This window comes from Micropterus salmoides, unplaced genomic scaffold, assembly GCF_014851395.1.
Source record: "Micropterus salmoides isolate LMB-PRFRI ecotype aquatic unplaced genomic scaffold, ASM1485139v1 Ms_hic_scaffold_9, whole genome shotgun sequence".
Lineage (NCBI taxonomy): Eukaryota > Metazoa > Chordata > Actinopteri > Centrarchiformes > Centrarchidae > Micropterus > Micropterus salmoides.
In genome coordinates, this window is record NW_024044681.1 from 11,315,677 (window position 1) to 11,604,034 (window position 288,358).

General features: G+C 38.8%; 7 protein-coding genes across 14 annotated transcripts in view; 4 read left to right on the forward strand and 3 right to left on the reverse strand.

The window, feature by feature from the left end:
* The first annotated feature begins 1,880 nt into the window (after positions 1-1,880).
* Positions 1,881-128,345, forward strand: doc2b (double C2-like domains, beta). The gene is made up of 9 exons (XM_038709404.1): positions 1,881-2,579; positions 65,378-65,457; positions 90,943-91,017; positions 104,440-104,549; positions 108,064-108,190; positions 116,669-116,826; positions 121,098-121,179; positions 122,820-122,916; positions 124,119-128,345. The coding sequence occupies exons 1-9, from the start codon at positions 2,234-2,236 to the stop codon at positions 124,250-124,252; spliced, it is 1,209 nt and encodes a 402-aa protein (XP_038565332.1). The 5' UTR covers positions 1,881-2,233; the 3' UTR covers positions 124,253-128,345.
* Positions 128,346-150,376: 22,031 nt separating this feature from the next.
* Positions 150,377-173,033, forward strand: castor2 (cytosolic arginine sensor for mTORC1 subunit 2). Its single transcript, XM_038709263.1, has 9 exons — positions 150,377-150,686; positions 159,124-159,194; positions 161,420-161,613; positions 165,236-165,368; positions 166,351-166,474; positions 167,164-167,274; positions 168,685-168,767; positions 169,892-169,986; positions 170,172-173,033. The coding sequence occupies exons 1-9, from the start codon at positions 150,574-150,576 to the stop codon at positions 170,232-170,234; spliced, it is 987 nt and encodes a 328-aa protein (XP_038565191.1). The 5' UTR covers positions 150,377-150,573; the 3' UTR covers positions 170,235-173,033.
* A 6,744-nt stretch (positions 173,034-179,777) lies between these two features.
* Positions 179,778-200,104, reverse strand: rcc1l (RCC1 like). The gene is made up of 12 exons (XM_038709265.1): positions 199,944-200,104; positions 198,186-198,464; positions 197,393-197,522; positions 196,338-196,466; positions 194,463-194,529; positions 192,858-192,909; positions 191,845-191,929; positions 187,801-187,982; positions 186,970-187,057; positions 183,899-184,072; positions 181,971-182,056; positions 179,778-181,358 (listed from the first exon to the last, which is right to left on the reverse strand). The coding sequence occupies exons 2-12, from the start codon at positions 198,462-198,464 to the stop codon at positions 181,281-181,283; spliced, it is 1,350 nt and encodes a 449-aa protein (XP_038565193.1). The 5' UTR covers positions 199,944-200,104; the 3' UTR covers positions 179,778-181,280.
* A 1,632-nt stretch (positions 200,105-201,736) lies between these two features.
* LOC119895876 (TLC domain-containing protein 5-like) lies at positions 201,737-205,205 on the forward strand. Its single transcript, XM_038709269.1, has 2 exons — positions 201,737-202,295; positions 202,799-205,205. Exons 1-2 carry the CDS (start codon positions 202,106-202,108, stop codon positions 203,344-203,346), a joined length of 738 nt encoding a protein of 245 aa, XP_038565197.1. The 5' UTR covers positions 201,737-202,105; the 3' UTR covers positions 203,347-205,205.
* Positions 205,206-205,804: 599 nt separating this feature from the next.
* Positions 205,805-249,866, reverse strand: LOC119895875 (rho guanine nucleotide exchange factor 12-like). Of its 3 annotated transcripts, none has more exons than XM_038709267.1 (38): positions 249,125-249,866; positions 233,559-233,650; positions 228,961-229,059; positions 228,667-228,716; positions 227,411-227,468; positions 226,573-226,775; positions 225,007-225,084; positions 224,645-224,758; positions 224,251-224,376; positions 223,433-223,558; positions 223,138-223,236; positions 222,787-222,897; positions 222,071-222,169; positions 221,877-221,919; positions 220,060-220,165; positions 219,754-219,891; positions 219,645-219,677; positions 219,201-219,315; positions 218,997-219,102; positions 218,513-218,743; positions 217,941-218,091; positions 217,128-217,294; positions 216,880-217,026; positions 216,356-216,441; positions 215,225-215,350; positions 214,273-214,387; positions 214,049-214,146; positions 213,816-213,893; positions 213,517-213,592; positions 213,024-213,191; positions 210,281-210,368; positions 210,121-210,201; positions 209,942-210,036; positions 209,198-209,503; positions 208,843-209,070; positions 208,309-208,526; positions 207,323-207,396; positions 205,805-207,202 (listed from the first exon to the last, which is right to left on the reverse strand). In XM_038709267.1, coding segments are annotated over exons 1-38 (4,362 nt in total). In that variant the 5' UTR covers positions 249,157-249,866; the 3' UTR covers positions 205,805-207,201. The 3 variants fall into 3 exon arrangements, with proteins under 3 accessions (XP_038565195.1, XP_038565196.1, XP_038565194.1); XM_038709268.1 differs by having other exon boundaries at positions 208,309-208,508; positions 214,049-214,149; positions 249,125-249,865; XM_038709266.1 differs by having other exon boundaries at positions 214,049-214,149; positions 249,125-249,865.
* A 2,730-nt stretch (positions 249,867-252,596) lies between these two features.
* On the forward strand, positions 252,597-276,757 carry emsy (EMSY transcriptional repressor, BRCA2 interacting). 6 transcript variants are annotated; one of them, XM_038708090.1, is made up of 21 exons: positions 252,597-252,823; positions 254,655-254,763; positions 255,632-255,731; positions 255,838-255,912; positions 257,020-257,195; positions 257,273-257,425; positions 258,455-258,714; positions 259,698-259,938; positions 261,389-261,607; positions 262,073-262,222; positions 262,508-262,681; positions 262,791-262,927; positions 263,492-263,530; positions 264,044-264,217; positions 268,262-268,466; positions 268,628-268,795; positions 270,656-270,811; positions 271,189-271,349; positions 272,764-273,333; positions 273,878-274,282; positions 275,647-276,757. In XM_038708090.1, the coding sequence occupies exons 1-21, from the start codon at positions 252,821-252,823 to the stop codon at positions 275,827-275,829; spliced, it is 3,858 nt and encodes a 1,285-aa protein (XP_038564018.1). In that variant the 5' UTR covers positions 252,597-252,820; the 3' UTR covers positions 275,830-276,757. The 6 variants fall into 6 exon arrangements, with proteins under 6 accessions (XP_038564018.1, XP_038564022.1, XP_038564019.1 ...); XM_038708094.1 differs by having other exon boundaries at positions 275,659-276,757; XM_038708091.1 differs by having other exon boundaries at positions 273,881-274,282.
* A 9,319-nt stretch (positions 276,758-286,076) lies between these two features.
* lrrc32 (leucine rich repeat containing 32) overlaps positions 286,077-288,358 on the reverse strand; it is an 8,488-nt gene continuing 6,206 nt past the window's right edge. The window contains exon 3 of the mRNA XM_038708614.1: positions 286,077-288,358. This exon is cut by the window's right edge and continues 1,446 nt beyond it. Within this exon, the coding sequence (XP_038564542.1) occupies positions 287,963-288,358 (396 nt within the window). The 3' untranslated portion in view covers positions 286,077-287,962.

Sequence of the window (288,358 nt, forward strand, 5' to 3'; positions counted from 1 at the left end):
GGAAAGTGTCTCTTGTTTGATAGGCACAATAAATCACCAAAGAACTTGGACATTTTCTTTTTTGGAAAAATAACAATTGCCCGTCTGGAAATTTAGTCAGGCAAAGTGAATAGAGGTGTAAAATGATGAATTGGCTTTGGATTGAATAGGGATTTCTCAATTTGTCAAGTCAAAATAAACTGATCCACTGGAGCTTATTTTTCCACTATTTATCAAGATGACTTCTTCACTTCTAAAGACAGACGGGAAACCCTCAGCATGGATCCTTTGAGGATGCCATACCTCGCGGAGGAGAAGGATATAATTGAGGCCACCTGTTCAGAAGGCACCAAAAGAGAGTTATTTTGTGGAGGTAAAATCCTTTCCAAAGCAGTGATGCTAAGTTTCATTTACTGGTTAATAAGATGGAAAGGAAATGTTTATGTATTCTGGTTTGTTTACAAAATATAGAAGAAAATATATAGGTAACAGACTGTGAACATAAAAAAGCTGAACAGAAAACGATTGGTTGTGAAGGCTCGTGTTGTGTCAGATTGTTATATGAAATTATTAAAACCACACTTGCATTTCGATGTTGCCAACAACTAACACAAGAGGGTGCTGCATCATCTGTTCACTGTAGACATGTTTGTTCAGTTCGTGAATGGCTGGACATGAAGACAGGGCTGCTCCAGAGGTTGGAGTTCCCAGTAAATCTACAGGGAGAGCCTCTTCTGAGAGATTGTCTCTTTGTTATGTTATGTGAGTAGCATGAAAAGTGCTGAGCACTTGCTGGTATGTTGGGGAGGGGAGAAATCAAGTGTGACATATTGTCAATGTAACTAAATGACACTTTGACATAAATAACATTTTTGAATAAAAGCTGCAGAGGATAACACAGTTCATAGTTTTGAAAGCACAAATACAGAAGCACTGTCTGTTGGATATTTAGGGTCTCTAGTAACACAATGTATGATGATAGGACAGGTGTAATTTTACATGAAGGTCTCACCTATATTGCAGCTTTAACAAGACAGCATCGTGTCACAGATAATTATAACAGCCCCAGTGTCAACCAGAGCTGTGCACAATGGAGAAATGTGGCAACATGTGTATTAATCAAGTGTACAGTGTTGTAGATTTCCACTGCCTCCAACAAAATTGCAACAGATGGTAAGTAATTAAAAAACATATGATAACATCAGGCACATAATTGGTACACAGAGTGTACATTTGTCTGTTTTAATGCACCAGGTCTGTGCATTAAAAACAGACAAATGTGCATGAATGAAAGCATGAATGAAGGTATGGAGTGTTTGTGTGCTAGGAGAGTGAAACAAGCAAGGTCTGATGGCAGAAAAGAAAAGAGGACAGGGGTAGCATTTGCCTTTTTGGGGCCCGAGGGAAGATTTTGCACTAAGTGGCCCCATCTACACCAATTGTTTTTTGACTTTTACAAACGTGGGGGCCATTACAAAGCAGTCAAAAATGCACTGAAACTAGACTCAAATTGCTAATTTGCGTGTTTGCTTTTGAAAAGTGCTCAGGGAAAAGAGCGTAAACATTTTCAGTACAAAACATCCTAGAGGTGAATCACGAGCAGATGACACAAAGCATCAATTCATGGCTCATTGTCCAGGTAATCATAGCACCAGAGGTACACACACACACACCCACACACTCAAGGACACACACATTCACACGCATGAGTCTGGCAGGGTGCTGGATCTTCCTTCCCAATGACAGATGGATGGGGTTAATATCATAATTAAGCACCTCAGCCGACAGTTCCTGTTTACCGCTCGGTTGCTAGGCAGTGACATCAGCTGATCCCTCCCTCCTTCCTCTCTAATCCCTTCCCTCTCCCTCACACTCCCTCACACAAACACACTCTGCTCTGTCTCCCTCAGATAGGCAGCGCAGACGTGGGCAGAGTGTGGGGGTATAGGAAGAGGAGAGAGCGGGAGGATAGGTAGTAGTGTGTGTGAGGCTGTCAGACAGCATGGTCTGGGTCTGAGGACAGCACTGGAAGACACATCAGCAGCCTCCAGATCTCCATGTAGACCAGTGTGGTGACATCCACAGATCACCCGGACCTGTCCACCCATCAGCACCTTCCCAGGACAACACCCGCCTCTTCCAGAGAAGCAAGAGGAGGAAGGGGACGACGAGGGGGGTGGGTCTGTTCATCTTCTTTTTTTTTCTTTTCTCAGTTTTTTGGTTTTGGGAGTAGGCTCCGGGCTGGACCGCATGCATGACACAACGCAAAGGCGAGAAACCCACCATCAGCATCCAGGAGCACATGGCCATTGACGTGTGCCCTGGCCCCATCCAGCCCATCAAGCAGATCTCTGACTACTTCCCCCGTTACCCACGGGGCCTCCCCCCTGTCGCGCCCCACCAAGTGGGCCACTCTGGGCCCCTGTGTGCTGCCCTCCCAACCACCCCGGCTGCCGCCGCCTCCACCACCGCCGCTGCCGAAAGTGACCGCCCCAATGAGGATAAACCAGACCGGGCTTGTGCAGGAGCCTCCGCCTCCTTACAGGCCACCAAGAGGGATGAGGAGCCAGATGTGGAGGGATACGACTCAGATGACTCCAGTGAGTGATTTCCCCTCTTGTCGTCTCCATCATGCTGTTTACCATGGTGTTTTCCAACATTTGACATGTGTCTATCCCTTTTGGTTCTTCCAATCCCCCTTCCTTTCTCTTATTACTGCATCTCCATTTTGGCCACCGGTTGCCAGACATCCCTCCAGCCGTGTGGCTTTGTGGCTTTATCTGTCACCTTTTCTTCTCTCGGCTCGCCGTCCATCTCTTTCTATCTGTAATCGCCTGCCGAATGTGTGTATGTGTGTGCATGCATGTTGTGTATCCCCGTGTGTGTGTCTCTGTGCTGCAGCTAACTCTTTCCTCTCAGTCGACAGACAGCCAACTGTTGCTGCTGCAAAGAATACAGCTCCCCCTCCTCCTCCTTCTCCTCCGCTTCTGCTCTCCTCCAACTGAAAGGATGATATGTGTGATTTTATTGGAGCAAATGATTCCATATGTATGTCTGTGCATATGTGCATTCTTCATATTGTCACTGTCTACGGGGTGCTCGGTACTATACTGTCGATCAGTCTCACAGGGCTGAATGATTCATGGCTTCTTGGTGAAGCTTCAAATTAGTCGCAGTTTTGCGCTCAGCGGAGTCTGACTGCATCTGTAAGCTCATCCACATATTGTGTTGGCTAGTGACAAGACAGGCCAGTTCCAATTGTGCGAGCATATTGTTTGTCTGTCGATCTGTTTTTGTGTTAGTTTCCAAAGCATAAAGATGTGTGTGTGTGTGTGTGTGTCTCCATCACAGAGGGGAGGCTCCTTTGAGAAAGCCTTTGCTGAATGTCATTCCTTTAATCTATCAGGTCTGAGTGGATGAATAATAATGTAAATGAATAACATGCAGCACAGCTATTGGAGCAAGAAAAGTCACATAGAACAAAATTTCTACGTCCTGCAAAACCATGTTCTCTCCCAGCAAACATGTTCACTGATAGATGATACGAAAGTCCGCACCAGTGCGGAGAACTCGAGTAAATGTAGTAACAAAATGAAAGCTGCTGCTACCTGCATCATTTTACAGACCTTAGGATCTGTGTGATAAAGTGCTTTCTATTTTAGCATTTTTTTTGCCTCTGAACTTGGCTCAGCTGCAGCTCACTCTGAATAACATGTTGCTCTTACGGTGCACAAAACAGACAGCTGCTTTACAGTGTGTTTATATCTGACTGTAACAACCCTTTCTAGAGGTTTGTTGCGAGTGCTCTCTGCACAAGAGACTTGTGATTGCAGGTTAATGTGTGACAGCAGTGCAGCTTCTCTAAGAGATAATCCATGCAGAGCGGCATGCAGGGGGGGTTTAGGTCATCTCTAATCCAGAACTGGACAGGAGGGGGATGGTAGGGAGCAGAGTAGGCAGGTCGGGCCTGGCAGATGTTGCTCTATGACCTCTGCCAGGCAACCAGGAAAAAGAGATGATGCATTCTCCTGATTTGTGAGAGCAGTCCTCGATTAGTGAGAGACTTGACTTCTGTAGTCAGATATTACTTTCTGAGGGTGCTCTTTTGCTTTTAGCAAGCACAGCATGGTGTTTTGAAATGTCTTTGTTGGTGCATGTGAAGTGTGTGGGATTTATTATTATCAACTGCAAAGTGATACTTCTGGTCTCTCTCAGGCTAATAGCATACTGCCAAGTCTGCATTGTCAACCAGGTCTGTCCCGGTATATGTTATTTTATACTATTTACGTTTACCCATTTACATAACCAGATAACATCTTTATGTTATACACATTGAATTACAATTAGTTACAAGTATGTGTACCTGTGAGCCTGATAAGAAATCCATCTTTGTTTTTCTGTGCTAAAGGCAAATCTGGGTGGAACACACTGTTGTCATAAGGTGAGATAAAGCACAAGAAACCTGGGGCTGCTTTGCACTTGTTGCTCCAATGTGCATCCAGGCATACAGGAGATAAATTCAGTCTTGCCTAGGGCAGCTGTGGCTCAGGAGGTAAAGCGGGTCGTCCATTAGTCGCAGTGTTGGCAGTTGGATCCCTGGCTCCACCTGTCCACATGTCAGCTCCTCCTGTCTATATGTCGAAATATCCCCTGATTGTTCCCAATGGTCATGCCAACTGCCTTTGCATGGCAGCTCTGTGTGTGAATGTGTGTGAATAGGTGCTTTGCAGGAAGGTAGGTAGGAAATCGCTTTATAAGTGGTGTCCATTTAACATTTCCTGCCATTATCATGGGGACAACACCCCAAAAGTGTCTACTGGCAACACCACTTACTGATTGGGAAGAGTAAAAGGTTCAAAAGTCATTTTGTCAGATCCTCTAACAATGTCTGAAACCGTCTATCCAACAGTGGAATCGGAGACGAGAGCCTGCATCAGCCATTTTATGTAACTTTCCAAAACAGTCAATCTGACAATCACAATGGTTGACCAGGTGTGCAGAGGTGCAACACTATGAATACCTTTGAGGTGAAACTTACCAATAGTGTGCACCATTGTCCACATTTGTACATTTCATCCAGACAATACAAATGCATGTTCTTTTCAAGGAAATTGAGGAGGCAGTGGGATGCAATCAGTGGCCATTACAGACAAATGAATGCCTTTGCACCTAGACCTAAAGCATACTGAGGTCTTAAAGATGATTTATTAAGATACATTTACAGTTTGAAAACATCTTAATCGAATGCTTCTTGGTTGCACTTACACTTTCTTGCCTTGTCTCGAAACCACAGTTCCCCTCCATTCTTCCTGCTAATAAGGCAATTAGACACAAACATCGGCCGGAGCGTCATCTTAATGATCTTACAATCACCTGAAGAGTCATCAGTGATGCATGATAATTACAATGTCAACTCCACATCCCCCAAAAAAGGCCACATGAGGAAGGAGTGTCAAAGTAACTATGCAACTATAACTAGCAGTTAATTGTAAATAAAAATGTTGGTTGAGCTTTCCAAAGTCTGAGTCATTTGCATGCTTATGACCAGCCTCACGACAGTGTTGATGTGTCTAATGAAGTCAGGCACTAAAATAGACAAGTACAAAATAAATGCGGTTGTTTGGGTCAGATGCAACCCAAATAATCAAGCTGTTGCTGCTACCATGGGATTTTGAAAGGAGAAACATAGTGTATAAACAAAATAATATTGCAGCATATCAATCTGCTTTAAGGAAAGGCTTCACACACTTTTTAAGACCTGCTGTGCATTATATAGAAAAAGCCACAGCAGAGCATTTTTACCCTACAGGTGATATAGAGGTTTTCTGTGTCTGTAGGTTTTTGATCAAGGAAGCTTACATTGTTACGCTCCATTTAAATCAGTTTAATATTTAATCGTTTGAAAATATATTGGTGGACATTCATTTTCTGACATCAAGACCTTCTAAAGCAAGAAATGAAATAACTTATAAATATCATCAAACTGTAATAACAAAAAAGTACAGTAAAAAAAAAACACACCACCATCATTGGCTGGATTTCAAACAATGATGAGACTTCATACTGGGAGGAAGTCAACTATTTTGCAGAGCGGTGCACAGCCTACTGCTCAGCGTCAGCAAAACCAAGGAGTTGATTATTAATTTTTTTTAAAAAGAGGTGATGACACATACCCCTGTCTACATCAGTGGAGCTGAGGTGAACAGTTCAGCATCACAGAGAACCCACCATGGTCATCTCACATCTCTACGCTGGTGAAGAAACCTGAGAAAGAGCTGTATTTCTTATGGAAACTTGAGAAGCCTAAATTCCCATGCCAAGTTCTAGTTAACTTTTATAGAGGGGCAATAGAAAGCATCCTGACTGGAAACATCACAAACTGGCATAGGATGTGTATGATCCAGGACCGGAGGGCTGAGCAGCGGGTGATTAAAAACAACTCAGAAGATCATTGGCACCCATCTACCAAGCATCAGTAAAATAGTTTTGTTCCTATGACTTGTTATTTATCCACAAATCTAGTGTATATAATTTTGTACATAATGTTTGCTTATTGTGAGTAGCATAAAAGGAACTAAAACTTCAGTCTACCTTGTACCTTGAAATTACAGCAACATCACAGATTGTTGTTGTGAAATACTGTGAAAGATACAACTGCTGCCATAATGTACAGTGTTGAAAGACTTGCTGGAGCCAAGGCTATTTGATAAAAGCTCACTATAAAAGCAAGGAACACATCGTATTAGTTTTGAAGACATAAGAGCTTCAACTGGAATAACAATATTGAAATAGATTTTATAACCACTTTCTCCTGTCTCATCAACTTAGGATGTGCATGTTTTCAACTTCATTTAATCTTGGAGTGCTAGTAAAGTTTTAACACACTTGTTGTGAGGCTGATCTGATAATTCTTGGCCTCATACATATGAGTCACACGCTGAGGTAAAGTAATTTCTTCCTCCTGGCGGCGCAGCAAGGGGCGCTAAGATGTGAATGAAAAAGCTGCTTCAGTCGGAATTTGTTTCAAAACCTGATTTAGAGAGGTAACTTTCACCCTGTTGCTGCATGAAATGTAAGAGAAAGAAACTCTCTTCTTCCTGTTGTTTGTGATTTAAAAGAGCCAGCGCTGCCCCAAATTGGCTCTTCAAGGTCCTGTGGGACTTGATCCAGTATCTGCATACTTCCTCTGGGGGGACTCGGGCGGGGGGAGTGGAGAGCAGTGTGGCAATGTTCTCCCGTATGTACCAAATCACAGAGGGACCACTCAGTGCTTGCTAAGAACCTGCTGGCTAATCTGCATAACAGCAGTATTTTCTGATTTATTGTGACTCAACCTTGATTTTAATTGAAACGGAAAAGTGCATCACCCACCAAGTGTCCCAGCTCCCCTGCGAAGGGGGGTAATCAAAACCAATTGGACATCCGGATCTCTGCCACATCAATTAATGGTTGTTTGTAGTGGGTGTAGAGGGCCACGTCCCTGCCAGGGCCAGGAGAAATTGCCAGTGTGACCCACATGACAGAGCAAGCCCTTGTGTTTTTGAAAGATAAGCCTCAGAGCCATATGTGTTGACAGGACGAGCGCAGGTTGGTTGGGAGAAAGACTTGGTAATGTCTGCACACACAGGTCTCCCCTGAGATGTCTTGCTCTGGAAATACTGCTGTCTCCTCAACACAAGACGTGAGCTACAGTGTTTGTTTGTAGATGTCAACTGGTGAGGAGAGATGCAGTCAGAGAAGGGAGGGAAGTGTCTAAAACAAAGACAAATGATCTGTCAGAAGGAATAAATAAAATCAACCAAACTACACTCTATATTTTGTGTGTTATTGAGGATAATGGGGATTATATAGTAAAATTGACAGAATTGCCTCATAAACCTCACAACATCTTTGGGGTTTTGGCTTAAATGAGATGGACCAGAGAGTGTAGACACAATTATAACCACAGTTTCAATGGTGGATTGTGTTAGACGTCAGACACAGTCAAACTGAATCAACAATAGGGAACAGTGATATACATGACTAGGGGTGGGAATCACTGGGCACCTCACGATTCGATTTGATTACGATTCAGAGGGCTGCGATTTGATTATAAAACGATTATCGCTGCATCTTGATGCATAATTTCTTCCCTGGATAATTACTATGCATTTAATTTGAGCATTAAAATCCAAAAGAAACATCTCATAATTAGCTTAAAATGACTAGTTTGCATCCCTAATTTACTTTATTAACCTCATCTCCATGGCCCGTCAAAACTGAAATTATTGTACCAGATGTTCTCAACATTTGACTAGTAGGTTAGTTAGTAATGACTGCTGATAATTAATATTAGGGGTAACATAGGGTAAGACACCATTTTTTTTTATTGTGTTCAATTGATATATATATTTACATTAAGGGGAGCCTTAGGATTAGTTATGCAATTGTTCAGAGTGAAATATTTTTATAGTTTTTGGTTAAAGTAGTAAAATGCTAGATTGGTATGTTTGGGGTAACATGCCCCCCAGTTGCCGTGCCCCTTCATGGTTGATCGTTTGTAAAATAGATGTTATTTAGAAACTGGATAGACCCTTTAGACTTTATAGGAAAGCTAATGACAGAAGGCAATCTTACCCCACCAGCTGGGAAAAATGCCTTTCTCCTAAAATTTACATTTGATTAAATTCGAATTAATTTCTCAACTGTAGGTATTTATTTTACTTTATATTATGTTACCCTAAGCATGGCCATCTCCAAGATACAAAAAAGAAGAATCGATTATTTCTCCCACACCTATATATGACAGACATTTAACAAAATATGAACTAACAATTGATTTATTTCAAAGTTAAATTACTTTTTAATAAAAGTGTCCATATTACTTTGTCTCACGTATTCAATACCAGCGATGAAGATCATAGCTCAGTCTTTTTCCCTAATCTCCCATGAAGTGAAATTCCTAATGAGCAACTGCAATGATGCAAATCCACAAACTAATAATATTTTGAAATATGGGTCTTCTTTTTACTTCACTTGTTTACTTGACCTGTGCCATATGTATGATAATTATATAATAATGGTTTATTTAGCACTTTTAGATGAGTGGGGCCAAAATAGCAAACGCTGTCACATTTCATATCCACAGGAAGATGGATTGCTGAGGGTGGTGCTGCACACCTGCCTCCAGGTGCCTGAGGAAGCCTGAGCAATGCACCTGATGGTTTGCTATAATAATTTGTACAGCCTCTCATACTACTTTGTCCGTGTTGATCTGTTGTAGAAGGAAAATAACGAACAAAATACTCATATTCAAATCCAGTTTTAAACCAACAGAACTTTATCAGTGTGACTCTGTGCTATGGCAATGTATGGACCCTGAAAGTCCATTTCTTAATTATCCTGTTTTCATATTGTTTGACTAAACATAACATCACGTAGTGCTGTCAAGATGTGAAATTACCACACAAATAAATAATTTGACAATATCATATATTGGCAGATATATGATAATAAGCTTTTTACATGAACACGTGGCAAGCATAAAGAACCCTTTATTCATAAGGATACTGAAGAGTTGTGACAAAAATATATACTGAGTTGGATACTTTATAGTAGAAAAATACACTTGTCAGCAGTCTCTGGTGGACAAACTATATAATAGAAACCGTTGTTTATAAATGATCTCAAATGTATCTTTAGCACTTCTGTAGTGCAATTGATTGCTTATTGGCTGGCATATACTGTATGCTTATACAGATGTATGTGTGATAATCTAATATCGGTTGATGTTTTGGCCTGTCCAATTGATTGGTCCCCCCATTTTCAATGTTGTTAATACTGCACTTTTCAAGTGAGATGTATCACAATAGTTTTATCTAATGTTATAGTCAGTTGGTGGTAGAGATGCACTCATACGATCCACTGCATGGATTGTTATCGGCACCAATATTGGCCTTATTAAGAAGATCAGGTATTGACCAGATGTGCCCCAACTGTGATGATGAATGAGGTCAGGTGTGCTTCAAATCAAAGAGGTTAGTGCAGCAGTGCTTTCTTCCATACAGGAGTATGGAGGCAATGCACTCTGGGGCTCTGCCATGTCGTGCAGAATTTTAACTGATTCTAAAACAAACTGGCAATCTGAGTAATGAGGCTAAAACTGATGTGATTTTCTTTCTAAGCCTGCAGTATGCTCTCTTTTGCCCAGTGAGAGCACATATCCTCACAAACCTGATGATGCCAGAAAAAGACATGTCTGCTCAGTTGTCAGGTGCAAGAGAAGGATTTAATATTCCCCCATGTACAATCCTCATTTACAGTCAGAAAATCAGGATTACTCACATATTTTTGTCTTTTCTGGGTTTCTGATAATATGCGCAAAACTCGCAGCACCAATTCAGAGGCCAAGTTATATTAACACAGACATCATTCATGTGTCAGTAGCAGATAACTGATGCCACTTGAGGACACTGGGTGATAAAAGGCCCTTGCATTTTTCAAAGAGAAAACATGTTTTAGGAGACAAACAATTCACCAAAGTAGCTGCTCATTGCAAACAGTTTAGCAGTAATGTTACTGTAAATGTTTTCTACTAAAAACTGTATTCCTTTAAGGGCAGAAGAGTAGAAAGTGTGTGTCAAACCATGTGTTGCCTCTCCCAAACCAAAATCCATTTCCAGACCTTTGCAGAACGTAGGGCTGCATCAATCCAGCTGAAAACACCCCCTGAGCCTCATAACACTGAGTTCATTGTAAAGAGTGATTTCAGCACTGCTGTGCCCAGCACAGTAGAATCCTATTAAGAGTCTATTTGCAAGCTGTCATACAGTAGTAATGAGTCACTGTAGTGTCCCATGTTTTCCTGTGACTAACCCACCACTAACAAAACGGGCCAGTTGTCAGCCTGTTCACATTATGGGTTATTATTACTGGTGCTGTCGCTCAACAGGAGCCATCAAGTGTTTTAAGTTAGCAGCAATTCTGCTTCATCAGATACAAACTCTGCCTCTACCCTCCCTTCATCCCACTAAGCACATTATGTAATGATAATGCCAGCTATTACACAGATCCATTTGGCGTCTGGAGCTGTCATCAGAGGGGAGAAATTTATTTTGGCTTCAGTTTGTCACACTTTGCATGCACTCATTGAGGAAGTGTGTTTAAATATTGCTGGAGACATGGGCTCTTAAAAGCTTTTAGTGTTTGGATTGGTTCATCCCCTTTACCGAGAAGCAAAAGAATGACTTCATTTGCCTAAATTAAATCCTTGTGTCTGACTACATCTGTGTCAACACCAAGAGATGAATCAAAACTTATCTAACTGAACCACAGCTGTATTAAGTGGACACTCTGTCCACTGAAAGTCCATCAGTATTAGATTTGCAGCCTCAAAGCTTTCACATTGTTACAAATGATTGGCATTTGCAGTTAAGCTGATGACTATATTCATATGTAGATTATAAATATTTATTGTCCAGTAACTTGGTCATAGACGTTTACGTTTGCTAAAATCATTTACTGTAAAAAAACAAACAAACAAACCAACAAAAAAAAATAATGTTGGTGTAACATATCTGATTTTATCCAAAGTTTCCTGAAGGCACATTTTCAGGTTTTGTTTTTGGGTAACCTTTCCCTCGTTGGCAGTTGCTGGAGCCAAAGAAATGAATTGCAAAATTCAGTCAAAGTAGGGGAAGTCTGGCTGGAAGTAAGGCTGAAAGGCAGTCATTTCCAGCAAAAAAGCTCTGTTAAAACCAGTGAATTCCACATCCTGGCGTTAAACGCAGATAAATTTAGAAATTAGCTAGTGAAAGTTGAACATATACATACAACTAATAAAGAATGTTTGTATATAGTATATATAGTATGTATATAGTTTTTTGTGGAGACAAAACTAGAGCTTAAAGAAGAGTGGATATTAGGCTTCCATTCATAAGGTGGAAACAAACACAACTCCAAATGAATGCTAATGTTGCTCTGTGTGTGCTAGATGATTAAATAGTAGGGGTGTGTCGAGACATTTGACCCACAAGACGAGACGAGACACGAGACTAGGTTCACAAGATTGAGACGAGACGAGATTTAAACACTATTTTTAAGAAATCTTCAATGCTGAATTACATGAAAATTTTGAGCATAAATAGTCAATTTCTTGCATTCTGGTTTCCTGCCAAGTTTATGGTGGAAATATTTTTATTTATTTAAAAGGACACTTCAGGCGGCAGGTGACAATTTAAAATCTAAAATCAGAATCAGCTTTATTGCCAGGTATGTGTGCACATACGAGGACTGTGACTCACAATGTGCTTATTCATACAATAATACAGTAATAAAATAAATCAGACACAGGCTACAGTGTAGACAACACAAATATACACACTATGAACAAAACACAATACATATTGACAAATAGTGCAGTGAGCAGAGTGTAAAGGATGCAGGAGTAAAATATTATTATCATTATTATTATGTACATGTCGGAGGTGGATGTGATATATAGGTACACATTCACATACATGAATACATGTACACAGTGCGATGGAGCATAGTGCAAAGGATGTATATACAATATGACAATATAAAACTGATGATACACGGAGCAACTTTTAGAGCAATCATGCAGGGCAACGTTGCTGTCAATGGTAATGAGTAAAGATTACTACCGTAATCCCCTTCCCCCACCACTCTGCCACCTGCCCCGCACCGCCGCTATCCGTTCAAAACATTGTCAGACTTGCCACCAACAACATTGCCCAGCAACATTGCTCAAAAAGTTGCCCCATGTATCATCAGCTTAACCGAAGGAACAGCACTGAAATAGAGAAAGGTGAATAAATAATAAGTGGTAACAAGTAAACGGATGGCTGATTAGAGAGTTATTGCACAGGGGTTGTTCCTGACACTGTGGGTCAGAAAAAAAGCTGTTCATCAGAGTGATGTCTTGTGGGAAGAAACTTTTCTTGTGTCTGTTGGTTTTGGCGTACAGTGCTCTTTAGCGCCTACCAGAGGGGAGGAGCTGGAACAGGTTGTTTCCGGGGTGAGATGGATCTACAGTGATGTTTCCTGCCCGTTTCCTGACTCTGGAAATGTATAATTCCTGAATGGAGGGCAGGTTGGCACCGATTATCTTTTCTGCAGTCCTGACTGTCATTTGTAGTCTGCTCCTGTCCTTTTTGGTGGCAGATCCAAACCAGACAGTGATGGACGTGCAGAGGACAGACTGGGTGATTGCTGTGTAAAAGTGAATCAGCAGCTCCTTAGGCAGGTTGAGCTTCCTGAGCTGGTGCAGGAATTACATCCTCTGCTGGGCCTTCCTGGGATACGGTGGAACCCAGAAACCTGAAGGTTTCCACAGCAGACACAGGGCTGTTGAGTATGGTGATGGGGGGCAGAGTGGGGGGCTCCCCCTGAAGTCCATGATCATCTCCAACCTTATGCTCAAGGTTGTTCTGACCAGAGAGCCAGCTGATCAACCTCACTTCTGTAGGCCGACTCGTCACCATCCCGGATGAGGCCGATAACCTGATTAGACAGCAGTGCAGAACTGTTCAAACCTCCACATGTAGCTGAAAGATTGTTTTTTGTCTTCAGTTGTTCCATCATTTGGTCTTTAATAATATGTAAAAAGTTGTGTTCTGTCAGTGGACCAATATGAGCTCAGCTTTGCCCAAAGAAGCTTGCTTTCATTCCTCAGAGTCTCTCTTGTTAATCCCTGGGAAGATGCCAAACTCATGTTCAAAGTTTTTGCAACCCACCTCAGCTGGATCGATAACGGGTCGTTGCCCTGCTTTTTTGGACTCTTGGAAGCCACATCTTAGAATTTCAGTCCGTCAGTTGCTGCAGCCGCAGGAGGGGAGACTCAATGAGGTACAATACAGCTCTGCTATGGAAAAACCAAAGACTGCAATGTCTGGCCTCAGAGTGGAGTGTTGGACTGAAAATGCTTTCTGAGCTCACCTGGACTAATACCAGCCAGGCAGGAGGATTTCCTTGTGTAGGTGTATTGTGTGTTTTCTTTATTGTCTTCTAAAGTGGATTAGAATCTCTTGGGGTTAGGGATGTCTGTCTTGCCAGATGGTCTACGTTCAACTACAGGCTTAAAGATTATGTATGTAATCTCTAATCACACTGTACTAAACTCAAAGAAAAATTACATTTGTTTTCATGGCAATTTAATACATTTTCTTATTTTAAATAGGATGACTTCAAAAAGAAAAGGCCATGGGATCACTGAAATCAAAAGTGTATTCCTTTGGGAGCATGAATTTGCTATAGTTTTTGTCTACAATCTGCCTAGACTCTATCATTTATGTATTGATAAAAAAGTGAAATACAATGAAGTGAAATGAATCAGATTAGGCAGAAACTTGACTTATCCAAAATGGTGCTCCTCCTCTGCATGAATGTGCTCATTAAATGTGTGCCCATCGCATTTTGGTATTTCTTCTGTACACGAGTAAATTTTGCCGATATGGTGATGCTAGAGCAAAGGTCAGAGGAGGTCACTAAAAAGATTAAGAAACATTCTCTTGACAGCATGAATTTCCACAGCAAATTTCAGGGCAGAATTCCAAAGTACATTGGTCTGGATTAAAGTTCGGGATCGATTTACACCAGCTGCGTGCAAAATTACACTGTATCTTATAGGAAGTAAAAGGACTTTGATTTAAAATGAGAAAATTTGTAACATTTAGAAATTAGACATTAAATACCTCCAGCAGCTGTTTTGAATTTATAAGAGCAATATCTCTGCCTCAGTTGAAAGATGAGGTGAAACTAATTCCACAAGATTACAAATCAAGCACTTCTCTCTGTATCGTGTGACATTTAATTGTCATGTTCAGCATTAAAAGCTTATTTAGTATGCATGCTGTGTCTCTGATAAAATTCATCAAAATATCATCATGGCGAGGATTACATAAAGATGACTCGTCTGCTTCTGGCAACCCAATAAAGTAACAGTGCCTGAGTCATCTTTTAGGAAGCCATGGGTCTGTAAAAACTCAGAAGGCCAGAAAAATTACATTTCCCATGAAAGTCCACTTTTATCAATAAATGCAGGGGCGGTTTTCATGGTGTTACTTTACAGCCTCTAAACCTCCACTTTGAGTGAGGAGGGAAATGAAGAGGAGTTTTAACTGTACCTCATGTTACCGGAAAAGGTTGGTGGACCAAACAATGCCTGCTTGTGTTAGCTTTTTTCATTATTTCTGTTCACAAGTGTCCAATATCTTAATTTTTATTAAATATATTATCAAAATGTAGCTTTTCTTTTGAATGACTTATTGTCTTTGTAGTTTCACCTAAATGAAAGTAGGTGAGTAAATGTTCAGTGTATACTCGTTACTAGTTTTGTTACCTTACAAACATTGACTTAATTGGGTGCACAGGAACCTGTCCTAAAGTGATTTCACTGTCCTTTGGTCACCAGTGGTAAAATCACACATTGATGAGTGGTCCTAAGAAAGCACTGTTATCTAGTCTTACTTGTAAAACTCCATTTCAATCACCCTCGCACTCTATTCTTCTCAGCTTGCTGAGATTAAATATTTGACTATGGGACTCTATTAGTTCCAGCTGTTCTCTTTGCTGCTTCATATTCACACGGTCACTCATCTTGATTTGTATTCTGTCTTGAACTGTTCCAGTGAGGATGGATAGAAGTCCATGACTAGCAGCCCCGTACCACCACTTACTGTTACCTTTGATTCACACAGATGCTTTGAGGTGTCCGCAGCAGCGTTGCCCTTGTTTATGCACCCTAACATGCACTGTAAAGCCTTGTACTATTTTTCACCACGTTAGCAAGAGCAGATAACTTAAGTGTGCATCATAAGAAAAATCACATCAATAATCCTTTAAAATGTAAATCTCCAGCCTTGAGTGGAAACACAATCTTTGTCATAGATGTGCAGTGACACTGACTGAATGTTTGATAGAACAGTGTTTGGTGCGGGGGTGCTCCATGAAAACTTTACACTTCCACTATACATCAACGTTTATCTGCCAATACTAGCACTATCACTGACAGCAACAACCTGTGAGCATGTTGAAAGCCCACAATCATACTTTAACACTATCAAAGTTGAAATAAACACAGCTCATTCTTCCCTGTTTCTGATCCCTCTGCAATAAATTAGTTGCCAATTTTGATTGCTTCAGTCATTTCAAGCTACCTCCAGGCACTTTACTGCAAAAGGCCCCCACACGGCCTTTCCCAGATGAAGCCAGGTGTTGTTGCACAGAGCTTTTTTTCTGTTTGTGCAGAGAACCACTGCGATATAAAAATGGCTGGTTAATGTAACTTTTGTTCTCCAGCCAAGTGAGTTGGTAATTCCAAGCACTGTCAATACAGGATCAGCTATGTTTTAACAGGAAAGCAGTGAAAGAACAAAGGGGGTTTCATCAGACAATCAGGCTTCTCAGAGGACCATCCACCCTGTCCAAAGTCTGTGCAGCATCACATCTCACTCCCACGATTGGAAGAAATGTTGCCAGTGAATGTAATCCTGGCAGTAATTGGGTTTTCTCCAAATCGTACCTGGCAAAGCAAATTAGTAAATGATGATAAACATTTTTGTAGGGGACAGCATGTCCCTGTAGTATCTTTAAATTACACTCTCCTGTTGATATGTTAAGAAAAAGCAGTGGTGTAAGAAGGCCTTTAATTTAAACCTGCTATAGCTGATTTATTACTCACCTTTCAAGTTGATATGGTGAACTTGTTAGTTGTTTATGTACACAATCAGAAATAACAGACCAACATTATCATTAATTTGTAGTTTGTAAGTCCAATATTCACTCTCTTTTAGCTCTCTTTTTGGTCTCCACCAACTCATACAGAAAATATCTGGCTTTTTAGCATCTAAGTGCTCCACCATGTTCACCAGCCTGTATCTGTCTGCTGTTTGGTGCTGAGCTAGAAGTGTACAGTGGGTTTTTAGTGCTTACAGCTAGAAGTCTGCTGCAACCGCAAACACAATGAGCTGAAACTCGCTATGAAGCTCTGAAAAGCCGAGGGGAGCTGCACATTAATAATTATCCTATCACTACGAGTGATGCTTTTTACAGTATGGCACTGTTTTCACATAGTCATTTGACACAAATATACACAAGTACAGTAAATACAAAGTACGTTTACACTAAATACTTTCCACCGCTGCTTAATAGTAATCTTAACATGTAACATATATTTAACATATAGAGTGGGAAAAAAACCCAGTAGCTCTTCGCTCATCTCCACTCGATTAGCATTTGTTCTCATCCCACCAGGTGGGAATCTGTATCTTACTGAAGAGAGCACCAGAACAAAAATCCCACACAGTGCTCTAAACAGTAATTCAGAGGGTAGAATCATCACTACATTTCCAAGAACTGATGCTGAGTTTGACTCCCTGCAGGTTCTTATCTTTTTGTTTGTGTTGACTCATGATGTCTCTACAAGTCTCTTAGTTTCTTTTGAATTGTTTGTGAGTCTTAAACCTACAGTATACTCCTGCACAAACAAAACTAAGTAAGCACAAAGTATTTCATCCTGTCATCAATGAGTAGTTTTACCTCAAAGCAATTATTGATCTTGAGAGCTTAGAAAACCCCCAGTGTAGTTTTTTTCCAAGGAGAGTGGGTTGACTGCTCTTGGACGTCTGCGTGGCTAAAAGTAAAATAACTTTCAGCCAAATAAATATCTCACAGCTGTTTTTTAAATATCAGAGTCATGGTTGCCTACCAAAACAGTATTTACAGAAAAAAGAGCCAGAGTGGAAATGGGAATACTGCCTCACATTCTGTAGGCGGGTAAACTGACAGAAAGATAAAAATACATGCAGTATATGTGTATAAAATGTGTCAAACAGAATGGAAAACACTTGGCCTATACCAATGTTGTTGCACAAACTCCCATTTTCTCTTATGAAAACCTCATTCAACAGAGTAGGATTAGAGAATTGGGTTGTATGTTTTAAAGAGTCCAGCTCTTGCAAGTTCTGTCATTAGTGAATGAAATCTGCACTTATAGTACAGGGGAGGTTACTGCAAAACAGCCTCATCAGCAGGAATCAACATTTGTGTCAAGCACCATGCTTAACCGGAGTACTCTCGACCTCCTGAATTGACATTAAAATGAGCAAAACTTGTGTTAGATGCAGACCTTCAGGCTTTCTGCAGACATTAAATTGCATAATTGAGTAGAGGAATGAAGTTATTTCATCTCCTAATTTCCCCATCCATTTGTCTCAAAGTCAGACCCTCATTACAGTGAGATTCAGCTCCCCTAAGTGTGGAGAAGATGAAGACCACATGGTCTTATCTGTGAAAACATGCAATGGACTCCAGGACTGAGAAATCACACATAACTTACGAGTGCAGCCCATACAAACCATCTGATTTTGCCGTTAAAGTGTATCAGACTTTGGTTTGATCCAGTGTGCTCTGACGCAGGGGAAGCAGTCGATATCAAGAACAGTAAGAGTGATAAATAAAGAGTGTTCAAATCATCTGTGAGTTCTCACTCAGGGTAAAATACTGAATCAATCCTGGACTGACCAAATGGGTCTTCATCTGCTGACAGATACTGACAGCTGACTGCTAGTGTATGTCTATAATTTCCCTGTGGTTGGTCAAGTCCCAAGTTTCACGACCAAGCTGACATCAACGAACCGGCAGCAGACAGCCAGCTGATAGCCAACATGCACAAGGGTTCTGCATGTGAGGAAATAATGGCAGTGGTCTGTATAAAAGGTGAAAATGTGTCTGCCCTCAGTCATGTTTTCTTGCTTTGCTCCATTTGTGATGCAAAAACCTAAAAAAATAAATAAAATCTAACTACCAGCACAGACGCCCAATGGTGCCCACTAGCCAAGATGAAGAAGCCATTTCATTCTGTGCCACTATGCCACTACACTGTGTGCAGAATTATTAGGCAAGTGAGTATTTTGACCATATCATCATTTTTATGCATTTTTTCCAACTCCAAGCTGTATAAACTTGAATGCTTATTGGATTTAAGCATTTCAGGTGATGTGTTTTTGTGTAATGAGGGAGGGTGTGGCCTAAGGAGAAAAAACACCCTATATCAGGTGTGCATAATTATTAGGCAGCTTCTTTTCCTCAGGCAAAATGGGCCAAAAAAGAGATTTAACTGACTCAGAAAAGTCAAAAATTGTAAAAAGTCTTTCAGAGGGATGCAGTACTCTAGAAATTGCTAAGATATTGGGGCGTGATCAAAGATCCATCAAACGTTTTGTATCAAAACCTCAACAGAAACGTGTTGAGAAAAAAAAAAGCAAATTAACTTCCAAAGATTTGAGAAGAATCAAACGTGAAGCGACCAGGAACCCATTATCCTCCAGTGCTGTCATATTCCAGAACTGCAACCTACCTGGAGTGCCCAGAAGTACAAGGTGTTCAGTGCTCAGAGACATGGCCAAGGTAAGGAAGGCTGAAATCCGACCACCACTGAACAAGAAACATAAGTTGAAACGTCAAGACTGGGCCAGGAAATATCTGAAGACAGATTTTTCAAAGGTTTTATGGACTGATGAGATGAGAGTGACTCTAGATGGACCAGATGGATGGGCCCGTGGCTGGATCAGTAATGGGCACAGAGCTCCACTTCGACTCAGACGACAGCAAGGTGGAGGTGGGGTAATGGTATGGGCTGGTATTATTAAAGATGAGCTAGTTGGACCTTTTCGGGTTGAAGATGGACTCAAAATGAACTCCCAAACCTACTGCCAGTTTTTAGAAGATACTTTCTTCAAGCAGTGGTACAGGAAAAAGTCTACATCTTTCAAGAAGTCCATGATTTTTATGCAGGACAATGCTCCATCGCATGCATCGAAGTAGCCAGTAAAGGCCTTAAAGATGAAAGAATTATGACATGGCCCCCTTCGTCACCTGATTTAAACCCTATTGAGAACTTGTGGGCCCTTCTTAAACGGGAGATTTACGGTGAAGGAAAACAGTACACCTCTCTGAACAGTGTATGGGAGGCTGTGGTGGCTGCTGCACAAAAAGTTGATCATCAACAGATCAAGAAACTGACAGACTCCATGAATGGAAGGCTTATAACTGTTATTGAAAAGAAGGGTGGCTATATTGGTCACTGATCTTTTTTTTTTAATGTCAGAAATGTTTATTTGTAAACTGAGTTGTTTGTTTCTGTAATTCTCACTTTAACAGTTTAAAATAAACTGTCGTTTATTTAACACTAAGAGTTGCCTAATAATTGTGCACACATATATTCTCTTAAGAAAGCCAAAACCTCACTTTTGCTTTCTTAAATATTCAGGATTGAGGGTTTATTAACATTTTGGATTGACTGAGACCACGGTATTTGTTCAATAATAAAATTAATCCTCAAAAATACAACTTGCCTAATAATTTTGCACACAGTGTACGCCAGTCAGTGCTTGAAGTGGGCCGGTACGCTTCAGTATGCAGTACCGACACCTCCACATTTTACTCTTTGACGTACCGGGACATTTTCTTGCGCACTGGGACTTCTCCCAAGCTGCCGGTCCTCTCCTCTGCCCTCTCCATATCAGGTTCTCTGGGGATTACATGATGCTCACCTGTTCCCGTTCTTGCCTGCCTGCTAAACTCTGTCGGTGGAGAGAGACGAGGGAGAAGAGGAGCTCGGGTGCCTTTCAAGCAGCCGTTTGCTGAATGTAACTCGTCAATTTCACTTCCGACCAATCACAGAGTGGATGGAGCGGGGCAGATAGGTGTCATTTACACTGGGGAGGCTGGGGACGCTAGGGACAGGTCAGAATCAGAATGTCTCCATCACTTTTTGAAAGCTTTTGTTAAAAATGTTCTGAACAACAGCAACAATAAATGTTAAATAACAAATGAAACAATGGACAATAAGAAAACATGCAATACACTTATTCGCATGCACTATTCTGTAACTCTCCACTGACTGCACTGCATCTGCTGCAGCCTCGCTAAGCTTGCTAGTTGAACAGCTCCCAACCACCATCTTGGCTGTCAGTAAAGTTGGGAGACTCGGTGTGACTGGAGTCTCATTCAATTTTTCAGATGTCGCGCTGGTAAGGGAAACACAAGCTGTTACATATGTAACTACGATTCTATGAATTCTTCATAATTTCCAGATGTATTGTCTAGACGTTAACACATCTGAGTGAGGCTGCAGAAATTAATTTTTTTAATGGATGGAGAGGACTTAAGGCATACATACAGATTATGATTTATAAATGAATCAAATAAAGTTAAATGAAACCCTTGTAAACATTCAGAGCATTATCCTTGCCAGTCATTTAAAACATGAAATACAAACTCGCAGCATTATAGCAAATGTCACTCTAATAGTCTGTTCAGAGATTCAGTCTCCTTTGCAGCATAGCTTTGTTGTGAAACACCATTTTACCACTCCTCATCAAGGTCAACCCCTCCCTCCCCTGCACTCCCGCTGTAGAGATTGCGGTTTCTCTGAAAAGCTCCATTTGTATAGATCTGAGTGCAGTTTGATCAGATCCTGCTGGCTCTAATGAGTCGGCAACACCTTGGTAAGCTGCCCCTTGATCCCTCCAGAGATGCATTTACACCAAACACCATAAGGTCCAAAAGTAGCACAATGGTGCCATGCTGCTCTTTGACTGAGGTTTTCAGGGCCTCTCAGGGTCCTGTCTTCCTGTTTCACTTTCATTCATGCTGGAGCAGGTATGTTCCATTTTATTGAATTAGTACAGGAAAAGTTTAACATTATTGTTCATGTCCAGTGTGTCACCACACTAAAGTTATGGGGAAACAAAGTGTGACAGTGCACAGTCAATACAATGTACTGTGTCTGCATAGACTGATAGTACAGTGCAATAGATGACAGAAATATACACAACACAGGGTGAGAAGATTTTATCCTTGTTTTCTGTGTTTTAAGTGTAGCTAGGGAAAGCCAGAATGGAGACATGAAATTGTTTCTTGGGTCTGAAGATGGATTGTTTATATGTTGCGTTCTCTGCTCCTATGACCTTTTATGGTTTCTCTGACTCTGGAATTGAAGGATTGGGTAAAATACTTGAATTAAGTCTTCTGGTATTCCAGTCAGCCAGCCTATTCAAGGTGCAACCAAACCTGATAATAGAGCTGCCTTACTATGGGAGGCTCAGGTACAAGTAGGGTTACAGGCTACCTGCCAGCTGTATGACATTTAAAATCAAAGCAAACTCACCCAGCAGCAGTACACCAGGGCTCCTCTTTGTTTGATAAATGTTAGACTGATTGCCTGGAAAAGTAGTAGTTTTATTCCATTTTAATGCCTATTCAATGAACGTCCATGTTGACTTTGCTTGTTTAGATTTTTCTTTATTTCTTTATAATGTAGATTTAATTTTGGATGGCATCTGATTAAATTCAGAACTCATTACTTTAATTTGTTAATTTTCCAGCTCAATGTAACTTGATTAAAATGTAAATTGTTAAGTTAATAAATAGTTTTGTTTTTCCAATAGAAAACCAAATAAGTGAGACTAGACATGAACAGATTCCTGGCATATGATGTTACAGGTGATTTCTATCTAACAAAATGTCACATTCTGCCTGTCAGCTGTGTCTAATTTGTACTCTGAGTTTTGGTCAGTTTATCTGTTATTTTGATCTGTTGTGTTTTGGGGTTCTGTCTTCCCTGTTGTCTTGTGTCTAGTTTACTCTGTGTTTTGATTTTGGTTTCTCTGATTTTTGGTTTCATGTCTTAGTGTTACTCCTGTGTAAACTCAGGGTTGACAAACTCTGACCACCTACACTGGAGTTAAACGGGACTACAACGGTGGACAAGATGTTGGTTAGTTGAGTCCGTGTTAACCTGGTGTTAACTTAATTGTAGATGGTGCGGGTTCGCATAAAAGGGGTGTGTTCGGCTGTGCAGGCAGAGTTTTTTTTGAAATTATGAATGTAAAGACAAGTTAATGGCTAAATCTAATATCGTGGCAGACAAAAAAAGCAGGGAGGCTTGTTGGCATCGCATGTAAATTGTAAAGTGTTCTCATTGTAGTTCAAAACTCATCTTCAAATCTAAGTATTTTATGGGCTTTTCTTTTATGTGTAATACGATTAAGATGTAAAGGCAACTGCACATAAGGTCCATTGTCACACATTTATGAGAGAAACTTCTGCCGTGTAGTATGCACTCATTGGAAAGTTTTATTAAAATTTGCAATCGGATTTTGCTGTGAGGAAATACTCCTGAGTTTAGCCCACAATCACTACCATGCACCTTAGAGACTTTGCCTTGGATCGGCCAGACTCAGAAAACACCAGCATGGTTTTTGATTTTTTATTACATTAATTTCAGGGAATATTCGATTTTTCTTCTTGTAAATTTCACACTTTCATCTAGGATTTTTGTGAAAACACTTGGGAGAATTCAGTTATAGACTACAGATGCGCTACATCTAAGAAACTATCCTGTTTATTAATTAAGATTCCTCTCTAAAATCACCAAGGCTGCAGGGCTCGATGTCTGAACAGGATGCTGTTGTGTTCAGAACTTCATTGAAACCGCAGTGGAAAAAATCAGCATGAACTCTAATCACATTTTATGAAGTGGTGTGTATTAATATCCTACTTTTCATCATTGACACTGAGTACAGATGTGGTGTGTAGTCCACATGCAGGGTAACCTCGAGTTAACCACGAACAAAACCTGCTTGGAGCAGTTTAGAGATGCAGCGTAAATTGCCATGGCAACAGACCTCAGTTAGCACCTATCCACCAGGTTAACCAGGAAGTTACACATGACGTTACAAAGTTACTCCTGAAGTTACCTGGATAAGCCAGTTACCTCGCTTTGTAGTACGGGCCCCTGGTCTGCGTACTTCTGTGTAGGTTGTTGTTTTGCCCATGTCTGCTCTGAGTTCGGTCTGTGTTCCTTGTTGGTGTTAGTTTATTTGTGATTTGTCTGCTTGTGTCTGTTCCCCCAATAATTCCTCTGCCTGCTTGTCCACTAAATACTTTGAGTTCCAGTTAATGTATGATCTTGTGTTTTGCATATGTAAGTGTCTTTCTGTTCCCCCCTGCCTCGTTAACCTTGATCCCTGTCACCTGTGTTGCTCCCGCCCTGCTCGTTAGTCCCTGTGTATATATACCTGGCGTTTCTGTTAAGTCTCTGTCCGGTCATTGTAGTGTGTTACACTCAATCATGTTTGTTTGGTAGAGTGTTCTGTCTGCCTGTTTGGATTTTCCAGTCAACTGCCTGTAAGCCTGTTTACCTGTTGTCATTTGGATTAAAGACCCTGAACTGAGTCTCTGCTCCAGTGTCTTGCGTTTGGGCTCACCTCACCCACGAATCGTGACACAAAACCCATACTGTGCCAACTAGTGTTTTGGCGGTGTAATTGCAGAGCGATACAGACACCAATGCACAAGCATAAATGCTCATGATGCCGTGGCTACGTGTGTAGACTCGACGCAGACGTAAAAAATTGGCCTTTAATGTTTATGGTGCTGTTTATGGTGGTGATGGCGCATAGATAAGATGCTTGTGGGAGACCTGGGTTCAATTCCCACTGTGAGTTACCAACATTGTGTCCCTGAGCAAGACACTTAGTTGCTCCAGAGGCGTGTGACCTCTGACATGTATAGCAATTGTAATTTGCTTTGGATAAAAGTGTCAGCTAAATGTTATTAATGGCTAACTTCCATTTATAACCACTGACTTCACTTACAAACATTTATACTATATTTATAACTTATAACCTAGCAGCCCAAAAGTTGTTCTTATTAATGGTAGAGCATTAGTAAATGCTTAATGAACCATTAATAAAATCATTAGTTACAACTTATAAACCCTTTAAAGAGGTACTTTGTTGGACAGTATTACCAACATTACTAAACATGTAAGCAGAGAGGGAGAGAATGTGGCATGATTCGGAGAACAAATGCTATCTTCTAGAAACAAGACAGTCTCTTCAATCAGGAACATGAAAAGACTGAATGAGCACTTCACAGTGTGCAGCTGACTTGTCTTGCTTGAATGCACTCTATGATGAAGCCCAACCTCTTAATGCTCTCACAGGGTTCATGCGTCTATGAATGTCTTATGCTGTGGCATTGTCTTGCTTATATTGCTGCTCGTGTGCTGTGTTTATTTCATGGCTTTTTATCAGTGAAGGTGCTATCTCACCGGCTGTGTTTTCTATCATTACTGGCGCACAGTTTACAGATGATATGCCTTGGGTGGGTGGATTTTTAAACAGAAACTACACATTCTACAATCTATACCCAATCTGTTCTTGGTTGGGCCTCACTGAGTTTTAAGATTTATTTTCTCTGTGTGTGGCATTTTAGCTTTTTTTTGCAATAGTTCACAGTGAGGAGAGACAAGGAACATTATGAGACAGAGACAGAAGAGTAAGAGGAGGAGGTCCTGGGCTGGACACAAACTCAGGATGTCATGTTTCCATCCCCTCAGGCATTGTGATGCCCTCTCAGTTAAAAAACACAACATGGAGTCCTCTTTGGAAATCTGACTGCAGATTTTTTTCAAATTTCGTCAAGGTCTGGCATATCCAAGCAGGAAGCTTACGGTCAGAGAACTGAGGCAAATGCGGAAGTCCCTTAAATCAGATTACAGGTACATTTTGTAAAACCGGGGATTACACAGAAGGATTATTTTAAGCAAAAGGTTTGCATGAAACGGGAAGTGGAGTGCTATTTGCTATGCGTATTTATGCGTTTCCTGTAGAAACACAAAGCTTGAGAGGAATTTGTCACGGATATTGATTGGTGTGTAGCCAGTATTTGAATGTGGTTTCAGCTCCCAGTGAATGAACACGGCAGCCAGACCCAGGACCGAGCACAGCCTCCGAGACAGACGAAGGCCAGTCTGACCAGTGGTAATACAGTCCAAAGGTGGTTTTCTTGCTTGTTTGGCTCTTGTCTGAAACACGATGCTACTGACTGGGTTTTTGACATGGTATTTTTATTAAAATATTGTGTAACGTGCAAATAACACTTATCTGCCTACACTTGCACTGTGGGGAGGCTGTGGCTCAGGAGGTAGAGCGGGTTGGCCGTTAATCGGTCGGCGATTCGATCCCTGGCTCCCCCTGGTTGCGTGTCGAAGTGTCCTTGGGCAAGATACTGAACCCTGATTTTCTGCCAGTGTCTGAATGTTAGTTTCCGTTTGAGCACTTAGGCTCAGTGTATGAATGTGTATGACTGGTGAATGCAGATGTAGTGTAAAAGCGCTTTGAGTGGTCGAAAAGACTAGATAGGCGCTATACAAATACGGAGCATTTACATTTGCATGTCACCGTATTTACTTTGCAACGAATCCCAGTCTGTTTTCCGACCGCCACACTCCTGTGTTACATTCAGTAACAGTCCCAGTTCCTTATTGGTGCATGCAAAAAAAAACAATTTCTTTGTCTGTATTTATTTTTTCTTTCGCCAAATCTTCTGTAACTAGGAAGAGACCATCTGCTTCATGTTTACACTGGCACACGCATGCTCAGGCCAATAGATGTGTGTTTTCATGTCGTTTTAATGTAGATAGAGATCAACACCAAAACGCAGCTAAAACGCTGGTGTGGATGGAGATCGTATTCGTTTTAATTCTCCATTTGTAAACTAAAACAGAGTAGTGTGGATGGGGCCTCTATCAGCTAATTGTCATACTTCTTAGAGTGTAATTTGATTTAGTATTTGAATTTAATTCTTCCTAAGCTGCACAACCTAAAAATTACCCAGAAGCACCTTAAGCGTACTCTAGATGTGCTGCTTTCCATAGTGGCTCTCAGAGAACCAGTGTATGCTGATAAGTCTGCAGTTGTAATGGTTAAATTCTCTTCCACCATGCTGCACCCACATGTGCGTCCATCATTACAAACACAAGGTTAGACCTTAACCTTAGCTTAAATTTGAGTCAAAATCCAAGTATTTTCAAAGAAACCAATGTCAAACTGACTGAAATGTGTACGAAAATATTATTTAAAATATTAAAATACGGAATCATCCCATTTCTGAGAACTAAATAGTGGACGCGGTTTGTCCCGTATTTTCGAGTTGTCTTTAATGCAGCATCCCATGCAAATCATCTCACCCGCGTTCTGTAAAGTCTGCAGAGACTGCAAAGAATTTGTCAGCTAATGTTCTGTGTGGTGCACAGTGGCCTGTAAGACGTGTGACAGCATAAGAGAGAGATATAGGTTGTTTAATACACATTTAATTATCAAAATATAGTGGCTAAACAAATATGTGTTATACTTGTACTATAGAATTACAATAGGCTAAATACAAACTAAATATATATATAATACATTAACTGGCCAATCATAAAAATGGTGATAAATTAAATTTAGAAACGTTTATAGATGGATTATTTAAGTGTGGTTTTATTGTTTGGATGGTATTACTGCAAACAATTACAAATATTTTAGCCAAAATCTGTGTCCACACCACCAAATTACTCAAGTTCATTAGCAATTTCTCATCCTGTCCATCAACAGAAACATCATGAGCATCGCAGCATCCACTGGTTAGTGGAAAGGATATTTTTCAGAATGACCAACAAAGTGACAGCTTTGCAAAAGTCATCAAATCTTATCAAAGCATTTGTTTAATAAGTCATGGACATGTTGATTTAATAAGTTAATGAAATACAGTTCACATCCTATTTTTTTGTGGTGTGACTGTCACACATTATTGGCATATGTTTATTATGACAACTAGTCTGTTGAATTGTGATAGAGAGAGACCTGAGATCTGTTCACACTGATATCAATAGCAGATAGCTTATTATAATGTCCATTGGTATCAATCTTAATACTTATATCACCACCACTGGCACACCATTGGGCCTGTGGTTGCTGCGCCCCCGAGGGGTGTGGCCCCCGCGGCGGCAAGCGTCCCTTATTTTTCTTTATTGAATGTGGCAACCCTAGGTACAGTGTGCCTGTAGTACGTTACTTTGGAAAGCACATTTACCTCTTGGTCTTTGTATATGGGTAGGCACTCTTTTCTTCGTCTCGAGAACCTCTCTACCTTCACTCTCATCCTCATGTGTTTCTTTCTGACTGCTCTCTCTGATTGAAAATTACTTCCTCATCCACATCATGTGTCTCCTCACACGGGGCACAAGGGGAAGAATCTGCGTCTCTGTGTGTATGTGTGTGATTTCAGTGGGAGCTAAAATCCACTGAAATCATATATATATGTTCTTCTTGCATTTGCCTTTGGAATAAGTTATTAAAAAACAGTCCACTTACACTTAAGGATGTTTCGGATTGTGCCTTTCACAATGGTTAACTATTGATCCTATCAAAAGCTGTCAAAATTCTTTATCACAATTTATTCAAAACAGTCTTTTGAGTCAACTTTCATCACTGTGTGTACTATATACTAATGTTAACAGTGCACGATATAGGTAGTTTGTATGCAAGAAATGAATGTACTGCATATACAATAAATATTACAATACATGCTATCAGGATGGGCGGGACATATGCAGTCCTTCTTGTGGTTTAGGTAGCGTTAAACTTAAGTAGTATTTGTTTATAGCACAAAATTCCCTCAATGTGTTACTATTCCTCCACCTCAGCTTAGCAAGTAAACACAACAATCAAAGGGAATTTTATACTAAAAAGGACATTTACTTTGGAAGACACTCACCTGATTTACCTAACTCTGACTGTTGAGTTAGGCAAGTTGTTAGGGAGTTGTATTAGCTTAAGCTGAACATCAGAATGCAATTTTGCAAATGTTGTCCCCCAACACTTATTCTGGACAGCTCCATTAGGAAAAGAACTTATGGCCAGTACGAACAAGAGCAACAATAACTCATTCAATGGACATATGAGCATTTGAGGATTGAAACAGACTTGAAAAAATGCGAACCTATTTTTGCTATCTAAATGCTCCATACTCAAAACAATGAAAAGCAGTGTAAAGTATTGCAACAACAAAACAGTAAGAGTAAGTTAAGAAGGACAGATGCAGCTTGTGCGTCCTTGTGCAGGATGTGAGGACTGGGTCAGTGAGCGTATCCACTGTTGATCTCTACATGTTGTCAGAGATTGTATCTTGTGGCGGATGGTGCCTGCTCAGTGCAGATTCAATAAGGTGTGACACTGATGGCTCCATCTTCACTGTGTGGCTTGGTGACCAGCAGCATCAGCCAAACGGCACACTGCTAGCCTGCTCCCACAAAAGTACAAAATGGGTCCAGAGGATTAAAGCAATTCAAGGTTACTTTTTTCTCTCTTCCTGTCTCTCACTCTGTTGTCACAGTGAAATAATAATCTTTTGTTTCTTAAATCTCTCCTGATTTCTCACTTTCTGGAAGATGAATTGGGCTATTAATTGGAATTGAAATTGTGAGCATTCTAATGAGCCCCTGCATACATTTTGGCGCTTGTACTCATTTTTCATGAGCCATAGCACTTTTTACATTTAGCCCAACTGGTCATTTCCAATTAATCTCTGGGCTCTATGTAATTGGCTCCCACACCCAGCCTGTCAGAATAAGAAAACCCATTATTTATTCGCTTTTCTTCCACACTGTCCACTTGCAGCCTTTCTGTCGCCTTTTCCTGCCAATAAAAGGCCTCCCATGGCTTCATTTATTACAAGTGCGGTGAAAAAGCATTAGTAATCATGAGTCATGTCCCCATCCTTTCACCACACCCCTTTTGCCCTCATGGTGCTGCCACCAGCCACCAGGTTTTTGGGGTTTTTAGGTTTATGTTGATGTAACATTCAAAGGTAATTCAAAGTATTTTTGCCTCCTTAAATTGAACTAAACTGGAAATGATAGCAACCCGAATGATGAACGTACATCCTTCCTAAAAATGCAAAACATGATAATTTTAGAAAAAGTTATTTAGTCCCCTTTTTCTATTAAGATGGATAAAATAAATACATTTAAAAAAAATTTATGTGCAACAACCATGCATGTACATACACACACTCGCATTAAAACAAACACATCAACAGGCAATTAAATCTCATAAGTGATAAACTTTCTATTAGAGATGGCACACACGCAAGAAAATAGAATTCAGTCTGTATCTGCTGTGAAAATCTGGTACGGCCCTGCTGAAGCACTCAGCAGGTGTTTTCCTGCTGGCTTGTACAACACAGTATCTGACCACAGACTCCTGCTGGCTAACATAATGTAATCCGTCTGTCTCCTCCTCTTTACACTCTCAAGACTCACAAATCTTTTGTCCCCTTCTATTTCTCAGAAGACACTAAAACAAGCAGGCTTCCTTTCTTTTACATCACTACTACACACAGTCACATACAGTACACATGCACACACAGCATGTACACACCTTCTTCTCTTCTCTAAACCTGTATTTAGGAAACCTTGAATAGTGCTTAACATAATCTCCAGTCTGGTGGTTGGTATAGCAACAGGTTTACAAGGTTGCTTTTTGAAACTTTTATGTTCTTAGTCATCCACATATTCTATCATAGCAAATGAGGCTTTTTAACCACTCAGATCATCAATAGGTGCTGTGTTGTTTGCGATTAATACACACAATGAAGGCAGACATGCTGAACTGGTCTTCAATTACCACACAGCGTCTACCTGAATAAGACTCTGTATTTAATTAATGATAATTTGCATTGATTTTGCAATAATGATTTCAAATGTTTGTAACTGACATCCCCAAGGTAAACACATCTGGACGCCGGTAGTTTTTGTTTAGTTTGAGCACTTTTTACTGCAAACACTCTTTCCTTTGCAAGTCATGTGGCATCGAGCCTCACTCATGACTGGGGAAGCTGAACTTGAATTGAATCAAATGCAATGAATTGGGAAAAAACAAGATCGAAATCATTATTAGACATTACCTTCACTGCACAGGAATTCTACTTTAGGATCTCACAAGTATGATATCTGTATCTTCTAATTATGTAATACAGATATTACAATTATGAGATCTATATTCGGAATTATGAAAAAACTATAACATAAAGATATAAATAGATCTCGTAATTTTAAGATTAGAAATCAGATTTGTATCTCAGAATTCAAGATAGCAAGCCTACAGCCATGTCATCCTACTAACATGCTAACATGCTGATGTTTAGCAGGTATAATGTTTACCATATTCATGATCTTAGAGTAACGTGTTAGCATCCTCATACATTGCTAATTAGCACTAGACACATTACAGCTGAAGCTGATGGGAATGTCATTTCATGAGTTTTGCAGGTAGTTGGCCATAAAATTCTGTGCTGAACACGATACATGTTTCCTTGTGTCTGTCTCAAAGCATTTAGACCTGACAAGGATCCAACTAGAAACGTATTTTTGAATAAATGTTGTGTCTTGGAGTCAGTGTGCAGACCTTACTTCACTGATGTTGCCTCACGTCTATACGTGACGTGCATATAATTACAGTCCTTCAATTGTGAACATGAATGTTTGTACAAAATTTCACAGAAATCTATTCAATAGCTGTTGAAATACTCATTCAGCAGAGGTCAGGGGTTTACCAAAGTCTGTAAGGCGTCTTGTCTGGGAACTTGTATGTCTGTACTAATTTTTATCTGTATTTAGTATTTTATCTAGTATAAATTGAGAAATTTCACTGGATAGGTGAAACTTTGACCTGCTAGTAGTGCTAGAGAAAACGTCCGTGGATCATTAAGTCAGTAAGATTCATCCTCAGGGCACCAAAGATATACATTATGTACCAAATGTTATGACCAGTGCATGAAAAGGGCACATACTCACTGGTACACAGTACCACATTTAAACATTTTACTCTTACCGCATACCGTGACTTTTTCTTGCGCACCGTCACTTCACACAATCTGCCGATGGTAACAAAGTTGGGCAGTCCTATGATCTCACTAGCAGGTTGCGTAGGGCCCTGCCTATTATGCAAAGGCCCCGCCTCCTCCTTGGGTCAAAGCGGGTGTCAATGTTTACAGCCTGAATGATGATGAGGCGGAACTATTCTTCTGGGCCCTGTTTTTCATAAAGCAGGTTTAACAAACTCTGAGCTTAACCCTGAGCTCTGAGTTGATTGAGCCTGAGATGTGAAGAAGTAAGTTCAGTCATCTCTGAGTATGTTGAACCTGATGGAAGCGCGTGCATGGGGATGAAAAAGAGCATCAACAGAGCTCTGACACTACGATTCACCATGGCAACGGGTAAATAAAGGCACAGCATTGCTCATTAATTGTTTATTTTACATTAATAAAATCTTGCTCATTTCTTATTTTATGAAATACTGTATGCAGCTAGTAATGAAAACTCACTTTTAAACTACATTTACTTGTTTCCGCTGCACCACAGTCATCCTCACTCAGAAATATTCACATCGTATCCAGTTGACAACCATGAATGTTCCAATCAGTGCGACTACAATATGAAAGATTACTGTTCATTGATCCGTTTTATACAGATTAGTTTAAACAGTGATTACTGCAGCACTGTAGCGCATGGTAAGCGTTTTTGTGCAAATGTTGCCAACCTGACAGCTACCTTAATGTCCACAGAGTCACTGTGTTATAAAGAAGTAAAGTGTAGCTTATAGATTTTATTCTGTGCTGAGGATAAATCTACAATGTCCAAAGATAACTCTCTGTCCACACGTTGATGACAGATTCATCAAAAGCAGTCATGTTCAAGATCGTCTTTGGGTAAAAAAACTATCTATAGCCTATCTAACCGTGATATTGATGTTTCTAAAGATGTAATTGCGTTCTAATATGTGCTTTGATATCGACAGTATGAATGAGATAAAATGTCACTGACGTTCCTTTTGTTGAAGCTGCTTGTTGTTTGGTGGGTAAAAAACACACTTTGGTGCAACGCTTGTGGACCGAAGGAAAGGGGGCACCGGAGCTCCACCATTTTCTGCAGGAAGGGGCGTCCCTCTTGATTAGTGACGTTGCTGGCTGGAGGGGCACACGCACATGCAAGATGGGATGACCCAGGTACTAATTTGGATTCCCCTGTTTGAAAACAGATTAAACCTAATGCATTTCGCTTGTGTTTAATCATTTATTTAGGCTATACAAACAGTCCACTCACTTAACGAGACTGCAGCGTTATAGATAAGATAATGTTTTGTGACACACACTGAAAGATTTCTTTAATCAATAAGGCAACATGTGATAAAAATATATGAAACTATGCACTCGTATTTGCTCGACTGACACATTGAAAACGGCATCAATTTAAATATAATTTGTCCTCGTGTTCACCTTATTTATGAGAAGAAATTGCGCTGCATGCAAGTATTAATTAAATTATTCCTTATTAAACTTTAAAACATATTTGAGGCGTTTATGATCCTAAATCTGGTTCTTTTTGTGCGCTGCAAATTATCTTTAATCCTGGGTTTTTTTGGCCCACTTCAAGGAAAATCAATCAAAGTGGTGTTTGTTTATTCAGAAAGCCTATAATACTAATATTTAGATTTAATTTACACAATAATAGGCCCATTCATTTCAAACGGTTTCATCCTTGTGAGTCGGTGTATCTCATTTCTCCAGTTTATGTGCGTAAGCATGGTTCAGAGTTTACTTACAGGACCGCACATTCTCCTGTCATGTTTGTTTTTTATAGATCACGACCTTTGCTTGGGAAGTGGCGTACACACATTTCCAGCCCTGTTTTGTACGTACGCACCGTTTATAAAAACATCATGAAAGTGAATCTCCTCATCAAGTTTGATTTCAGCAAATATCAGTAACTTTAAATTGATGTGCTAGCTTGCGTGCATCTCTTTCCAGTCTGTCTTGCTAACATAGCTGGGCAGCTTGTTTTGTTTGTGTTCTGTGACTTTGTGCCTGACTAAAGTGAAAAATACAACCAATTATTTATTATGTTTGATAACCAGGAACGGGCAACGGTGTTTATAAACTGCAGCTTGGAAAAGATAAAATGAAACATGGGCGTTCCAGCAGCAAAGCGAAGGGACCAGTCCAGTGGTATCGTTATCTATAATTTACAGGTGCTATGCTCAAGTTTGTCAGTAGAGGAGATGCTGGATCATCACCACTAAGTTGAGTTAATATGCACGTATCCTGTTTAATAAATATTGTTTGTACCTCATACTCTTCTGGATATGTCACTTATTCTGAGACCGACAGCTGGAGCAAACTGTTTTAAAGGAGGGAGGATTGTAGTGGGGGCTCTGTGTGAGCTGCTGGTCTACGTTACATTAACCATACAATAATTTTTTAACGATTTTATGATTTTTTACCAATTTTTTATTCACTGTAGGAATTCAGAATGTAATACTTAATGATTTGCTGATACCAGCCGATGCACACGCCAACATGTAAATAAAGGGAGTACTGGAACTTGTTTTTTTCCACTTTAGCACTGATTACTGGTTATTGTTGTTGAGATATTTCAGTCTAGACCAAAGTGGTGGATGGGATGAAATTGTCATCTTGGGAGTCAGTCTAAAAACCGTGTAATGACATGTAGAGATATTAAGTTATAATTACAAGAAAACATATATTTTATCACTCACAGTCACTTTTGTAGCTTTTGTCATTCGTCACATTGTAGTTATTTATAATTTTATGATTTTCTTTCCTTACTTCTTAATGGAACATTCCAGGTAAAAAAGAACACCCATTTCTCTGGGTTATGAATTTAGATAACTAATTAACTTTTCTCCAGAGGAAGCTGTTTTAAGCCATCAGTGATGATGTACTGCTGTGTCTGAGCAGGCACAAACCTTCAAATTCTGGTATAATCAAGTGTCTCAAACTGTGACCTGAGCAGGAGTTTACTGAAAGCCAGAGGATTCAGAGACTGATGCCCTGTTAACTCTTCAGTGTTTGTTCATGTATCAGCTCCTGACCTGAAGCCAGGAAGATCTGCCATCATTATCTTGCCATATAGTGTGCATTGGTGGACAGTAACTAAGTATATTTACTATTTTTTAGGTAGTGTACGCAAGTATAAATTAGAGGTATTTTTACTTTACTTGGGTATTTTCTTTTCATGCCACTTTCTACTTTTACTCAACTGCTTCTCAGAGGGAAATACTGCACATCCTTACTACAGTCATCTGACAGCTTTAGTTACTAGTTACGTTACAAAGTAAGATTTTTACACGCACAAAATCAAGAGTTTAAAAAATGCGATGTTTTGTTTGAAATGAATCTACCAGCACTTTATACAAGTACAGCTAGCACATTAGTTCACTGACTGTTTTGGTTATATATATATTTTTTTACAATTGTTTGATAAATGTCTGATGACTGTTGTCGTTGTATTGTTGAGTCCACTACTTAATTTTTATCCCACATGGGGACCAACTGCTGCCTGAAAGTAGGAAAACATATTTGCAAAATCACTGATATGGTCCTTCAAATAGTATCACAGAGAACAAAGTAGGACAGACAGAACAGTACTTTTATCCTCCTTCTTATAAAATGTACTTTTTCAAGTTTAATAGAGAAACAAATCCTTTGATCCCCGGTGTTGTGCTGAGTCACAATCTCTAATATTCATCTGCAGCTTCCAAACTTGTTATCACAGTCAGAAATTGCAGATTTCCTGCAGTTCAGACTTCTTTTGGTGTTATGTTCCAAACAATTCACAATAGTAAATCCAAACTGAATACGCTGTTAATTTAGCCTCTCTTCCTACTAAGTGTTGGTGCTGTGGTTTAGATTTTTTTAAAAAGAGAGCGTGAAAATGCTTTGATTTTGCTCCTTCTCTTGATTTCAGTTTACTAAAAAGATGAAAGCAGTGTTGGTGGCTATTGAGGCAGTGGTGGTGTGCATGATGCGAGGGCAAGGGGAACAGCAATTCTTCAGAGAATTGCTGGGCTGCAAAGAATGCAAACTGGGAAGAGGATCCAAATTCCCTTTTCAGATTGCACCAGCAGTGACAAAGCGAAGTCCAATCAAAGGAGGTCAAGGGCCTAGCAAAAGATCGGGGGGAAGGGGCACTTCTATGCTTTAATTTGTTCTGAATGTCACACTGCAATATGGCTTTTCTAACAGGAAAGGACGACAGAGGAAAGGGGACTGCTTTGCATTTTATTAGAGTGGCCTTGAGGAGGAAACTGCCGTTTACAGGTTGGTCCGGTGTGGAACACTTCAAAGAGATGGGAGGGGGAAAAATCAAGATGTTTAGCTTTGCACATTTATTGTTTAGTCAGTCAGTTCAGTCATTGGCACAAATGATGCTTTTGATTTAGGCCGGGGGGTCAGAGAGAAAATGAAACCTTTTATTTTCTGGTATCATAAGAACAACATTGCTTCTGTTTTAGGGGAGGTTTTACCTCGATAATTGATGCATGGAATTTTAATCTTCTTGAAATAATCCTGCAGTAAGCCTTGGAAATGTTTCGGTGATCAACAAGATTAGCTTTTTTAGCCCAATAATGACAGCAGCAGCTCAGTGGAGCAACAATAGAAAAAGGAGTGTTTTGCAAGTTGAGGATAATCACAAGCGTGTCTCCATTTTGCATCAGCTATCTAGCTTATCTAGAGTAAATTTCAATGCAAGAATTACTCCTTTTATATATTATATATTTTTTTATGTAATCATGGCTGATGTTCAATCATGGCCACATTCAGTTTTATGCTGAAAGTGCGGCAGTCCATTCCACTTGCTTCAAAGTCCCCAGTGAGGCAGCGTTTTCAAAGATTTGTCCAATTATCTGAAGCCAAAGTTAGATGGGCAAGGGCCAATCAAATAATCAATCTGAAGGATACTTGTGCACTTTAATTTTGCCTGAGAATCTCACCTGAGGGGGGCTATTGCTTTTCCAACACGAGAACCTTTCTGAAGGGGCATTTCACATTTTATAACAGCAGCCTTGAGAGACAGACTCATCCCAATTGATGGGTTCTTTTCAAAGCTTCGAGGAGTGATGGAGAGTTGTGGTTGCCCTGGCAATGTGCGCAGACAGGATGTGGTGGTGTCATACATGAATCTTACGTGATATTATATATTTACAGCCTACCATTTTTCAGTCTGCTTTATGAGTCCAAACTCTGGTTTTGATCTTGACCCTAAGTTACAATAATTTTCATTATATTGATCATACTATGACTGATCAACTACATCAGTACAGCTCTACTTACGTCTGGCTAGTCTGGATGGAAGGCAACTACAGCACTGATAGCTCCTTATTTTGTACCGCTTTCTGCATGCATGCAACCAACCACAGCTCATCAGCTGCCAAAGACAAGACAAAAACAAAATATGGCCTTTTATCTTTTATTTAATATCTTGTTAACAATTATTGCCTGTGTAGCCACAGCCTGCTAGTGCTTATTGCTCTGTACCAAAGAGCTCTGTTGTTGTCAGCAAACAATGAAAACACATCAGTAAGACACACTGTTGTTGAGTGACATGTTCCTTCATTGTGATGAATATGGGCAGTTCATTGTTGATCAGTTCAATTTATTGTTGGTTTTGGCCTTTTTAGGAACTTGATTCCAGACCCCTGAATCACTTTTTCAGTGATTCAAACAGGTCTGGTGTTGTGCTCATTGGCTGTTTCCCTAGTTGGAAAAACGACCGAGCCAACCGGCGCTTTGTAGGCAGGAAAAGAATGGCAGTATCAACATTATCCTTATCAGAGCCTGAAAAATGGCAAAAGAGAAATTTCCACAAAAATGGTGTGTGGATGAGATTGGCAAAGCTTTCGACTGCAGCTTCTGTGTCAAATGATAATGATGTCAGCAGACGGATACGTCACTTGCTGCAAAATGGCAATTCAGTGTAAGTGTGATGTTACTGTACCTATTCAGGGAAATTGTTTTTGCCAGGCGGGGCCTGATTCAACTGTCAATCTTACAGTCAAAGATTCGCAGTGACACGAGAATCATGTAATTTGGCGATATGGGGGTGCTCAACGTCTGGTTTTGCATAGAACTACCAGTTTTTTCCTAATAAGTTAATATACAGCCAATTACAATATACATTTCAATGTTTAATGTTGTAAATAAACATGTACAAAGAATAAAAGTTTCAAATTAATTTTTTTAAAGTGCGTGAATAAATCCAAAATTGTAACCCTAACACTGTGTCGTCAGTGTGCATGTGTAGGTGTAGCGTGTATGTGTGTAGTGGCAGAAGGGCAATACTTGCTGAAGAGACTGAGCCCCAGCTCCACTGGTGTTGTGCCGATTTGTCCGCACCTCGCGGGACTTTCGGATATTGTTTTAAAATAGCTGGCTTCATGGAATAGACCCGCAAGAAACCGCGATGTGCATGCAGAGAGAGGAAAGGGTCTTCAAAAAGCCTCAGTTTAGCTGTAAATTTACTGTGTAATTTGATTGAATAGAGACTGCAGCTTCTCAAGATTAAAGTGGAGATACTGTGTCCACCCCCTGGCTTGTTATCGCAGAACACACAAAAACACACACGATTCAACTATCAGTCTACTATAGGCAGGACTTGACGATTCTGATTCGACCATGTAAATGGGGACAGCCCTAATTTTTACATTTGAGCCACCATTTCACTATTAATTTATCTTGAACAGTGAAGCTCTTTGCAGAGTCTGTTTTAATATGAGGCCATAAATAAATCAGTTACTTTCAGATGTTTAATAATGATGATTGACCACCGATGACGGTTTACAGGTACATGTGATGAATTAATAGCAGTATGTAAAGACAGCTGCCCTGGAGCTGTTGGAGAACCTCGGGAACAATCCATGTTTTCTTTACTGCTGTTTTCATTAATAAGTCTAACGATGACAGAGTTATCGACAGATGATTAAGGGTGTTTCTACATCCATTTATGGCTAACTGTGGGAGTGCGCATGTACGTCCACTTCCACAAAGATATATTTTTTTACATCTGGCACCAGATTGTGATGCAAGGTCACCAGAAAATGGGACAAGCTATCTCAATTACCTTTCTCGTCAGTGAAGTCGAGATTATTTTCAGACATTCTTGATAATTCCGTAGTCGTGATTCCAACTTTAGTTCACTCCAGTTTGTGTACTATTCAAAACTGAAAAAATGTGAGATGTGTTCAGATGAAACATTGTCTGGTGGTCCTTTCACCACAGGGAGCAGCTCCACTGATTTGCTGCGTCTGTCTGTATACATTATTGCATCATACACCATCTGTAGTTATGATTATATATCACTGAAGGATTACATAAACAACAATAAAGTGGAGACAACTGGGATAAGTTTTTCATAGTCAGATTTTTTATTAAATTTACTTCTATATAATCTCTACTGAACATTTCTTCTTTTTCCTGTACATTGCTGATATACTGCAACAACATTTTTGGCATCAGTGTTTTCTCTTTATTGTCTTCTTATCTGCTCACCTCCATTCCACCGACAATGCAGAAATTCTTAAAAACATCCCACTGGATGCAGTCAGGGTGGCTGCTTCTGAGTTTTACACCAAATCTGTAAAATGGCTTTAAAATGTAATGCTTCAATAGAAACGGAATCAACAATGATTGTTTTAGTTCATATTAAAATGTATTCTGAATCTTCATTATGCTGATTACCACAGACCCTCTGCCTTTAAAAAGCCGCCTACCCAATCAAAACCAGACTAAACAGAAGGAATGATCAAAAAATAACCGACTGATATCACAACCTGGCATATGGAGTCAGATACAAGTGGGTTTTGACATTACATCCAGTCTTTTAATGTTTCTTCACAGGAACACAAAGAAGCATTTGATTTGAATAACAGATGAAATAACATTATCTGACACCATCATAAATTCTCTGAAGGTTTCTTGATCCAGAATTCCTCTAGGTGCTCATAAATAATAATAACTCTAACCTTAACTCGCTCATTAATACTGGTAAATGCTCCTCTGGTGTTCCAGTATGTATCTCAGTGGTAAGATAAGATAAGACAAGACACTGTGTCTGCCACGCATCCCTGTCTGTCTCCCTGTACATTCATTCTAAATTACTTTATGTCAAAAAAGTCAAAACATCTCACTGAAATTATTGCATGTCTTTTTCTCCTGCTACAACACACATATCTGCTGTGTAAATCTCAGGCCCTTTGCTTTATGTGGCGAAAAATCTTTAACTAAAAGGGGATAATGTATATTTTTAGTAGTGATTACAGTCCCCTATTTGTTACAGAATACTTACGTAGAGAAAGTCGTTTCACAAAGCCACTCAAAATCTTTCACTTCATACTGTGTTAGCTGACGGTGACACAAAGCTAAGCAACCGCACAAGACAAAAAAGAGCCACAGACTTTGAACAGCAACCCCCATTTGCTTAGTAGCTAACGTCTCTTTCTTATAAGCATGGACATATGGCTTGTTGAAGGAGCAAACACTTATAGAAAAACTGCACTGCTAATTTCCAGGTTAGATTAGGATCACTATAAATTCAAACCTCCAAACAGTGATCCTTATGTGTAGCACGCATTCAGGCACGTGCATGTGTATGTGCTTATGCACACGTCATAGGCATTTTAATCATGATAGGGGACAATTACTTTAGTGCTTAGCACACCTACCAAGCATACCTTTTAACACCACAGATGCAGCATTATGGTTGCCGGGTACCATATGAAGGAAGGATTCAGCCTCTTGGAGCTCTTTAGAAAAGGCAGAGCTTAAATGCAAAATGCTGTTGTCCCCATTCTGTATTATCACAGCTAACAAAATGCTTCCTGAGCTAATAAAACATTTCACAGCAGACATTTTGATATGCCATTACAGGAAAACCACAGGTGATACTAATAACATTCGTAATTGTTGCATTCCATTTAAGTTCACTAATTACAATCACTCACTCATTCAGTACTTCCTGTACAATAGACAAACTATATTTTTCTTGATAGTGAGCTATAAAATGAAATTTCAGACACTCCGGTGACCTTCTGCATCATCACGACAGTAGTTTTCCCAACTTTAAAATGCATTACATTGTGTGATTGCTGGCACAAAGCAGTGTATGGTGTGGACATTTTTGAGAGTACTACATAGTGCACAAAACTCTCACTTAGAATTTGAACACTAAACAATAACAAACAATCTGGACAATAAAATTGAGGGTTAAATAGTGCACTATATAGTAAATAGAGAGTGATTTTGGGCAAAGCGCCTGTGACAAAGCTTTACCATGGCACTTTAATGGAACAAGACTGTAATTAATGTTATTGATTACACTTGTGCTCGATCTGCTATGAGAAGTAAAAATGTCTGGAAGGGAAAAAGTCAATTAATAGGTGTGCCTGAGGCCAACAGAGCATTTCTGATGTATCTCAAAAGTTGTTTAGTAAGAAAAATTAATACCTTTCATAATAATCCCCATGACACAGCAAAAATGGACAACAAATTGATTTTGGCCTTAAAATACCTTTTTTGGCATTTTCTTAACATTTTTTTTCTGTCAACAGAAACATGTATCCCCCACAGTTTTAACAGCAAGAAGAAAAAGGTTTAATTTGCTTGTGTTCCAACACATTACTCTTCATGTATCAGGAAACCGTTCTGGAGAAAAACACAAGGTCAAATAAGCATAAGACATATGTTTTATCACCCCTTCCCTTAATTTCCCTTCATTCTCTAAAGGAGGCATCTGCAGGCAGACTCAGTGTACCATAAGATGTGTTGGTATTCAACCCAGGGATAAGAGCAAGATCACTCAAGTCATGTCTGACAGCAGGTTATCGATTTGGGGGCAATTTTATTCCTGCATCAGGAGAAATGAACGGCCCCTCTAATTCTCCGTGTGACCAAATCCCATCGCCCCTGCAGATCTTTTCAATTCGCCGGACAGCTGGCAGAATGGCTAGGGGCTGAACACAGTGGAAATGTGAAGGCAATGTTTGCTATTTGTTGTTATGGCTGCAAGGCTGACACTGTACATCTTTAGTCATTCATAAATCTCTGCATCATGAGGTGAGCCTCTGCAAATTCCACTGCTACAACCTCGAACAGAGCAGTCGAAGAAGGTACACACAAACTGTTCTGCTATCTGAATCTGAACTCCCACATCTTACATAGTAAGTTTAGTATGTAAGTAAGTAAGTTTAGTGTTGTGTAAATTTTCTGAAGTGAGGTTTTCTGCCACAACACATTAACACTGTTTTATATGTACACTACTTTCCCTGAAGGCATTTTTCATTTTGGATTCAGTGACATTATTTCATCATAAAACATGTATAATACAACCTCAACAAGTTCAAATACCACTGTGATGGCTTGAGGAGGTCTACTTTTGAACTGTCTGCACATATAAAGGTCTGAACGTCAAGTGAAAATGTTGCGGTACAAACCTCAGACCTCATTGACAGTCTTCCCTTGTCCTTTTGTGAGGGCATGTGTAGCTGACATCCAAAATAGAGACTATAGTCTGTCACTGGTTGTTGAAAGAAGGTACGTCTGACGCTCACAGCTGGTTAAGACAGCTTTACTAATTATAACAGCAGTGGGGTTGTTGTTGTGGTTGCCTGCTGTCATTAGTTAAATCACAGTTATGCAGTAACCAGCCTACAGGTGATCATCATGCTGACTTGATAACAGCAAATTACTAGGGATGCACTGAATGTTGGGCACAGAAATTAATTGGGCGAAAATAGCAAAAAAGCACTTTCGGTGTTTGGCCTAATACATCAAAAGGCCGAATAAATTTTACCGAACAATTACGTTTACATTTCGGCAGCGTGGAAGCATTTTCTCCTGGCACATCCATTCCATCTGTGGCTGACAAACGGTCTGACCCGCTTTTGAGTGTTTCTGTCACTCATTTCTGAGAAGGCGATTAAGCTAGCCACACCTACATTTGGAGTGCACACATATTCAAGCCTTTATGGTAACTGAAACGGACCAGAGCGAGCTGACAGGCAGGTTTGAGACTTTATCCTGTCTTTATCTCTCTTTACAAAGACAAGTATGTTAATTGGGTCAGACTTCATGAATTTAGCACGAGGATACACGTGACAACGTCATGTTTTCAAGATAAGGAGTCTATACAGTATGGAAATACGATTAATTGGATTATATTCACAGAAAGTAAAACATATTACATGTGTCCATTAAAAGTAAATGGACACATGTAATTTTCTTTACCGAACCTTCTTGGGCCTCAGATCCACCCACCATAGTCTCTCCAAATCCTGTGGGAAACACTGAGTAAAAAGCACATTTTGACTATTTACTCTATGCAATGGTTAAAAAAAATTGGCAAAACAAATGGGGAAAAAAAACTTGTTCGGTGTTCAGGAAAGTTTTTCATTATATTCGGTTTCAGCTTTGGCCAAGAATTTTCTGGATTTGTAGATTATTTTGCTGCGTTTTGTCCTGAAATGGTCATCCACAGCGTGAACGTTAGCCTTTCGGAACCCGAAGGGAAAATTTGCATTTGTTTTCTGTATGAGGCCCCAGGGTCCCCTTTAATCTTTCAGAACCCATGGGGGAAATCTGCTTCACAGGCCACCCCCATATAAACACCTTTTTTTAATTTCAACTTCTTTTTTTTCAATTTCTGTAAATAAGAAACGATGATCTATCTGTCACAGCCCATGAGTCAAACTTCTCTCCAAATGGTCTTAAAATGCTAAAAAAAAAAAAATAAAGAGAGAGAGAATATGGTCAGGAAGACCTTCTAGCTTGGAGCTTTATTCAAGCAGAATGTTTTTGCCTGTACATTCCTCTCATATTCACACATTTATTGTGATATCTTTGTGATCCATACTTATTTTATTAAATTAGCCTGTTTATTAGCAGTGTTGAAGTTAACATTGGTGTTCATTCTTCCTCTTAAGTAGTTTGTTGAATCACTCTACATGTGAAACCATGACCTGCATGTCAACCATTTCTGCTGGGACCCAAAAGAGATTGTTACCTACAGGCCTCACTGAGGGTAAGAATCACACATGTGTTTTAGCAGTTGGGGGAAGGTGTTAATTTGTATTGTTATACAACAGATAATGAAGCAAACTGGATTTCACAGAAAAGAAAAGCAGCTCAGTTCGTATGACACACCTTTGTGGTGGGAGGAAATCCACTTGGAAATGTCAGCCATGGATGACAGATGTACTGCATCCTGGATGTACAGCATGTATCAGTGGAGAGGTACAGCTGAGATGTGTCTGCATAGTAGGGGAATATTTGAGACATGACAGTTGATGTGAAGAAAGAAATGTTGGATGCCAAACACTGAGAGGACACCTGATGTGTGGTGAACAAGAGACCTTCTTTATGAAACCAGTCAGGCAGGTGGGAGGAAAACCCTGGAATGCTTTGCTAGAAATCCCAAGATGTCTGAGAGTGCGTAAACGTAGGTGGTGGTTGACTGAGAATAGGGAGATGAGTAACATCGAGTACTCCTGAAAAGTACTTACAGTCTCAGAAAAAGGGCTAAAACCTGACTGATGGCTGCACATAAGCAAACATGCATGAATATTGTCTGGAGAAATTTGTTATACATGTACTAATGTGAACATATTTTATTCATTATTTTTAAAAGCCACCTCCTGACAGGATGTTGGATCAACCAATCTGCTAGTTTAAAGCTCCTGAAAATGTAATTATTTCTCTGTAACATTAAATATCCAGGGTCAAAAAATGGAAGAACCTGCTTCATCAGCACTGTATGGGGTTGGTTTGATCAAATTTGATTGACAGTGGCCTTTTAATAAATGTAAACACCCCAAGTAGTCAGCACATTTTTAATCAAAACTGTTCAATCCTGCACTGAAGTAAGTGACATCACTATTTTCTAACAGAGCTCACCCACTTAAAATAAGTGCTCAGAGAAAAACACAAATACAGAAATCTCTCATGTAAAATAACCATTCATTGTTAGAAGCTGACTGAGAAAGGTTTTCAAAGCAAGCTCCTATGATGCACCGCTGAAATTAGGGAGGTGTGTGCATTGACTCCTCCAAATTCACAACATTTAACAAAATATGACCTTTCCCTAATCTGCTTTTGTTGCCGGACTGAGGATGCAAACCTATGTCTCAAGTATTACAGTCCTGAGCTAGTCGGTGCTCTACAACTACTCTGTTTTTTCATTGGAAAACAAACGTTACTACTGAGCATTATCCAGGTAGCTATTACGTTTACCTCGAAATGTATTTGACAAAACGCAACGTAGTATTAAAAAATTATTAATACTGTAAGTGACAGGGCCTTTTAGTCAGGCCAGCATGCATTTGAACCTCAACCTCTACCCGACATCTATTATCAAAAGTAAAAAGAACTTTCAATTTCTTTTAGAGTGTAGATTATTCATCATCCAGCAACCAGTGAGACACCAAAAACTGTAAAATAAAATTTTGTGAACAACAAACATGGAGTTTGGCACAGTTGTGGATTCAGTCCTCACTGTGTACAACCAACAGAACTACAATAAATTAAACAATACTTATATTTAATATTTTTCTTTACTGTTAAAATTAGCAGAAAAAAACCCATATTTTCATGCATTTTATGGAAAAGGAAATTGTCAACAGAAAACATACGTTTGTATTTTCCTGTGACCTCTTGCGTCAGTGTAAATAATGACTATCCTCTTTTAAAAAGCAATGGTTTAATTAGTGTGATGGTATACAATTTCAAAACTTAATAGGGAAGTCAAATGACCTATGTTATCATTTAGGCATGAAAACTGAATAATATAAGATAATGCTTCAAGACAGCCATTGCATTTGTACTACACTCCGTCATAATCCAGTGATTTGAACTAATTTTATTAGGTAAATGCATGCCTTCTATGTAACGTGTTGTAAAATGAGGAATATACAATGCCTATTTGCTCTACGCACCATTTCTCTCTTTAGGTACTGCTTCTCTCAAGGTGTATAAATATAGAAAAATCTAAATTAAATGCTTCTCCTATTGTGCTGGAAATGTGACTTCCTGTCAAAAGCATAAAACATACTAATGAATATAATAATAATAATACATAGTAAAGAATGGCTCATGTGTGCCAACTCTAAATTGCATTCTTTGTCATTTCAAATTAAAATAGTACATAGATTGCTGAGCTGCAGTCTGTTGCATCTGAACGTTTATGCACCAAAACCCTCCATACAATATTTATGGAAATCACTGGAACTATCCATGAAAAATAATGAATGTAACTGTCAGAAAACATACCTTTGTTCGTGCATCTCTTGACCCTTGCTAGCCTTTAATCATTCAGCCACACAATGACCACATGCAGCCATGGTGCATTTTCTAATTTGATTGTTTCCAGCCAAATGCATATCCCCCTTCCACAACCACCCATTTATTCCCCCCCTTGATATTAGATCAAGTCTAGCTCAATGTGGTAAGCTATTTGATTGGGATACAAAATTGTCTTCCTCATCCATTCCCTAGCTCGCCCAGTTCCTAGCAACCAACAAGATTAGACTGTCTGTTTCTCAGTGGTTTGGAAAGACCCAGAGTGCAGGCAGATACCATAATCACATTATACAGACTTAATGCATGCACACCAGATAAACACATATGTGCCTGCACGCACACCCAAACCACACACACGCGACTGATAAATCAGTGATTCAAAAGACAATGTGGGTATAGAAAAAATTCTGCAATCACTCTGTATTATAAAAATAAAAAATGTCACAGAGGGTAAACCCACATCAATTCACTTGACTTCCTATTGTATTTGTAAAATAAGAGTTCCGCTATTGTGTTAGGCTGACATAAATCTTTAAATCATACTGCCACTTGAAAAGACAATATTTTTGAACACTCACTAAACCAGTGGGTCCTAAACTTCTTTTGTCTTCTTTTGTTGCTTAAAGTCCCGCCACTTTACAGCATACTCTTTTGCTATGACTTTCTACGTACATAGAATGAATTTGTAATGTTGTACAGAAGGTGAAATGTACATGCTTATGTTAAGATTTAAAGAACTTGGTTAAGGTTAGGGAAAGATTTTCGTCTTGGTTAAATATGGAAAATGTCAACACTGACTTGACATGCTGGGTTTTTAAATATGTAACCAAACGCATTATCTTTCTCTTACATTATCTCTTATGTTTTAGCGACGTAAACCTAACCAAACGTGACGCAGGATACAAATATTTCCATTTCCACTGTCAAAGTCACCACCAACCTCAACCTGTCGACTTCTGTGCAGTGCAAAAATGTAACACTTCAGGCAGAAAATTTGTTTTTCCTTTTAGGACACAACCTCGGGCTATAAATTAAAAATGATTACAATTTTATGAAACATTAACCTTCACAGAAAAAGATCACTGCACCCCAACTTTTTACGGCCATGCGTCATGTTAAAAATTTTAAATTAGTTTAAAAGAGGTAACAGATTAAAGGCTTCAAAGTGTGTTCAGAAGGGTAAACTAGGCCAGTAGATTACAATAGACTACTTCTTGTTCTGTCTTCTGCCCGTTTGTCCTGTAAACGATGGTTGATTAGTTTGATGTAGACTCAATAAAGTCCTTGAAGGCATGTTTGTGATGAAGGCCTATAAAAATAAAATGAACATGAACTTGAAATCACCGCAGAACTGACTGTTAAGTCATTGGTCTTGATCAACAACCCTATAAACCCTCACAGATACTATATCAATGATCATTTTGTGCAATTGGGCAGGCAGGAAAACATCCAGGCTCAGCAATATTAGACATGAAGTAACTCCAAACTGTGCCGCAGCATGTTGTAGCTGCAGGGACCAAACCGCATAATGGACTATAGCATGGACAGTGATAGTAAGATAAGGCAACAAGCCAGAGAAAAGGAAACATGATGATAGACAGTTAGGATTACTGTCAAATAGACTGAAAATCCCTTTCTGTGACAGGTGCCTGACAGAGAAAAGATAGACAGCAACACACACACACACACACACACACACACACACACACTAAGACAGACTTAAAAAGCTAGACCCACACACTCAAAACAGATATATTCAGCATCAAGCATTAAGAAAGCCAGGCTCTTCTGAAAATAGGCGTGATGTTTACGTTGGATGTTGCTCTCTGTTGCCAGGCATTACCATATACAGTAATAATTCAACACCTGCTGTTCAAAACACATGAACAGGGTCCTCAATCTCAGAAAAATAAATGTGGTTTATATTTTCAGAATCAGCTAGTGGACAAAATATATGAAGGTAGAAGAAAAATAACAAAAATCATCATCTTAAGATTCTAAATACATTATTCACTATAACACTGATGAGGCTTGTACTGTTGCTTGACATTGGTCTTTGTTCTACTACTAGTGTATCTGTAGGAGCCCTTGGCTGTGGTGAAACCGTATGTTTCCAGGCAGGTGCTACACAACTGATGCCCAGCACTGATCAGACACAAAGATTAAGCACTGCATCAATCAAACTGCGCTGGATCAAACAGACTCAGCCTGTCTTCACCGCAGTACATCTCAGAGTAGAAACCCTGGCAGTCTGCAACAAGCATATTCTTACAACATGCATATTCTTCATGAAGCTCAACTAGCATTGCTTAATCATTTGAAGACCCCTTATTATGTGGTTCTATCAGACTCAACATTTCAGTGGCTTTAGTAGTGCACTGCTTATTTTCCAGGGGTTACAGGTGATTCATTGTTAGGGTCTGCTCACACCAGAAAGTGGCCCAGTGAAATTCATCTGTACATCCTCACACACTGTTTTGTTCTAGAGGTTTGGTGACGCCAAGACATGCTAGTGCTAGTCAGCAATAGCTGCCTGAGCATTTTTCTATTTTATTTGTACAGTGATGTTTAATCCCACCTGGCATTTTGTTCTCAGGTGTGTCTATCATTTCCGCCAATAAAGTATTTTACTGAATGAGGCAGGCACTTTAGGCACTTCTGTATTATTAAGGGCTAAGTCAGATATAGTCTAGTTTCCTAGTTGTAATTACAACTTGGACAATGATGTGAATTCTAGGCTATTTACAAGTCGGAAATTCGTAATTAATTCTGACATGACATAAACGTGGCATTACTTTGCCCCTTTGTTAGTGTGAATACACTCAAGGGCTGTAAAGATTAGTCGACGTAATCGGCGACGTCGACTATAAAAATTTGTTGGCGTGAAATTTCAATGTCGACGCATCGTTACATAGATGCCGTTTATAGCAATCTTCATATTAGGAACATTTCTGGTTGTTTATTTCCAACTGCAGTGCACTACAGGAAGTGTTGGGGGCAGTATCGCTTCCACTGTCAGGCATGACTGCTTGACTGTAAGACTACTCACGAAGAAGAAGCATTTATGCGAGAAGCGGAAAGTAATGTAGAAAGTGGCGAACAGCAGAGCAGCTTTTGTTTTTACAAGTTTTGTACGCTATTCCATCAGTAAATACACTTTTGAGCAGTTGTGAGGGGGAGAAATCAACTGTGTAGAATTTGAATATTGGCAGTTTTACCAAAGTTGATGGTTAGCGGTGCCAGCCGGCTGGCCAGTCACGCCCACAGAGCCTGGTCCTAGTTACTCAGACCACTGCTGCAGCAGCAACAACAGAGTAAAGGCAGTGTTTCCTATACGTTCATATATTTGTGGCAGCCCGCCACAATATCAACGCTGACCGCCACATAGGCTACTGTTTTTTTTATTTTACTAGGCCTATTTAAAATGCCGTAGTGTGTCTCTGTCAAAAATACCGCAGCACAAATCTGTCCAACACAACGCTGTCGTAGACCCAGCTTTAAAAAAGTTATTAGTATTGAGGAATGGTTTGAATCAATGAACATCTGGCTCGTGATGTAGCCTACAGAAGATACTCCACTGAGTTATTGCCTAAAACCTATAAGCACTTTTAAAAAATAAACTACAGAAGTAGAGCAATGGTGATGGCGCAATGGATAAGACACATGCCTTTGGTGTGAGAGACACGGATTCAATTCCCCACTGTGACCGATCCACCGTTGTGTGCCTGAGCAAGACACTTAACCTCTAGATGCTCCAGAGGCATGCGACGTCTGACATGTATAGTGATTGTAAGTCGCTTTGGATAAAAGCGTCAGCTAAATGAAGTAATGTAAGTAGTATGAAAGGAGCCTGTTGCTTTATTGTTCTAAATAGACATCACATTGTCAGTGTACAGTTGTGGATATAGTACTTGCTTTTAATTTGCTTTTATTTTATATAATTCCAAAGCAAAAATCTTTGTTAAACAGTTAAACAGTGAATTATAGGAGTAGCCTAAGCTGTCTTGTCTTCTTCCCTGGTTTCCCGCTGGCGTTGATAATGGTGTTCACTCTGAATAATAAACCTCATTCACTTAATGGTAACGTTAGCTAGTTAGGCTGTGTGTTGGAGATCAGTAATTTACTTGAAAGATATTTAATTAGTTTAATGGTTTAATTAGGGTTAGGGTTAGGGGGTGACAAAAATAATCGTGACCAGTCGACTAATCGAATAAATAATTAACAGATTAGTTGACTACGAAAATAGTCATTAGTTGCAGCCCTAATACACTCATTGCAGCAATTCCATTGGACTGGACATGACATTTTGCAGTTTCAAATGCTGGTGTGACCAGGCCTTTATTGTTGTCATGATATCGTACGCTAAACCAGATTTTGTTGAAATTTGCTGTTAATATTTGTTGTCGATGACACCCCTCCCCCAACCTTTCCTCTAGCAATCAGTAAGTCTCCAAGGATCATCTCTGTAGCTATGGAGGCTTAGTATGAAGGCTTGGTTGCTATCCATAATAATCCATAATGTAGAAGTTTAAATCCAGCTGTAGTTCCACCTCTGGTTTTAAGAACAGTAAAGTTATAAGAAAGTTTTCTAAAACTATATATTTGTGGCTGTAAAAAACTCCTCTGCAGACTTTTAGTTTAGTTTTTTAAATTTTATTTGATGGTTATAGTTCAGGGAAATGGCGAAATAAAGCAAGATGGATATACTGTATGAGCTTCAGGCTCGGAAAAGAATTCAAAAGAAATCATTATTTTTCCTACTACTAGCCAAATCTAAACGTCATTTGTTTTTAAAGCAGAAAATATGTGTCTGTGCCCTTTGGCCTGTTCTTTCATGTTAAGTTGCTCCTACTTTTCCCATCAAACATTTTGACATTCAATAGATACTCATACAATAGCCCGCAGTCTACACTGAAATATATCACAGCTAAAATGAAAGTGGGGACGATGTCTGTAAGTCGTCCATCATCGCTACCTGCTGCATTGCTCTGTGAAGGCAGGAGCTAAATATCTTTCTGAAATCAGTTGAAAAAAGCTGTTTTACTGAGTGTGTCACTCTGCTATAATATCATATTGTGAAAATGTTGTACCCAGTTGGAGGAATGTTGAACTTGGCCTCCTCTTGCATATTACCATCTGCCAAATACTTGCTGGGTTGTGATTGCATTCATCTTTAATGGAGGACGGGGAGCGTAGAGGCTCAGCAGCTCATCATAATGTTGACATGATGGCATCTTTTACCAGCTGATGTATAACCATTTTCCCTGCTGTGTTTTTATGTTTTATGTGATAAGCACTACAACATCTTTATTTCTACCTATATCACTGATTGATCTGTGTAACATCAGCATAATGAGCTGCAGTGAATCTGAGGAGCTATACTGAATTCAGCAAACATACATTTTCTCTGACTACAAAAAGTGGCAGCTGTACGTGTTCAGGGTGTCGTTTCTTATCAAGGAGCCTTTTTTACCCTTCATTCTGTTGTCAGCTCTGTCGACAGAATTTTATATTGCAGGGGGGGGGGGGACCAAAAGCAAAAGCACTCCTCTCCCTGTCTAATCCACTGGGCTGCAACAGTGAATGTACCGCGGGGTGGAAAAGATAACTCCTCTCAGGGGAGGCTGCCAGGAACAACTCTTGATCACCGCCTTCCTTCATCTTTGTTCTCTCTTTATGACTAAAAATGCAGTCAAAGTTTACCCAATAGCTAAACAGTGCTTTATCTGTTGCAGCTTAGAATGAAAGTTTGACTTTTAACTCCATGGGGATGATGGACTTTTTACTTGCTCACTTAAGTGGACTAACACAGTGTGTGACAACAGTATCAAAGAAGTATTATACAGGCCAATGTCTTCAAAGTCACCTTTTGTTCCTGGAAGCCCACAGGCAGCCTGACAGCTTAATCCTACTAAAGGAATAGATGAAGTTAAATGTTATTGGATGAAAGAGTGAAAAAAAACATAAAAAGGTAACACTATAACCTACAGTGTACTGTAAATTACCACCAGGGGCTTTGTGTCTCCACAATTAGGAATATTAAATCAAGAAACAAACTTTGACTCTTTGGCCTATACACAGCTTTAGAGTTTTACAGAGTTTTACATGTTTTTTTCATGTTCATTGGCTTCACAGATTCCCAGACAATTGTCATGATTAGTAATCTATACCATTAATAAAACTATGTACTTTTCCTCAACTTGCTTTGTGATTTCCTACTCCAGTTACTATTTTTAAGCATTTCCCAGGATGCTTTTAGACACCTGCCAGAGCTTATAGGAATTTTCAGAGTTTAAGAGTTTAAAATGTTTTTAAAAAGATAGCAAGAGAGACTGATTGATTGATCGAGGTGTCCTGCACTCAATAATTTCCAGACCATGTGGACTTACCAGACACTAAACCCAAACAATCAACAACAACATGGTCAAGTAAAAATTCAAGCCATGCTCTTCATCAATAATTTTAACAAATGCTGAAGAAAAAAAACCTTGAGCCAAACCAAAAGGCATATCTGCTAAATAACTACAGTTTAATGCCAGTTAGCTTGAAGCTATAATCTGGTACAGTGCATCAAGTAGAGATGTTCATGTTTTAATGTACACTTCACCTTATAAATAAATAAATGAAATAAATAAATGTGCTAGGCATGCACCGAATGTTCGGCCACCGAAATTAATCAGCCGAAAATAGCAAAAATAGCACTTTCGGTGTTTGGCCTAATAAGTCAAAAGACTAATTAAATTTTACTGAACAATTACGTTGACATGTTGGCAGTGTGGAAGCATTTTAAAGTGTCAGAGAAAGATAAAAATCGCCGTTTGCAGACACTGTTCTGTTGAATTGTCTCCTAGCACATCCACTCCATCTGTGGCTGACTTCTTAGAAAAGGCAACAAACCGTCTGAACCGCTTTCAGTGTTTCTGTCACTCGTTTCTGAGAAGGCAATTAAGCTAACTGCACCTACATTTGGAGTGCACACGGATTCAAGCCTTTATGGTAACTGAAACAGACGAGTGAGAGCTGACAGGCAAGTATTTCAGTATGAGAGTCCTACCTGAAAAGACTTTTCAATGTCCACTTTTCAAAATAAGGTGTCTATACCGGATGGAAATAATATTAATTTGATTATATTCACAGAAAGTATAAAACATATTACATGTGTACATTAAAAGTAAATGGACACATGTAATTTACTTTACTGGACCCTCTTGGGCCTCAGACCCACCCACCATAGTCTCTCCAAATCCTGTGGGAAACACTGAGTAAAAAGCACATTTTGACTGTTTAATTTATGCAATGGTAAAAATTGGCAAAAATGTGAATGTACTTGTTTGGTATTCAGTAGTCAGCAAATTTTTTCATTATATTCGGTTTCGGCTTTGGCCAAGAATTTTCATTTCGGTGCATCCCCAAAATGTGCAGATCAGTACACATTCACAAATCTGAGTAGAGATAGAAATACAGTTTCACAACTCTTCACAGACATTGGCAAATGCTACTAACTGTTACAGTATTGGCCCCTTTCACACTCATTGCAAGTTGCATCTAATATATTATTCTGTGTGCGTAGTCTTCTTGACTTTTGGAGTCACTTTCTTAGTTTGGCTTATTCTAAAGAGGACAGTGCAATGCCAATTTCACATAAGAAAAATGCCATTTTAGACAAGACCAAAAGAAACTGGTATCTTTTATTTGCTTCTTACAGTAAATGTTTGCGGCTGGCTGTAGAAAAATAAACTGTGCTGCTTTGTGATAGCTGAGCAGATCAATGACAAGATTTATCACTATTAGCTGTTTTATGCCACTGAAAAGCTCCTTGACTATCAAGCTTTCCTTTAAAGCTGATGTATATACTGAATGATGAGTGGATGTAAGCAATGATTGTGCTGATTGGTCATGGAAATAAATTATAGCACGCACTGATACTGCTGGTGGGCTTCACAGTTTGAGTTGTATTGACTCGCTGACTGCACAAAGTCCAGACTGAGAGATTTGTCTTTCAGTATACAATACGTGCACATTTTAGTAGAATTACACTGCTGCCATCCATTAAAGAATAACAACTATTTGACTTCTGGCAAATCTACCAGTAATTCTCTGTTGAGCTCATTTGAGCCTTTAGTTAGTGCAAATTCCTTAACAATCTTCCCTGTGCCCTGTGGTACTGCACTGATCTCCCTCATCTTTTCATACACTCACAGCAGTCCACTCCTCCCACACAGAGATTTGGATGCTTGTTAAGTTAATTTGCAGGGCCGGGAGGGGGAGGGGGGAGTATGGCTAGACATTTATTTTATAAATAAAGAGGCTGTAATCTTTCTGTATAAAAGCTCAATCTGAATTGAGTAATTAAGTATCCTGGCAGTCAAGGTCACTGGGAGGACAGAGCTTCCATGATGTAACTATTCATTTCTGGAAACTTGGAATACTCTAGAAAAAGCTTCATAATTACAGAACAATGAAATAAAGTTTGTTTTTCACCTGCTGCTCTAATTTTCATTTCAAGGGTTCAATCTGTGTGTAAAATCAACAGATTCATTAAAATGAGGAGCCCAGGGTGAATACGGATTCTGTTTCCAATCAAAGAAAGATTATTTTGCACTTCTCTGATTTATAATAACAAGACATTCAGGAAAGAGTTCCTCTCCTAATAAGTGATATGAGTATCAGCCTTCATCCAAATAGCTGACCGTTATTCTAAACTATCCTGAAGATAAAAGCATTCTCACATGCTTGAAAAACACGCATTACTGTCACATATATGGCTTTCCTCTGAATTAGTTTCCTTCTCACTTCCAACATGCAGAGATTCAGAGTATCTGGCTCGGAAGACAGACCTCCTGTGTATTACAATGACCTGTGCTCCACCTGCCTCAGCTATAATACAACTGTGGCCATCCTGGAAATATTCTTTACCAGTTCAGCTCATATTTCAGCGTCTTATTGCTTAGATTTGTTTAGTATGCATACAAAAAGACAAAGACTTCTTGTGGATAAATGCCTTCTAAGCACGCTAACACTGTGACTCCAGGGATCTCCTGTTGGTCAGTCCACCACTTTGTTATTACTCACTTCTTATTAGTCTACAAAGCATGAGTAGAAATCTGTATCAACAATTTATTTTCTGTTTCTGTTTGAATCTCTTACTCAGTGGCCAACAAGTTCTCCAATCTAAATGACAAACAGGTAGATTAGTCATTGCCCTCGAAAACAATTTTCTAAATTTGGTGTAGCTATCAGCAGGACAACATAATTTGCCTTTCCAAAGGCGTTTGTTACTGTCACTGTTACAAGAAATGATTTGTGAGTATTTTCTCATCTACATCCTCTCTGGCTAAGATTTGCTTGAGTTTAAGCAACTACAACTACTTGGTTAAGTTTTACAAAAAAATCCTACCCCAAGATCCACTTACTGTTTTTTTTTATGGAGCTTTCAACCACATCACATGGTCGTCATCAGCTGATTTTTTTCAGCTGAAGTTTTCTCAGTTGTCATGGAGATAGTATGTGGGAGCTCAGTAGCTGTTAGGATTTCATCCATAGCACTTTTAGGACCTCTTGTTGTTGGCTTTAAGGTTATGAATCAAAGTTCATCGTACCATAGCTTATTTAGGTCTACTTGCTAGCTTTTTCTGGCGCTTTCAACCTGATGAAGACTATGTGATACCGGTGAAATCTCCAGAACAAATGTCCATAAGCAAAATAAGTCAGTTTATATAATAATAATATAATATAATATATAATAAGTCACTCCAACCTCCTGACCAAGTTGCTAAAAAATCATCATGCTATTTCTACCTTTTACATGCCCACAAGAGGTCGCTTGTCAGGAAAATGAAAATATATTTTGTTTTATGTCTTTGACCACATGACCGACCAGTGGTGTTGTTGCTAGGCCACAAATATCTACATCCAATGACACATTGCCACTTGTGGGACTTTGTGGTTATTGATGCAACATCATTGGTGTTTTGCGCAAGCTGTGTTGTGTTATGAGCTGAAACAAGCATGGTTCAGTGATCCGACAGTAAAATGCTACAGTTGTACAGACTTCCATCAGAGATCGTCTTCCTTCATCCTTTACCTGCCACAAATGTATTATCACATACTGTGCACTGGCATGGCAGCACACTTCAGTGCATCCAGATTGTGATGCACATTCATAAGAGCGCTGGTGCATTCACAGAATATTTTATGGGTGTGTTTCTAATAAGGAGAATGTGGAATGTGAGTGATGCAGACAAAATATGTCACACTTCACTGGCTGTAGTAATTAACAGGAGTTTGACCTCTGCTCCTGCCAGCACCACTAATCTGTAAAGCTGCCACACAGGTTCATAGATGTGCACTGTTTTAAAAACGTCCTTCAAGTTATACTGGAAATGTGAGGTTACATCATTTGTGTTTTACATGGGAATTACACAAACAAACCAAACAGGTTCAGTAATGCAACATATTTTGCCAACAGCCCCTCCGTTTTTTATATCTGTTCAACGGTTTTGGTGTTTTGGCACAAATACAGATTCCATTTGATAAATTGCAGAGTAAAACATTTATTTAAATCCAACTTGTAATAATGACAAAGCTGAATCAAGGTTGCTGAGTGTTGGTTGTGTGCATCCATCGTTTGTACATAGTGAGAGGATGTAAGAAGAGGAGCTCTTACCAAGAATGCAGACTTGCAGGTTGTTGAGGAAGTAATGATTCTAGTGGGTTTGTGTCCTAACATCATTAAAGTTTACTCACTCTAAAAAAAATTATTTAAAAAAGTACTATATGGCTGTTATTTAAACAAATGAGCTGCAAAGTCTGTGCAGTGGTATGCAAAAAATATATATTTAGGCCAACATGTTAAAGGTAAAACACTGCTTTCTTAAGAAGATGGCACAAGACATGCATTTAATATAGCTTACGAAATTTAGACTATACATTTATGTCTGTCATCTTAAGAACTTTCCAGTTGCTAGTGTGTCTGTAAGGGGCTTTGTTTATCATACCCTACTGTTACAATATTAAACAAGAGCTACCTAATGCACTGCCATAATTAACATGCATTAAACATAATCAGCTGCTCTGATGTTGTCATTACATTACTAGAAAGTACATGTTCCCATGTCAAAATGCTCATCTTCACAGAACACATGGGTAGTTCTTAACTAATATGAAGTCTTTTCTAAAAACATTAAGTTGTTACAGTGTGTAGGAAGTTATATTTCTCATTAACATGCAAATGTGTGCAGTCATGAGCTCCAAAATCTAATCATTCCCTCTGTAGGTGGAAACTGTTCACAAAATTACCCCTGATGTCAAAAAGAGATTACATTGTAAAGTGTGCAGATCTGAGTGTTCAACACTTTCAAATCTTGTGAACGCTGAGGTCAGAATCTTACCTTTTATTTTATCAGACATGAGCTCTGTGGTGAAAAGCAAAACAAAAAACATCTTTTACAGAACCTGTGATCTCCCATGAGAATTTTCCACTCTAATGAGAGCACATAATGGGATGCTGAAGCAAAGCATGCAATCTAATTGTTCATTCAAGCACTGCATAAACAGACAAATTAACACTTGGGCAATTTGTCCCTTAGACTACAGTAATAAAGTGCGTAGGGAGCCCCCCCCCCCCTTTCTGATACACAGTCAGATTTTGGGAAGATGACACAAAATGCATAATAACATTTTACAAATTCTGGTTTTCTTTTGGGATTTTTTGTTAGTCATGTAAATTCAAGCAAGTCTCTAAATATTTGCCTGATACTCATCTGCTACTTATGCCAATAGACAACTAGTTTAATAGTCCTATTTGTCTCGTAATATTGTATATGAGTAAGAAAATACAAATTGTCTCACTTCTACTTATTTAATATTCAGTTCAATTCTTTTGCCCACATTATCTTACAATATTGGCAAATCAATTCATTATTTGCATTATGTCAAGCATATTCTATGTGCTATCCTAATAGCTGTTTTTTAATATTCACGAGCAGAACATCAAGGCCCAGCTGAGGTTTGGATGGTGTCTTGTTTGGTGATGTTGAGGCAGCATTTCTGCTAATTATGGAGGATGTCAGCTTCATAGGACTGTGTACATCATGACCTCTGATGTAGTGTCATGGTGGAGTGTGAAAGTTTTTAATGAGGACCAGAACCTCCAAGTTTGAGACCATGAAGTGCACAGTTGAGTGGTGGGAATTACGGCTCTTTGAAGGGAGCAGGATCTCATGGCTCTGTTTCTATCTGAGCCGGCTCTTTTGCCTCACAACAGCTCTTCATTTAGTACAACTTGTACTGGTCACTGCCTGGATTACATTCTTATTTGTTAAAAGAAAGAAATATGGAGTCTTCATCTGCAATACATTGCAATATTCTGTCATACTGATGGTTTAAAAGTGGGATGTGTCAAGAATACGTTGTACCACAAAAATAACACCCTTCTAATGAAATAGTATGGTTAACAAATGATTACACAACTCTAAACACACACTTACAGTATATTAGTTGCCAAAATAAAAACAATTACTGTAGGATAGAAATAAAAGTGTGACAAACCACACAATATTAACACTGTCTTCCATACATATGTATGTCAGATAAGGGGAAAAGCTACTGTTTGTAAAAGTAAATTAAAGTGAAAGTATTATTTGGATTATTTGGATTTTCTCTTGCACGTGAAACAAAAAAAAGATTGAATTTTGCACATAGAATCAGTGATCCCACATTTGACTTATTGATTCTCCATTTCCATTCATTTCCTGAACATTGATGTGAGAAAATCACAAGGTGTTGCAGTAGTTTTGCAAGATGCATTACTTTGCACTCAATTGATGCAATTTGACGTTGAGCTATTTGCAGCTAATGGCATCCTAATTGCACTTCCATTCCACCTGAGTGAGCCCAAACATTAAATTGTGATGTTCACAGGGTGTGCTCATTATTTTGAGTAAATGCCTCTGTTGTAACATAAGTCAGCTACCATCAAAAGTCACAATTGGCATTGGATCATATTTGAATGTGCGAAAGAGAAATACCCATTTAGTATATGTTATGTGTATGTAGAGGTACAATGTACCCAGCACTGCAGAGTATAATGAAGTTGACTCTCAGCTGGGAGGTGACTGCCCGGTCAGCCTCACTCAGTGGGAATTGCCTCTGCAGTTTTGCCTGGAGGGAAGTAATGGAGATGGTGTGGTGCTCCTCCTAACTGAGCATTGTAGTGGCCATTTTGGCAGCAGTCATCACTCTGAAAACCTCTTGTCCCTGTCAGCTGTGTCCCCTTCATCAGCTCTTTTAACACTATTATAGCAGAGTGAGCGTAACGTGGCTATAAAAAGCACTCTGACATGTGCAACAAGTTGTTTGGCTGTGCTGTCACAACAAGCACAAATATGTGAATGTGTAAGTTTAGCCCCTTTTTTTCTGCTTGTTCTTGACAGTGGTGGAAGCCAGAGGGTGATTCCTTGCTTTACCTGTTTTTCTATAACCCCTTGAGCGCTCTTTTGGAGATCAGATTTGTAAAATGCCACTTCATGCACAGATCATGTGAAGCCACGTGTGACTCAGGACTTTTGAACTCATTTAAATAACACCAAATCATAACAGAAGTTATCTCTCAGGGCACATACAATTGTTTACAATACATATTGTCATACAATATTGTATGTAAGATAGGACTCGTTATAATATTATTGACTAGATGCCTTTGTATGGTCTGCTGCCTGTTTTTGCCACGAGCCTAGTGCTTCTCTAGAATTTGCTCAGATTAATGTGCTTTGGGATTAGCCAACCAAGCAGTCTGTGCAGTGAACACTACTATGTACTGTATGTTTGTGGGTTAATAGGTAGCAATGGAGAAAATTGTGCTTGGACTGAACCAACATTACATCTTTATAAAACAGTCTAAATGGAGACATCTGTTGGCAAACACTTGGTATATGTAAAAAAGTTAACGTGTACACAAGGAATGTGGAAGCCAGTTTCATGAAATATCTGCTGCTAATGCAGAAAATATAAATTCATATGTTTCAGGATTTTCAGGCTTCAGCAACATCACCTCTTTTCCGATTAAAAGTGATAGAACAAATTGACAACTGTGCAAGCATATCTGGTTTTCAAAAGCGTTAAACACTGTGATATATTGTTTCAGTTGACTTTAAATCAATGTCCTGCACAGCAAATATTCCCCCTTTGGATGCGCATGTCACTCCAAAGACTTGATCCATTGTTTCAAAAAAGTGGTCGATGTGTCGGCTTCAAAACATTACTATAAGCAATGACTCTGATATCAAACAGTTATAAATTATTACACACAGCGGGAACAACATATTTTGCACAATAAATGGATGATGCTGTAAACATTTTAACACTTTCCCAACCCTTGTCATCCTTTGTTACCCAGGAAATTGTCTGATTTACCTCCTGATTTTAACAATAGAATTCTCTCTGGATCTTCACCTGATGTTTTACAATATTTCAACATCCAATCAATTCAACATATTTACTGTCATAGTCCTGCACTCTGAATTACGTTGCTCTCACATGTCGTTCTCAAGGGGGAAAAAAGGAATGGAAAGGTACGTTCAAAGATATTTTAAGTCAGTTCATAACTCAGCACCTTCTAATGAAAGACCTGGGTACAAATAATTATGAAATTAATTTATTCCTTGTTTTTATAGGAATTACGTAATGAATGATTCTTTAGAGAAAATTGGGTATAATTATTGCTACTGTTAAGTAGCCACTTGAAATTGAATTGTCTTGAATTGTCTGGGAGTCACAGAAATTAGGTTGCACAGCAAGACGGGAATATGACTCCACTGTAGGAAGAATGACTCCACTTTATCATACTCCTGTAGAGTTCACAGCACTGTTGCATCTTACTGGGCCGTACCCCACAGCTTTCCAGATGGCTCATGCATTTGCAGTGCAAAATAGTGTTACAAGCAGCTCCTCCACAAACTGCCTAATAGAATCCTACTGTTACCCCAAATACAGAGATAAACAGAGGCAATGTTACAGTAAATTAAATATTAATATTATGAAGCACTTCATGGCAGAACAAACTATGTCTTGTTCCTTTATCCCTAATAAATCCTTTTAAGTTTGCCCTTCCTGTCATTGTGAAATATATCGGCTAATTGAGTCTGCTTAATTAACCATTACCAGAGAAAAGGCAGGGACTCTTCATGGATTCTTTCAAAGGAGAAGCTAAATATTGTATCTTACACTGTAAATACACAATAAAACATATTCATCATGGACATGATCACCTGCATCAGCCTGATGTTATCATAACAGTACATCCACTAAATGAAGACATTTGAAAGTTTTTTTTATAACCTTTTTGGACAGAACAATAAGTATACTGAAGATTTTGCTATTCTTGGAGACAAGACAAGCCTGGTTCCAGGCTTCTGAATCGTTGCCCACATATCTGATTTCTTGAACAAAGAGGTCTGATATTGTGCTCATTGACTGTTGTTTCCCCAGTTGGAGAAACAATTGACAAATTAGAGCTGTATAGGTTAAGAATAGAGCCAGAATGAATTCAAGATGTGGATAAGATCGACACAGCTTTATTGGCTTTTGTATGTCGACTTAAAAAAATAAGACTTCTTTAATTTGCATAATTCTGTTCAAACATTAAGTGCTCCTAGCAGCTTGTGTGTTGACTGAAAATGATGCAGACAACATGGTTTGGCATTTCTGTTTGGGAACCACAAACAATTAACAATGAAGAAAATAACATTTTCAGTGTGATGAACCATTGGTGGGGCTAAAATGTAAATGGCGCCAGAGGAAAAGACAAATTCCTTCCTCTTGGGAGCATGAATATGTTCAGCAAATTTCATAGAAACATCACTATTATATCATGTTGCAGCTGCTGCTGCTGCTGCTTTCTAGTGCACAAAGCTAGAGGGATCCTCTGGGGTGCATGGATCTGCTTTGTAAATCTGATGGTAGTGTGGAAAGGTCAGGGGCCAACAAAATAGTCATCCTCTGTGGATCATGATTATTGATGCCAAATTCCAAGGAAATCTGCACAGCAGTTGTTGAGATATTTTCGACAGAGCTGCATGGACCAGCCAACCAACACCACCCAACATCAACATGAATAAAAAGTCAAACTTTTCAAGTGGTCCAAATTTCACTGCACTGGCATTTGTGGTTAGCTTTAGGGCTTAGGTTGAGTTATGATTTGTATTCATAGAGATGAGTGGTTGGGGTTGGGATCAGGGAAAAGGACTGGTTCAGGTTATGGTAGAGTGAGGCACAAAATGATGGGAAGTAAAATCTGACACAGCAGGAAACTAAAAAAGCCTTTAATTTGGTGTCAATCCTAATTAAACATGTGTTTCAGGACATTCTGGATAAAATGTGGTTGTTCAGAGCACATAGATCTCAAACCACTCTTAAGCTGCAATGGGCAGTTTTGCAACACCAAATAACAGTGTCTGTTCACAGTGGTTGGAAAACTTAAAATAATGGGCTACCCATTAATCATGTACCACAATGTCAACAAACTGGGCAGCAAAGTAAATGTCTTCTTCATCTTGGTATGTGTTGGGATTGGAGGTGGTGAAATTTCAGTCATTGCTGATGAGCTCAGCTTTCTCTAGAGGAGCATCGATTCACTGCTGTTTAGAAGACTTAGGGCTACTCTAATCACAAACAAAGACTTAATTCAAAACTTGTGGAATTAATGCTTTGGAAGCTAGCCAACTATTGATACGGGTCTATTTAAGAGGTACTAATGTTGATGAGATCCTAGTTTCAGTCTGGTGGTTAAGCCAACTATCCTGTAACTAATTTGTTTTTAAAGTCTGGGTCGTAGAGGAATTGTCAATGAAATAACCTTCTTTATTCTACTCTACATGTACTACATACATGGTCTTCTGTAAAACACGTTTTGTCAACTTCTGCTCCCTTCAGGGATGGGTTAAATGCAGAGAATGAATTTCGCCGCATGTATGTGTATGTGACAAATATAGTACCTTTACATTTACCTTTACTCTGTTTCAGCGGCACCGCAGTAAAAATATTTTGCAATTGCACTTTAATATAATTAAAGGCAACATTACCTGGATAATTAGTTTCAAAGCTGTAACTCAGAGACCAAAGCTTTGCTACCTTTCCAAAATCAATACATTTATCACAGCTATCAAACTTCTCTTTAGCAAGACACTAAGGCCTTGCCCTTTCCAGGATTGGAGCGCTTGTCTGGTAACCTTTTCTACCCTGTTGGTCCCACTGATGCATCCACCACTTCAAACACCTGTTACACAGCTGAGCTTTCTTTACTCAAATCATTTTGCCTCAAATTCCAGTGAAGATGTCAACAACATTTCCAAACATGCTTAATATACTGTGCCAGGTTTCAAGATATGAAACCTTAAAAGCATTAGCAGTTTGGACAATGGTAATTCAGTTGGATAAGGCAGTCAAGTTCTAATGTACCTTGTAATTTACCCCATTTACTGAATATGGTGACACGGGAGAGCCCAACCCAAACCATGATCTTGGTAAATAAAATTAATACACAAGGATGAACCTTGAAAACGATTCTATGTCATTCTAGACAAGGACAAAGTACGATGTTTAGTTCTCTTTCTGATGCTGGTGAGAATTATGTCCAGTAGCATGATTTTTATATCCCACAATGAAATGCAAGGCACGTACAGCAGTAAATTGCATCAAGAATGCACGTCAAGAAGCAATGTCAGTACCAAATTACATAGTAAATCATCCAACAGTTGTCAAGATTTTTGGCACTACAGGAAAAATCAGGGGATCAACAAAGTCATGAGAATTCATCCCAGGTGCACTATGAAGGTCTGTACTAAATTTCATGACAATCAGTCCAGTAGTTGTTCAGATATTTCAGTTTGGAACTAAGTGGTAGACTGACCAACTAACATTGCCATGCCTAGCAAAAATACTTATACAAAAATCCACTACATTTCAGCCAAATCTACTGGGACATTCATAAGAGGAGGGATGCATGGAGGAGGTGGCAATTACAGTAGCTACAAGTACAAGTACAAATCCATAAAACTAATGTTGTTTTCACTGCTCATATAAATATCAATGTGTGAATGAAGTAAAAAACGGGTGTTATTTGGTACCAACAACACAATGTGAGGCCTTTTGAAGCCCACACATGTCCTTTTTTATGTTTGTTGAAAATCATCCTGACAACATTTCATCAAGCCTTGTCATTTGGCATTTTGAAAGGACAACAGGATGAGATCATGCCAAACATTGTGTCAGATCACCACTCAGCACTTTAGTGGTTCAATAAGGTATAACCCCTTAGTTTGAAGAAAAGATGGTTAATTACAAGCAGGGGTGAAGTGGGTCTCAATTTCAGCCTGAGAGGTAAACAATGTAAAGCGGGCATGCAAGCAGACAATTAAACATCTAATTTGAGCCAGTTCCAAAAAAACTATTAAAAACATTAGAGTCTCTAAAAAAAAAAAATGGCTACATGAATGACATAAAACCCATACATGGGATCATAAGTCTATAACCTGGGCAGACTCTGCTTTATCCTAATATTTGATACAGTGTAAAGCCTAAGACAGACAGGTATTGATAAAATTCCTTCAGCATATTTAAAATGTGACCATTTAATTATGTTCATTATTTTTACCCTTTTGACTTAACATTTGTGCTTGAGCAGCACACTTGAAAAGAACAAATCCATTATATTTAGAGCACTTGACAGCATTGTGCTATAGTTGTTTTTTTGTTTTTTTGAAACACATAGTTCCATACACTTCTCCTTTCACTTTTGGCTCTCTATCTTGTGTGTAATACTGTCGAAAGCAAGTTAGATGTGAGCTATCAAGCTACAATATATGAGCAACAGGTTGGGTCAAAATAGTCATTTAGACTGTGCTGTTGATGGCTGGTGGTTTTACAGATGCACTGTGCGTACAGAAGAGGCAAACATTTGCACACTATATTAGTTATTATTTTTCACATTTAATCAATGTGAAATAGGATCTTGGATTTAGTTATTTATGCAGGCACACTTGCTCTTTGTTTATCAAGTCTGTGCGCCACAAATTGAGACAAAATGAGACACAGAAAAACATCGATGAAACACGAAACGCAAAACTCCATTCAACAATTTTGTAAATGTCTATTTCTTGTGTGGTTATTTCTATGTTGATTATTATGGCTATTATTACAAGTCACTGCCAAGAACACCATGAGATTTACCATTAGGACTATTCTTTCTAACGATGCAGGCAGGGAGGTTTGGGTTTCTTCTCTCCCCTGGCTGTTGATGTGCTTCTTCTTTTCCAGCTACTAATTTCCTTCTCTCTCTCTCCCTTCTCCTTCTCTGTCTTTACAGCTACATTGGGGACCTTGGAATTCAGTTTGCAGTATGACCAGGAGAACAATGCACTGCACTGCACCATTAACAAAGCCAAGGTGAGCTGCCATGATGACATAATAATGATAACGGTGACGTTAATTTGCAGCCTCTAAATGGTTTATTTATATATTTTTGCTTAGATTTTTCTCTACACGCATTTCAAAGAGACATGTTGAATGAAATCCCTTGATGAAAACCGAGTCAACTTGCAACTCAGGTGTATCTGTGAACAGTCACACTTGAAAAGTCAAAGTCAAAGAGTCTGACTCAGCATCAGGATGTCAGGCAGGTTATACTGAATATATGATACAGGCAAATTGCAACACATGTTCATAGCAATTGCTATATATTTAGCTGAACTGATCAAGAATGTTGTGGCAATACTGACAGAATTTGAGTTTCTAATCATTATTCACTAATGACGTTACAGACATCTGTCACTGCCTTGTAACAAGGCAACAAGAGGCAGATCAATATAAATCATTTGATAGTTTTTCAATATGTTTTCAAATTCAGATGATTGTTAAAGATGAATATTTTTGCTTCAGCCTACTCATGTGGGCCCACACATACTGGCAAAAAGGCTGAGGAATAGTGACTTAACATGTCCCACAGTTCTGAGAAAGAGATATTTCCATCTCAGATTGAAAAAAATATTATTTCTAAAGCATATTGCTAACAAACAGATCAAGAATGTGCATCCATTATTAGAGCATATCTTTTGGTTTCATTTTCTTTCCTTTATTTTATTATATTTGATCAATTTGTAGTGATGAAGACCTGTTTTCTAATCTGCTCCCGTTTGAGTTAGTTTGCCATTGCTGCAGTTAAAGCAAATTTACTTCCTCCACGTTTAAACTGTTTTTCTGACAAATTCAGCATAATTTTGTAATAATTTCCATTAGTACAACAACATACAGTACTTTTGCCATACTCGCAGTTCTGTTGGACTGAGTTTCTCTTTTGAATAGAAACACTCCTTCTCATTCACTAATTATTTCCAAATGGATCTACCTTGTCTCTTTACCAACCCAATGCTAACATAAATTGGGGCCAGTAGACACATCTCACGACAGACATTTTGAGTTGTCATAACAGGAAAAGCACAGGTGTAGCTAATAGCATAAACAATTACTTTGTTACATCAAGGTTTGACAGAAAGCAATGTCAGTTAACCAGCATGCACAATAGTAATGTCCACTTTGGAGCCCCAAAGTGAATATTTAACAGGCTTAATTAATTAATAAAATTTTAATTGACCCTCCTTTGACAGCAATAACCTCAACCAAACATTTCCTGTAGTTGCAGATCAGACCTGAACAACAGTCAGGAGGAATTTTGGACCATTCCTCTTTAGACTTTTTGAGGTCAGGACTCTGACTGGGCCACTCCAGAAGGCGTATTTTGTTCTGCTGAAGCCATTCTGTTGTCAATTTGCTTCTGTGCTTTGGGTCATTGTCCTGTTGCATCACCCATCTCCTGTTGAGCTTCAATTGGCGGACAGATGGTCTTACACTCTCCTGTAAAATGTCTTGATAAACTTTGGAATAAATTTTTCCATCAATGAAAGCAAACCTTTCAGGCCCTGAGGCAGCAAATCAGTCCCAAACAAAAATTTCCCCTCCATCATACTACAGAGTTGGGATGAGGTTTTCGATGTTTGTGTGCTATACATTTTTTCCTTGTGTGTTGTTTGTTTTCATCTGTCCACAGAATATTTTGCCAGTAGCAATAGTGCTGAACTTTCTCCATTTATAGACAATTTGTCTTACCACAGACTGATGAAAATTAAGGCTTTTAGAGATACTTTTGTTACCCTTCCCAGCTTCATGAAAGTCAACGATTCTTAATCATAGGTCCTCTGAGAGCTCTTTTGTTCGAGGCATGGTTCACATCAGGCAATGCTTAATTAGAATTTCAAAATTGTGTGTTTTTATAGTGCAGGGCAGCTCTAACCAACACATCCAATCTCATCTCATTGATTTGACTCTAGGTTGGCTGACTTCCAAATTTTATTAGCTTTTGGAGAATTCATTAGCGTAGGGGTTCACATACTTTTTCCACCCTGCGCTATGTTGTTCTGACTTAGAACAGATCACATTTTATGACCAATTTATGCAGAAATCCAGGTAATTCCTAAGGGTTTGCATACTTTTTCCAGCAATTGTATTTATGTAAGGGCAGTAAAGCTGTAGAGCTAAAATAGGCTATATATCAAGAGGCACTGATTCAGAGTAGATTAATGCTGCAGTTTAATTAATACTGTTTACAAGCTTCCTATGGACAACCAAAGTAGCATTGATAAATTGTTAAATAATACATAATCATTCAAATATCCTGGAGGTGGACTGCAATAACTGAACCATATCTAATTATTAATAAAAAGCCAATTTTGATCCGATTTACAATATGAGGTGTTGCTCTCTCTGATTCCCTTGCCTGTGTTAGTTGTGATGAAGTGGTGGTTCTGACAGCTTTGGCTGCCATCAACAGCTATAACTCTTCCTATCTGTCTGCCTGAATAGGTATGGAGGAAAGTGGGCATCAGCGGAGCCAGTCTTGGCAGGAGTGCTGGACAGCAGAGCGGGCATCAAGCCATCTTGATTTATGGTGGTTATTTTCTATACAGCTCTGCTCCTGGTCTTCGGTTGCTGCCTAGCCAACCAGAGAAAATGCCTTTTCTCTCTCTCAAATAATGTATATACCCATTTCCATGATTTAATTTGTTTACTAAATCCCTTATTGGTCTTTCAAACCATAGATTTTCTTTGCTGCTTTTGCTGCCAAAGCTGCAGCAACTTCAATAGCAATTATGACTGAGCGTACCTCAATTAAGCATTTCTGATTAGATCTAATAGATCCCCCGCTTATGGAAGAATTAACATTTTTACACTATTCTGGGAACTGATATCAGTGCCTGCTGACATGTACAAAGCTTATTATTATAGCCCTTGTGGCATTTGGTCTGAAAAAATAAATAAATAACGTGCATTGTAGAAACTGACAAAAGGTCGCCTGACAACATAGCATAGGCAAACAAAAGATGTTAAAAAGAGGGTGCAAGAGGCCACTGGTCTGATGATTATTCTAACATGAAAAAAGATATGAAGTGAATTTGCATTAAAAGGGTTTTATATACAGTAGCATGTAAAGTGTGGAGAATGTAGTGAATATCTATATACACAACCCCACCTGCTCAACTACTCTTAATCCCACTGACCCTCTCAAAATAGAAAACCCAAGCCTAAAATTGTTTTAGCTGCAGTTAAAGTTGCAAGAGTGACTTATTTTGCAACCATTTAGTCATTAACCCCTCTAACAGCACTAGAACTGTTGATGAATATTAAATTTTTTATTTTATTCAAATATTGAGACAGTTGATTCTTCTCATTGTCCGATTCCTCTTTATTTGGCTAACGAAGGATTGCTTAACACTGCAAACCAATTTTAAGCCAGTTATTTATTAGAAACTCTCATGCGTTGGCTGAGTCCAGTCTTGTGTGGACCCAAACGCAGACACAGGCAGGAGTATTCAGTTCAACGAAATATTTATTTAATCAAATTATTATTTTTTATTATTTAACCTAACTGCACATTTCAGGAAAAGAGTCCAAACAAAACAGAATCCAGAACAGGCAAGCAGTTATCCAATTCATATTATTCACTAACGTCACACTCCAATGAAAACGCTCCCTCGGAGGGCAAAATGACGCTAATTTCCGTTGCCTGCCATCCAATATGCAAGTAATACAATGTTACTTTGAGTTTGTTACTTTTTGTGTTGTCAAAATGCTGGATGGTTGTTGTGCATTCGGATTTACTAATCGAGGAGACAAACCTGAGCTGTGCTTAGGTGAGGGATTCCTCAGAAGGTAAAAGTAAACATTACCGCTGTCGAGCGGCGGCAGGGACCTGACATTTGAAATGCAGCAGCGGATGCTGTAACGTTATATGGATCAGATATGCCCAACACTTGTAGTTTGTGTTCATATCGTTCTTTTTCTTAAGTTGAAAGGTGATCCAAATAAAATTTGACTGCTTTTGCGGCATCTTTACGGGGGAGTCGCGGTTTTGCCCTCCAGGTCACCGCGCATGTCACGTGACTATAAACTATGAATAAGGGAGAGAATAATCCAACAACAGCAAAGTAATCCAGAGCACGGGCAGAGCAGAACACTCAACATTGACAAGGACGTCACAAAGACTGAACACATTAGTCTTAAATACACAAGCAAAGGAGCAGGGAAGGAAGCACAGTGAAACACATCAGGCAATCGAACAACAGGAAACAAATTTTGACAAGGACACATGAAAACTGAATACTACAAAATAAAACAGGAAGTAAAGCAAGTGGGAACACACAAGGATAGAGTTACCAAAGTAAAATTGCACAACAAAACAAAACCGGGGCATGGAACAGAAACAGGACCAAAAGGAAAAAGGACTACACTAACATGGAGACATAGGACTAAGGACTGAGTCACAGACACAATGAGAGAACAGACAGGGCACAGTAATCACAGGGGGAGGAGACAGAAACTAACTACAACCAAACAGAGATACAGAGAGAGACTAGGATGAAACAGAACACAAGGTCGACAAGACCAAAATAATATACACAAAACCAAGAATAAATACAAAGACAAGAACTAAGACGCTAGAACAAGAATTCAAATAAAATAATAAACAAGGCTACCAGAGAAACACAGAACCAAAAACCAAAAATAGACTTAAACAGGAAAGCATGAACACAAACATCTTACATTACTGTCAGAGCCACAAAGGAAAGTATCAACACCTAATGTTCTTATTCTCCTTAGCTAGTATCACTTGTTGGGACCCTCTGGGGTCAATCTGAGTTCCTTTGCTCTTTTCCTCTTGGCAGTAGTATATATTTTTCATCGTTATGCTGACAACACTCAGTTATATTTGACTCTACAAACTAACAATCAGGGAAATATAGAAGACCTCTTAAGGACTTCAAAAGTCGGATGGCTTGTGACTTTCTCCATATGTGAGATTGCCAATTTAGGCCCAATGGGCTCTTCCAATGCTATAACTGACACTGACAATTTAGTGCTCACATATTTGTAGGGACATGTTAATTTATACCTCTTACCTTTGGGGTTGTGCCAATGTAGGCTTCATAAGACTACATGCCGAAAGCATGACTAGGTCTAGTTCTGAAGCTTGATCCTGCAGCAAGAAACCTGCCCACATCTTGTACATTTTAATGTGTCCAAGGCCCTTCATCACCCCTTCATTCACCCACCCAGCACAATACAGAAAAAAATGCTACCTGCATTACTGCCCTTCAATTAAGCCGCCAATCATCACCTCTGCACCTCTCCTCTTTCACTTACATTTTGTACAAAGAAAATTATATATTATTTATCAGTCACGTTATGTGTTTTTCTCTTTTAGTGCTTCATATGATTCAAAAAGGAGGAATGAGTAATTCAGTATACCTCTACAATCCTCAGTACTTCACACAAAAATAACAAAAGCACAATAGTAAGGGACTGTTATACTTACGTTCCTTGTTCCACTAATTAATTCAGTCATTAATGCTTTGTGCTTGTACAATCCTCAGTACTTTAATAAACTTTTTATGGATACTGAGAAACCCTTTAAATATTTCTGAGTGTGTAGTGGAATATATACACATATATGTTCAACATATTCAAGAAAGAGGTCTGTGGCCTACAAACTGCACTTGGTAATCTACTATGGAATTAATTTGTAAGTGGAAATGAAGGGCTCTGGAGCATGCAGTAAGGATGAAGTAGTAGGACAAATAGCCTATAGACTCTCTCTTGTTAACAAGTTTAATTAAATCCTTCACCTCAATGTGTCAACAGCTCTGGAGCCAGAACTATTTTGATAATTACCTTTTAGATTTTTAATGAAGGCTACTTTTACATGGCAAAATGAGTGTTGTTTAAATGTTTTTTCTTCTTTACACGTAGAGACTTATCCTTTGGTGCTAGTGTTCTTTATCCTGTATATCCTATAAGATAAAATCACAATACATATGTTATCTTATAGGGGTATTTGCCTATTTTCACAGTACATCCATCCCACCAAGCAAATCACTGCTGGTAGTGGTGGTGGGTGGGTGGGGGGATTGGCACTCATTTCAACCAAAGACATCACAGTGACAACAAGTAGTGTTTCAATTAAGCTCCAGAGTGTTGGCACAGATGGTGTAGCTGCAAGCAATGGTGACTATCTTACCATCTGTCAATCAAATATACATTTATTAAGAAAAACTCATTATATGAAGTGATCTTATCCAGATAAGTATTTCATAATGAAGCCTTGCTTTATGTACCAGAGACCTTTAACCTATTTGCTGCTTTCTAAAAAAAGTGCTGCTTACAGACGAAGGAGGATTATTCTTCATATTAAGTGCAATAAGATTGAAGCAGCTAATAATAGTCAGCTGTCTTTTTTTTGCGTTTTTTTATACCTTTGCAGAAATTATTAAGTCAAAGGTTTAAGAGTACTGAAATCTCCCATGATTTTTCATAACTCATTCAATCCCTGATTTTTTTGGTTGAGCTGACATCAGGCTATTTAATATTTTGTCATGTACATACAGTATAGCATTCCTCTTTCAAAAGTGGTTTCTCTTCAACCAATAATCCAGGTTCAGCTGCAGAACCAGACATTTGCAATGGGCATCTAAAACAGTCCAGCATCAAGTTTTATTTAGAGGCACTTCTTGCAAATCAGATTGACTGTCGTGAGGCTTATTTACATCTGTAGTGTTAGTAAATAGCATAGCTACACTAGAAAAAAATGCACACAAAACTTTGCGCTCCTAATGGTAAATTACAACAGGCTTAGTAAATATTCCCCCGTTGAAGGTACTTTGGTGATCATCAACAGCCAGTTTATCCCATGTGACTGCATATAATAATAGTAATTAGAAAAGAAAAAGCACTCATGTATAAGCACTTTTCATCCAGATGTAGCACAGTGATCACCATTATGTCATCAGTGCAACACCCCATTTGACAAAGTGGCTCCGTCGGGATAATGATGTAAAATAGATGGTGGACTACATTTCAGGGTCAGATATTTACTTTTGTCAAGCAAGTCTTAACTCACGGTTTTACCTTACTGACATCACTCCATCTATAGCGTCACCATCTTCACAGGCTGCTCACTGCACTAAGTGAATCAGGCTACCTCCATTGTAATGGCACACATGATGAAAATAAGTCAATTTAGCCTATTGAAATGGGCTTTAATTGATTTAATTAAAGGCATGTAGACACTCAGACAGAAATAGCTCAGAGCTAACAGCAGTTCCTCTACATGGTGGCCGTCTCAGTTGGCTGGATAAGGCAGGATGTGTGGGATCCTCATAACTCGAAGACAGATTTTTTTTTAAAAGAGTCTGGTCTAAATGTCAGCTTTGAGGGTGTTTCACTTTCACATAGTAGTTGCCCCTAGTGAGATTTTAGTGAATTGTACAGACATAGCCCTTGCTCTAAGACTTCAGACATCAATGGAGTGTTTCCCGAAACTACAGTAGGTTGAAACTGGTGATACTCAAAAACGTTTCTAGTTTTAAAGCTGCAAAGTAGATGGCATTTTCTTTGTGACTTACATCTGTATTTAATGAGGCAGAATTTCCAGTGGAAATGGGATGTTGTGGTGAGACACACTGGATCAAAGCAAGTTGAATACAGTGATCGCTGCCCAGATCTCTCACATTACAGCCTCCTCATTAAACAAAAAGAGGAGAAAATGGGAGGGCAGAGCTTAAGAACGACAAAGTCAATAATTAATTGAACTGATGTCCAAATTCTATACTGACGAGGGTGCTTCATTATCATGAATATGCCAATATAGATCAAGGGGAGATCTTCTCCAGCCTCTGTTTGCTACTCAGTGTCACTATATTAGGCAGCTATAGGAGAGTTGGTGTTATTGTTCACATATGAGCAGAGCTAAATTAAAATGACCATAACTGGTATTTCACAACACAGTGAAGTTTTTCTGTATGTTAAAATTACTTCATAAAAGTCTTGGTTACATTTTAATCATGTTGGAGGTTTGAAGTTAGACTAAACTGCAAAAAGCGCATATTCCACCAGCCAATTCACCCATGGATTAATCTTATTGTCTTTGTCATCCTGGCAAGATTTTAAAATCGGAAGTCTAGTTTGAGTAACAATTAATGTGTTTAAAGGCTTATGGGACACCAAAACACTGCGCAACAGTTTGTAATACTCACTGACATGATTTTACAACTCTGCACAGTTATCTCAGCAGCAATTATTTTATCTTTGGTTGCAACAATCACAAGGTAAACAACAGAAATTGAGTGTACCACAAATGTGCACTTACATATACAGTATGTGATTTGCGAACGCAAAGCTTGCCAGATGAGGTTGCATTGCAGCAGAAGATGAGGCTGGTTCAACTTTTTTTTTTGCCTAGCGACCCTTGAAAGAGCCCCTTGCATTGGCGCCCCCACTGCTTCAGTGGACCGGCTCTATTTTAATGAACTGCAACAACTGCGTACAAAGTCAATGGTGTGTCGATATGAGTTAAAATTGTATTTGAGGGAAATAGTTGTGCCTATTATTAATCAGCTTCATACATGTACAGAGAGAAGAGGAAAAAGACTGGATGGAAATAATACAATGAACTGGAGGTAAAAATTTGCTTCACTTTCTGTCTGAACACAACTTGAGGGTAGAAAGGTATGAATCCTTATGAGAAAATATAAAACAGTAACATAAATATCCAACGAAGGTTAAAATCAAGGGCAACTGGACTTGGTTGAAGATACTGGAAGACGTTTCGTCCCTCATCCAAAGGACTTCTTCAGTTCTGACTGACTGGCAGGGAAACTCAGCTATTTAACCTCAGTGGGGTCGTTGGCCAGGATCGTCGATACAGCTGGTTCGTTAGTGTTCCTGGTTGCTTGTTGACGTTAGGACTACCCGAGTCCAAGACTGAACGACCATCATTGGTATCTTCTCCTGAGGCCAATAGGTTAAGTTTGTTGAGTTTCCTGGGAAGTGATGAAAGGACCGCATTGTAAGTGGGGGATAAGTGGTGGCGTAGACCCCCTCCTCTATTCAATGACAGCTTCTCGACCCGGGTGTAAATGGCTTCCCTGACACCTCATTCAAACCATCCATCTTCTCTGTCTAAAATGTGCACCTGGTGGTCCTCAAACGAGCGTCCTCTGTCCTTCAGATGTAAGTAGACTGCAGAGTCTTGACCTGAGGAGTTGGCCCTTCTGTGTTGAGCCATGCGTTTGTGTAGTGGTTGTTTAGTCTCCCCAATATACAGGTCTGTGCATTCCTCACTGCATTGGACCGCATACACTAGATTGCTTTTCTTGTGTTTGGGTGTGCGGTCTTTGGGGTGTACCAGTATCTGTCTTAGTGTGTTCTTGGGTTTAAAAAACACAATGATGTTGTGTTTGTTGAAAATCCTCCTGAGTTTCTCTGATACTCCAGACACGTATGGAATCACAATGTTGTTGCGTTTGACCTTCTTTTCCTCCTCCCCTGTAGTTTTGTTCTTCTTGGATCTTGTGGCTGTTTTCACAAAGGTCCTCCTCAGGTCCAGTTGCCCTTGACTTTAACCTTCGTTGGATAACTATGACCTGGATGAGTGAGAATCTTCATAGACAGTAACATAAATGTTTTTTGGCTGATATACACATATTATATACATGCTGTCATCTCACAATGGAGCAACTTTAAACACCTCCCTGCTGACATGGTACTGCTCTCTTACAGTCCTTTATCAACATCCTGAGACTTGTTTAAAATCTACATGCTTTATTTAAGTAATGAGTTTGACTTAACAAACTAGCGATGATTCTTCAAAGTGAGATATGATATTTGTTCTTGTCACGTTATTTTTAATGCATTGTTGCGGCTGTATATATTTTTTCCTCTTCTGCCCTCTAGCTCTAGTTCTTCAGAAGGCCCTGAGTGCTCAATATATATAAATTCTTATTTACATCAAATGATCAATAAGGTCGGTGAAATGAGGTCTCCACCTCAAATAGTTTTACAAACTTTCAAATCACCAAGCTGCAGTTTCCCTACTTACAAAGGTTATCACACAGCAATACACAGATCTAGAAGCTGGCACATGGTTGGAAGTGGCAGAGTGAAGAGAGGGATCTCTGTCAGCAGGGGTTTTTACATTTATATGCTTTTTTAATCCAATACTGTGTATAACCCTGCACATACTGTATGGCAATTTACAAGGCAGAACCTTTTTTTAAAAATCTTAAAGTAATTTATAGGACCATGTTACATATGTTTACATTTTACCCTGTGAAAAACCCCACAAAACAGTGAAATCATTTCACAAACATATGCAGTACTGTACAGCGTATGTTGTGTATGCAAATAGACATGGTAGAGGAAGACTTAATTCATCATAAATCCATTAACAAACCACTTAAAGTTATTTGAATGGCTTTGCAATAAGCTAAACACATCTTAGTACATACAGTAGTGTCCACACAGGCACTTTGAAAAGAAAAGCATAAATGGTGTATTATAAAGGTACTAGTCCATTAATTCAGTGTGAAGGACAGCTTTACTTGTAGTAGTACAAACAAACATCAGCTATTCAACTTTTTAGCCCGAGGCAAACAAAATAGCCATGCGTTCCTATTTTGTAGCATTTCAAATTTCACAAAGTAACACCCTGCTACTTTCTTTCTTCTTTCACCTCCGCTCCGTCATGCAATAGCTTTACAGTGAACCTAAAATCAGGTAAAACAACATGGTCACCGTCATTGTCACTTTGTTCAACTACAGGCATATCATATTGTACTTCTCCACACAGCCTTAAAATTATCCAAAGCACGGCTCACTGCAGGAGGCCTGTCTGTATTGTTCTGGTTACTCAGTTTCATAAGAACTGAAAAATAATTTACAATCTTACACCTCTCTCTAAAAAACTGCCAAGCGTTTACTCACTCTGAATTTCAACAATCCCCTTGAGCTTCATTGAAAGTAAGAAACAGCCTATTAACCGCTGACAAGTGCCCTGTGTCAGCCTTCAATCTCCTGGACCTCGGACACGGCAGCCTGGAAGGCTTACAACACTTTGTTGACGTCCACATCACTGCTCCTAAGTGGTTTCACTCACACCTGCCTTTTCCAATTTGTTATCTTAGCGGGTAACAGGTCACAACTGATCTGAGGTCTATTTTACATCTCCCTGTGTTCGGCTGTAGTAGGTTCTTAATTGTCCTCCCTGACTGCTGCTGGTCTCATTTAGAATAGTTTCTTCTGACTCTGCGGAAACATGCACACAGCAATTAAACATTAACCCTGCATGTTAAAAGTTTAAACAAGGGCTTTATTTGTTCATTTTTCCCCCTGTAGCGCCAAACAAAAAGTATGACCTTGATACCAAGGATTTTTTCAGTTCAGCGATTTCTGAAGAAGTTCATGGGTTTTTGGAAAAGTTGCTGTGGTCAAAAAGCGCCATTTGCTTCCTTCACAGTTGGCTATCCAAGTTTTTCAAATTTTGCAATATGTTTACTTTGCACAGTACAAAATATTCTCTCAACTGAGTTATTGCAAATGCATGGTTTTGTTATAAAAAGTTGAGTGTTGGGTAACATAAAAATAGGATTTTTGGTTGCATTATGGGAAATACAGCTCTTCTAGATCTTGAGCCATACTAGGAACTAAAAGTCAAGTTATCTCTGCATGTCTGTAACAATCTTTGTCTTGGAACCGTAATACTAAACCTCTGGAGTACCTCTTTAGTCGTATAGTTGACTCTTACAAGATGTAATGAAGTATTTCACTGAACTTAGAGCCTTCTGAACTGTGGCTTCTGATCTATGGCAGACTAGTCTTCCATTATATTAGCAGGTGGCAATGGAACAGTGGATAAGACATACAAGACACACATACCTTTAGTGTGGGAGACCTGGGGTCAATTCCTGCTGCGACACGTCCACCATTGCGTCCCTGAGCAAGACACTTAACCCCTAGTTGCTCCAGAGGTGTGCGACCTCTGGTATAGCAATTGTAAGTTGCCTTGGATAAAAGTGTCAGCTAAATGACTTACTATATTACATTAACTGTCTTTTTTTCCATGTTAATGAGGCAGAATAAATAAATTATGCATTAAGAAAAATGTTAATAATGAGACTTTACATCTACTGCCATGCTAGAGGCTTTGTGAGACAGTATGCTAACATACTCAAAATGATAATGCTAACATGCTGCTGCTAAGAAGGTATCGTCTATGGGTATAATGTACACCATCTTAGTTTAGCGTGGTGGCACGCTAACATTTCCTTAACACAGAGTAATGGCAATGGGAATTTTGAACTGATGATGGCTCAATGAACATGCTAAGTGATCACCAAAGTTATGACAATTCATCCTGAAGGAAATCCATTCCATAGTGAAAAAGACATTTCACAAAATAAAAAAAGTGAATCTCATGGTGGAGCTAAGAGGAGAGACTGTGTGAAAATGTGCGTAATTATTATCCCATTTATTTAAATACTGCTTTTCTTTCCTCTGCATGATGCCGGCTTTTCACTCCACTGTCCAGCGTGGCCATTCGGAACAAGTGCCCCGGCAAACATAAATTAGTAGTATATGGGAGGAATTGCAGTGGAAACTATAACAGGGAACAGAAATGTGGATGATCTTAACATTGTTATGATTCACATGTTTTTCAATCCAGCGTGATCAGCATTTATTTAGTTTATTGTCTTTATCAGATGTGCAAATTGTTATGCTCTCTAAAGGTGCCAGTATATTGTCTTCACAGAGCTTTACAAGGCTTTGTCTCCCTCATGGCTTGATATATGGCTGATTCACTTCCTCTCTATAATTGCAGTCATGCCTTGTCGTATCCCTCCCCGTCATCCCACACATATTAAAGTAAATAGCAGCGTAAAGAGCATTTTTCTGAAGCAGCACCTCCCTCCAAACAAAAACAAGTTTCCTGCCCTTATCAGTGAATCAGACACTGTCTCACTATTCAATTGCAGATCCAAGACCTGTTTATTCAGCACCGCCTACACTACAACCTACCTTAACACTCCACCGCAGTCTTTCAATCTCTTCCTTCTTCTGCAGACTGCCCTTTCATTGCCCGGTACGCCCACACACTCGTGTGTGGGAGCACACAAACACACACACATTCTGGCTCTCTTTTACATAAAAAGGTTTTATAAAAACTTGTCTTCATTTGTAATCCCTGCATTACAGTAAATGGAAGAACGCCTGAGAAGTGCTTTCTTTATATTGTTCACATTGTCATATTTCAGCTCTAATTATTGATGGAATGTCTAAAGGACTTCCCCACAAGGCTATTCAAAAAGGATGAAGTGAGTAGCTGCTATGTCGTGGCGACAGCAAAAATCAATTGTGATTCAAATCTTAACAGCTAGTACCTTCTTGGACTGTGTCCTTGTGTTTATTTACGGTTACATTTGTGTGTGTCATCATCTTAAATTAATAGTTCAACATTTGGGGACATATTCTTATTTGTTTTCTTCATGAGAGTTGGATGAGAAGATGGACATCAATCTCATATCTGTTTTGTGCAAATATGGAATTTGGAAGCAGTTAGCCTAGCGTAGCATAAAGACTGGAAGCATGGGGAAACAGCCTGGCTCTGTCCAAAGTGAAAAAAATATGTTAATATTGCCAACACAAAATTCACAAATTAACATGTGTCTTATTTGTTTCATCCGTACATTAACATAGATGTAAAAACTGCAATTTTAAAAAGGGACGATAACGTACTGTAACAATTTCTTGACAAATAACAGTTTATCCATCCGCCCAGATTCTCTGGCTATTGCACAGGTTGCAAGATTTGGTGAGTTAGCACGAGTTTTGGTTATAGTTTCCGTACAGGCATGATGGTACCAAACCTCTTAACCTCACTGTGATGAAAATACTGCCAAGATAACTGTGTCCCCCTGCTTCCAGTCTTTATGCTAAGCTAGTTTAAGCTACCCAGGTCCTGACTCCACTCTTCTCATCTTTCCCTCAGAGAGCCTATGGTAGCTCCACTTATGAACCTGCAGAGCTGCAGTCTCTTTTCATTCAACTTTCACTGTAAATTTCCAGCTAAACTGAGGCTTATCGTTGACCCTTTTCTCTCTCTCTCTCGCCTGTCATTCACCGGTCTTGTGCAGAGTTTAGCGTGCATGCCATGCTGCCGACAACTGCATGCACGTCGCGGTTCCTTGCGGGTCTATTTCAAGTAGCAGGCTATTTAAAAACGATAAAATATTCTTTGTGTGGTTCATCAACGATGAAAAATTACCTGAAAGTCCCGTGAGGTGCGGCCAACTCGGCACAACACCAGTGAAGCTGGGGCTCAGTCTCTTTTGCCACTACACACATACACACTACTCCTACTCATGCACACTAACAACCCAGGGTTAGGGTTACAATTTTGGATTTATTTATGCACTTTAAAAACATTTATTGAAAGTTTTATTCTTTTTACATTTTTTTACAGCATTAAACATTGAAATGTGTATTGTAATAGGCTGTATATTAATTATTGGGAGAAAACTGGTAGCTCTATGTAAAATCAGACGTTAAGCACCCCCATATCACCAAAATGGCATGATCCTTGTTTCACTGCAAAGCTTCGACTGTGAGATTGACAGTCGAATCAGGCTCCGCCCATCGAAGCATGGAATCTTTGACTATTCGGGGTCAGCCCTATATTTTACATATGTTATTTACTTTTGCTCTCAGTGTTGGTGAAGGTGTACCACTCACCATGTGGAAGTGTTAACATAGTGGATGCGTTGAAACTTCTACTTAATTTCTCTGTCTTTATCAGGGAATTGTGTGAATTTGTGGGCAGAAACACCTGCTGAAGTGATCCATGCCTTGCTTGAAGTCAACACGCAAATTCAAAGCTTTGGAATTCAGACTAGTTTACTTATTATCTCAAACTGGAATTCAATTAAAGCCAAATGTAAACAAATGAATAACTAGTGAGTGATGAAAATGACTGTATAAACAGAACATTGAAATTCAGCAGGGGAATTAATCAGTTTTCATTCTAATACTGTTTCAACAAAAGATATTCAGCAGCACTCTCAGCTGTGTAAACCAAACCATTTCAGAAAGCCTACTTTGACTTTTTCCCTTTTTAGTTGTTTCCATCTGGTGTTTTTTGTCTTGTTTTATATGCATGTTAATTTCATTGTTTTAACTTTAATTTCACATGATGATATTTGTCTTTTCTCCTCCACCTTACTCTTTTGCATGCTCTCATCGTCTCTGTGTGTCGCTGCTTTATGTTTGCTGGAAAACAGCTTCCTGTCCCCAGATACAAGAAGGTAAGCCACTGAGATAAGCTCAAATCCCAACCAGTCCCTACCAATCAATGCTTAGTCTTATCCAACCAACATCCAAACCCAGTGAACCCTGACTTCATATACTGCTAGCTTGTGAGCCACCTCCACGGTCAAATTAATAGAACGGAGTAAAAAGTACAATATTTGCCTTGTAGTGGAGTAGAAGTATAAAATATCAGAAAACGGAAATTTCCTATTTGAGTAATGTACTTGTTACTTTCCACCACTGTCCATGTGTTGCATTAGAGCTGCATTGGAGCTATTATATCCATCAACAGCATACTTAAAATTCAAGTGTGCTTTATTAGTACAGTACATTGAGTACATTTTTTCTAATGTAACCACATTAAATACTCTAAAACTAGTTAAAATGAATAGAGTGGGACACAAACAGTGATGGTGACACTTTCTTGTAGAGGTAAAATTGGACGTTAGTGCATCAGATGTTATGCTGCATTGTATTTAGGTCTCTTGAGGCTGCTGTCTGGAGTCTGTGCCTGTTCTGTAATGGATATCTATGGTATGATTGCTGAATTTTAACGAAAATTGGCAGCTTTGGAAAAAGGACCTTGCTCTATGATTCAGATGGACTGGCATCAAAAATATTCAAAACTGTTGTTTTAGATTGTTGGAAGGGTTAGGGTTTGTCCTGCAATGTAGCTACTGGAAATATATAAATAAGTGTGTCCTATATTTCTGCAAGCTTATCCATGAGAATTTAAAAAATAAAAATAAAATGCATGCAGCAGCATTGCAGTGACAAGAAAGTTCCCATTACCTGTTTAGATGCTAGTTAGTCAGCTTCTCTGCTATGTTTTCCCCCCAAACTCAATGACACATTATCAATGACATGACTGACACTGAAACAAATGTGTCCCAGTGTGACACCCCCCAACTCCAGCCCGCCCCTCTTTAAGCCTCTCGATCATTGACAACATTGACATTCATTGGTGACGAATGGGACCCATCTGCCAACTCTCCATATTGCCTACTTCCATCCCTCCTAGAACGCCTCAACTAGCCTTGACCTGAGCACCTGCACTGATCCCAGGTGTCCCCTGAAGCATTAACCCCTTCTTTAACATGACTGTGTGTCAGCATCCTCTAGGTGAGATCAATGCCCTGTCTCACGCAGGTCCTGTTATCTGTGGCTCCTGTTGATTGATGTTTCCTCCACCTGCATGTTATCAGGCCAGTCAGATATGCTAATGAAGACGTATGCCCTGGCTGATGAAGAGGCTGAGAGATAACACTGTGGAAAATAAGCCCCCACATACGGCTTGGAAAATACACATGAACCAAACATAAGTTACAAGGCTCTATATATAAATAAGATGAACCTTTGATTAATCCTATGAGAAAAACAAAAGAAAACAATATAATGCACAGAACTATAAAAATAAAAATAAAAATAATCCAAACTGAATAATAACTAAACACATGTTGGATTTTCTTGCTCACAGATTATCCAAATGTTTTAACTGTTCACGTTTTTAAACTAAATGCAGTTCACAGTCAACATTCAATAAAAATCTTGGGATTGTTGGAAATGTGTCTTTAACCCAAAATATGGCTTACTAAATATGAAATTTGTTTGTTAGTGCTGGAGGTGTGCAGTACATCAATCTAATCAAAGTTGAATCCTCAAGCTGAACTGAGCTGAGGATTGAGGACTGAGTTTATCTAAACCACATTTTATTTGGTGGTAAAGTACAGGTTTCATGCTGTTAAAAATATGTGAATAATAACTATTGACTACTATATGGGCAGTAAACATTATTGAAATTTCAGCAACTACTTTAAGTCTTACTGTACCAACCATGGCCTAAACAAAGAAACATAACTCTGCAGGACAGTGTCAGCTAAATAAATGTAATGTCACACATTGGTTTATGTGTGGATGGACATGTTTACTGTGTAACCCAGACACGCCATGCTATGGGGGTGGGGTTATTTACAACCTGTCTGAAAGCTCATGTTTCTTTCCTCATCTGGTTTTTAAATGTGCTGTTCCCATATTGCCGCAATAAATTTGATAGGTACAATGTTGTTTTTAGCACCAGGATGGATGATTATTTATACTCAAGACTTTGAAGACTTTTACTTGTAGTGGAGTCATTTTACCCTAAGTTAACGCTACTTTTACTTGAGTATAAGATCTGATTTTCTGTTTAAAAAACCAGAGTTTTCAGAACAACTCCATCACCAAACTGGACACCGCCACACATGCCAAGCCCCACTACACCCCTCATTTCCTCTGAATGATGCCATGGAAGCTCATCATTCTCAAAACAAAAAGAGCTCAACTTAATTTCACAGCATTTAAAGGCTGTTATTCAAGGGAACTGCTATGAATGAGTATGTGTGAGATGGGAGGTGTGTGGATACACTGATGCATGTTACCCATCTGCCTTCCGCAGTGGTCATTTTTCTCCAACCCTCGGTAATTATGATCAACCGGAGTATTCACAGTGTGCTCGCGCAATCAGCAGCGTGACACAGCTGTCTGTTCATCCCAATCCAACTCCACATAATGCCTCCGCTTAAATGATACCTCAGGGGTTTGCTGAAGGCAACAATAGAGGTAGATGAAGACAGCACATTAACCTCTCCAATCAACCCTCATTGTGCTATCTCAATAACTTTGTTGTGTGGAAAGTCCAAAAAATATGGCAAAAATGTCAGCAAGAAGTGTAACATGTCAACACCCAGTGGAGCACATAACAGTAGAAAATGAAAATCAATGAACAAAGAGCTGCAGGCAAAGTTACAGTTTTAGAAGATGTTAAGCTTTGAGCTGGTTTATATTCCTATTTTTTGCACCTAGATAAAAAAAAAAGAGTTCAGTTTTTATTTCAGATCAAATATGTTATATATAGCTGAATATTTTACATGTTTAGTTCGTCCAGGCTGCTGGTTGGAGAAGGGAGGCGAAGAAAAGAAATAAGATTGAAGAGAATGGGTCATGGTTGGTACAGATATTAATGTTGTAAGGCACTGTAGACAGCAGAATCTTTCTGCCTCTTAGCTTTGCCTTGTTTTTGTTGTTGAATTTCACAGTCCCCAGTGTGGCAGCAGGGCTACAGACATGTCTCAATGCATGCATCTGACTATAATTAAAGATATTTACAACCAAGGTTATATTCATGCCTATCCAGCATATCCACTAAAAAAGCCTCCAACTAGAAGGAACACTGTACTCTGCTACACAAATTGTTTGACCTTAAGATGGACTGAATTGCAATGTTTAAAAACTTCCAAAACAAGATATACTAAATATTTCCAGCCGCACTGTTAAGCCCTCTGGCAACTCACGACTTGGCCATCATGACAAATTTTGATAGGTTTGTTTGTTTTATGTTTGACTGAAGTTATGATTTTATCACTGCTTTCCCAAGATGCAAACAAATAAAGACCTTGGGCAATATGTGAATGCACATTTAATGATGATAAAAGAAATATGGGGGCTTGTTTTGAGCTTAATAAAAAAATACATAGCAACCCAGTGGACTGCATTACTGATACATTTAGTCAATTATTCATTTTATTTGTTCAATGCAGTCTCTCATTTAATACGGATAATGTTAGACGAGTATTCACAAATATTATCTAGCATCAGAAGTGATTTTTCCTCCCTAGCTGCCTTGCTAACCAACTATTCTTATACACTGTAGGAACAGCCAACCGGCTGTGTGTGGAGAGTAATCTGTAAAACATTTAGATAAACTTTTGCTGCCAATGGCTGTTGATAACTGAATAATGTTCACCAGTAATTACAGTATATTATCTATGACAAAACTAAACAACTATGTATTCACCTAACAGAGACATGCAGACTGGAATCTGTTAAAAAATATTAGGAAGTATTTTAATTTAATGGCATCAGTTGCGGGTAGTTGTTATTTGATGTCACATTATGGATGGGGAAGCCATTTCCCACACTTCAAAATCCATATTCGTTCCATCATTTACTGTTTCAGTTTGATTCATTCACTAAAATCTCTCTGAATGGTGTTCTTCTTTACAGCTTCCAAAAACTAGACGAGAGAAGAGGGTTGATCAAAATGTTGATAAGCTTATCTGAGGTTTCTTATTAGCTTGCACTGACAGCGGTTAAGCTTAACAAGCAGCAAGGGGTAGACAGAGTGGTTAATGCCCCAGGATTTGCCTCTCAGCCTAGATACAGGTTCTACATTATTAAAGGAAGTTATTTGCTATATGCAGCCGTAGAGGAAACCTGTATGCACTACTCAGGGCTGAAAAACTACTGCCACCTCATCTGCAAGTTTTTCCTGGTTAAAATTATTATTAATATAATAATAATAATGCTGCTGAAAATATGCTTAAATTGATCAATTATCATCTATTAAAGTATCAGGTTTCCATCAAGGAACATGATGAGGGTAATAATATTCCAAGAAAAAAATACTCTCAAATACTGCAGACATTTATAAGATATAATATGTGATGCATTCTTTCAAGTGGCTTCGTTGCAGTCCCTCATATCTGCTTTACTGTCTGAAAGCTCCACCTCATCTATTATGTCTGCACTGACTTTGTCTTGTAATATTAATGACTGAATTTACCATAAATTTACCACTTTTATCTCAGAATATCTCTGCTTTTTTTTTAAAACTTAGAATGGCCCTAATACACAGTCATATTTGTTATGAATGTATACAAATGCAGAACACTGCATTCAGGTTGGATTGTTATTTTCTTACATTTTCTCACCTTTACTTTTCATGCATAACCTTTTAAATTTGCCAATTCAGCCTGTTAGCAAGAATGTTTATACCAGCTGCTGTTGGGCTGGCAGCAAAGTACATAAGCACTGACAATGGAGTTTTCATTCATTAATTCACCTGTAACTGTATTCATATGTTGACACATCACCTAAGATGCATCAAAACATTAATTATGCTTTATAGTATATGTCATGAACATTGTCATGCTTCATTAGCATCAGAAAAATAGCCAGTGACTCTTCATTGTGGCTTCAGCAAGAATTACCACCATGTTGTATAACAATGCCATGTGAGATACTCTCATTTCATCTTTGTTTTAATTTTTACAGTAATCTGTAATATTACAGCTGGATATAAGCCACAGACAGTGGCAACAAATTCCAAAAAGGACAGGACTAGTCCTATCAAACAGCACATTTAATCCTGCTGAAGTCTTACTTGTGTAGACATACTTGTCCGTCACATACCTAACCTAAATGAAAACAAAATGACCCAGAGAGAATACCTCTCATCTAGTCAGTATTTCCTCATAAACTGATTTAATTGTCTGTTTTTCATAATGTCTCTGTCTGGACCTTCAGTGTCCTCCCTTGAAATGTCAGACACAGTAGGATGTGCTTTCAAAATGTGGACATGTTTAGAGAGTCCGCTAAAGAAATTAGTGTCACTATGGTTGTATTTTCTGCAGACAGGATCTAAAGCAGCAGTGTGTTATTAGAGACACAGTTGAGTGTGTCATTTTGCTGCCAGTAATTCCTGCTGAGTGCTGGGCTTTGAGCCGAGCTCCTCTATTAAGCCTGATAATTGTGGGTGAAAAGACGTCATATTTGTTTTGTTTTTCCCTTTTTGGTCCATTAAAGAGAGAACATAAAGACAGGGAACAATTAAAATAATGGCACTAAGCTTGTAAAGAATATTTTTTTTGCATGATGGCTGTTTTCAGTGATGTGTGGAATCTTTATTATTTGCCAGATGAGAAATGAAATCTTTGTATTGTGAGATCGTAAAGCCACTGGGTTATTATGCCTTATTATTCTTTATTCTGTGTGCTAATATACTGTATATATGGTTTATTATCCAGGATGTCTAATTTTACTGTGTGTGTTCCTGTCTGTGGAATGCTGCAGTAACAAGTGACTGGTCATATAAGATAAAGTGAGAGCCTCTTCTGCCAGTACACTCATAGACGCTACGCCTACACATGCGCACTGGTGACCCAGGGTTTGGGTTAAAATTTTTGATTTATTCAGCATTCAACACTGAAATGTTTATTGTTAATAAGCTGTATATTAACTTATTGGGAGAAAACTGGTAGCTTCGACTGTGAGATTGACAGTCGAATCAGGCTCCGCCCATCGAAGCATCGAATCTTCGACTATTTTGGGTCAGCTCTAATAATTTCAAACCTTCCATTTATTATTTGCTTCAATTATCCACGAAACACATTGCAAACCATAGTGGACAAACTAGTACAGGTGGTAAATATTTTCTACCATTGCCTTTTCCAACAACACTGAGGATGACATCTAATCTAATATTGATTGCATGATTTTGTTACCGAAGCAAACACAACCACTACTGTTCTTGAAGCCACCATGAAAAGCTCCCCCTGCTGCTCAAAAAACTATAACATTTTGCGACAAATTGTAGTATACTGCATTTCTGTGTCTGCTGTGCACCCTGAGAATCAAGACAACAGTTTCTTTAGCAATCACACAGGGTGAATTCAATTGACAAAGAGGCACAGATAACAATTTCCCACTGACAGAAGCCTCAATAGACCAGAATTCCACACAGTGCAGCCATAAAAAAATAAAAATAAAATAAATCTACTTGCCTACAGACAGGGACACATCTCTCACTTTTTCTATAGTATTACTAAAATACAGTGCAGGGAGAATGATTTACAACCAACTGTCTCTACTGCGTGAGGAAATACCTCCACAAAAAATGCTGATCTTAAACTGAAATTAGATGCCGTTTCTAAATCAACAGCTTCATGGCTGGCTGTGATTTCTCTCAAATCTTAAACATACGATGTACAAGAAGAAAGAATAGCGCTGCATTCTGCTACACAATATTTTAAACATTGTCACATTTCCGTGTGCTCTCCTTGACACACCAAATAAATATGAAAGATATTTTAAATATAAAAAGTGTGAAATCATTTCTCTAACACGGTCAATTCTGAAGCCCCTGCAGAGTGAGGGGCAGGCTGTCTGAGAGTTGGCATATACAGACAGTACATCCAGCTAAAATGATACAGGAGCAGTTTAGTCCATCTTACTGTAACCTTATATCATGTTTCCCCTCTGCATTTGGCCCCTTTAACCCACTTTCTTCACCCTCATACATTATTTTATGTCTTCTTCTTTACATATTTAGCTACACTCTATATCCACTGACACATAGCCTACTCCCACATTCACCTCAGCTCCTCTATATGTTCTGTATGGTGTCTGTCTATTGTGTTATACTGTATGTTCTGTTTCTGTTGACTAAAGAAGGTGGGGGAAGAAAGCCTCTACTACAAACTCGAGTTGAGGGGGCTTTGGAAGAAGTGCCCATTTAAGAGACATGGTGGGTCTAATGAACTTCGGGACGAAACAAGTTGTTGATCAATTAGTCCTCTTTTACCTTAACGGAATAGAGGGTCTAAGGATAGATGATGTCGTATACTGAGGACTATTTGTGAGACTGGGCTATGTAAATAAAGACTTACTCAAAAAAATAAACTCATAGAAACTAAAGGCTAAATGTTCACTGTTACCTGTACAAATTGAATATCTATTGGTTTAAGAGTATTGGTCTGACATTTAAATTTGCATCCCTGAATGAAAGACGCAATTGAGTTGTATTAGGAGAATTGTAGGAACCAGTTTTTTCTTCCCCATAATTAAGACTAAAAGTCAGGGAAATCTCTACATCTGCTACTTCACTTTTGAGTAGTCTTTTGTTTTTTTTTTAAATCTCTCTCTCTCTCTTTCTCTCTCTCTCTCTCTCTCTCTCTTTCATGAGTCCCCATGCTTTATGGGACTGCAATACTAAATCACTGGGGAGCCCCATTAAAGGGTATTCTACTAATTGTGCACATAAAGGTCAGTTCAGTCATGGACAGTACTCTGATCAAAAGTCAGAACATCTTTGCCTCTGCTGGTTTTTGACCCTTTCCTTCCACTTTCTGGAAGGAACCCTTTAAAGACCAAACAGCACACAATCTTCGATTTATTCATTTTGGACACATTGTGATAATTGTTGTTGTCATTTAAGACATTTGAACAGAATTTATTTTAAGAACTTGTGCATCAACTCTGCTTACTCTAATTCAAACCAAACACCAATTTCTGTAATAGTAACTCATTTATCATTTATAATTGTTCACAACATTTGTCATATTGATATGTATGATTAACATATCAATTATCACAATTGTATGGGAGAGTGGCAACAAGGGATGGACCCAAATGCAGACAGTCAAGAAGGCAGGATGATATTAGTAATTTAATATTGGAGATAGCTTACAGGCAGGTCCAGGTGACAGACACTCAACAGCAAAGACAAGAACGCAACTAAGACTAACTGACTGAGGGACAGAGGATCTGTGACTGTATATGTACAGAGTGGCTGATGCAGGTGAGGAGGTGGGCGGGGAAGGCCAGCTGAGGTGATTGCAGAGCAGATGGGAGTGGCATAATATGTAATAACAGGAGAAACGTCTGAAGGCATCTGGTGGCCAGGTAAAGAATAACATCAATGGGGCATGTGAGAGTGGAGATGTGGCTGAAGAGAAGAACATTGACGGGCATTGTGACACCAATTAAAATACAGTACATATCAAAACCTTGAAACATTACTTTTAGTGATTTTCATGTTTTTAAAGTGGTATTGAATGATCACATATTTTTGGCTTATGAAAAAATTTTGAACATGTAGGTAGAGTGTCAAAAGTCACTTTCATAAAGCTAAAGCAACACTGATGAACATTGACCTGACAGCGATGATATGATAATGGCCCACACTAATCTTCAGCCTATAAAACATACTCATTTGTGGATTAAATTTCAGCTTTTACCTTGAAAGGAGTTGGCAACCTGAAAAATCTCGTAACACCACATGGGCAAAGAAAAGCAAACAAAACCTATAAGTCCCTTTTTTTATGATTACATATGTTGATTGAGGTTTCCCAGCTGCAGTTTACCTCAGTTCTTCTGTTTATTTCTCTGAAAACCCTTTAGGTCCTTTCACTTTACTTTACTCAGTGGGCACCCACATGGTGTTGTTTTATTTGGTCATTGTATTAGTGACCTTTACATCCTATTCCCTTTGAGTGTCATTGATTTGCTTTTCAAAGGAATATAAAAACCTCCTTTTTTCGGTTAGTTCCCCTATTCACTTCAGTGTTGATCTTTCCAGCTGAGGGTGGTACTTTACTGAATGCCTCATTCACTTCAGTGACACAGATTTGACTGAACCATTGAAGAAGTAGCATGTGGAGTATATACAAACATTGTAGGAGGAGAACATGTTGAAGAAAATTGGAAATAGGGCAACACTGCTGATATTTTTAACGGACTTCACATGCTGCGGATCTCACACTTTGAGTTGCTCCTTGTTAGACAAGTTAGTGTTCAATGCAGATCTAAATGGCAAGTGCAAAGCAAGACCCAACTTGTGTGAAAAATTAACCTAAAGTAGTTTAGATGGTGACTACATGCAGCTCAATTTGATGCTGATGCTGTTTGTATGTTATGTTTTCTATCATATTTGGATTGATTGTGAATATTCAAGTTCTCCCGAAGATTATTTCCCATGATGATGATCCCATGATCGTTTGTTTAGTGCTGTCAGGTTAAAATTTTCCTTTGACCAACACATATCTTGAAAACTATTGGGTAAAATAATAGGTTCAAAATGTTGATGTTGATTGATGAGCAGTGCCGTCTATCCATGCATCCAACACTTTGGTCCACAGCAGGAAGTCTCTAGATTTTAATTAAATTTGATGTTGATGTTCACGATGACAATATGATGAATTTTAATCCCCTTACCTTTCCTTGTGCACCAGGCCAACATTCTCATTCCAAATCCCAGTTGTCAGATTGTCATGAATTTGACTGAGCACATTATGGTCTCCAGAGGATGCAACCTTTCTATTTTGGACAGTGCATGAGTTTTCCTTTTGTGCCACTATCAGATTGTCAAGCTGTCTCATTTGCATTCAAGATATTAGATCTGATGGGCAGATTTTAAATTAAATTTGCTATTTGTGGTCCCAGAAGATGAAATTAAATGTTTATTGTGAGGTGTAATTAACATTGCTGTCTCTAGGAGCTGCTAATGAGGGTGTTTAGACAAGACATAGACTAGACTTCAGAATTTTCTATGTTCATGATTCATGATGACTTGTCGTGTTTAATTCACAGGGTCTCAAGCCGATGGACCACAATGGGCTTTCCGACCCCTATGTCAAATTGCACCTACTGCCAGGAGCCAGCAAGGTGAGCACCATGTTAATTATTATACATCTCTGCAGGATTTTCTGACACTCCAAGACTGCATCTCTTTTTATATCATTACAGTTTTCTACTGCTCTTCCCAAAGAAAATGTGATTAGTTCGGTGTCTACTTGATCCTTGGATTTACAGTACATAAAGTTAGCCTTTTTTTATGTTTAGCCTGATTTAGCATAAAGACTGGACGCAGGCTATCCTGGCTCTGTCCAAAGTAAATTAATAGGCTACACCTAACAGCACCTCTAAAGCTCAGTAATTAAAACATTTAATTTTCTCAATCTGAACTGAAAGAGAAATGTAAAAGCTACTAGACAGAACCAGGCTAGCTGTTTCTACCTGCCTCCAGTCTTTATGCTAAGCTAGACTAACCATGTTTTGACTCCAGCGCCATACACAACACACAAACATGAGAGTTATATCAATCTTCTCATCTCATCACACAAAAAAAGTCAAATAAGTGTGTTTCCGAAATTGTTGAACGATTCCTTTAAGTTGTGATTTCATGATCACAGGAACACAAAGCAAGTTATAAAGTAGTAACAAAAACAACAACAGAAGGATGTTGCTTGGTGTCTTTTCAGTTTATCATTGGGAAAGCCAGGCATAGCTATAAGTGGATTAAATTCTTTAACTTTGTTTAAATGAGCTTTGATGGGTCAACAAAGTTCCCTGATGTCTGAGTTATCATAAATATATCTATCCCTTCTTGTGGTTTTCTGGGATCTGTGAATAGACCCACATGAGGAGAAGGTTAATAATCTATTTCATGACTCGGGGAGCACTGCGGTGAATGTATATACAGTGCAAGGCTTCATTAATGTAAACAACATTAACAGACCGACATAATGTACCCACTTACTAATAATGTGTTTAACTTGTGAAGACTGTGGCTCGCATCATCATGCTGGCAGCCAAGCTTTTATCTGCTCAGTGTCACCAGTGGACGTATATGAATAGACGGAACTTATGATCGGTTGAATAAGAGACATTAAAGCTCCCATGAGTCTCCACCTGTCAGACCCAAATCACTGCTTTTCCACCAATACGATCAGAAAATGCACATATATGAATCCAAGACGGTAATGCATCGCACATTTCAATATACAGACTCATTGGTTGTTTTATGAGACGATGAATTCTTTAATTTGCTTACGTCTGACAGGAGGCCTTGAATTAATCCTTTCATTAAAGTCCTCAAATCTAATATGGATCCTTTGAATGAGTACATTCCACAAAAGCAGCTTATTGAAAGCTAAAGCTGTGTGATTATCCATCCACCTGACTCACATCTCTTTTTCTTCTAATACCTTTTCAAACTCATCTCATTTGTTCGTTAGATCTGAACTTTGTAATTGTTAAGAACCTGCTCTTGACAGTGAACTTCAGCTTAGCCTTCGACTACCATTATGTGTCTAGTTATGCCTGACAGAACAAGAAGGATGAATATCCATGTAACTGTGTTCTTTACTCATTTCTTATGATGTGTAATTTACTGGTGATCATTCTTTAAACTTTACAAGGAAAGAAAAGTCAGTGCTAACAACAGGCAAGACAAACAGTGTGTGTCTGCTGTACAATTAAAGTAAATTATGCTTTTTTAAGTTGGCTGCAAGAACAAACACTATAATCTAAGCCTGTTAGGAATGACTGCTTAGCCCCAAAGATAAAGACCAAAATGCTCAAAAACTGACAAAATAAATTATAATAATAACAGGAAAACTTCTCAATTATTCGATTGTTAGTGGAGTAAAAGTTTTGAAGATTTGCCAGATAGTGACACCAGAGCAAAGGCCATGTTGTTGCCTACATTGAAAGGGTTCATCCTCTGTGAGGTGTCCATTTAGACTCAGCTTGTCAGGCTCGGTTTTCTAGCTGTATTTTGTCAGCCTCAGCTGTACTCAGGCTCAGCTGCACAACAGCACGCTGAAACCATACTTCCAATACAGTGAAGAAAAAGGCGCCTGCTCTGCACAGAGTTCTGTGCTGATTTCTAGTCAAGATTATGGTTGTTGACTGTAGACCTACATGCTAAAATATGAAAAAAATATGAAAGAGAGTATGACAGTCACACACTAGATTTTGGAAGTAAGAACAACATACCTACACTGCTGTCAATGACTGAAACGGAAAAGTCTCTTTCCAACTACAAAGGTGGGTGTGGTCAGGTGTGGTCTGTTGTACTTGTCACCACACACAGTTGTGATGTTGTGTTGTCACCACTAATTGTCAGTGCAAGCAGGATTTTTAGACTGGCTACCAGTTGCTCTTAACATTAGTTCAGTAGTAAATCACTAAAACATGCAAGGAATTCAGTCATAGTTTTTCTGAAGGTGTCCTGTCACGAACTCAAATGGTGGACAAATTGACATAAAAAAGGCAGGGCAAGAACAAAGCCGTTAAGATCCATCCTCTGGGTACGAATGATATCACAGGAATGTCTGTACCAACTTTCATATCAATACATCCAATAGGATAAGATATTTCACTTTGGACCAAGCAATGGACAGACCAATGGACATAGCAAAGAGCCCAACACCTAGCATGGCTAAAGGTAAAATAGTGTAGCAGTCCAGAAATGTTTTTAGAGATCCTGCCATAGATGATGAAGAGAAAAAAACACCACAACAACCATTTACAAGTGTTGTAGCTGATACCTCTTTTCTATTGCTTAAGCGTGCAGTAGATTTCATGATAAGAAAGTCTGCAGAGCTGCTATAATTATTGAAAACCTGTTGATTTACTACTCAAATTTACATCAACAAACACTGCAGCTCTGACAAACTGACTTCTCAATATTATATAAGTGACAGTTGCATTATACATTACATTCTCTACATAATCAGTCAGGGCTGCTCTTCTGGATCTCTGAACTCTGAGCTGAAGGCTCCAGATAAACTCAATAAGTCTGTTAGATCTCTGCAGACAGATGGAAACAGTCATCATGTCTGCTATGCATATACCACCCTTTATTGTTAGCAATACTATTCATCCACTGTATGCTCAGCCAGACAATGTGTTGTTGTGCAGTCTATGTACAAAACACAGAGTTAATAACATTTTCACTCTCGTCTTCATAGCTGACTGGAATACATTACTGACTGCTTCATGTGTGCAGACACTCAGGGCGCTTTGTTGTGACACACTTTGTTTCCTCGGAATTTAAAAGTGTACTAATTAGTGAGACTGCACAGATAGAGTTGTGATTATTAGCATGAGAATGGGTAATTAGCCATTCAGAAAAAGAGAAAGCCCAGGGCCTGACAACTGTAATGAAACAGTAGCATAATAATTGTCACACAACACATGGAATAGGCCCATAAAACAAATCAACAGTCTGCATGCTGTTGGTCTGAATTGGACAGCTCCTCCCCTTTTAATGACTTGATATACACTATAACTGTATATACCAACTGTGATATCATCTGTGATAACATCCATCCAAAAGATTTGGTTCAGAGCAAGATTTTGCAAAATCAGACCAAATTGCTGTGAATATATGCAACACACTCTAAGGATGATTCAGATGATTTGATACTGGCAGCAAAATTAGTGTGTTGTTACCAAAAGAACCCACAGAGTAGGGTTGACACAGCAAAAACACCTATCCATGGTTATGACGGTCTGACTTTTGGAAATGTTTGTCAATTCTCCTTTCAGCAGAAGTAAACATGAGGATGCTTGCTTAGAAAAATGTCTTGAAAATCTTATGTACATATACTCACTTGCTGTGGTTTGACTCTAAAAATATTTTTGTTTTGAGATTATTGAACCAGATTTCATTATTTTGTTAGAAAACCACATTAAAACATCTGTTCAATGTGAAAAAAAAAAGCACCTACCAGTCTCTCACCAGCAAGCTGCTGGATATTTCATGCATTAACTGGAATGTGTGGTTTTAAGGGTAGTTACATGCTCGAGCTATTTATTGATGAGCACACAGGCACAGTGACCTTCATCATCACAATGAGGATGCCAGGTTTTTTACCAACAACAAAATCAAAACTTTTAGTGACTGCTTTTATCTGGCAATGCGCTACCGAAAGACAGTGTACATAAGTAACGTAACATAAACTGTTCAAGACATGCAGCACAAATTATTCGTTTTACATTTCTGTTTGTTTACAAATTGTATAAATGAAACCCATTGTGTCAATTACTTAGCTTTAGATGTATCGGTAGGTGTATTTTTTCCACTTTGGACATGGGCAGGCTAGCTGTTTGTCCTGCTTGCTTGCTTTATGCTAACTATTTCCTAACTCCAGATCTATACTTAATCCATAGAAATGAAAAAAGAAACAACAAAATGTTGAATTGTTGATCTGTGATAATGTGCATTAAAGACAAACTCGTTACACACTCTTGCTCCACTCTGACCTCCATGCCCTTATGTTTTGTTTTGCTGAAGGACACAATACGTCCTGCACTGGTACTAAAGCATGCTGCTGGTGCTGGTTGCTGGTTGCCTGCTGGTTGTTGATGGCCGGTGCGCTGATAGCAGGTGATGCTATAGATAGAAGTAAAATGAACTTGATACAGAGGGTTGTGGGTGTATTGGTGCAGGTAAAGAGGGGGGTGGTTCTGGGATGCTGGGACGCACTGCTGAGCTTTCTCTTTAGGGAAGACTTATCATAGCCTGTACTCTTTCACTCACACTGAAAACATTTCCTTTTCTTCGGTAAGATAGAGACATGCATGGAATAGATTATCATACTAAAGATGTAGCTAATTAGAGGTTGTTTGTAAGACTAATAGAGCTGGAGCTGGACTACTTAGCAGGCCATGGTATTCAGATGAAAGTGTCAAGCCAGTGGGGCCAGCTGATGTAGGTTAACCATAAGCACATCCAATGTTGATATAAAGCCACCGTTTATTTGCTTTTTGCCTGGGTGAGTGAGAGATTTAAAGATGTTAAAGGTACATCAAGTCAGGGTTGAGAATGGTGTCACTTGTCAGAGGACCTAGTAGATTTAAGTCAGCACAGCCTGAAACCCACTGCAGGTCCTAAATGACAGGTCAAAACATCATCATTTAACATGAATACTAAGCTTCCAGTAGGAATGCTCACCCAACTATGTGTACTGATAACTAACTATAACTATGTGTTCTGTCCTGGACCCCTTCTCTCATTATTTGTAGCCTTTAGTGTTTACCATCATTCACTGCTCATTTCTTCAAAGGCTGAAAGATGCACACTTTTTGTTATCTACAACATTGAGTTTGGCTTGGTCCTTCAGCCATCTGCTACTCCTGCCAGCTCTGTGTCCCATCCCTTCTGATAAAGTGGGACTGTGCGTCTTCTGTGAATGAATGTCACGGCATCACAGTCGGCTCTCACGTCTTCAAAATATTTTGTTTACTCGCAGTTTCTAAGCTGATGTAAATGTACTAATAAAACTTTCTGAACAGCACACAGTAATGTTTAGTTATGTGACAAGTTTTTGATCACCAGCAAAAGCCTGGTTTCTGCACTGTACTTGCTTGAGATCATTTGACAGTGCACATAGAGTGACCAGTGTCACATCGTTTTCCAATGATTGGTTTGAGTTTAAGGGGTTTTCGATTATTTATGTGTCCTGCCATGGTGGCTATCACCACTAATGCCAACTACCCTTTCAGCTTAGTTAGAGAGTAGCACAACAGGCATGTATTTATAAGAAATGTCATGGATTATTTTACAGGTAAGTGAAATAAAATGCTCCATGAGAGCATTGGCTTCTTGAGATTTGTTTCCTGTCTCAGTAGAAGGTCTTACAGAGGCCTTTGCATATTCCTGCCAATAAAACAAGATGACCTCACCTTCTCCCTGCTCTGATATTCCCTCAGCTTGCTCTCAAAAATAATCATTAGGCTCGGTCTAAGAGCCTCATTAAGACCCACTAAAGAGGTCATAAGTTCTGCTTGCACTCTAATCAGAAGTGAAGTTTCACGCTCTGCTGCAAAGCCAGATCACAGTTTTGTCTCCTTTGAGACCACAATCATACTCAATGAAATGGCAGTAATTATTCCAGATTAAACAGTCGATTATTGAGAGGGATTAAATACTGTAAAATGATGATGTTTTCACAGGACAAGGTGATTAACGAATGTGGCATACAGTAGCTACAGCATTTCAGCATTTTTTATACTAGTAATAATTAAAAATTATTAAATAGTTATAGGTCAATTTTGTGATCTTATGGTGATAAATACAGGCATCAATGAATAAAATGATAAATTAATATTTCAATGTTTCAATGTTTGACATTTGTGTAAGAGATCAATCAGCTTAGGGAGGATGAAATAGATTCCTCATGAACAAAACTCCAGCGTTTATTAATTGCATATTGTATTTTGCCACAATAAAAGCAATATTAGAGGAAGTGGGAATAAAACCCTAACCCTAACCCTAACCCTGACCCTGACCCTAAAATCAATGCTAAAATGTAATTGTACAAACACATTCACATACATGCACAGAGACACTAAACAGCTCTTTTTTAGATAGCCTTGAAATGAAGTCATTTTCATCTTTGGTAAATTAATCATTTTATCCTCAAAATACACCACTGATATATATGTATAGTAACAAAGGGATAAACCGTGTCTGGTTATTACAGTATGTCATGTACTGTGTACTATGTACAGTATATATTTATTCAGCAGTTCCTTCTGGTTGCACAAAAATCTGGACCCTGTACATAAGCATTCGCAACGGGCCATTCCCCCAAACTTTTTCCGAGGAGCTCCACGAGTGACGACGGGGTTAGCGAGCCAAACGCCAGGGGTAGCTACCGAGCCGGCCAGCCAGTCACACTCACTAAACCCCTCTGGTCCCACAGTCACATAGACCACTGCAGCCAACGCAGCAGAGACTCCAGCAACAATGGCAGAGGAAACAGTAGTTGTTAGATTTTCGCGCCACTATTCTGTCTTTACATCCTAAGTAATGCTAAAACGCTTTAACTTAAATAAAGAGACATCTGGTGTGTGTTGCGTTGAACATCGCGTCGCGGCCCAGTCTTAAGCTTGATTTATACCTGCGTAGGGTCTATGTGCATAGCTACGCCGTAGGCTACGCACGTAGCCAGGCATTTATACTTGTGCGTCGGTGTATCCGTCATTCTGCAATTACACCCCCAAACACTAGTCGGCAGTAATGCTACAGGGTCCACTGTGTTGACTTTTTCCGTCCGAGCAGGCTAACTTCTGGTTTAGCGCTCCGCTAATGTGAATGGTTGTATACGTGCGGCTGGTGTAGCCTTTTCAAATGTTATCGACCGAATGGATCACATTCTGATAGTGAAACGAGTCATTTCGCTCGGGTTGTGACGGTTAAATATATTGATCCACCGTGTTACAGCTGCCGTTTTGGGCGCTAGTAAAAGTTACTACAAAGCACGGAGCACTTCCAGACGGCTCGGAGGCATTGCCCAGCCAACCAATCACAGTGCTTACGGTCCGCGTCGACTCAACATGTAGTTATGTTTTTGAGGAGGTGCACGTCAGGCGACAGCATAGCCTCTGCATAGCCCCCTAGCCTACGTCATCACCTACGCCGTCGTTTCGACGCAGAAGTATAAATTAAACTTTATGCCCCTGCTGGTCACTAGGAGTTGTCTATCAGTGGGGTACAAACTTAACACCCACCAAGTGTCAAATGCTCCAAACAGCAAGGTCAGCCACACTGCCTGTTAACTTTATGGTGATATAACGTGTGCACACCTCAACTTTATACTGTGTTTGGCCTTTGCAGCAGCCATTTGGTGTGTCACTTTGGGATGAATTGCAAGACTGGTTGCAGGTTTTCTAACATAAATGTGTTTAATTATCTCAGCCATGACAAAAGGCTCATACAGCATAAATAATATCACCCAAAGCGGCCACGCCCTTAACTTTGAGCCTTAATATAATTTGAAAGAATGAGTTAATAAAAATTCATTCCCGTATAGTTAGATAGTAGAAATTGACTAAAGAGACCAAAACCATATTATGTACTAAAAGTCAGTGGATAACCAAATTAAGGTCTGGGGCCTGGGGTCCATGAATGTCTGTACAAATTCAGAATGGATCAATGAGGAGAACTGACTAACATAGAATAACCATAGAGCCGCTAGACTTCTAACAAAGTTTTTAACAGAGAACCCGCCACAGTGAATTTCCACCTCAATAATACTGTAAATGTTTTAATTTTAATATCTAAAATTGACTTATTCTATACATAAAATAGTGTAAAAAGGTTTTTGTTTTGTTCTTGACAGATTCCCATCTCATTGGACTTAACAACCTGTCTGTTTTTGCAATATTAGGAGTTATTCCAAACTGTATAACATAATATTAAAACATATTTACATCCCTTAGAAGATGTATTTCATTCTAAATATTTCACTAATACATTTTGTTACATCTCAGCCTATGCAAAAAGTTGTATAAAGTTTCCTGTGTTTGTAGAGGAGCTTTGTTGAATCAGGTAATGTGCTGACTCTGTCTGTAACAGATAACACAATGGAGACACAGTTTAGGACCAGCTGCTTTCGGCTGGTTAAGTTAAACACCTGTTGGGATTAAAATCGGGTTACTGAAATGTCCAAAAGTACCATGTGTGCGCCTCCAGATGCTCCCTCCTACACAAGTCTGTGTTTCTGTCCCACTGCCTCTCTCCAAATTGAAGCTAGCGGGTACACAAGTCCAGAGGTTTATGCAAAAATACTGCAATAATTGTCTCTTTAGCCTCAGCAGCTGAAATGGCTTGTGACACCAATTGCTCATTTGTAGCACTGCCCTCCATCTGTGAGCAGCTGGTGGTGGTGAATTATTTCCCCTTTTAATGCATGCTGATCACACGTGTAGAGGAGAAAACTCAGGTTCGCTCTTTATGAAGTTAATTCACTGCTTTTATCACCCTGTTTTAAATCAGCAGCCTTTCACTCTGCTGCACACTGTTAAAGGGTTACTCTGGTAATTGTTTTAATTAAATACTTGTTGGGTTATCCCTTCAGGTCAACCCGCTTCATTGTGATTTATTGACATCCCTGCCCACAAGTAACTGTCATCTGACAACATTGTAATTCACCTGATCACTTCTTCTACTTTTTGCCATCCTGCCAACAATCCACTTAGTGACAGTCAGGCAGGACGTTTGAAATAATCAAGCCTCCCAGTCCCCACATCCCTCACATTGACCTTCATTGTAGATGGGAATACTGCTTTAGACAGTAATGAAGAAGCTGAATGGACAGGTACAATATCACATATTGGCTTGAATTATAAACAACATCTCTATGCTACATGTTAGTGTTCTTTTTTGCTTGTTGTCATGCATGCACACTGTAAAATTATTTTAATATTCATCACAACAATGCAGTTCAGTATTGGCTTGTGCAGCGACCTGTTTTCCTTTGTGTTTTTCTTTGTGATCTATGGTTCCTAGGAGCATTCACATAACTTAGCCTTTTTCAAACAACAAATGCTAATGTAGCTGTTTTTGTTATTTAAATGAATCTCTACAGGACAGGCACACAGAAGTTTACAACACATGATAGTAACACATGGATTAACGTGGTGTCGGCGTCGATGTGACGCACAAATTTTTGCCTGTTTGGGTTTTATCACCTTCTCCGTTCCTCTTCATAATTTTTATCGCTAAAGTTACTACCTCCTGATTGAGTTTGCTTGCTAGCTACGTCCAGATTTTGGGCGATGAGACCATGAATAGGGCCCTATGAAATACGTAATTTTTTTGCCAGATTCAGTATCATTTTTGCAAGATTCTGTGTTTTCTGCTAAAATGTTTCTGAATTCTGTTTTTATTTACAATTTACACACCTTTTGTCATCAGAAAGTGTGTAATCATGTGGTGGTGAATAAAATTTCAACAGTTCAATAAGAAAATACTACATATTGAACCGATATAAATGAATTTGTTTATTTTGTATCACAAAAATACTATATATTCAATTGTCCCCTACTGACAGCCTCCACATGCTGCTGAACACAGGAAATAGGTGGGTCTGACGAGGCTACTCTCACGTGGGCAGCGTGGATCCTTGTTTACAAAGCTTGACCAAACGAATGCTTTTAATTTTTTTTAACGGATTATCTGACTATGTCCACATATACATGAAATCTACAACAAGCTTGCATCTTCCATCTGCCAATGTGGTTTTCACATTTGTGAGGTTGATAATGTTAGCTTTTGTTAGCACGTCGTCTTCGATATGACAGTGTGTGTCAGAGGAGCCACTAAGCCATGCTGAAACAGCGACAGAGAGGACAGAAACAGCTCTGGTAAACAACAGAACAACATTGTGCGTCTGAAGTTCAAAATAATTGAACTTATTGAGCGGAAAATTTAACAGCTAAATGAATGAATGAATAAACTGTGAAAATCTGTGGCGACGGTGACGAAGGGGATGACATGCAACAAAGATCCTTAGCAGAAAATGAACTGGAGACAGAATTACATCATAGGCATTTTAGACCCCTAAGCCACCAGCACACACAACCTAAATTATTACGGATGCAACATTTTAATTGGAGTCCACAGAGTTCCCATTAATCTGATGTTCATCACACAACTGTAAATGCTTTCTCAGACAGTTTATTCTGAGAAGATTGAAAACATGTGTCATTTATAGAAAAAAAAGAACAGAGGACTGAAATAATACTTAAATTATAGAATAAAAATGTTATTTGCATTTTTACACAAAATGTTATTAGCTTCAAAAATGTAATTTTGAAGTATCTGTGTTTGTGTGTGTGTGTGTGTGTGTGTGTGTGTGTGTGTGTGTGTGTGTGTGTGTTTTCAACACCCTTCCTGTGGGAATCAACCACTGATTGAGGGAGAAACAATCAGCGAGAGGCTTATTATGTGGAACACTGCCATCAGACTTGCAAATAATCACACCAGCTAATTGATTGAATTCAACAGAATCAGATGTCCTCGCCCATGACTCACAACACAGTATCGTCTTCCTCATCTTGTCATGTTGAGCAGCGTGCTCGGAGGATTTCCCCGCACACAGTGACAAAGCCGTGTCGCTTGTCACAGTCATTTTTCTTAATCTCGCTAGATTGCAATTGATGCACCTCTGGCAAAGTAACTCATTGAAAATGCTACATTAACCGTCTGATGGTTACTGTGATATTTATTGATGCAATTCTTGATATGCAAGCCACTCACTGACTTTGAGTTTTTTGTCTGATACACAAGCTCTGAGGATATACCACAGTAACACAATCCCCATCTTTCGTCTTCTTTATTTCATGTATTTTCTTCCTTGTGGAAACATGGCGCCTTTATTACCCACATTGCAACCCCATCCCTAACCTTAACCCAGTTCAGTCAGAGGTTTGGGTGTTTTATGCTAGTAACAATGTAGCATTAAACCTAGGCTTAAGCAGAGATGAGGAGCGAGCTACAGAGGTTTAGTTAGCTCATTCCTCCACCCCCCAAATTGTCTTTTCATTTTTATTCATTTCATCTTCAGCCATGACTGACATGTGACACCACTCGAGGCAATATATCAGACTTCACGCAGCTCCCTTTAGAACCACAAAATGCTTTATACAATGTTTTGATCTATATTAGTGCTCCCCAAAACCAGTGGACACACTTTGATGTGTAAAATCAGTGTTCTCCTTTAAGGTTCTCTGCATCAATATGTATGTATGTATGAGTGTTGTTTAAATCAGTGGTTCTCAAACTTTTTCACATCAGGGACCTCTAAACTAACACAAATTAGACCAATGACCCCCATTTGATTTGGTTTTGTTCCAGAGGGTTCCCCATCTTTTATTACAGAAAGTGTATAAAAACCCGTGACCAAAATAGTCCAACATTCTGTCACTGTGCTACTTACAGATAGAATTATAAAGAAAATAAAGTATTCTCCTTTTTGCTGGGGACCCCCAGAAACCCCTCAGCGACCCCTGGGAATCCACAGACCCTAGTTTGAGAACTACTGGTTTAAATTTTACTATTTTAACCTGTAATTTTAGGCTTTGCACCTAATAGATCACTAACTGACTTAGTTGTTGTTTTTTTGGTACAGTAGGCCTATTTGTCTTCATTTGTAGACTACTGCAATGTAACATTTTTATTTTTAAGAGATAAATTGATATTGAGTATGATAAGAGAGGATCCATGTAAATCTCATGTCTACAAGATGTCTACAGAGCTGGAGTCAGGATGTGTTTAACCTCTCATATTCTAAAGGAAGGGGGAATCAGCCCGCCTGGCTCTCTCCAAAGTTACAAAATATGCTCACTAACACTAATTAAATGTTAAAGCGATAATTTGTGGGTTTAGAGGGAGTTAGGTATGTATTTCTTGGCAAACAACAATCAGCCACAGGGAATGTGCCAAGCTCTTGTTGTCAGAGAGAGGTTGCCAGGTTTGGCACCATCATGTGCAGAAGCTATAACCGAAACCTGTGCTTGTTCACCGAATCCGCCAGCCTGCACTTCAGCCAGTCGGTGGCAGGTGGATGGCAAGAAGCAGTTACAGCATGGCACTCCCCCTGAATCAACCAATTGTTGTTTTTACATTTATGTAAACATATTTTTTAAATGCACAATGTAAATAAGACACCTTTAGGGGTTTTGGTAGGTATATGTATCCCTTTGGACAGAGCCATGCTAGCTTTTTCGAGTCTTAATGCTAAGCTAAGCTAACCACATCCTGATTCCAGCCCAATACTCCTTTTAAAGTGCCAAATTTGAAAATTATCTCTAGTTTGGATCGGATACAAGAACTGGTTGTTGTCTGATCTTCCTATTTGAACTTTTGTTATTGATAAATATTACTTATTAGGCTATGTATTTTGTAGTGTATTAATCCAGTACTTCGTACTTTTCAGGTTTCTATTTAATTCTATGGATCTTATGATACGTTACTTGTTGCATTGTATGTATGTATTTTCTTAGGTGTATGTTGTTTTGTTACTGTACTGTTGCAGCCTATGGCTCAAACGTGAATGTAACGCCTGACAAATGTCTCTGACTGGAACGCGGTTTTCTCCAAAAACTGTAGTGCTGACAGAAACAGAAACAGAGTGAGCCAGAGCTGAATAATTGTAACTTTTGTTTAACTTCAGTGTATTCAGCATCATTCACCTGCATTTCTTTGATTATGCCTGTCACTTCATGTAAATGCAGTCTGCTGTGTATTCTTCATTCCCGACAGTGTTCAATATGCAGCACTGAGCTTGCGTTTGCATATTTGCCACCAGACGTCAATGCATTGACAAATTTTCACCAGCGCGAAGAGGCTTTGTACATTTTCAGGGATGTTTGTATAATTCTGGCAGCATTTCAATGAAACTTGACACCTGACAGATGTGCTCTCTTGAGCTGTACGGGGGAGCCACCAGTTAGTCAATCATGATGTTCAGTCCTGTTTAATGGCCAACTTTTCCTTTTGTCTTTCAGGCCAATAAACTTAGAACCAAGACCCTGCGCAACACACTCAACCCTGTATGGAGCGAGACCTTGACCTACTACGGCATCACTGACGAGGATATGGTCCGCAAAACACTCAGGTACTCCCAGTGTATGCCCTATGTGTGCCCAGAATGAAAAGACAAAGAATGCAGGAAGGAAAGAATAGGGAAAGTAATTAAAGCGATTGGAAGAGATGGGAGGAACAAAATGAGAGGGATGGAAGGGGAGAAAAAGAGGGTAGGAAGGGAGAAAGGAAAGGGAGGAAAAGAAGGGAGGAATCAAATGAAAGCAATGGAAGGAAGAATTGAGAGGGGTGAAGTGGAAAAAAGAGGGAAGGAAAGGGGAGGTAAATGAAAGTAATGGAAGGGAGGAGAAGCAAGGATGGACAGAAGGAAAGGGAGGGAGGACATAAACGATTGAAGGGGAGGGAAGAAAAAGAAGGAAATAGAGGTGAAAAAACATTAAAGGGAAAGACACAAGAAATGATCGAAAAGAAAACAAGAAATGAGAGAAGGGAAACAAAGGGGAAATAGGGAAGGAAATTAAAGGAATGGAAGAGAAGAGAAAGAAAGTGGGCGAAGGGAAAGAGAAAATATATTTCCTTGTTTTGATATGTTTAATCCTTAGCTGCTGTAGATCTACTTTTGAAAGGGTTTAAAAATAATTTTCAGGGAGCAGTGATATTTTATAGTTTCTGACTCTGAAGGTAAATCACTTTATTACAGCCTGTATTTGGCAACAGCCGTTTTAGCCAGAAATGACTGGTGTCGTTATTTTACCTGTGGATTCCTTTTCTCTACAATTTATGATGTGTGCCAAGGCGAACCAGAACGTGTGATATCCCCAGTTTAACAGCCGGGAAATCCTTTGTTTATGCAATCTCTAAGCAGTACTTTGGTGTGGGTGAAAAAAACTTTGTTGGTTATTTATATTTCACTACAACACCTGAGAATAGACAGAAGTCTCTACTTCCCATGATAAACATGACACTGTTACACAATGCAAGTGTTACTTTACTGTTCTTTGCTACTTTATTTTTACCAAAGTGTTAACACTGTGGTGGAAGTGGGTTATGTAATCATATGCGTAATAATTTTAGTAGCTACAGTACAGTGTACTATACTGTACTATACTATATCCCAATGAGAGATGGGCCGTATGCAGTAGAGGATTTCAGTTTGCTTAAATTTTTCTGTTTCCCCCCAAGCAACCACCAAGTGTGTGTGTGTGTGTGTGTGTGTGGGTGTGGGTGGGTGGGTGTGTGTGCGTGTGTTTCTAGTGTGGATGTGTCTCTGTTAACACACCTCCTACCTGTAGTTGTGACTTACTTCGCGTACTGGGGGCTCATAATATTATCCAACAAGACTTGCTGTATACTGAGAAAAACAGGTTTGATGGCAAAATAGGTACTGTCTGTTGTGGCCATGCCATTTGTAGGAATTTTTAAGCAATGTCAGTTTGTGGGTCTGTCGGACAGTCCACCAGTTTGGTCTAGACCAAAATACCTCAACATTTCCCCCTCACAATTAATCGTAATAACTTTGGTTATCCTTTAACTTTTCATCTAATGTTATCATCAGGTCAAAATTTGAATTTGTCCAATACTTAGAGAAACATGCATTCCCATGGAGAGCAATTTTAACTGTGTTATTACTACATTGAGTACCATGATAACAATGAATGTCAGTAATATTGGCAACTTCACCGAGATGTAATCCGATGGACACTTGTCTGTACACAAGTCAAAATAGCATCTTGATTAAACACTTTCCAGGATCAATACTGTGAGTACGGCTCTTCATTTCTTTTTGTAAATTGAAATTTTAATTTAGCGCCACCTGTCCATGCAGCAGATCATTTATTTTTTATCCGATTTTGATTATGCCACATTCCAAGCTACCATGCTAATACATATTACTCATGCCATTGAGTGCGCGAAGGCTGCATGTTTTCCTCCATATGGTGGCCGATTATACAGAGAAAAACACTTGAAACAAACTCTCTGCATTTATTCGAAGACATAGATCGACTGAGAGCAGCGTTGTCCCACACCAGCAATTGACATTAATTATAAATGTAATGAAATGGCAGACAGGAATATAGATCTCCAGTCTAGAAAGTATAACTGAAGCTCAATGTACTGTATGTGTGCCTTTATCCATGTGGTTTTGAATTAAGAACTGCCTTTCACTTCACCATCATTATCTTTTGGAAGCAGTTATGTATTTAAGAATACACTGGCATACATACATTGATTTTTTCAACAAGGATGTTGTCATGCATTGGAAGGAGGATGTGTGTTGTGTCCATGTGTTCTGTGGAAAGAAAATGGACATGTAATGAAAATAAGCAAACAGGCTGAACGTACCATGCACCTTGGCACAATTCACTTCAAGCTGCACTAATTGAGTAAATAAAACAAGCACAGCGAGATATGTACAGTCGTGATTTGGTTTTAAATGATTTTGACATGATAATTTTTCATTTGAAATATCTCTCAACTTCTTCTCACCAAGTTTCCCCTCTCATTTTAGTATGTTTGAGTCTTTTCATCCAAATATGGCTGTATGCTTCCTAAAGCATAATTATCCCATCATTTTCTCTTGTGCTGATTGAGTCTGGCAAAACTCTTGTGAGCTCCTTCACTGCAGAACTACCAGGGTTTCACTGACAAAGACCACGGCAATAAATATTTTACTGTATATTATGGATGGAGGAGAGCCAAGATGGTGTAGGAGGAATGGATTAAGGGTCCAGATGGAGGGATGAGGGATGAAGAAGAAGAGTCGAGGGATGTGGGAATGAGCGCTGCACCTACATGCACATACCCTAATTTGGTCAGACTCATTTCAAGATTTCACTGCACAAACATCATGTTTAAGTGTGAGGCTAATCATATGCCAAAATATTTAGACACCAAAAAGCATCGACCGGTAAGCCTATATGTGGGAATGTTTCTTTCTTGCAAATGTTTGAGTTTTACCTCATAAATTTAGGGGAGACTGGGAATCATTGTAACTTTTAAGCCAGTGGGTTCAAAATGTGACAAATTAATTAGTGTTACTGTAATCTCTGCAACACAGACAGAAAATGCATTGTTTAGTCTCAAATACAAGGAGTGAAATGTTACAATTCACCCCATAGTCTGGGTTAGTTATGACATATCCTGTGATGAAATTTAACATTATGTAATAAGGAGTATTAGAAAAACATGATCAATTTGAGAGTTTTGTCTTGTAAATTTACAACTTTAATCTTAAGTTTTGATTTTTTTTTCTCGAAATATTACCCTCCTCCCATAATTTTAAATTTTAAATTTGGCGATCCCTACGGATAAGACATACTTCAATATGTTTGTGCGGAAATGGGATGTGTTCCAGGCATCGTCTATATACCCAAAACTAGTTATAAAACTAAATTTTGTCTTAGTGCTATGAGGCCATGAGAGTCAGTGGGAGTAGCTCTATAGTTAAGTGAAGATTTTGGTGAGAATTAAATCCCTTTGATGGAGGATGATGGGCTCCCGTGGTGGAAAATGACAGCAACAAAACCCCAACCTGAGCCTCCCTTAATTCATGTCTTTCTCTACTTGCTCTGTTCTTCTCCTCTCAGGATTTCAGTGTGTGATGAGGACAAATTCCGCCACAACGAGTTCATCGGGGAAACGCGAATCCCCCTCAAGAAGCTGAAGCCCAACCAAATCAAAAACTTCAACAACTGCCTGGAGAAACAGTTACCTGTAAGTCTAAAGTGCCTCACAGATATTTATGGTTTTTGATGTTACTGTAAACATGTGCTTTTGTGGTTATTTTCTTAATTTTCATAATTTAAATCTTAAAAGCAAAAACAGTGATTGGACAAAGTTGTATAATTAAATTTGCTTTGCAATAGTTGTTACACTAAAAGTTTGAATTATTTTCGCTAGATATTGTACTCTTCTCTACAGTACTATTCATCACTATACATTGCAAAACAATACTACACTATACTTCAGAATATACTATTATATAGTATACTCTAGAATATATTATGCTATACTTTACAATACTATAATATATGCTATTTATTCTATACTATATAATACTATAAATTTATATTATAGTATACTATACTACATACTATATACTATTTCAGTATGCACTACAATATACTCTAGTACATACTGTACTATACTCCAGAATATACAATACTATACTTTACAGTACTTCTAGTTTAAATACATTCACATATATATTTCAAAATAATATGACTAGCACATTTTGTACTCTATCTCTCACCTGTGTGTTGGTTACATTCCATGTTTTGTGTTAAATAATAACATAATCAATTTGACATAAAGGGCAAAATGTGTACTGCGTGTCTATATTTATATTAAATATTCAACACTAAACTAATCAGGAAATCAACACTGAACAATAGAGCAAGCACTTAAACATGTGGTTGGCCTAGGTGAATAACTGTCTTTTTGCTAAGTACGAATGCACTTAACTGTACTTATTTTAATGTACACCAGATTTTATTACAGAATATTATGTAAATCATTAGATGTAATGGCTGCAGGGTGGAAGATATTACATATGGGCCATTTTATTTTGAGGGACACAACATAGCAGCAATTGATGGGCAGCAATACTCCAACCTTAATGTGTGTCAGCTATGTCGGAATGTCAATAGATTAGTAGAAAGTACAAAAATAGTATACTATATTTTCCATATTCCTGTTAATGAAATAACTATAATGTGATCATTAATATGAAAAAATGGCAACATCTAATTTGTTTTTTCCTATCAAAGGATTATTTTTAATGATGTTATTATAATTAGAAAACTGACATTTCTATTGAAACAACATACCTAAATCCCCTCAGCTCGGTTTCTCAGAGCACATACATCTCACTATATGGCCACCATCCTCAATTTTCCTGTGCAATACTCTTAATTAATTCTTCAGGGAGAAACTCTGCACAGCTAAATGTGAAAACCCTTATTACAGTGTTGTATAGTGAGTAAAAACAGATAATATGTTGTACTGTTGGCATTGCTAATGTTTTATTAAATAGTTTTCGCAGGAACAGCATTTAATTGTGAGCTAATCGAAATGCCCAGTAATGCTAAATTCAGATAATACTGTTTGCATTTATCTCTTTGCAATAGTTATTTTACAACAAAAGATAACCAATCTCCAAAAGCAGTAGTTAGTTCTACACAATCAAAATATAAAATTAGCGTAATCTTGCCTAAGATGCTATAGATCCCAACAAGGCACAGCAAGGGTGTCCCATGTAATACATGTTAGTCATTACATGAAGAACACTAGTACAAACAACAGTATCTAGACATGACAGATTAGAGCATTAGGTTTTGAGCACATGAGTGGGGTGCGGGAGTGGATTATGTCTTATGAGAGCATGAGAGTGGAATGGAGTATCATTGAACTGTGATTGAATATCCTTTTCAAATTGCCTACACAGTTTATGGTTATAAAAAAAGAACGCAGTGTAATTCTGGATTGTCCATATTTGGAGTGTAGAGCACTGCCTTGTGTCTGGAGAGACAAATTCCTGTTGCTCCTCTCATATGCTTTGTTGTCTATGTGGGAGTGTGAACTAGCATCCAAAAATACAAAATATGCTCATGTATAACTGGTACCAAACAGCCACGGTGCTGCTTTTGTGCTTGATTTTGTCAAGGTTTATTGTACCTGCTACACTTCCAAAATTACCATATTTTACATGTTTTTATGGTGGTTATGGTGGTGGCTTATCATTTGTCATGCAATAATTATAGAGTGATATTGCCTGCGGAAATCACAGACACAGTGTTGGTGGAAAATCTAGATGGGTTTTTTTGTATAAAATCATGACACTGGCTAAAGCAGTTTACAATTTTTGCCTTTGTGGTATAAATCAGAATATCTAAATGTTAGGTGATGACAGGAGAAAAAGACGGATGACCTTAATGAACGCCACAAGCCGAAATTTGTTGTTGATGTTGTTCGAAAGTAGGTGACGAAAGACTGCACAGTGAGATCAGTTTGGAGAATCACAATAGATGCTGTCAGTGCTGAAATCTCACTCACATGTATTTCCATAGTCTCCACCACAAAAGCACACCGTGACAGTGGATTGCATGATGTTTCTAGCTGAATCCATACCTTCACCGTGACTAAAAGCAAAAAGAGAAAATTGGAGGTAGTCCTGATTGCCTGCAGCTTCTCAACAGCAATCTACAGCCAAGAGTGAATTGATTCACTTCCTTTTAGTAAGACTAGAGGAGGTTTTAATAAATCTGGTAGCTCAGACCATCACATCATGCAGTGGCTTTTTGAGTAGTTGTAGAGAAGATGTTTGCGTCAAACTCTTAAACTGTTTTGTATTTTTAGGGGTCGTCTGTTTTCTCTCAGTTAGGTTGCTTTGCTATTTTGCACCACTCTGTCGTATGTCTCACCCTAGCAACGGAGAGTATAAAGCACAGTTTGGCCATTTTCACATAGAAATGCTCCAAAGCAAAAGCAATGTCGCTGGTTACAGGGAGAAAGAGCTCGAGGCACAAAGCTTTCTGCTCTGCTTGCTCTTGAAGTAGCGGATAAGGAGTTCTGTCTGAACACAGGATGTTGTTTGCTATGCTGGGTAGAATAGAGCACAGAACATTTAATCATCTCATCCAGCAGCTTGCAGTGCCTGTTTTATTGATTGTTTTGGCCTGACAGTGGAGCATTTTGACTGCCTTGTCCAGCTCATAGCTAGTAAATCTGTATAATGGGCCTGTCACGGGTTAAAATATATGCAAAAAAACTACAAGTAGATGTAGCCTAAATATCTAAAAGCCATTCTACCAAATGTATACCATTTTAAATTGACTCAACTTCTCATCAGTAAATCAGCCAAATCACCGTGAATACTGGGAATTTATAGTGCTGCTAAAATGTATACGTGTTCAAGTTAAAGCACACAGGCCAGCACCCATGAATGATCAGCAAACATGTACCTGAGGGGACCGGGCTATTAAAATTTACACTGAAACAGGCTCAGGCACATTCAGGAGAGTATCTCCATTGATAGCTAGTTGCCACCATAAAAGGAGGAAGAGAAAAGAACTGTTATTTGTTGATAATCTCAAGGTACAGCTATGTCATTGCCATCACACAGCCATTAAATGTCTTAATGGCTATGTGATGTGTTATTTTGAGGGGACAGAAAATTTACACTGTTATACAAGCTGTGCACTCACTACTTTACATTGTAGCAAAGTGTCATTTCTTAAGTGTTGTCAAATGAAAAGATATAATTAAATATTTAAAATAATGTGAGAGGTGTACTCACTTTTGTAAGATACTGTATGTCTCTATTCCCTCAGCTCAGTTGGACAATGAACGGCTTAACTGTAAGAGATAGCCACATATTTACTCACCCTCTTGCCATTTTTTCAAAGTGGCAGGTTTAGATCCTGTTTTGGAATAGCACTTTGTCTCATTACAGTGCATAGAAACCAGTGTTAAAAAGCTGGTGATTTGTCTGCACTGGAAGCTCAGCATCAGCAGTTACGCTACTACTGAACTGGGCACATAAAAGGTTATGGCTCATTAGTGGTGGAGCTTAAGGTTATATGGTAATGTTGGTCGGTTCATTCAAAACCTGGATAACAAGATATCTTGACTAGTAATGAAACTGTGAAAGCATAGATATTCATGGTCCCCAGAGGATGATACCTAATTGATGACCTCTAAGCTTTCGTCTAACATCCCCATCAGGTCAAAATCTTCTCTTAAGACTTGAGCTCTGTCCCTTTGCTGTGGTGCTTCTGGCCACATGGCTCTTCCCATCAAATAAGGTTGGAAGCCAGTGAGGGATGAAGTTCTTCTTAGTGCATCTAAGCGATAAAGCTCTTGGCACATTAAACCTGCAATAACTGCTTTTTTGACCACTTGGGGGCTGTGGAAAAAAAGCTGTAAACAACATTTTCATACTGTATTATCACCTTATATTATTTTATCGTGAATTTGTTAGCAAACACTCGCCTTTTTTCAGATCAAGCAGTTAGGGATCAATATTAGCCATTCATCTGGAGTTGTGTTTCTGGTCTCCTGGTGAATGTGAGTCCAATGGAAAGTCAGGAGAACCTCACCAACCCCGACCCTGAGGGAAATATATGGCTTATTAGCTCCTAAATGCTTACTGTGTCTGCATGCTGTTTGGTGCTGAACAGGTAGTATACATTGATGTTTTAGAGAATTTCTCTGAAAATAGCTGGCTAATACAAAAATGATGCTGATGAGAGCCGTGAGAGTGAATCAAAACAGTAAAGTTGCAGGCCGTAAAACCACCAAATCAGTGAGGTGAAAGGTACTATAAATCTCCATAGAACCGATGGAACAGCAGAGTTGGGTGATAATTCTCAGTAGGTCTGTCACTACTATTGACCCCTTTCCCATGTCATGTGATCAATTATTAATCTGAAAATATTGACTATAGCTGTTCCTGAAGATGTTCCTCACTGCTATGTGAAAAGTGACTGTCTACAGCCTCCCCTGGCTAACAGTTGGCAACAAGGCAACTTCAACCACTGGCCAGATTTCCATAAAATCTTCTGTGGATATTCATGATCCACAGAAAATCTATATCTTCACTGTCTACCCATTAAAGGCCCTGGAAACCTCAATCAGCTTCTTGCTAAGGGCAATGCCGTGCTAAAAAGTTTTAGTTATTTCACATGAGAGATTTCTGTCTTTGTGTGCAACATTTGAATCAAAACAATCAATACTATTTATTACAAGCGGTTGACGATGGATGGATGGATGGATGTTTGTGAGTGTGCAGACTGAATTCCAGTGCCCTGCAAACCATGGCCTCTTGCATCAGCACAATATTCAGCGCCCCACTGTTTTCTGAGAGGTGTTGATCTGAGGGAATCCACCAGGACATTGGCAGGAGATGCATTTTGGCCTGGCTTCCTGTGACACACATTTACAGCCTCATGCCCTGAACTACTCCACGCATTGTTACTAAGAGCTTGGCAAATGACATGTGGCACCGAAAAAGACCAGTGGTCCTCTAAGCATGTCAGGATTTTCCATTGTATTGTTGGTCTTTAGTAAGGAGATAGGCAAAGAGAGAAACACTTGTAGCAGGTAATTAAGGTTTTCTACTTCAAACTGTAAGTTCAGAAATTGGAATTGATTACTGGCTCAGCAATCTAGACCAGTGAAAGGAAAACTCCCCCTTTATCTTGGGATACCACCTGACCTTTTTTCTGGTAATATCTCTGTTTCCCTGGTAACCCCTAAGGGACTGAGTAATACCTGGAACCCAGTCAATGCACTTGGAATATTATTGGGTTGCTTGCTACCATTCTGCTGCTTTGTTGCCAGTCTTCGGAGTCCAGAAAACAATGAAGCATGCAGAGAGCGAGCGATGTATATCTCCCTGATTATTTAGCTCTGCAGCTACATTCATTTAGAATGATGTTCAGACAGTCACGTCGGAGGTGTCCGGTTATACTGTGTGTTAAATTCAATTAATGGACATCCTCTAGCCAATCTTAATTGAGTTTTCCCCAAGGCAATGGTACAATTAGCTGGAAAATGTTAAGCAAACGCTACTGCACAGCAGTGTGTTTGCTTATGTAAGTTGATTTTATGTTTGAACAGATTGATGGAGAGAGGAAAAGGAGGCTCATAGAAGCAGGGAAAGAGAGCAGACCTCTATGAAGAGCAGAGGCCATGTAGTCGCAGACAATTTGTATGTTTTTATTTGTGATTAATGATGTTACATGGTATATGTCGACAGCTTATAAAATCATTTATTAGAGATGGAAGGCTGGCCGGGCTAAATGGATGGTCTATGAGTGTGAAATAGAAAAGAAGACAGTGAACGCTGTAAAGATGCCTGCACTTGTCTGGTATGTCGACCTTGATACCATTCAGACAACCTGAGGTTTTTACTTCCTCCTCGCTTTCTTGATACTCTTGTATTCCTGTCAGCCTCTTGGTTTGTCACAGCCTTCCTAAAGAGCATTTTGTTAAAGGAGTCAGAGAGGCAGAGACAACAGTGGGATGTCCTAAACGTGGATAAACCGTAGAAGAAGAGACAGGACTAAAAGGATTTGACAGTAAACCAAGGCGGCGGATGAAACATGTTGGCATCCCCAGTGAAATGGATGCCAAGTCCACAAGTCCAGTGAGACATCTTGTAAAAGTCATCTGTGATTCATGTAGAGAGAGTCAGTTCCCTGGAGATATCTGATTAGTAACCTGCTGTGGACACTGCTGGACACATTGTTGAGCACTGTCAGTGTAAGACTTTGGCAGTGACAAAAGTCTGCAGAGACTTTTCTTTCCATCTGTTTGTCTTTTTTCATTTTGTTATTCTTACACTGTTTCTGAGTGTTGAGGCATCATTGTTTAGAGGTGAATGTTAGAGCCTATGAAGGTAATAACAAAAAACTTTTGAAGCAGTAGCTTTCAGTATGCCAAATTATAGCTGTCCATTCATGTTGGTAGTTCATGTGGTGTTTTCATGTTGAGTATGCAATCTACAAACAGCAGAATTATGCTAAAACTTCTTGGCATAATTATTTTGCAACTAGTAAAATAGTTTTTGGCTTTGGCTTGGATTTTTTTCACCTGGGTTATAGAAGCAGTTTCTAAAGTGCATGTGATAATGTGACATGATTGCTTTCTGCCAGTGTCTTTGAAACTACCACTGTAGACCACCAAAGTCAGACATTTTAAACATCTTAAACTTGTAGTACAACAGGAATTTTGTTATTACTGAAGCATTCATCATTGGTATTTTTGAAGTCCTGTCATTTGTTTTATAATACTGTAAAAAAAAAAAAAACTGACATTTTTTTTTAAAGAACTGATTTTTCTAGAACTATGTCTCTTAAGTTTAACTTTATAGCTTGGCTCCATTGTGAAGTAACTGGCAGTTTGTCATAAAAGAGACAGAGAGGAAGAATGAGGCAGAAAAAAACAATGAATGTCAATTTGAAATGGCACAAACCAAATTGAAAGAACTCACAATCCCAATGCCCGCATTTCCACTGGTGCGTGCACTTTCAAGTAGCTCTTGATGAGCTTGAAGTTGTTAAGCTTCTTTGCATTTTCTCTGCTGATATATGGATGGTTTTATACTGTACATGTGGTTAAAAATAAATGCTGATGTATGGAAAAGCCCAGTGCATATTCACATAATCAGCAACTGCGGGAGTGTTTCTGGTAAATTGCATTTCTAAGTCATTGGTCATAGCTTTTAAAAAATAAACAAAGTCCAGATAGCTCTTTAGGGGCCTGGGCTGCATTTCTGTAAAAATGTATACACTCGAAGTTAGTATTTTTTTTCTTTGGAGAGTTTGAAGTGTCTGGTAACTGCTACTTCACCACTAACATAACCACTAAACATTAAGTAAGAACAAACATTTTCAAGTAATTCACTCTAGCAATCAAAGATAAAGTGCATAGAAACAAAAAAGCAATAAAGGGGACCATATTCATAAATATTATTGATAGCCTTATTTATTTTTACTTATTTTACACAATGTATAAATAACTTCCTCTGTTACAAATGATTTTAGTGTTTAGTGATGTTATAAATTGAGGCTTGTCCACATCACGTTTAATACCAAATCATCCAAACAGACAAAAATATTTGAATTAATTCGACAGCACGTGAAGGTTTGGGTCTGTTGTTGAATTTGTGCTCATCAGTGGGAAGTACTGGTGGTGTGTTTGGAATGAAAACAGGCACACAGGTCATGCGTCAGTTCAGATGTTTATCTTGTCTCTAAAGAACATGGCAAATTAATTTTGATGAGGCTATTAACTCACCATTTACAACGGAGATGACATCAATCAGCCAATCAGTGTTTGGCTGATTTTCAGGACACACAACAGACAAGAAGGCAAGCACACTTTAGCTGCGGCAGGCATTTTATGAAATCAACTTACTTTAACAACTCCTGGGATTTAAAAAATGAATTAAATCCATTATTGACAGAGTGACAACATTTTGTTGTCTACATGGATTAATATCATTTTGGAAATTAAAGTTTTGGTTTCCTCTCAAATGACAGAAATGAGAAACATCAGTTACAAATGATGCTGAGCATGAGGGGGAACCCTGGCCGGCAGCCACGGTAGTATAAATACCTCCATGTGGTAGGCTTTGTGACAAAAGCTCGTTATTATTTCTAAATCCTGTCATTTTTACCACTGCAGGTCAACAAGACAGAAGATAAGTCCCTGGAGGAGCGAGGACGCATCATGATTTCTCTTAAGTACAACACCCAGAAGTCTTGCCTGGTAGTGGGCATCATCCGCTGCGCTCACCTTGCCGCCATGGACGCCAATGGCTTCTCCGACCCCTATGTTAAAACGTCAGTATGCAAAAATGCAAAAACACCCAGAGAGTAAAGCTGTTACATTATAATATATAACAGCAGAAGCTGTGCGCTACAATTTCATGTGGTATGTTTTCATCCCATGTTCTGACATAAATACAAAGCATAATTCTTTTTTTTTACAACCTGGATCTTTTTTTCACAGTATTGAACATCATTTATATCCTTAATAATAATCTTTATTCACCAAGTTAATCACTGAGAAGCAGGAACACAGTGACTAAAAGTCTTATGGGGAAAGAAACAAAAGCAGGTGGACAATCAGACAGGTTGTTAACAAACTATCAGGAAAGATCCATCACCAATTTACAATGCAGCTTGGTTCAACTTTGACCTACTGTGCTCACTGTAGCTGTGTGTGCAATGAGGGATTATTACAGACACGGTGGCTGCACTCACTTTCGGTTTTACCTCTAAATAAAGTGACTTGGACAATCTGGATAAACTGTCTTGTCGTTTACAACATGTCTGATCGTCTGACTGCTTGTGTTTCTTGACTCGTCAGACTTTATTGTAGCTTTGTTGTCAAGTTCCCAGATTTCAGCAATTACCTTGGTCAGTGTTATGTTATTAAAACCAGTAGAAATGATGGACAAAGCTATGAAAATTGGACCCAAGCTGCAATGAACCAGAATCTTTCATCAATGGACATGTCATAACAGAAAAAAAAATTACACAAGAAATGATTTTAAATGTGCAGTCTTCAGTGGCTTGGAAGTATGGAGGCCCATAGTATTCAAGATAAAAATAAATAAATAAGAAATTATAAAATGATCCTATGGATAAATATAGACAAATATATAATCATGGCTTTGTACAATAATCTTTTTGGTCATTATTAAGGCTGCAATTAACAATTATGTGACATTTATTTTCTTAATGAATTAATTGTTGGGTCTATAAAATGTCAGAATATAGTCATTAATTTTCACAATCCCAATTTCCCAGTCCAAGATGACATCTTCAAATTCGATACATTTTATGCCATTTTTTCAACTGATTAGTTTATTTCAAATGTTACTTAACATATATAACAAAATTTTAACATGGTAGCGCTAGTTATGACATTGGTGTCCTGCTCATTCAGACCAATGCGACATCCAATTACATAATAAGAATTTGTTATGAAAGTGGCATTATGAAATCATTGGGGGAAATGGTGAAAAACTGCTGGAATTAAATAAGGACAGAATAACATTTCATAATAATGAGGTGAGTTTCAAAAATGTATTGGATTACCTCACAATTTCATGCTTGTATTAATTTATATAATGAATTTTTTAAATAAATAAAAATGGAAGATAGGCAAGTACAGGAAGAAGTATGAATATCTGACATATAACCGTGTGCATTCACTTACAATTCCAGAGTTCTATTTTTTTAAATTAAATTGACTTATCTTTATTTCGATCTTTAAGGTGTATAAAAAAAATTTAAAGATGTTGTTCTTGATATTTTGCAGATTTCAGAATCAGTTTCATAGATTTATTGTCATTTAGCGATGTGTCTGTCAAGGAAGAAATCTGACAAGGGAGAATACATGATTTAAAAACATAGGTTGACTTCACATAAAGCCAACTGTCGATTGATTTCTTCTCTCCTCTCAACATGTATTTCTCCACAAAATACCGGATGCTCGTCGTAATAATGCTATTTTTAGTGCATGTACTGATGGTTTACTGCTGATGGTTTAGCAGGAAAGAAGCAGACTACCTGTGATTATCAGCGGCATGAAAGACACAAAGCACAAGAAGCCATCTGCAGTTTGAAGGAGAGTCCTATTTATCACACCTGAACATTTCCCAAGTCTTTCATCTGGCTGAGCAATGAAAGTGCAATTAATTTCCGACTCTGCTGTGCACACCTCTAGAACAAAAGCCGACTCGTTTCGGAGGAAAGGGGCTGGCAACAATTTTCAGACAGTTTGAGGTTGACAAAATCTCCCTGAAGCTTGAAGGACACTTGGGCAGATAATAGATTTACTGACAAACTCATGTGAGAGGGAATAAAGGACATGTATACACTGACAGATAGACAGGGCTGCATGATTTCTCTCCTCTTTCACCAGCCAATGTCCCAGGTGTCACCTGAACTGTACATGGTCTATTGCGTTGATACTGTAATGTTGGGCATATTTTTAAGACGCATGTGTCATATGGATGTCGAATGCAGACACATATTAGTCGACCAAGGTTGTCGAGTATGTCATGAGTAAATGCCCTCCTTAATGGCTCTTCATTCAAAGCAGAATAATGGCAGTAGTGAAATAACATTTAAAAACAATGTGTTGCACAATAGCATTGTTTGCATCCTAACTTTCACTCTTAGCTGGTTTTACCTGGGGGTCAGTAGCCCCATTACATGACAACAATTATGTTCGCTGGAATATCCTCATCAAATTTCAGCCCCCATTTCCCCAGGGGTATGTTTGTGAGCAATAACCCACTTACCCTCCCTTAATTCTTTGTGTTACCTTGGGAAATTGAAGTGTGTGTGTGTGTGTCCAGTAAGTGTGTAAAAGGAAAGAGCGATGTGACGAGCTACTGTAATTGCTTGCTGGATTGAAATATAACACATCAGAATGAGCATTATTGCCCATAACTGTTCTTTGCCAAATGGATAGAGGTAATACACAACATTCACTACACTGCATGCTGAGTTTGATATAAATACAACCTGCCTTTTGCATCATTTATAAGGACAGAACAGAAGCAAAGGGCCAATCTTTACACAAACACAAACACACACACATTGGCCATACATTCATAAAGACCAATGCCTGCACCCAGAGCAACAGTGGCACTAATGATCTGTTTTCACCACAGACTCTTGGACTGCAGAGAATGCAAACTGAAACATGTTCTGGGAACTCCAGCAACACCTCAACAAAACAAAATCAAATTTTATTTAGATTGCACATTTCACAATGTACATTCAGTTTCCCGTTTATTAGGTACACCTATCTAAAACTACCGCAGTCTAATACAACAATCCTGCAATAAACGTACAGTTTTCATTTAAACAGTTTTAGAGGGTGGTTGATTCAACTTTATGGCAATTTTGAAGGCTGTACTTTGTGGTGCTGATTAACTGCATTGCATTATACTGAGAGATGTTTCTAATATTTTGTCCATCCCATTTATATGAATCAGGGTAGACACCTCTGAATATAACACAATACAGGTCCACAGCACTGCCAATTACAGCCTCAAAAATAACCATAAATTACACAAAAACCTCTCTGAAAAATGGTGAAAATAGGATTTATTGCACCATGGAATGCATTAGACTGCATTTGTTTTAGTTAGGTGTACCTGTAAACTGGCTGAGTGTAGTATGACCCCAAATGCTTCAATAGTCAACCCATATCCAGTAGGTGATATGAGGGGGGATGTCATTCCCCCATGTTAGCTCTCTATCCCCTAGTAGCAGAGAGAGTTTGGGGGCAGAAGGGTTGTTTAGTTGAATAAAGTCTAGTCTACTGATCCTTGACACTGTCCATGGTGCTGAAGTAGCAGACAAATTAGTATTTACACTTTTTTCTTTCAGTACCGCGCAGTTTTGTCTTGAAACTATAATATTCTCTAAACTACATACAGTAAACACTCAATTATATACTATATTATCCACCATATACTCTATAGAGCAGTGTCACATTCATGATGAAAGATAAAGGCAGCAATGTGAGCACACACACACACACACACATACTAAAGAAACTACATACTGGAGATCTGCACTGTCGAGTATAAACTGAAATGTGTTATTGATGTGAGGCAACGTGTCTTCACCTCTGCAATCTCATCAAAAAGACTTAACTAAAATTAAATGTTGCTGTTAAACTAACCATGTATTGGACATTATTATTGGCAGAGAACAGCTATTTTGGGAGGTGATGACACAACAGCATTAATATATTACCAACTGGGGGGAAAATGTCTTTAATAAAAGCACAGGTGGAGTCTATTAAAGTAAGGTAATGTAGCGTATGTAATGTAATGCAGCTGTGTGGTTCAGTATAGGGCAGTACCACAGCACCCTCTAGAGGACAGAAATGTATAGAATGAGGCTTTTACACTGTATATGGGGATTTACATAGTTGATGGTGGTTTCAAATTATACTTCGACATAATTTAATAAATGAATCTGCAGGGATTTGAAGTGTTTCTCTTTGCTGCTCCTTATCAATACTGTTAAGTCCTGTATTAAGTCTTCCTCCCCTCCCTCCATACTTTGCTCTCCTACAGGTACCTGAAGCCTGATGAGAACAAAAAGTCAAAGCACAAGACTGCTGTGAAAAAGAAGACTCTCAATCCCGAGTTCAACGAGGTATAAACCACGGCTATTCCGCTAAAACCTTGAAGCTCCAGCTTTGTTTTGTTTTTTTCCCTCTTCTATTTTTCTTTTACCTGAGTTGAGTGTTTGTCCAGTGCCTTTGTGTGCGGAGCAAACTCCATAACCCTGGAACCTACAAAAGCCATTCTGAGAGGGCACAGCTGTCAGATACAAAAGAAGCACATTTTTCAAAATTCACTACAAGATGACTTTTTGAGGGAGCAGCAGAACTGAAGCTGTCTGAATGTAGAATATGTCACAAAAGTCATCCTCAGCCAAAGACATAGCTCAAGTGTCTTTTGGTAGCACTGATTCTTTATCTTCTCTCACACTGGAAATCTGTGTTTCCCACCAAAGATTGGGAATGTCAGATGTTGATGATGGCCTTGAAAACATGTTCAGAACAGTGTCCCATCGCTGTAGTGTGCTGTAACATTGCTTTGATAAATTCAGTATAGATAAAACAAGTAATCAGCCCTTATTCTGTATCAAAATGCAAATGTAAATGTTTCGTATTTGTATAGCGCCTTTCTACCTCTCAAAGCACTTTTACACTACATCGCATTCACACACTGAGCCTGTGCTCAAACAGAAACTAACATTCACACACATTCATACACTGGTGCAACAGCCACCAGGGGCAATTTGGGGTTCAGTATCTTGCCCAAGGACACTTCGACATGCAGCCCCTAAAATGAGTTAGAGCAGCTCAGTCTCACAGATGAACACCTGATTATAAATACTGTTGAAATCAGAAATACTTTGCTAAAGACCCTGAGGACACAGCAATGTTTTGCAGAAAGATGCCAAACATGTTTTCCAGGCTGAACAGGCCCCCCAATTCATCGTGGCACAGGGCAGCTTGGCTCAGCCTGTATACAAGCGGACGGCCTTGGCTACACACAGGCCAGCGGCTTGACATTTCCTCTGGCATTTTTTGTACCCATATTCTTCCATCACCTCTTGGCCTTTCTGTCAGAGACGAGCAATGAGGGTCTTCCTCCATATCAAGGCATTGATTTCATTAAGGTGGAGCGGCAACCCTGATTGAACCACAGATTGAAATGCGACATAAATGCTGTTCCTTCACACGGTGCAAATTGATATCAGAAAAAATGCTTGTTTCATTCAGTGGACAGTGTACTTTACTGATTATACTGTCATTCTGTTGAAGGACTCTGGCATGTATTTTACATTTAATTCAAATGTGGTCCAATCAAAACACTTGCAGTATACTGAATGAGTCTATGTGTCCTGAACTAATAGGGCGTGCTGTGAAAGTGAGGAAAGGCAACTACTGCAATGACATTAACCTGAATGTTATTTTAGGCACTTACAAAAAATTAAAAGTTAATGAGGCGCTCAGAATTATATGAATCAGTTTCACCAGAAAATGAAACAAATGTCAATTGCACTCAGGTTTGTAATGATAATTATGCTTACCAAACAGCATGCAGAAGAGTGTTTTGTTGGGAAGGTGGTGAAGCAGAATGGACTCTTATTCAACACATTCAAAACCTTTAAACACAAATTAGGCTTCATACTTGATTTGATATGTGATTGTAATTGTACGTGATCATACCGGAGAAAGGCACAACTAGAGCTCTTATTTTCTGCCTTTCTATTTCCTGTAGGAGTTCTGTTATGACATAAAATATGCAGACCTCACCAAAAAGACCTTGGAGGTGACCGTGTGGGACTACGATATCGGAAAGTCTAATGATTTCATAGGTAAGCACAGGTGAACCATGCCAAGCCAGCTCGGCTTTCGTCAGAGATGACGACAGTGTGGGACGAGCTTGACTGATATTCAGCGGCATCAGCAGCACCACTGGCCTTCTGTCCAGCTGAGTCTGCCATCTGCCCGGCCCTTTCTCATGCTGGAGGCTGGGAAACAAACGAGCACTGAGCCATGCTGGGAACTAGCTGGCCTGCTCATATTGCACTGATGTTTAAACCTGTTCCAAAGAACTCCCCCTAAAGCTTTTATTCAAATTTTTTGAGAAAATAAAACACAATAAACAATAAAGGAACATATGGGGGAAAAAGTGTCTAAACAATTTCCTCCTTGACCCTTAAAATAGTAGTAAAATAACTAATGGTTGTTTTAAAGTAATTGAAACTCCATGACAACTGAGCAAACATAATTTGCTCATTAAAGCCATGAGATGCAGTTAAAAGTTTCATAAACGGTCTCATCCCACAGTGTCCTAGCCTGAATATATATATATATATATATATATATATATATATATATATATATATATATATATATATAACTGAAATTATTACTACATTACATTACTATAAACAGCATTTTAATTGATCGAAGTAATTCTATTTTTTTCATATACTATTGGGTTGTTTAATGTATTATATTACAATGGATCATATTTGATAAGCTCATTATAGGTATTTAAAATCTGAATCTGTAGTAACATAGTAACTACAGCTGTCAAATAATTTTATGAGTAAAAAGTTCCCTCTGAAATGTTGTGGAGTAGAATTATAAAATAGCATAAAATTAAAATACTTAAGTAAAGTACAAGTACCTTGTGATTGTACTAAAATACAAATCTTGAATAAATGTGTATTTTCCACCACTGATCAGGGGCCATGTGGTAGCTGTTCTGATATGATTAATAGTTTCAGAACAGCAACTAGATGGATCTTGAGGGGAGCATTACTAAATTATTTATTAACCATTAATAAACCATTTTTCACAATTTAGAAACTCTTATTAGAAAGTGCTGCCATCACAACATCTCTAATGTCGTACCTGTCTTCAGTTGTTTTGTGCTGTTGCTAAGACACTATAATCATCTGCTGTTGTTATCCTTTCCCTCTTTCATAACGTGACACATTGTAAAGCTCCCACACGCTCTGCTAAGCGTTCAGCATATGACTCATGCTGTCCTTGTGCCTTCTTTCAGGTGGTGTATCTCTGGGTATCAATGCAAACGGAGAGAGGCTCAAACACTGGTTTGACTGCCTAAAAAACAAGGACAAGAAAATTGAGCGTTGGCACACGTTGACCAATGAATTACCTGGTTCATTAAATGACTGAAGACCTACATCTGTCGTCCAACCTGCTGGCCCTCGTCCCCTCCCTGGTTACACTAGATAGGACCCCTGCCTTCATTTTCCTAACTCCTCCTCCCATCTCTTCTTCTCTGGATTTTCCTCATGTTTGCCCCAGTGACCTGTGACACCTCTTTGGGAATATATTTCCTCTCAACAGGGCTCATTTAAAAATATCCAAAACCTGTTTTCTTTCTGTTTTACATGTACAATAGGGGTTGCATGGCTGCTCATTTATTTTTCATTTTAAGAGCAATTCAGTTCACAAAATGAATCACTGGGATTGTAGCGCTGATAATAATTCAGATTTCTTGTATGATCAGTGAATATATAAGGAGCAAATGCTTTCTATTTGAAGAGATATTTTACAGCAGCTAAAATAATTTTCCAATGATTGACCAGTCCCTGAAACAGCACAAACCTCCATACTGTCAGCTTGGTGGTAAGAGTGAAGAATCTAAGGATGTAGCAAAATGTCATACTGTTGGAGTTATGCAGAAATATTTATGGAATAATTTCTTCTAATTTATTACATAAACAGTAATAGTTCTTATCAAGTGAACATCCCATAATCAGTATTCTTGACTCTAATAAATCATCCAGATTTTGTTTTTGCCACAATAACTGAAGATATTGCACTTTAATATGATTGTAAAAGTGTTAGGTTGCCACGGTCCTGTCGTTCATCCCCAGTCTAAGTGGCTCCAACACAACTGGCCAACTACAAGCTTGCAGCAGCTTGTTTTAGAAATCTGGAGCGTTTATCCTTTAGTTTGAGTCATTTGTCTAGGTGAAAACAATGTCACAGGACCACAGAACCTCCTTAGAATACTGTACAAGTTAAGGCCTCTGCATGCTTCAAACTATCTGGATTGTACAATGAGACTGATCTGAACAAAAACGCCAGTCGCTTTAGTATGTTATGCATGTTATGGTCAAGTGACAAAGACGTCTAGCAAATATGCTGTTTCTTTTAACCATGACCACTTTTTGTGCCTAAACCAAACCAAACCAAACCTTAACCATAGTGATGTCATATCAAAAAATCCACACTTCAATCCGGGGTGAAAAGCCTTCCTGTCAAAACCTTCTCCTGGCTGCATCGCACTGCCTGCCCAATCCATCTCCAAGAAATCTGTGTCTTTTGCCTTTGTAGTCTCGACATGATGAATCCTTTAAAAGGGGCACACGCTTTCACACTGTCTCTGTTTGAAGGCATTTGTGGTGTTGGACAGTGCGTGGTATTACAAAAAGTAGTTGTGAGAAGAGTGAAATAAAAGAGAGCTTGAGAGAGGTTCAAATGCTGCCCTGGGTAGGGTGTATTGTTTCAGGTATTGGTACAAGTACCTTGTTTGAAGCATACTGAGGCCTTCACTCCTCTTCCCAGTGAACTGCGTGGCAGTTTGTTGTAAAGGGGAAATTAACATAAACATACCAATAACACATAACAACCCCAAAATCCAAGGCTTAGTGGATATTAGAAGACTGATGTTGGTAGTTGATGGACGTAAGTTCTGCTTAAAAGGATTTTAGGACGACTGACGCTCATTTGTAAGCTGGCAATGTGACTAAATTTCTGCCCAGTAAGCAGGCAGTTTGGTCAGTGTGAGCTAAATGAATGAGATACAAAACTTCTCCTCAAAGCTACTTATAGCAAGTATTCACATCACAAACACTAATTCCCTGTGTGTCTCTGTTCAGACTAATTAATATGAGACAATGCTTGGTGTCAAAGCACTATCTATGACTACTGACATGACTAATCTATAGAGCTGCCTAGTTGTGTGGTAATCCTGATGTCAAGGCTCCTCAAGTGTTCCATCCATTCAGTCATGCTATCCAGACTTCAGAATTGCGTGTTTCTGAATTTACAGTGCTAAAGCGATGGGTAGTTAAATAAAATATGCATTTAGAAATTCAAGTAAAATCTGAGATGAATCATGGGTACAAGGACACAAGTGATTTTTACAGCGAATGCTTTAAAGAACAGGGGTTCAGACTTTCTTTCAACGGCCGTGCAGCAAGTTGAACAAGTGCAGTAAGAGCATAATCGTGTAATGGCTGCTTTGTGATTAGTCAGGAGCTGAAGAGGGCTATGGATATAAAAGTAGGTCTCATGCACCTGATGATCTGTGGATAATTTCAGCACAGAGGTGAAAACATTCACAATTACTACACTGCGATCACGTCACACAGCCTTGCTTCACTGTGTGGAAGGTAGAGAGCCTACTTGATAGCGACCATCTGTAATCAGAATGAACAGAACAGAATGAAGTTAAGTGGGTGACCCACCGGGGGAAAATAACTTGTCAAATCACAATACCACATGATTGGGCAGTACTATGGCATGTGTGTGTGCAGCTTACTGTTTACACTACAGAAAATGACAGCATTTTAGGCTGTAATGTGGCTGAAAATGTACCTGCTGTTTGTCAAAAGGGCCGAATTTTCAAAAGGGAAAGTTTACGTCAAATATATAAAATATATATATAAAATTAACAAAAGCATGTATTGTTTACAACAACCTATTGATGCTGAAGTTCAAGTTTGCTGCTGAAAGGGGTGAACACGCCCTTGCTTAAGTCGGTGCAATTGTAGCTTTGCTAAAATGGGCAGGGGTGAGAAGGGCAGAATTTTTAATATACTAGCCGTGTATGTATATTATTACTATGATGTTGCATCTGTTGAGGGTTTTTTTATGTAAACAGCTCCATTTTAAATGTATCAAACAGAATGTACATTTTTAACCCCTTCTATTCCACAGTAAATCCTCTAAGAATGTGCAGCTTAGTGCTCTGTGTTGTTGATATTGTTCATATGTCAAATCTTAAGCTCTGTATTTGGGCACAGATATCTGGGAATAGAGATGGTTGAACTCACAGCCCAGGAGCAAAACACTCGGACTATGTCACTCAACTCATATATTAAGATAACTAAAAGTTTACTTTGACTCCTTCTAGCCTGTTGAATTATTTATGTTGGGGTTTTTTTGTTGTATTTTTCTGTTGTTTTTTTTTTTTGGTTTGATACCTCGAGTCCTTGCGCAGAACTGGAAATGTTTCAGGACTGAAAACTCCCAACTTCAGTTGCCCTCATGGATCAGTAGGCTGGGATGCATGCCATGTATTTGTGATTTTGACCAAGCAATGAGTTTGACCTTTTCTGCATGCCCCTGCACCCACCTTTCTTGTAAATTTCCGTGCACTGACTGGTAACACAGAAACGGCATACAAATAGTCCTCACGTAATGTTCAGGAATCCTGTCAGGCTTGCAATTCAGCTAACAGCTTTTTGTCATTACCTCACGTCACTGTAAGTGATAGGCCGGGCATGTTTGTTTTTAGGAGCATGTCAATTCTGTCAGTGTGGCTGACTGGTTTAATAACCACATCATTTTAACTCACTAATTACAGCTGGTGGAAAGTGACAAACAGCCCTAACGTCCATTTGTTAAATTATTTAACCTTCTTGACCAATAGTTTTATTGTTGATGATGTTATTAGAACTATTACATTGCTTTCACACTACAATCCATCCATTTTGAAGAAAAATTGATTTTGACTAATGGTGTCACACCTTTTAAAGCCGGGGAATGAAATGTTTAATGCATTACATCACCCCTCACATTTCTTTAAAGTGTTAAGAGCCTCTTCAGCCACATTGATTTGTGAGGCACAAACTGGCTGTGAAACCTTGTTGGCATCTCAATATACTCCTTGACACAACAGTGATCCTGCTCTCTCTCTCCGATGAATATGTAATGAATACAACCAACATGTGATTTTGATTTTGTAATCTGTCTGCCTTTGTATGCAAGCTCAATATTATGAAAAAAAAACTAAACTGCATGCAGATGTTCTTGGTTTTGTCATGAGATGACTTTGCCTAATGTTTGATACTGTTTTCTGTATAAAAAAAAAACAAAATACACGACTGTGGATGCTCTAAGATTATGCTATAAGTCAGTCTTTCTTCTGGACAACATTTTGTACCTTTGAACACTATCGCATTGCCTGTTTGGCTGCTGTATTTACTATCTGGAAGCGTGACTTGATGTGAATTAAAATCTCTCCTTTGTTGTTTTGTTTCCTTTTTAACACTCAGGCACTTGTTTGCATTTGTTGAATGTATGAGTATTAATGCATTGTCTGAAATTATATTTTAGTCCTTTGCCAAATGGGCAGGTTATTGTGCCTTCTTTGTTTCTGTTTCTGAATTTTTGGCTCGCATGCTTTTCAAGGATAAACTGAAAAACAAATTACTGTATTATTATAATAAATAATAACAATCATTTTAAACTTAAGAAAATGCATGAATATAGATACAACATAAGCAAATTAAGGAAACATCTTCATCAATTTGACAACATAAACACAATATTTAACTGCAGAGTAACAAAACACAAGCACATTTCAAAACAAAATGAGCTGCAAATAAGAAAATCAAAAACAGAAAGTTGCTTTTCTGGTTTTCTGTATTTGCAGTGCAGTTTCTTTTGCTGCATATATGTTGTCAAATAGATTAAAATGTTTTCCTCATTTGCTTGTGTTTTTCTACTTGCGTGTGTTGTAAGTTGCAGTGTGTGTTGAGCTCCTTATATTTTCTGTCAATTATTTCTGCACGCTGTGGTAATTAACAAAGATAAAAGATGTAGTGTAATGTTGCAACAGTGTGTGCATACCAACAAAATTAACCAAATTATTAGTCTAGTTAAAGTGCAAAAGGAATTCTGTGGCATAAGTTCTGTCACTCAAGTCAATACTAATGGTGCTTGAAAACAGCGGGCGGTTCCTGCCAGCTCAGTGATACCAGTGTAATGTACTTTGACTGGGAAGCAACAGGAAGCAACATGACTGCTGTGTTTCCTGCTAATATGAGGCCAGAGTCATCACGCAAGTTTATGTCTGTGTGCCACCCAATGCATATAGCTAATTTGATAGCAAGATACATTTAATGCACATCTTTTTTATTATGTTTAAGTAATTAAGTTTTCCACATGACTCAGTATATCAAAGGGGTGTAGTATATAGATGACTAACGGTTCGTTTGCTACCTTCACCAAATCATGGGCAATAAGCAAGTCCTCTCTCAGACAATGTTAAAAATCGTATGTTTGGCATGTAAACTGCATACCATGTTAACCATCTTAGTTTAGCATATTAGCATTTAAATTCTGACCTCTGGATGAAAAGTTATGGAATCATCAAAATGGTTACAATGCATCCTAAGGGGAACATCACACAATCAAAGCAACATTTGAAATAATTGAAATTACCTATTAGAGGGCAGTGTTGGGCAGCGACGTACCCATTACTGTAATAATTACTTTTCCCAGTAACTAGTAGTGTAACTTATTACTTTTCTAAAACGGTAATATTACAGTTACTAATGCAAGTAACGCTGCGTTACTCGTTACTGAACGCACCATCCGTGACGTGAATCCACGACTGTGCGGCAGCTCAGCGGCACCGGACTGATAGCGAAAAACTAAAGAAAGAAAGGCAGAGGCGTTCTTTCCACAGCTGTAAGTAGCTACTGCCATTATTGTGTCACAGTCTAAGATGATGCAAAGAACATTGTGTCTGCAGAAGCAGCACAGCAACGTGAAACTTACAGAAAGAAACTCCGGCAGCTGCTGTCACTGATGCTTGGACTCGTCAGGAGAGAGTGGCGTTCACGCAAGGTTTTGTAACTACTGAATACTGCTCTTATAAACAGGCTACATGTGCAATAAAACATTAGATCAAAAGTCGGGATTTAGGCTACTTGCTTTTTTTTTTTTTTTTTTATTTCAGCCGGTGGTGTTAAGAAATGTTAGGCCTAAGCAATATGCTTTGTAAAAATCCTTGCTGCTGTTATGAATATGATATTAGTTAAAACGTCCTGAGAGACTGCTGACTGCCACATATTGATTCCCCCCCCCCCCAAACACTGGAAAGTAATATAGTAACAAAACGAGCAACACAAGTAGTTATTTTTATCACCCAGTAAATTTTTTAAGGAGTAATAGTAATATATTACAATTTCTGAGTAACTTGCCCAACACTGTTAGAGGGGCATTCCAGTTACTTAGTATTGAACCTCCATTATAGTTGCACCTTTGGGGGCCTGGCAAGAGAGAGGTTTAAAAGAAAAATATCAAAATCAATGCTACAGAGGCAGAGATATGCTGAATTGAACAGATTTCCATTAGACCCGCTTTGCCAAGTAAATCTTTTAAATGACACAGCTCCAGTTTATAAGGCTTTCTGTTATAAATGTAAAAGTCTCAAAGCCCAAATCGAAATAACCCCAGTGACTTCATCAGGGTTATTTTCTGATACTTGACAATGCTCCTCCAGAGCCACAGAAGACATTATACTGGCTGAGTAGTACACATCAGGGCTGGACTGGGACAAAAAATTCAGCCCTGGCATTTTTGGCCTAGACCAGGCCCCAACAATATGTAAAACACCCCCCACAACCACTACAAAGCTGAGTAGTAAGTGCTGTGGACCAGTGTACTCACTTGCTCTTGACTGACTCCCCGGTGATCAGAGGTGGCTGTGACACGCACAATACACATACTGAAGTAGTCTACAGCTTCTTGTTCTTCCCTATCTCTCACCTCCACTGCTGCCTCAACAACCTGGCTTGACTAGACAATGGCACAGGGAGAGAGGGAGAGATTATTACAATTAATTGGGAGGGGAATTTACATTATTATAAATTCAGATACAGAATTGTTGGAATTCCCTGATAAGGATGCAAAGTAAGGTGCAAGAAGCTGTATAACTTAAACATGATAAGATATGGACCTAGCTTATGCTACGCTATTTGGCATTGACTGACAGAGTGAGCGCCAGAAGCTGACGGTTATGATAGCGTCACAATGTTATGTTAACTTATCTAATTATTATAATTGAATGAATTATCATTTATTGTCGCCATCAAGCGGTAAGCCAACTATTCCCTGCTTACCGCATTAACCACACTCTCTCCTGCTCACGCTGTTCCTCTCTTCCCTGTCACACACCTGCTCTACACATGGACCATACCAACGGCCCCCAAGGTGCATTGGCCCACTGGGAAAATGCCAGATTACCGGTCCAGCATTGCTCCACATGACTACCAAACTGACCTTTATTTTTAAATTGGAGGAATTTCCTTTTAATCAACTCGTCATTTGGAAGATACTTAATAACTCTTTTTTTAACCAGATGGCTAAAGCTGCTGCGGCCATTTATTTAATGTTATACGCACATATTCAGACACACCAAATCTGGAAACCTCCTCAGAAGATTAGACATTATAGTGCTAACTTAAACTCTATCTTGCATTAGGATTTATTCCTATTCAGAGCCCAGCTGCATTGTGCATGTCTATTGAAAAGATAGGCAATTATTCAAGTGTTATAAGGACATTAGGAGGCAAGAAAGTACAGATCTCCCTTTTGTGCCTTTTGCCAATTTACTCTTGCAGAAAACTGTAATGCTGCACAGCTCTGAATCACATGAAGGGAACAAAGGAAAATCAATTAACTGTGTGACTGTCTTTTTCTTTGTGCCCTCATCCCCTAATGCAACCCATTACAGCACAAGAGTGAAAGAGTCTGAACTCTCTGTCAGCAACATTTGGGTACTTATATCCTCTAACCTACCTGCCTAAGATGAACAGTAATACTAACAGATAACACATCAGAGAGAGAGTTCAAGCTTCACTAATCAATATCTTTAAATGAACAATTAGTCAAACAACTGTGTAATGTGAAAGGGGTGTTGGTGCGCGTCTATGGCTTGGATGTGGATAAAACTCTGAAAATGTCTTTGATAAAAGGTACAAGTTTATTTACATTACCACAACTCCCAAGGTGCATTGTGGTCTGAAACATCCTATCACTGTTTTGTGCGATGCACCCAGCGAGCAAAAACTTTGTGCTGATTTCAGATTCTGGGTCAGTTTTGGATGAATTCAGCAATAATTGTGCAGCGTTTTGTTCCCAAAAGACAAAGCATTTTAAATTTGATACAACTCTTGATTAATGCCTCTCACTGGGATCTACTTCATAGCAATTGTTGCTCAGGCTTGTGATTATCAAAGTATTTATAGCTATCTGACATACCAGATATTTTTTCTCAAGAGGTGGCGGAGACAAAAACTCAGTGGAGAGTGAAAATTGGACTTAAATTCATTCAACTCCAAATGATTGATTATGTTGCTCCATGTCTGCTGGGTGTGCAATTAGGCAACAGCTGTGTCTATTTGAGTTTATGCCCCCTAGTGGCCAACAAATCAATGAATCCAAAACACTTAATGATTAACCTTTTAATTTACTTATTTATTGTTCATATTTTTTTAGTCAATGATGGCAGACAAAGAAGAAAACAGAAATACTGAACAGAAAGTTTGTATTAGACAGCAGGGCCTTCTATTGTTCTTCCCACTTCACATCAAGAAAGATCATTGCTCTTCATTTTATCACCTGGCAACGATTTAACATCTTTACAATTATTGTACCTTACCTTTTTGAAGAAAATAATTTAGAGCAAAAACTCGCAATTATTCTTGTATGCTTTGAAGGGACAAGAAATGCCCATTTACTTGCATGTCAAGAATAAGATTTGAGGACATTTTGAACTTGTGATTTATGTCTTTGAGCACAGCGGAAATGAGAAAAATTTAAGCTTTCAGCTGTCTGTCTAACCAATGGAGAATGCATGAAATGATGAACGAGTGGCTCTGGTGGCTCGTTGAATCATGCAGCTAAATTCTGAGGACTCCGCCTCTGCAGGTGAAGAGGATAAAGAGAACATTACAGCCTTTCACAAGACAGATGCAACAGTAACGACAAGGCAATGAAATGTGCAGCTGAGGTTAATAAGTTCATTTTCCTGACAATACCCTTAAAGGTTGTATAATATTTCTGCTTCAAAGAATAAAACTAGTAAATATCAGCAGGCTGGGTGTGAGTAAATGACAGCGTTGGCACTTAAACTGGTGATTTCTGTTTTCAAAAACACAGCACTGAGCCAAGTGTGACCATGGCAATCACAGAAACCTCTCTCTACGTAGCAAGAAGGCCACACTGCATTTTTGAATACGCTGAAAGGGAGGGTCCTGACAGACAAGGGTTTAGTAACTCTTCAAAGTGCTGTCTTCCAGCTTCAAGAGTGTTAAAGGGTCTTCACTGCCATATGGAATACTAGGTGAGCAGCATATCAGACTTTGCCAAATCACACTTTGCCTCAAGGGACTTTATAATCTGTCCAGCATACAAAACCTCTTGTCCTTAGACCCTCAATTTAAATGAGGAAACCCCCCCCCCCCCCCAAAAAAAACCTTTAATAGGGAAAAAAATTGAAGAAACAGCAGGAAGAGCAACATAGGAGGGATCCTTCTCCCAGGACGTACAGACATGCAATAGATCTCGTCAACATCTCCCTGACTGTCACGTTCCATTTCACCACGGATAACTTGACTTTAGAAAGATGTTTTTAGCATCTAACTTTGTGTCAAACCATTGCTGTATTTCTAGTGTACAGCACAGTATAGCGCTGCCCTGATGACACCCGACTACCAGCTGTACATTTAATACTGTCTAATTTTTTTGTTACATCACATCGCATTGATTCAGGTTTTGTCCAAAGCAGCTTACAATGTGTGTACATGTGAATACAACTCAAAAATTGCACAAATCATGCAAGTACTTCAGTACATATGCTTAACTGAAACAATAAGAGGATATTTTAGTTTCTGCTGACCTGATGTCAATTGGAGCTCGTTCCACCATTGTGGAGCCAGGACAGAAATCAGTTGTGATTATGCTGAGCAGTAGAAAGGGAGCAGCAAGCCTATTTGCAGTAGCTGAGTGGAGTGGACAGGCTGAAGTGAATAGTTTGACCATGTGCGGGATGGGCCTGAGCATTTTTCAACATTTTTGTGAAAGAAACTTGCCCACAAATATAGCGAACAGGTATGGCAGCTTGGTAATGATGAAATCTCACAAACGTGTACTTCCTCGTCAGACTGAAACAAGCAATTTACTATAGGTTTGGGCAGATGAGACAGTTTGATGAATCCGACTTGTTCAAGCAAATCTTACAGAAAAAAGTAAGAGGCTTAGGAAAAAGAATTTAAAAAATGTTCCTGCATTTTTCTCCCAGTGTCAGCAAGTGTTGTAGAACTGTGCCAGTAGTGTATGTAGTTTAATACAATCAAAATAATGTTTAAGTGAAGTCAACTGTTGCTGGCTGAATACAATACCTGAGGTCTAAAAGCCAACTATTATCAAAGTGTAGCCAATCTAACAATCATATTGTAATCTATAATTCTTCAGTTATAATCATTTTGAATATAAATTCTTGCACTTTAGACAACAAAGTAGACACAAAAACTATCTTTATCTAAATTGTTGATTTTATTAATCTAATTTGTTGATCTGACTACATCACAAAACAGTTTTCAAACACTGTTGATTAATTGATTCTTATGTAACCTGTTTTGTTAACAGGCTTTGGTATTTTGTGTTCTTGGTAGTGTACAAAGTCCCTTCATTCATGGAGAATGGCATTTGCACAGATCACAGTTGTGCGTGCTGGTGGAGGGAGGTACTTCTAAGACATGTGCTGAGCCCTGCCAACACCCTGTTTGTTCTCAGGATTTCATCTGGGTCACGGGGAAGAGATTAGAGCTTACCCCTGTCCTCCATTTTATATGCCTCTGTCTGAGACTCTGTTGCCTCTTAAATGACAATGCCAAGCAGCAGCACAGAAACTCCCAAACATGGCTGCTTAATGCATTCAGACTTCCCTCCATGCTAAAACTTGATATTTCTTTCTCAATTAGGCAATAAAAATATCTCACGCCGACAAATTTAATTAAATCCAAGACTGAAACCCATGGCGTTCATAATCCTTGAGTAAAGGCCAAATCTCTTGACTCTCAGCACCTGATTATATTATTTCTGGAAATTTTCTGATGATTCAGACATCCAAGTAGACTCACACATTCGTTATGGATAAATACAAAGCCATTTTATGATTTATCTTCTCAGAAAACACGTTCTGATCAGAATCCCCATCAGTAAGATTACCAAGAAACGTTTCTGCAACTAGTATCATTCAAGTATGCCTTCACAAAGGGTTAGCTGCTTGCAAAGTTAGATTGAGTGAAATGGACTAACACTCTTAGTTAAGCATTCAAGCCAACCCAACAAAAAGAAGAAACAATAGAATGGATGCTTGAGTAGAAGATAACAGGCCATTTAACGTGTCATTAGGCTGACAGAGACATGATGGAAAATTCAATAAGAAGGGAGTAAAGTCTCACGCCTCACACAGACAGGGTGAAGGATGGGAAGACCAACATGCATTGTATCCTTGTATATAAATCCATTATTTTAGTTCATATCAGGAAACACTATCTTCACTTTTGATTTTACTTTGAGCTGAGAAAAAAAGTTGTTAAAAAAACTCATTGAAGAGCAAATAGTTAAATGACTACATGTAATGTGAAAGTGTTTTTTCCCCAATTTTGATGCTTTGGTCTTTAAAAGAAAGAAGTGTCTCATAATATTAGTATTAGTTTTTTATTGCAGATTTATAATTTTAGTATATTTGAGGTTTTCTTTCATGTAAATTTGCTACTTTAATCTTGAAAACTCAGAATATTACCCCCCTCAGCCAGCTCTGTAATTATTTTTTTCCTAAAATGGCCCTAATATGCCGTGATACTTATATGGTACGGGGACCTGTAGTAAATCTGTACATGTTTTCTTTTACAATAGTGAACAAAGCTATAGCACACATTTAATAAACAGGGTTTCAAGAATGTAAGGCTAAAAGTAAGCCCTAATACATGAGTTTACCATTATGCAAATTTCAAATAATCTCTCCACCATCAGTCCAAAGTTGAGGTCACTATAATGTACTTTTAAATCAGCTCTGTAAGCCAACACCAGTCCAACTGATGTAATCAAGCCACTTTCACTAAATAAAATTGACTGCTTTGATATTATACTCCAAATATTATCCAGCTATAATTTCTGACTATTTGGCTGCAACCAAGTTGACACTAGTAAAAAAGAAAGTAGAAAGGCCTCATTATACCTGAGTGCAATGTACTATGACCTGCAATGTACTATGAATGTCCTTGATTGCTTTTTCTTTCCCTCATCACACTCCTTTGGTATATAGCATCACATATCAGCCAGGTTGGTAAACTGGGTGTGTTTTTGCAGTTTGCCATGTCACATTACACGATTTGTGAGCAGTGAAGCCTTCAGAATTCCTCCTATCTCTTGCTGCCTTTTGGGGCCACTGATGTGTTAAATTGTTTCATACACTTTTAAGGACAACTGCTTCTAGAAAACTGCTGAGTGTGCTCACAAACTACGGTGACTCAGAGTCTGGAAGCTGTAGGAAATCAGTCATTCGGATGTGTTGTGTAGAGCCTGCGGCTGTCAGGAACATCTGTGAGAGATTGTGACTATAAACGATAGTGGACTATCTTTCCACACAGATTCCAGAAGATATTTACCCTCTGAAAGTTGCCTTATGCTCTAAAGCAGGTACGGGGCATGAGTGAACACACAGTTTGAGAAGCACTGTTAAAACCTGTAAGGATTTGAAAACAAACATTGTACACATACACCTGCAATTGTAAGGTTTGTGACTTCATGTATGATCAGTGTGACATTAAAGAAATTATCTTTCTGACGACAGTGTTAGCATCTGTGACAAAATAATCCCAACTCAAGGCCTGTTTATCTATCTCAGAGCTTTCAACTGCATATCACCTCATCCATATATATTTTCCCACACTGTCACCTCACACTATCAGTTGTCATTTGCAGCTCCTGTGATTTGCTTTAATGTTACAATATGTAAGAATTGAGATCACCTGTCAAATTCATCATATAAATATCCAATAAATATGCATATCACAAATTATAGTTATAGTTATAACTACCATTAGTTAGTTAGCACAGTTAGCTGTGCTGACTGAGTCCGGGATGGGCAACAGAAAAGGTGCTGGGCGAGCAGGCAATGGAACCGAGCTCAGGCCCAGATCGAGACCGAATGCAGCCTCGGTCAATGGAGGCCAGTTTCAAAACAGGGAAAATAGTACTGAGATGATTTAAAGTGGCCCTGACCAGGACTCTGACTCTGTGAACCGCCGGCACAGACACGGCGGGTTCAGGTGGAACTGTTGAAACAGCAAAAATACTAACCTAAATGGTTTTGGTTAGATGTTATTTTTATGTTTCTGTCAAGTTTGAATGAAGTGTTTTACGATGAGTTTACAAAGCAATTCGGTTGGTGAAAGAGAGAAACTTGAGTTCAGAAGGTGGTCGGTTGTATTTCTCTGTTTTTTTCAGAATTTTTCCTTTCTTGACATTTTGTGAGTGAATTTGTTTTATTTATTAGACTAAAAAAGTAATGTGTCTTATGATCCTGCAGTATCTCCTCTTCATCTTTTGTAGTCATCACCCCGGTTCTTTACCTCATCCTCCGCCAGATTGTCAGTGGATCACTCCTGTCCTGGAGACTCTGACTACAACATCACTCAGCTCTTTGCCAGCCTGGAGCTCCTTTTACCTGCCTTCCTCTTACTGGTCTGCCACTCTGCTCTGCTTCTACACCCTACCTTTGGGGTCTAGAGATCTCTGTTTGTATAACAACTTGAGCTTGTGTAATGTAGCAAACTTGCTGCTGGCACACATCTACCAGCTGAAACTACTTTTTTATGTTTTATACTTAAATTCTGGCCATATCTTACACATTGCACCTTTAAAGTATTTTCAGTAAAGAAATCATCATGCTGAATGTGCAGAATTTGAAACGGCCCCTTGCTCAGCTGTCTTTGGCTGTCATTTAAGCATGTTTTTATTCACTCTGCCTCCACTCCACCTCCTCCTGGTTTAATTCTACTCCTTACAGCGAGATCCAACTCTGGGAATGAGCTTCCACCAGCTGGATTTCTATTTTGGTTGTTGGCGTTACGGTTTTCATATTCCAACTGATGACTGTCCAAATATGAGTTATGCGACCGAGACATTTTCAGTTCAACCACAACAAAAAAAACATTTCAAAAACATTGCTTCAACATTAGCTTTTGGTGTCCGCATCTTGGAGACAAAAAACAAATATTTTCTTTCCCACAAAACTCCTTTCTCTCCATCAATCCAGTCACACAATACGGGGGGGGGAAACTGGCATCATAGGACTCTTTTCCACTCAGGGTTTTCAAAATGAAATGCACCTCAGGAAGATGAGGACAAAAAAACACATCTTGAGTAATTAGGCCCTAATACTCAAGCATGTAATAAGCTACAGACAGATGTATGCATGTCTGACTTAAATATAGAAGACCAGAGTTCACATCCCTTCCCAGCAACTAATATTCATTTTTGTTATGTTTTTTAATCACCATATTTCACTTACACTACCCAAGTGTTTTAGCTGCCCAACCTTAAACATAGTTTATCTGCCATAGCCAAATCTTTTTTTCACTAATGTTAACCATACCAAAGTTGTCATGTGCTTGGGTTCAAGTCCTCCCAGTCACGCCAGTTAAATTGTTCTGTTTGGATGTATAGACCAAATCACAGTAACGTCGTGTTAACAGCACTTCCTTCACGTCACTTCCAAGCAGACAACAAGCAGTTGATTTGAATTGCGCAGATATGCATTATCTGCAAATTTGTTCATTTCTTTTTACTTATTTTTAGCCATAACTGTAAAGTTTAAAGATATGTAGTTAAACACAGTGGTCCGACATATCTGACTAGCTTCTAGCTTGCAAGCGTTTTTGATAAACCAAATCTAATCTTTGTGTCTCAGGGAACATTAAACGACTTGCCCGCTGACATTCAGTTTACATTCTAATTTGTCGAGACTTGCTGTTGTTGTTGCGATGTTAGCTAGAGCTAGAGCTAGTGAGAGTTGTGAGTATCGCTGTCTGGAGCTGCTGTGCTGGCTCTGGGTTTGCCTCATCGTCTTTTCATGTTAGCTTCGCAGCAGCAGCGGTAGCTACAGTTCGCTAAGCCACAAGCAGTCCTTTACGTTAAAGGCCTGTGTCAGATCTTCTCCCCATCTTTGCCCAGCAGCAACTATACCTTTGTACCTTGTTGCCTCCAGCTTACAGTAACGCCAGCGGGTAATGCCAGAGATTCAGCTTGTAAAGCCAGAAATCAAACTCATGTAATCTTTCATTGTGCAACTTGTCCTAACATTGGTTGTAGTTTCATGGTTTTGGGGAGTGTTTCCAAAAGTCATCACAATGTATTCTTGGAACTAAGGTGCAGAAGTTTCATGGAACCAGCAGGATTTCCTGATAGTCCAGTTTTTGTTTTGAATGTCTTGTGATCTTCTATTTGTTTATATAACAGTTCTTGTTGGTTTTGGCATCATATTTTTTTACCCTGACCAGCATGTGTTCTTGCACTCATAATAAATTACTGTTATAATCGTGGGTCAGTAGTTCATTATGGCATAATTTTTAATTCCCTCCCATATTACATTTGTGAATAAAGCTGTCAGATTAAATACAACCTGTTGCAGATCAATATCTTATCAATTTTCATATTGTTTTATAAATAGCATTTCCAGAGTAGTTGTTTCATATCTCTGAACCCATAACATTCACATAGTACTGTGAGATAATGCAGAACAAACTTATCTGATACTAAAGTATTACAAAAATTGTTGTTGGGTTTTTTTCTATCTGTTGATTGTAGCGTAACTTTTTCTAGTGATCTATTAATGTATTTCTTTGTTTTGGAAATACAAACAGCAGATGACTGACAAGTTGATACTTGGGACCTTGTAGAGAAATCTTTTCCCATGTTGTTTTGGCAATAATGTCCCAAACACTTTCTGGGACATTTCTTTGTATTTTTAGTATCACTGGAGACAAATACTAAATCTTGGGAACTTTTTTCTTCTTGACTGTCCTACATGATGCAACCTAAGCCGGTGAGTAAACTTTCTGGATTTTTTTCACCTTCCAGTCTGGCACTCCTTTTTTGTGTATCTGTGTCTTGGCAGTTTGGTACAATATCAAACGTATTATGGAGGACACAAGAACACAAAAGGAGGCATGACAAAGAATCAGCGAGAGACAGGCTCAGGTGCAGTGTCCCCCATAAGCCCTAAGCACTGAACCCTCACAGACCTTAACTGATGTCAGCTGCAAAAACCAGTGAAGGAAGGTCTGAGGTCTCAAAACGCTGGATGAGACGGCATATGAGGGTTAGTTGTTTTGCTCCCATTTGATTGCAAAACATTTGTGTTGGAGCAAAACCTATTTTGAGGTCACAGACAAACAAACATAAAGCTGTTTAGCAACATGTTTATGTGTTTATACTTAAAAGAAAATGTTCTTGCTGACAACCTCTTCCATATTTTGTTTGTTTCTACTTCTACAATGCAGAATTTACTGTTTTCTACGCCTCATCCTCCTTACTTACTGTTGCACGGCACCTAAGCCGTATATGTAGTTATACAATTATATAACAGTGGCAGCTTTTTTTTAGTCATAAGTTTCAAAAGTGGGTCCTTGATTTCAGACAGAGGTAGAAAAAAGCAGGCTACTGAAAACTGACAGCTAAAACGACAACTGTTTCAATCTGATTTTATCAACTGTGGCTAGCTAGCTACTTAAGCTAACGTTACTGCCATCTGTTGAAAACCCTTTGTGTGATCCATTTCGGATACTTCTTTAAGTATACTAACATGCAGTACACTGCCTACACTATGTATTTACTTGTGTAGTGCGTGAATTACGAAAGGGTATTGTCTCAAATCAACCCTGCCATCGTGCACTAACCAGAAATGATGATAACACGAGTCGACTGCTTCGTCTTCTTCTCCTTAATGGCGAATTGTAACCAAACGGATCACTATCTCTATTATTTGATTCATTTTATTGAAAATGAACGTACCTGTATTTTTACAATTCAACCACCGCAGTTTCCTCTGCTGCCACTTTCACAAGTTTGAAATTACATTTGTGGTCCCTCCCCTTCCCTTATGTAGCCAAGATGTAGCCAAGAAGTGTCCAGCGTTCAACACTCAACTTTTTGACCCTAATGAATACATCGTTGGGTTTCTCATTGTCCACTACATTTTGCCATACTCACCAGTGTGAACTTATTTATGCACTCAAAACAGTAACTTGATATATGGACTTCCCATTCTGTACCTCTCCCACTGCTCTGTCCAAATCCACAGGAGGACTTGAAGTCCTGTCTGTTTTCTTTAGAGAAGCATGGCATGATGGCTTCATTTTGGTGATAAAATATAAGAGAACAGTGTAGAATTACAGTAAAATAGGCTCAAATCACCCCACTCTCCCCTAACCTGTAAAGCCAGCTCCTAGGTCTTGAAAGTAATGTTGGGTTGGGTTGCTGCTGTAGTAGCGTAGTAATTGCAGTTTATGGTAGAGCAGATTAATATAATCCATTGTAATCCATTACTTACACAAATGTGTTTTTTTGAAAGGCTAAAATACTGTACAAGTAACCCTCTCATTAGAGCCCCAGCTCACCACTTCAAAACTTTCTAATCTAATGATCGGACAATCTGTGTTGGGGTGAGGGGTTTAGTGAACGGGTTATTCCACTGTCAGTATTGGACGTCAGAACTGGGCCTAGTGTCTACCTGTGATTGGTTAGGGCTTAGGAGATGATGAAGCAGTTCTCTCTATTTTCAGTCCTTCCACAAATACTTCACTACGTCACTTTTCATCGGTGCAACCGAGTGCAACACTATGAATACCTTCAAGATGAGACTTCCTAAAGTGTGTGCTTTTATCCCCGAAATTGGCCTATTTGAACGATTCAATCATTTTGAAGACTGCAAAAACACGGATCAGACAAAGTTCTTAGAGATACATCGGGGAAGCAGTGGAATGCATCCAGGAGGAGGCCAACATATAATGAAACAAGCTTTGCGATCAATTTGCTATAGTTAAAAAAAGCAAGCTGAAAGGTAGCAGAGTGGAGTGGCTGGATGGGATAAGACTGCCTGTTCTGCACACCAAGCTCCGTTCAGCCCCCCTCCCCGCTCTATGAGGTATAAACACTTTTTCCTTTAGCCGTGACTGTACAGCTAAATACACAAGCCTTCACACCTGTGGCTGTACAACCTAGATTGTTTGAACTTACATAGACCTTAAATGCCCCTGTGGAGTGAGAAAACACAACTATCACAACTATCGACAAAAGTGTCAACTTAATGACATCAGGTAATCGCTAAACACCATAGCACCATTATCTAAAAGCTCGTGCAGACTACACGACTTTCAGCGTCGGCCGATCGCCGTGCTGTTCACACTACGCAACTTGTCATCTTGTGATGGAAGTCTTGAAGTCGTTGTGGAGTTCACACTACGTGACTGATCGGTGACAGAGGGTCACACACTACACGAGCTGACCGCAGCTGTGTCACCCGACGCTGGTCTTCAAACCACGTTTTGTCAAGAAAACACACGTGAAATGTGAAATGCGAAATGATGCGAAACTACACAAGAAACAGCTGTTGTTTGTTATTTGTAAAGATAGCAATTATAAGACAAAGAATCTGGGGGAAATAATGGATTAGCACATGCGGTTAGCAGTGATCGTCTGAGCTACAGAGAAAGCTGGAGGTGAGTAAAAAGTGTTTTGCGGTGAACAAGTAGCTGCCAGCTCTCACTGGCTGGATGTGGATGTCGAGTCGGCCGACTCCTCCAGATATCTGGCAGACGTCGGCGATGTGTCAGAAATGTGTCGGGGAGCCGTTTTGATGCGTCGTTGTGTAGTTCACGCATAACGACTGGTGACCGCCGATCAACCGCTGATTTACCCCCGATCACAGCCTGACGGGCTATAAATCGTGCAGTGAGAACTTTAGGGAACCTATTAATGCTTTAATAGTGCACACAGGTCTTTTTATTCACATACAGGCACAGTGTAAAAGATCTATTTGTAACTCACTTCTAAGCCATCAACACATAACATACTGAACATTATATATGAAAAGTAAATGGAGGTACATTAAACAGAGCTGGGTTCTATATATTGTACATTGGTAGAAATTGATTGTTATGAAAGTCTCTTGTCTGTATGAAATAAAAGATAATATGTCTGAACAAGTCAAGCTGGTGAAGTTGCCTACATTTCCTGATAGTCTTAAAGAAAATGTCTTGTTTAGACTTACATAAAGTATCTAAACATTGGTGATGAGCTCATAAATAATAATAGATGAGAACCTCAATATTCATGAGCAGTCAGTCTGTCTGTTTAAATCTACAGTATATTATTATCAAAGAGGGAATATATATATGAAAAAGAAATCACCCATGAAGGCTGAATGTTTCTCTCTAGACCACCCAGCTCAGGTTTCATATGATTTGTAAACATACACCACCATGAAAATTATTATTATATTCCTTGAAGGGCTTTAAATGCCTTACTGTACTAAATAGTAAGTACTTAATGTCTTATTTATTTGTACTGGGACCTATTTGCTTTCAAAGTCCTATCTGAAGATTAGCAGTACAATAGCTGCCTGTCACAAGGGAAATACTTTTCTCCAGTTCAAATATGTTGACGCTCTCTGTTTTGGTGGCAGAGCTGTCTTTGTTTGCTTAATTAATACTTTGTTGTGGGCTTTTACAACTAATTGGTCTTGTAATTAGAGCGCTGGCTGGAAATGCTATAGTGACAGAGGCCCTAAGCGAGAGACAATTAACACCACAGTGCTTCCATGATTTATTAGACAACAATACACTCATCAGGTAGGTGGATTTAGACTTTCAAATGAAATGCAGAAGAGGAAACTTTGTTATGTTAGCATGGTGAAATGAAGCAGCAGGATTGTACCAGCTTATGTGATAAAACCAGCGAAAAATACATTTGCACATACAGTGTTTGTCTGTAAAAGAAAATGATGCAATACTTCTAAAAAAGACAGACTTTTGGAGAAATGTGTGATGTGGCAGTCAAAATTCAAATCAGGATTAAAAGCACACCAAGATTGCTTGCTTGGGGGCTTGAGATTTAAAGGCAGGAGTTTAAAGTTGGTGCACAGATTCTTCCTCTGGGCCAAAATACTCAACACATGATGGAGAGGAAGCAACTTGTTTAAAAGGTTAAGCCCTTAATCTGAATTAATACTACTTATAATAATGACAATAAAAACACTAATACATAGTCCCCCAACTTTGGGTGGTCAAAAGTGGACAAAAAGGTAAAATGGATTGCATTTGATTCTGGGTGTGTAAATGGTTGGATTAATTTATTAGTGGGCCCAGGGCCAGAAAGTTGCTATTGGGCCCCTGCTGACCTCCTGCCCTCAGTGTATGTGCTCTCTCACTTTGAAGTTTCCATCAAGTGCAATGCACATAGAAGGCAAGGCAAGTTTATTTGTGTACATAGAGAAACTGAAAAAAAAACACATTAAAATATAATTTTTAAAAGGGTGAAACAGAAAATAAAAAGAGGAAAGAGTTAAATAAGAAATAAAAACAGGGTAAAACAGGACAGTAAAAGTCACAGTGAACAATATTAATCTACAGCCTTACATTTGATTTCATTAAAGGCAGTGGTAAAAAGAAAAGTCTTAAGTCTTAATTTAAAAGAACTGACAGTTTCAGCAGACCTGCAGTTTTCTGGGATTTTGGTCCAAATATATGGAGCATAACAACTGAATGCTGCTTCTCCAGCGGTCTGGATGGTTCATAACGAAGCAGAAGATCAGAAATGTATTTTTGCCTTAAACCATTCAGTGCTTTATAAACTAAAAGCAGGATTTTGAAATCAATTCTTTGACATACAGGAAGCCAGAGTAAAGACCTCAGAACTGAAGTGATGTGATCCACTTTTTTGGTCTTAGCGAGGACTCGAGCAGCAGCGTTCTGAATCAGCTGCAGCTGTCTGATGGATTTCTTAGGGAGCCCTGTAAAGACACCGTTACAGTAGTCGAGTCGACTGAAGATAAATGCATGGATAAGTTTTTCCAGGTCTTGCTGAGACATAAGTCCTTTAATCCTAGATATACACTTCAGGTGATAGTAGGCTGACTTTGTAATTGTCTTAATGTGGCTGCTTAAATTCAGGTCTGAGTCCATGAGTACACCAAGATTTCTGGCTTGGTATGTGGTCCTCAACATTACTGATTGAAGCTGAGCTCTGACTTTTAATCGTTCTTCCTTGGCTCCAAAAATAATAACTTCAGAAGACTATATACACGGCCCCAGGTTAACTACATCATTTTATTTTAAAATTTGCACTATGAGAGAGCAATATAAATAACAATAAAAATGTTACAAGACAGGGCTACAACAGATACATAGTTGATATTGTACTATAGTGGTGCAAAATCCTCAACACATTTGCCAAAAGACAATTGACACACAGTGAACATGGGGCTTTAGGGGGAACCCTGGTAGTCTGGAGCAATTTCCCAGTTTGTAATTCAGCCTACGGTGTGACTTTTGCATTTAGAGTCTCCAGAGAAGTGGACTAAAGAAATGCCAGCAAATATGGGGCAGATAAATCAGGGTGAAATATTAGGCTACATGTGTTGAAATAAAACACTCTGGTGCGCTGTTAAGGAGCAAAAACACACTAGGGAGCTCAGTAATTAACAAAAAAACAAGCTCTTTTACAACTGTCTACAACTGTAAAGAACATGTTCAAGGATGTAGGTTGAGACGTGTGAAAGGCCATTCTTCCACAAGGCACAGTGTAACCCATTTTAAACGCATAGTGCTGCTACAAGCTGCGAATATGTGCTTTTCCACTGCGACCTCACAGCAGGGGATAACCACTCACATACAGGCTGAAACACCCGAGACGCAACAGGATGTCATTTACTGTGAATTTGACCTTGAAAAATATGCTCTTGTCCCCCAGTACTACGCAAAAGGTGCCCAGCGGTCTCACGCAGGTAAGTTGAGAGAGGGCAAATTTAACGCAAATGTTCTCTGATACACAGGAGTGACAAACTGGCAACAATGGCATTTGTACTGATTCCCTGTATTATCTACTGCACTCACCTATGTCAAAGGACAAGATGGAGTAAAAGCTGATCTTCACTGTCAACGGCTTTCTAAGTTTCCAGGACACAATAACCATGGCAACGTGAGAAAATAATTGCTAAATTGGAGCTGTGTACGTAAATCACATGTTCAATTCAAGAGCACCTGCAAGCTTCAGGCTCGCAAGAGACAAGAAAGAGTCTGCCACCTTGTATCTGTATATGATAGATATTAAATATTGTCTTTATTAAAGCTATTTGATTTGTTTACCATTACATATTTACCACCTATATACTACCTACAATGTATGTAGTAGAGTATAAAATGTTATCACAATAAAAAATGTCCTATCATTCAATATCGAACATTATCACAATAAATGTAAAATCATTGTTTTTCCAAGTTTGAAGGCTGATTTTTGTTCCTGAGTGAAAGTTGAAGGAACCAGATGGTTAGCTGTGGTTTTAAAGTCTTCTTTATGGTCAGAACATAACAAACAGTTGATGCCAAACAGTGGATCACTTAACAAATCTAAGGTAAAACATCATCATGATAAAATACTTTTCCAACTAATATGTATGATTAAAATTTTGTTAAACCTATTTTTCAGTCCATTTTCCTCAACAAAATAAATATCTTAATAGGAAAATGAAGTGCTAATTTATTCATGATTATATTATATTGTTATTGAGGAAAATAACGTCACAAGAATTATGATTATTGTTGTTTTATTGTCCAGCCCTTCCTGCAATTTATGTACTATGTTTCGTCCAAGAGACGTCTTTAGTTCTGACTGTCTCGTAGGGAAACTCAGCTTTTTAACCTCTGTGAGGTCGTTGCCAAGATGATCGATTCCGCTGGTTCTAGTACTCCTGGCTGTTGTAACGACAGTCATTATGGTCGTTGGAGCCACCCGAGGCCAGGTCTGAATGATCATCGTTGGCATCCTCACGTCAGGCCAACGGTGAAGGTTGGTATAGTTCCCTCTGAAGCGATGAAAGGACAGCTTTTTAAGTGGGGGATAAGTGGTATTGTAAACCCCCTTCTCTGTTAAGTGACGGCTTCTCAACCCGGGTGTAAATGGCTCTTGACACCTCTTTCTAACCATGTGCACCTGGTGGTTCTCAAAAAAGTGTCCTTTATCCTTCAGATGTAGGTAAACTGCTGAGTCCTGACTTGAGGAGTTGGCCCTTCTTTGTGGAGCCATGCGTGTGGGTAGTGGTTGTTTCTCCAGTAAGCATGTATGTACATTCCTTACTGCATTGAACACAACACTTCTGAATTCCTCAAAATGTCTTCTCACTGTTCTAACCAGTAAAAAATATGCATCAGCAATGTGTCTGAAAGGAACTTAAGATGTGGATGCGTTAATCAGCAAAACGGTTTCTCTACCTGCCGATATAAATTTGCATCCACCTCTGTTTTTCAGCCAGGAACTTTAGGACTATCATATAGGCTATATGAAATTCTTAATGCCAAGTGTAAACAGCCCAAAATATGAGCTGGTAACAGTGTTTAACCCTCAGGCGTTTGAAAACAAATTTAGGAGGTGGATGCATTATACGGCAAAACTGGTTTTCTACCTGCCGATATTTGCTTCCACCTATAGGAAATTCTTCACGTCATGTCTAAACAGCACAAAGTATGAACATTTAACAGTGTTTGACCCTCAAGTGTCTGAAAACAAACTTTTATAGGCCTATATATGATATTTCATATCATATATCTAATTTCATCTAATCTAATCTCTTTAACCTTGGTCACTTTTGGAGTGGTTTCAAGGGAAAAAGCTACAAACGGCCCAGAAATCCTAAATTAGACTTACAATTTAAACTTAAAGCTTGTACTCATTGTCCTCGTTTCATTTCAAATCGACAAATACGCTATAGAACAACATTTCCCATGATCCCCCGATCCACTGCAGACCCGCCCCCTTCGTTTGAATGGCAAGTTGTTTGTTTCAGTCCGACCAGCTGCTAACTATTCCAGTCGGAGAGCAAACATGGGGAACAGCGGTCCTCTGCTCTTCCATTTAACAGGTCTGACAAGCTACGGGAAGCGCATGAGAAAATCACTTCCGCAGTTTCTTCACAATAAAAGCAACCCTTTAAAACAACGCATTCAATCGGGGAGCTGCGTTTTTATCACTTAATGTCTGTCTGAATATGCCCAACACCTAGTCAGCATAATGTAACCTTTTCAACTATTAGGATTTTCCCCGTTTTACTTGTTTAGTTAGCTGATTGTATCATATGCAACATTTATTTAGCAGCACTGTGGCTTCACCGCTGTTGTCCCAGAGTTTACATGTTCTTCCCATGTCTGCGTCGGTTTCTTCCACCATCAAAAACCTCTTAGGTAGGTTCTTCTGTCAGTGTCATTTGACCAGACACTGCATTTCAATCTGGAGTTGGTCCCCGAGCTGTGTACGTGACAAATAAAGTACCTTTAACCTTGAAAATGATCAACTCATAAAACACAGTGTTACCATTTGATTTACCAATACAAACTTATATGTGTCTACATTGATGTCTCTTCTATTATTATATAACTATATATTTTTCTTGTGGTGTACAAAACAAGCCAGAACATTTCAACTACCTGGATAGAGTCATAACTTGGGAGACATATTTTATATCAATTCACCTGTTAATTAATATTTCAAAATGAAATGATTAATCGTTTGGTCCATTAAACATCAGAAAAATACTAAAAAATATTAATCACAATTTCCCAAGGTGACGTCTTCAAATAGCTTTGTTTGTCCAGTGAACAGTCAAATACCCAAAGTTTTTTTATCCTTACAACTGAGAATTTGAAACTAGGTAATATTTGGCATTTTTGCTTAAAAAAATAGCACAAAGATTGGAAACGAGGTAAACTCACCTGACTCTGTCCAACAGTACCTATGAATGTATACAGTAACACAAAGATGGGAATGTTTTGGTATGTGGTCTCAGCAGCAAAACTCCTATCAAATGGGGGTCCCTGGTTCAGGTAAAAACGTTTGAGAACCACAGGTACAAAATATGGACACAGTGTTTGTGAAGTCATTAGTTTCTGAAGAGCTATTGTGAAGCTCAGTGTGGGTGGCGCCTGACTTGCCTAATTCCTCCCAACTAATCCAAAAATGGATATGCTGAGGAGGACGAATGAAGCCTTGGATGAGTTCAGACCAGACAAAACCCACCAAACCCAAAAAACATACCTCAAATCACGTTGCACACCGTTTTGAGGAAACACATGGTTCAAAGCTGGCGTATTAAAAGCAGAGTTGTTGAAAATCTGGTGGGAGTGGCCTGTAACATTAGCTGTGGCTAGATAGCGGTTAGCTGTAGCTTCATATTTAGCTTTTTTTTATCATCTAACTCAGAACTTTTCAAAGTGGCCTCGCAGGGATATATTACATTAGTTCATACATTAGTTATCAAAAGGACATCACATAGAATAACTAAATGTGTGTGATTTGGTTAAAGAGATAGTTCAGAGACATGGTAGTAAAGGATTTATATAGACTCCCAGAGTCAGGAAAAAATATATTTATAATTTTTTATGCATTTGGTAGTCTGAAGTTATGTCAAACAGTACTATTATCATGGGGCTCCATTGTTGAGTGTATGTGGGATCAAATAACAAAATCATGATCCCATAGGCATCCAGGAACTGAGTGAAACTAAGCAAGTAAACTAAGGGGGTCTGGGGAAGCACATTTTCCCAAGCTTTGTCTGAGGGAAGGCCCACAGTCTCTGACTTGAAAACCCCTGATCTAACAGAATCACAATCAGATTTATTGCCAAGTTGTTATTAAACACACAAGGATTTCTTTTTTGGTGACTGGGTGTGCAAAAACAAAATAAATCTATAAGGATACCTAAAAATATGAGATCGGCAGAATAACTGTCCTCCAATTACGTCCTTCAGGGTTTGCTATATATATATTAAGAGTGATGCTTAGCTCTGTGACTCAAATACATTGATAAAACATGAGTAAAGTTAACATTACAGCCCCTGACCCCTGTTACTTCAGCGCGATTTTCAACACACCCTTCCAAGCTTGTGCTGGAGACTTTTATTTTGAAAACCCACGACCGGAAGTGTGAGTGGTTCCTTTGCAGCTTTGACAGCAGCTCCGTTTTCACCTCTTTGCTTTCTTTATTCCACCCTGCCTCGCTCTTTCTTTCTCTATTTAATAACTTACGCCTAATAGCCCTCCGTATGTGTGTATTTATTTATTTATGCATCTTACTTGAAAGTGTTTAGGTTTTACATTTTAGTCGTTCCTCAAATGAGAAGACGTAAAAGATGGAGCTTCACATTTTAGAGCACAGCTTGAAAGTGGCGAGTATAGAGAAAGAGGGCATCCAGATTTGCACTCACGGATTAATAAAACTCGCTTTCTTGGCCTCCAAAACAAGGTACGTAACTTCCCAGACTCGACAGTTGCATGTAAGTACACTGTGCCATTTATGCTTTTCACATGCTCCACTGTGTTGTTTACTGTAAGGATACTGCTGTTGTTAACATTACAGCAAACTAATGCTGCACGTACTTGTGTGTTTATGTTAAAAGGTAGCGGTGTTAATATGTTATTTTGAGAGAGGGATAGTGTGTTTATGGTCTCTGCCACCAGTTTCCAAGCCATCCTTGTTCTGTAGTGTCATTTTGTAGCTTTGTGCCATCTGTAACGTTAGCTGGGTCGACGCCAGCGGGGATGTGTGTATGTGTCTGTATGTGTGTGTGTGTGTGTGTGTGTGCAGCCTGTTTTTCCTTCTCTCAAGAAAATTAAAACATGTTTTCAACCAAACTTGAACAAGCAGTAGAGGGCAGATCAGCACATATTGTGTTTCCCGTCCTCTGAAGTGGATATTCACTGTGAGCCGTAGGAAACTTTAATTAAATTGCAGTGACATGACAGCAGGCCTTTACACTTGGCATTGCTCTGTTGTGCAGTTTTTTATTAGCACCACAGTCATTAATATTAGCCTAAGCAAATTAGTTCACTTAAGTGACACACTGGCTGTGTTTGACGTGGCTATTTTACAGCAGGCAAAGTCGATCAGCAGTCTAAGTGTGGCAGTGATCTAAACTCCCTCTGTGCTAGGGAGAAGTTACAAATAAAACACAGTTCTTTCAGACTACCTACTACTACCTACCTTATAATTAAAATTACCTACTGGGTTTACTCAAATAGCTAACCCATATTTGCATCATCAAGTAATCTTTTCTCTTTTTTTAACCCTTGACTCCGAGGTGACGTCTTTAAATATCTTGTTTTGTTCCACCAAAAGTCTAAACCCAAATATATTCAGGTTACAGTGATATAAAATAGAGAAAAGCAGCACATCCTCATATTGAAGAAGCTGGAACCAGGAGGGTGTTTGGCATTTGAAACTTCGATATAGGCTAGCTCAGATATTCAAATTGGCACATGATAGTACTAAACCAGACAAACATGAATGCCTCGTGTCCATCAAGTCCACCATTCAAGGAAATTCTCAAAGTTAATTAATATAGTGCCATATTATCTGTTCTCAGTATTTTAACCCTCACATGGACAACTCTGCAAAACTGTTTGTAGTTGTCGTAAGTCATAAACATAAGAATCTGTCCATCCGGGATGAGGGCTCCTGGCAGAACCCGCAACTCTCGCCCCTCAATCCATTAGTTTTGTTGATGATGACCTTAAAGGGGATTATTATGCTAATTTCCAGTTCTATGTATTTATTCTGGGATTCCACCCGAGTAGCTTTGCATGATTCACAGATTTTAAAAAATACTTGTTTATCTTAGCGTATTAGATGGGTTCAGCCCTGACTAAACGTTGCAAAATGTTTGTCTCAAAGCAAACTGGACACCCTGTTGTTTACCAAGCACACTGCACTTCACTTCCTTTTTCATACGGCAGTGTTTATACACATAACTGCTGATTGCATAAGACCTCTGACACACCCACCAAAGAAGAAAAAAGTTCCTCAAAGCCCATTTCAAGGAAACAATTGAATCCAGAAACTGTAGCAAAATGTTTCGAGACTTGCCCCAGTTCTCTTTAAATACCCAGGTGTGCTTGATAGTAAATGACAGCTTTAACCAATCTCAGAAAATAACAATATGGGGCACTGACTTTGATGAATATACTGTTTATAAGCCCAGAAATGAGGCAAGAATTCGGTTGGGAAACGAGTAGCGCCACCGAAGTGTGTTTCTGGGTAAGCCATGTAGCTAACAGCCCCATCAGTTTAGCAGACTCTGCTCGGACTGGAAGCTTGAGCACCGTGGGAGTGTTGATGTATACACGGCTTGATGAGGAGCTTTGGATCACTAGGAGGAAGAGGTATTGACGTCCGGACTCTGAGCTCCCAGAGTCCAGCAGAGTCAGCTATCTAATGGGACCTATAGCTGCACGGCTAACTGAGCTAACTAGCTAACGGCAGGTACCGCTTTAGGAACAAGTAATGTTTGGAGCAAATCATAAGCAGATGACCAAATAAGGACATCCATGCCTAGCTGACATCAGCTCGACAGGAATGTAGAAAAAAATGTTGGAAACCTAGTATTCAGAGCAGCATTACATACGTTTGTCTCACTATTTGAAACTTTGCCCATGTTTAACATGAACATCAAACATTGTTACATTAACAGAAAATAAGGGAGGCATAATACGTCCCCTTTAACAATAGTCACTCAAAAAACACTGTGATGGAATAACATGACTTCATAACACTAGAACTGGACCACATGTTTATTAACGTAATTCTATAGAGCAGAGGTTTTCAAAGTGGGAGGTGTGACGTACTATATCCGCCATAAACTAAAGTCAGCTGATCTTTCAGCCTCGCACCATTTCTCTGTCAGGCTGTAGAGATTTAATAATTCCCTTTAGGAGATGCAGAACTTACTGTGGTCATTTCAGTGAGGAAGTAAACACACAATAAGTGTGGTTTTGCCTTGCAACCAACTTGTTTATCACTGCTTGTTACGGTAGCTTTGATACTGTCAATCATAAACCAGCTATCACAGGCTCATTGTCACAGAACTCAGATATCAGTTGTGAGTATTTTGCTAAAAAGCGACGAGAATGTCAAAGATGGTTTAAAAGATTGGCGAGGAAATCTACAGTTCATCAGACATTAAAATACCTATTTGACCTGCATGTAAGCTCCGTAACAGTTGATTTTGTTGCAAACACAAGTGATGGCTTTTACTAAACACTGTCCAGCGGATAATTCCTTCACACAAAATTTTCATTCACCTCAAATCACATCAGTGAGTTTGTCACACAGGCTATTTGTGTCCAGGTGTAGGTGTGATTATGCACTCAGTCTGTTGGTGGTATGCAGCATAGTGGTTGTTATCAAGTAAACCGGCACAAGTGCCTTTTGGCTCCTGTAACTTAAGTAATATGAATAATAGCATCAGTACAGCCTGTAGTTTTCTCTCATGTTTCATGCTTCATCTTTGCTGTAGTAAGTAGAAATTGTCTGAGGAAATTCTGAGGAAAGAGTGACAGTGAAGTAAGAAAAACCAATGAAAGGTTCCTTATCGGGTCGCATCATTTGTCTGCAGAACATGGGACACTAATTTGCAACTAGTTTCTTTTTCTGGTATTTCCTTTCCCTGTAGTTGGTTCTAGCTGTTTCTTCTCTCCACGCTCCCATCCTCTGCTTTATGGTGCTTTCAATCATAAGGCAGTAATATGGTGAATTTAATCCTTGCGACGCTTTCCTCGCGTGAGTACATTCGCTGCAAGTGTTCACACACAATGCGAGAAGGCGATTAGAACCCGTGAAAATTCGCTCGAGTTGGAAATTTTGAATTCACGCGAAGGCCTTCGTGGTGTGTGTTGTTTGGAAAGGACCAGGCAGAGCAGAGGAACTGAATCTCAGCTGGCCGACAGACAGCTGCTGAGCTACGGGGAGCTGCAGAGGAGAGAGCTGGGGCAGTGCTGCAGCTTTAGGACATATAAACACCGGAGGTCGGACTGAATTATACTCTGACAACAACGCTGTTTACCTGCTGGAGGAGCTCAGGGTTTTATTTAATTAACTTTTTACTTAAATTTTTGGGATTAAAATGTTTATTTATCTTCACTGGCGCTTCTCAGCAAGAACAACCTTGTGTTTCCAGTTCCACTGTTGTTGTAGGCATTAGTGGGGACCCAGAGCTCTGTGGGACTACTACTTCATATTTATATAAAAACTGGACATTGCTTTGAGAAAAGTAAGCGAGGAAGTTGAACTACCTGGAGAGTTCAGAAAATATATTCCTTTATTCCAGCTATCGTAGTACTTCACAGTGAAGAAGTTATCATAGCACAGGCCTGATGGATCCTAACTCCATTCAGAAAACCAAAATTTTAAAAGTTATTGTTCTGCTGTCTTGCTGACAGACCTCACAAAGCATTAATTCCTATGTTTAACAAATCAGCAATCATGTTGTAGTTGTTTTGGCATCAGTTTGATCCGTTTATTGCAATTAAATCACAGCAAAATATTTACTTTGGGTTCGTACAGCTGTAATAATCGCGGGTTGTTTTCGCATTGTCTCGTTGTGTGTTAACACTTGGCAGTAGTCCAGCAATAAAATCCCTGCAAGGAATGCATATTTATGTTGTTGTGGCACACTTTAGTGGCTCCTCCCATTGATGAGCCCCTTCAACAGCATACTCTGTTACAGTGTTGTAGTGTGCCTCCTGTCTCTACTACTTTGCTTAGTCAAACTAGTTTTATTCCAGTCCTTTTTTTTTGCTTGCAGTTTAATTTAAGAAAACACACACGATGTAAAACATTTAAAGAAAATCTCATGACCTGCACAGATGCCAATACAACAACTGGAGTTTCGGTAGCGATGCAATACCAATACACTGGAACTGATGCAATCCCTTTTTCAGTATCTTAGCTAAGGGAATATAAACATCTTGTAACACAATTGGTCAATTCATCAGTGTTTAAACTGCACTAATCAATAGCTTTATATAAACAATGGGTCAAATGACAAAGTGTCATGCGAAAGGTGTCACAGCTCATTGTTTTTGTTTGCTAGCCGGACCTCTTATCATTCTCATTTCTAGGCAGCGAGCAAAAATGCTTTGAGAAACCCACTCTACACTACCTGCCCAGCAACGAATGGCAGACGGACACAGTTAGCGCCTAGCTGGTGAACAGAGTGGAGCTCTTAGCAGCTAAAGACACAGATGCAATTCTCAGGAGTTGGTGGAGACCAAACCAGAGCTAAAAGGAGAGAAAATATTGCACTTGTATTCATCAGGTACACACCAGATACACAACTCCAAATGAATGATAATGTTGTTGTGTGTAACTGAATGTGTCAAATAGGCAACTGACTGCTAACATGTTCACCACAGCAAGATTAGGAGGAGCCTATCTGGTAGTGTTTTGTTTTCCGCTTGTTCTGCTGCCACATAAACCAATTAACGCAGCTTTAGATGAAGAATGATTATTTTAATACAACGTAGTCTAACGTTATATCAGGAAATATTTTATCAAAGAGTAAATAAGCTTTAGCATCTGCTTTGGCATTTGATTCCCCTTTCCGATGCTTTTTGATACTTCAGATAATTCAGTACCAAGCCCTAAATATAAATTGGGCAAAGTAAGATATCCTCCCTTTGATAACACTTATAACAGCTATTGGATTGTTCAATATTTCATTTGTGCAATACATAGGCTATTAGGGGTGTGCGTTATCTCATTGTGTAAGGGTTGTGCTTATTATATAGGTACCTGTCTAATGTATATGAGAGCATGTGTGTTGAGAGATGTCTTTGTAAAGCTGCAGAATGGAGTCCAAAACAAATTTCCCTTTGGGGGCAATAAAGTATGTCTTATCTTATGAGATATATTCAACTATCAAAATGTGTTCCCTTGGTTAGGGTAGTTTTTACACACGTGTTCTGTCACAGATTTAAGTGGTTTGAAATGCTGTACAGTATAAACTAATTTAAAGACTCCCTGTGAAGTTCCTTGCATGTACACAGAATGTGAGTAATGCAGGCAAGTGTTGAGTGATCTTCCCCTTAGTGACGGGTAATATGCTGAGTCTCTGCAGTGATTTGCTATTTGATCTGAATCTGTCATATAACAAACTAAGTCATTGAGTAGTGTTAATGACATGATCATGATTGGATGAGTATTGTTAACCCAGACACGACAAAAACACCAGTGTCATGTCCTGACTCCACAAAACACAATGCAAGTCAAAGTGACACTTGACAGCTCATTTAATTCCAAGAGGAAATGCTTCTGTTCCCGTAGAAAGAATTGCTAAGTCTATTCTGTTATTCCCCTGTCGTTTTTCACACCTTTCAGCCAAATGTGACGTGCGAACATTCAGTAGCGTTGTGCATGGTGTTTTATTTCCATTTTTCCTTTGTGCTCAAGAAAGTCTGCTGGACATGATTTCAAGCTGATGTATAGCTTTAAATATCTAATATCCTTCACCATCTCAGAACATTTTTGTTTGCATTGAATCTTGACAGTTGGGTTTCTGACGTAAAAATAGTATTTCAGAAAAGGGGTGGTTTTAACAAAATGGACATATAATAATATGACACAAAAGGGAAGACAGAAGTGTTAGCATCTGTTGGGAAGTGTTGTCTGATCACAAGCAGGTATGAGAACATTGACAAAATAAAATGCAGGCAAAAAATTTTAAAATTTTCATTTAAATCAGGAACTATCTAATCACTGAATAAGTAAATAAGATTATGAATGTGACCAAACATTAGATGTCAGCTTTCGGTACTTAACAGTTTTGTGCGACAGTATTGTGTGCTACGGGCATACAATAGAGTTTGAAAAAGAAAACACAAAAAAGTGGAATGAGTTACCCTGTGTTGTAATGATTGTGTGGGCCACTGTTTTTTTTTCTCCCTTTACCACTTTTTTAAAACAGTAACTTGCAGAAATTGCTGTTCTTGGCCGGGTTATTGGAAATTATCAACGCTGTCTGAAAGCGTCAGTTATGACGCATTGAGATGAGAACGTGTTGACATATCAGAAGTGAGACAATGTGAAACAGGAAATACACTGATGTATAAACAAGGCAAATACTCACACTAGCAAGCCTGTAAAGCTAAAAAAGAAAGAAAACCTGCTAGATAAACCACTGAAACTTTGGCCTAGGGCTGGGGCGATTCGTCAACGTAATCGATTGTGTAAATACGGCGACTCACATTATGTGCGTCGAAGCGTCGCTGCGTCCGGTGTTAGTGGAATTCCCCCGGACAAGCCCCAGCTACAAGACCTCGCCTTCGACGGTCTAAAGTTTGGGAGTATTTTAGACAGACACTCAACTACGTGCTGCTCCGTAAGCTCTGTGAATTGGAAATAGTTTCACTGCAGCACAATTGCGGTCCACAAATATGTGAAGCGAAAGTATCCCAGAGCACTGCCGGCAGCACCGCAATTCGCGTTTACTTTCTGTCTCCACACAAGCACGGCACATAATCAGCACAAGGAAGTATTTCTTTATCGCCTTCATGTTAAAAGTAATTTCTGCCCCGCTGCTGTCATGGTAACCTAACGTTACACCGAGTGTCATCTAACGTTCTGTCGTTTCATATTTTCTGTTCGGCCACATATGAGCGAGAAAACGGCTGAAACTAACATTACAGACAATCTTTGACTGTTTGTACAGTCTGTGAATCCTTTCAGTTGTTTTCTTTGCCCCACACTGATACAGAAATATATTTGATTATCATACTGCATTACTCAATATTGATCAGAATCAAAATTGATCAGTGACGAGGAAATTTGATTAATTTTAAGATATGCTACTATTGTCATTATTCTGATGTGCTTGATCAGGATGATTGAATAAAAAAAAAATTGGTATGTTAATCGAGTAATAGGCAACTTTTTTTTCTTTAGAATACACAAAAGTAGTCGTAAAAATAAGCGTTAGATTAATCGACTGGAAAAATAATTGTTATGTACAGCCCTACTTTGACCTGATGATGGCTGGACAATAAAATAATAACATCAATTGTCGCAATATCATTTTTAAAAATATAACAAATGTTTCAATAAATATTCTATAAATGTTTGATTCAGCAAAATTCAGCCTTTAAACTCCAAAGAAATAACAATTTGATACTTAGTGACAATTATCGATATCGAAAGATATGAAAGTTTTTATCGTGATAACATTTTTGACCATATCATCCAGCCCTATGATGCTTCTAGATGATATGTCAGGGGATCACCAAAGTCATTACAGTTTGTTTTCACTAAAAGTAAATATGTCAACCTCATGGTGACTGGACCAAATTGGTGGACTGACCAAGAGACCGACATTGCCATGCAACTACATGGCAAAAACAATATTGCAACATTTATTGTTATCGAGGTAAAGCTGATAATTTTATCTTGAAATACATTTCAGGTCATATTTTTTAGTCTCTGTGTTTTGCACTTTTAAAAACACGTCTCTATCATTGAGATTCCTCCCACAGAACTCTGTGTTGGGGAGGTTTATATTGGGATCAGAGCAGCACTGTGTTTTATTGATGGCTTGGTTATGAGCCCCATATTCAATATAAAATGATAAAGAAGACATTTACAGGCATAGTTGCAGTGTTGTGTTGGTCCCTGTACATCTCATTGATGCATCTTTTTATATGAAACTGTCTCCTTAATTCTTCAAACAGACTATTTGATGTGTATGTTATGAATGCTTCGGGGAGCAGCAGGGCTAAAAGAGACAGTAATTGTTAGACTTGAGAAATGACTTATGCACTCCAGCCTTGTCCAGCTCTGAGCTTTTCTCACGCTTTGTCAACATACCGTATATCCACTGTTTGATCTGTCCTCTCTTTTTCTGTCTCCTATTCAGATGTAAGTTCTTCAGTTTGACTGAGACCCCGGAGGACTACACCATAATCGTCGATGAGGAAGGCTTTAAAGGTAGGCCCGGATCTTTAAAGTCACTGTGGCAACCATAGATCGGGTGTCAGGAAAAGATCACATTGTGTAATCTGTGATTCTCTCAAGCACCACGTAGCTTCAGCTGCCAATGTTTGAGCACACTTTGTCATTATGGACGTGAGGCCAAGCTGCCAGTCGTGGTTGGCTGATTGAGTGAATCCATGTCATTACACACCCTTTTCCAGGGTGACCCTCCTTGGTTACCCTGGTGACTACTGGCTATGTGTTGCATAAGTGGTGCAGGTATTTTCTACTGGTGACTGGCTCTCGGTGTGTCTGTGCCTGTTTTCTGTTGAAAGGTCTCTGACCTTTTCATATGGACAGAATACATCTACATTCATAACAATAAGTAATACTATAATGTCTGAGAATTATTATACAATCCAGTAGGGCTGGTCGATATGGACAGAAATGTTATCGCGATAAAAACATTTTATATCATTCGATATTAATAATTATCACAAGATATGTCAAATCATTATTAAGTTTAAAGGCAGATTTTTGCTCCTGAGTGAAAATTGAAGGAACCAGATGGTTATTAATGTGGTTAAACTTTTGTTTGTGGTCAGAATGTGACAAACACTTGATGCCAAACAGTGAATAACTTCACAATTCTGAGGTAGAACATTCAAAACTATTATGATAAAATCGACTTTTTCAGCAAATATGATTAGTAAATCCTTTTTCAGTCCCTTTTCCTCGACAAAATAAATATTTTAATCGAAAAATTAAGTGCTAATTTGTTTGTGATTCAAATGTATTAAACCGAATATTTATTGACAATATATTGAACAGTTATTATATTGTTATTGAGTAAAATTATATTAATTATATTGATAATTATCATTGTTGTTTTATTGCCCTGCCGTACAATCCAGTCCATTGACAGTAACGTATTAAGGTGAATGTGGGTGATTACTATTGAGTATCCTGTTTAATCTACTGTATGTTAAAATTACTTGATTAAAGGGTTTTGGTACATTTTAATACAATCCAGTGAGACGTTAACATTTGTTTATTAGCTTTTAAATCACTGATAGGGCTGCAACTATTGATTATTTTAGTTAGAAGATTAATCCGCATATTATTTTATTTACAGATTGTTTTGTCTATGAAACGTCAAAAGGTTTGTTAAAAACCCTATAACAAATGTCCAAAAGTCCAAAGGAATGTCAACAGTCCAAAACAAAAATTCAACATGATAAAAAACTATGCAGCCAATGTTCATATTTGAGAAGCTGCATCCAGCAAATATTTGGCATTTGTACATTAAAAAAATGATTAAAAAAACAATGAATTAATGATCTAAATAGTTGCCGTTGATTAGATGATCATCAACTTATCAATTTATCGACTGATTGTTGCAGCCCTAATCAGTATTATGTCAATAGTTTCCAAGTAGTGCTGACTGATAAAAACCATTGCAAACGACGAAAGCTGTCTGGATTTAGCCAAATGCTTCATTTGCCACGTACAGGAGGAAGGACTGATACTGACTAATGTCTGAGTTTTTTTCTAAACGTCTCTCAGTATTTTGATGTTCAGAATATGAATTATTTTACTGACATTTTAGAATTGATTCCACCATTAAGTTTAAACGCAAGACTAAACTCGCATCTCAAATATTGTTGACTCTTCCTAGTCTGACAGACTTTTAAATGATGAGAAACAGCAGACTTAAAAATCCAAAATCCCCCCCCAAAAAGCAAACAGGAAAGCTGGTCTAATACACAGTCTGCTCTGTAACACAGATGAGTCACAACTGCTGAATCATATTGTATTTCCAGGTAATAAAAAGGCAAAAGAACTCTAAGAATAAAAAGTATGTGTATAAAAGATGAAAAACAGGAACTAGAAAACTGAAAAAATACGGAACCCCCATGCTCATTGCTCGCTCTCCGAGTTTCTATTTATACCAAACTGGTGTTAAAAATGTGTCATTCCTTGTGCATTTTTCCCAGGAAGGAGTTTGCAGACACATTGTTTGAACAACAACTATAAAAAGGTTTCATGAACTGGCTAAAGGTTAAATCATTGTTGTACATTATAAACATAACTGTGTGTTAGGACTGTTATTACTGGAAGAAATAATACTGTTAATAGCCTAATAGCCCCTTTTAGCTAGTCCTAAATCATTGTACTTCTTTTGTGACAGAACATCTACTCCCACTTGTTTTGACATGACTGTCTCTGTCTGTTCACAGAGCTGCCCCAGTCAGAGCACATCAGTGTTGCTGATGCCACATGGTTGGCCCTTAATGTGGTGTCAGGGGGCGGCAACGCCTCTAATTCGCAGCCCATCGGGGTCACCAAAATCGCAAAATCAGTCATTGCACCGCTAGCCGACCACAACATCTCTGTTTTCATGCTATCGACGTATCAGACGGACTTCATTCTGGTGAGTGTGGATAATAATGTTCCAGTTCTACTTTTGTACCATTTCAAGAGATTGTGTTTGTTTTCCACATTTTGAAACAACATCGACATTGTCCGCAATTGACTGTCATCAGCATCAAATGGTCCATCACATGTTAAACCTGATCTTAGTCACAAAGTATCAAAACAAAGGATAGGAACTGTTGCAGCATAATCCACCTCTTTACCGTCCATGGCTTACATAAATGCATTGTTTTCTGTGAATTCCTTGTGTGTGTGAAGGTTATTTGAGTCCCACACAGGAATGGCAGAGTTCGCTACTAAGAATGGGGTAAAATAGTATATAGAGAGGTAATTACAGAATATACTGAATGGCTATCATAGAAAAACTGCCCACTGAAAATACTATCAAAAACAGAAATCCAAGAATCTCCTTTACAGTAAAATATTCAACCCTCAATTTTATGTGGAGGTATTTGAAATGTATTAATTTTTGTTTATCTCCGACTCAATTTAAAAATTAAATAAGTCAAGTTAATCAACAAAAAATAGAATAAGAAGAAACGCAGACATTACAATACAATAGCAAACAATCAAATATCCAATACAATACAAACTTGGATTCATTTGATCAGAACAGATGGGAAGATTTTCTTATCTTGTGTCACTTCACACAGTGAACAGCTGATTGTATGTGTTTAAAAGTTGATAATTAATCAGGTTCACGGCATGCTGTAAGAGTTGCATTATTTGTCTATTATGCAACCACTGGCAACACAATTGTTTGTCCACACAGTGCCTGACATGCAAAAGCAATAACCTTGGATATAGTGTACCTTCCACAGCCACACTTCCCTTGATTTAGGAAGAAATTCTCTCTCATACTGAAGCCTTTCTGGCCACAGGGACTGTTTTTTTTATTGCCTTGGTTCAGTGGAAAAACAAGGTCTGCTGAGCAGCTCTGGCATGTTTATGAAAATGAAAGGAAAAAAAAAAAACCTGCGTCGATGTTGATAATGTGTTACATAAGGGGATCAGCAGCTCAGCCTCTTGCTGGAATCCCAGGTATCATACTCAGGCCTGTTTCCTGTCTCCACGCTGGCTGCTCCTGCCCACAGTCCTAAATATTGGTGTATCAGATAAAAAGAAACAAAAATCTGCTGCGTTCACCCCGTCGCCCACAACCATCACCCATCTTCTTCCTCTGTCTTTGTCTGGATTGCGTTGCAGTATCTCTGAGCAGACCAAATGACAGACCAGCTTAAGATGTGTGGGTTTTTTTTGCACTGTTAGGATGTTTTGTGTTACATAAAGTAGTAAAGCCTGACCCAAATGTTCATTGCATATTAAGCCATAAGCACATCCGGACTGAGTCAAGCCGCTCAGAGCAGCTACACACCAGCTATACAAGCGACAGTACCTGCTACTCACACATACACACTCAGAAATTCAGTTGAAGTAACAGCTGTCACACTCAGCAAAGAAATACTCTGTAACACCCAAATGTACTTTATTCTTTTCTTTTCTCCTCCAGCCCGGAGATCACCTTTTGTAATAGAGACAACAAAGAAAACACACCAATGCTCAATATAACTAAAACATCATTAGACGTTATATTATGTTGAAGCTATTTACAGCAACTCTTGAAATTGTTGAAATGCCTACTTCTGTGGAATTCCGTTGTCATTTTAGAGCAGTATTTTCAGCCATTCAATCACAAATTTGATTTTATCTTCATGGAAATAAATATCTAAAATCTGAGAACCTATATAAAAATATACAAAAACACACACAATAAGCTCTAGGTACTGTACTAGGTCTTTGACCTGACAGATAAGTGTATCTTTTTAAGTGTATTATGTAGCTTTGTAAGTTTGTGTATGTTTATTTGGGCTGCAACTACTTTCATTATTGATTAATCTCATTTTCACTATTAAATCTGGTGTAGGCAACATTGGAGAAACTGGCAAGAGGCTAGATTTTGAAAGTATCCAACCAATAAAATCCCAACCCTGCTTTCAGGCCTCCCTCCAAAGCCATTCCTCCAAAACATATTTTTATGTGCAGTAAGTGCACCGGCGCAGTGGGGCAGGTAGACGAGTACGTAGGCCAGCTTATTACACTCCTGTCACTGATACAGGATTGTTTTTCATTTTTGTGTCAGCTCATTTGATTTATTGATTGCTGTCAGGTTGTAAAGAAAACTTTAACGAATACAACAAAAATGCTTATGAAATAAATAACTTTATCGACTAATTATTGCAGTTCTAGTATTATATGACATATTTTCTGGGGACTTTATTGTGCATTTTTACTACGCTTATATATTAATATGCTGAGTATATTTTCTCCTCTCAATATGCCATAAGAATCACAGTTTATTAACCTGATGATTCTGTTATATTTAGGCAGGTTAGAATATATAGTACATATGAATCATAATTGCAAGGTCCATTGTACTTATAAATTGCACTGTTTCATGTATTTCTTTTTCTTTTATGGTTCACCATTGTGGAGTCACATGACCTGTCAGGTACTCGGACATGTACTTGTCTCAACATTTATTTCATGTCTGTAGAAGCAAAACATCACATGGTGGTGTACTAATATGTTCATGGGAGCATTTTCTAGTGTGCGGACTCTATTGTTCTTTGTCCACTGGGAGAGAGGCCCATACTTCCATTCATTCATATTTCAAAGTCCCTTTGACCGATACAAGTCCCTTGGAGACCAGATGTCTTCATTCATTTTGCTGTAGATATTTATGGTCCCCCAGAAACAAATCTTAATAAATCTTTTGTGACCCTTAAGTTTCCACATGTACACAAGACGCCACTCATACCACGGTCATGCACAGACCAGATGATCCAAAAGGCTTTTGATTGATCGTAAGGATCAAATTGAATTATTATCCAGGGTTCCTACGCAGGATGGAAGTATGTTTGTATAGAATTTTGAAATTAAAAATGTGTAGGAACTAAAAAGCACCACAACTTTAGTCATTTGTAAGTCGAATCAAACACACACTCCTGTTTTCCTGGGATTGATTAATTTCTTTCCTATACTTTTTTTTCCTGAATTCAATTTGCGGCAGTTTATTATTGCTACTAAAACAGTATTTCTTGTCTATTTTTGTAGTTAATTCTGTTCTAATAGAAATACATTTCTTCTTCATTGTTCTATTAAATGTTTTTCTAATGACTTTATTTGCCACTTTAAATTGCCTCTGTTTTTGAAAGGTGTATAAGGTATAAAAATAAACTTGCCTTGCTAGATTACCCAGCCCTAATGATACAGGCATTGTATTGAGTTTACTCTTGTTCTCATCAGAGGCAGAGATCAATGTACCCTTTTCTCCACATACATAAAACTCACAGTGCAGCTACAAGACTTTTTGCTCAGACATGCTGTGTTGCTGTCACTATGCTCTCTGTATCCCTCTCCTCCTCATTTTCTGGAGAATTTACTGACTTAAATTATAGAATTCATCTCAAATAACTCCATATAGGAATTTGTATATAATAGTTATATTATGTTTTAAGAGTTTCTCGGACACTGAAGCAACACTCACCAATATTCATTATGTTTGTGTTCATTGTGTTGGCCAACATTTGTTCTCACTTCATTCATTTTTTTGTCCTTAGGTTCGAGAGCGAGACTTGCCGATGGTCATGCACACGCTGTCTTCCGAATTCACTTTGTTTCGGGTGGTCAACGGAGAGACTGTTGCTGTTCACGATCTGGGAGTCACCAATGGTTTTGTAAAGCCGAAACTTGGTAGGTGAAACAAACATTTATATGTGTAGTTTTGTATAAAAGCAAACTTTAACAGCAACTTAAAATCTGCACAGGCTGCTACTGTCACATCAACATCTGCTTAACATCAAAATGAGAGAGGTTTTACTGAATGTAATTTACCACCACCAATACACTCCATTGCTTATTGTTATTTTATACTTCCTGGAGACATTTGAATTTATCAAGTCCCTGCTAACATTGTACACATATATTAAACAGTGGTAGAAGAAGTACTCTGATCATTTTACTAGTGTAAAATACTTTGTTACAAGTGAAAGACCTGCATTCAGAATATAATTTAAATGAAAGTATAAGCATTACTTAAAGTACCATAGATAAAAGTACTCATTTTGCAGAATGGCCCATTTCAGAATAATCTATATTACATTATTGGACTAAAAATTAGAGATACATTAACGTTTACGTGACTTTATAGTTGCAGCGATGGAGTTAATTTCAACTGATTGCTAGGTATATGGCAGTTATCTATAATACATGTATTAGTTTAATATATTTTGTAGTAATAAGAATATGGCTTAAAAAGTGATAAAATGAAAAATACTTGAGTAAAAAGCAAATTTTAAAATTATACTTAAAGTACTTGATTAAATGTACTTAGTTACATTCCACCGCAGACATTAAACAATAATTGGAAATAAGTTCCCTAAAGTTACTCTAAGATAGATTTGGTGAATCATAACATAAACTATTAAACCATTAAGAGATTGAAAGTTCATTCTTGATCTTGGAAACATCAGTTGGACAAAAGTCAAGCTCAGCTGGAACTGTTCATGTTTAAACTCTCCATTTGTCTGATCACTTTGCAGACTCTGTATACGTGCTGTTTTAAAAGATTAGCTTGAAAGTTCATTCTTGATCTCATCCCTATTTTCAAAAAAGGGATGAGATTGATTTTTGGCTATAGTGTTGCCTCTGAACCTCTTGTATTTTTGTTTTTCAGTGCCCCGTCCCATCATTCACCCCTTATCTAGTCCCAGCAACATGTTCTGTGTGACCAGCCTGGACCCAGACACTCTGCCCTCTGTAGCCACGCTGCTCATGGATGTCATGTTTTACTCTGGAGGGTAAGAATCAGCTCCTCTTATTTTAAACACTGACAGAGGCCACTTTGTAATTTGTGTTTGTCAAAACAGCTCGGAGACTTTTTTTTTTGTTGTTGTTGTTGACATTTTTGGTTTTCTGTGAAATGTTTGAACTATTGGATGGATTGCCATTAAATTGGTGCCATGTTCCCTTGAGGATGAATTTTAATAACTTTGCCGATCCCCTGACATGTAGTGCCACCTACAGGTTTATGACCAAAAACGTGCAAAACTAATAACATTCCCATCAGCCTCTGTTATACTTTTGTTTTGAGTGCTAATTAGCAAATGTTAAAAGTAACATGGTGACACTGGAAACCAGCTGTTACCAGCAATTGGAGCATGTAAGCATGTAGACGATAGCTCAAAGTACAGACTCACAATTTAGTGACTCTTAGTCTTGTTCGTTATTCATTCACGTTATTTTATATCCCCTGTATAAAACAAGTATGTGTACAAATACAGTGTTGCTACACAGTACAGTACATTTCCGTCATTACATGTTGACTGCAAAGCTCTCAGATGGTTTGGCATCCACCTCTAAGTTGTAAAATGATAAAAATTAAAATGTGTGAAACCTAACTAGACATGACTGGTCAGTAGTTGTGAAATTACCAGAATGTGATTCTGCATTACTAGTTTGACCACCCTGAGTGTTTCTTTCTTCCCAGGCCAAAGGAGCCTGGGGCATCCAGCGAGGACTCCAGCCATATCCGCTTCTTCTCCTTCTCCCTGATCGAGGGCTACATCTCCCTGGTCATGGACGAACAGACAACTCAAAGGTTGAGTAGCAGAAATCCCTTGTGACTCAACAGCATATTTATATTGCTGCTGTGTAATTAACCACACTTGTTCTTTCAAAATGTTGTTTTCTGTCAGTGAAGACCTGCAGAAATATAATGTTTATGCAGGGGGAACAACTGTATGATTGTTGTTTGAGGGGGCGATTAGTTTGTTGCTAAGCAATAGCAGAGCAGTTGGGTATATAAAATGTACTTTAAGGCACAGAGGGTTTCAGTCTGACTCACTTAGTCTCCACTTTCTCCCCCACACTCTCCGATTAAGCAGAAAGGCCATAAAGAAACCCGAGCAGCTTCAGTTCCCATGTTGTTGCGTCTCTATTCCCACCACATTAGCATCTGATCATAGATTGTCCATTCATAAATGAGGTATCCCTTAAATGGGTCTTTAATGACTTAAAGCCATGTAGAGGTAAAATAATAATTGGATCAAACTTTCATTATGTTTTTAAACTTCATATTTTGCTACTGCAGCATGTAGGTCAGTCTTGTCCCCATGTTTATATAAGACCTAATGTGTTGCCTTAAAGGTATGGGTCACCCATTTTACTCTACTTTACAATACGACTCTGTTATTCAGTGCAGTGGGTTAAACATCACTAACAGAATTCACCTGCTGATGTTCTTCTGAATGGTTAATAGTTAGCTTTGTCTGCAGCAGTTATACACGGTATCACGGTAGCCCTTTGTGAACTAGAGCAAAACAAAGAGATGCAAAGTAGAGCGAGGGTCTGGTAAAGCATTTGAAGGTGATGCTGTGTGATTGTGTTGCTCCTCGGCTTGTTGAAAGAGCTTCCAAACATCCACCAGGGAAAGGTGTGTTGCTAATGAGTCAGTTTGCAGGCTAGAAAGCTAATTACCTAGTCAGCAGTAGCACATTGAAAAGCTTAAAAACTTGCCTGCAAATGTCCTTGTGGTCCTTATTCTTCAATACTATAGATAACAGATTTTAGCTTTTAAACTACAGTAAGGCTCACAGGTAAAGGAGCATTTCGGATATTCACAATATATTTAAAAATAACTTTGGTGTGAATTTTGACTGCAAAAACTGAAACTTTGACTTCAGTTTTCAGTTTTAACCTTTATCTAACCATGAGTAAAAAAAAAAAAAACTAATTGAGATTAAAAATCTTTTTCAAGAGTGTCCTGATCAAGACAGGCTGCCGCACAAATAACACGGTTTCAGGCAAACAATTTAAAATGGAAAAATAAAAATCTGAATTATAAGAAATCAAAACAAATAAGCCAGATGTGCCTAATAACTTTAATCACTTGATTTGAAGATTATATTTAAAACTATTATATTCACTGCATATAGTATTATATTTATTTTAATAAAAAAATACATTGCCCTCTAATTTGTTAATTTCTTTGTACTTTGTTCTCTTCAAGGTTTCCAAACAACGTCCTCTTCACCAGTGCTTCTGGTGAGCTTTGGAAAATGGTTCGCATTGGGGGACAACCTTTAGGATTTGGTGAGTTTTATTTGCCAAAAGGTCTGTTTGGCGTGGCCACTACCACAGTATCAAAGATTAACCCATCAACACAGTGTATTCTGTAGTATCACTATAATAAATATACTCAAATTATTGATGAGTGCTGTAGATGCTGTAAAGATGCCACAGCTTGTCTCACAAACTGAGCATTAAATACATACAGAAAAGTTGTGTGTAATTTCATGTGGCAATACTTTTTTTTTCTTAAAAGAAAAGAAGAAATTTTCAGGAAGTTAAAATTATGTTTCGACATAAAAGGTTTCATGGTGTATTATCTTAAACGTCACATTATTTATGTAAACAGCATGTAATGTTTCAGAGCTTGTATTTGTATAACAAGTGTGGCTCCTGTCTTGGATCGTGTACTTCAGTGTTTCCCAGCCAGGTGTTGAAAACCAGTGTTAAATAAGAAAAAAAAACCTCTATAGGTATCATTTATTAAGAGTTACACTCTGTGTGAATGTGGTTTGATCAGATTTTGATTGACAGTGACTAAACAACCCTTCAACCGTCAATACATTTTGATAATTATTAATAAATGCATGGACACAAATCTTTTAAATTAAATAACTACAACTTTTATAACTTTTGAATAAAGTTGAGTGTTCATGTTCTGTATTTCAGACATCAAAATAGATCTCTAAACTGGGTGGCTCAGTTGGAAGAACCATGTCAAAAGGCTGGGTCCTTACTGCAGTTGCCCGGGTTTGAATCCAACCGCCCCTATCTCTCTCATTCGTTCATTGCTATCCACTATCCTATCAAAATAAAGGCAAAAATGGCTTTATTTTGATAGCAAAACCTCCCGAGAAAAAGACCACACCTAAACATCCACAATTGAAAGGCTTTCATGTAAAAAAAATTTAATCTAACTAATTTAATCAATGTTGGCTAAGTGTCTGGTTGAAAATCAATTCAAAAGAACACACTTGGACCACCACGGGTCATGTTGATGAAGGGGAGCTCATTTGATCGAGCTGTGGCATGAACCCAGACAGGAACAGTTGGGAGCCACTGCTGTACTGCCTCATTACACAGTCCGTTGATGATGTACAAACTGATAGATAAATCAATCAGTAATATAGCAAATTCATTTTTTGCAGATGAGTGCGGCATTGTGGCTCAAATATCAGAACCCCTGGCAACGGCTGACATTCCAGCTTACTACATTAGTACCTTCAAGTTTGACCACGCCCTGGTAAGACAGGAACCTTATGCAGTTATTTTGATGACTGTTATACTGTGTGTATATATACTGTAGAGTTGCAACCATTAGTTGATTTAGTCCATTGACAGAAGGTTACTCGATGACAAAACGTTAGTTGCAGCCCCAATATGCTGCTATCAGAGGTTTATATATTATACGCCTTGTGTCTTCGCCAGGTTCCTGAAGAAAACATCCAAAGTGTGATCGGAGCTCTGCGGACCAAGAGCACGGCACAGTGAAGGAAGCCATTGGAAAGCGATGAAAATGACCGTTCTCAAAGTCATTTCGTTCAAACGTTTATCATGTCCAAAAAGTGCCAAGAGCTTATTAGCAAAGTTCTGTGGATCGGCTCTAAAAGAAAGGGATCTAAACAGAAAGCGTGGGCGACGTCCGAGGGGAGTGTGACAGTGTGTTAGGAATGCCTTTGTTACTCGGTCATTTTCTTTAACCCCACCCACCCTCCCTCCTTCCTTGACACTTGAGGCCCTCCACTGCCTGCTCTGGTAGTTGTTGCTTTAGTTTACCAGACTGAATATGTTTCTTTCCCTCTCTAAAGCTGCTTATTCCCACTCCCTGACCCTCATGAGCACCATACTGTATTAGTTACATAATTCCTTTCATGGAAGGATGACGAATGTACTCTAAAAAAAGTGATATAGCTCTCCGTATTCTGTTTATTTTGTTTAACATAAGGTCATTTCACAGTGCCAAGATGTTTGAATGCCTAAACCAATGCCTTTCTCAAAATACTATTCATGTGTGCAATTGAAGGAGACAATTTTCAAGACAGCCAGCACTGACAGAGCGCCTGGTTAAACAATACGGTGTGTTTTTTGCTTTTAGTACCTGTTGTACATGTTTTAATTGCAGCAACGATCTGAATTTTGGAGTCCCTCAGACTTAGAAGTTTCTGGTGAAAGAGAATCCAACATTTTGATGAGGAAAGACTCTTTTAAGGTATTAAAAAGTAATACGCATTAACACTGTGAGCAACATGGTTGGTGGAAATTAGTTTTAAAGAAACAAATGTTTTCGTATTGATTCTTCTACTGGCAAGCTCGGTGACTTCAGAGTCAGATTAGTTAATCCATTACATGATCCAGAGAAAGTTCATTAGTGACAATTTTGATATTTGATTAATTTCAATCATTTTTCAAGTAAAAAACTAAAATATTCACGATAAGGCTTCTCTAATGGAAAATGTGCTTGCTTTTCTATGTTTTATACTATAAGTTGAATTCCTTTGGGTTTATGAGATATTAAGCTATTTTTGTACAGACATTTAAAGTAGAGTATGAAGCCTATTGACTTTAGTGATCTCCTGACATTTCATCTAGTGTCACCAGCAGATCAACGTTTTCACTGAAAAATCTGTGTTTCGATTGTCACAACATTTGGTACAATAATATTAAAATTATAATATTATGAAAAAATAAAAATGGGAAAAAGTAAGTAAAATAATAACTATACAATTCATATCATTATAATGCAGTCCCATCAGTAGGTGCAATGCCAGTGATTTTATTAAAAGGGTCTATAAACTGTTACTTCATTCACACCTGGACATCATATCTGGAAGTCCAAAATGTTTCCTCTTGCAGTATCTTTAATCTGGAAACAACAGAAAATTAACATTTTGTGGTTTTATTGGGAATTACATGCTCTAAGCAGTTCTTGACAAACACTTACCGGGAGCAGAGTCCTCCCGTACAGATAAACTGTTATCAAGAAGTATTAACACACAAAAGCTTTGATTTTAATGGTTGATAACTGAAAACTTAAGCCACAATCCAACTCTTGTCTGATGACTTGATGATCACGTTGCTCACAGTGTGAATCATGATGATAAAATGCAATGATGAAAATGTCTACAGTAGTAATAAATTACTGAGCCACTTTGACAATGAACTAGAATAATGACTGAGTGCAAGCTGGCTAAACATAAGCTAAGGTTCACACAGGGAAGGTGCGTCTTCCTCCTAGCCCTGTTGTCCATTTAGGTCTTCAAGCTGCTCCTCCCCTGCCCCAGTCTGCACTTTAATGCAGGTTCCACCCCCACAAGCCTGCTGTACTGATGTGAAAACGGGGAGGGCTATTTACTTTAGAAAGATCCTGTCCAGATCGGGATACTTCTGTTGGTCTTAAACATTTGGTGTTTTCTTTCTTCTTTTTTTATCCACAACACTTTGCACCTAACAACCTTTCTTCTGATCAGATGTGATTAGTGGAAACCTTTTTGTTTATCAGTGTTAAAACACGAGGAAGGTGACATTTCTTTTGATTCCATTTCAAAGAAAAAATTGAAAGCTTTTCATTTGGAGCTTCTTGTGTGGAAAAAAAATAAACAAGCTTTTTTTGGAGCTTGTTGCATGTTCACTTTTCACCAGTGTGTCATTTATTTTTACGGTCGGACAGAGATTGTCCTCTCGAGTGTGATTCACCGCTGTCTTTAATAAGGACAGCTGTATACACGCATTTGTTATGAATGTATTGCTTATATGACCTAAAAAAAAACTAACATTAAGCAAGTGCAATAACACAAGTTATAGCACTACTACTTACAGAAAGAAGGCCATCTGTCTTACTACTTAATTTCACAAAGCTCTCGCCAACATCTGGCAGCCTCTTGCTTGGTCACTCTTTTTCTCTTCTTAGCTTCCTCTGTCAACATCCTCTTCGGTCTCTTCACCTCTGCCATTAGCTAACGTTATGTCCATAGAGGCCGCTTGCCTGGCTACTGCCTGACACCGCTCTCCACCAGCTGTTATTTTGACATGCAGACTGGAGGAGCCGGGGGATCAAATTGCTGATCTTTCGATTAAAGGGAACCTGCTCTACCCCCTGTGCCACAAAATAAAATTACTACATTGTGTTGCTTTCATAAATGAAACTGGTAACATTTCTGCCCAGACTGGTCTCCAGAGCCTCAAGATTCACTGTAAAGCAGGTTTATCTGTCAAATTTGGTGGTATTTTGTTTTGTTGGACATAGAAATTGTAAAATAATATGCTACAGCCAAAATATAATAATCAGTTGGATCTACCGTCTACAAGTATATTTACACTTATGAGCACGACATTAATATCATCAGCTAATGAGGAGTACTGTATACATGGGAACAGAATAGTACTTGTATCAGGGTTGAACAAAATATGGTCATGAACTGGAAAAACAAGCACAGCACAAACTAGAAGTTAAGTCATGTCATCTTGTGCTTATAATAACCTGCTAAGCACAAACATCAGAAGTGAAGGTGCCAAGACTTTATGTGACAGTGTGTGTTAAATCAGAACTACATCAATTCAACAGGGGCTTGTTTTGCTCGAGTGAAAAGACACTTTCAAAAATTCTGAGAGGTGTGAGTCACAAGCCTGAAAATAAGCATTTGCAAAATGGCACTGATCTTTTTCTTCATGAGAAATATTGGTTAGAACTATAAGTACATTTGAAACTCACTAAAGAACATTATAATTGGTCAATGTAATACAAAATGTAAATACCAATCTTTCTTCTGTCTGTATTTTCACTTAAAACACATTTTGTATCATGAACAGGAATCCCAAAAAGTAATGGTCAGATTTTCACAGTGGTGGAAGAAGAATTCAGATCCTTTACTTAAGTAAAAGTAATAGTACCTCACTGTGAAAATTGGCAACTACAAGTAAAGTTCCTACAATCAAACATACACTTACTTAAGTAAAATATGTAAAGATTTTCAGCAATATTTCAAAAGTAAAAGTACTTGATTGTACTAAAATGGTTGTAGATGCGAATTTTAACTACTTTATATATTGTTGAGTAGTTTAATGAGAGAGTCCTGTGAGAACCTTATTTTAAGTCACTTTTTATGAGCTCAGAAAAACAAGCCTGTTTTCAGCTTTGTGAAAAAAGCATTTTCCTGCTGATCCAAGGGGAGTTTAAATTTAAATTGTATAACTTTAGAAGTAGGAGAATTTTTCTCTACCCATAAAAGGACATTTAATCAGTCAGGCACTATGCTAAGCATGTTCATGCGCCCTCAGACGATTAACCCTTTTCCATTTTAGATTCTCCATCGACTTTCAACTAGCACCTTCCTGAGGATAAAATGTCAACCTTAACTCACACACCGGCCGTGTTGCATCATAAGATGTATTCAAATTGAGGCTCATATATCGAAGAAGTAATCAGGGTACAGAAGCTGTCTTGTGCTGAAGTCTACTTCAGATAGTCAGATCACTGACTTTATGACTTTAGAATGATAAAGCTATTTAATGTTTGCTATTCTAAACTTTCATGGCTATGAGCTACTGGTAGTATAATAATAATACTGAGTGTATTGTACTGAGGAAGGATGCGTTTAATTGCTTGTCATTCAAATGGCCCTAACCCAAATAAAAAATGGCATCTGTACTTTTTCTTCAATGCTCATCATAGCAAAACCTTTACCCAAATTAATCAAAATGAACATCTCGCTCATTCTTAAAGAGTATGATGTGGTATAGGATCTAGGACTAAAATCTAAAATAAAATATTAAAAAACTTTGGGACATATCAACATCTCCGGGAAGTACAACAAATATCTGCCAATGCATGTAGATTTGTATAATGTATGCATTGTGAATAAGTACAATATTACAATAGTACGATATTTGTAAAAACCAAAGGCCAAAGTTAAGCAAGTAACGTGAATTTCCAGTGGCATCTAACTGTAGAATGTGCTGTTTGCCTATAGGTTTCTTGTTCCTCCACAGCCGTGCAAGATGCAATCATGAAACTTTACAGGGTTGTGGTCAACATGTTGCCATGTGATGTGGCTGATGTGATCCCATCGCAAGAGAGTTTCTAGTTTAATCCTTTATGTGAACACATTTAGTACGAAAAGCCCGCCCTTCTGTCGGTGACTTTATCACTGGACTTTGGCTGTAGTCATACCCTACCTCCACTTAAGCCTGCAGTGCGTGGATGGCTGCAGGTGTATCAGTTGCCTGTATTATTTGACAGTAAACAATGCAGAGAACAGCCGGGTCCTCGTAGCCTTGCACGGGTCCCTCCACACGTCACCTTTTGTCTGCTTCAGCTTGCTTCAGCACACAGAGATGGAGGGTTAAAGCAGTGGACGTGGAACGTTAGTGTCCCTTATCATGATCATCTTTCTTCTTACATAATCCCCTTCAGTCCCATTTTACGGATCACTGACTTGATAGTTAAGGCTTGTGCTTACCTCCAGGGGTAGAAGTAATAAATAAAAGAGGTCATATTATGCTTTTTGGCATTTCCTCTTTCCTTTATTGTGTTATATATCTTTTTTTTGAGAACATCTTCCACAGAAAACACTGCTCCTGAACTGCCTGAAAAGTAGTCCAGCCTTTACTTCCGTAAACTATCTGCATCACTATGCGACACGCGTCATAATGCTCACCTAGCGGCTAGTGTGGCACGCCCTCAAAAACACCAATGGAGAAACACAGTGAGCTGCAGCACACACAGTGACAAGACGTCCGCCCGCTGCCTCCCCTCACCCCCACACCCCCTTCCAGGCAGTCAATGGACATAAAGTTGTTACTGTGATGTAGAGACAGTGTGCAGTGAAAACGTTGCACATGAAAGATAAATTTGTTACAAATTTGAAAACTGTTTCGGGTTGTTCTGCCTGTGTTTCGGGATCGGACTCGTTCTTATGTACAGCTGAACCAAACCCTTGGTTACTGTCTGAAGCAGCTTTGTTTTGGATTACAGTACCTTGCTTGTCAGCATCCGCCCTACTCTGCTTCTGATTGGCTAGTAGTGCTTACTTAGGTACTGTGTATGTGCAACTCCAAACAAAGAACACACAGACAGACGTGAGATGCCTTACTCGGTTGCTAAAACAAAGCAATCAACACACAGGGTGAAAAGAGGTGCTAGAGCAATGTGCAGGATGACAAAAAATATGGTGTTTTAACCAAGTTAAACCATGCAAGCCTATTCTGGTACAACCTTTAAATAAATTTATGAACCTGAATATGACTTCTTTAAATTTACTCTCGTTACTGTTACAAAGTAGTTTTTTTTGTACTTGTGTAAAAACTTTGAGTATTCTCGTGTTTATGGTTAAGATTAACATTATTGTACCTCGACATAGGTATAAATAAAGGTTGCATCCAGTGGTGGAATGTAACTAGAGAACATTCTGTTCTGACAGAGTTCTGATACAATAAATTGTTTTTCATTAATATGAATGAATATAATTAATTACAAATTAATATAAATTATTAAAAAATATAATAATAAGGATTCTTGAATGTTAGCTTTTTGGTTATGAATGAATGAATGAATCAAAATGTAATGGAGTAAAAGTAATGATTTTTCTCTAAGTACAATTTACCCAAAAAAGTTACTTGAGTACATGTAATGGAGTAAATGTAACTCATTACCACCCACCTCTTAATATATCAAAATGCATCGTATTTAAAATATTTTGTTTGTAAAGTCTTCATCTGAAGATTCACTAGTAACTCCAGCTGTCAAATAAATATAGTACAATATTTCCCTCTGAAATGTAGTGGAGTTAAAGTAAAAATAAAATAAATATAATGGAAAAAAACCTAAAAGGTGTACTTATGTATAGAACTTGAGTATATGCACTTTGCTACATTCTACCATTGTAATCAGTTGTATGCACAAGATGCATATTCATCTATAGAAAAGGAATTTATTGTTGGTTTGGACATAAGGGCTCTGTGGCACGATTAACACTCAGTAACAGATGTAACAGTACATTTTAACACAAGTATATTTACTTGTACTTGGGTAACATTTCTAAGTAACTAAGTAACTATACTTTTACTTGAATAAAATAATCCAGTACTTTTTTCTATCCCTGCTTTCCTCTCAGTTCTAACTCACTACAATTAAAGTAACAAGTCAAAAGTTAAGTAGAGCTGCAAACAGAAGAGCATCTCATCGCTGCTAATTGAAATGCATCACTTTGCTCTGCTTGATCGATTTACATTCTGTTGAGTTACAAGGTCACCGGTGGGAAATCTCCACCTACAGACATGACAAATCAAAACTTAACGAGTGAGATATAAACAGCAGTGAGTCAGCCCTTCATCCACACAAAGCCAGATAGCAAAAACAACACATTTTCTTACATCACATATAAATCATAAGGTATAGTCAATGTACAGGATTTCTGGGTGTTGAAACTGAAACCTTCCAGACTTTTGAAATATATGTTAAATATGGATCCCAGTGGAACCAAATCACACGCTGCAGGTGTAACATCTATATTTATTAACCAAAACAGTTCAGTCTAGTCCCAACTCAAGTTCCACTTACCATCCTTTTCTGGAGCTTTGTTGGGGTTTGCCTACAAGTAAAGCCCCATCAGGATAGACCCTGCTTTCTAATGAGAGTGCTAAACCTTCTCATTTTGTGAGACAAGCATGACCCTAAAGCATCCTCTTAAAAGTATTTTATTTATTTTATTTAACCCTCACATCTCATATTCTCCGAATGTGACAAACCAGCTGGAGTAAATTATGAATAAAATCCGTATTTTTTTTGTCAAACCCTGAGTGATCTCACATCCTGAGTGATCTCACACCCTGAGTGATCTCACATCCTGCCTTGCCGATTGATCACAGGTTGTATGTTTTATGCTCTCTCAGTAGTTTTGTCAAAAAAAAACATTTTCATGCTCTCTTAAGGCCCTCGAGTTGTCACAATGATGAATGGCCGCAAAATAGAGGAAGGAGAGCACAGCACAACAGAACCAGGGTTACTGCCCTGACCTCAGCCACACTCACTGTGCTGTAAGAATGAAACTGTTCATCAGCTATCTGTGAGGACTATCAGTCATCCAGGTCATAGTTATCAAAGAAAGGTTAAAATCAATGGCAACTGGACTTGGTTGAAGATACTTGAAGATGTTTTGCCTCTCATCCAAAGTGGCTTCTTCAGTTCTGACTGACTGCCAGGGAATCCCGCCCATTTAACCTCTATGGGGTCGTTATCAAGGTGATGGACATGACTTGATTTGTTAGTGCTCCTAGCTGCTGTAACGACGGTTGTTGTGGTTGCTGGAGTCATGTGAGGTCAAGTCTGAATGACCGTCATTGGCACTGTCACATGAGACCAAATGTAAGCGTTTGTTCGGTCTCTTGGGAAGAGATGAAAGGACAGCATGTAGGTGAGGGAAAAGTGGTGTGTCAGCCCTCCTCCTGTAAATGGCCTCTTTCACTCCTCATGAACCATCTGTCCTCCCTGTCCGAAATATCTTCGTTGTTGTTATTGAAAGAGTGTCCTTTATCCTTCAGATGTAGGTAAGATGCTGTGTCTTGGCCTGAGGAGCTGGCTCTTCTGTGTTGAGCCATGCTTTTATGTAGTGGTTGTTTAGTTTCCCCAATGTATACACGACTGTGCATTCCTCACTGAAATAGACAGCATAAATTAGATTTCTTTTCTTGAGTTTGGGTGTTTGGTCTTTAGGGTGGACCAGTATCTGTCTTAGTGTGTTCTTAGGTTTAAAAAACACAAGGATATGGTGTTTGATGAAAATCCTCCCAAGTTTCTCTGATACTCCAGACTCGTATGGAATCACGATGTTGTTGCGTTTTCTCTTACTCGTGTGGCTTGTTTCACAAAAGTCCAGTTTGGATATCCACAAGCTATGAGAGCCCTCTTCAGGTATTTATGTAATTCTCTTGGGCTTGAGGACCTGTTGGTATGTTATCAGCTCTGAGGTGCAGGGTTCTGATAACCCCTAGCTTAAGCTCCACAGGGTGGTGAGAATCAAAGAGTATATATTGGTCTGTGTGTGGGTTTCCTGTACACTTTAATTTGCAGGCTCCTGTCCTTTTTAATGTGTACGGCACAGTCCAAGAAGGCCAACCTGTTGTTTGGGGACATCCTCTCATGTAAACTAGATGTTTCTGTCCTCAGAGTTGATATATTCTGTTAAGGCTTGCTTTTCCTGGGTTTTAATTTTGATCCATGTGTCATCTGGACCAATGACTCTGAAGGAGTTCAGGGCTCTGCTTTCCACTTCTTCCATGTAGATGTTGGCCAATATAAGAGTTACCAGTGGGCCCCTGGCGAAGCTACGCTTCAGGTTCAGCAGTTCACAAATCCGGTCTGGGCTAATGTTAGTGTTGTTGATCAAGGTGTTGTTTTGCAGCAGTCATGTCCTTACAGTTTCTACTGCCTCCATAGTGAGGATCCATGTGAACAAGGAGGTCACTGGTCACAGGTCAGTGGTTAATATGAGTAAATTATAGTTACAGCCAAGACCAGCTTCAGTTAGCTGATAAGTTCAATATAAAGAGAGGGTTTACTGATTAAGAACAGGTGTGTTATTTCCTAATAATTTCATTAAAGTTGCTGTAAAAAAAAAAAATTAATTTGGGACTAATTACAAGGAAAAGGTTTGCTTTTAAAAGCTGTTGTTGATTTCCAGAGGAATATCCCTGAAATAACTGCTCCATTTAAATCCAAAAACACATTTATTCATTATTATTAAAAAACAGTTATCTCCACCTGTGTTGAATTCTATGCACATGTGTGCAAATTGCACATTTCTGCACGGTCAATATACCTGTTGTGCGCTGACTCTCAATTGGCATTAGTTACAGTATTTTAATACTGTGTCAACAACAACCGTTTTAATAAGTTTTTTAATGTGCAAAACTGACAAACTCTTATCTTTAAAACACAAAATGCTATCCTAGCAGTTGCAAAACACAAAAATCCCATGGTCAGTCCTCAGTACACAGCACATTTCAATGCTCATTGAATACAGATCACCGAATAAGGCAAAATGGGTTTGCAAGTGTATTCTCATTTTAATTCAGCACCACTACAAAATGTGTCACAGTGGTGGAAATTTTAAAAAGAAATGGCCTTTATACTGAGTCCAAGTCTTTCCCTCTAGTGCCTTGTATAGATGCAGAATAACTGCAGTGCAGTTATTATCATCCTCTATATTTATATCAATACAGCATACCGATTAAAGAAAATATGTTTAACTACTTTTTTCCTCAAATGACCACTGCATACTCTGTTTAGATGGAGATGCGTTACTGTTTGACAGTGATTTCACCTTTTTATAGACTATAATTGGAAGTGTACAAATTGAACAGAGTCTCCAAATTACATACAGGAGTCCTTTCCTGGAAACCTTATAGGAAATCATTAGGAATTTTCTGGACAAGTAAAATAAAGCTTTTATCACAAATTAGTATTCATTAACACAAAACTGGTGTAGTAAACAAAAAATATATTTATTTTGATATAGTACATTAACTCTCATTTATTTTCCATTTCATGTTGTATTTAATGACATCAAACTAACTATACTATATTTATCCTAAAAGTGGGTAAATCCAGACTGGATGTACTGCACATAACTTTAAACACTAAACACAATTAAAAATACATCTTTTGATCGTTTCATTTACATTTTTCAATCAACATCCTCTCGAGTTGTCAGGAGGCCATGTTTGTAGGTTTCTGTTGCTTTTTATATGCACAACATGCACGCACTACTGATGACACGTGAGTTCGTGCTGTAAAATTGATTTCTCAAAATGTGTTTTCTCCTGGGCAGTGAGGCCTTCACCTCTATTTGCAGTTGGCACGGAGATAATCATTTTGTTGTGGATTGTTTATGCTGTCGCTGGCTCTTCAAATGGTACAGTGTTTCACAAACATTCATAAGCCTGACGAGTGCCTCAACATATCGTTTCAAATAAATCCAAACCGCAAGAACAAAACACAATATTTTTCAGTGTTAACCTACTGACTCGGACTAGGTAGGAGGTTTGTCAGGTTTATTACAACTTGGGTCTTATTTTCATAGTTTATGTTGTGTGTTTTAGTTATGTTAGATTATCCTCACTTCAGTAACTACAACAGAAACTATACTATAAAAATGATCACCAAACTAATAAAAATAAAGCCCAAGTCGTAATTAGAGCTGCAACTGCAAATTTCGTTCTCACATTGGAGAAGCTTTTACAGTTTTGCTTGAAATAAAATGGCTAAATTGATTCATGGACTAATTGTTTCAGCTCTAGTTGTAATAAATCAAAACTATCTTTTCATGTCTTTCCGATATGACTTTCACACAGGATGAAGTGAGCTGTGTCAGTGTGCTGCAGGATCGACAGCGCTGCACTCTTGTTTGACGTCAGTGCAGGACAGAGGGACACGAGGGTCCGTCACCTGTGGAGAGCAGCTGGCTTCAAGACTCCAGCGTGGTCCCGATCGGCTCCCTGAGGCACCCAGGGGTCAGCGGGTCATCCACCGCTGAGGATCCAAGCTCACAAGAGGGACTTCACCAGTGCCACCATGTGGTCAACACCACACGCTACGTCCACCACATGACCTGGAACAGTCACCTGATGGAAAATCACACAGAAAAAACGTGGCTTAGAGCTGCAGAAACCATAGATGATTGCAATTGTCACCCTTTGGTTTAGTTTCAGATTTACTAATCAGAATGTCTGACCAGAAAAACTAGGGAAAAAACTTTCTGCACAGTGATGGTAGAAGAAACATTTATTTTCTTTCTAACTCTGAAAGTAAAAAACAGGCTTGTAAATGACACGCTGTGCAACATTGAGAAGCAGAGTGAGCTCTACACTTTCAAATCCTGGTAATATGTCTTGAGGGGACGTGCTAATATGTCTGAGACTCTCCAAGGGGGACATACAGATGGTGAGATCTTTAGAACCAATTTGCAGAGAAAATGCTCTTTTGATCCTAAAACATTCAGTATATTACCAAAAACTGCAAATTTTTAACAACATTTTGTATTGATGACTTTATTACAAGTAGTATAATTTCAATTTTAAAGGACTTATAGGCTTGATGAGAATCTGCTGGAAACATTTCTAACTTTTACATGTATATTATTGTTCCAAGCTCACAAATTGTCCCTCTACACAGTATGTAAGCTGTGTGGTTTACTCATTGTTTGCATGACTAATATTGAATCAGTGTTGTCTTACTCGCCATGGGAAGTACTGGTCATCTCTCTTCCCGATGCCCAAACAGCCTCTCACATTCTTCCCCCAAACAAAGAGCTCGCCTCGATCTGCAATGCAACCATCAAACATCAGCCCCGCTGTGAGACTGAGCGCCTGCTGAGCCTCAACAAAGGGCAGCTGCAGTTTGGAACAAGTCAGACACGTATAATAATGATATGATAATAATAACAACCAGAATTAATAATAATCCAGCATAATTATGTTTTACTACAAAAAACAAAGCCCATCTCATCTCCAGGAACCTTTGTCTTTTTTAGAACACAATAATTATATACTGTATATAGCAGATTTACAACATTGTGCATTTTTGGCCTTTAGAATTACACTCTGTGGGATAAAACTGGAAAATGGCTTCTTTAACTCAATAACTGTGATTTAGAGTTGACTTGCTTTTTAAAGCACTTTGAAAACCTCAAATGACAAAAAAGTAGTAACTGTCTAAATTCTGAGGATATCAAACTTTAGTAAAAAGAAAGCTTACTTTAGTACAAGGCATACATTTGTTTTTGCAGGAATTAAAAAAGAAGACTTAGGATCCAGTCTAAACTAGATCCATACCCCCCAGGACAGGGGCAATTATATAACCTCATTATAGTTTTATTGAATGTTTTATGATTTTGGTACCAGGACCTATAAAACACAAACAACAGATCAAAGTACCTCCACAGAAAAGTATGTTTTAATCAGGCTTTCCAGGTAGACTAAGGTGTGTGAAAGGAAAAGCATTTTAGGAATTTTAACTTTCTGAGAGTTAGATGAGAAGATTCATTTCAGTGTAAGGAAAATATGAAGCAGCCGGTTAGCTTAGCTTAGCTTAGCTTAGCTTAGCATAAAGACTGGAAAAAGGGGAAAACAGTTGGCCTAGCTCAGTCCAAAGGTAACATCTCATCTGTGGTCGTGTAAAAAAAAGTTGTGGTTTCACAGATGTTTTGTTTATTGTAAAAAGTACAATATTTACCATCTGAAATGCAGTGAAGTGAAGTAGAGTCACAAAGTAGAATAATCAGTATATTAATCTATTAATTATATCTTATATTATATCCTAATTAAGAATATTCTTGATGATATGACAAAATACTGTTGGTCTGAAACTCATAGTAGCTGTTGAGCTCTCCTACTAAACGGGTACTTCTTGCTTGAGGTGGTGAAATAAGTTTTTTTTATTGCCCCCTTTTGTTGTTGCAGTCTTCTTGCACTATTTACAGATTACCATGGTTTGTTGTACATCTGCTCTGTGGTAACCAAACCACTTCCACACAAATGAAGTCGCTCCCCTTTTTGGAACTAACTCCTTCACAGTGGAGCCGGTAGCAATGTTACTTTCAGCCATGCATGTTACTGGGCATAAAGTTATATGGCATTTTATTTCAGTTTCTTGACATTTCATAGACTAAATGATAATAATGTGTATAGTACTTTCCCTGTTGTATCCTGGTTTGGAAGTCTGAGTCTGACTAATAAAAACTGGCTTAAGGTTTTTTAAGTCAATCCTTCACAGACTGTGCGCCTTCATTCAGGCCTCTGCTTCAGAGATAAAAACCAGACAAGAAAAGTAGCAGACCTTTTTATTCAGTGCCATAAACAGACTAAAGTACCTGACTCAACAGTAAACTGCTTCCCCAGACATTTGTATCTCACTTTTAGCACTTTAGATTGATTGAGACAGAATGACTTTGCCGTTTATGAGTTTTTTATGTTTCCATCTCTTATCCTGGCTGGAAACAAAAAGTCTAAGGAGAATAAAAGCAGAAATTTGAAAGTTGAAGAAGAAATCCTGTAAAGCATCATCAGTAAAACTTTTGTTTCATGGTGTGATGCAGATCTGACGTGGAGATCTGACCTTGTGCAGCTTTAAGACACCCAACAAGTGACAAGACAAACGTTCTTACCCGTCACTGCAGCAAAATGGTTGAGCCCACACCTGATCCTGGTGACAGCTACTGAGGGGTTGAACTCTGAGCGTCCAAACAGTGTGGAGGGAATAATCTCAGGGGCCGATGATTCAGATAGTTCTGGGCCTTTTCCAAGAATGCCAAAGCCCCAAACAAACACCTCTCCTTTTTCTGAAAAGATTCAGAGACACACAGAAAGAACTGATATTTATACACCAACATGGCGAAACGAGCGGGAGGCCAAAACTATACTACATACTAATGCTATACAGTATCAACCTAATAATATTAATAATAATAGCTACCCTGTAGGCAGGATAAGCGGTTGACAATGGATGGATGGATAGATGGATAATAATCTTTATTTATAGAGCACTTTTCAAAACCATGTAACATGTAAAGTCCTTTCAAAAGAGCAAAGACAATAAAACATGTAAAACCATAAATATCATCATAGTATTCTGTTTTATTAGTTGGTATACCAAAATATCATATATCAATATACTATCAACAGGAAATTATACAATATGCATGACTTCGGATGTCAATCAAACTGCAACTTAAAACTTCACAAAAGACATTAAACTGTTTCTCCAAAGATCCAATACTCTAAAACAATTTTTTTTTTCCCAGCTGTGAGCTGCTCCTTCATTTTCTTTTGTGCATTGAATTGTGGGAGAATAGTGTTCGTCAAGAGCATACCCAGAGATTGATCGTATTGCCATGCCATGCTCTGTGAGGCTGTACCTGTGGCTTATGTGGTAGAGCAGGTTGCCTGCTGATCAGATGTTCAATCCCCGGCACCTGCGGGCAGCATGTCAAAGTGTCCTTGGGCAAGAACCCTGATGGCTGTTCTATCGGTGTGAATGTTAGTTTCTGTCTGAGCACTTTGAGTGGTTGCAAAGACTAGAAAGGCGCTATACAAATTCAGAGCATTTACATTTACTTGCAATGGTAACACGCTGATGTTTAGCATGTTAGTATGCCAACATTAGCTAATTGGCGCAAATTAGCTAATTTGTTGAGATATTTCAGTTCACCTGCTGTGCCTTGAGAGCAGATCAGGAGATCACCAAAGTCAGTAGGATTCATCCTTTGGGAGACAAGAATGTCTGTACAAAATTTCTTCTCTGTCGAAGAGTTGTTGAGATATTTCAGTCCTTTGAACCACGCTGCTAAATCGATTAAATACAGTCATCATAATGGGCCATTATTTATCGATAAAATGTTCAACTAGGACTAAAAGAAATTCTTATGAGGCTACACTTTTTTTTCCAGCAAGGACAAGAATTACTCCTAAATGACTATTTCTCTCAGCCGCAAACTTAAAAAAAGTAAATGTACTGTAAATTTTAAAATAATAGGTAAGTTGACTTATATACAACAAAGTACATGGTAGTTGTAAGGGCAGAAAATTGTTTTCTTCTTACACTCATCTTTTATGCAAGACAACGGTTCGTTGTAACTCAATTATTTGCTCAACCAGGAATACAATTTCCACGACAGTAGTATTACAAGATTAAGTTGTAGTTCACTTTATGCTACTCAAAAAAACATGTTACATACAAACATGATATACAGTAGATGGATGGAGCAGTCCCAGAAGGCAGCAGGGTGAACAGGCTGTGGCTGGGTGGGTACTGTCCTTTAGTTTCCTTTGGGCTCTGCAGAGGCACATCACCTCACCAATATCGCGTATGTTCAGTAGATGGTACCAATGATCTTCTGAATGGTTTTAATCCCCCGCTGCAGAGCCCTCTGGTCCTGGGCCGTGCACATCTCCTGTTAGTTAGTGATGTTTCCAGTCAGGATGCTTTCTATTGATCCACTGTAAAAGTTCACAAGAACTTGGCACAGAAATTTTGCCTTCTTTAGTTTCCTTAAAAAATCCAGCCGTTTCTGAGCTTTCTTCACCAGCGTGGAAATGTGAGATGGCCTTGTCAGATTCTCTTTGCAGATTCCCAAAAACTAAAATTGTTCCCCTGTTCCACCTCAGCTCCACTGAAGCAGACAGGGGAATGTGTCCTTACCTAAAATCAATGATCAGCTCAGTGGTTTTGCTGACATTGAGCGGTAAGTTCTTCTCCATGCACAACCGATGATCTCTTCCCCAAATGAAGTCTCATCTTTGAAATCTGGCCGATGATGGTGGTGTCGTCTGCAAACTTCACATCAGAGTTCTCCATGTTGGGGCTTACAGTCGTGGGTGTACAGCGTGAACAGGAGGGGGCTGAGCACACAGCCCTGTGGGGCTCCACTAGTGTGGAGGAGGTGTGTCCACCAATCCGAGCTGTCTGGGGTCCAATATCCAGTTGCAGAGTGTGATACTCAAGCCCAGAGTGCTGAGTTTGCCAAATATGGGGGAGATTGTGTTAAATGCTGAGCTGAAATCCGCAAATAGTATTCTTATGTAGGTGTTTCTAAAGGCGTGTGAAAACTGAGTGGGGGCAGTGTAGATGGCATCCTTTGTACCCATCTAATACCTATAATGGTGCCACATCTTGTATATATTTTACAGTACTGCACAATAGCATAAAGGAAAGTTCCTAATATAAGACAGTTAATAAGATGTCTTTACTTCTAAGCTCAAAAGTAACTAGTAAATTTTTCAAGTCAGCTCGGACTACTTTCCAGCACTGCGACGTTTGATAAATACAGTTCCAGGATTTTGAATAGCTGTGAACATTAATACTCTCTTAAAATAGTCCATTAAAAGCCTGCAGAGACAAAAATGAGCCTGCTGGTTGACTCACCTCTCATTTAAACAGCATCACTAGGGAAAGAAACACCTCACATGTGTATGAGTAAAAGCTCCAGCTCAACAATTGCACAGGATGTTTACAAGCTAAAACTGTGATCTGTGATGCCCCCCAGAGGCAATGTGTGGAGTCATTTAAATTGTTCTACTGCAGTCAACTAAGCTATCAGGTCAGAATATGTATCTTCACTCCTGAGAGCTCCTTAATGTAGCCAATAAATCCTTTTCATTTGCAGCTCTGTACTTCATGCTCACAATTTAAACATACTCTGTTTACATTGTGTTTTCAGATGTATTTGTGCAAACTGACCGTTGAGAACGGCCACTTGTGTGCCTCCGCATGCTGCCTGAACAACCTTTCCGCAGCCTTTAAGAGGAAGAAGTCGAGGAGAGTTGATCTGAAAGATGAGAATAAACAAGAGCTCAATAAATTGGTGAATAACTGTTGATATTATACTGTTGACTTGATATAAATGAACATAACAGCTTTTCAGCAATGTAAATGTGCCAGAATTAGCCCAAAGCCTATTTTCTATCTGTAGCCCCAGCAGGTCGTCACAAGGTACAAAACAACAAATCAATAAAACAATAAATACACCACCATTTTCAACATCACAATATCAAAGACACTGAAATTTTCTGCCATTTAAAGTGCTGTTTATGCAGTAAGGTGCTGCATATAGTGCAGGACCTCAACAGGGTGAGACTCCCACCTGTATGATCCCACAAGTAGGTGCCCCACTAAAGTGCAACATTATGGAGGTATCTATATGTATACACACAGATACCCACATGTGCGAGTACAGTTTAGTGAATCTGGATCACTCGTACAAGCAAACATCATGGAGCAAATTAAGAACACGTTCAGGATTACGGCTCAAACATTCAAACATCTTGTGTATTTGACTACTGACTGCTGTGAGCTGAATAGCTTGGCAAAGACCTTTTTACAGACTGACAGGTGGAAACTGAACCCAACAGAGCCATCAAGAAACTCTTTGTGCCGCACGAGCAGTCACACAGAGGCCCAGTACAGATCCCAAAAACATGCCATTCTACTATTCTGTCTTTGTGTAGTTGTATCACACACCCCTCTGTAGTACACTTCTGTCTGCTGGTTGACATGTTAGTCTCCTCTCACCTGTGTGGCCTCAGTGACCGAGGCCAGCTGCAGGTATTCAGAGTTGCCCCATCCGTACAGCTGTCCATCTCTGGACACAGCCAGGCTGCAGTCTCCATACGTGCTGATCTGCTGCACCTCCACCCCAGCCAGATCCCCGCCCACCTCCACCGGACTGGAGCTGACGTTGTGGTGTCCCAGGCCTGCAAAACGAGGAAAGACAGACACATATCTTCAACCTACTCAAAAACCAAAGAATAAAAAATTTATTAATTAATAAAAATTTGTGTGACTCTTTGTTTTAGATAGAGAGAACTCAAGAGTTTTCTTTATTTTGCATGTATCAGAAGTGCAAACAACACAAGCAAAGCAGGCAATTAACTTGTCTTCAACCACTTTCCATGCATCTTCACTTTCTGCTTTTGTCCATGTCTGTCAACTAAATTTCCCTACGTCGTCTACCAACAGCAGAATTTCTTTCCTGGTCTAGTTTGCTTTTCTTTTGTTTCCATTTCAGCCAATCTCCTAGTATTTTATCTCCATTCATATTATCATATTTATATATCATATATTTACGAGATTGTTGTTAGTTTCACATGATAATCGCTTCTGGAGATATGAAGGACTTTACACAAATCAAATTTACTTTAAAATACGTTTTTGCAGGAAAACATGTGAGAAAGGGATTCAAATGTATGGCTACTTCTATAAAATTAGCAACATTAATCGTGTGATCACTTGAGAGCTACTTCTAATGGATGCTCTTACACTCAAGTCTCTTGATAAATCTTTTTCTTGAATTTCAGTGAAGAACTTGGTTCTCCGGAGCATCTGTAAGAGTAAGTCTTAGAAGTTTGATAAATTTAATAAATAATAATAATAATAATAATAATAATAATAAATGTATGAGGGCTTTTAGTTTATTCTGCTCCCTCCACCTGGAATCCATTACAGATTGACTTGCAGTTGAGAAATCTGATCTCTTTTGGTGAATTTAAACACTGGATGAAAGACTAACTATATTACCTGTTGTCACTGCTGTTAAAAATAACCATATCCTTTAAACCTCTGTTCAAATTGTACTTCTAAATATTCTAATGTTGTGCTGTTTATTTGTGTATCTTAAGAAACTTGTTAAATGTCCTTTATTTTTGTGGGTGTGCTTGATATTATCATATTTGTAACTATGTTCTGTTAAAATGCTATTTTGGCCAGGTCTCTCTTGTTAAAGAGGTTTTAAATCTCACTAAGATCATCTAGTTAAAAGGTTCAATAAAATTTTTTTATTTAAATAAAAAATGCGGGGCCCTGATTCATTTATCCAACATCTGAATGTAGTACCACCTCAGCCAATGGCAACTGAATCCTCAATAGGACAAGACAAGAGCTGTTTCTCAAGTTCATAACTCACACTAATATTAGTAGGTTTTGAATATGAGTTCTCACTAGGTAGGTGACAAAATTAAGTATTATTTTAAATAAAAGCTAGTTTGCAAAAATTGGAATAGACAACAGGTGGAAATTATAGGCGATTAGCAAGACACCCCCAATAAAGGAGTGGTTCTGCAGGTGGTGACCACAGACCACTTCTCAGTTCCTATGCTTCCTGGCTGATGTTTTGGTCACTTTTGAATGCTGGCGGTGCTTTCACTCTAGTGGTAGCATGAGACGGAGTCTACAACCCACACAAGTGGCTCAGGTAGTGCAGCTCATCCAGGATGGCACATCAGTGCGAGCTGTGGCAAGAAGGTTTGCTGTCTGTCAGCGTAGTGTCCAGAGCACGGAGGCGCTACCAGGAGACAGGCCAGTACATCAGGAGACGTGGAGGAGGCCGTAGGAGGGCAACAACCCAGCAGCAGGACCGCTACCTCCAGAGCACTGCCAGAACCCTGCAAAATGACCTCCAGCAGGCCACAAATGTGCATGTGTCTGCTCAAACGGTCAGAAACAGACTCCAAGAGGGTGGTATGAAGGCCCGACGTCCACAGGTGGGGGTTGTGCTTACAGCCCAACACCGTGCAGGATGTTTGGCATTTGCCAGAGAACACCAAGATTGGCAAATTCGCCACTGGCGCCCTGTGCTCTTCACAGATGAAAGCAGGTTCACACTGAGCACATGTGACAGACGTGACAGAGTCTGGAGACGCCGTGGAGAACGTTCTGCTGCCTGCAACATCCTCCAGCATGACCGGTTTGGCGGTGGGTCAGTAATGGTGTGGGGTGGCATTTCTTTGGGGGGCCGCACAGCCCTCCATGTGCTCGCCAGAGGTAGTCTGACTGCCATTAGGTACCGAGACGAGATCCTCAGACCCCTTGTGAGACCATGTGCTGGTGCGGTTGGCCCTGGGTTCCTCCTAATGCAACACAATGCTAGACCTCATGTGGCTGGAGTGTGTCAGCAGTTCCTGCAAGAGGAAGGCATTGATGCTATGGACCGGCCCGCCTGTTCGCCAGACCTGAATCCAATTGAGCACATCTGGGACATCATGTCTCGCTCCAACCACCAACGCCACGTTGCACCACAGACTGTCCAGGAGTTGGCGGATGCTTTAGTCCAGGTCTGGGAGGAGATCCCTCAGGAGACCATCCACCACCTCATCAGGAGCCCAGGCGTTGTAGGGAGGTCATACAGGCACGTGGAGGCCACACACACTACTGAGCCTCATTTTGACTTGTTTTAAGGACATTACATCAAAGTAGGATCGGCCTGTAGTTTGGTTTTCCACTTTGATTTTGAGTGTGACTCCAAATCCAGACCTCCATGGGTTGATAAATTTGATTTCCATTGATCATTTTTGTGTGATTTTGTTGTCAGCACATTCAACTATGTAAAGAAAGGAGTATTTAATGAGATTATTTCTTTCATTCAGATCTAGGATGTGTTCTTTTAGTGTTTAGTGTATTTTTTTGAGCAGTGTATTTAGAACTTAGCTTAGCTTAGCTTAGCTTAGCTTAGCTTAGCTTAGCTTAGCGGTTAGCTTACCGTTTAATTATATACAATCATTTCCTGTTCATACAAAACAGTAAATTGTTGATTACTTGTATACAACATCACAATAATATACTATATGCATAATGATACTAAAGTAGAAATTTGGCTTTTGGAGAGCTGCGATGGAGCAGCCCAGTGACTGAGCTGGAAGTAGCAAAGACAAGATTCTGCAAAATGAGTTTTAAGCACAGGACATCTCTGTAGAAACTCAAGCTTTTACTGAATGCTGATGAGACTAAATTAGTTTTATTCTCGAGTGCTCATAATTCTGTTTTACATCTTCCTGCCAGTCATACAGAATGGTGTTGAAATTCAATCTTCTAAATATTTGAGAACTTCATTAGATAGCAGTCTTACTTTTAAACCTCATGTTTGTGGAGCAACTGCTGCAGAATCTCAAGATAAAAATCAGTTTCTCAGATCAAAATAAAGCGTGTTTTCCTCTCGAGGACAAAAAAGCATTGTGCTATCAACCATCATGTCTGTGTTTGACTGAAGATATCCTGCACTCACGCTGCTCATTCCACCTTAAAACAACATAGTGCTGTTTATCATCGCGACCTGTGTTTCATAACAAGAGATAAATATCGTTCTCATCACTGTGTACTATGTGAAAAAAACAAGACTCATTAACAAGAATAAGAGAACTACACACACTTATTTCTGTTAATAAATGTACCCTACTAAATGTTCAGTTATCTCACATCTCAAAAGGACTTAAAATTTGATCACATTGGATGAATTTAAACATTTAATTTTGAAGAGTTTTAGAGATATGTGTGATTGTTTTGTTGTATGTCTTATCTCTGCACTGTTTCTTCTTCTGTACTCAGGTCTCTGTTGCAAAACAGCTCCTGTTGAGATATGGTTCTAATAATCAAAGTGCTCTGAAGTGGTTGCACAATGTTTTGATATCCTGTGGTGGTTATTTGTCAGAGTAATCTGGTCTCTGTTCAACTTCGGTGTAGCAGAAGTGGCAACTTCGTAGACACAAACACATTTTTCATCTGACATTCAAGAGAAAGGGGTCCGACTGTGCCTGATGCAAAAACAATTTCATAAAGTTCACTGACCTGTCTGTCCATCTGCACCCCATCCACATGCAAACACTTTTCCTGTCTCAGTGAGGAAAAGGCTGTGGTCCTGTCCACATGCCACCTGGAAACAACAAAAAAAGCTGGTTTTTAATGATCAAACCCCGCATGAATGTTATTAGAAGACGACAGGCAGAGTCAGTCCCCCACCCAATCACCTAAACCAACACCACAGTTACATTTAGGCACATCTACATGCAGTGGTGGTGGAAGTACTCAGCTTAAGTAAAAGTACAGTAGAAATACCATTGCCTAAACATACTTTATTACAAGTACCTTGTTATTAAGGTAAAAGTACATACGTATTATCAGCAAAATGTACTTAAATGATCAAGAGCAAATGTTCGCGTTATGCAGAATGGCTCTTTCACAGTTTTATATTATAGAATATTATATTATTCTGTTTTTATCTCTAATAGAGGTGATCATTTTAATGTTGTAGTTTGACAAGCTGGAGCAAATGTTAGATACTTTGTATACTACTGGGCAGATTAGTAGTGTAGTACTGCATCATATCATAAAAGCATTTTTTATGTAAAAAGTAACTAGTACCTAAAATGTTGAATTAAATGGACTATAAAGTACAATATTTCTCTCTGAAATGTATTGGAGTAGAAGTTTAACAAAGCACTGAATGAAAATACTCAAGTAAAGTACAAGTATGTCAAAAATGTACTTAAGTACAGTACTTGAGTATATATACTTTTACAGTTGCATTCTACAACAGTCTACAAGTGTAGATGTGAATTCATCCAAGAGGCGAGATTAAACTAACTTGTTAAATTGGACTGTTACGTTAATTAGGAATGGAGTATAGCAATAGAGTCACATTAGATTTTCATGTGTACCCTGAGCCGGTGTTTGTGTGTGTGTGATCCAACTACATGTTATCTTGGATGTGTGTACCTGAAGGTCTGGGAAAGGAGAAGGAATGAGACATACTACATTTAGCAGCATCTGTTATCACAGATCAGAAAAAAAGCTGCACTCACCTGGATGACCCTGCTGCTGAAGCCTTCCATCTTGTGAATGATGTGACTGCCACTGTTTGAACATGAGACAGAGAAATAACCGATGCATAACTCGACGATAGCAGCAAAGAGAGGTCCCATCCTTCTCTCTCACATTTACATTTATTCATTTAGCTGACGCTTTGACCCAAAGCGACTTATAGCTGCTAAATATGTCAGAGGTCGCACCCCACTGGAGCAACTAGGGGTTAAGTGTCTTGCTCAGTGTCTTGTCTCACAGTGGATTCGAACTTGGGTCTCTCACACCAAAGGTATGCGTCTTATCCACTGTTCCATCACCACCCCCCAGACCCTCTCAGACTTCCTTAAACCTCCCGCTTGCATAGGTCACAGATAAGCAACAGCCACGGCAAACAACCTATGCAGTGGATTACTCTTTTAAACAGGTAGGTTGTCAAAGCTTCAGGAATAGTATGTTAGTGTGTCCTGCAATGGACTGGCGACCTGTCCAGGGTGCCAGGGTGTACCCCGCCTTTCGCCCAATGTCAGCTGGGATAGGCGACATTGGGCGCGACCCTGTACGCAGGATAAGCGGTTGACGATGGATGGATGGACAGACTGTTTGTTGTAAATTATCACAGTTTACTAGAGCTGCAACGATTAATCGATTAGCTGTCAACTATTCAATTAATCATTAACTATTTTGATAATCAATTCATCTTAAATAATTAAAACCCTCTGATTCCAACTTCTTAAATGAGAATGACTCATTTAAACTAAATATCGTTGGATTGTGGGAAGAACAAGACATTTGAGGAAGTCATCTTGGGCTTTCAGAAATACTGATGATTATTTTTCACCATTTTATAGACCAAACAACTAATCGATTAATAGAGAAAAAAAATCAACAGATTAACAGACTATGAAAAAAATTACAGTTACAGCCCTAGAGTATACACACTTTTTAACATAAATGAATTTTTATGATAAGGATCCCTTAAATTTGGTTTTAAAGAAATATGACCAAGTTATGTACTAACCAGGAAAACAATTAACTCATTTAACAGTCAGCTTAAATTACAAATAGGTCCAGTATATCTCACTTGTTAAAGTATACTGGAGTGTTTAAAAAAAAAAAAAAAAAATTTAACATCATCCACAAACCCTTGTTATAGTAATTAAATGCTAATTTAACAGATATAGTGCTCTATTAAGTATGTACAGTACTTTCTTTACCATGACTGTCTTGAGTTGCCCGATGATGTGAACGCTTGTATGTTGCAAACATTGGACTCTCTTTCATCACTACTTTATGGGTTATATGATGTCAACATTGCATTACCAAAGTTGCCTTATCTAACTTTGTTTTAGTGGAACTGTCATGTTACCAGATCTCAGCAATGTCATAATCCACAGAAATGATGGCCAACACTAGGTACCAAAATAAGACTCAAACTGTAATAAAACAGATTTTTCCTTTTCCATTTTCCAAAAGCAGCACGAGACAGTTTGACAGTGACATGAAAACACATCTACTTACTATGAAAATACAGTAAAATGAGCTTGAAACATCTGACTAAGGAGCAACACTGCTGTGTTTGTGTATGCAAAGTGTTCAGGACACACCTGTAGACTTCATCTTCAACAATCTGCCTTCCACACTGGCCATATGCATTGTTGCCCATACTGAAAACTGTAAGATAAAGAGAGAACAGAGAGAGGAGGGTGAGGAACTTCCACTCTCACTGAGTGTTTTAAATTTATTATACCAACATAAGCATTTTTATCTATTTATGTGAAATCCTAAAGTTTTATCCTCCAGTGAAAGCTGCTTCATTTAAACCCAGACTGTAGTAAAAAGTCAGTACTTAGTACTTCATGTCATGTTTAATTGAGAGCTTTGACTTTGAAAAGTTTTGAACGAAATTCAAAAGAGTCTCTGGCTTGCTTGACACACCTCTTAAAGCCATAAGAAAACATGAGATCGGATTCCCCTGAATGAGAAACGCAGGAATTTCCTCTGCCTGCAGATACTGGGGAAATGAAAATAAGCTCCATAGCTTGATGTGGACTAATCACCAGGACGCACACACTCCTGCACATGCAATTGTGCTTGATGTAAATCGATCACTACATAATCAATTTGTTGAAAAGTTAGGGGGAAAATACTAGCAGTAAGTGGGGATTGAACACACAACCCCTCGAACGGTAGCCCTGTGTACTACTGACTGAGCAAACAAGACACACAGTAAAAAATGGATCATATATTATCAATGACTATGTTCTGGCCTGCCATCTAATGATTGGAAAAAAATTTGGCCCAATGTCAGACTTATTTGCCGACCTCTGAACTAAAGGTTAGTGAGTTGCCTCATCAGGCCAATCAGAAATCTGGTAAATAAATGCTGCTGCAGACAAAATATGTACAACTTTCTTACTGACAACAAATCTCATGAAAAGAGGAAAACCAGCTGTGTTAGTCCACCTCTCTATACTTTCTGTCTTCGCTAACCTTTCTTCCCTCTCAGCCTCAAGCCCATCAGTTCCTACTGAAGATCTACATCTTCATCGTCAGTATTTTTGGCAGCAGGACAGCATATTTGGGACTGAGTCCATATATAGTGGCCATGTTGATAGTAGTAAAGAAACATGTCCCCCAATGTAACCGTATGGCTGTTGATGTTTTAATAGTTTTTGGACAACAATGGAGCTCTTAGTCACAGAGGAATACGGTGTATCAGACTTTAACTACACAGAATATCCTTTAACATAAATCAATCTAAATAGGTCACACTAGGGCTGCAGCTAATGACTATTTTTTTTTATCTAATAATGATTTACATTTTGGTCTATATAAAGTCTGATAGCAGTGAAAAATGCCCATCACAATTTAACATATTTAAACAGCTTGTTTTCTCCAAAACCCAAAAGACATTCAGTTTACTACCACAGATGACTACAGGCCAAACTGTAGAAAAAAATCTGGTAATCAATTGCCTACCAGCAAAGTACATACCAGATAAAACATGTTAAGTGTATGTACCACTCTTTAATTTGGCAAATATCCAAAACAAGAAAAACTTATTTCAACAGAAAAATAATAATATTCACAAACAGTTATAATTGTGGAGGGCAGCAAAAGAGGCATGAAGCCTTTCAACAAACTGCAATTTCAATGACTTAAAATTGTGCTTGTTAGAACAGCTAATTTACTGAATGTACCAGATGACACTAATGGGCTTTTTATTAGAGATTTAACAGCTGCCTGATAATCATTCATTATCAGTAAGTGGTGGGTGGAGGATGTCAAAGCCATACACACAGCATGACAGGTGGTTGGTAACAACACAACACGTGATGTTCTTCCTCTTAGCACAAGCTGTGACAAACACTCGGCTGCCACGTCTTTAGTGATTTGACTTTAGCCTGATGGTCTTTCTGTACGAGTTGAACAATGTGTACGGCAACTAAATGCAGGTGCAGGAAGAGTGAGCCTCTTACCTCCCTCTTGGTCGGTGAGGACCAGAGAGTGAGCACGGCCACATGCAACCTGAACCACTCTGGTCTGCTGAGGCTCGACAAGAGGCAGAGCCACCGGGGAGGGCTCCAACACGTAGTCATAGCCCTGATCTACAGAGACAGGGGCATCAGAAGAGGTAGAGATGTAAGGCAGTGTAAGGCAGGGAACATCATGATAATATTTATGTGGTAATTCTCAAAAAAACACACAATCAATGAAGGAGACTGTAGAGTGTGAAAAAGGCAAAGTTTCATTGCTACCAGGTTTCAACAGGAAAATGGCCATCATGAAAAAGAGCAAGGTATATAGTATATTACTTTACGCTGACGTCATTAAATGACATATGTCCTATATAATTCATGAAAGGACTGGATACATAATCAAGACAAAATACATAATCAGCGCCTGAAAGAAATAAGCACATAAAATATCTTGATAATGTTTAAGAATTGTGTCTGTTAAATTTCTATAGTATTGCCTTGTTATGCTACAACTTGCTTTTTCAGTAATACATTTTTACAACAAGTCATTTATAGTATTTTTGTATTTTTATCTTTATTATTTATTAAGTACCATCATTAATTGTACATACTATAATGTAGATAGCAAGATGTAACCAATTTGGTGTCTATATATATATATATATATATATATATATATATATATATATATACATACATACATATATACATATATACATACACACACATATACACACACACACACACACACACACACACGGTGAGTATTTGTGTGATGATGACCTGACAGAGGCAATATAATAATAATAATAATTCTGTATGTCAAGAAAGTTGCAATTTGCTGTAAAACAGGTGAAGTTTTCGGGTTCATCACCACTAGCGACACCTTACACGCTACAAATAACCATTTGATCCATAGTTAATAACAATTAATAATTAACAATTAATAACAATTTCATTAGTGAGCTTTAAATGTCAAAGTTCTGAAGTAAGTTCAGCTGGGTTGAGGGCAATAGTGTTTCTGGTTTTATATCAACAGTCCAGTTTTATCTTACGGTGGCTGTGTTGTGTGCGCTGGAAGCCCAGCTGAGAGTCCTTGTTTAGGCCCATGCCCCACAGCTTGATCACATCTTTGGTCGGGGAGGCGATGAGAGTGAAGCCGTAACCGCAAGCAGCAGAAGAGATCTACAACAGAAGAGCAGCAGGTGAGTTCACTCTTATAAAACTACTTTAACACGTCCACTTTCTCATACTAACTAATCTTCTGTGTGATCTTCATTCATGATGATACATGCTGATATGAATTTGTTTTGCAATAAGAGTAATCTTAGCCTTATCAATTGTGTCCTGCATATTAGGACTGATCTGACAAATGAGCCTCATTCACATGGTAAAAATATTACAGTTGAAGATGGGTAATAAAACACTTGCCCGGCATTGGAATCACATGGTCACATATCCTTGTATACTGAACCAGCTCCAGTAATTTGCCAATAACCAGTAGGCTTAACAAATAATTGAATTTAATGTTACTATTATGCGATTAAAATATTAATCCTCAACCAGTGAATATAATATTAAAATCACCCAATTTGCACTAACGAAATAAATCCTATCCAAATGGGGCTTAAGACATCATTTGTGAGAACTAGAACAGAACAATGATGGCATCAAAAGCCTACTTGATGAATGATTAATAAGGCACACTTACTCATAAAAACAAATAATTAAAAATTCTTTATGTGCCTGATATTTTTATGAAATGTCACTTAACAATAATCACTGGCATGTACTACATATCCTTAAGACCTTAAACCATGAAGCTCAATAAACCAGTGCTGATTTTACCTGCTCTGCCGTCTCTAGCCGGTAAGGTGTAAGCTGGTATTTGCGGGGCTTCTTCCTGCCACTGTCCGGGACCACAAAGCTGGGGATACCCAGAGCACCGGTGAAGCTAAAGCCCCATACAAACACTTTGTGGTTTGGCTTCTTGTGCTGGCCAACATACTGAAAAACTGGACCACTTTTCTCCTGGGGTCTGGATGCTTTACCGAGTGTTGCATAACCACAGATTTGAAGCCCTGTGCTCATGTGTCGAGTGCACAACTGCACACGTGGAAAAACCATCTTGTGGATGACAAAAAAGGCACACATAAAAGTAATGAACAGCTGGTAAATTTAACAGTCTGAAAGGATAATCCAATCCAAGGGTGTTACTTTGTGTTGAAAAGTGGTGGAGACATAAGGTCTGAGATTAGAGATGTGATGAAAGACTACTAAGATGAAGAATAGAAGATATAAATAATATTATTAATATTTTGAGCATTTAACTTAAATTTCCTGCATTCAGGAGACATTTTCTGCACCAATTTATGGTGGAAATGTCTTTATTTATATAAAGGGAAACACAATTAAGGTGGCAGGTGACAATTCAAGGCCCTGCGATGGACTGGCGACCTGTCCAGAGTGTACCCCGCCTTTCGCTCGATGTAAGCTGGGATTGGCTCCTGCCCCCGCGACCCTCTATGCAGGATAAGCGGTTGACGATGGATGGATGGATGGATGAATGGATGGATGGTGACAAATCAAAATATAAAAATATAATGGAATATAATGCAGTAATCAGCAGCTTGTTACTTTTTTGGACAATGCACATGTGGTGGCAAAAAGTGGTGGGGACATATGCCCAGTTTAAATGACACCTATGATCCAATCCACAAATCAAAGGCTTTTGTCACAGTATTGTTTCTGTAAAAATGACATGAGAAGCCATTTTTATACACATATTCATTTTATGGAGAGAGGTTATTTTCATGATTTAAGATTTGCATTAAAATATATCACAACACACCATACTACTACTTACTTATTGTCCTTAGTGTATACTATTACAGGTGTTTTCCTTAGATATACTTAAATCATTGAAAAATAATTTGTTATAATAGACAAATGTTTGCAAACAGCTTGCAACACCTGTGCATAACACAACGTTAAACAATAATGGCACTTTTTGAATGTTAAGCCTGCACAGATGAATCTTTAATCTCCAACCGTACAAATGTTACGTGTATTATCGAGGTAAAATGTAACTGCACAAAATCTCGTTCTGTTATTCTGATAAATAGTGCAAATTAGTCTTTTTCAAAATGAAACGTACGATGTTGGGAGATTATGAAGACTTGGAACAATGTTCAGGGTCTAATGGTAGATTCGGCATGCTGCTCATCTATGAAAGACCTTTATATTTTAATTAAATGTCACATTTGTAACCACCTCCCCATCACGGGCCCCCTTTACTGCTACCGTTAACGTTACTTTTAACAAGTTAGCTACGTAGGTTGACACCACACCGATGACCGATATTACCACGTGAAATCACCAATGTAGGTTAAATTATCCTAAAATAATTATGTTTGGTATATGTGATTAATGCCGAATGAGAAATCAGATACGAATTATTCATTTAAGGCCATACATCATGTTTTAATATTAATATAAGTTTGACAATACAACACGGGGACATTAAATGATTAGTATTATGAACGGAGTTTCACTTCGTGTTCTCTCAGCTTTTCCACATGCAGCACTGAGCTCGGGTGAACTTACCTTCGCGTCTTGTTGATCGGGTTTTATAATGCGTTTCACAAGCTGAAGAACGAACTTATGCTGTACAGAAACTGATGTGAACCAGCTGAAATGATAATGAAATATTTCAACGTCATTTCGCGTGTTTGTTTACCTTTGGTCAACCCAACCCAGGAAGGAAAAATATATTCTTCCTCCCTATTTTATTGTAAATATTAGTCGCGTTAGAGAAGCATTGCGCCACCTATTGATTCGGAGTGTTTGACATAATGTGACATATCAGGACCTTCACCTTCATAGCTGAGAGATATTAGTCATTTCAGTACCCCTGCCCAAAATCAAACCAACTGCTGCAGATGTTATAAGAAAACAAAGACGCAAATAACATATTTTGGGATAAAATTTTTAACAAAATCATTTTTAGTTTGAGACGATGAACCTGATTGTGGATTAGAGGAACTTGAGTGGAGGAAGAAGGATAAATATTTATTGAGAATATTATTGATGGCTTGTAAGAAATCCATAACTAAGAAGAAGAATGGCTAAAAAAAAAAAAAGAAAAACATAGTGTTGATGAATGGATTGACACTGTTTAAGTGTAAAATGTATGAATTTGAGAACACAGAAGAATATGTTTAACCTCCAGATCAGACTTTGTGCAAATGTGCATCAGAAACTCCCATTGTCTGTGTGTGTTTATTTATTATTTTATGTTTGTAAGGTCTTTATGTTCATCTAGTCTTCATTTTGTTTATGTAGTTTATGTGTCCATTCTCTCTTTAAAAATCACTTAAGAGAGAATTTATCAAGATTAAAAAAAGAACTTCAGCTTCTGTTAATTTAAAGTTACCAACAGTCTCTGCACTTTACAGGCTATGAGACCTCACATGTACAAATACAAACACAGGCAGAATCCTACACATAATACTACTACTACTACTACTAATATTAATAATAATAATAATAATAATAATAATAATAGCAAAGCACCTTTCATACAAGAAAATGCAGCTCAGTAGTGCTTTACATTGAAGAAATTATGGGATGTGATGGAGTGAAATATTGCAGATCTTGGTCCTGTCAATTTAAACGTTTTTTAAAATGTCTTGTATTGTAAGCCACTGCATGAGATCAGGACAGAGTGTTACATGAGCAAACTTCAGCTCTGTTTTACTATAGTGTGAAACAGCAGACACCTCATATCACCCGTCCCTTCTAAAAGCAGGTATCTGCAAAGAAGTAGAGACTGTAATCCTTTAAGAGGATCAGGTCTGAGATCCGAGGGAAGGGATAAAGGATCCACTAACTGTCAGTAGTAGCCTGCACATGGCATTTCTGTCATCTTGACAGGGAGAACATGTGTCCATTGGAAATGTGCTGAGCTTTGGGCACTTTGGTGGAGTCTTCATGCCTTTTATGGAACATAAACAGCGATGGAGGCCGAGGCTGCGTACGATTGTTGGAGTAATTTTATACATGTATTGTGAATCTGAGGACAACTGAGAGGAGGAGTTACGGTAAGTCTTTTGTAATAGTGTTACTGTTACATGCTTGAAAAAAGGTCACTGGGTCAAAACTGACCCAATTTTGGTCAATATTGCACTAATGCAACACTGGATTAAAGTTACCCAGCACATGACACACTGTAATAAAGTTAAAAGCAGATATAAAAATATTGTTTTTATTTGGCAACAATGACAACTTCTCCAGTGAAGACATATTTTATTATAACTAATTTTTATTATACTGTCATGAAGAGCTATAGTTGTTGACATATACATATATTGCTTATAATGCTAAATAAGTTGGTTAAAATAAACTGTATAAGATGTGTGCCATTTGCAGTTTTAGGTATGTTATTTTAAACATCACATCTGCGACAGTTTTAGGGTAAAACTTCAGCATCTTGTGTCTAACACTGAGTCACAAATAGCCATATTTATGTACCCCTTGGTTTTGGGTAAAGTTAACCCTGTACTGCATTGGATAAAATTCCACAACGAAATTAATTCAAGTCATTATACATTTGGTAATTGCTTAGTTGCTTGATGGGTCTCTTTACTTTAAGTGTAATGTCATGAAAGTGATATAGCCTTTGTTGATTCTGAAATCATTAAACATTTATATCGACCAGTGAGGATGTATGATGGTGAAATCAATCCAATTGTCTCATCCAGACAGCCATGCCAGTACTGGAGGTGATCTGTAGCCTGATTGGCTGGTTCTGTCTCTACTTGTTGTTCTGCTGTACCTTCACTCAGCGAGGGCCCGAGTGGAACTGTCGACTGGTCACTTTGTCCCACGGGGTCCTCATAGTGCTGCTGACAGCATATGTCGTCTTCATAGACGGACCCTGGCCCCTCACACATGCAGGTCAGTGGTATAAAGTGATGAGCAATATATACAAAAAAAAGTTTAAATAACACTGTAACTTAAATTGAAGTCTATAAATGCAGAAATAAAAAAATATATTAGGTTACTAAACATATGCATATTTGAAATATGTTTGTGTCTCTTTTGATTACAAATCATTCTGTAAATGCTCTGATTGATGCAAAGATTGGTTCTATTATTAGTGGCCTGCCTATTTGCCAGCTTCATGTTCATGTTCTGATTTGAAGGGAAATTTAGTTTGAGTAAACATGAAATCGTCAGGTCACACACCAAAATAGCAACATATAAAAAGAATGAATGCAATTTTAATTTGGGGTTACAATAATTACAATAAAACAAGATCACTGCTCTTACACTACATGCCACTTGGATTGATGATAAATTGCTTTAGAGCACAAAAGGAAATTGCTTTAAGACACAAACAGGCCTTCAGTTTCACTCTTACCCCTAGTGTCTGACCTTTCCCCCCATCTATCCCCCAGGTACAGAAAACACTGAGCTCCAGACCCTCGCGCTGGCCATCTGCCTCGGCTACTTCTTCTTTGACATGGGCTGGTGTGTATGCAGCGGCAGCGAGGGTCCTGTCATGCTGGCGCACCACGCGGGGAGCATCGTGGGCATCCTGCTGGCTCTGCTCATGGGAGTGTCAGGCTGCGAGACCTGTGGAGTTATCTTCGGCAGCGAGATCACCAACCCCCTGCTGCAGACCCGCTGGTTCCTCCGCCAGCTGGGCTTGTATGACAGCCTGCTGGGCGATGCAGTGGACCTACTTTTTATTTTATTATTTGCCACTGTGCGCGTGGGAGTCGGCGCCGTGATGTTTTACTATGAGCTCACCTCTCCCAGGACCACACTCATAATGAAGCTCGGCGGTGTGGCTATGTACGGACTGGCCTGGGTGTTCATGGTGGACATAGCCAGATTTGGCTACAAGAAAAGTAGGGCTAAGTATAAAAGGTGGCTAGAAAACCACAAGCTCAAAGAAATCAACACACAAAAAATGGATGGACTTTCAGACAAGAGCGATTAAAGGAATTCATCTTGAACATAGGTAAACTCAAAAGTTCTTGCAGGGACAAGGGAGTACAAAGCTTGTTTGCTTACATAGTATTGCTTTATGGCACAACAGAAACAGGTGATTGTACTTTGAGTGCACTGAGTAGAGACACTATGGGTAGTATTTAAACTTAAAATCAATACAATTGCTCTGCAGGGATCATGTTTTTACAGCCAGAGGCACAACAATAAAATGGCTGCTTGGTATCCAAAATAGTTTGACAAACAAGTTCTCCCACATCACTGCAGACTTGATGAAATAAGAGTTTTTTAAAAGTTGTATGTAGTATGGATTTGGGACGCAGCTATGATCTCTAACAATAAGCCCTTTTCACAGAAGATATTTTGACATTGTCACAGTGGGAAAAGCACAGGTGTTATGTGTTGGTCAGGCTGCTGGCTCACTGTTAGATGACAATTTTAGAAACACCTGTACCCTTATTATTATTAATTTTTTTTTTACTATGACAAGTTAAAATGTCTGCTGCGAAAAAGCCTTACATTACTACTGCAGTAAAGGCACCAATCAAATCAGCCAAACAACATTTTTTTTAATGTTAATTATATCAACTTTTCACAATAAATGGAAGTGATATATTCCAGTTCCAAATGTAGCACTATTGCATCAACACTTAAAAGGACACCTCAAATGCTTTTCATCTAGAAAAAGGGGCGATGTGTCAAACTGCTTTTCTCTTTTTTACTTTAGACTACCGAGTGTGCTTTGTAAACCAATCTGGTTTTCTAGAGTTCAACTAAAGCTTGTTTTTTTGTTTATGTTGCAAAAGTACTTTTGGCCTAAATCCACAAGCAGACTTAAGTAATCAGTGAAACAGTAGAAGGTACGTATGACTGAGTGTCAACCTTTATACAACATTAATTTAAATGGTTATACTCTGTGGGATTGATGCCGCTGCCATAATATATTCATGCCAGATCTGCATTAAGAGGAAGAAACATTTGTAAGTGATCTTTTCTTGTAGACATCTGCCATGTTTTAACTTTACCTCAATCCACCATCAACTTTTTTCAGCTGCAAAGGAAATCAAACTGAACACCTTTTTGAGTAACATTTGCTAAAAATGGGTTTAGAAAATATTACAGATAAACAAAATATTTTTTAAATATAAAACTAAATATTTGTGACCTCTTTTTGAAGATTTGAACTTTCAGCAGGAACCAGTGGGCTTGGGGGTTGAATGCCTCAGACTTGGTATACAAACACTAACAACACTTACACTAACTTTTTAACATCCGCCTTTAAACATCATCACACAAAAACAATGATGACTGGAGAAAGATATCTTTGGTTCTAAAGCAGGATGTCTGCAAGGTTCACAAAGTTAAATTTAAGACTTAATAAATTGAAGACCTTCTAAGGCCTTTTTGTCTTTTAGAAAACTGAATTCAAGACCTGCAGATACCATATAAAGAAACATATGTTTAGCAAACATATAAACAGGGTTAATAACAATGTCATAAAATAGATAATTTTGAATAGAACATTTATAAATCAGATTAATGCTGAATGGATACTTTACCCTCTTTTTAAGTAGTTTGTGTTAAAACATTACATGATTGCATGGTGTAAAAAACAACAACACTCAAAACCATTGATATAGAGTCATAATTGTACATTATATTCCTTTACATTGAAAACAGTATATAATAATCATTTGTGACTATATATTCTTTTCAGGTTTGTTTTTTCTTTTTAAATTTTCGCATATCCAAAAATCAAAGTCATCTGTGCAGTCTTGTGGCCAGTGAATATTTGAGTCTTTTCAGCCCAACCATTAAAGTGAAGAGCAGAGGATTTATGAGTGAATCTTTGTAGCTTGCGTCTGAAGGGATGCATATGTCAAAGAACTGGAGAGACGACACGTATAACAGGCTGGTGTTTCAAGCTGATGATAACTTTCAGGAGTAGCTTGTTGCAGAAACTGAAATGATCCTTGAGAAAACCTCCTCACAATATTTCAGGGGAATAAAGACACTAGTTATGAAGATAATAATTTTTAGTCTTTCGTGCTCTTTAAATAAAGCTGCCTTGCCTTGATGATGTACAAAAGAGGGCAAAAGAACTGCACTCAGGTTAGTCAATCACCTCACAATCATGGAGGGCAGTGAAAGTAAGAAAACAGGTGAGGAATTAGAAATGGAAAATAAATTCTACACTAAAGTTTAGTCTCTTGCTCCCTCTAAAATATATGAGAAAGTGAGATCTTGATTTCTGTATTTCTATGTGCATTCATTAGTAAGCACTACCTCATCTGCTTCCTTACTGCATCGTGCCAAACGCCATTTGAATAATGTAGATATTTAATACACAAACACTTAAAGGATGTTCTGGTTTTACCTCCACCTGTGTGTTAATCCTTCTGTACTATTTCTTGATTTGTTGGCAAGACATGAATTTGGCGGAACGCTGGTGAACTGTAGACAGAGTTTATTAGATTTTGGCAGGGATCTGGATCTAGATTTGTTTGTTATGCTACATTCAAGTGCTATAGGAAAATTTCAACTTCAAAGTCAGCTGCTAAACAACATTTGATTTATACGCTATTTGCTCAGACATTCAAACCAAGAGGACAGCCAGTTAACAAACAGTACTGGAACTGTCAAAGGGTTTAGCTCTGCAAATAGAACAAATCTTCATTTGATATTTGTGGCCAGACCCCAAATAAATAAAGTTCAGTCCATCAACCCAGACAACAAATTAGCCTCTTATAACCATTTTAAAATTATTCATGTGTTTTCTGATAAATATGCTTGTTTGCTTTCTTTCCAAGTGAGACAAAGACAAAGAGCAATATTACGGTCATGTGCGTGAAGTATGAGGCTGGATTCAGGACACAGTTAGCCTAGCTTAGCACAAACACTATAACTACAGGGGGATCAGCTAACATGGCTCTGTTTAAAAATATGCCTACAAACACCTCTAAAATTCACTAATGAACAATAACACACACACACATAAACATAAATGTAAAAACAATTGTGTTTTTAGTTGGCATTACAACAGTTTATCCATCCGTCCAGCGCCTCCAGCTAAAGCATGGGTTGCCATATACGATCGGTGAGCAAAGGTTTTGGTCTCTGTTTTGTTACCAAACCTGGCAACCTCACTCCGCCAGGTTGTTGTTCATCATGTACATTATATTTCCAGCAAGTGAATCCCCCTAAAACCAAAACTGTAATTTCTGCTTGTGTATGGAAACAAGATACAACATGATAATTAGTGAACTCTAGAGGTGTTTTTTTGGGGTGGGGCATTTAACGGTTATTAATCAGTGCTGTTACAAAGTGAGGAAGTCTATCTTAAAGCATGTTCGTCTATATGCTAGGCTGAATATGCACAGAAGAGGTTATCTCTTATTTCTTTCTGCAGACTTTTATATGAAGCTTACAGCAGTGAGTCCTGAACAAGACAATCTACCTTCTTGATCCTCGGAGAATCATTCTGGTCACTGTCACAGTCTCTTTTTATTTTTTAACGCGTCTCTGCTGTACATCTGTGTGACTTCAAACACTTTCCCCCTTCATATCTCCAGTGTTTTAGATAATTTATGCAGCTAGTTATTATTATAGCAAAAAGCGACTGAATTGTCCTCAGGTAACTCCACAGATCCTCCGCAGAAGGATTTTGAGTTCATAGTGGAATGTTCCTAATAATCATGATTACGTCTTCCACTGATACATGCCTGAAGTGGGAGATCAGACAATAAGCTTCCATTATGTGGAAACATCAGTGGTCAAGGATTCATTCAGAAGAAACTTGGCCCATTCAACCAAGAAAGTCCAGGAAGTCTTTCATCATTGTAACCCATCTGAAAAATATAAGAGAGAGTGTTTGAGATTCCCTGTTAATGTACAAAAAAATATATGTGTATGAGAAGTTAACGAAAATAAGCGGATTGTTCCAAGTGACTGGGAGAAGTGAAACACACCATTGGTTGTCATCTGAGTCAGTAGCCAGGTCACTGTGTGTTTGTCGCATCTCGTTGTACTTCATCTCCACCTCCTGGAAGCAGATCATCACAACAAAACTCGCTGTGGTCCAAAGATCAGAGGTACTGTACTATGAATCAGGATTTGACGCTGCCTACTGGCCAATCAGTTCTCTTGGAAAGAGCTCACCATTCATAGAAGATCCCACAGACTTTTTTTTTACTTTAATGTAAGCTGTGGGTGATACAGACGTATTTTTGTACACCGATATCTTCCTACAACAGAGACTGATTGAAGTGGCAGCTGTGTTGTTGCTAACCTGGATTATGTTTTTAACTTCTTCATTGCAGCTCTGTCCATGTTTGCGATTGGTCATCTGCTGCAAACACCGCCCCTTGAATGTGAGAACACTTATGGCTGTATTGGTAAACCCTGGGTTGAATTACCAAGCTGATAACTATAGTTGTGTGACCGCTTTGCGTAATCGCCATTGATAGGCTTAATGAAGCCAGATAATGAAAAGCTACGGGTACGCTGAACTTGCTTCGTAGTACAGGCCCCAGGCAAAGCTACAGCTAAACAAACAAGCTAAGATGCACATGCTTAAATGATGGAATCAATAGACGAATGAGGCAAAATGCAAAAATGCTATGTAGTGGAATGACTTCACACACTGCCTCGGCATTACTGAGCAGCTTCCGTCAGTTTATCGCCGTGAGACTAGAGGCTTTTATCTTCAGTAGGTTATCAATAACATGCTAATATTTCGTTGGAAGTACTAGTGTTAAAAAACTATTTAAAATTTTAACGAGATAAATCTGCTGAAACCAACTTTTGTTTGCTGGTCTCTGATGGTTATATACTGGTGTCTTGCTTAGGGTTGAAGGTTTTCCAGTGATTTAAAAATGATGACTTCTTGGGAACAACATTTGTGTGTGTGTAACAGCAGCTAACGACAACAGGATGTCACTTCACTGTGCAGTACCTTCAGATACTGCAGGTCGGCCTGTAGGAGGCGTAGGTGGGTCATAAGCTGCCTGCTGAGGTTAGGGCCGCCGCCCTCTGTCTGCGAGGAGGAGGACAGCAGTTTCCGCATATCGATTCCCACATCACATGCAACTCCCACATCATCATCAGTGCTGTTTTCCTCAGAGACCCCACTGAAATCCATAACCACAAAACCACCTGGAAGGATAAGCAGAGCTGGGAAATAGTTAAAGGTTTTGGGAAATACACTCATTCCCTTTTGTCAAACTCTCCATACCAGCACATCTAATGATTATTAATTAACAGAATTTATTGTGTGCATTTAACCACTACAACAACAGAAATGTAAAATCTTCAAGTTGCCTACAGCTGTTTCCAGTCTTGCTAAGCTAAGCTAGCCTTACAGACAGCAGGCAGTATCAATATTCTCATCTAACTCTCAACTAGAAAGGGGATAAGCGCAATTGCCAAAATGTCGAACTATTCCTTTAATCCATCAGCATTTAAAAACTGTGTTAGGATTCACCCTCACCATTGTGTTCAGTTGGCTCAGGCAGACCTGTGCGTCCTGAGAGGAGCTGAGGGTTGTCTTTCTGTGAGCTTGCAGATGCTTGGCTCTCATCACTGGCAGCAGAGGGCCCCTCAGGGCTCCCAGGCAGAGAGGCACTGAGTAGACACCCAGGGGCCCTACTCTGCTTGTTCTCCTCCTCTGCCTCTCTGCTTATAATGTGGTTGAAAAGAGCCTGCTTCAGCATCGCCACTAGAAGAGAGAAACATTTAGTTAATGTCATTGCATAGGCTTTACACTTTTATGCCAATTGTGACCCAAATACCTCAAAACATATTTTTGTAATTTAGGTGAACTGACCCTTTAACCTGGAACTTACATGTCTTGAGAGCCTCTTCGCCTTTGGAGGAGGGTAAGACAAACGCATTGTGCTCTTGGTTTTCAAGGGCGATGCCCTGACGTGACCCTTCCTGCAGGAAGGGCAGTCTGTCTGCCAGCTGCCCGTCAAGAAAAGCCTCTAGTTCTGCTTCATCCACCTCTTCATCCTCCTCATCTTCCTCCTCCTCCTGTCTGTCTGCTATGGCCAGCTCCTCTTCCTCGTCTTCTGATTTCATGTCATCAAAAGGGTTCATACTCGGTGGAGACTGAATGTCTGGAGAAGAGGTGGCATCTTTATCTTGGATGCCTTGAGATTGGATTTAAAGGGTGATAGTGTACATTGAGAATACAACAAAAAACAATATTTAGAGTGCAGTTTTTAATCTGATTTAAAATTTTAAATACTTCTATGCAGTATATATGGATATGATTTATGTCAGCCTCAAATTCAAATATTCTGCTGAGGAGACTAATGGAGATACTCAATGGATGCGGAACTAATTATTATTTTAATTAATTATATTTTTAATTGACAATTTACACTATAAACAGAAAGAGCTTCCCTACAATTTAAAAAATCATCTTCAAATTGCTTGTTTTGTTTAAAACCCAAAGATATTCAGTTTAAAATTACAAGCAGAAAATCTACACAAATGTTTTTCAAAATTTCTTCGTTGCTCGACTAACTAATTAATAAACTAAATGTTTCAACACACACAAAGTTATTCAAGCACAGCTACAGTACCTGAAGAATGGATGCTTCCACTTGATGTGCGGTCAGGTTCTTTGCTCTCCTTAGACATCCCATGTTTGATGATCTCAATAGCGTCCCGCTCAGCACTGAAATACACTCACATTAGAAACAATAAAAACAATATAAATACAACCATATCAGTAAGTAAGAGGCTGCGTTAGTAGACTCACTCAGATTGAGCTGCAGGTGTGTCTCTGTTATGAGGTTGGGACTTCATGGCGTCAGCACATTGCGTGATCAAACACTGCCACCTGGATGAATCGAGGTGATACAGCAGGATGAGACGGAGGGAGTAGATGACATGTAGCCATTTCGTGGTGCAAAACTTACGTTCTCTGATCTGACACCGTCTGAGCCATCAGCTCATAGATCTGAGCCCCGTTTTCCGACATGGACAGCACAAAGAAAGACCTGTTGTCTGATGAGGGCAAAAATGCGAACAATTATTACATGACAGTTACATATACATACATAATACTTAATATACACTGTATAAAATAATAATCTTTTATTTATAGAGCACTTTTTTTTTACATCCATGTTACAAAGTGCTTTACAAAGACAGCAAAATAAAATGTCGTAAAAAAGTCATAAGTTGTCTGGTTATAAAAGAAAACATTTTTAACTCAAGTAAAATCAGGAAAGCTCTAAGTTTTAAGAAGGAACTTCAATGAGATTTTTATGAAAATATTGTAAGCCAGGCTCAGGTGTGATGAAGAACTTTCGGAGACTGATTTCGAAGACTTACAGAGCAAGGTTTATTGAGACTAGGCTGAACACATGCAATGAAAACACCAAACCTGAAGAATAATTCCTGTCTGGAGATATTTATCCTTCCTAGATCAGCAGGCACTCACTAACTGTCCAAATAAGGTTATTGTTCACCCCTCTATATATGTGTGAAGAGTCGATTATTGGTTCAAATCAAGACATGCTGTGCGTCATTCAAGCAACAGTCACTCAACAAGCATGCAGAAGAGAGAAACAGAGTCCGCGCTACTGTTTTGGAGAGTTCAGCAAAACCTCAGCAATTTACCCTATCATAACCTGTGTCATAGCAACACTAAACTCCTTCACAGAGATCACTGACTCAGCTGAACTGATTTCCTCAGGCCAGCTATTCCAGAGCATCAGTGCTCTGACTGCAAAGACTCAATACAAAATACATCTGCCCAAGGATCTTAAGAGAATATGCCGGTTCATATGGTACTTAAAGGTCAGAGATATAACAGGGCGAGAGGCAATGAAAAGCCTTAAAAGGTAATCAGTAAAATTTTAAAATCTATTCTAAAAACTTCGATTGCACAGGCTTTGTGGTGTGCTGCTCTTCACTTAAATTACTGTCAAACCAGATGCCAAGATTCCTTGCAACAGCCTTAATATGTTCCAATAGGGAACCAGCAAATAGCACAACTTGTTTTGTGCTGGGTCCCAATAACAAGGTTTTGTGTTTTGTCCGAGATTAACTCGAGGAAAGTTTTTCCACATACATCTGTGAATCAGCAGCATAAACATGGATAGAGACACCATGTTTCTAAATAATGTGCTGAAGGGGAAGCATGTAAAAGAAGAGGCACACCATACTTAACAGAACAAAATGAAGAGACAGTTGTTTGAGACACAGAACCACCTATTCGACAGGTAAAATGAAAACCATTCTAAGACTGTACAAGATATCCCCACCCTGTGCCTCAGTCTGTCTAACAGGATGCTGTGATTGATCACGTCGTAGCAGTGGGTTCACACAGGAAGTTTTAAATCAGGGACACAACCAGTAGACAAGGAACTGTTTAAAACAGAAAGCAAACAGGGCCTGACAGATTCAATTTCCTGTAGTGAGACCTTTGTTGGTATTACATCAAGAGGACTGGAAGACTGTCTCATATGCTATACTATTTCAGACCAGGTAATGGGATAAAACTGGTTTAAACTATTTTGTTGCGGGTAAGGCACAGCAGAATAAGAGGCAATGAGGGTAAAGGAGCACCTGGTGCAGCCAGTCTGGAGCTCAACGCTCTGAAAACAGTGGAGATGATTGTAGATTTTAGTAACAGCCCAGCCCCACCCTCCCCCATCATCCTGGGTGACTCCCCAGTTGGGACTGTGGACTCCTTCCACTTCCTGGGCACCATCATCTCCCAAGACCCCAAGTGGCAAAAAGGCCCTCCAGAGGATGTACGTCCTGCGGCAGCTGAAGAAGTTCAGCCTGCCAAAGACAATGATGGTGCACTTCTACACCGCCATCATTGAGTCCATCCTCACCTCCTCCATCACCATCTGGTACGCTGCTGCCACTGCCAGGGACAAGGGCAGGCTGCAGCGTATCATTCGGTCTGCAGAGAAGGTTATTGGTTGTCACCTTCCGTCTCTTCAGGACCTGTACGGCTCCAGGACTCTGAGGTGTGCAGGAAAGATTGTGGCTGACCCCTCCCATCCCAGACACAAACCGTTTCAGACTCTCCCCTCTGGCAGGAGGCTGAGGTCATCAGGACCAAAACCTCTCTCCACAATAACAGTTTCTTTCCGATTGCAGTGGGCTTCCCAACTAGGCCGGGTCCCCACTGTCACTCACTCTCATGCCCCCCCTCCCCAAACACACACACACAAACACTCCTGACCCCACACTTTACACCAACGCTCAACTTTATGCACATGTTGTGAATTTTTGCACATATTTGTCAGCATTGTATTATAGTATTATTGTAATTTTTGTATACTTGTACATTTTTTGATCTTTCTTTTTATATATTTATATTTATGTTCATGTGTACTGTAACCAACAATTTATACCAAGGCAATAGTTGTATCTGTCAATCTAATGGTGGCATTGGATTTTAGGGAATCATCTAAATCATTGGGACTCATCACCTGGGAAACAGGAATTGAAGTACATATATTCCTTGCAGTCCATCCAGTAGTGTATTAGATTTGAGTCTGGACCAGTGTTGTGGACCAACTGACACTACCATCCCAAGAGCCGTGCTGCTACCAAGAACCATTATGACACTGAGGACTGATTCACTAAACCATAAAGATTCAGTGAAAAACCAGATGGGTGTAGGGTAGTTCTTACCAGTTGCCACTGGCCGAACCAAGACAGTGTTGAGTTTGATGATGGGGCTGAAGATTTGTTTGGTGTCTGCAGCACTGGCCAGATTCTTGCCGTGGAATTTGAGGACCAGACGCTCGTCCTGTTTCTGCAGTAAAACCAGAATGTCCTCCAGGAGGATCGTGTACAGCTCTGAAAGGAAGACACTGGTAATGTAAAACTGTGTGTATACTTTATGTACAGTATAAAATACAAACATATACGCACACACACTACATATTGTAAATGCAGTATACTGTAAACTGACTTTTTTGTTAAGGCTTTATTGATCTTTTAAGACAGATTTTTCCTCTCAGGGAGCCATCTGTTTTAATTAATGTCATTACGTCACAAACTAAAGAACGTTTACTGAAGCTATAGCTGTTGTTTTTTCATGTGCACATCCTCTATTCATACACTGGAAAGTTTATACTGTATTTTTTAAATATCATTCTCATATAAAGGTGTATGGACGCACCAATTGCCTTGTCTTTGTTGACTTTCCAGGAGAGAGGTCCCTCATGCACCATCTTCCGCTTGGTCAGGTCCAGATTCTGTAGGACGAGAAGTGACTTTCAATAAAAGCAGTGGCTTCATTAATAACCTCAACATGTCGCCATCTCTCATTACTAGAGATATTGGTCCTTTGTGTAAAAGGGACTATAATGAATCAGACATGCATTTACAACTTTTGTTTAATTTGATTGCACACGAGAAAGCCTTTAAGTTCATCAACCGATATGTTCAGAGAATCAGGGATGATAATTAGTTTCTTACCTTCAGCTCCAGGATCATGGGGTTTTCACTCTGTTTGAGTGACGAGAGGTCTAACCTTCTCTGATACTCCTCTAGCCTCTGGTGAGACAGAACACAACTCATTAAATGCTTTTCAACCCTTGGAAACTAGCAAAGGTTTTTATTTTATGAAAATCCCCAAACCTCCAGTGTGAACTTAAATACCACTTTAACCCTAGCTGATTGATATTTTCCAACGATTAATATATCTGTACCTGTTTGTTCTCAGCCTCTTTGACAGCCTGGTTGACATGGTTAAGGATCTTTTTGCAACATTCTCCAGCTTTCTTCACTTTTTCCCTCTCCTCACCATCTTCTGTGGGAAGATAAACAAACATAACTAACAGTTGCAAAAGTTATTCATTGTCCTTGATGAATCATCTAATATATTACCAATATTATGGGCAAAGAGGCATATTTGCACCTGTGCAGTTTATACCTGTGTACTTGGCAATGTTGTCCAGCAGAAGTGGGTACTTGGTCACTCTCTGCATCTCTACAGGAATGATGTCTTTAAGCTGCAGCCGGCGACACAGACGGTTGCTCTCAGCTTCCTAAAGAAAGACAGTAAGTACAAATTAGGAGGGTCAACATCTAAAACCTCCATAACAGATAAGTTTTGATACAATCAACAGATCTGATATTTAATTAGAGCTTATTATTTAAATAAAACTGGGTGAAAAAAAAAAATATATATATATATATATGATTTAATAAAAATAAGTAATACATAAATACTGTTTTACTGTGTTTTTTAACCTGCTGTGATTTCTTGCATCAGGAATGTTTTGGGTGCATGAGGAGAGAAAATATTACTTAAAATTTCCTTAAAAAGAAAAAAAGATATTTACTTGGGTGGAAATCAATTTAATCAACAAGCTCCTTCTCAAAATTATATTTATATTTTTTGTAGAAGAAAAGTGAGCTGTACATGTGAGCATATAAAAGTTTCTAGTTGGACTCAAAACACAAATATACAATTATAATAATATTACTGTTGGTTGGTAACCTCTATTCATATTAACATAGAATTAAAATTAATTTTCAGTGATAATATCAGCTAATTTATATTTGCCTATCATGTATTACAATTGAGAAAAATTATTGAACATAACAAAATGAAGCCTTAAACAACGTATCTCACGGTCTTCATGTGCAGACCTTGTAAGTGGACCTTGAGTTAAGATTATGTTGTCAAACTATTATTTCTCTCTCATTACACTATTCATTTATAAACTCATTGTCCTCTCATAATGAACACATTTATTCAAACTTTTTACTGAATGTAAGAATTCAAACAAACTATGATGAGAGAAGGTAGACAGGATAAAGTCGTCTTGGTACGTTCACTACATCAAATCTACATGGTTTAATGAATTTACTGTGCTGACCTGCATGAATAACGTGAACCTCTGGTCTTTCTTCTGCCTGGTCTTGATGAGCTCCAGTGCAGACGGCTGGTTACTACAGAAAGTTCCCACTGCTCTTTTTATCTTCTCCTCTTCCTCCCCGCTGAACTGGAATCAACACACACACACACACACACACACAAATTGTCTGTTGATTTTGTTTGCGGTTAATGCAAACAAAAACACATCTTGCATCTTCCTGTGGTCTTCATAAATTAAGGATGATGTACATTCCCTCAGCTCTAGATTCATCAGAGCAACAACAGAGTCATGAATAGTGTCCAAACTGCTGCTCTGAGTTTCACTTATCCAACAGAAATAATTCTATTCAATCAATAATTAATCTCTTAATTTACTGTTTTTGACTTTGACTACTATTGACTTTGTTGACTGCTTTATTGACTACTGTCAATAAAACTCAACACATCCTGCACGGATGTTTCATATTAAAAGCCTTCCAGCTGCTGAAAGGGCAGACTCCCTTCCCCTGTCATTATTTAAAACTGTCTTTTATTTGAGAATTTGTGGTAATTTGGACTTTTATGACACATCAACAGAAGAAAAAAAACTAGGGTTAGGGGTTAGGGAGACTTGTTGGTTGGATATGTCAAAAAGGCAACAATAACAATACCAATGCACCAAACACATGGTTCATAATATAATACCCACACTGATGTGTGGTAATGTTGACTATTTCCAGCTTTTTTAGTAGTTGACAATTTCCTTACAGTCCTTCTTTTGGGGCCTGGGGAAGGTGTAGACTACCATGTTTCACAAGGAGGCTCCTGTTTCTGCCAAGAATCAAACTTCTCTGTGAGATTATGCAAGGAAGCTGTGGTGTTTTTATGATTAGTTTTTATGTTACAGGAATAGAAGAAATAAAGTCCTGCACACTGTCTACTTCACTTGTTCATTGTAGATCTGTTAATCCTAACGTAAACCTCCTTGGACAAAGGGTTGGTACTAAAACGCAATGCCTAATAAATCATAATCTGTTTGACTTTTAGTTCTCTCTTGCAGCTGCCTTTGTATCATACAGGTATGCCAACATTTCACTACACCCTGTGCTAAAGCTTTTAATCTGCCTCCTGCATGAATTGAAACTCATCTTACCCATGCCAGGAGATCATCTGCAATCTGACCGATCACAGATGTCTCACTCCTCTTCCTGATTGCTGTCATTTGCTCTGTTATAGAAACTGTGGAGCAAAGTGAGAAGAAATTCTGAAATACAAACATTCAGTATCTCATTGTTGTTGTTCCTGACATTTCAGATACTTGCTCTTCATGTTTTGCAGTGTTTATATCTTTCTTATCAGCAATAAACGATGTATCCATTGCACACTTACAAAATTACAAACATCATTCCAACCATGAAACTAACTAAGCATAACAGAAATCATTTTGCCATGTGCATGTTCAAAGGCAGTAGCCTCATTATTTTTGGCAGCGTGTCATATTATTACAACATAAACTTCCTAAGAGCATAGAAATGGAGCTCTTGTGTTTACACATGATATTATTATGCGATCTATGTCTGGATACATTATCTGGTTAATGACTTTGACTAATAATTCTATGATTTGTGCTTATCCCTGTGTGACTTGTGGGGCAGTAGTGTGTGTGGATGACGTTACCATGCAGCTGAATGATTTCCTCCAGGTTAATAAAGATGTGTTTGATATCTTCTGGCGGGAGGATAGCATCTCTGCTCAACCTCTGGTTGAAAACACAGTCCAACACTTTCAGCATCCGCAAGTGGGCACGCTCAGTGTAGAACAGCTCTATGGGTGGACAGATGCAGACATGTATGAGATATACTGTATGTATACGTCAAACTTTTTTTTAATGTCACTCTCTGAAATGTTTTGTGACTGCGATTTACCATTGATGACTTCCTGCCGCTTGATCTCCTGTTGCGTTAAGCTTGCCAGGACACCTCGGCTGACCAGACTCTGCCAGTTCACGGGGTCCTCTTCAAACTCCATCTCACCTCCCTGATCGTCTTCACTCTGGATGTCAGCTGAACTCACCGGACACTGCACCTCCATCCTAGTGCCAGCCGAAGACAGAGGTAGAAAGGCTGTTAAAAAGATAGCAGTGGTAGAACGAAAGGGTACATGGGGGATTTAATATGTCATTAAATTCTTTATTTATCACACTAAACTCTCCAAAAAATAGTTTCATTAATTATTTTGACAAAAATTATGCCACATTCTCTCCCACTTTGATGGGTTATTTGTACTTTTACAATCATTAATGAGCTGAAATGATTAATTCATCTGTATCTATTTTCATAATCGATGAATGATTTCAGTTTGCTGGCTCCAGCTTCCAGCAAGCTGGAATTGCAGGTTTTATTTGTCTTATGTCTCCGTAAACTGAATATCTTTGGACTAAAGAATCAAAAATAATCAGCAGATTGATCAATAATGAACATAATTGTTAGTTGCAGCCCTACATTAATGTACTAGTAATGAACTCTTGTGCCCTCCAGATAAATCCCAACTGAACATGTCATTAGAGCTGTCAAACTGCAACTAAAAGGCGAAATTACCTGTATGGTGACAGTATATTCTGTTAAGATGTAGTGACATGGTTAAAGTTGCTCTAAAGAATTAAGCCAGCACCCCACACTTCCTTCTTGCGTCATTGGTGAAGTGGGACAATTAAGAGAAAATCCAAACCCCTTAAATACCTGAAAGGCTCCTGGTCTTCCTCTTGTAACTGCTCCAGGTTGGAGGGGCTGAAGTCAAACGGAGTGCTGGTCGGACTGAAGACTCCGTCCTGATGGTCGCCAGACTGCAGACTCTCTCCCAGTCTGGGCTGGATGCAGAATGGAGACGCATCTGTAGAGAAAAGAGGAGAGCAATGCAATACAGAGGAAATAAAGAAAACCAGGTGACAATTATACCATTGCATAGTACAATTTTTATTCTGACAGTGGTAAGTTGCACAACTAATGGCACTAAAGAATTGTTGCTATGGTATTGATATGGTACAGCCAGGATACCCCTGATAGTCTTACTTTTAGTCTCATAATCCAATAATTACAACAAAATCTAAGATTTCCAAAATACAATTTAAATATATAGCGAAAAAAGGTTATAATGACAAGAAGGCTGAATATTTTGAAAACGGCACATTATTTAAAGTTTGTTGGACATTTTTGCAATCCTTTCTTCTTTCTTTTTCCTCTTGGGGCCTCTAAAAAGTATTCAAATTAAACAACCTGAAAAAAGGAGAGGAAGAGAAATTGGTACATCTTACTGGAGTCTGAGTCTTGTCCACTGGTATCTGAGGCCTGACCGGTGGACGAGCTGTGTGTAGGGGAGGTGGTGGAGGGAAAAAATTGTGTGCCGTTGTCCGATCCTTCACTGAGCTGATTTCCACGGATCCGTCCAGAATTCGAGGAAGAGTCAGACTGTTCAGGGATGCCGATGGCTGGCTGAGAGGGCTGTTTTGGTGACCGCTGCTTGTTTATCTCCACGGCCTTACCGACTACACACAAACCCAAGTGCACAAACATGCATGTATATAAGGATAGAAAAAACATGGGCAAGTAAATCCACCACATTCACCAACAGTGATAACATCTATTACACACTCAGATATACACCAATACACATCTTTCCTACCTTTAGAATTTTTTTAATAGCATTTGTGCTCTTTTTACTGTTTTTTACCAGTTGCCTTACTCTGAATTAATGATAGTGGGTAGTTTTAAAACAACAAACTGAAGTTTGCTCCTCACCTGAAGTGGAATCTACTCTGCTCAGACGCCGTGGCGGGCCGAGGATGTTGGGAAACCGAGGCTTTTTTACCTTCTCCTCACCTTCCTTCTCAGGCTTGATACTCTTCTGCTTGTTAAAGTAACACATAGTTGCCTTTTAAATGTTTACTTGAAGGACAGCATTTCAAACATATTGTAAAAGTTCAATATAACAAGGGACCGGACCTTAATCTTAGGCAGGAAATTGATGCGCGCTCGTTTATGTTCGAGGCCGCGAGGCTCCTTTGCTTTCACCCCAAGGTGCTTCATATAGGTGTGAATCACATACTGCATTGTTTGGCTGCAACATGACAGGACACACAGTCAAGAAAAAAAGGCAGATTGTTATTTACTGTATAGCATTATTTACAAATCTGTAGGGTTCAACTGCAAATGCCTTTATTACACAACAATGTATTAATGATCCTAATACTTCCATTACAGATAATAGTGATGATAATAATAGTAGAATACAGTATTATTAATCTCTAACATTATTATGCACACTCATATTAGCTTTTCTATATTACAGACATACAAAAGACTCAACAAAAACAACAGTTGTATACCTGAACAGAAACTAAAACAGAAATTACACTGACTGTCCTGCAACTGACTTCCTCCTCTTACCACTTCTCCTCTTCTGTGGGATGAGATGTCAACCTGCAAAAGGCAGCTCAGGGTTAGCACACGCACAATAAAACAAGGTTTATAGGTCCGAGTGTGCTCAGGGACTCACAAGATATCCTCTATCTTGGAGAGGATGTGTTCAGCACAGGAGCATTCCTTCTCCAAGGCCTGCTGATCTTTTCCACGCTCCAAGTCCAGCTTCGACAGCTCGTTTTCAGCCAGAGTCAGACCCATGCTGCGCTTCTGTCTGCACACACATAAACATAAAGAGAGGTACACAAATAACATCATTCACAGAGATATAGATATAGATATATAGAGATATTACCTTCTTACAACTAACCTACAGTATAACAGACTTCGGTCAAGTTCGATCATTATTGTCACAGTGGTTATATAGTTCTGTGACTCTTACCTGAAATCATCCAGGTTCTTGTGCAGGTCTGGTAAGAGTGTGTCCTGTAACACCTGGGTATACTGTTTGCAGAGCTCCTCTGGGATTAACTCCAACCTCCGCTTCTCTGTGCAGAGACACAAACACACAAAATAGTCCACCCCAGGAATAATTAAGAAAGCAGGCACAATAACATTTATGAATCTTTCTGAAAAGACGCTTCGTCTATGTGTCTGTCCACCTCTTTGAACTACTTGTCTGATTCCTTAATTGTGGTAAAATATTCTGAACTGACGTTAGAGATGTCCCGATGAAACACTACAACAGTATCTGATACTGACCTTATTAGTCAATTTGGATACCTGCCATGATATGACTGATCCACATTAAACACAATTTCTTTGTCATAAAATCAGTTTTTTCCACAGTTGTCATATTTTAAAGCCTTTGATATCCCCGGCCTCATGTTTCCTTACACAAATAGAATTAAAATGAGGTCCTCACAGTGAGGTACGCAGGTTTATACACTTATTTAGGAGGAAAAGATCACCGGTGTCAGTAAATAATTTGTGGAGAGAAAAGGTAAGATACAGCATTCTTAACTCATAGTCTTTTCTGAAACTCTCAACTACACTGAACAAAATTATAAACGCCAACACTTTTGTTTTTGCCCCATTCATCATGAGCTGAACTCAGAGATCTAAGACTTTCTCTATGTACACAAAAGGCCTGTTTCTCTCAAACATTGTTCACAAATCTGACAAAATCTGTGTTAGTGAGCACTTCCCCTTTGCCGAGAAAATCCATTCAACTCACAGATGTGGCATATCAAGATGCTGATCGGACAGTATGGGTATTGCCTTAGGTTGGCCACAATAAAAGGCCACTTGAAAATTTGCGGTTTCGCTGTATTGGGGGGGTCCAGAGGGGTCCGGAAACCAGTCAGTATCTGGTGCGACCACCATTTGCCTCACGCAGTGCAACACATCAGGTTGTTGATTGTGGCCTGTGGAACGTTGGTCCACTCCCCTTCAATGGCTGTGCGAAGTTACAGTCAGGTCGAGATCCCGATGAGGACGATGAGCATGCAGATGAGCTTCCCTGAGACGGTTCCTGACAGTTTGTGCAGAAAGTCTTTGGTTACGCAAACTGATTGTTGCAGCAGCTGTTCGGGTGGCTGGTCTCAGACAATATTGGAGGTGAAGATGGTAGATGTGGAGGTCCTGGGCTAGTGTGGTTACCCGTGGTCTGTGGTTGTGAGGACGGTTGGATGTACTGGCAAATTCTCTAAAGATGTACTGCCATATTTTCTGAAACGCCTTTGGAGACGGCTTATGGTAGAGAAATGAACATTCAATAAACAGCCAACGGCTCTGGTGGACATTCCTGCAGTCAGCATGCCAATTGCGCGTTCCCTCAAAACTTGCGACATCTGTGGCATTGTGCTGTGTGATGGAACTGCACATTTTCGAGTGGCCTTTTATTGTGGCCAGCCTAAGGCACACCTGTCTGATCAGCATCTTGATATGCCACACCTGTGAGATGGATGGATTATCTCGGCAAAGGAGAAGTGCTCACTAACACAGATTTTGACAGATTTGTGAACAATATTTGAGAGAAATAGGCCTTTTGTGTACATAGAGAAAGTCTTAGATCTTTGAGTTCAGCTCATGATAAATGGTGGCAAAAACAAGTGTTGCGTTTATAATTTTGTTCAGTGTATATCTCACATAAACAAAACCCAAATGCGAAATGGCAGGTTGCCAAAATTTACTGATGTCAAGTCAGTTCATTGAAGAAATCTTAGAAGTATTTTAGTGTATTTTTTAATCTCTTACCTAATTCAGCTGAAATGGCCTCTGGCACTGGTACTTTAAGATTCTGGGAAAGACAACGACAAAATGAATTATGCAGTTTGTAACTATATTTGTTAGTTACATTAACAAATAAATAAAGTATTCAGTAAGTCAGAAATGCATTCTGAGAGAAAAGAAATTGATTTGGTTAAAAAAAAAGCAGCAGAATTACTTACTGCTGTTCTATCCATAAAGAGTGAGTGGAAATCCAGGAAGAAGCGCCGGCTTTCTTTGGAGCTGGTTTGCTTGTGCATGTCAGCGTAGAGATAACAGAGCTACAGAAGTAAGACGACGAGAAAGAGCATCATATTGCTGTCAATGTGAAGTCACGCATCTCATTTAGTAAATTATACACATTTTCTCAATCGGAAACTCAAAGCTTCTTCTAGATCAGTGAAGGCATTCCTCAAAGATCAATCCTTCGCCTGCTTTCATTTATATATTTATTCATTCTCTTATCCACATCTCTTTTTTTCAGCACAGCATTATACACCTATTGTAACTATTCATGACAGATTCCTTAGCAACACTGTAACACTAAGTGACATGACCTTTCATTACAATAATCATAGCCAATGTGTTTTTGAATTAATCACAAATACACTTTTATGCTGTAGTAAATAATCCCTTGAGCACCAAATGTGATATAATCCACAGATGGAAATAGTCCCCCACAAGCACAGTTATTACACCTGTTTGAGTAATGTAAGCTAAAAACTAAAGTGCCCAGCTGTTAAAGGAAGTTTCCAGGAAGTTACTGAGAATTTTTAAATGAGTCTGCATATACTGTATATATATATATATATATATATATATATATATATATATATATATGTGTGTGTGTGTGTGTGTGTGTGTGACCCATTGTGTGTGTGTTTGTTTGCATATATACCAAAGGCGCCGGGTCAAACTGCGAGACAACATGATGGAGGAAGACAGCGAGATGAGCCGGCCGAGACTTCAACAAGTCTACACTCTGGAAACAGCTACACTGTCCGTTAATCTGAAAGAGAGAGAGAAGGGGGTCAAATTCATTAAATCGATTCAAAACCACAAACTGCTCCTGTAACTCCACATCAGCAGTCTGAATTTAATGAAATGGCTGTGGTGACTGCATCATTCATTCAGGGGAACATGGTTATTGTTTCCATATTTTTTTTATTTTATTTAAATGTTCGTGTAGATTATGTTTCATCCAATCAACTTTTTGTCCTATTGGCACATAATTGTTTTTATATAATACCTGCTCTTGCTGTGAGTCAAAGTAGTCATCTTCTGCTCCGATGATCTGGGGGTTGAGGAGGTACGGAGGGCTACCCATACTACACTGGGCACTTGAGTCCTGAGTAAAAAAATTGGCATGATTATATGCACTGATAGACAAACTCACACCATTACATGCCCACTTGTACTCCACTGAAAATTATACTTCAGCTTGTCTTCAAATTGACTTCACAGTGATATTACAAAACCACAGGTATTACAATAATCATACTTCAGAGTGTCTGTCTGTGTGTAAGAGAGAGAGAGAATATTACTGTGTCAGGAGTGTCCCCAGTGTCTGGTGATGGGCAGAAGTTCAGGCCGTCTCGGCGGATGATGTCTGGGCTTTGACACGGTGTCTCTCTTTTGCCTGGACTCTCTGAGAGGGGGCTGCTGTGCATCTAATACACACAGACAAACACACACACACACAAATACACACAGAGAACAACACAGCACTTAAGCCAAATTGATTGTTTAGTCTAGTGCTGAATAATGGGAAATCCCCAGAGATTGGAAAGTAGGACTATTTTATCCCTATTTATAGTAAGATTAGGTTGAGATAAAAAAGATTGTTATTACAAGGGAGCCTGTGTAAGCTGTATTTTCAGAGAGGCTTCCTGTTGTCTTTAACATTAGATCGTGGGTACTTCACCTGATCCATGGTAAATTAGTTCTTGTCATAAAAATTGCATAAAGCACAAACCACATACAGTATGAAAAGTTTCATATTACGTTGACATCGCTATTTTAGTCATGGAGGTTCTGTCTAAGGTTTTTACATAAACATTATTGACTATTCTCTTCATAGTTTATATGAATAATCAAGTGTAAACTACAAGAAAATTGTGTTCTCAGAGTTCAAATACAAATCTTCAAATTGCTTTTTTCATCTGACCGACAGTCCAAAATGCAAAGATATCAAATGTACAGTGATATAACAGAGACACTTGAAGCTTCAATCCTCGTTTAAGCATCTACCTACACTACCTTGAACAGCTGGCAAAAAAACACACTTGACAGAGTAAGGGCAGAGTGCTTCTAGGTCATGTAGTTCACCACATTAATTGCTGTGTTCTGTCATTATACCCACAGAGTTATTGTTGGTCGAGGGCCCGTCAGTACCGCTGTCACCCCATGAGGACGGGGTCTGTTCCTTTAGAGAAGGTTCACGGCCCCCCTCCTCAGCCTCACCATCTCTGCACCCTTTTGCTCCATCCTGAAACACACGTGTACATCAGTTTACCGTCTATCAGTTGCAATTACCAAAGGTCCTGTAGATTAAAGAACCTGCAGTGACCTGTGTTAATGTGAAATGTGTGGAAGTGACAGAAAAGTTTAAGTTTAATTTATAAAATGTCACCCCTTGTCACAGGATATAAAGAATGCAAAAGACAAAGAGTTTGAACACATTTTGAGTGATGATGAGTGTGTGTGTGTGTGTGTGTGTGCGTGTGTGTGGTTGTGTGTGTGTGCTTCTACAACACCTGTAATGCTGCTTTGCTGAGCTGCTCCTGCAGCAGGGAAATGTGCTTCTTGGCCTCCTGGATCTCCTTCAGTAGTTTAGGCCGAGGGTTTCTGCTGTACTCCTCCTCCTTTGCCTTAACCCACATAAATCCCAAAGAAGCCCAGTGTTGTAGACACAAGCCACACATGAAAAAGTATGCTTAAAAGATATTTGATGATCTCTTGACATGATTAATGTGATAATAAATTAACTGGTGGAAACTTGATACAAGGCAGACAAACCATAATCAACACATTCAGGAGTCTGTAATATCCAGTTTATATAAAATCGCTTTGTCCAAGAAAACACAGTAATAAAAACCTCATTGTAGAATACACACACCTGTAAGTCCTGTTGCTCCTTGATTAGCATCTTTTGTGGGATGTCGGCCTTCTGGTTGTGCATGGTTTTGTTCTCACCCTTAAATAAGGAAAGAAAAGAGGAAACACTGATGTAAAATAGTCAGATACACTGAAAAAACACATTATTACATAATTATTCCTATTATACACAACTGTGATTGAAGCTTTAGGTTTTCAAAGGAAAAGAGAGAAGTGATACTAATCAGACTCAAAGTGAAAAAGAAAAAAGGGGAATGTGGACACTTGTAGATAAATAAAGGTTATGATTGACATGACCATTTACAACAACAAAGTTACTTTACTTTAGTTTTCCACGTCTTTACATTCAATATTAGAGCTGAAGGAGAAAGATGGTGCACGGTGCAAATAAGTAGATAATTCTAACAAAGAAACAAATCGTGGAAAAAATTCATCGTTGACAGAGCGCAGCTGTTTTGGCAAAAGCTCACAGTAATGGACTGAGACGATAGGGCTAATTAAAAATAATGAGCTGTGTGGGTTGAACCAGCCAGATAAGCTGCTGATATCATGAACTTTGTCACAGTTAAAAATACCATCATTTCAGAGACTGAAGTTTCAGTTCACCATTGAGAGCTATAGAGAAGAAGTTTGAACAGAAACATAAGAGAGGCTACACTTGGAAACAACTTTATAACCTGTTCAGCTTTTGTTACAAAAGTAAAAATTTATATTGTAATCTTAAGTAAGTTCTCTCAACTTATCAATATCAAAGCAATATAATATATATAAATATCCCAATATAATATTCCTACAATATTCCTATAAAGCCAACCTTTACAGCGACCTTAACATACAGGGCCTTATTTTAATGATGTCAGCCATCATGCAAACACAGTCCTGTCACAGTTTTCCTATGGAAGTAGCCTGCATCTGTTGGGTAAGTTACTGGCTTCAAATGAACCTTGTGGACTGTTGACACAGCGATAGTATTGGTCATGAACAATTATATGCTTTTTTTTTTTTTTTTTTATAAATCACAGACAATAAAGCTTAGAATATCTCCTTAAAATATTTGCAGTGGCAATTACAGTAGAAGCATTATAAAGTCTATATGAAAATGTATCCCTATAATCAATTTCACCCTTAAATAAAAACAAAATAAGGCAGATAGTAATAATGGAGGGGTTTGCGCATGGTTTCAGGAAAAAAGGCCTACAGTATTTTAAATTCTTTATCTTTAATTCATGATATTCATCTATTACTCAGTATTGTATTTATACATCATACTTTTATAAAACTACATCTTATTTGTATTTTTGGTCTTCCATGGGATTGTAACAGATTTTGACACAGGAGAAGTTGATTTTAACAGCAAAATCAGATATTGACTGTCTGTTTCTCACATGTTTTATCTTTCATAAATACACAACAAGAGAACTTTACATCAGATCTCATCAGGAAATCTTGGCACAACCGGTTTTGTATTTATCTGTATGCTGCTTAATATTGTGTGAAGTGTTCCCATCCTTTATAAAAGAGATAGAGCTCTTAAAAAAGAAGATATTACTCTCTTCGTCTTCCTTACCCCATCTGACGGAGATGAGGTGGTGTGCTCCTGGGGCCTGCATTGCTCCCCACCGGGCAGTGCAGGCGAGTGGGGCACTGAGAGGGAGGAAAGAGGGCTGACCTCTGCCCCTTCCTCCCTCTCTTCCTCCTCTCCCTCCTCGAGTGGGATCTGAGGAAGCCCTGGAGGCCTCCCCAGCACTGTCAGGGCTACATAGGAGCCCGCTGCCAGAGAGGAGTCATGGGAAAGGAATGAAGGGAGGGTGATGAGAAAGAAAAATACTCATACATAAAAGCATCCAAGCCACCGTGAAGATCTGATCAGCAAAACCAGCTGAGAGAAAGAGCTCAGTCAGAAAAACATTTGACCGCATGAAGGGAATGAAAACAAAATAATAATATAATGCTGATACATTATGTCATGAATTATGTCTTGTCCAAGCCAGCTGTACACACAAGTGAATGGAAAAACCCCTAATGTTTCTCTCTAGAAATAAAATCCCAATATTTATTATCTCAACAACTAAGACTCAAGAGTTGCATGTTTGGGAGGCATGTTTGTTTGACTGACAGATGTCTCAGCCCACAACTGTCAGCCCAAATATGAATTTTATGGCTCCAGTAACTAAAACAAATGGCTGCAAGCAGAAAACTCGAGCTCCAGAGTTTCAAAACACCCCTCAAAGAACTTGGTAGACGTGCTACGTCCATGTCTTTCCGTAACCTAGTGATGACAAGTCATTAATAACCATTACAAGACTTGCTTACCCTTGTTGCAAAGTAGTTAACATTATGTCCCTAAAGTGCAATCAAAAGCCCTGACATTTAAATATGAGATATAATCAGAAGTTCATACTTACATTTTATGAGCTTCACAACCTCAGTGTGGTTTGAATCTGTAACTAAGGTCCCGTTAACCTGTCAGAAAACAAAATGCATTGGCATATATTTCTCTTCAGTCCTATCTCAGCCCCTCGACCATTTGTGACTGCTGAAGAGGAATTTTTTTTTTTAAACAGTTCACAATATACTTACATTTTTTTTAAAGCTTACATAATTTCCCCAAAACTGCTGGCCACTGTAGTTTTTAGAAATCAAGAGGAGGGGACTATTTTCAGATGCAGATTGCTGTAGCCTCTAGTGAGTCTTTACAGCAGCAGGACAGAGCATTTGGGATCAACTCCAATAAACTACGGTGGCTACATTCAGCCAGTGAAACGCTGTGGCTCACTGATGTGTTTTTAATAGTTATTTTGGACAACAATAGAGCTCTGCGGCACAGAGGAATAAGATATATCAGCCTTTGGTTTTGGCCTTTTCAAGGGACTTTTTGTCTGCAACAAAAACAGAAAGTGGCCTAACGTATCCTCTAACCACCTGAATAATTAAGTAGGGCTCCAAAGTACAGCACTGAATTGAAGAACATTCCACAAGGATCAATTCTAGCCTCTCTGTAATTCTCCAGTTACATGTTATTTGCCTGTTAGTATTCAACTTTTATCATTATACATATTATCATCGTTAATATTTTACAGATCATTTTTAAGCCGTAGCGTCGCCCAAACTACATAATGCATCAGCTGTTTTAACCCCTAAACAGCAGGGGCCCTCTGTCAGAGCACCACACGTGACTCCCCACACCTGGCTGGTTAAGACTGGATGCACCAATCTGATTCCGACCTTATTAAAGCGATCATGCCTCGACCTAACCCTAACCCGGTAAATAAAGCTTTCTGTGCTAATGGGGCAGTGAGATAATTCTGACGAGTAAAAGCTGCTGCTGTTACTTCCTGCATGTACTTCACAATAAATAAATTTGAATGTGACGGCAGCGGAAGGCCTTTTACATTTAAGCCACAAGTGTTGACGATGCCAGTTAGCTAACTTAACCTAAAGTTGACGTGTTGTGAATTTTCAATAAATTAAGAGAGTTCTGGCATTGACTCGGTATTTAGGATTGGCAGAATTTTAGGTACCTGAATTTGTATCTAGCCAGAAGAAGTCGGATCCCTACAAAAAAAAGCTAAGGCTGAACATATCCTTTAACTGACTTTCAGACCCAGAGATGCTCAGTTGCTGAAACCTGGAAAAAAAGAAATAAATACTTAAGGCTCACCTTAATGATCCTATCTCCTGTTTGAACACCTGCTCGCATTGCAGCCCCATCTATAACACAAAAGTCAGAACAGTCATAGATGAGGCTTCCACAGGTGTGCTTGATTTTATGGTTAATGTTAGAATGAGGTTAAGGTAAGGGTTGGGTCTGGCATTAAGTTGTGATGGTTAAGGTAAGGGCTATGGCTAGGGCATACATAATGTCAGTGAGGGTCCTCACAAGCATAGAAAGACAAACGTATGGGTGTTTTTGTGTTTGTGTGTGTGTGTGTGTGTGTGTAAGAGCCTTACTTACCTTCCTTTACCAGCTGCACAAACACAGGGTTGTCTCCACTTACGGTCAGCCCAAAGCCATTTTCATCTCTCTGGATTATCACACACCGCTGGACAAGACCTGTCATTTGCACACAAACATATTTCATTTCATTACAAAGATGATCAAACTTCACAGTGTGATGTTTGTGTTTTTGTCCAAACTGAAAAGTCATCTCATAATAGCTTTTGGCAGATCTAGTTTTAGAAATCAAAGACTCTGCCATCCAACCTAGACGTACGCCCTACATGTACATCCTGTAACTAATGAAGTAAGTTTGGTCTCACACTTTTGCCTAAAATAAATTCTGGCACAGAGTGGATGGTGCAGTCACTTGTGGGAAAAATTATCCACACAGGAAGTGGCAAATCAAGAGAGTGAAAGAGAAAAGGTTTTTAAATAGAGGCCTGTTCTATTTCCAACAAAAACTGGATTCACCAGCAAGAGATCTTGTTCCTCTCTTCGGCCATTGGTATCCTTTGTATAGTAATTTATTAACAATAATAAAACTCAATTGAAAACAAAACTTTCTGTTCTAGTAAAACTTTGTATAGATAAAACATTAAATGAGCAAATATATTAAAATGATGCAAACAAGCAATGCAAATTATAGAAACACTGAGTAGAATAAATTTATGATTGATTCAAAATGGTATACAAGCTATGTATCACATGATATGTGTCTGCTATTAAATGGTGTTACGGTCATCTCTGCAACACAGACAGAATATGCATGGTTTAGTGTCAAACAGAAGAAATAAAACTTTGTTTTATACAGTCTCTGGTTGTAACATGCGCTGGGGTGAAATGTAACATTATGTAATACAAAATATGAGAAATACATTATATCGAATGCTTTATATTCAACACTTAAATTCTTTATTATAGATAACTGCTGTGTCTGTGTGTGTGTGTGTAGCGGTGATCCAAATAGCTTGCTTACTTGATTGGAGAATCATGATTGGAGAAATTGGACGCGTTACAACCGACCCATGTTACAACCTTACCCGGTCTCCCCTTATTTATTTATAAAGCGTCGTAGGAAACCAGAGTTACAAGGTACAGTACAATGCAAACCTTGAAGAAAAATACTAAATTAAAAACAGTAGTAGTAGTTCCTACTACTACTACTACTTCATTAATTTCAGCCAAATTTAATGAACCTCAAATTAAGTGTTTTTATAGTGTTATAATAACAATGCTATGGTTTAAAAGTGCCCTGATGAGGTTTTTTGTAACAAAGTTATGTTTACATACATTTTGTCCTCAGCAACACGCACTGTGTGTATCCTTGAGGCGTAACAAATATTCGGAGTGCATTTCTTTCCTCATAAAACATTTCTAAAGCTGATATTCTTTTAATATTTTTGAATTGTACAATTTTTACACCCATGTTCACTAGCTTTCATGCACCATAGCTTTCGGTCTTCTTCTTCACTGCCTTTGTGGGCACATTAATAGCCTTAGTCGCTCGTTATGTCCAACAGCTGTCAATCAGCTGAAAAGCATTAAATTATATGAAGGACTGGGCCTTGCGTGGCAGGCGTGGTTGTAAAAAAGAACTACTAGTGGTCAAAAACTCCACAGGAAAACTTTAACCTATTTATATCTATTAACCCACTAGGCTATGTGTTCTATGCCATCCAATGACCATATGCCAGCACAGCTAATAGTACCCATTTGAATCTGCCAAGTCCTTGTGACCTTCATTCAGAAAGCTGAGTCCTTCACAGTCCTACACTTCACCAGCACCCTGAAATCTGCAAAGACCATCTGCTTGATCAAGAGCACTCCATCTGGGATGTTCTTCCTCTAGCCAAGATGTTTAGTGACTCACTATCTGCCTCAGTGGTTTTGTCTGCTGGCCTCCATGAAGGAGCCTCAAGACTTCAGGGTGAAGAAAAGGGCAGGAAGGATTAATGTCAACCCTGCAACCCAGGCAACCACCTTAAAAACTTGTGTCTGAGCGCTGCCTACACCGTCTCTTTTCTCCCCTTCGCCAGTCCGTGGTAAAGACTTTAGCACAATTCATATTTTAAAGTGTAAAGCAAATGTATGGCAAAATATACCATAGTCAGGTAAAAATGTATGTAATTCATAACAAAGTGTCCTCGCTGAACTCAAAGCTGTACATTTAACTAGAGTTGCAACTAGAGTGACCAGACAACCCGAAGAATTCGGGACAGTCACGAATTACGAGGAGTTGTCCCGACTCCTGTCCGGTTTGTCCCAAAAATTAGACTTAACATGGGTTTTGATTATAGCCTAATTAATCATTAAATACTGAGTTGTGTAGTTCTCTTGCTCCAGCAGGGCTTGCAGGTTATTCAATTCAATTTTTTTTATATAGCGCCAAATCATAACAACAGTTATCGCACAGCTCTTTTCATAAAAGAGCAGGTCTAGACCGTACTCTGTGATGCTATTTACAGAAGCCCAACAGTTCCCACCAAGAGCAGCACTAGGCGACAGAGGCAAGGAAAAACTTCCTTTTAAGAGGCAGAAACCTCGAGCAGAACCATGGCTCAGGGTGGGTGGGCGGCCAGAGAGAGAGAGAGAGAGAGAGAGAGAGAAAAAGAGAGGGATGGAAGGAGAGAGAGAGGGGAGGGAGGCAGCCTACACTATATACACACAGAGGTACAGACAGTAAAGGTGATGTTGCTATAGACTAAATGAAAAATGGTACAGATATTATCGTAATGTTAATGATTATAATAACAATAATAACAATAGGACTAGTAACAATAGTTGTTGTAGCAGAGGGTGTCGAGCAGGAACACGGGGGCAGCAGGTGACCCGCAGCCACAGATCCAGACTCCACAGCTCCAGAGCCAGAAACACCTGCAGGAAGTGATAGGAGGAGAGAGGAGAGGGACGAGAAAGCACAAGGCTACCGGAAAGGGGAGAAGTCGAGTTAGTAACATGCAATAATGGGATGAGGTTGCATACAGAGGGAGAGAAAGTAGAGGAGAGAGGAGCTCAGTGCATCATGGGAAATCCCCCGGCAGTCTAGGCCTATAGCAGCATAACTAAGGGATGGTTCAGGACTCACCTGAGCCAGCCCTAACTATAAGCTTTATCAAAGAGGAAAGTCTTAAGCCTACTCTTAAATGTGGAGATGGTGTCTGCCTCCTGAACCCAAACTGGAACCTGGTTCCACAGGAGAGGAGCTTGATAGCTGAACGCTCTGGCTCCTAGTCTACTTTTGGAGACTCTAGGAACCACAAGTAACCCTGCATTCTGGGAGCGCAGTGCTCTGGTGGGGTAGTAAGGTACTATGAGCTCTTTAAGATAAGATGGTGCCTGACCATTAAGAGCTTTGTAGGTAAGAAGAATGATTTTAAATTCTATTCTGGATTTTACAGGAAGCCAATGCAGAGAAGCTAAGACAGGAGAAATATGATCTCTTTTCCTGGTTCCTGTCAGAACACGTGCTGCAGCATTCTGGATCAGCATCATTTATCTGTACATTGTGTCAACAGCTTTGTTACAGCCACAAAGTAATACTCGTGCTCCTTTCCCCTTTTTGTTTTCTTGTGGTTAGTGGAAGTTACAGTTGCGAGGACAGGGAAAGTGTAGCTTCAGGCAGCCACAGCGGAGACATCTTCAATTCAGTTCAATTTTATATATACAGCACCAAAACACAACAGCTATCTCATAGCGCTCATAAAAGAGCCGGTCTAGACCGTACTCTGTGATATTATTTACAGAAACCCAGCATCCAACATGTGTGTAGCGCAGACAGATGTGACACTGCACTGATGAAACGAATAAAATAAAAATTAGGTCAAAGATCAGAATTTACCCACTGTTACATATCCACAGTTGTGTTTTTCCTAATGACAGCGAGGTGGCTTCATGAACAAAAATAATTAATTTAAGCGTTGTTTTGATATTCACGTGTTAATGTTCATTGACACTGAATGTACCAGTAGCCACGCCCCCCCCCCCCCCCCCAAATTTTGGTCTCATCTTGTCACCCTAGCTGCAACTAACAATTATTTGCATTATTCATTAATCCGCCAATTATTTCCTTGTTTTATAAATCATTCTTTCATTTCGTAAAAATACATTTTCATGTTATTTCTGACCAGTCCCAAACACAATGATATTGTGCATACTATAATATAAACAAAGAAAAGCAACAGATCTTCATATTTGAGAAGCTAGAACAGGAAAATGTTTTCATTTTTGCTTGAAAATGTAATTAACCAATTAATCAAAATATCAAAAGTTGCTGATTCATTTTCTGTTGCTTGATTAATTAAGTTAATTGTTTCAGCTTTAAATTTAATCTCAACTCAATGTCTCATCGCTGTTAATACTTTAAAAGTTTAAAATAATGCAAAAAAGTCCTAGTCCAATAAAGGGAAACACTGTTATTTATTTGTTAAGCCAAGCGCTTGATTGCCACCACCGGTACTTTACATCTAAACCTTCCTACTGGATTTAGAAAGTGCTTTACAGAAGAAACGCTGCAGCAAGTTAAACAATTTAAGAAACAATCAACTGAAACTAAACTAAATTGTATAAATCAAGCACTAAAGTCAGAGAACAGAAATATTCTGTGTCTCTCTTACCAGTAGGGTCAAACTCATGTTTGAGGGAGACAGAGGATTTCTCATTCTTAGGTTTCTTGTCTGTGGGGTCCTTGTTGAGAATGCTTGGGGTCCTAGAGAGACATGTAGCAAAGGGAGGACACAAAGCATTTAATAAATAAATACATTTCAAATTTAACTAAAAGCATTAAAGATACACTTCCTGACTTTGATGAAGCTTTCCCTAAAATCCCAAATTTCCTCAATAAAGATGTTTTGAACTTCAACAGTGAACTGCATAAATATCAAAAGAAGTTGCTGATCTAGGTTCACTACTGGGTGCTGTAACAATATCAGGGAGTGTATCTTTAAGACAATATAGAACAATTAAACGTACAATATAGTGTTAACAATGTTAATATTCATATTATTATGTCAACATTCAAGTGTTCAGTGTGGTCGTAGAAGTCAGAAAGAACGTTAGCACAAAATAAAAGAGGATTGACATGTTTCATTGCAAACTGGCAAGCCAGCAAATACTGATTCTGGCTCAATTTACACGATATCAGCCCAATAATGGCTGACTCGATAGATGTGCATCAGGAAGGGCGTCTTGTTTCAACACTGCCTGGAGGGGATGCATATTAAGCACTTCATTTCCTGCATTCTGGGGAATTTTTCTATACCAATTTCTGCTAATTCTGCAATTTCTGCATCACTATATGAAAATATCTTTATTTATGTAAAAGGAAAAGTCAGGCGGCAAATGACAACACACAATATAAAAATATAATGCGGTCAGGCTCTCTGGCATTCTGTATGCTTTCAGATATGTATTCACTTGTAAATCAACTTATCTCATTTAATATCATTCCCACTGTGTCAACACACACGCAGGCATGATTCAGTCTCCTCTTCTGTGTCTTTGCATGGGGATGTAATCTCTTTAAATGTGCATGTGGCACCTATTTGTGTCAATGATAAATTAATTTATTTTAATTTATTTTTTAAACCCCTGGACTTTAATAGCGTATGTGTCTCAGCAATATTTCTGCCCATGTTCACAACTTTCTGCAAATTCAAAATCTCTCCCACATATCTGTGATATTCCCAGTGAGTTTTGGAAAGGTGGTAAAAGTTTCAAGCCCTAAATAAACTCACCATCATCTTTTCTAAATGTTAACACATATTCCACTAAATGACAGCAAATCAAAGTTGTACTATTTAAAGAATAAAGTCTTAATTCAATCAAAATAAAGTCATAATATTTTTTTTAATCTACCTTCCCTGATGACATGGTAGTATCCCCTTCAGACCATCTGACAGACTGTACTGGATGAAACAAGTACACTCCTCTTTATCCGAGGTGGAAAACCGAAACTAACTATAAACACTTCTGATAAATCTCACCACAAATCCACACAAATGTTCACTTCACCACCTCCGATGAAGTGCAGCTCACAGCCGCTGGCACTCATTCTGATGAAGTCAATTGAGAAACTGGTTCTCCATCATATCAAAGACAACATCCCAGTGACCTGGGCCCTCACCAGTTTGCATTCAGAAAGCAAACAGATCTAAAGAGGATGCCATCTCCACTCAGCCCTCACACACCTTTAGAAAAACAACACCTACATCAGAATGCTGTTGGTGGATTTCAGCTCAGCATTCAACACAATTGGCCCACATGAAACTATCTGGATTAAGTTTCACGCTCTGCAACTCGATATTGCACTTCCTTACAAACAGACCCCAGACAGTTCGGAAATCAGCCTTACTGAGTGGTGCTCAGAGAACAACCTACAGCTCAACATCAGGAAAACCAAGGAGCTCAATGTTGATTTTGGGAAAAAGGAGGTGATGACACACCCTCCTGTTTACACCAGTGGAGCTGGGAAACAGTTGCAGGTTACTGGGAATCAACATGCATGTAAAATAGTTTTATTTTTCAGAAGTTGAGTGAAGCTGAATAAATCCTGTCCCTTCAAGTTCTTCACCTTGATGCCAATGAACCAAAACACAACAGCCTTCTTTGCCACTCATGCAGTGTACAGTCACGCCTTCCCATAGACAACCACTGTAGTATTCTCCATCCTCATATCAATACAGTGGAAGGACAAAGTTGTTGATGTCTAATTTTTAAATAACATTTTTAGAAAGACCTTAACAGCACCCTCTTTCTTAATAATAATAATAATAATAATACTTATTTGTAGAGCACTTTTCAAAAACAAGTTACAAAGTGCTTTAACAAGTGTAAAGAATAATACAAAAAAACAAGATAAGAGCATGAAAACAATCTTTCTTGATATTTGCTTAACTGATTTAATGTGCATTGTGGGAGGTGGACCTGATGGCGGTAGGTTATATATTAATAGACGAGGTTCACCTCTCCATGTGCCCCATACAACCACTCCTACTCGTTCCGCAAGAGGGGTTTTTGTTTGTGCTGCTGTTCCTCCCGTGGACAATGGGGGCCCTGGGGTTTTAACAATGCCTCCCACGTCAGAGCCAACTTACTATACTGTGGCTTTGTGGGACAGATTCCCGGAAACGGAGACCAGAGTTTTTGGCTTTGCTCCAGTTTCCCGAACGTGGGAGAAGGCTGGAAAATAAATGGAGGAGGGAGATGGAGGAAGGAGGAGGTGCACTGCACAAGTGTCTCTGAGGGAAGAGAGAGGACAGGGCTCGTTCAAATTAGCTCCCAGAGAGTGTGAACAATCCTCTCAAAACTAACCTCATGGTACAGATAAAAGATGATGTCATTGAAATCCTGGGATATCAGATTCTGACAAGTAGAAGACAGAAAACCTGCATCTTCCTTTATGTCGAGCTCCTGTAAAATAACCCAGATTAAATAGCTGAAACGGATTCCACTCTTCTACTCTCCTAGACACAACAAAACTGTCACAATTACAGACGAAAAGGATGAAATTAGGCTGGAAAGGACAGTATTAAGGTGGTAACCTTGTCTTTTTCTCTGAGATTGGAAGGCCCACTTAGGGAGCCTCCTTGCTATGGTTGGGGGAGATTAGAAGTTGATAAAACATGGCGAGACAAGCACAGATTGAATCCTGCAGTGACTGGCAGCTAAGTAAGTACTGCTGGATAAGAGGGAGGAATTCAGCTTCCAGCTTCGATTCAGGTCAAGTGATAACTTTAAAACTTTGTGGCACAAAAATACTGTCGGAGACACCATAAAACATTACTTTTTCACACAAGAACTGATGGCATAATGAATGTATGGTGACTATAGTGACTCCAAAACTAAAATGTTCACAGCTATAAGGAGAGACAAGTTTAACTAATCCCTTTCCCTGTGCAACATTAGTCAGATCATTGCTTAGCAATTAAATGTAGTAAATGGTAAAACTCAAAACCTCCAAAATACATGGGAAAAATTGTAATAGATTAAAACACTGCCTTTATCTGCTAATGTAAGTTAGTAGCTCAAAGCAAAGGAGCACAATTAACTACATTATTTTGAGGGGTTAAAAAAAAAACATGTTTAAGACGAGCTCATTCACATCCAAAGTGTAGTATTTCCCTACAGTTAAAGGTAATGTTAATGTGATATCATCATGTATGTAGCCATCAAGTGGATATTTAAGACCCATTTTTAAAAGAAATGTCAACTCAAAACAAGTCAGCTTTAAGTAAAACATATAGTAGTAGTAACACGGAGCTAACATCTATAATCTAATCAATGCATGGGGCGACATACTCAACATTTTTTTGAGGGTGGTGTCTTTTTTCAGCTATCCAAACCCCAATGGACAAACTTTGTAACACTTTCTGAATTACCTCAAACATGATTTTTGGCATTTCTGTACTGCAATTTCTAATTACTTATCAGCCGGCATAAATCTAATGCATTGTTCCGTTGTTCCTGCAGAGTACTTTTGAAGCACCAAAGGTTCAAAGGTTCACCAATCAATGATTACAAGAGGAAAAGTGTTCATTTCCATGTGAAAAGTTTAGTGGGACCACGATTAAAGGGAATGATTAATTTACTTATTGTATTAGTGTCACTCGGCTGGCATACACGTCTGTTGGCTAATTTGTCCAGAATTTCTTTACTTCCTTACTGCACAGTTATCAAAGGCGGACAAGAAAAACTCTAGCAGCACTCCACTTGTGCCTTAGATGCCAAAAATACCAGACAATTCCTCTGGGATGATAACAGCAAAGTACTCAACTCCAGAGGATTGGAAACAAAAGTTCACTAAGAGAGACGCAAAAACTCCACATACAGTAGATCTCCAAATTTATTATGATTGCAGCAAGATGTAGGGAATCGTTGATTTTTTTTTCTTTTTATGTTAATCCACAAATTGATTAATTGACTCATTGTTTCAACTGTGAACTGTTAGTAGTAGGTAGTTTTAATTTAAACCAAAACATTTCATAAACTCTTCACATTTTTTGTGTGTAAAAATCTTATTTTGTAAAGTAACTAAAGCTGTCAAATAAATCTAGTGAAGAAAAAAGCACAGTATGTCCCTCTGAGATGTAGATCAGTAGAAGTAGAAAAGACTCAAGTAAAGTATAAGTACCTCAAATTTATACTTAATAGAATACTTGAGTAAATCTACTTAATTACTGTCCACCACTGATTGTACTTAACAGTCTAGGGTGTTTTACAGCCTTGAACATTTAGCTACTTGATTAGATAATTCCTGGGAGTTGACAAGCTTATATTGAATTTGGATGTTTGTGGTGATGCAGCAGTGGGAGCCAAGTGGTGTCGGATGCAAACGCCCAATGATGCACTCTGGAAAGCTCAAACAATTAACCAGTGAAGTTATTGTTTACTGAAAGGATTAGTCTGGTGTAGGGTTGGGTATCGTTAAAAAAATTTGAGTGTTGAAAGTAAACAACGGAAAGTTATTTTGTTAACTTTCAATCAATAAACTGAAGTGAAAGATTGCTTTTTCCTTTAGCTGTGAGTCGCAAACCTTCTCCAAAGGAGACGTATACACGTATAAAACAAGTAAGGAGTCTGTTTAAACAAGTCGCTTAACTACACTAAAGACTCTCAAACAGAGGAAACGAGAGGCTGTATGTCCAGCCGATCAAACCAACTGCACCTGAATCTGCAGCCGGAGGCTCCGTGAGTAAAATCAGCTTTTTTTAATACAGTTTACAGTGCAGGAACATAAGGGAAAAAAGGCGTGCTCTTCTCTTTCTTACGGTGTGTTATTTGCATGTTTGGCTGCAAGCAAAACCATACAGATTTTTTGCCACGATCTGGTTACGAACAGTAGGTATCGATTGAAGTACCTGGTTTGACTGGAGACGTTTCGATTCTACTCGATACTGGGCTGTTTCGGTCGATACCATAAAGGTATCGTGTAGCGATACCCATCCCTAGTCTGGTGATTTGATCCTACTAACAAGTATTGTCTGTGTATGCAAAACCTGATATTTATGTTATTCTGCTGTCCCATTGAACATTATTGTTAACACACACACACACACACACACACACGCACAGTAGTTTATTTTAACTCCATGTCTTGACTAAATATTCATGGCCTGCTTTTGAAATATTTACAGCTTTATTGAGAGACGGACTTGCACATAGATAGTTTTGGTCTTTTCGTGGATTTTGTTTACAAGAAGAAAAATATAAACTATTAGCCTCGACCTTAATTAATTATTTATCTTTAAAGACAAGTAAATTAAAGAGGTGACTTGCAGGAAATGAAAGTTCAAAAGTTAATTAAGTAAAGAGAAAGGTGGCCACCAAACCTGTTGTGGTTGAAACAAAAAATGAATGATGCCATTTTAATTAAGTCTTCTCCTTTCCTACCTTTTAGTTGATTTGTATACACGCATATACAAACACAAATACAATTAATTTTGCATGGTTCTCATTTGGTTATTTGTCTTAATAATTATTTATTTATATTAAGCTCCATGTGTAGCACCCAAACCTAAAAGTCTTTAACTACACCACTGGAGTCTCACTGTGCTGTTGCAATTTTTTCTTATCATTTAATAGTGGTGCATTAATTTACAAAAGGCAAACAAACAACGGCATCAGAGGATTGATCAGTCTCCCAGAAGAGGAAAAACTGTAGGGTAGTTAATGTGATATCTGGGTTTGAGTCATCTTTCTGTTCTCATTCAAATAATATTTTTTAAGGAGTTTAATGTACTGAGCATTGATCTATGTGGATGTGAAAGAGAGTAGAGAAAACAATGGTTGTGTGCTATTAGTAAGCCGTTAAGGCATAAATCATGTTGTATTTTACTACATCTCACTGCATTCATAATCAATATTTTTACAAGACACTAGATATCAGCATTAACCAAGATGATCATCCATCATAATGTACAGGGGAAAAAACCTGTGATGTTTACTTGAAGTTAGGAGCATGGAGTGCAACGTTCACCCCAATCATGACAGGTATAAAAAAAATAAATCTACTTTCAGTGGTGGGAAGAGTTATATTTAATTCCTCCTGACCACTAGAGAAAGACAACGGAAATCCAGATAGTTACATACCATCTTTCATAAAATGGTAGTTACATAAGTAACTCTCATAAGGGATTGTAATTTGAAGCAATCAAGAGCTAAAGACCGACAGTAGATGGGTTTCTGGGTTTGTTCACACTTTGAAAGACAGCAGCCAAATGACGAGATTTTGAAAAAAAATGAATTCAAGCGAGTGAGATTTAATCACAAACCCACAAAGCAGCCCGTTTCTCACATTTGTGAGAAGTGAAATTTCAAATGACTTTCACATTCTTCTAGAGCAGGTCGTCCACTAATCATAGGGCTGGCATTTGCTTATAAATTGCTCCCAATGGCCAATTGGTGTGTGAATGGGTGAATGAAGGGTGTATTCTAAAGTGCTTTGAATATATGCAACCATTTACTATTTACTCATAGATGAATAGAAACTACAACTAGAAAGAGCATGCAGAGAAATGCAGTGATGTACTGTCAGTAAATGTGTATGCTAGTACATGTCAGTTCAAATTTTTTTCATTTTTAACCAAATAATTAATCTGAAAGTGGAAAATGTACATGTTTACTTTATTGGTTTGGAAGCTGAGATGTCAAAGGCTTAGCACATAATCCATTGGCTTTTATTATATTACTTTAATGGGACTGTTTTATTAGGGGGAACTTTCAACTGTGCATAGTTAAGGTACATGGCAGTGAGGAGATAAAACATCAGGCTGTAACATTAATGTTGTATTTTTTTGAATTTACTCTCTATGGGTATATATGGTGAAACTATATCAAACTGAGAAAAAATAGTTACACTATAATTATTCTTTAAAGTAAACATAGAATGCACAAACTGCAGATGTTGTTATACATTTAAGGATCCTCCTGTAAGGATACAGCTGCATAATAGGGTTCTTATCTTTTTATTTGCATTAAAATGTACTGCAGTAGCATGACAGTAGGGTCTGTCTGGTTGGTAGCCATCCCGCACTGATGTATCGCCAGTGTCGGTCAGGAAGGGCCAATGACCTGGTGGGCCCGACAGACATTGTTTAATAGTGATGTCACCACTTCCCGTCAGAGCCCAGGGTGGGGTGGAGAGGGATTGGGGGGGGGGGGGGGGGGGGGGGGGGTTTGGTGGGCTGGAAAACACACAGATCAGCAAACTATGTGACAAAGAGCAAAAGAGCGTGTCGATGAGCCTGTTGGCATTGAGGTTGATAACACACCCTAGATCTAAGCATTGCCCTTATCCTTGGCTGAACTCTCGGTTTTGATATTACAAACAAATTAATAAATGAATGATTCTGTCAGGTTTAGTCATGTTTAAACTGAAGAGGACAGCTGAGGACAGCTCACAGAAACTCTTATCTAGCCCCAAGGGAGAATAGTCATTATTTAGATTGTTCAATGTCTTGAACAACTCTACGGTGTGCTTCAAACAATGTATTATCCAGTTAAATAATATAATAACATAAATAATATATAATAATAACACCTCTAAAGCTTACCAATTAACCCTGTATATCTGGTTTGTTAAATCTGTCCACACCAGGGAGCATGAGAAGAAAAATCCTCCATTAATTTGGACATGTTTTACTTATCAAAACAAATGACATACTTTCAATCCATACATGCGCACATGCAAGAGAACTTCCAAAATAATCATTGATTCATAATTTCACATCTGCATGTAAGCAAAGCTCACAAATTGCTTTTGAGAAACGAACAAATTTGCCTTAAGGGGCTTTTCAGTCTGCACAGCATATGACTTCCTCTATATTTAGATGCTAGCTTTGGATGAGGAAAAATTTCTAATTGTGAATAACTTCTAACTTAGACTGAATATTTTGGCTGCAGTTCAACTGCATCTGACAAATACTGTTACTAGTAATATTAAAATATTTATGGTATATTACAAATGCAGTAGGAGGAATTAAACATGCTCAGGGGAAACAAAAGGTAATGTGTTTGTTAAGAATCTTTTTTTTAGAGATTTGGGCCTGTTTTACTGCAACAGCTTTACCTGTGGCTCCTGCTGTTTTATAGTATTGAACTTTCCATTCAAAACTGACTGTCGCAAAGTGCATGACCTAAGTAAACCCTGCGATATACATAAACAACTGTTTATATTTTCTCCCATATTATTTGTATGATTCACCCTTTGATAAATACAACTCATGTGTCTGGGGCAGAGTACGGAGCAAAAGCCTTGGTCAGTCTGTTACTGTGTCTTTGTATGTCCTTCATTTTGTCCCGCTAAGTTGTTCACACAAAAAGTGATTGAGAGCAGTAATGTGAAGAATGAAAAGAAAAAACTCTGAGGGATAAGTTCTAACCCTGCCTTCTTTTACATACACACACACACACAACTGACCAATCGCTGTGTAAAGACGGTGTGGTTGATGAGCAGACAGGTCAGATCATCTAAACCATTTTAACTGACTCACCTGAGATGCTGCCTGATGAGCTCGCCTAAAATGTCACGCTAACAATCGTTTGTTGCACAGGAAGTAGATCAAAGCTGATCCAGAGGCTGTATCAAAAGTCACTCTCTACTCACTCTATAGTGAGCTTGCCATTTCGTAGTGCTGTCCGAATTTAGAGTGAGAATTATATTATATAACGTTAGTGCACTCAAAATGTCCCAGAATGTATTTTGAAAAGTAGTGCGAGTTCAATCTCATTACATTTATTCATTTAGCTGATGCTTTTATTGCATTTAGCGACTTACAATTGCTATATACAGTGGGTACGGAAAGTATTCAGACCCCTTTAAATTTTTCACTCTTTGTTTCACTGCAGCCATTTTCCAAAAATCAAAAAAGTTCATTTTATTTCTCAGTAATGTACACTCAGCACCCCATCTTGACAGAAACAAACAGAAATGTAGAAATTTTTGCAAATTTATTAAAAAAGAAAAACTGAAATATCACATGGTCATAAGTATTCAGACCCTTTGCCGTGACACTCATATTTAACTCAGGTGCTGTCTATTTCTTCTGATCATCCTTGAGATGGTTCTACACCTTCATTTGAGTCCAGCTGTGTTTGATTATACTGATTGGACTTGATTAGGAAAGCCACACACCTGTCTATATAAGACCTTACAGCTTACAGTGCATGTCAGAGCAAATGAGAATCATGAGGTCAAAGGAACTGCCTGAAGAGCTCAGAGACAGAATTGTGGCAAGGCACAGATCTGGCCAAGGTTACAAAAAAATTTCTGCTGCACTTAAGGTTCCTAAGAGCACAGTGGCCTCCATAATCCTCAAATGGAAGACGTTTGGGACGACCAGAACCCTTCCTAGAGCTGGCCGTCCGGCCAAACTGAGCTATCGGGGGAGAAGAGCCTTGGTGAGAGAGGTAAAGAAGAACCCAAAGGTCACTGTGGCTGAGCTCCAGAGATGCAGTCGGGAGATGGGAGAAAGTTGTAGTAAGTCAACCATCACTGCAGCAATCCACCAGTCGGGGCTTTATGGCAGAGTGGCCCGACGGAAGCCTCTCCTCAGTGCAAGACACATGAAAGCCCGCATGGAGTTTGCTAAAAAACACCTGAAGGACTCCAAGATGGTGATAAATAAGATCCTCTGGTCTGATGAGACCAAGATAGAACTTTTTGGCCTTAATTCTAAGCGGTATGTGTGGAGAAAACCAGGCACTGCTCATCACCTGTCCAATACAGTCTCAACAGTGAAGCATGGTGGTGGCAGCATCATGCTGTGGGGGTGTTTTTCAGCTGCAGGGACAGGACGACTGGTTGCAATCGAGGGAAAGATGAATGCGGCCAAGTACAGGGATATCCTGGACGAAAACCTTTTCCAGAGTGCTCTGGACCTCAGACTGGGCCGAAGGTTTACCTTCCAACAAGACAATCACCCTAAGCACACCGCTAAAATAACGAAGGAGTGGCTTCACAACAACTCCGTGGCTGTTCTTGAATGGCCCAGCCAGAGCCCTGACTTAAACCCAATTGAGCATCTCTGGAGAGACCTGAAAATGGCTGTCCACCAACGTTTACCATCCAACCTGACAGAACTGGAGAGGATCTGCAAGGAGGAATGGCAGAGGATACCCAAATCCAGATGTGAAAAACTTGTTGCATCTTTCCCAAAACGACTCATGGCTGTATTAGATCAAAAGGGTGCTTCTACTAAATACTGAGCAAAGGGTCTGAATACTTATGACCATGTGATATTTCAGTTTTTCTTTTTTAATAAATTTGCAAAAATTTCTACATTTCTGTTTGTTTCTGTCAAGATGGGGTGCTGAGTGTACATTACTGAGAAATAAAATGAACTTTTTTGATTTTTGGAAAATGGCTGCAATGAAACAAAGAGTGAAAAATTTAAAGGGGTCTGAATACTTTCCGTACCCACTGTATGTCAGAGGACGCACGCCTCTGGAGCACCTAGGGGTTAAGTGTCTTGCTCAGGGACACAATGGTGTCTTACAGTGGATTCAAACCCTGGTCTCTCACACCAAAGGCATGCGTCTCATCCACTGCTCCATCACCACCTCTATCTCAAAACGTTTTGCACCAGTTTGCAACATTTTCAGATTGAACAACATGTTTCCTTGCAACATTGTCCAACGTTCCGCACCGGGCTTCGAGGCTCATTAAGTTTTCTCCCGTTTGGTGGGCGTGTCACAGGTGTTGCCCAATCAGCTGCAAGTTTGTGTTTAACGGTGTTAAAAAGACAGGGAAATGCAGTGCGCTTGCGAACACAACAGGGTGTTCAAGGTACCACTGTTTCTGTTGAAAAAAAAGTTTTGCTAGGTTTTGTCAGCGCTGGTTTTGCAACCAGGAAGTGCAAGTAAGTGACCATATTTGGACGAGACGGTGGAGCTAACGGCCGTGTGTGGAGCTAGTTAGCTTGCTTAACTCGTGCATCTGTAATTCACGTTAACTGTCATTTTAACAGGGCTGACAATTTTGTCTAGTGAACAACAATCTTAAAACTAAATGTACTCACCAGTGAAAGGGAACAGCCAACTTCAAATAATCTTTTTCAGTGGCGCTGGTTAAATTTACACAGTGCCGTGGGTACGAGTCACTCTAGTCTGATTGACAGGTCGCCATGATAACGACTTGTCAATCACAGATGATCCAGCCCTGAAGCATACTCTGCTTTATGGTCTATTTTCCTCTAAATGGGACCATAATTTACTAAATGAATATCATGTTGTATTGAAGAAGACATGAAACTAGCGATTGAGACCATAAACTCATTAGGAAAGTGTTTACTGAGGTATTAAATCAGCTGAGAAGTAGGGTCATTTTACCATTATTTGTAATGGAACCGGACTTGTTTTTGCCAACAGAAGACTCGCTGTAGAAAAGGCTCCAAAGTTATGTTAGTGTTGGTATTATTTAGTACAGCTGACCATATTGGGCTTTGCGGTTCACGTTTATTACACTCGCCCTCTGCTGGCTGTTAAATAGAATGCAGGTTTAAAGGACTTTCCCCATTGGATTCACGTCGCAGACCAGTCCAGAAGCTTCCCGCTTGGTCACTAACCGTATACAGTATATACCATCATGCATTGCAGTGATAGAAAAAACAGTCAACCAATTGTCTGAAAGCAATGACGTAATTAAAGGCGCAGAGATAATGATCGGAGTGGTGTTCGTAAGTGTTTAATTTTGCAGTTGAGCTCACTATATAGTCCTCTACATACGACTCACTGGATAGGGAGTAAGGAGTAGTGAATGAGTGGTTTTTAAGTTAAATAATTTTACCATTTGCTTTTCTTTTCTCTTCCAAATAAGTATGACAAACCTGTTTAAAACCTGTCTGACTGTCTCATTAATATATTTGTTGGCCCATTGCACCTATTTATAGCAGAGTTGACGTGTTCCCAGATTTCATCAAATACTTTAGTGAGTACAACGTAATTGGAACGGATAAAAGAAATGACCACAGATCCGATAATAAAACCCAAGACATAATAGTTTTCCTTTAAATGGCCTAAAAGCCAACTGCTTCTACTTAACTTCCAGGGAACTGTGCTCTAAGATACTTCTACTGGTAGAGGAACAGTGAGTCCATCGAGGCCTATTTAGTGTTCTACAGGAAAGACGGTGGTTTTAGTCTTTCCCTCGAGGTTAGGCAGACAGGAGAACATGTACCATGCAGGGGGTTGTCACAGTCAGACAGTAAAATATCACAAATGTTAGGAGAAACCTAGCAGGCTGCTCAAACTAAATTCTTCTCACTAAGAAACCCTTGAACAACATCCAAGAAGTGACCTAACCACTAATGGAGTTGGCACAAATGTCGCCAGGCAACTTAACTCCCCTTTTTTGTAGTACAGGCTTAAGTAATAACCTTCAAAATTCATAGACAAGTGTGTTGTTTAGATAATAAAACTAAATAACCTCATCACGTAAAAGCAAAGCCTTATGAACATTTAGTATGTACAGGGCCCAGTGAGTCTCTTTCTCTGAGCTGTCATTACAGGAGGGATGAACCTCATGGACGTGTTCAAAACCAGTCGTATCTGATGTGAAACATTTTTTCCACTGGCCCACATGGCCAGTAGTTCAGAATTTTACTGGCCCAGCAGCCAAAGAATGAAAATAACTATTTGTTTACATAATTTGTGATAGCATTTCAGCGTAATTTTGGCTGAAATTAGCACTGAACAGCAGCAAATTAAACCGAAAATGAGCATAACATAGGACCAATAAGTCGTTCATGCAATAACTTATGAATTACAAGAGTTACAAATATATAATTTGAATAATACTTAGATACTTGGATACTAATAATGAGAGTGAAGACTGATATCAATCTCATGAAGCTACAAGACGTAGTTAGCTTAGCTTAGCAAAAGACTGGAAGCATTAAGAAAAAGCTACAGTAGACTGGCTTTGTCTAAAGCTCACTAATTAACACCCTGTATCTGTTTTGTTTGATCTGTACACAACCAATATCAACAACCACAATAATTTCTGGTTGTTGGGGAATACATACTATAACTTTTTCTTGACTAACAACATGCTGAGGTTGCCAGATTTGGTACCATTGTGCCTGTACAGAGACCAAATCCTGTGCTCACTGACTGCGTCTGGCAACCCACACTATAGCTAAAGACGCTGTGTGCTTGTAAGGATAAAACAAATAAGACACATTGGTTAATTAGTGAGCTTTATAGGTGTTGGTAGGAATATTTTCAGAGTGATCTGGACTAGTTGTTTCCCCCTGTTTCCAGTCTTTATGCTAAGCTAGGATAAGCATGTCCTGACTCCAGCTCCATCGCCTACTTAACGCACATACATGAGACTGATATCGATCATCTCACTCTCAGAAATCAGCAAATAAGTGCATTTCCCCAATGTTGAACTATTACTTTCAGCAGCTGTAATTTCTGTTTCACTTTACAATCGTTTCCATGTTTTGTTGATGAGTCATCATTAGTTGACTTTGGAGTTGGACCATTAATAATTCTGTGGACTCATCGAGTTCCTGCTTGAGATATTTTATCCAAATGAGTTTGATATAGCCTCGATGTGTCATAGTTACTACAGTGTATGGAGAGAAATGTTTCAAAAAGCAAATCTAACCTGACCTGTAGTGCAGATATATTTGTGAAACCCATTTCAAGGGTAGACTTTCCCCAGTGTGTCATGCTTTCCACTTCCACAGTCTGTTAGGATTTTAAACTGTATATGGTCTTTATGTGGAATTTGTGACATTGGAAACATTACAGGAAATCAAAACTACATAAAAAGAGGTCCATTTTTGTCAAAAGTAGCCGAGCAGACGAACGGCTGAGTCCTGTCTGCAGGCTGAAGGTCAAGAAATCAAATGACTTTGTTTGACTTTCCCAAGCAGTCATGTGTGCCTTTGTTTTGGCGTTTCCTCATAGGAAACTCCTGATTACTGAGTGTAAAAATACACAAGTGACTTCTGTGGGATGAAATCTGAAAAGCTGAAAGTCAACCATTAAAGTTTCTACAGCAATACATAATTTCTCTGCCAAAAACATAAAATGTGTTTACATAAAACAATCCTGTGTTGTCTGTAGTCAAAAAGGATAAGTCATATGAGCATGTAACTGAATTTGTACCGACATGCACGGGTTAATGTGACTTTTGACTTTTAGTTTGCATACAGGGCTGCAGCCAGTTGAAAACACATGCTGTCAGGTGAGACTAGTGGATAAACCCTGTTGACAATCACATATAACTTAATGTGACTGCACAGTGAAGCATGTGGAGGCATCCAAGGGTCTACTGACCCCCCATAGGTTTCTTCTGCAAAATATGGGGCTGTTTCACTCTATAAATACTAAAGAGCATGTTTACACTTAGATGTTTCAATCAGTCCACCCTCAGTCAAGCCAGACAACAAGGAAATAGTTTCAGGGGTGTCAGGGACCAGGAAAGTCCCTGCGCTCCAGTATCCTGTCCAGTAGGTTATGAACTGAAATATGTTCTTTTGATGTAAGGTGATCTTTTAGGGGCCTGGCAGCATGGGGAGCTGGTCATCAACACCCAAAACCAATCACTTTCTCCAGTAAAAAGGGAACTGTCCCGTTGTGGTGTTTAGGCGGTTTTAATAGCCTTTTTTTTTACGAACTCCGTTGATAAATCTATATCAATTTTAAATTGCTGGAGTTTCTCCCAGATAGCCATAGAGGATATAATATTAATTAAGCGGTCACAGAAATGATCAAATGCATGTATTCAGTTCGGTGAGCATCCAGTAGAGGAAGCGCCTTCAAATTTACTAAAACACAACTTTTGAATGACATGACCTGCCGATCCCAGAGGCCTCACCACCTCCCACCACCCACCACAATGAGACATGAAGAGAACAAGCCATTAAGCAATTTTAAAAAAACAAATAATTTGTATAAACTTTAGTTTAATGCCGAATATACCAGAACATTGGCTCAAACTGTAAAATATCTTTGTTAGGTTTAGCTACTTATGTATGTTTTCCAAAAAGTAAGATAACCTTACATTTGGGAGATTTTAATGGAGTTTGGCGTGATGCAGTCAGTTGTCTTTCAATTCATAAACAGATTTTAAAAAAAAACAAAAAACTTTATCATAGTAAATCGAAAGCAAATATGCTACAGAGAAGGGAAAAAAACATTTTAGAAGTAAGAAAAGGAGCATTTAGCCTACCTGTCAGTGAGTGTTGACTGTGTGCCGCTCATTAGGCTTCCCTTAAGAGTTTCCGAGTAGGCTACTTCACCCAAATAACATTTTCATGATAACTTCTGACTCTTGTTTATTAAAAAGGCTCCTTTATTTTGTCTCCTCGGTGTCCGTCCATATCCAAAAATGTCGACGAGTCTTACAACCAGCATGCAGAGTTTAAAAATAACCCGTTAATCTTGGAGTGTTTGCCGGAAAATCCCAAATTTGTCATATACTAATTTCAATCGACGCTGTTAACTCCTAAAATCCACAGAGTTGCAAGAAATTAAGAGATGTGCTACTTTTCTCTTTGGGGTGTGAATGTGTTGCATTCACCAGTCGCTGCAAAGACATCTGGAAAACCGCGATCTACTGCACACAACTTGCTTTGAATGTTTCTCCAAACTTTCTCAGACCAGCTCCAAGTCCAAGTTGAGGGTATCTCTATTTTTCCTTAGGAAATACTTCCATGATGACACCCCAGCCTATTCCTGATGCCCGGGGAAGAATTACGTGAAACTTCGGCTGCTAAATCCAAAATGAACTCTGTCCTCTTATTTCCGTCCAGTGTTCAGTCAGTGCTGATATGGAAGCCGTTTCTGTAGCATCCTCTTCCAGGTCTGATCACTTTAATCCGCACGTATTTGCACGACAGCCTTGTTTTTTTAGCTCCGGAGTGTGATGTAAATGGAAAAAGGAAATGCTTCCCCCTCCTCTCTCCCTCTTTCCCCAAAAGAGTAAAAAGAGGAGAAAAACCCACCTTCCATCCTGTTGCGTTCAGGAGCTCCCCGTACTTCGCTAAACTGTCGTTTAAAACTGCTAGTGTGGTTTTAGTTTTGACTATTACTCACAAGTTTTGTGCAGCTGGACTTTTAATGCAACCTTAGTGGTGGGATGTAACTTATTACATTTGGTCAAGTACTGTACTTCATTACATTTTTGACATACTTGTACTTTCCTTGAGTATTTCATCTTTATGCTACTTTATAGTTCTACTTTAATAATTTCAGAGGGAAGTTTTTACATACAATATGCCTATTGGACATGATGCAGTACTGTAGCCTAATACTATTCTACCCACTAGTATAGAAAATATCTAAAATTGGCTCCTTATTGAGGAACTACAACATTCAAATTCTCTTACATTTAATTGTTAGTGATAAAAACAGGACAGTATATTTTACATAATAAAATAACACTCTGAAAGAAGCCAGTCTGCACAACGAGTACTTTTACTTTTGATACTTTAAGTACATTTAACTGATAACATTTTAGTTTCTGGACTTTTACTTCTAATGCTGTTTTTGGACTATGTTATTTCTATATATGTGAGTACTTCTTCCATCACTGGGCAGCAGATTTCCTTTAAATATTCAGAATATACATATTTACATGTAAATTCAATGCAATGAAAGATGGGTTTATGCAGATATTATATGGTACCAATGCAAGAAGTACTCAGACCTTGTATAAGTTGTACTTAAGTAAAAGTAGCAGTACCACAGTGTAGAAATACTCTGTTATAGGTAAAGGTTCTGCATTCAAATTTTTACTTAAGTAAAATAACAACAGTATTAGCATCAACATACACTTAATGTACTAAAAGTAAAAGCACTAATTATGCAGAATGGCCCATTTTAGAATAATTTATATTATAAAATTGGATTATGATTATCGATGCATTCATGTGTAAACTAAAGTTATCAAATACATGCACTGGAGAAAAAGTGTATTTGCCTCTGAATTGTAGTGGAGTAGAAGTATACAGTAGTATACATGAAATATAAATTGGTCAAGTACACTCACCTCAAAATTGTATTTAGCCTAAGTGCAGTACTTAAGTTAAATCCACTGCATAGAACAGCTTTCTCCTCACTGCATCTTTTCCATATCTAACTGTCTGTCTCGCCAACAAAATCAGTGATGGTAAGTAATGAAGTGCATTTACTTAAGTACTGCACTTAAGTACAATTTTGAGTTACTTGTATAAATTGTACTTAAAGTATCAAAAGTACAGTTACTGTTATGTAGCCCAGTGGTTCTCAGTCTAAGGCTTGTGCCCCTCCAGAAGCTCACAAAATGCTGATTATTGGAAGCAGAAAGACAAAAAAGCAAAGTTCTGCTTTACAGATTTGGATTTCTTGTTTTGTAAAATATTGGATAATTTTATTATTTCAGTGAAACCACATAAGACCTTTGTAGGGAAAAGGTCTACGATAAAAACTCAGACTTCTGGGGCCCAAATGACACACTACTTTTTTTTGCGACAGTTTGCTAACCTACAGCTTAGCTAATTACATCACTAAGTGTCGTTTTTTGCTCTACATCATGGTATTTTTCATGGTATTGTATTTCTCCAGAATTGCATACCCCACCTTTATTAATCTCACTTCTTACACATCTTAGTTTAAACTAATTCCACCTCCAGCAGCTGCAACAATAAAAATGCTGCTCACACACTGATGCATCAGTTTTAAAATAAAATATAACCACAAGTTGTCATGTGAGCTTCTTCAAGAACATGCAGCTTTATTTGGAATAAGTAAAAGTCACAATTTATTTTAAACCAATTTAATACATTTTTATCACCAATATTTTAAACAAATATCAATATGTCCGAAAAACAAATCACCCAATCCTGCAAAATGAGTTAAAGTGGAACTTCAGCCCTTAAGTTCAGAAACTCTGACTCCCGTAGTGTATAACGGCAACTCTAACCAAAGCTCTATCACATATAATGAAATATAAATATTTAATTATTATTACGTTGGAACATTTAGTGTTAGGGAACTAATGTTTGGACTAGTGGGTCCAAAACTATGCTATGACAAGTCAAAATGTCTGTCTTGAAAAAGGTGTGTGAGTGTGATTTATTTGGGAAAATTACAGAAACAAAGAGTTCTCTGGTGCTAACAAAGATATCAAGACAAAAGCTGTTTGTAAGTGCTTTTGTGTGACTGACTGTCCTCTGCTGACTCTTTTTGCAAATATTGACCCTTAATGAGACTACCTAATAAAATAAAGAATATAGTCAAGATTCAGGTTTGCAGAATGTATGCAGAAAGCAACACACAAATGTAAAGTGCAGTACAAGATGGACAGACTTCTGACACAGAAGAAAATAAAAACAGGGGATGCTCACATTTACACTGCTTAAATTACATTGCACAGATTCTGAAGAGGACATCAACCAGCACAGGGTGTGAAGTTTTTTGAATGGGACAGGGTTATTTGTTTGACTGTAAACTGATTTAGAAGCTATTGTGGGTTGACCGAATGAGCAATGATCCATTGTTCTTTTGTATTAGCTCAGTTTTTGATATAGATATTTGTTATTTTTGTTTCTATTACTTATTTTACGCATTGTTTGTGATTTTTATGCGCGACTTGACTATGGATCTACCTGTAGGTGGCAGCACCGCGCCTGCAGAGAAGAAGATGCTCTTGGAGTCCTATATCAAACGAAGAAGAAGATCCACGGACAGACAAGCCGCAGCTAGTTAGCAGAAAACATAAACACCAGTACATTCTCGAGGAGATCGGGTTATTTTTGCAGTTGAGCGTTTGTTTAATATGCCACAATTTATTGCAGAAAAAGTACACGATGAGGTAGTTTAGCTAAAACTCTTATGGTCAACCATGTTTGTTTGGATCTCGGGATTACCAAGGCCCTGCTAACGGATGGTAAGACTTGTTTTGGCTCGTAGAGGAATAACAGTTAGCTAGCTTACTAGCTAAACCAGCATCCATCGCAAAGGTTTTCAATAACGTTAAGCTTTAAGGATGTTCAGCCAAGATCTTGCGTCTTGCTCTAAACATTTTGCGAATGTATGTTAACGTTATTGCAATATTATTATTATTATTTTTGCATTGCCGTGGTGTATAGTGGTGCAATTTAATGAAACTGCAACGTTACGTGTCTGTTTCCCGTTGTAGTGACAGAATTTGACCCAGAAAATATAACAAATAAGTGTTTCTTTGCTTGTCCTCAGATGTCGGACACTGGTAATAACTAACGCATAGGTTGGTGATTATGAGGGCGTTATGCTACTTTCGGCATATGAATTAGTCTCTTCGCAGCATTTGAATTTAATATAAACTCCACTTTTGTGTGGTTGGCCTTGTACGCCCACAATGTTTTGTTATTACTAAGATGGCCAGTGGCTGGCAGCACTGGTCAGTGTCAGCAGTTATAAAGACTGTATTATAATATATGAGAGCCTGGTGTATATTCTGTAAATGCGAACAGACGTGGTTCCTACCTTAGCTCCCTTATTCATTTAATTTAGTTAGTTAAAATTAAACTGCTGGATTTGTAAATGGAGTTTGGCATCATCTCTTTAAAGTGTACATCTAATGACATTATTTTTCTTATTGTTAACCTATTCCCAGTAAAGTCCAAAACCAACACTGAATTGATTGAAGTTTTGTGTCTGTGTAGCTTAAGCCTGATATAGCTTCCTCCTCTGTGCTCCTTTTTTGTCCAGAAACTATAAATGAAACATCAGCCACACTTTGGGAAACATTTACCTTCATTACATTGAGGCTGACCACTGTAGTTTATTTAAAGTCAATCCTACATACACATTTCATAGACTTTCTGTAAGCATCCCTTCAACATCTAAAAGCCAAAATCCTTTGGACAAAATTGTATCAAATGGTGGTCTGTGGTCTAATTCGTGTCAGTTTAGAGGTTGATGTGAAAATGTTTGTGAACCACTGTACTTTAGCATTAAATATTTATTAATATCATGTTGAAAATAATCCTACAGGCATTGTAGGGAAGTCACTGATAGATGACCTAACACAATGTCAACTCTGTTTGACAATTCAAATGTAAACAGTGATGTAATCCCGCAGTAGTATGTCTTGAAAACAAGAATTGTTTGCACCACTCCTATGCTCTTTGCTTCCTACACATTACATCTCAACAAGGTACCTTTAGTCTTTTAATCTGTGTTTTGCATAAAAGCTGCATGTTTGTTCTGCTGTGTTGCTAATTAGCAGTGTAATTACTCAGAGCAGCAGAGCAGAGAGAAACACCTCTATTATAGGGAATATTTCATTCAATTACACTCAAGTACACTTAATTAAAACACATCAAGGGACCAACTGTAGAAAACCAAACAAGCTCACAATGGGTTTACTCCACTCAACATGAATAAATATAAATAAATATGAAAGATAATTATCTTGTTCAGCTAAAGTTAATAGCTCAAAAGTATTTAGTGTGTGTATTATATAACTGTACCATACTGACGTTTTGATACCGTTTATTACAGTAAAAACAATAAAACAAAACAAGCAAAAAGTAAACACATTAAATAAACTTCCACTATTCTTACTTCACACTGTGGACCTCATGTCACCTCACGTGATCAGAATGAATGACCTTCCGCTGTTGTCTCTCGCCCTTGTTAAAGCTCTTTGAAATAGAACGGCGCCTGTGAGGAACCTCAGGAAACAATATTGTTTATATTGTCTTAATGTGCATTGTTGTTTACTCTCCACTCAGCCAATGATTCAGCTGGAGAAACCAGTGCTTACTGGTACCATGCCTGTGGTATGGCCTACCATCCTCGACCTGGGCAGGGATGAGTGCAAAAGAATTCTCCGTAAACTGGGTGAGGACATGCAGTTTAAAATAAATATTGGAGTACTGTCACTGCATTGAGTATTTTCACACACTTCGTTTATGCAACTTACACTCAACAAAACTATAAACGCAACACTTTTGTTTTTGCCCCCATTCATCATGTGCTGAACTCAAAGATCTAAGACTTTCTCTATGTACACAAAAGGCCTATTTCTCTCAAATATTGTTCACAAATCTGTCAAAATCCGGAAACCAGTCAGTATCTGGTGTGACCTCCATTTGACTCACGCAATGCAACACATCTCCTTCGCATAGAGTTGATCAAGTTGTTGATTGTGGCCTGTGGAACGTTGGTCCACTCCTCGAAGTTGCAGTCAGATCGAGACCCCGATGAGGACAACGAGCATGCAGATGAGATTCCCTGAGACGATTCCTGACAGTTTGCGCAGAAATTCTTTGGTTATGCAAACCGATTGTTGCAGCAGCTGGGCAGGTGTGGTTACACGTGGTCTACGGTTGTGAGGCTGGTTGAACGTACTGGCAAATTCTCTGAAATGCCTTTTGGAGACAGCTTATGGTAGAGAAATGAACATTCAGTTCAAGGGCAACAACTCTGGTGGACATTCCTGCAGACAGCATCCCAATTACACGCTCCCTTAAAACTTGCGACATCTGTGGCATTGTGCTGTGTGATGGAACTGTACATGTACGAGTGGCCTTTTATTGTGGCCAGTTTGCAGAAAGCAAAACAAGAACTGGAAGTCTTGGATATCAGTTGTTTAAAAAAAAAAGAGATCATCAGGAAAGGATTGTTGAACTTTTAGATTTCACGCACCACTGGATGAACGAGATGCTGCATTGTTACCTGATGTTTGATGTGTGCTTCTGTTTCCCAGAGCTGGAGGCTTATGCTGGGGTTATCAGTGCCTTGCGAGCCCAAGGCGACCTGACGAAGGACAAGAAGGATCTCTTAGGAGAACTCACAAAAATTCTTGGGTAATTAGTTCTTACATATTCAAAAACTAGATGATTTAGAGAAACAGTTTCTCCAATTTTTTCATGCAAACTTTGCTTTATTTTTAATGTATCCTCACTATCCCAGGATCTCAACTGAGCGCCATCGTGCAGAGGTCCGCAGGGCTGTCAATGATGAACGCCTCACCACCATTGCGTATCAGTAAGTGTATAACTGTCCCGGCCATGTAGGAGTGTCATTTGTCACGTGAAGCATTTTAACAGTATGTGACAGAACATAGCATTTTTAATAAGCAGATTAATCTGTCAATTTTATGTGGCTGCTGAAAACTAATTTCTATAGCTTAGCCCTTTTATAAAGACCCTTTAGTTTTGTTTTAGTTTGTCTATCTATCATGCATATGCATATGTGTGTGTGTGTGTGTGTGTGTGTGTGTGTGTGTGTGTGTGTGTGTGTGTGTGTGTGTGTGTGTGTGTGTGTGTGTGTGTGTTAATGTAAACTTTTAATAAACCCAACTGTGTGTTTTAAAAAAGTGCATAAATAAAACTATTATTATTTATTAATGTACTCACTTCCTAGCATGTTGATTTTTAGCAACAATGAGCAAATAAAGTGCTCCAAGAGTGGCATCCTCATCAAATAAGATTTTTCATCAGTTTGGATGTAAAGGCATGTCTGACCATGCAGGCTTGAAACAACTATCTGAACTGTTCAGTAATGACAGGAAGGGTCACATGAATAATGAAACTTTAAGAACAATAAACAGCAGATACTGTAATTGAATACTGATTTATGTAACGTGTATGTGAGTGTAGGAACATCTATTTTGTGTTTGTCCGTCCTGGGACAGCGATCCCTCCATTGTTTCTCTTCCTGAGGTTTCTAAATCTTTTTTTCCCCTGTTGAGAGCGAGGACAGATGGTGTTGTATGCTGTACAGACCGTAAAGCCCCTTGAGGCACATTTGTGAAATTAGGCTGTATAATTGAAAATGACCTGACTATGGAAATTAATGGAAACAAGAGAGAGACAGTTAAACGTAATGCAATGATTTGTAGAAATTGGTCAAAAACATGATAAAACACTGGTATATTATTTTAATAGATTTATCTTTTTTTGTGGATTTTATTTATTGTCAATTTGTGTCCCTGTTTGTCCTTCAAACTTAGTAGGCTAGTTCTGCTTTACCAAATGTGAGGTCGTTTCCCATAAACTGTACCAACTACTGGACTGGGAATTAGTAGTTTAAAAAAAAAAAAAAAACAACAACAACGTCCGAGTAATGAACGGTGCATGGCATCTTTTTCAGCATGTCTGGTCCTAACAGCTCGTCTGAATGGTCCATTGAAGGACGCCGGCTTGTTCCCTTGATGCCGAGGCTGGTCCCTCAGACAGCCTTCACTGTGACTGCTAATGCTGTGGCCAGTGCCACAGCCAATCAGAATGCCTCCCTTCTGTTACCAGCTGAAACGGGAAACAAAGAAGGTGGGCCTGCATCACTTCATTTGACCAACGATTTCCTGATTAAACGTTGAATGACATATTTAATTTCCCTCCTGCAGTGGTTGTATGTTACTCCTACACAAGCACCACCTGCACCTCCACCAGTGCTACAGCAACCAGCGGCACCATAGGAGCGGTTAAATCACCTCGACCACCCAGTCCTACATCCAACGTAGTGGTGCTGCCCAGCGGGAGCACTGTCTATGTGAAAAGTGAGTCATCAAATCAATTTAAATTTTGGTCATTTATCACTTTTAGATGACAATGATAGAAGGAATCCAGGAAACGTGAGCCAGACATGCTAGTTGTGGAAAGGGAAATAAAACAGTATTAGCTGAAAGAGTTACATAATATAGATTAGGGCTGGGCAATAAAACAATACTGATAATTATTGCCAAAAAACATTCTCAAACAATAAACATTTGATTTGAATCACAAACAAATTAGCACTTGTTTTTTCTATTAAGATATTCATTTTGTTGAGGAAAATGGACTGGAAAAAAAGATTTTACTTAATTTTACTCATTCATATTTGTTGAAAAAAAGATTTAGTCATAATTAGGTTGAATGTTCAACCTCAGATATGTTAAGTGATCCACTGTTTGGCATCAAGTGTTTATTCTGACCAATTAACCATCTGGTTTCTGCAACCTACACTCAGGTGCAAAAATCAGCCTTTAAACTTGTAAGAAATAATGATTTGACATTTATCGTGATGATGATCGGTATTGAATTATATAGATTTTTTTTTTCATCGTGATTTTTGGCCATATCGAACAGCCCTACTGTAAATACACCATCAAAAACATATTAAGTGTCGTTTGACCAGACACTGCATTTCAATATGGAGTTGGTCCGCGGGCGCTGTACAGTGGCTGCCCACTTAACCTTTAAATGCAATTCATTGTGCTGGACAATTATTTAACAAACAGAACTGAAGCTGCAACAATTAAATGATGACTTGATTGCCAGAAAAGATATCATTTCAAGCAAAATACCAAACATGTAGCGTTTCCATCTTTTCAAATATGCTGCTTTTCCATGTCTTATATTATAGTTAATTGAACATCTTCTTGCTGACATGATCTTTGGGCTCTGGGAATTTATGATGGATGTTTTCCCTATTTTCTAAAGTTTTATGACCAAACAATTAATTGATTAGTCGAGAAAATTATCTGCAGCAGTAGAACTACTGTCATCACTACGATATCCTGAGTTTCAGTCGTCCATTTCCCACAAAGGTGTGAGCTGCTCCGATGAGGACGAGAAGCCTCGCAAGCGACGGCGGACCAACTCGTCCAGCTCGTCGCCGGTGATGCTGAAGGAGGTTACCAAGGTGTCCCCGCAGGTATCCAAGAGCATCACGGTGCCTGTGAGTGGAAGCCCCAAGATGAGCAACATCATGCAGAGCATCGCCAACTCGCTGCCGCCACACCTGTCCCCCGTCAAGATCACCTTCACCAAGCCCACCATCCAGACCACAAGCACCGCAACACAGAAGGCGAGTGATCATGCTCTTATCTTAACACATCTCTCTACACTGTACTTTAAATTAGGGCGGGGCACATTAACGCATTATTATCGTATCAACCCATTAATTAATTAACGCTGACAATTATTTTATCCCACTTTAACCCACTCGTTTTAAAAAAAATTAGGCCTGCTATTATTTCGAAAGTACCTTGCTCACTGGCTCTGAATACACATACAGTCAAACTATGGGTCACAGGCGGGGTGGGATGTTTATCAGTCTGCAAATCAGCCACCCAAGCAAGCAGCGGAGGGAGGCTTCGGCAGACTACGCTGGATGCAGCGTGTGGGAGAAGTAAGAGTTGAGAGTAACCATGGCAACGGCTTCTGTGTTAAAATTATAGGCTACATAACTTTACCTGATAGCCCTTGACTTTAACCTTCGTTAGAGTCCTTCATCTAGTTTTGTGGGGATGCTGTGCCATGCAAATTTCCTCCTGTTGATGTCCTGATAACTATTAGTCAACAGTAATAGATTCTGGAAACTCACAAACAGCGAGGATCAGTCCCTCTTCCAATGATTTGTGCTGCGCCTTGTGTACAAAAAGTTCAAGACAGTTCAACTTCGGCAGCTGGCGGGCGTGTGTGTGAGGCGAGCACTAAACCTCACTTTACTGAACTTGCTACTGAAGAAAGACTGTTCATGCTGCTCCCTTATAAAAGAAAAATGTTTCTGCTGACAGCTGTTCAGAAAATGTTTAAGTTGAGATTTACAAGAAATATTTTATGGTTACTGTGTAAAGGGAATACTGATGGTAAAAAGCACATTATTTGTTTAAAGTGTTTGCAAACCACATGCTATTGCACTTTTGTGTATATAGCAGTACATTTAAAAGTACGCAATACACTACTTTAGAATTCATTATTCAATTTTACGCATAACAGTGTGATTAATTGCGATTAAAAATTTTAATCATTGCCCAGCACTACTTTAAATGTCTCATCTTCATACAGGTGATCATCGTGACAACTTCTCCCAGCTCCAACTTTGTGCCCAACATCCTGTCCAAGTCTCACGCTCACAACAGTGCCTCCCTGTCCAAGCTGAGCGCCACCTCCATGCTGAGCACGTCCACACAGAAACAGACGGTGGTCTTCCCAACCAGCTCCAGCCCCTCCACAAACCCCAACACCGTCGCAGTCACCACAGTGGTCTCCTCTACTCCTTCAGTGGTCATGTCAACTGTCGCATCATGTAAGTCTTCGTCTGCACCATCGTACGTAACGTAACGTAAGAATCTCACATATGGAACTTCCACCAGCAGTATGTCATAGCTTCTTAAATTAATAATTGTTGTGTCTATGTATAAGTCTATTTATACATACAGCAGATGCAGAGCAAAATTAGCATTTATTTTAAGTTGTGGAATGAATTTAAAACACAATAATCCCCCTCCTTTTAGCTCTGTTTTTGGCCTCCACCAAATCCTGAGGGGGAAATATCTGACTTTAAAAAAAAAACAACTTTTTCTTGCATAGAAACAGTACAAAACACAATAACAGAACCCCGGGCAGCCAGACAGTGCATATAATATTACACAGTTAAGTAGACAGAAAAGGTGAAAATGACAGTAAAAATTATAATAATAATGACAAAATAATGAAAAATAACTGAAAATGCAGACTTATATTGACCATAAAATTAAATGTTAAATAGTCATGTGACATATCTGGCTATTTAGCTACAAAATGCTCCTCCATGTTTACGAACAAATCGCTAACTTTGTCTATTCGCTGTTTGGTGCTGGGGAGACATACAGAGCTGGAAACGCTGCCTGCTGTAGTTGAAAGCTTTGGTTACAAAACAAAACAATGTAATGATCTAAAAAATGTTAAAAAGCTCTATCACATTTTCATTTCATCCACTGTTAAAATAATGTTGATAATGCAGCTTTAAGATCATATTTTGTGTAAAACTGCCAGCATGTCAGGGATAAACAGCCTGTTTGGGTAGTAGTTCAGAAGACTTGCCTGCTAAATCTGACAAATGTCCCACACAGTAAAGCTGTGTCGAAGCTTGCAGTCTTTTTAGAGATGATCTTGTTTGCGTGCTGTGCTAAGGTCTTTTGTGTGTGTGAATGAGGTACGGATTTATTCATGTTAAAATTCATAATGCAGTTAAAAGGGCTGATCCAGTTATCGGTTAATCTGCCAATCATTCTCTTAATAAATTGGGTAATCATTTTGTGTGAAAAATGTTTTTTAAAAAAAACTAGAGAGTTCCAAGTAATGTCTGTTGTTGGTCTGACAAAAAAGCTATTTTGAAGCTTTTTTGTCAGACCAACAGTCAAAAATCCAAAGTGATTTGATAAAAAGCAGCAAATTATGGAGACTGGAACCATTAAAATTTCTGGCATTTTAAGTGTCTAATCATTTCAGCTACTGTTCAGAGTACTAATGGTACTTTTTGTATTGACTGTGTGACATATCCTAGTTTGTGACATCTACTTAAAATGTGTTGTTTTATCCTAAACCATCACTCAGTTAAATCCAAACAAAACAACATGTAAAAAATAATCTCAATAACGCTGTTTTGAAGAAAAGGTAGCTTAACAGTAGACATGAGGGAAGTTGTTTGGAGTTTAGACTCATCAGACACCACTCTGACACCATCAGAGTTTCACCCTCAGTGTCCACTGTTCTAGGTGCTGCTTCAGCCGGAGTGAAGGTGGCTTCAGCCAGACTTCCTTCACCTAAGACCCTGATGGGGTCACCTGCTCAGATCCTGGCCCAGTTCCCCAAACAGCAGTCGCCCAAACAGCTCCAGCAGAGTTCACCTTTAGGAGCTTCAAGTATCAGCCAGACCCAGACCTCCTCCAGCTCACCTGGGGCAAAGCCCACCATTCAGATCAAACAAGAGTCTGGTAAGCCTACATTATCTTTATCTCTGTCTTTCTCTGTTTGTTTGTTTCGAACTTAATCTCATTCTTTACATTTATTAATCATTTTCGTCCATCTTTCTGTCTGTATCTCTGTCTTTGTTCTATCTCCTGTTTGTTGTTCTTTCTCTTCCACTGTTTGTTTTATTTCTAACTTTATCTCATTTTTAATTTTGTGTCTTTTTCTTTATCTTTATCATGTCTGTCTGTTATGTTTGTCTGTCTTTATAGTTTTCTGTCTTTCTTAATCAATTTCTTTGTTATAAGTTTCTCTCTTTCCTTTTCCCTTTCTTTGTTTTTTTAATTTCATTTTAATGAAAAATCTGTTCTGTTTTATATTTCTAATTTCAAAAATATTTTTTTAACTGAATTTGTGATATTTGCTAATTTGTGAGTGGATTATTAAGTTGTTAATTATAATTTTTTTCAAATTGAAATGACCATGCACAGGGGTCAAGATAATCACTCAGCAGGTTCAGCCCAGCAAAATCCTGCCCAAGCCTTCATCTGTTGCGTTGTCCAGCAGCAGCTCGTCACCCATTATGGTTGTCAGTAGCAATGGAGCCATCATGACCACCAAACTGGTCACTCAGCCCACAGGTGATCTAAAATACATGGCAGCTTTTACACCCTGTAAAGTCAAATCAAATCCAGTAAAAAAAACATAATCATGTCACTGTGAGATCCTTTAAGTTAATCCTAAACTGTTTTATTCACATAATTAAATCAGACAACAATGCGGAAAAATCTTAAGCATTTAATGCCAACTTTTTGTACTTGATTCAGTCCTTGATGTCATAGACACATTTGAGAACTCAGCAAAGTAAGTGAGGTTCAATAACCAGGCCTAGTTATTGAATAGTAACACTATATTTTTATATGCAGCTTCCCAGGCCACCTATACAAGACCCACTGTTGGCCCTAGCATCGGCGCTAGAATAACAGCCTCCAGCGGTGGGACCACCTACGTCAAGACCACCAGCGGCAGCATCATCACAGTGGTGCCCAAGTCTCTGGCCACTCTGGGTGGGAAGATCATCAGCAGCAACATCGTCTCTGGTGAGTCAGGGACCGAATACATCCGTTATTTCTGTGATTTTACATAATCTATGCAGTTGTGATCAAATCCGTTATAGTTTGATGAAACATTGTCCTTCCTCTGCTTCAGGTACGACGACTAAGATCACCACCATCCCCATGACCTCCAAGCCAAATGTCATTGTGGTTCAGAAAACCACAGGAAAAGGAGCGACCATCCAAGGACTGCCTGGCAAGAATGTGGTCACGACACTTTTAAATGCCGGGGTCAGTCAAACACCACTCTTTGATTTTCAAGCACTGTGGTCGAGGTGATTCATTGGTTGTCAGTAATCCCAGCTAAAGACAGCCAGAACATTAATCTCAAATGTTTTTGTTAGAATATGTTTGAATATTAATTGGCGACTATTCTGATAATCAGATCTTTTAAGTAAAAGCAAAAATGGGCAATTTTTCACTTGTTCCAGCTTCTAAAATGTGAATATTTTCTAGTCTTTTTTTACTCTTCTGTGATATTACTATCTTTGTGTTTTGGACTGTTGGTTGGACAAAATAAGACAACGCCACAATGGGCTCTGGGAACTTTACAGACCATTTGATTAATTGAAAAATATTCAGTAGACTAATATTAAGAATTGCTGTAAATAAATTGTTTTTTGATTGTTATTATTATATATTACTATTATTATATTCTGATAGCATCAATGTTTTTGTAGAAAAATTTTACATTTTTTGTAAAAAAAGATTGGTGCAGTTTGTGTGTTGATTTCAGCCCATTTGTCTCACTGTTGTGATGTTTGTGACACTGTCTTTTTTTGATACAACCACTAGGTGTCGCCAAAGTTAGAAATCTTCAAATCCTACATAAAGGTCCTTTTAAATATTTTATTATATTACATTTTCTGAATTCAGGGCCTTTAAAATGTGTTAAATACAATAAAATGTTGCACTTGTGTTTTTAAAGGAATAGTTTTGACATTATGGGTAATATTCTTACTTCTTTTCTGGTGGAGAGTTAGATGTTCTGATTGAAATATGAAGCTACAGCCAGCTTAGCTTAGCTTAGCTTAGCGCAAAGACTAGAAACGAGGAAACAGCTAGCCTGGCTCTGTCAAAATGTAGAAACTTTGCTTTGAATTAGGTTTCTTATGTCTTAAAATGATTTAGCTATCCAGCTATTTTTAACGCAGTACAGCGTCTAAAGAGAAATTGACTTTTTTGCAAAGGCATACAGTTTTTTATACTTTAAATTGAAATTGTATATAAATTGTAATGGCCATAAAGACTCAAAGTATTTCAAGTTGACAGTATCCTCTCTACATTACTGGGGTTTTCTCCCGGGCTGCTGTTCGTAGTTAGACAGTAAACTGTGTGTCTCCTCAGGGTGAGAAAGGCCTACAGGCTGTTCAGGGGACCAAACCAGCGATCATCACTGCCTCCAGACCCATTACCAAAATGATCGTCACACAGCCCAAAGGCATGAGCTCTGGATCCCAGTCCACCACCACCAAGATCATCCCAACCAAGATCGTCTACGGCCAGCAGGGCAAGACACAAGTGAGACATGTTCTCCTCCAGCTAATCAAATGTTTCTCCACATTTCTTCTTTCTTTTGTTCTCTTAATTTATAAAAACAATCCCTGCCTATGTCTAATTACAGTGTTAATCGAACAATCTACAGCTTTGAAATACTCCATTTACCACTGAGGGGCGCCATAGTTGTACATTTTCACTCAAAGTGGTGTTAAGGCTTGAAATTCAAATGTCATCATTAGATCCTGGTTAATCACAGGCCAATGACGTTATATGACTATACCAACTTCAAGTGGGTGTTCATATGACCTACTGACTGACATCAAGTCACCACAAGGGTAAAAATGTATGCCTGTGAATTTCTGCTGTATGCGTCATTACAGATGAGCAGTTTTACATGTAGGAAAATTGCCAAATAGGGCAAAAGTTTCTTTCTCTGAAAATGAGAACAAGTTGCTCATTTTAGTTTTCTCAAGAAGGAGACTTGAGCTGTGTCTCAATTCTGATACTTCCGGTAGTGCACTAACATGTCATAACTACGTACTTACTTGCATAGTGTGTGAATTTTGACAGGGTAGTGTCTCAAATCAAATCAAGCCAGAAATGACCATTGCAACACCACATCTTCTTTTTGTCTTCTTCATCGTCATCGTCTTTGTCATGGAATAACCAGGCGGATCATTATTGGCAACATTTGAGCGCGATTGTCACCCATCAAAATATTTGCCCGCTTGTTTGCTCACTTGACTTCAATTCGGTTTTATTAAACATTAATAAAAACATTTACAACTTTTACAATTGCAACCTCTGCAGCTTCCTCTGCTGTCTTTTTCACAACAGTGGAGCGGAAAAGGGACTTTACATTATGTAACCTGTTGTCGTTGTAACTAGTCATTTATATGACTATTTGTAAATAATAAAATCACATTTATTCACAAGATACATACATTGCAAAAGAATAGAAATAGAAGTTATGTAACGATATCAGTTTGGTTTATATATTAATATTTTTAATATATATATGAAATATTTTATTTCAGTAAGTGTCCACAGTAGTAGTGGTTATCCGAGGTGTTTACGCTCCCAGGGCATCGCACGGAGGAAGTGACGTCTGCGTTATTGATGTTTCAGGGTGTTCCGAATGGAAGAAGTTTGTCGAGGGAAGTTCCCTTAACTCGTACATACTGTTTATGCACACTGTGGATTGTAACGCAGCTTGTGTTGGTGGTCCCTTCCCTTTCCACTGTGCAGCCAAGATGGCGGCCAATGAGGGTGAGAAGTGTCCAACCCAGCCTGTTCGCCCTGCTGCCATCTGGGAAGAGAGAGAGAAGTTTCTGCTGCCGCACCACCAGACTGCAGAGCAGCTTTTCCCCCAAAACTTTTAAACTTCAATTCATCCTCAGCACAGCGCCACTGAATATAGATTATTTCTGTGTTCCATTTTATGTATTGTCTGCTACGTTGCAGAAGGGAGTCACAAACTAAGTTTCACTTTACAAACTGTTGTAATGTGAAAAATAAACCTACCTTGTGCCTTTCCCAGCGTTTCACACTAAACCTTTTGACTGTCATAAGTACATCATCCAGGTACTCATAGCGTACTGCATTTTGCCATACTTCTCAGTGTGACCTCGGTTATGAACTCAAAGTAGCAGTGGAAGGGCACGAATTGAGACAGCATTGTTCTCTTCTATGAGTTATGCATTCGGTCATTAACCTTATGACACTGGATATTTCTGTAGAAGTTGGATCTAGTAATTTAAAACACTCATACATCAGTGAAAACAGAAGAGGAAAATCCCCTCTGGCACTGACCTTTCCTCTTCCTCCATTTACTTCCCCTACTTTAAGGGGAGAAATGAGTGTCAAACTGTGAAAAAACTAAATGTAGTCAATGAGCTGGCAGAGTGACGGCAACCTAAGTTGCAGCTCTTTCACGTCAAACAGCGTCAAACAGCTGCAACAGGATCATGTTTTGGACGCATGATCTTGAACCTGCATTTGTTGATTTTGTTTTTGACCGCTTGCTGAGCAAGCTGTTAACACAACTTTGTCATAGTATCACCTTATAAAGTTCATATAATGATATTGTTAGCAAACAGTTACCTATTTATAAATGCAGCAGACACAGAACAACATTAGCATTCATATGGAGTCATGTCTCGGGCCCTCTCTCTGCTGTTTTCACTTGGGGAGTACAGTAAGTTTTAATGAGAGTGGTGAGACTGAACCAAGACAGTAAAACCAATGAAAGAGGCTAAAAAGCTCCGTAGAGCTGAGGGGATCTGATTAAACTAAACTGAAAGTGTATTTTGTTAGATTTGTTATTTGTATTCCACGGTCTCAGTCAGATGTTGTAGATGTTGTGTCAGATGTTGTATAATGGGCCTGTAAAATGAAAACCAGCAACCACTGAAGGTGCTTTTCAGTTCCTGGGGATTTTTAATGTCTGTTTTTAAAAACCTTAACAAGACAGGATTGGTTCTCTAGAATTTTATATTTTTCTGACAATTAACAAGAATTTTAAAGTTTATCTAGTGATTTTAAAAAGAAACGCCCACTGAAAAGTGATAACTAAAATGCTATTTAACCAATCTTCCCCAATATTTCTCTCTAAATCTTTTTGGGGGAATTTGAATTTAATGCACAGGTGTCCTAATATATTCTGAGGGGGTGAATTCCATCGTGCTAGTTTCAAGGGGTTTTCTTGCCGCTATAGTACCTTCAAACACTTGGAAGCAGTGATTGGATGTAGGAAGATCGTATCTATAAACATGTCTGTTCACTTTATGGTAGTCAGAATCTGCATCTTATTGGGAAAAAAATAATAAATCACTATGGCAAGATTCTGCTGACTTCGTCATGTCCATTCACAAACCATGTTGTAGTTTCACTATCAAACTCATCTATCAAACTCTAAAAATAGCCTGATTTCTATTTCTGTTTTTAGTCATCAAAGGGGAAATTGAGGTCAGCAAGTCAGGCAGCTATGCATAGTATCCATATACTGTACTATATTCAACACCCACAGTGATGAGCGGCTGTACAGTAAGCCACAAACTAGATCTGCTGAAACAATCACCTCACATATTTTATCTCAGTTTAGGTACCAGCGTTATAAACACTTTCCACTTACGAAAATGGCATCTGTTTATAAAACTTATTTCCCAGCTGCTGTAATATTAAAACAGTGACTGAAAGCTGAAAAATATTTTATGACCTGCTTAATTAACAAAACAGTCGGAAATATGCCGTATTTGTCGACTTTCATGAATAAGAAGCCTATATTAATAATATCCCCAGACGGCAGAGTTTGCATGATTATATTGACTACTTTATAAAAGTGATTTCCAACCCGGGCTATTTATAACCCAGGGGTACTTCTCTAGTCGTTGAGGGTTTAAATAAATAAATGAAATGGAATGGATAAATGGTTGATACTTTAACATGCATAACTTCTGCCACTCCAAACGGTGGTAGTATGTAGTGGCGGACTTAGGCTGTCTGAGGGAAAGGGGCGAATAACACAAAAAGGGCACCAGCTACATGTGGTGAAGCAACATGGTGCAGAACGACGCACGTTGGCCTGTATTTGTGTGAAATTCATGGCTTTCGAGCGTCGACCAAAGCGAGCATAGACTATCAGTATTCTCGAGCACCAGCGGAAACGATACCTCCACAAAGCGTAACTTAGGCAATAGATAATCATAAAGTTCTCTGGGCCCCCTTTGGGATTTTGGGCCTGGCAGGCACATGCCCGGTAGGCCCATGCTGTAATCCATCCCTGCAGAGAGCCCTTCATCATGTTTTTTGCACATGGGGGCACCTTGAGGGCACTGCATCACATCTTTCCTATTGAAAGAGTGCCAGTTACAACACTGCATCATGTTTTCTTGCTGGGCCTTGTTTCATTTATGGAAGGGCACTTTTGCCACGTTGTTTTAAAATAAAATAGCTACTTTAGATCAGATCAAAAGGAAAGTGATGGTTGGTGCGGATGAACGGGTAACTTCAGTTAATAATGTTGTGAACCGCTGCTTTACAGAACACTGTGTGTGTGTTCCTTTGGTTTCCTTCCAGGTTCTCATCAAGCCTAAGCCAGTCTTCCAGACAGCCGTGGTGAGCGAACAAACCAGGCAGCTGGTTACTGAGACGCTGCAACAGGTGACCCGCTCAGCAGACACCGGGCAGGGTCAGACCTCAGGCCAGGACGGATCCTCAAAGGACGATTCTAGCAGTTTAGCCGGGGAGACCTCCCATGGCAGCGCTCAAGGTATACTTGCCTTTTTCCATGCCGTAGAGACAAGATAAGGTCAGATAAATCAGCTGTTACTACTCTGTTTTTTGCCTGTATTAGAACATTAGGCAAGAGCTTAGTATGAAAATACACCCGGGAAAATTGATGAATAAAAATTTGTTCCCGTCTTTCCTCAGAACCTCAGCCTGTAGTGCATGTCGTGTCCTCCAGAGAGCAGGATTGGACAGAGCAGGAAGTCTCTGTGGAATCCACCCCGACTATTATCTATCAGGAGGTGTCTGGCGGGGAATCCCAGTCCGCCACTTCCACCATCAAAGCCCTGCTGGAGCTGCAACAGACAACAGGTGAGCCTTTATGTCACTGAATGGCTCCAGGCTTAAGCTGGGGGAGGGGGGAAGTGGGGCCTTTATCGCCTGTACACAACATCTTCCCTGCGTGCCTTTTGTCCCCCACTCTTTGCTCTGACCAATATATAGCACAACAAATTTAAACTTTCATCGAAAGCATACAATCAATCAAAAGTGAACGGCCTTTCAGGAGCTGATAATGAAAAAAGTCTAGCGACCACCAGTAATTATGTTTTTTGCCTGAGGCTTTCCTTTCACAATAAGCTCATAGGGCTAAAAACCTGTAGAACTGGGTTGATGAGTAGACGAGCAGAGAGAAACTATTTTTAGGCTGATCACCTTGTGATTCCTATTTGCCAATACAGTACAAATATAGCACAGTTAAAGTAAAAGAACATCAAAACGTGGATGAACCTAAATTTCCTCAACCTAAATGGAGACAAGACAGAGATCATAGTGTTTGGACACCCTGAACTGCTTGACGTAGATTCTCTCTGCCCTTTAACTTCAAACAGCCGCTCAACCGTGAGGAGTCTTGGTGTTGTATTGGATAGTGTGTTTAAATTTGATAAACAGATATCCGCCACTGTTAGATCCTGCTTTTTTCAGTTGAGAGCTATAGCCAAAGATCTCCTAAAGATTTGGATTGGGTGATAAATGCCTTCATAACTTCTTGCCTTGATTATTGCAACTCCTTAAATGTGGTCATCGATTCGGCGCCTGCAGTTAGTCCAAAATGCTGCTGCCCGCCTCCTGACAGGAAAGAAGAAAAGGGACCACATCACACCTGTGTTGCTACATTGCTGTAGCTGCCCATAACCTGTGGAACAACCTGCCAGTCCATACCAGAACCGCCCCAACTCTCGAACGTTTTAAATCATTGTTAAAAACACATCTCTTTTCTTTGTCATTTCCTTCGAGTTAAGTCTGTTGTTATTCCTGCCAATTTTAATATCACTATATATCGTATACTGTATAGTATAATGTTTTATTGCTGTACTTTTACTGTGTGAGTAGTGTCTTGTTGTTGTATTTAACCTGTGAAGCACCTTGGCCAACCTTGGTTGTTTTAACTGTGCTATATAAATAATATTGATAATATTGATGGCCTATTTACCTCAACTGAAAAAAGTCTATAAATAATAATGTATTACATTTATATAGTGCGTTATCTTAGATACTTAAACCACTTCAGAGAAGTTTATAATTCTTGTATTAAATTTTAGTTCTGTTTGAAGATCTGCTGCTGTTTTAATTTGCTTTTGATGCAAACTTAACACTAACGTCAAAGAACTTATATGAGAGGATGATGTGATAAAAGGACAGAGAGTTGTTGGATTAAACACATCAGGTGAGATATATTTCTGCGTGGAGCATAGCTAAGTTATCTAGCTAGCAGCAACCAAGCAATGAACGTTAGCTAGCTTTACCGCGTTAACACGTTGGTGATGTATATTGTGTGAGACGAGAGATGTAGTTCATTGAACGGTTTTCACACTAAACGGCAACGAAACTGCGGCTTTCATATTTTTTCCGAAATAAGGTCCCATGTGACTTAGGCTCTCTATTGGCGTTTATTGCTGTTGTGAAACTTAACACTTCCTGCACAGATGTTTCACATTAAAAGCCTTCCAGTAGCTTAAGCTAATTCTGTCCTTTCTCCTGGTTGGCTTTTAATGTGAAACATATGCAGGAAGTGTTGAGTTTCATTAGTAGAAGCTTAACACCAAACAAAAGAACAGCAAATTGGAAACAATTAGAATTAATTTCTGAATGTGGGCTGTTTAAAAAAAAAAGATAATGAATGATTGATCTGAATTGATACATAATGATAAATATGAGTGTTTCCCCTCCCAGTGAAGGAGAAGGGAGAGTCCAAACCCAGACAACACACCATCGACCTGAGTCAGATGGCCGTGCCCATCCAGCTGGCCCAGGAGAAGAAGCCCAGCCCAGAGTCCCCCAGGCCCTCCACCTCAGAGGCTGAACCCAGCACAGATTATGTCACAGCAGGTACGCCTCTCTTGCCTGCTTCATGACATACTATCAAGAAATATCAGTAATGGAAAAAGACCTTAAGTGATGGAAGATATTTTACTTCAGTAAACATTGAGTAGCATTACCAGTCTAAAAATACTCTGTTACAAGTAAAAGCCGCTTAACCTAAAATGATATAAGTAAAAATTGTATTTGAGTATCGTACTTGAATAAATAGTACTTAGATTCATTCCTCCACTGAAGTTTTGGTTGGCAGCTCATCATTTCAGTGGAATTCTCATGAAATTAAAGCTGTGTTATGTGTCTGTGTGGGTGTGTCTGTGTGGGTGGGGGTGTGTTCAGCCTTTGCATACATTTTAATATGCTCATCATGGCTGTGATTCCCCTGCCAGGTAAAGCAAGTAGAGTGGGAGCGTCCTCCGAGGGTGATGACGTGGTCATGTCCTCCGGTCAGCAGCTGGGGAAACCCTACAAAATTGGCAGCCAGGTCACCGTGGTAACCAAACCGGTCGCTGTCTCCTCTGTGTCCGCAGCTTCACACGTCAGCCACCTGGTGAGGACACTTAAGATCAGGACTGTAGTCTGATACTCTTGTATGTACAGAAACTAAAGTCTGCCCTTTTTTGTATATTCTGCTTTTATAAATGGAAGTTTTAAGACCGATGCCAGTAAGTAACCAAATACAGTAGATGGTGTATATCTATTATTCTGAGTATCTCAGGACTAAATATAATAAATATACTCCACATCCATTTCTTTTTTTAAATTTGTTATATCTGTTCAAAATACTTGTCATTTTAACAGTAACGGCAAATATAAGATTCAAGCTTAACTGGCCACTTCTCCCAAATAAAAAAAAAACTCACTTATCAATGGTGATTTTTAACCATACAAATAGTTTTGAGATTTCCACTTCCACCCAGATGCAAAGAAGGTAAGTAGGATTTTGCTTGTGGTGGTCACGACCTTGTAAAGTCTAAAGTTGTGGAGTTTCAATGAGCCGTGTACAGATAATTCAGTGGATCACCCGGAAAATAAGTGCAATTTGGGTGAAATGAACCTTTTAAAAAAAGCATAATTTGGGTGAAATTACCCAAAAGATAATTTGGTAATACACTTTATATAAATGTGATGAAGGTTGTTTTCTTTTCTCATACCTCATCGTCTGATACCATAATTTGTATTATTAATAACTTTCGTTCAAGTTCCAAACAATCTAATTCAGTGGAATTACTAGACAGAAACATACAGTAGTCATGTATGTAGTATGTAATACACTAAATAACAATAACATCTCTATTGTCAAGACTCATGTAATACATAAACATTAATGGCTAATTTGTAGTCTATTTAATAAAGGCAGTGGTGGGCTAAAGATTGTGACCGGGAGGTCGCCGGTTCAATTCCCGGACCAACAGGATAAATCTGGGTGTGGAAAGTGAACAAGCGGTGCTTGTCCTCCCTCATTTTCCAACACTGAAGTGCCCTTGAGCAAGGCTCTAAACCCCAGCTATGACCAGCAGGTCAGACTTTGGTTGTACCAGGCAGCTTCCAGGTGTGAATGTGTAACTGTGCACATGTGATCCTTCCTGCAAAAGAGCAGTTTCCTCTCAGTGAAGTTCCCCTGACTAAATAAAGGTTAAAAAATAGTTTCATTCAGGTTTTTGTGATAGATTTGTACAATAAATAAATAAAACTTTTTCTTATTTTAATGTTATTGTTAAATGAAGTCTTTTTTTTTTTTATCATTTACATTTTAGAGTTAAATTTAAAATGAAAAAATCACAAGATCGTGACTCATCAAGTCATTCTGGCCCTTAAGAACTAGAAATGGCCCCAAGCATTTTAAGCTTAGGAGCCAGTGGCCCCCAAGTCCTCATGTACATGTCATGTAATATTCCTGCCTCTGCGGTGTCACAGTCTTCTTGATAAAATCCCTCAGTAGTCTTCTTTGTGACTGTGTTCAGCCCTCGGACAGCCATGGTAAAACTGAGACCGTGTTAGAGGCAGGCGAGATGGAAGGCGACACCTTGGACCCCCAGACAGGCTTGTTTTACCGCTGCAGCCAACCAGCTACAGATCCTGTGAAGCAAACCTCTGCAGGCTCTCAGCCGCCTCCCTTGAGCCAGGCAGAGGCAGAGCACAGCCGGCACAGCTCCCCCGCCACTCAGCCAACGCCGCCGCCGCCGCCACAACTGCAGAGCAAACCTCACATCAGCCAGCCTTCCTCTTCCTCCACTACCTTCCCATCCACTCCTCCTCTGACTAAGAAACTCCCAAAGTTACGAGAGCAGTTTCTGCCCAAACCCCAGGCCTTAACCCAGAGCCCCAAGGACAGACCTCTGGCTGCACCAGCACAAGCCGTGGCAAAGGTCACGAGCCCGCTTACACCAACTAAGCCCCTGTTGACGCCGCAGCTCCCGAAGCTTCAGCAAGCACCCACATCGCACCACAGGCCCCTGCACACGCCCATGTCGCATCCTCCTCCACTGCAGGCACACCACCCTGTCAGCACTGAAAAGACTCCCTCCAGCCAGGTGAGTGGTTTTACACCAAACACTGCAGGACTGCCAGGAGGAAGAAGTAAACCACCTGGGCCATTTGTTTTGTTTTGATTTTGCCACAGAATAGAGACCTTAAGTCACACTTTCAGGTGCTGTATAGAATTTCTGTTTTTTTTTTTGTTTGTTTTTTGAGGCGACTAGGTCATGTGAAGGTGCTAGGGTTTTTCCAACCTTCTGTTGAATTCAATAAAAACATTTGTCATGTTTACCCAAAACAGGCCGCCAACTGATAAGCAGCAAGACATTGAATTATTAACCCCCGGCTGCAGCTGCTGCTCTTGTCTGTTTTGTCTCACCTCATTGTGTTTTGACAGTTTGGCAAAATACAAAAGACATAATTTTCATCCTCACTAACATGTGAAGTATATTTGTGATTGCTTTTGACATTTGGCTCAACAGTTCTAAAAAATATCTGTTCCAGCATTAGTATTTCGCCTCGGAGCTGTTTGCCTGAACAGACTGGCTATGACGATGTCTTATTTTGTTTTTTTCCTCCTTTCAAACATCTTCACCACAGCAGCCAATCATCACACAGAGCGCCACTGTCACCAAGATCACCTTTGGCAGCCCCCACCATTCATCGCCGGTATTCAGCAGTGCCGAGGCCACCGCCAAACTGATCCCCGAGTCCAGCTCCGGCCCGTCGGGGGACAAGCCCACGGTGTCAGACATCCTGAAGATCTCCATGATGGAGGCGGAGATCGATCCGAGCACAGAGCCCATGGTGGTGGATTCTTCCAGCGACTGCGGCCCTCTGGGGAAAGCTCTGGAGGTCCAAGCTATGTCAGGCACGCTGGACTCAGGCCAGTTCATCAGCAGCTCTGGGACCTCGATGCATCATTCCCACACTAAGCCCCAGCAGTTCAGCTGCATGCAGGGCCTCACAGCACAGAGGAGCAAAGAAGATTTGGAGGTCATTGAGGTAAAATAATTATATATATATATACAGTAAATATAACAGATCACAGAGCCGAAGGTTCAGTCCGAAATACGGGTTTGTCAAAGTGTTTTTCACATATTGACATCTTTATCAAAACATATTAATAACTTAATGATCATATGATGGTATCTTGCAGAGACCTCAGTCAGCTCTAATATAGAGGGCAAAAGATGGTTATGTTTCCAAAATAAAAGCATAAAACTAGTCACTAGTCAGTGTTTTTAAATGTAGTGCCTCTTAATATAATTATAACACTGACATTTTATCTATATTAACTGTCACTTTAAATGTTAACTAAACCGTTCATTTTCAGCGAAATTACAAAAAAGTATTTGTCACCAATACTGTGAACACTGCAGTGATTCCCATGCATTTATTTATTAGTGGCGGCCTACCACAATATCAACGCTGACCGCCACACATTGATTTATTTATTTTTTTAACTATTTAAAATAGGTAAAGTCGTAGTTGACCCATTTCGTAGAAGAAATATCCACCATTATGCCGCATTCGCTCATTCACATGTATGCGACATAATCCCACAACCATGTGTGCTTTCACATGGTGATCCAGCTTTCTGGAACCAGCGTCATAGAAAAACACGCTTACATGTAATACAACACTGGCTTGCCAACTGCGGTAACAACTCAGAGGCGGATCAAATCAGACTCCCCTTTCCGGGTCTGTACCTCTTTATACAGTGCAGCGAGCCGGCATATTAGCGCAGCACTTCTGGAAAATAAGGCAGTCTGAAAGCGCCCATTTACAGCAGACTTGTCTGTCCTCTTTGTGCTCGATCTGAATCAAAACATGATCAGGTGCTGAATCAATGCAAACTACAGTTAAGGCTGGGTGATTAAAAAAAAAAAAGTAAAAATAATTGATAATTGAGGACAGCAAATTTACACTGTTATACAAGCTGTTCACTCACTACTTTACATTGTAGCAAAGTGTCATTTCTACAGTGTCACATGAAAAGATATAATCAAATATTTTGAGTACTCACTTTTGTGAGATACTGTATATTAAGTCTATATTTACATTAAGTTTAGATTATGTAGAAGATGGAGATGAGGATAGAAATCCTGGTGAAATGTCTTTTCCTCCTGCTTGTTCCAGTCTATTGGCTGATTTGAATAAAAAGATCGATACTACTCTCATTTACACCCCTCACATTTTTGTAAATGAAATATTTACAAAAATGTGAGCGGTGTACTCACTTTTGTGAGATACTATATATTGTGAGATGTCAATACTGACAAAATATCACAAATAAATAAGATAACATTTTATTACCTTACTGGAAATTTAACTGACAGAAACCCAAATGTGACTAACGCATGCAGGTGATTCCTCAGTACTCCATCCTGCCGGACTCCAGTCAGTCCAACGTGGTGGTGGAGCCCAGCGGCTTCCTGGAGATCACCAACTACACCAGCCAGCAGCTGGAGGAGGACAGTCCCATGGAGCAGGAAGTGGACAGCAGCAACGACGAGGCCACGGCAGCCAGTCCCCCCGACCAACCATAGACACTCCATGTGGGTAAAGACGCTGAGGGGAGCAGATTTGAACAAGCAGACTAATGCTTTGTTTGTGGCCTCAGAACCAGCAGACAAAGACAACATTTTTTTTACTGTGCAGGAGCAACATTTTTTTAGTTTTTGTGTAAATACTAGTTTGTTCATACTAGGGATTTTGTCCTCCCAGCGACTAACGGCGCATATGTTTTTTATTGCTAGTGAGGAGAGGTGAACGTAAAGTGTGGGAGTGAGGTGAAAGGATTAGTTATAGTGTAGACCCAGACAGTTGGAAAAAAAGACTCTCCAGACACACAGGGACTTTGTTAACATTAATATTAACATTGTTTCTTGCAGGACTTTGCAAGACAGTTACACATTTGTGAAATTGATTATTTGGATTTTTTGGCACCGTGCCAGAAACATGCAGCCGTGTCACACTGCAGGCCTTTATGTTGCTTGTACAGAGTTTCAAGTACTAGTTACGCAACAGTTGCTTTGGGTTGTCACATTTTGTACAAAATAACTCTCCTATTGATGGACGTCTTCTTTTGATGACCTGATGGTTTTACCACCAGATGAAAAGTATTTTCTTTGACTGAAGTGCAACTTTGTAACAGTAAAAACTCTTAAAATGCTTATTTTAAGTTTTCAGAAGAGACAACAAAACTGGACCAGACTGAATTTCAGCGTGAAACAAAGCAGAACCAGAAAGTCTAACATATGTGTTGCTCTTGATTGTAACTGATTTAATGTTTAAAAAGTACCCTTTTTTTGCTAAGATATAAAGTTTGAAAGGTTGCTGTGAGAGTTTCACTAAGTATGCATTTTCTTTTTGCATAGTGTGTTTTAAACTATGCATTTCTTTTATACCTTTTCAAACTAGATAACTAGTTGAGAAAAAACATTTTAATCTGCAAAATAAATCAGCTGAGTAGAATGTGTTTGTTCATACAGTTTATTGGTTGCAGAAACATTTTGGATGTAGAAAGACAAAATGAGGGAGTCACTGTGTAAACTTCTGTTAACATTGTCTTTACATACCGACAGCAGTCAGTAAATGAAATGCTCTGAAATAATCCGGTATCTGTGAGCGTCGTAGGTCTATTATAAGGTCAGTCCGAATGCAAAGACTGGTTTCTGGTGACCTTGCCTACCCCAGCTTTAAGTGGGTACAACAAGGAAGTTATAGTAAAAACTAATTTCTACTGAAATTCCTTTTTAAGAGGCACTTCCTACAATACAACGACTCACTTCGACACTGAAACTTCAGAAGCTTCCCTTCGTAGTGAGGCTTGTGTAAGCTCAAAGTGCGTCACAGATCTAGCATGACTGTACTTGAACCATCCTGCAGTATAGATTTCATACAGGTCAGCTATTATTTAGTGCTATTTTTTAATCCTGGTGCAAATAGTTTGACTTTTTAAGAAACCTACAAATTCGTAATGTTATTCAAGCCACTCTTATCAATTATTGATTATGTATATGACTGGGATTTTAATGCTTGACAGTATAACTTCACCTAAGTGACAATTTAACAGAAGTCGTTGCTGTTGACTACTCTTGAACTTCAACATATTTAGATTTTTAGTAGGCCTACACATAGATCAGGTTTTATAGAGTGCTATGAGCCATTTTTGGTTATACCTACTTACACTTGGCCTGAAATCACTTCAGGCGGCCAAAAAAAAAGTTTCTGGAATTTATGGTGGCTCCTACTGGCAAATATAAAAACATATTTATTGCATTATAAAGATCATTTGAGCCAAGTTTTATGTTTATTGGACACTGTGCCTTGGTGTTAGATGTTTTTCTGTTGGCTCTGCACACTTGTAAAAGCCTTAATGCACACTCTGGTAGAGTCCAGCTTTTCCTCCTCATGTTGAAAGTGATCCACTGGGCTCCTGGGGGCTCATATCCAGCCTGCAGAGTCTGATTGGTTGGCCCCAACCTGAAGACATGTGGCTCTGTTTAGGAGCATGCTGACACCCTCCTCCCCTGCTTGGATAATGCTGCCCAAGTCCCACAGGGTAACACAGTTTACCCTGCTCTGCTGACTCACCTGACTGCGAAAACAACTACAAGAAACAAGATTCGGTCCTTGTTTTCAATGTGGAATTTCTCAAATATTCACTGGATTACATAGACATTTAAGCATAATAACTTCTGATCTTTTGTCTAGTGCCACCAAATGCAGGTTGAAGTTTCCCCCAGCTAAGAAATATGGGGTTCATGCACTCTGATCGACCTCGTTCCATATTCCATGCCTCGACCATGCCAATCCTTAAATATCTGCCTTTTGTCCTTCCCCCGCTCCAACTGCAAAACAAAAGGTGGTCCTGCCATTGCTGTTTTTGCCCGAAACCTTTGGAATCACCTTCCCCAAGATATCAGATTTGCAGAATATTTGGTCTGCTTTAAGCAGCTTCTAAAATCCCATCTCTATAGGCAAGCCTTTTTTATAGATCTCCTTCCCTGTCTTTCTGAGGAAGGTTAAATCAAGGGCAATTGGACTTGGTTGAAGATGTTTCGCCTCTCATCCAAGAGGCTTCACTTGTAATTGAATTTGGGGAAGTCCGACCTATTTAAGCTCTGAGGGGTCATTATCAAGGTGATAGATTCCACACCAAATGATGGATACGACTCCATCACCTTGAATAACGACCCCACAGAGCTTAAATAGTTCAGCGCTGTTGCTTAAATCATGTAATGCAAGCGTGCAGTGATCCATACACGCAGGATATATTAATACAACAGATGGCTAAACTCTTAGTGGACAAAAGACATTTTAACCATTTATGGTCTCATCTGAGAGGCTTCGTCAGTCCTTCACAAATTCAGTAGAAATGATGAAAGCTTTTGGAAATGTGATGAAACATCCTGAAAACCAAACAAGTCCAGCTGCCTTGTAGACATTCAAGATTCTTTATTGAAATACACCCAGAGACGGTGTATTTGGTGGTCTGGTTGCATTGTTGTTGACAATTAAAGTCATTTGAACCCTGTTGGAAAGATTATGGGTGTAACGGACCGGGTAGGAGTTTCCTCCATCATGTAATTTATCATTGGGGCCAGGGCAGCATTCCTTGAGCTTGAGTTTACTTGATTTTGCTTCTTTTTTCCCCTTAGGGTGAGTCCTTTGGTCCTACTTGGAAGGCTCACTGGTTCCTCTTGTCCAGAAAGTATTGGCTGAAGAGTAGTCTGTACTTTTTAAGATAAAACCATCAGCAAAAGTTAAGTTTCTCCACAGGGTGTTAATTATACGTATCACACATACTCGTGAAGTGTGAGAGTACTATGAGTCATTGTGGTTTAGAAATACTTTATGGGTGTACAACCACAACCTTAAACTTAAAAGAAAAGCTTCTTTGTTGGACCTGAGCAACTTGAGTACAGGAGTCAATTCATGACAAGTCAGTGATCATTTAAACCAGCAATTATTGTTTTTGGGGGAGTTTTTTTGGCCATTTGGGGGCAGCGCAGCAAGCTGGAAACACTGACATATTATCACCTTATAACATTCATATAGGGACTGTGTTAGCAAACAGTTGCCTATTTACACATCCAACAAACCCAAAAGCACATTCACTCAAAACCACAAAATGTCGACCTCATGATGGCGCTAGGTGAAAAGTCAGGGGATCACCACAGTCAGTAGGATTCATTCCTGGGAACCACGAATGTCTGCACAAAAGTTCACGACATAAAATAGTTGTTGAGATATTTCAGTCTGGACCGAGTGGTACACCAACCTACATTTCTATCTCTAAAGCCATGCGGCTAGCATGACTAAAAGAGGAATATATTCAGTTTTTTGTTCTCATTTTTTGTTTTTTTGGTCTGTAGTCACATTTCTATAGGGGTGGGAGTTTTGCTGGAAAGTTGAATTTGTGACCTCAGTATTTCGGAAGTCCTGTGGCCCAGAGTAACAAGGACAATGTCTCTGCAGAGATCCAGTATTCATCTAATGACTCCATGAATAATGAATAATCTCAGATGTACCACCAGAGATAATCCAGAAAAATCTGTTTTTTGGCATTTTGGGGAACCATCCTTTTAAGATCATTAAACATTCAGGTTACCTTCTTAGAGAAATATTTACGGCCTTGTTAAAGGGCCTCACATCAATCAGAAAACAAACTCTTCAGCATGTGCATGGGACAATAAAATGGGAAATTTGGCACAATATAGTGTTTATCTAACAGTCGTAGGCCCCAGATCTTGACCTGCCGTCAGGTTTATGTTGCCATCCTTAGCGCCGTGCCACTATCATGGCTAAAAAATGCTGCATTCATAAGTCATACCAGACAATGCTTATGTAAATTTGTGAGTGATGATGATTCAGTCCTTTTTCCATCTGTTTCAAGTCAAGATACACATCCTTGGGAGTATCTCATTGGAGATGCATGTTGACCTCCTATGGTTGATTGGCTGTGCCTTGCTCCGTGATCTCCAGGCTGACTAGCAAACTAAGAGCAAACCGCATCCTATTATTCATCCACGGTAATCCCAGTGCTCCCATACAGCGCTCAGTATCACGATTTATCGCCAAGGACCATGGGAAAGGTCAGAGGTTTATTTCCCTGTAGTTTCAAGAATTTGATGCTTTAATTCTATGTGTTTTCAACATTAACCGTTCAGTTGTTGTATCTCGAGTTATTGCACGATTAAACAGCTGTTGTGCTTCAAGTCTGTGTTTAAAACGTTTGAGGAGGGCAGCAGACAAAATGCAAACAGGACACACATTTAAGACAATGGTATCATACTTCCTGCATCTGCTGTTTCTGCAAAAAGAGCATATTTACACTAATTACTTTGAAGTCTTTCCAAGAACATTGTGTTTAAGGCTGATTCACTTTGGAGTCAGACTGTTTGTTTTATGATCAGGACAAGGTCTTGGGCATATGGCTGTGAGATAAACACAGTATTATGCCAAATCTTCCATTTTATTGTCCCATGCACATGCTGAAGAGTTTATGTATCGACTGATGTGAGGTTATGATTAACCTGAAGGTGAGCAGATAATAAAAGTTTCAAGAGGACTGCAAATATTTCTCTCAGAAGGTAACCTTATCTTAAAGGTCCGGTATGTGATTCTAATCCAATACGTCTTTTTGTCAAATTCAGTGAATATCTCCTCACAGTCAGCCAGCTAAAGCCAGCTAAAAAAAAAAATCTGGTGTTTCTACACAACCCTGGCTCTGTAAAACAAACCAAGTGGCCTGCGCCCTGCCACACTACACTATTCCAGGCAGGTAACTTTAAATGCCCACAGACATTCAGCCTGCTTTCTAGTTCACCTAGACATGCTGCTATAGTAGCAGGAGAGTTGTGAATGTTGCCGTCTGGAGCAGGTGTGCTGGCTCTGGGACCATCTTGTCCCGTCGTACATGCTGTGTTCATTCTATTTCGTAGTATTTGTCATGGTATTGGATTTATCCATCAGTTCCCAATAAACATTTTTTTTGGCTTACCTCTGATGGCATCTAGCAGATAGTTGTACTTTCATTTGTCCAGATTTTGAGATATGAGCATTTCTTTGCAGAGACACTGTCCTTGTTACTCAGAACAGACTGTCAACAGGGCCGTAGCCGGGGCTTCAGGAATACTGAGGTCACGAGTTCAAGGTCTTCCTGCGCAACGCTCACTCCCAAACAAAATTCTGACACCAAAAAAACAAACAGCTTTAGCTTTGCTAATGGAGTGGCTGTAGAGATCGTGGGTCAATCTGTTTCTCAAGAACTTGCAACATTGTTAAATGATTCCTTTCATAAACCGTTTTTCATTCATTTAGAAAGAGGACAACATTTGGATGCCTGGTTGGCTCTTTATCAGGTACAGAAAGGATGCATGATAACTATCTTTCCCATTGAGGTAACATTGTTGTTGAATGATAAAGCACAAAAAATATTCACATTTTTGCTTGTTTACAGCAGGTGTTCAGGGCGAATGTTGTTTTCTCTTTCTTCACACTTTCTTTTACAAAGTGTGTGAATAAGTGCCCCACTCCTGCTTTGGTCAAGCCGCCCCTTAAGAAAGAGCTTTTTTGATCTCAGTATGACTAAACTATGATAAATACAGGTTCATTTTTATTTATGACTCAATGCCCGGTCACAGAGACGAGGAAAAGTGACTTTCCTCAAATTAAGAAACCACAAATACTTCCCGTAGGCCTCCTCTGATTCTATCACTGCTCATCTTATAAACAAGAAAAAAACGTGGGGGAATTTTACAACAGGAGAACAGGAAAGGTCTTTGAAAGGAAATGATGCCTTTCGGCAGGTTGGCACAGCTGTGAGGGCTGGTAGGACTCCACCAGAACTTTGTTTTGTCTGTTGGTCATGAAAGGATGTAGCTACAGTCTTTAGCATATACAGACTTAATGGTTATGAACAGGGAGGAATACAGTTTCCCTTCAGATGATCGTGACCCCACCTCTCCCTGAGGAAGAGAAGCTTTCCACTACTGTCTATTTTTTTCTCTGCCCTGGAGAGCTGATACAGTGCTGGAAAAATAAATAAAGTTAGAGTGTAGTAGTCTCATTTAATGTCCCAGTAGATTTCCTGAAACCATATAAGTAACATGGGGGGGTTGGTTATAAAATGAAAGTACCAAGCAGTTTATACAAGTACAGCTGAAATAATTAGTTGATTAATTAGTTAGACAAATGACATTGACATAATCTTTTAAAACTTAAAAAACAGTCAGTGCCTTCCAAAAACATTACACATCACTTTTGGAAATAATTCACTGTTTTCAGATCTGGCACGGATATGGTTAAGCTTAAAGACATGATGATGTATCTTTTCTTGAGAGGGCAGTCTTGACAAACAACCACAATAGCTTTTTGTGAGGATATTTTTTGAACAAACGACTATGCTGTCACTTCACCGGTAAGGACAGTCTAAAGGGCAGATTGCCATGAACTTTACAGAGCATGTACATGCTCCCAAGAGGATGCACACTTTCCATTTTGAACACTCCTATCAGCCTTCCTCTTGGACCGCCATCAGGCCAACATGTCAGCTTTGGTTTGCTCAAGATCTCTAATCTAACAGGCAGTTTGCCATTTCCTGTGCACAATGCATGAGCCCTGATTGGAGGGCCAGTTATTCTGAAAGTGAACAAACTACCATTCCCTTAATTAATAAGAGCCTCAGAAAACATATATACATACAGCGGTGACAGAATTACTCGGATATCTTACTTAAGTAAAACTACCAATACCACAATATATAGGTACTCCTATAGTAGTAAAAGTCATTCATTAAGCACAAAAGTATCAAACGTAAAAGTAGGCCTACTTGTTCTGTGAATCTATATTAATATGTTTTACATTATAAGAGCATTAATACTGATGATTAAATGATCAGTAGCAGTTAGTGGAGCTAACTAGTTTTAACCATCTTATACAAGTTTGGTTGTCCAGTGGTTCCTAACCTAGGTGTTGTGCACCGACGAAGATAAATCCAAGGTATCGTGAGATGATTTATGGGGGAGGAAACTGCTACAAACATTTCTATTAATATTTTGGACTTTTCTCTCATCTTTGATTTTTAGTGCAATATTGGATAATTGGATTTAACAGAAATCCTGTAGAGATTAGAGGGGGAATGTCCCGTCAACAACTCATAGACCTGTGACATGACAACGTGGTTAAACTGTGACCAGCCGCTTGTTTAACTTTTAACAAATTGTATAAGCTGATTATATGTTTGTTTTAATGTTAAGTCTTGACCTGAAAAGTAAATAGCAACTACAGTTCTCAAATAAATGTAGTGGAGTAAAAAGTGCAAAATCTTAATCTGAAATGCAGTGGAGTTAAATATAGTAACATGCATGCACCTCAAAAATCAAGTTACAAAGAAGTTTTCTTTTTGAAGCTACAGCCAGCAGCTAGCTAGCTTAGCAGAAAGACGAGCAAGACTCTGTCCAACTGTAACTAAATCTGCCTACCAGCACCTCTAAAGTTCACTAATTATATAATAATCAAATTTATTTAACCAGTACAAAAACCGAGGCGTAAAGTTCAGGTGAGTGTTTCGCCCATAGCTGAACATTAAGCCAGAAAACATTAAACTGGCTTAAGTAGGACAGCACACTTCACTGTAGGTCCTCTGTTATGTAACCTGCTGGAAGCTGGCAGCAGAAGAGCTGCACTTGTTAATTAAGGCGGTGAGCAAACACAACTCTCACCCATATAAACACAGTCTAGACAGTCCCAGATACAAGATAAAAAGGATATAGATTACTTCTGTGGTTTCCTGTAGCTGCATACTGAGCAACAGTTAAATAAGCAAATTCTTTATTATAAATCCAACCACACAAACTACAGTTGCTAAAACAGTCTTTTGTGTCTTTTAATGTTTCAGAATATTATGTTTTTTATGCTTCAAAGTCTTATTCTGGTAAAAGAAAACAATAGTGTTTATGGTATTTATTAACTTTTTTTTTAACTATACCCTAGCAAAAATATATAGACAAAACTACAATATATTTATTATTTAAACAAATACATGCTTCACAGCATGGATGAGCTTCTTCAAAGTTCAAGTTAAACAGCATCCTCTTCTTTAAACACTTCACGATGTTTTAAACAGCTTCACTGTGTATTTTAGGGCAGTATTTAAATTAAATACAAACACCCACTGACATGTTGATAATAGTGCCACGCTAGAAAATGTAAACCGACAGGATGTTTCGTTATTAAGACAAAAGACCCTTTCTAACTGAACATTTTTACCAAGCATCTGTGAGATTCACATTTCTATCTTGAAAGTGATGATAAATGCCTTTTCCCCATTGACGTAAAACAGCCGATGGCCCGTGGACAACTTCCTGTACCACCCTGCACAGTAAATTATCTTCAGTAACTGCGTGTTTCTCTCTCCTGGGGGATGGAGGGTCTGAGTCACAGAGGGTAAAAAGCTTTTATTAGACAGTTAATAAAGCTTCTCATGCTGAACAGCACTTTCTCAGTCTTTAAGCCTTAATCCAAATGTAAACTCAGGAGGTAGAAAGGCCGGAGGAGGAGGTCAAAACTATCAAAATAAAAGCCTCAGCTCTGGGTGAAAGAGCCTGATAAAATGTAACAATGAAAGGGAACCTTGTAGCTATTTTATTTTTCATTTTCTTTTATCTATTTTTATTGTTTTTTTAAAATCCATTTTATTTAATTGCTTTTATTAATAAAATTTCAGTTTATTTCTTTTGTGCATTAATATCAAATTGCCTTATTATGTGCTTGACTGTACAACAGTTGTACGAAAGGTGCGATACAAATAAAGTTTGTCTGATTTATTCATTTCAAGATTAAGTTTACCCAAAGTACAATAAATATGCTGTCTATTCAGAAGTTTCACAGCCCCTAAAAACTTCAAAATTTTCTCTCACATTAAGCATTAATGACTGGAAAGGCAACATCCAAAGTTAAAGTTTGGTTGTTATATCGTGATTTAACTGTGCTGTATCCTGATTGGTCCACAAAATACGTAACATCCCATTTTTCTAACTGAGCCCCACCCACTTTAACCAGCGCAAAGAGCAAAGTACAGAAATATTGCAACTCATATTTATTAGTTTAACGTGAAGCTACAGGCAGCGGCGAGCTTAGCACAAAGACTGGAAACAGGGGGAAACTGCATCGCACTGCGTACATGTGTACATGTATATCACATCCACCTCTGACATGTACATAATAATAATATTTTACTCCTGCACCCTTTGCACTCTGCTCACTGCACTATTTGTCAATATGTCTATATTGTTTTTTGTTCAGTGTGTATATTTGTGTTGTCTACACTCTAGCCTGTGTCTCATTTATTTTATTATTGTATTATTGAATGAGTGAGCACACTGTGAGCAATGTACAATCCTGAGTCAAATTCCTGATATGTGTACACATACCTGGCAATAAAGCTGATTCTGATTCTGAACTGCTAGCCCGGTTGTGTCCAACGATGACAAAATCCATGTATCAGCATTTCTAAAACTCTGATTGTGCTAAGCTAAGCTAATCGGCCGCTAGCTGTAGTTTCATATTTAACGTACAGAAAATCAATTTTTTCATCTAACTTGCTGCAAGAAAAATTATGAGCATCACATCAAGTAAAATAGCACAATAATGTCTGTTTAACTATCTGTTTAAACTCTTTACAAAACTCCAGACATAATAAATATGTACAGAGTGAAATATAATTTTAAGGTATTATAATACCTAGCTATCTGAATAATGAGGAAAAATGAAACTTAAAATGGTCTTGTGGTAATGCTGTGTTCAGAGGTTTATATGTTTTTGTTACACAAATAATGTCTCACACAGTGTTAAAGTGTAGAAAGTTCATTTGGTACAAAATATTGCTTACATTACAAAAAAAACATTGCAGGATGAGAATAGTTCCAAATCAGCTTGTCTTGTAGATAATAAAAAATAACTATTATAATAATCATTTTATGACCGAGCACATTAAAATAGTATGAATCTGTGGATCCCAGTGTAGCCCGCTACAATACAGCGCTGGATTTTATAATCATTTATTTATTTAGAAAAATATAGTATGTATATTGTACTTCTATATCACAGTTATTAATTTCAGTGCTTAGTTCAGCTTTCAACTTTGTCTCTAAATGGTGCTGAAACATTTTCGTGTTGAATATTATGTCCAGGGGGGATCACCTCAGGCCTGGGATCAATACAGAAAACATGCTGTTTAAAATGTCCGTTTTAGTTATTTCCGGTAAAACATTTCTTCATTTCTTAGTGTTAACAGTCACAGAACAAGATACAATCACACAAACAAGAGGAACATTAAAGTGCAAACTACATAAAGGGTAAAGGGATGGCTTCATAAAAACCTTCGGACATCTCAGATGACTCTCAACCTACATGTACTTCATTTAATCATACTTCATCCTCCATGAGTAGAGCATTTTGTTTCATGACCTTTTGTAGTGTTATGTTCTTTATTTTTAGCTTGAAGGAAATTCCACTCTCATATACTATGACTGAACGTCACTGAGTGAAGACATCTGACTCCACCTCGTTCAAGCCTAAAATACGCTTATTTGCTTTCTTGCTGAAAGCCACATGACACGACTGATACCACTCTCATGTGTGTACCATTAATTTAAAGCCAGGAGGTGGTTAGCTAAGCTTAGCTTAACTTAGCATGAAGATTAAAAACAATAGGAAAAAGCTAGCTAAGCTCTGTCCAAAGGTAAAAATCTTCCTGCCAGCACCTCTAAAACTTTATGTTTAACACTTATGTGCCAGACTGTTTCTTCGAGTAACTTTCTTGAGTTTCTGTGTTACTGCATACAAATTAAAGAGATGTTAATTGGTGAGCTTTAGAGGTCATCACCTCTAATTTAATAGGTGGAGTTTGTTACCTTTGGACAGAGCCAGACTAATTGTTTCGTGCCATTTGCAGTCTTTAAGCTAAGCTAAGCTAACCAGCTGCTGCCTGTAAGTTCGTATTTAGAACACAGACGTGTTAGAGGTATTAATCTTCTCATATAACTTTAAGCAAGAAAGCGAATAAGCAGATTTTCCAAAAACCTTTCCTTTAACATTTTATGTCTTTCACTGTGGTCTGTCAGTGTAGAAATGGGCAACAGTGTTTTAGTGTGGATTTTATCCTCCTTTTACATTCAATAAACTGATGTGGTTTGATATCAAAACCAAGCAGGAAACACCTCTGCTTTAGCCATGAGTCTCTAAAATTGCAGTCCCTGAAATAGCCACTACTGTACATGGTGACTGCAATAAACTTCTTACTTTTAGAAGTCCATTAAAAAAGTCCTATCTTCTGTAAGACAGTACAAGAAGAATATTTTCCACAAGAAGTGGTGGATTCAATAGTTTATCTATTGTATTGTTTTCATCTAGGCACATAAGCCACTGTGGTTGCATCTTGCATGTCCTATCTCAGCCTCAGTCAGGCTTATTTCACTTGGAATGGTAGTGGTAAACCCAAACCAAGGCTTTAAATCGTCACTTCAGAAGACTTTGGGTGACATCACAGATATTACATTCATGTTTTTCCACTGTCTGTGGTTCAAACCTACAACCTCCTCGTGAACAGAAATTAGAAAAGTCCCAATAATGAATTCCTTCATGGTCCTGCACGTGCACTGTTCATTCACATTAAGCTCTAAAGCTTCGGCTGTGCTTTCGTTTCCTTGTGTGGCAACATCTAACCAACAGTCCCAGCACGATCATCACAAGTAGCGCTATCACAACAACAAGGACAACATAGTTTTGGATGCCTGCTCTATGACACATTTCCGGAGTCAGATTCCCGATGTTGACCAGTTCTGAATACTCCTCGTAAATGCAGGTCACCTTCTCAATGTCGGGGACGACCACGGCTGAGTGCTGGACCATGTGGAGGAAGCCGAGGTTTCTGCAGCAGCTCAGTGGGTTGGATCCCATGTAGAGGATTTTAAGTGAGTGTTCCAGGGTGAGCATGGTACTGTAGTCCAGAGTGACCAGGTTGTTGTTCTGCAGGTTTAGCGACTCAATGGAGGACGTTTTGATCCA

Excerpts from the sequence above, each read along its gene's own strand:
- LOC119895876 (XM_038709269.1), top strand. The coding sequence starts at position 202,106 with ATGCCAGTACTGGAGGTGATCTGTAGCCTGATTGGCTGGTTCTGTCTC. Across the intron at positions 202,296-202,798 it reads CTGGCCCCTCACACATGCAG|GTACAGAAAACACTGAGCTC; the intron begins GTCAGTGGTATA and ends TCTATCCCCCAG.
- rcc1l (XM_038709265.1), bottom strand. The coding sequence starts at position 198,464 with ATGGTTTTTCCACGTGTGCAGTTGTGCACTCGACACATGAGCACAGGG. Across the intron at positions 197,523-198,185 it reads GGCTAGAGACGGCAGAGCAG|ATCTCTTCTGCTGCTTGCGG; the intron begins GTAAAATCAGCA and ends CTTCTGTTGTAG. Across the intron at positions 187,983-191,844 it reads GGGTGCAGATGGACAGACAG|GCCTGGGACACCACAACGTC; the intron begins GTCAGTGAACTT and ends CTCGTTTTGCAG.
- emsy (XM_038708090.1), top strand. Across the intron at positions 259,939-261,388 it reads CATGTCAACTGTCGCATCAT|GTGCTGCTTCAGCCGGAGTG; the intron begins GTAAGTCTTCGT and ends CCACTGTTCTAG. Across the intron at positions 262,928-263,491 it reads CGACACTTTTAAATGCCGGG|GTGTCGCCAAAGTTAGAAAT; the intron begins GTCAGTCAAACA and ends TACAACCACTAG.
- LOC119895875 (XM_038709266.1), bottom strand. The coding sequence starts at position 249,156 with ATGAGCGGCACACAGTCAACACTCACTGACAG. Across the intron at positions 218,092-218,512 it reads TGGACAAGACTCAGACTCCA|ATGCGTCTCCATTCTGCATC; the intron begins GTAAGATGTACC and ends TTTTCTCTACAG. Across the intron at positions 216,442-216,879 it reads GGAAATCATTCAGCTGCATG|TTTCTATAACAGAGCAAATG; the intron begins GTAACGTCATCC and ends TTTGCTCCACAG.
- doc2b (XM_038709404.1), top strand. The coding sequence starts at position 2,234 with ATGACACAACGCAAAGGCGAGAAACCCACCATCAGCATCCAGGAGCAC. Across the intron at positions 2,580-65,377 it reads ATACGACTCAGATGACTCCA|CTACATTGGGGACCTTGGAA; the intron begins GTGAGTGATTTC and ends CTGTCTTTACAG. Across the intron at positions 116,827-121,097 it reads TCCGACCCCTATGTTAAAAC|GTACCTGAAGCCTGATGAGA; the intron begins GTCAGTATGCAA and ends GCTCTCCTACAG.
- castor2 (XM_038709263.1), top strand. The coding sequence starts at position 150,574 with ATGGAGCTTCACATTTTAGAGCACAGCTTGAAAGTGGCGAGTATAGAG. Across the intron at positions 150,687-159,123 it reads TTCTTGGCCTCCAAAACAAG|ATGTAAGTTCTTCAGTTTGA; the intron begins GTACGTAACTTC and ends TCTCCTATTCAG. Across the intron at positions 165,369-166,350 it reads TTTTGTAAAGCCGAAACTTG|TGCCCCGTCCCATCATTCAC; the intron begins GTAGGTGAAACA and ends TTTGTTTTTCAG.